We start from the raw sequence: 286,356 nt of genomic DNA, 5'->3' as shown, positions 1-286,356 counted from the left end.
AGGTACAGACCTACACACCACTCATCAAGCCGTGCTGTGGCGGCATGCCACATACAAAATAGAGGAAGATTGGCACAGATGTTAGCTCAGGGACAATCTTCCTCACAAAAAATAATAATAATAATAATGTACAGGACAGATTCCATTGATCGAGAAGTGGCTTAAAAATTCTGAGTCACCAGGGAAATATTTCTTTTCCTCCTCATGGGTTTACTGCACTACTTCTGGGAATTAAAATTTTTCCTTGGGAGATGGTATGATGACCATGATTATGTATTTGTGTGTTTCATTCAGGAGTTAGCATGGACAGTCCAGAGGGTAAAAGATCTGTTCGACTCCCACTACTGGAGAGATATCAAGGGAACAAGATTTTAAGTTACCCATGGCTACTCTAAACCACTTCTTGAAACTTGGAGCACCAAAGTCTGTTCTCACTCCCATGCCCAAATGTTCTCTGGGACTTGGAGAGCCACCACCAACTCCTGTTCTCCAGGCCCCTTCCCTGGGGGGTTATCCTAATCTAGCCTGAATAATTTATGCTTAAGGACTTAAACTGCTAAGAGAGAAGCGTGGATCCTGGGTAGGCCTAATCCTTATGTGTAGGGACCAGGATTTCTTGAAAAGTAGCAGGGGTGGGAAACAACTGTATGACAGGGTTTAGCAGGAGACACTTCCATAGGAAAAGCATGGCCCTGATGACGGGGAAGCGAGGGATTAGAGCAGGAACAAGGAGTCCCTGTGGAGAGTTTAAATTCTTGAGTACTTACACCTAGGACTTCAGAACAGCAACATTCAGGGTACACTTTTGGGTTTTTTTCTCCTGTGCAGTAATTCGAAGCATTCAGGAAAGGCTGGTGTTGTGGTCCAATGGACAATAAGGGACAAGGTAGAGATGAAAATCTGGGTGCCCCCCACTCACACTCCCTGGGCCTGTATAGAAAGAGCAGCACCCCATTCAAGAGTCCAGGAGTTGTAGATGGTGACTGGTAGGAAAAAGGACAGAGCTGATAGGGGCAGGGAGGGACAGCTGATGGGGGACAACTCAGGAGGACTTAAAAATAAGATCCCCACCTATAAACACATACTCATATATTTTATTACATGTATAACTTTGAGTATATAGTTGAAAAAACAGGTTGGTGAATGAATTACATATTTCGTTGAAGATCAAGAAAAAGTAATTCTCTCTAACACATGAAATTGGACATTATTCATAGATACAGACATTGTGAGGGCTCCACAAAGGCTATAAAATTTTTGTTGTATAATATTGCCCTTTTTACAAATCTATGGAGACAGAAAATAAATTGGTGGCTGCCTTGGGCTAGAGATGGAACAGGATTAACTGCAATTGGTTGGAGATATCTTCTGGGGGTGAAAGAACAGCTCTAAAATTAGGTTGTAGCGATGGGTGCACAACTTTGTAAATTTATTCAGCTTAATTTATTTAACTGAATTCAAACAGGGAATTTTGTGGTATGTAAATTATACTTCAATAAAGCTGTTTTTAACAAAACTCCAAATTGCCCTTTTTAGTCAAAAGAATGCTTATTTAAAACCCTCATATTAAAAAAATAATAAATAAAACCCTCATATTATCTGAGAAACTCTCATGTGAACACGCATCCTAAGTGCTGCCTGGCCTTCAATCAGAGAAGAAATTAAGAAAAAAATAACCCCAGAGCATTCCATTTGAAGTGCCAAATTGAGGACTGAACCAAGAATATCATAATACACATCAACTTTTAAATAAATAAATACATAAAATCATACCCACTTTTGCAATTGGTTGTGAAATATCTACTAATACAGAAAATTGTCTTCAACTATATATATATGTACAATATGTCATTAAAGCTTCTCTAGAATAAACTGTTATTATCGTTATGATTTTCTCATGCCTTAGAAAACAGCTAAAGCTGATGATATCTTTGAAGTTGTCTCAAAATTTTTCAAAGCAAGTGATCTCAGTTGGTTCTTGTTTATATTGCCTGACCTGACAGCCCCGGCTAAAGCTGACTAACCATGAGCAGAATCTGGAATTGGGTCTGAGAGAGCAGGCCAGTCTGTGGGTGGCTGGAATGTTAGCAGGTGTGTTGGGGAGCTGTAGGGCAGCAATCCGCCATGTGGATGGGGAAGTGAAGAAAGATAATCCAAGAGAGAAGATGAAATCTGACTCACAGAGCCCACTGAGGGGCGATCTGGAAAGGGCATGCTTCCTGACCTCTCCGTGACCCTTCAGCTCCAGCCTCAGGCCATCTCTAAGGCCCAGCTGCATTTCTGCCCAGGGGTTCCTGAAGACTCCAGGTTTTCTGTTTTCTATTACTTGCAACCAAAAAGCCTTAACTAAAACAGAAATGTAATCACACGCATAGGAACACGACTGGGAGGATAGTCACCAAAATGGCAACACTGTCTCTATCTGAGTAGCGGGATTGCTGGTGATGTTATTTTCTTCTTGTGCTTGTATAAATTTTCTATAATTAAAAATTACTATTTTTGTAATAAGGTTATATTTTTTATTGTAGAAAAATACACATAACATAAAATTTACTGTTTTAATCATTTGACAATGAACAATTCATGGCATTTAGTACATTCATAAGGTTGTGCAACCATCACCACTATCTAGTTCCAGAACATTTTTACCATTCCAAAAGGAAACCCTGTACTCATGAAGCAGTTACTCCCCGATAGCCCCTCTCTCCCTAGGCCCTGGGAACCACGAATCTGCTTTCTGTCTCTATGCATTTGCCCATTCTAGAAGATTTCATTATTATTTTAAGTCTAACATGCATAAAACAATAGCTAACCCCCTGAAAGTTGTGGCTCCCTTGCTAACCTGCACCCAAATGTCTCTGACATTCAAAAGAACCTCTGTGGAAATGTCTGATCTCTTAAAATAAATTTATATTAGGCATTAAATTTCAAAATCCTCTTATTATAAGATATATGGTGAATGAATGTTACAAATAAGTTAATTTAACCACTGATATTTTCAAATGTGTACATGCCAAAGTAAGAAAAATTATTTCCTAAAAAGAACATTCCCTCTTTTGGAATGATCTTGGTCTGTCCTGCCAATGCTGTGTGGCTTTCACGGAGTGGAAGCTTGATGCTTAATAGGCCTTATGCTATTGCCTTTTCTCTGTATCTGGTCTTAAAAACTATATGACAAAATTTTTACTATTATTTAAAGGTTCTAGGAATTTTCTTCGGATTTAGTAGATTAATTGAAAGGAACATATAGGGCAATATATAAGCTTCAAGGGAAAAAATAGAACGATTTCACAAAGTTCACAATAATAAGAGGCAAAAGAGAAAATCATTTGCTTGAAGAATTCTTTAAAATAAAAATTAAACCAAAGAAGTTCATAAAGAGACATGTCAACGATCAAGACTTATTATATGACACTAACTCTTCTACTTGGAAAGAGAATTTATAGATGTGAGTAGATACCACCAGTAGTTTAACTTTGAGATACAGCCTTCATGCTAGAAAATTCTAAAAACTCTGATCAGCTACATAAAGATGCAGCAATTACTGATTTTAAAAAAGTTTCAGTAGCTACGCACTTCAATTTATAACAACAAATCAGAAAATGCTTATTTATTTAAAGCAATCCGGCTATACTCAAGAAACATTTAAAAATGAAACTAGCGTCTACCTCATGGATATAAGAGGAGTAAATGAGAGACAGTGTGTGAAATGTGGTACTAAATGATTAGCCTTTTTGTGTGTGTGTGTGTGTGTGTGTGAGGAAGATCAGCTCTGTGCTAACACCTGCCAATCCTCCTCTTTTTTTTTGCTGAGGAAGACTGGCCGTGGACTAACATCCGTGCCCATCTTCCTCCACTTTATATGGGACGCTGCCACAGCATGGCTTGCCAAGCGGTGCGTTGGTGCGTGCCCGGGATCTGAACCAGCGAGCCCCGGGCCGCTGCAGCGGAGCACACACACTTAACCGCTTGCACCACCAGGCAGGCCCCAATGGTTAGCTTTTAAAAGTGAAACTGACCTTCTCTGCAAGTCATTTCCCCACATTCTACATAGCACTGTATATACTACTCTTCAGTGAATACATGTGAGTTAATTATACAAAGCATGCCAGAAAATTATGAAGTAATATACAATGTATTATATAATCGAAATTCTTTATCATGTTAATACATTCTGCAATTAGGAATGATTCTGTTGTGTAAAAAAAATTGCTGATCGTCTGTCTAAAACGCATTTCCTTTCATTTATTTTTTTAAAAATTGTTTATTGTGAGCCGGCCCGTGGCTTAGCGGTTAAGTGCGTGCGCTCTGCTGCTGGCAGCCCGGGTTCGGATCCGGGCGCGCACTGACGCGCCGCTTCTCCGGCCATGCTGAGGCCGTGTCCCACATACAGCAACTAGGAGGATGTGCAACCATGACATACAACTATCTACTGGGGCTTTGGGGGAAAAAATAAATAAATAAATAAAATTTAAAAAAAAATTGTTTATTGTGGTAAAATAACATGACATTTAGCATTTTAATCATTTTTAAGTATACAATTCAGGGGCATTAAGTACATTCACAATGTTGTGCAACCATAAACACTATCCATTTCCAAAACTTTTTCATCATCCCAGACAGAAACTCTGAACTCATTCGTCCCTCCCCCAGCCCCTGGTAACCTCAATTCTACTTTCTGTCTCTGTGAATTTGCCTGTTCTAGTACCTCATATAAGTGCAATCAACCTTTCATTTGCTTTTCACCTGAGAAAAGAAAAATAACCAATGTCTTCACTTTGGACTCCTCGTTCCCCAATACCCCATGAATTCCCAAATCCTGTAGATCCCATCTCCAGTATGTCTTCTGAATTCATTCCCTCCTTACCATGTCTGCTGCCAAGGCCCTAGTTCATATCCTGGTTGTTTCTTCTCACACGATTATAAAACCTTCCTCCCAGTCTCCCTTCCTCGGGTCTCTCTCTACTTCAACCCTTTCTCACTTCTGGCAAGTGAGCTTCCAAGTTATCTTTCCCATCCCAGCTGAGGATGAAGCTATGAGCTAAGGATATGTCTATCTTTGTGTCCCTAGCATTTGGCATTGTGCCCAACCAATGTTTATTAAATTCAATGAAACAAAGTTGAGTAAAGTAATTGCCCTTGAGGAGATGATAGTCTAGTGGGGAAGACTAGCACATTTATAAATAACTTAAATCCAATGTGATTATCCAAAATTAAAGTGTGGTGCAAAGTGCACTGGAACAGATAAGGGATTGATGAATTCTATTTATAAAGATGGACATTCAGAAAGCCTCAAAGAAGAAGGGATATTTTATCTGGTACTAAAAGGATATATAGAACACACTTGTATATTTAGGGTTATTCCCACCCCTGTCTCCAGTAGATTGCAAACTCTTTGATGACTTTAGTTATCTTTGTGTCAATTACAAGTGTAATTAATTATAATCGTAATTAATAAAGTTTTGGGGTATTTGTTTACTTTCTGTCTTCCTCCTAGATAGTAAACCCTGTAAGGGTGAGGAACATCTTATATACTATTGTCATCCCAGTGCCTGGCACACAGTAAGTGCTTAATTAATATTTATTGAATAAATAAATGAATTTTGCTGACCTCGCACAAGTGTCTTTTCTAATCTCCTCTTCAGTTGGAGCCCTTTCTGATGCTTGAGAGGTAAATTGCCTTAAATCCTCCGATTCCACAGGTTGTAGAGTTCACGATCTTTTCCGAGTTCCTGAGACTGAGGCTGGACTGCGACTCCTTCTCTTGACTGTCTCTGTCTCCCACATTCTTCCCCCACCCCCACTGGGGCACTGCGGGGCACCACACTGGCCAGGGCATAACTCCCACTTCTGCCCTTTTTTGAGTTACCACAACTCAAAAATCACTCACACAGTTGAGTAGTGGATACCAGGGCTGGGGAAGAGGGGAATGAGGAGTTACTGCTTAGTGGGTGCAGAGTTTCAGTTTGAGATGATGGAAAAGTTCTGCAGATAGATAGTGGTGATGGCTGCACAATGTGAAAGTATTTAATGCCACTTGAACTATATATTTAAAAATAATTAAAAGGAGGGGCTGGCCCGGTGGCATAGCGGTTAAGTTTGTGTGCTCCACTTTGGCAGCCCAGGGTTCACAGGCCCAAATCCTGGGTGCAGACTGATGCACCACTCGTCAAGCCATGCTGTGGCGGCATCCCACATACAAAATAGAGGAAGATTGGCACAGATGTTAGCTCAGGGACAATCCTCCTCAGCAAAAAAAAAGAAAAAAAAAAGATTAAAAGGGAAACTTTTGTGTTATGTATTTTTTACCACAATTAAAAAAAATCACTCACAAGCCAGCCCTGATGGTCTAGCCATTAAAATTTGGCGAGCTCTGCTTCAGCGGCCCAGGTTCAGTTCTGGGTGCAGAACTACACCACACGTCTGTCAGTTGCCATGCTGTGGCGGCGGCTCACATAGAAGAACTAGAAGGACTTAAAACTAGAATATATAACTATGTACTGGGACTTTGGGTAGAAAAAAAAAAGAGGAAGATTGGCAACAGATGTTAGCTCAGAGCGACTCTTTCCCAGCAAAAACAAAATCACTCACACAAAGAATCTATGATTTTAGAAGACAGTTGAAAATTTATGGGGCTTTGAGGAATTCTCATTCCATAGTTCTCTTGCCAATTCCCCTCTTCCTGTTGCTATCCCACCCATCTCTGTCCCCTGATTCTTCCTCTCAGATTGCCCTGGGAGTTCCCAGGTCTTCTCCTTCTCTCATGAAGAGCAGCTGTTCCTCTTCTGCAGCCACAGTGTCTGTTGACATCCAGGCTGTCATGTCTCACCTTATACCCCAAACACTTACAAAATTTGTCTCAATAACAGTTTTCTCCCTGGAAGGGATTCTAGAGCCAGCTGATACAGTAACAATATTTTCTTCACTTGGTTACACTGAAGCATTACTTTGAATTTAGAAACTCTTTAGCTGAAGAAAAAAGGTCCCCAAGATTTGCTACCAACGGTTCTTGCCCTTTCTTCAGCAATTCCCAAGCTTCCCATCCCAGAAGATGTCCTGCCTGGAAGTTTGGGGGATCTTTGAGCAGCTGTCTTTGTGCCACATGGCTGACCTGGAGCAACAGGGTGGAAGGTGATCTAACATACCCAATGGCAAAAAAAAAAAAAAAAAAAAGAAAAGAAAAAGAAAGAAGGAAGGAAGGAGGGAAAAAAGTTGTGGTTTAGAAAGGATAACGTGAATTGGTTATAAATGACATACCCAGATAATTTCTTCTAAAAACTAACTCCAGTGAAGCATCATAAATTCTGCAATTATCACCCTCTCAATACTGGGCCTTTTGCTTCCTGTAAGCAAGGATATTACCAGTAATAGATCCCAGAAGCAATATCATCAGAATAATGTACTATGAAATGTTGCCTGCAACTTCATGTAATATTAATTTTTTTAGTGGAAATTTAAACTAATGTAGCATTGTCATGATAGTCTTGATGAAAATTACTTTGACAAGGAATTGCTCTATTAGAATTGTAGAAAACTCAAATGCCATTCTTGAAAAGAAGTGTCTGATTTTAACCAATCTGTTAATAAAGTAAAAATTGTTTTAACTACAGCCATACATATAGGATTAATCTGCATATCCAAACTGACCCCTTGAGTGGAAATAAATCAAATGGATATAGAGTTAGATCTAAATACAAATATATATGTATACAGCATATGTTATCAGTGTCCTGCCCATTTCCCCTAATGCTTACCATTTTAGCACACACTACTTTCTGGACTTCATCTGCTAGAACCTACAGCTCTTTGCCTGAGAACTTACTCTTATCCCTGGACCCTGCTTTGTACCTCTGTGGACAGTAGGTCTGAAGTGCTGGGGAATTAACACCACGGCCCCCTCCCAGCACGTCTCCAAGAGTGAAGACAACTGGTATATATTCAGCTCCTCTCAGGTGGGATAACTCAGGTGTATGATCTACACTGGCTCTCAGAATTTTCCCAGTGAGATTCAGATCCAGTTGCCTGCAGTAGTAATTTGCGTGCTTGAAAAGGCAGACTTTACTGACCACCTTGCCTTCCTTGTCTCACTTCCCCACGCTGGGACCAACGACTTCCTCTCCTCCTAAATAAACTTACTGTGCTAAGATACTTATCTCAGGATCTGGTTCTGGGAAACCAAACTAAGACAATAAGTTGTGATGTCATTTGTTTAGATGTGTATGTATGCATAGAAAACAATGTGCAACGCTGTATATTTGGGAGATGGAATTAGGAAATTAATCTTCTATTTGCTTATTTCTATTTTCTAATTTCCCTATAATCATCATATTATTTATATCATTTAAATTTTTTTTTTTTTACAATTTTATTTATTTATTTTTCTCCCAAAGCCCCAGTAGATAGTTGTATGTCATAGTTGCACATTCTTCTAGTTGCTGTATGTGGGACGCGGCCTCAGCTTGGCCGGAGAAGCAGTGCATCTGTGCGCGCCCGGGATCCGAATCCAGGCCGCCTGCATCGGAGTGCACGCACTCAACGGCTAAGCCACAGGGCCGGCCCTCATTTAAATTTTTTATTGAGGTAAAATTCACATAACAAAAAATTCATCACTTTAACTGTTTGAAAGTGTACAATTCAGTGATTTTTAGTATATTCACAATGTTGTGCAACCATCACCACTATCTATATCTAGGACATATCCATCATCCCAAATTAAACCCCATACATCCCAATTCTTTCCTCCCTCATTGCATGGGAATCACTAATCTGCTTTCTGTCTCTGTGGATTTACCTATTCTGGGCATTTCATATAAACGGAATCATACTACATGTGGCCTATCGTGTCTGGCTCCTTTCACTTAGCATAATGTTTTAAAGGTTCATCCATTCATCAGTTGACGGACATTTGTTTTGGGTTGTTTCCACTTTTTGGCTATTATGAATAATGCTGCTATGAACATTCATGTCCAAGTTTTTGTGTGGACATGTGTTTTCATTTCTCTTTGGTATACACCTATGAGTGGAATTGCTGGGCTATGTGGTAACTCTATACTTAACTTTTTGAGAAACTACCAAATAGTTACCCACAGTGGCAATACTATTTTACATTCCCACTAACAATGCATGAGGGCTCCAATTTCTCCACTTCCTCACCAACACATATGTCATCTTCTTTTAAAAATTATAGCCATTCTAATGGGTATGATGCAGTATCTCATTGCTGCTTTGATTTGTTCTTCCCTAATGACTAATGATATTGAGCAGCTTTTCGTGTCCTTATTTCTCCTTTGTATATCTTCTTGAGAGAACTATCTATTGAAATTCTTTGCCTAGTTTTAATTGGGTTGTTTGTCTTTTTATTGTTGAGTTGTAAGAGTTCTCTCTATATTCTGAATACTAGATCCTACGGCTATTTGATTTGCAAATATTTTCTCCCATTCTGTGCATTGTCTTTCACTTTCTTTATAGTGTCCTTTGATGCAAAAAGTTTTTAATTTTGATGAATTCCAATTTACTTGTTCTTTTGATGTTGTATTTAAGAAACTATTGCCTAACCATTGCTTTTTATATCGTTTTAAAAAGTATTTTACACACCTAGTTCCCAGATCTTGGTTTCTAACATGAATCTTCAATGATAGGAACCGAGGTTCCTTGGAGAAATGGCTAAAGCTAAGACTGATGCAGGAAATACTCAAGATGAGCCTGAAGCACCTGTAGTACCGGAAAGTAAGAAAATGCGAAAAAACAAAACAAAAAACCCATACATTGATGTGGGTCTGTCAAAGGGGCACACGAGCCAATGGAAAGAGCTCTCAATGGTCAAAGCTGGAATGATTTGAGCAACAAATAAATAAAGTAGTATAGGATTATAACCCATAGTTCAAAATAAATATCCATGAGTCTATACTATTCAAATAAATGATTTAATAAATTCATAAGTGGGAAAGAAGGGACAAATCTCCTATGCAGAAGGATTCCAAATAAGTTACAGAGACACTCTACCCTAATGGATGGGGACTATAATTCCCCACTCCTTAAGTGTGGGTTGGCATATAGTATATACCCTAATATGATTTGATTAAAATGGCATCTTTACCTCTGTGATCATCTTTCCACAAATCTGTATCCCTAACCTAACCCTGGGGAAAATATCAGACAAATTCCAATAAAGGGGCATTCTCTGGAAACTGGAATTTCCAGAATGTCTCAAAAATGTCATAGTCATTAAAAAACAAGGAAAGTCTGAGCGACTGTCACAGCCAAGGAGAGTCAAGGAAACATGACAACTAAGTATAATGTAGTATCCGTGGTGGAATCCTAAGAAAAGGCTATTAGGTAAAAACTAAGAAAATCTGAATAAACTACAGACTTTTTTTAATAATAGTGTATCAATATTAGTTCATTAATTGTAACAAATGTGCTATATTAATGTAAGATGTTAATAATAGGGGAAATTGTATGCAGGGAGTATTTGGGAACTCTCTGTACTATCTGCTCAGTTTTTCTGTAAATTTAAAACTATTCTAAAAATTAAAAACTATTAATTAAAAAATACTACTTACAATAGCATCATAAATATGAAATGCTTAGGGTTACATTTGTGGAAACAGACCTATATACTGAAGACTACCAGACACAGTTTATTAATGTCTTAAAAATTTGAAATTTTAAAAAGAATTTTTATAAACAACAAATGGAGAAACACACAGAACACAGAAACAGTGTTTTATGTTTATTTTAGGCAGTTTTCAGGTAAGCAAATTATATCTAAGACATAAGAATGGTTTTTCAAGCATCCAAATGAAATGGTGGGAGATAGAGAGAATACTGATCTGTATAAAATTAAATTGTGTTTGTGGATTGTTAATTTAATAAAGGTGATTTTTAAAGCTTCTCTTAAAAGCTGTTAAAATAGAAATAGAACAAGTTGTGATTATATTATTTTCCCAAGATACTGAGGTTGATACTTATTTAAGACCTAACCAAAAAAGTAATGCCAAGGGAGTGTTTGTCAAAAACATTTACTAGCAAATCTTCTAATGTTATGGCTGCCAGAGGTGACAAATAACAATTAAGTGTAAGGTAACAGTTTGGGCAAACAATAGACTATCCAAAAAGCTTAAAAGGAAAGGCTGAAAAATGAGATGTCCACAGGGACTTTGAAAAGCTCTGATATTCCTTGAAATCTAAAAGGTCAGGTGAATGTGTAAATCTGTGGACATGGTCAGGAGAGACCTCACAAGGCCCTAAACTCTCACCTCTCACCTCTACCCTTGAAGATCTTTACAAGCAGGAAGTGAAGGCTAAGGCAGAGTGATAAACTGCATTGCTGAGAGTTGAAGGTATACACCAATATGCACAAAAAGTCCCATTGGTAAAGACTGTAGATTTGTTGATTCCAGGCACTTAAGAAAATCTTTGTCCAATCATTAGCTGACCGCTATGTTAACTGAGCAGAGATTTCAGCAGCCACATGCAACAAAGTACTCAGATTTATAGAATTCATTCAGAAAAGTCACTAAACACACAAACAAATAACAACAACTAAAACAAGTAGAAGCAACAAAAACTCTGGAGAAGTCTGGTTTCCAGAGTTGTCACATTATATTACTGAAAATGTCCAGTTTTCAACAAAAATCAGAAAAAATGCAAATAAACAAGAAAATATGGCCCATTCACAGAGAGAAAAATACCCAATCAATAGAATCTGTCCGGGCTGGCCCGGTGGCTTAGCGGTTAAGTGCGCACGCTCTGCTGCTGGCAGCCCGGGTTCGGATCCCAGGCGCGCACCAACGCACCGCTTCTCCGGCCATGCTGAGGCCGCGTCCCACATACAGCAACTAGAAGGATGTGCAGCTATGATATACAACTATCTACCGGGGCTTTGGGGGGAAAAATAAATAAATAAAATCTTTAAAAAAAAAAAATAGAATCTGTCCCTGAGGATGCCCAGATATTGGACTTACTAGAAAAAGACTTTAAATCATCTATTTAAGTTATGTTCAAGAGCTAAAGGAGGCCATCTCTCAAGAACTAAAGGAAAGTATGAGAACGATGTCTCCCCAAGTAGGGAATAAAAAGAGATAGAAATTATAAGAAGGAATCAAATAGAAATTCTGGAGCTGAAAACTATAATAACAAATAAAAAATTCACTAGAATGGTTCAACATTATACATGAGCTGGCAGAAGAAAGAATCAGTGAACTTAAAGATAACACAACTGAGATTATCCAGTCTAAGAAACCAAGAAAAAAAGAATGAAGAAAATTAACAAAGCCTAAGACACCTGTGGGATACCATCAAGCATACCAACATATGCATAGTAAGAATCCCAGAAAGGGAGGAAGATAAAACCGGACAGAGGGAATCTTTGAAGAAGTAATGCCATTTGCTGAAAAACATTAATCTACACATGCAAGAAGCTAAATGAACTCCAATGAAGATCCCCGACTAGACACAGCATAATCAAACTGTCGAAGGCCAAAGACAAAGAAAGAATCTTGAAAGTAGCAAGACAGAAGCAAGTCATCATGTACAAGTGATCCTCAAAAACATTAATGGCTGATTTCTCATCAGAAACTATGGAAACCAAAAAGCAGTGAAATGACATATTCAAAAAATTGTCCACAAAAAATTCTCTGTCTGACAAAATGATCCTTTAGAACTTAAGGAGAAATTGACATTTCCAAATAAACAAAAATTGAGAGAGTGTCTCACTAGCAGACCTACTGTACAAGAAATGCTAAAAAAAGTAAAATGTATTTTCTTGTATGCTTTTCTTCCTGTCTGATTTAAAAGACAACTTTACAAAGAAACAATTGTAAATCTAGGTTGATGGACACACAGTGTACAAAGATGTCATTTTTAACAACAATAACATAAAGACAGAGGGTATAGTTGTACAGGATCATATGTTTTGTATAATATTGAAATTAAGGAAGTATTAATTAAAATTAGATTGTTAGAAATTAGGATGTTAATGGTAATCCCCAGGGCAACCAATAAGAAAATTACTCAAAAATATATAGTAAAAGAAGTGACAAGGGAATCAAATTGGTATACTAGAAACTATTAACACAAAAGAAAGCAGTAATGGAGGATTTGAGAAACAAAGAGTATATAAGACACATAGAAAACAGATATCAAAATGGCAGATGAAAATCATATCGGTAATTATAATAATTTAAATGAATTAAACTCTCCAATTAAAAGGGATTGGCAGAATTAATTTTAAAACGTGATTCACCTATATGCTGTCTACAATCGACTCATTTCAGATTCCTCAACACAGTACTAGCAAACCAAATATAGCAACATATGAAAAGGATTATACACCAATAGCAAGTGGGATTTAATCCAGGAATGCAAAGAAAGAAAAGAAAATCACATGATCAGATTTCTGATAGACACAGAAAAGGCATTTGACAAAATCCAACACTCATTCATGTTAAAAAAAAATTGACAAACTAGGAATAGAAGAGAATTTTGTTTTTTGTGTGTGTGTGAGGAGATCAGCCCAGTGCTAACATCTGCCAATCCTCCTCTTTTTTTTTGCTGAGGAAGACTGACCCTGGGCTAACATCTGTGCCCATCTTCCTCCACTTTATATGAGATGCCGCCACAGCATGGCTTGCCAAGCAGTGCGCCGGTGCGTGCCCAGGATCCCAACCGGCAAACCCCCGGCGGCTGCAGCAGAGCGCGCGCACTTGACCGCTTGCGCCACCGGGCTGACCCCTAGAAGAGAACTTTCTTAACCTGATAAAGGGCATCTATGAAAAACCCACAGCTGACATCATACTTAATAGTGAACTACTGAAAGTGTTTCCCTAAGACCAGGAATAAGACATGAATATTCACTCTACCCATTTCTATCTAACATCCTAGCCAGAGCAATTAGGCAAGAAAAAGAAGATTTGACAGAGAGAAGTAAAACTATCTCTATTTCAGATGACGTGATCTTATGTATAGAAAACTCTAAATAATCCACAAAAACAGCTGTTAGAGCTAATAAAAAAGTTCAGCAATGTTGCAGGATAAAACTTCAACATACAAAAATCAGTTGTTTTTCTGTACACTAGGAATGAGCAATCAGAATATGAAATTAAGAAAATAATTTCATTTGTAATATCATCAAAAGGAATAAAACAATTAAGAATAAATGTAATCAAAGAAGTCCAAGACCCGTACGTTTAAAACTTCTTTTGGAACAGCTTTATTGTTCACATACCATAAAATTCAGCCATCTAAAGTATACAATTTAGTGATTTTTACTATAATTGCAGAGTTAGGCAACCATTACCACATTCCATTGTAGAACATTTAATCACCTCAAAAAATAAACCCCATACCGTTTGCTTATCAACCTCAAATCCTCTATCGTATCCCCACTCCCCAGTGCTAAGAAACCACTAATCTACCTTCTGCATCTATGGATTTGTCTATATTGAATATTTCACATAAATGGAATCATAAAAAATGTGATATTTGTGACTGATTTCTTTCATTTAGTGTAATGTTTTCAAGGTTTGTTCATGTATAGCTTGTATCAGTACTTCATCCTTTTTTAGGGATGACTAATAACCCATTTAATGTATATATCACATTTTATTTTCTGTTATCAGTTGATTGACATTTAAGTTGTTTCTACTTTCTAGCTATTATGAATAATGCTTCTATGAACATTCATGTCTAAGTTTTTGTGTGGACATGTTTTCATTTCTCTTGTGTGTACCTAGGGGTGAAGTTGCTGAGTCCAATGGTAACTTTATGGTTAAATTTTTGAGAAACTGCTAGACTGTTTTCCAAAGAGGCAGCACCATTTTACATTCTCACCAGCAATGTTTGAGGGTTCCCTGTTCTCCACATCCTCTCCAACACTTGTTATTTCTTACTGGTTAATTACAGCCATTCTGACGGGTGTGAGGTGATATCTCATTATAGTTTTGATTTGCATTTCCCCAATAATTAGTGATGTTGAACATCTTTTCATGTGCCCATTGGCCATCTGTATATCTTCTTTGGAAAAGTGTCCGTTCATATCCTCAGCTCATTTTTTGATCAGGTTGTTTGTTTTTATGTTGCTGAGTTGTATGAGTTCTTTACATATTTTGGAAATTAACCCTTGTCAGATATATGATTTGCAAATATACTCTCCCAGGTGGTGGGTTGTCTTTTCGTTTTTGTTGATGGTTTCCTTTGCTGTGCAGAAGCTTGGTAGCCTGATCTAGTCCCATTGGTTTATTTTTTTCTATTTTTTTTCTTCCCTGAGGAGACATGGTACTCAAAAAGATACTGCTAAGACTGACGTCAAAGAGGGTTGTGCCTATATTTGCTTCTAGGAGTTTTATGGTTTCAGGTCTTACATTCAAGTCTTTAATCCATTTTGAGTTAAGTTTTGTGTACGGTGTAAGATAATGGTCTACTTTCATTCTTTTGTATATGGCTGTCCAGTTTTCCCAACAATGTTTATTGAAGAGACTTTCTTTCTCCATTGTATATTCTTGGCTCCTTTGTCAAAGATTAGCTGTCCCTAGATGTGTGATTTTATTTCTGGGCTTTCAAGTCTGTTCCACTGACCTGTGTGTCTGTCTTTCTCCCAGTACCATGCTGTTTTGATTACTATAGCTTTGTAATGTATTTTGAAGTCAGTGCAATGTGATACCTCCAGCTTTGTTCTTTTTAATCAGGATTCCTCTGTCTATTCGGGGTCTCTTGTTCCATATAAATTTTAGGATTCTTGGCTTTATTTCTGTGAAGAATGTCATTGGGATTCCGATTGGGATTGCATTGAATCTGTAGATTGCTTTAGGTAATATGGACATTTTAACTATGTTTATTCTTCCAATCCATGAGCATGGCATATCTTTCCATTTCTTTACGTCTTCTTCAATTTCTTTCAATAGGGTCTTATAGTTTTCAGTGTATAGGTCTTTCATCTCCTTGGTTTAATTTAATCCCAGGTATTTTATTCTGTTTGTTGCTATTGTAATAGGGATTGTATTCTTGATTTGTCTTTCTGCTAGTTCATTGTTAGTGTATAGAAATACAACTGATTTTTTCTTATTTCTTGGATTTTTTTTATTGATGTCATAATAATTTATAACATGGTGAAATTTTAGATGTACATTATTGTTTGTCAGTCACCATATAAATGTGTCCTTTTACCCCTTGGGCCCACCCTTCAACCCTCTTCCCCCTGGTAACCACCAAACTGTTCTCTCTGTCCATGTGTTAGTTTACCTTCCACATATGAGTGAAATCATGCAGTGTTTGTGTTTCTCCGTCTGGCTTATTTCACTTAACGTAATACCCTCCAGGTCCATCCATGTTGTTGCAAATGGGACGATTTTGTCTTTTTTATGGCTGAGTAGTATTCCATTGTATATATATGCCACATCTTCTTTATCCAGTCATCAGTCGAGGGACACTTGAGTTGCTTCCATTTCTTGGCTATAGTGAATAATCCTGCAATGAACATGGGGGTGAATAAACCTCTTTAGATTGTTGATTTCAGGTTCTTTGGATAAATACCCAGTAGTGGGCTAGCTGGATCATAAGGTATTGCTGTTTTTAATTTTTTGATGAATCTCCCTACTGGTTTCCATAGAGGGAATGCACCAGTTTGCATTCCCACCAGCAGTGAATTAGGGTTCTTGTCTCCCCAACATTTGTTATTTTTTGTCTTGGTGATTATAGCCATTCTAATGGGTGTGAGGTGATATCTTAGTGTAGTTTTGATTTGCATTTCCCTGATGATTAGTGATGCTGAATGTCTTTTCATGGTGCCTATTGGCCATCTGCATATCTTCCTTGGAAAAATGTCTGTTCATATCTTCTGCCTATTTTTTGATCTAGTTGTTTGTTTTTTTGTTGTTCAGTTGTGTGAGTTCTTTATATATTGTGGAGATTAACCCCTCGTTGGATATACAAATTGGCAAATATTTTCTCCCAGCTGGTGGGTTGTCTTTTCATTTTGATCCTGGTTTCATTTGCTTTGCAGTAGCTCTTTAGTCTGAAGAAGTCCCACTTGTTTATTTTTTCTTTTGTTTTCCTTGTCCAAGTAGACGTGGAATTTGAAAAGATCCCTCTATGACCGATGTCAAAGAGTGTACTGTCAGGGCTGGCCCTGTGGCTTAGCGGTTAAGAGTGCGTGCTCCGCTACTGGCAGCCTGGGTTCGGATCCCGGGCGTGCACTGACACACGGCTTCTCCAGCCATGTTGAGGTGGCGTCCCACATACATCAACTAGAAAGATGTGCAACTATGACATACAACTATCTACTGGGGCTTTGGGGGACAAAAAAAAAGGAGGAGAATTGGCAATAGATGTTAGCTCAGCCGGTCTTCCTCATTAAAAAGAGGAGGATTAGCATGGATGTTAGCTCAGGGCTGATCTTCCTCACAAAAAAAAAAAAAAAGAGCGTACTGTCTATGGTTTCTTGAAGGATTCTTATAGTTTCAGGTGTTACCTTCAAAACTTTGATCCATTTTGAGTTCATTTTTGTGTATGGTGGAAGAAAAGAGTCTACTTTCATTCTTTCGCAGATGGCTGTCCAGTTTTCCCAGCCCCATTTATTGAAGAGACTTTCCTTTCTCCATTGCATGTTCTTGGCTCCTTTGTGGAAGATTAACTGTCCATAGATGTGTGGTTTTATTTCTGGCCTTTCAATTCTGTTCCATTGATCTGTGTGTCTGTTTTTGACCCAGTACCATGCTGTTTTTGTTTTTTTTTTTGCTGAGGAAGACCGGCCTTGAGCTAAAATCCAATCCTCCTCCTTTATCTTCCCCTTTTTCTCCCAATGCCCCAGTAGATAGTTGTATGTCATAGTTGCACATCCTGCTAGTTGCTGTATGTGGGGCGTCGCCTCAGCATGGCTCGACAAGTGGTGCGTCGGTGTGCACCCGGGATCCGAACCCTGGGCTGCCAGTAGCAGAGCTTGTGCACTTGAACACTGAGCCATGGGGCCGACCCCCCCATGCTGTTTTAATTATTACAGCTTTGTAGTATATTTTGAAGTCAGGAATTGTGATGCCTCCAGGTTTTTTCTTTTTTCTGAGGATTGCTTTAGCTATTCACAGTCTTTTCTTGCCCCATATGAACTTTAGTAGTCTTTGTTCTATTTCCCCGAAGAATGTCATTGGGATTCTGATTGAGATTGCATTGAATCTGTAGATTGTTTTAAGTACCATGGACATTTTAACTATGTTTATTCTTCCAATCCATCTGTGTGGGATATCTTTCCATTTCTTTATGTCACCATCGATTTCTTTAAATAATGTCATAATTTTCATTGTATAGGTCTTTCACCTCCTTGGTTAAATTTATTCCTAGGTATTTTATTCTTTTTGTTGTGATTGTAAATGGGATTTTCTTCTTGAGGTCTCTTTCTGCTAGTTCATTATTAAGAGTATAGAAAGGCAACTGATTTTTGTAAGTTGATTTTGTACTCTGCAACTTCGCTGTAGTGTTGATTATTTCTAATAATTTTCCAGTGGATTCTTTAGGGTTTTCTATGTATAAAATCATGTCGTCTGCAAACAGTAGGAGTTTCACTTCTTTGTTTCCTATTTGGGTTGCTTACATTCCTTTGTCTTGCCTAATTGCTCTTGCCAAAACCTCCAATAATATGTAGAAGAAGAGTGGCGACAGTGGGCACCCTTGTCTTGTTCCTGTTCTCAGAGGAATGGCTTTCAGTTTTCCCCGTGGAGCATGATGTTGGCTGTGGGTTTGTCATATATGGCCTTTATTATGTTGAGGTACTTTCCTTCTATACCCATTTTGTTGAGAGCTTTTATCATAAATGGATGCTGGATCTTGTTAAATGCTTTCTCTGCATCTGTTGAGAGGATCATGTGGTTTTTATTCCTCGTTCTGTTAATGTGGTGTATCACATTGATTGGTTTGCGGATGTTGAAGCATCCCTCTGTCCCTGGTATAAATCCCACTTGATTGTGGTGTGTGACTTTTTAATGTATTGCTGTATTCGGTTTGCCAATATTTTGTTGAGGATTTTTGCATCTATGTTCATCAGTGATATTGGCCTATGATTTTCCTATTCTGTATTGTCCTTGTCTGGCTTTGGTATCAGGGTAATGTTGGCCTCATAGAATGTGTTAGGAAGTGTTCCATCTTTGTCCATTTTTTGGAATAGTTTGAGAAGGATAGGTATTAAATCTTCTTTGAATGTTTGGTAAAATTCTCCAGAGAAGCCATCTGGTCCTGGGCTTACATTTTTTGGGAGGTTTTTGATTACTGTTTCAATCTCTTTACTTGTGATTGGTCTACTCAGATTCTCTATTTCTTCTTGATTCAATTTTGAGAGGTTGTATGAGTCTAAGAATTTATCCATTTCTTCTGGGTTATCCAATTCGTTTGGCATATAGTTTCTCCTAGTATTCTCTTATAATCCTTTGTATTCTTGTGGTATCCAATTAATTTCTCCTCTTTCATTTCTAATTTTATTTATTTGAGCCTTCTGTCTTTTTTTCTTAGTGAGTCTGGTTAAGGGACTGTCAGTTTTGTTTATCTTCTCAGAGAACCAGCTCTTTGTTTCATTGATCGTTTCTACTGTTTTTTGGTTTCAATTTCATTTACTTCTGCTCCAATTTGTATTATTGCCCTCCTTCTGCTGAATTTGGGCTTTGTTTGTTCTTCTTTTTCTAATTCTGTTAGGTGTAATTTAAGGTTGCTTATTAGGGATTTTTCTTGTTTGTTAAGGTGGGCCTGTATTGTTATGAGTTTCCCTCTCAGGACCACTTTTGCTGTATCCCATATGAGTTGGTATGGTGTGTTTTCATTTTCATTTGTCTCCGGATAATTTTTGATTTATCCTTTCATTTCTCCAATGATCCATTGGTTGTTCAGTAGCATGCTGTTTAGTCTCTACATCTGTGTCACTTTGTCAGTTGATTTCTACTTTCATACCATTATGGTTGGAAAAGATGCTTGTTATGATTTCAATCTTTAAATTTATAGAGGCTTGCCTTGTTTCCCAACATATGGTCTATCCTTAAGAATGTTCCATGAGCGCTTGTGATGAATGTGTAATCCGCTGTGCTTGGATGGAGTGCTCCATATATATCTATTAAGACTATCTTGTCTAGTTTTTCATTTAAGTCCACTATTTCCTTATTGACTTTCTGTCTGGGTGATCTATCCATGGATGTAAGTGGGGTGTTAAGGTCCCCTACTATTCTTGTGTTGTCGTTAATATCCCCTTTTAGGTTTGTTGACAGTTACTTTATGTACTTTGGTGCTCCTGTGTTGGGTGCATAATATACTTATAAGTGATATGTCTTCTTGGTGGAGTGTCCCTTTTATCATTATATACTGCCCCTCTTTGTCTCTCATTACTTGTTTTATCTTGAAGTCAACTTTGTCTGATATAAGTATGGCAACACCTGCTTTCTTTTGCTTGCCGTTAGCTTGGAGTATTGTCTTCCATCCCTTCACTTTGAGCCTATGTTTGACTTTGGAACTGAGATGTGTTTCCTGGAGGCAGCATATTGTTGGATCTTGTTTTTTAACCCATCCTGCCACTTGTGTCTTTTGAATGGAGAATTCAATCCATTTACATTTAGAGTGATTATTGGTATATGAGGGCTTAATGTTGCTATTTTATCGCTCATTTTCTGGTTCTTTTGCATTTCCTTTGTTTCTCGTCCTGTGTGTTTCAGAGTACCAATTCAGTTTGGTAGTTCTGTATGATGGTTTTCTTAGTTTTCTCTTTATTTATCGTATGTGTCTCTGTTCTGATTATTTGTTTAGTGGCTGCCGTGAAGTTTGTACAAAAAATCTCCTAGAGGAGATCATCCATTTTCTGATGGCCTCTTATTTCCTTAAACTAAGTCTATTCCATCCCTTTCCTCTTCTCCTTCTAAGTTATTGTCACAACTTATTCCATCTTGTGTTGTGAGTTTGTGTTTAAAGTGATGAGGTTATGTTTATTTTGTGGATTTTCCTTCCCTTAATCTTTGATGTTATAATTCAGTGTTTGCCAAGCTATTCTGATAGAGAGCTGCAATTTTTCTGATTTTGTCTACCTATTTTTCTCCTTGCTCAAAGCTTTATATCCCATTTCTCTCTCTCTCTCTCTCTTTTTTTTTTCAGGCATGAGGGCCTTCCTGAGCATTTCTTGTAGCAGGGGTCTTGTGGCAATGAACTCCCTTAGCTTTTGTTCATCTGGCATAGTTATTATTTCTCCATCATATCTGAAGGATATTTTCGCTGGATAGGGTATTCTTTGCTGAAAGTTTTTGTCTTTCAGAATTTTTTCTTTTTTTGTGAGGGAGATGAGCCCTGAGGTAACGTCTGTTGCCAATCCGCCTCTTTTTGTTGAGGAAGACTGGGCCTGGGCTAACATCCGTGCCCGTCTTCCTCTGCTTTATATGGGATGTGACCACAGCATGGCTTAACAAGCGGTGAGTAGGTCTGCGCCTGGTATCCGAAACTGCAAACTCCGGGGCGTGAAAGTGGAGTGCGCAAACTTAAGCACTACGCCACCAGGCCCACCCCCAGAATTTTGAATATATCATTCCACTTTATCCTAGCCTGTAGAGTTTCTACTGAGAAATCATTGAGAGCCTGATATGAATTCTTTTGTATGTTATTTATTTTTTTGTCTTGCTGCCCTTAATATTATTTTTTGTGTGTGTGAGGAAGATCAGCCCTGAGCTAACATCCGTGCTAATCCTCCTCTTTTTGCTGAGGAAGACCAGCTCTGAGCTAACATCTATTGCCAATCCTCCTCCTTTTTCTTCCCCATAGCCCCAGTAGATAGTTGTATGTCATAGTTGCACATTCTTCTAGTTGCCGTATGTGGGACGTGGCCTCAGCATGGCCAGAGAAACAGTGCGTTGGTGCGTGCCCAGGATCGGAACCTGGGCCGCCAGTAGCGGAGCACGCACACTTAACTGCTAAGCCACGGGGCCGGCCCGCTGCCCTTAATATTCTTTATTTATCATTGAGTTTTGCCTGCTTTACTACTATATGCCTTGGAGAGGGTCTTTTCATGTTGATATAGTTAGGCGGTCTATTGATTTCATTCACTTGTATTTCCAGCTCCTTCCCCAGGTTTGGGAGGTTCTCAGCTATTATTTCTTTGAACAAGCTCTCTGCTCCTTTCCCCCCTCTTCTCCCTCTGAAATACCTACAATCCTTATGTTGCATTTCCTAATTGAGTCAGATATTTCTCAGATAATTTCTTCATTTCTTTTTAGTCTTAGTTATCTCTCCTCCTCCATCTGGAGCATTTCTGCATTCCTATCCTCAATATTGCTAATTCTTTCCTCAATATTTTCAGCTCTGTTCTTTAAAGAGTCCAGATTTTTCTTTGTCTCCTCCATTGTGTTTTTCATCTCCAACATTTCTGATTGGTTTTTCTTTATGGTTTCATTCTCTTCTGTGAAGAAGTTCCTGATTTCATTGAATTGTCTATCTGTATTTTCTTGTAGCTCATTTTTCTTTTTTATGATCATATTTTGAATTCTCTGTTGTTTAGGTTTGAAATTGCTGTGCCTTCAGGATTGATTTCTGGGTGCTTGTCATTTTCCTTCTGGTCTGGAGATTTAATATATTTTTGCATACTGCTTGAAGGTGTGGGCTTATTTTTCCTCATTCTGAAAATATCTGGTTGCAGCTTCCACCTGCAGCAAGTGGGTGGGGGGCAAGAGCTGTGTATTCTGAGCCTGCCATGAACCCTGGGCGCTCTGGCCAACCAGCTATGCTGGTGCTCTGGGCAGCGGGAGGGGTCTTTCTTTCACATACCCAATCCCCAGGGCTTCTTGTTCTTCCATCGCTATCTGCTCTCCTGGGGTGGTAGGTTGAGGAAGACACCCCCGCAACAGTTCTGTGCACTCTGCATGGGAATTTTACACAGGCTGTGAGAGAACTTGGAGAGTGACCGTTTTACTGTGGCGGGCTGTCCCTCCTCCCTCTCTCTGAGAGCTGTGTGGTCCTGGTCCCAGTATCGCTGTTGTTGGGGAAGGAGGGGATTTCTCCCTACTTCCTTCCACTTCCTCTGGGGGTACCAGCAGCTTCACCTTCAGATGTAAGGCTACATAGGTCTCTCACACGTTTTTTGTGTTGTATGAGTGTCCTCTGTTGGTATATGAATGTCCTTTTTGTTGTATCTGTGGGGGAGAGGCTAAGGGAGAAAGCCCCCTCCGCCATGGTGCTGATGTCCAGTCGTCAACTTCTGAGCAGCTGGTATAACCACGGGACCCTGCTAGAGCTTTGAGAAAAATCTACATCTAGGCTCACAAGGAGGCTTTCCGTTTATTTGGGGTGGGGGGGCAGGGAGGGGGGCAGAAAGCACATTAAAAATTTGCTCATCTTGGGCCGGCCCCATGGCTTGGAGGTTAAGTGTGTGCACTCCACTGCTGGCGGCCCGGGTTCAGAACCCCGGGTGCGCACCAACGCACTGCTTCTCCAACCATGCTGAGGCTGCGTCCCACATACAGCCACTAGAATGATGTGCAACTATGACATACAACTATCTACTGGGGCTTTGGGGGAAAAAAAAAAGGAGGAGGATTGGCAATAGATGTTAGCTCAGAGCCGGTCTTCCTCAGCAAAAAGAGGAACATTAGCACGGACGTTAGTTCAGGGCTGATCTTCCTCACACACAAAGAAAATAAAAATAAAAAAAATAAAAATAAATAATTAGCTGACTCAAATTATATCTTGACATGTTAATTTATATCAAGGGGGACTGATTCAGCCATAGACCTCACAAAGTAGATACTTATTTGTTAGAGGCCACCTGTCTGCTGTGTGTGTGTTGTGTGTGTGTATCCTTTTGGGTCTTGTTCTTTTGTCCATATTGCTTTTTAAAAAATTATATAAGTTATACGTGAATATTTCTACTAGAAAAGAAATGTAATATAGAAATGTGCTGAGAAAAAGAAGAAAGTCTCCTTTCAATCCTACACCAACCATATTGATTTCTTTAAAACACGCTGTAGATGAAATATCAACAACAGTAAAATAAGCATTGAGACAAGAAATTTTTTAAAACCATGAGTCTACTTTGCAGACTCCTATGCAAATAAATTTGAAAACCTAGAGCAAATTGGTTATTTCCTAGGGAAATTCAGATTAGCAAAATTAAATGCATTTGAGTTAGAAAGATTAAAGAGACCAATTTCCATAGAAGAAACAGAGAAAATTATTAAGTGACTACCCCAAGAAAAAGCACAATGCCCAGATGGTTTCACAGGGGAATTCTACCAACCAACAATCTAGAGCTTTAAAAAACAAGGAAAACTATGTAATTTCTTTTATGAAGCAAATAACATGGATATCTAAACCAGACACAGTACAAAGAGAGAAAACTATTGGCCAATATCATTCATGAATATTGAAACAAAAATTCTAAACAAAATTTTAGCAAAAAGAATTCAATATCACATTAAAAAAATAATATACACCATGACCAAGTGGGATTTTTTCCAGAAATGCAAATTTGGTTTAATATTTGGAAATCAATTAATATCATACACCATACTAATAAATCTAAGAAAAAAAGATCATATCATTATCTCAATAGAAGCTGAGAAAGACTTTGAATAAATTAACACCTATTCATCATAAAAACACTCAGGAAGATAGGAATTAAAGAATACTTTCTTAACATGATGGAATATACATATACATATACATACACCTTAATTCTAAAGGTAGTTTCTTACTTAATGGGCAAACACTACAGGCAATTCTTCTAGGACTGGAAACAAGACAAGGCTGTATGCTATCTGTTACTATTCAGTATTGTACTAGAGGTATTAGCCAATACAATTAGATAAGAGAGATCAATTAGAAGCATCAGAAGGGGTAAAGAAGAAGTAAAAATATCTATATTTGCAGATGATATGATAGTATACCTGGAAATCTCTAGAAAGATCAATGGTAAAATTAATTTAAACAATAAAGGAATTCAGTGAAGTAGCAGGATGTAATATTAACATACAAAAATAAATAGTCTTTATATACACAAACAATAAACAGTTAGAAGACATAACATTAGAGACAACCTCATTTACTACAGCAACAAACAAGATTAAGTACTTAGCATTAAATTTTTAAAAATGTGTAAGAGCTATATGAGGAAATGTTAAAACACTACTGAAAGATATGATAATAGACTTCAACAAATGGAAAGACATCCCCTGTTCTTGGATAGGATGACTGAATATTATAAAAATATAAGTTCTTCCTAAATTAGTTTGTAAATTTAATGCAATCCCAACAAAAATACCAACGAGCCATTTTATAGAGTCAGACAAGTCGATACCAAACTTCATATAGGAAAACATACAGGAATAGCCAAGAAAACACTGAAAAAGAGAAACTATGTGGGGACTAGCTTTACTAGGTATGAATACATATAAGTCACTCTAATCAAAACAATGTGGTACTGGTGAATGAATAGGCAAATGGACCAGTGGACTAGAACAGAAAGTTAGAATTAGACCCCAATACATATGGAAACAGTATATGACAAAGGTGGCATCACAAATCACTAAGGTAAAGATGAAATTTCTAAGAAATTGTGTGACAGAAATTACATGAATCAAGTCAAAAGACAATTGACAACCTGGGAGAAAATATTCAGAACATATACCATAGACAAAAGGCCAATATTTTAAAATATAAAGAACTCTTAAAAATAAAGGGACATTGTATCCAGTAGGATGACCATAATGAAAAAGATAGATAATAGCAAGTGTTGATGAGGATATGGAGAAATTGGAACACTCATACACTGCTAGTGAGAATGTAAAATGGTGTGGTTGCTTTGGGAAACAGTCTGGCAGTTCCTCAAAAAGTCAAGCATACAGTTGCCATATGATCCAGCAATTCCACTCCTAGGTATTATCCAAGAGAAATAAAAACATACATCCACATAAAAACTCGTACATGAACGTTCATAGCACCATTCTTCATATTAGCCCAAAGTGGAAACAACCCAAATGTGCATGAACTGATGAATGGAGAAACAAAACATGGTATCTATCCATGCAGTAGAATATTATTTGGCCATTAAAAAGATTGAAATACTGATTTACACTGCAACGTGGATAAACCTTTAAAACATGCAAAGTGAAAGAAGCTTGTCACAAATCTAAGTTGAGGGATATTCAACAACATAACTGACCAATTCTCTTCAAAATTGTCAGGATTGTGAAAGACAAGGAAACACTGAAGAACTGTTACTGACTGGAGGGAAGTAAGGATGAATGATAACCTAATGTTCTGTGAGATCCTAGACAGGATCTTGGAAGAAAAAAAAGACATTAGTGGAAAAATTGGTGAACTTTGAGTAAGAACTGTACTAATGTTAATTTCCTGGTTTTGATAATTGGCTGTGGTTAGCATTAGGAGAAGTTGAATGAGAGAGCTATGGAAACTCTCTGTACTATTTTTGCAACTTTTCTGTAAGTCCAAAATCAGTTCTGAATAAAAAGTAAAAAAAAAAAAAATCAATAATAACTATACTGACATCGTTCTCCAAAGTTAGTCTCTGACATCCAGAAGTGAGGAGGAATAGAATTTAAAAGTTCTATTTTTAGTGCATTTGTCCTTACTTACCTTAATTAATTGACAGTAATTAAGATGAAATGCCACAGCAGAAAGTTTCCATAGATACAACTACCTTTGGTAGAAGCTTACAACTGGGGCACCCAACATGCCCACAGTTACTAAGTGTGATAAAAAGGGAAGCCATCCCAAGAGTCAGTTCAAGGACCTCTTAAAAGATTTAAGGGCTTATTGAAAGTATTATTAATCAGCTGCCCTAATTAAACTGCTTCATTTAAATCTATTTTGGATTTTATTCTAACAAGCCAAATTAGTATTATTTAGAGTGTATAGCCATGTGCCATTTTAAACTTGATTCCAAATCCAGCTGATAATTAACCGCTGTGTGTCTAAAATAATGAAGCTTATGTCTTTTGTGGAGCATAACAGAATCAATATTAGTACCTCATAGTCACTCGGTCACTTCCAGACAGTGGAGAAGAGTAAAACTGCCCAGTCTCCAGATGCTCGCTGACCATGGGGGTGTTGAGGAGTGCTTAGAAGACGGGTTCAACCCCCCAAATCACCACCTGTGTTACCAAAAGCAATTCCAGAAGTAAGTAATAATAGTAAACTCCATTTGTATGAATAATTGAAACTGCTTCAATCTTGTGTCAGTTTTGTAAAAGTGTTTGTTATTTTGTATCAATGTATAACATAGACTCCAAGTAAAAACATCATGCTTGCTATGAAAGATAGTATCAGGGCGAGTCCCTTGGCACTGCCTTCCAGCCAGGATGGCCATTCCTAACCCCTCTCATGTGAGAATTCTGGGTCTCTCTTGTCCCTATATTACCATGTATACGGCAATCACAAGCTGAAGAGGTTTATCAATTTATCCCTAGTGTTATTAGGCTGCTAACAATGATTTGCATCTGGTGACTTAAGTTACACAGTCCACCAAGGAGAATTTTACTGTACTCCCATGAGGATAAGAGTATCTTTTCTATGTGGTTTACAGGGGTCCCAAATTTACAAGTCCATTGTATTTGTATGAAACTGTAGTCCTCTTGTTACAAAATGTCTTTTGCGGGTTTGAGTCACATATCATGGCCTGTATAGGTGCGAAGTTGCAAGCACGCACTGGAGAACATTTCCATCAGCATCTTTTTAACATGTGGTATGGGAGTTGACAGCCTGGGTACCACAGCAGGGCACTTACACACCCAGTGTGATTACATTAATGGCCTGACTCCACCTTTCCCTGTATCCACACCCTCAGTCATGTAACTTTGCAGTTCCCTCTCATAGAGCAGTAAGGTGTAATTCCCCATCCTTGGGTTCAGCCAATGGGATATTGGCAGATGTGAAGCAAGCTGCCATGAATGCATCATTAGGCCTACTAACTCTTGTGCTTCTAGCATCCCCAGGTAGACATACCTGGGCTAGCCTTCTAGTCCCAGGAGGATGAGAAACTGAACTGTCCCAGCCAAGTTGCATGAGAAATGTTTATTGTTGAATGCCCCTGAAGTTTTGTGGTTATTTGTTATGCAGCTATAGATAACTGATACACATACCAATTAGTTACAAAGATGTAGGAAGACCTTGTAGTAGACATTAGTCAAGGACATGACTTGCCCCTCATGTCACTCACTGGTAACAGGGGGAGAGAAAAATTGAATGATGTGGAGAATCAGTCTAGGAGGTCTAAGTTATTGTAACTGACATTCCAGAAAATGAGAATAGCAGTATCCAGAGTAAATTTAAAATTTTATGGCACTGAAGCAAGGCAGGAGTCTGCAGATTAAAAATGCCCATAAGTGCAGAGCAAGATAAATCAAAAAAGACACACACCTGGATGTATCATGGTGAAATTTCAGAATACCAAGGATAAAAAGAAAATCCTGAAAGCTTCTTGGGAGTGGGTGAGTGGGGAGGGATGAGAGTCAGATTGCATTGTTCCTCTCATCAGTAAAATCAAATGCTGGAAAATACTAGAGCAATATTTTCAAAACTTGATTTTTTTTTTTTTTTAGTATAGACAGTCTAGTATCTAGTCCCAGCCAAATTAGCAGCCCAATGGTATGACAAAATAAAGGCTTCCTTCCACAGATGCTCACTGAAAAAAAATTCCGGAGGATATAGTTCAGCCAGGTGCTTCCTTGATCTTTGCAGACCTAAGTAGGAGTACAAATGAAGATTTCCAAATTGTGACATCCCCCCCTCTTTATTCCTACCACTGGCTCCATCTTCTTCTGCAAGGGAAATCACATCATGCATGTAGAACTCTAGTCTGCAGGTCCAAGTTCCATCCTACCCACCTTGAGCAGCCTTCCCCTGCCCAGCCCTCAGGTCCAGCTAGAAGTATGGTCTGCCTACAGGAGGTAAGGCCTAGGGCAGAGGCCTGCACAGTCCCTGAAAGCAGTCTTGGGCCACACAGGCAGGGAATTCTGAAATCCCAGGCACTCAGAGCATGATCTTGAAGGTGTGGGCATGGGTTCTGAATAGGCCCCATGGACTCTACCCAGTGGAAAGGGGCTTGGCTGGACGATGCTCAGAGCAGGGCCCTATAACGCTTGCAGCCCATGGCAAAGGCCCAGTTGTCCAGGTCTAGGGGTGATATTAAGTCCAACAAAATGAAAACTGAATCCCAAAGAAAGACATAGGACATAATAAACAAACAGGGAACAGACAAATATATCATGGAATAGAATAGATCCATACTTAATGGGATTTAGCATATAATAATTAAAACAACATTGAGAACAACTAACACTGATTGAGAGCTCACTACATACCATATTCTCACTGACCCCTTCTTACTTATGGGGAAACTGAGAGAAGTTAAGTACAACATCCAACTTCACAAAACAGTGCCATGGCATGCTCTTCATTGCTGTACTGTTCTGTGATCAAGATAAACGCATTTCAATTCAGAGGAGAAGGGACAAACTTTTCAGGAAACAGTGTTGGAAAAATTGGCTCGAAGATTAGTTCAGGTAACATTAGCTGCTGTAACTTCAGTGGTTTAACAACATAAAAGATTATTTCTCTCTCACTTAAAGTCCAAAATGGGTGTTCCTGATTGGCAGTGGCCCTCCTCTGAACAGTGATTCAGGGATCAAGACTTCTTCCATTCTAGGATATTTCCACTTTCAAACAGTTCTCAAGGGTATGTGCTTGACTGCATCAGCTAGAGGGGAAAAGGCATGGAGAATGAGAGTGGGTGGTCTTTATGGGCCAGGCCTAAATGGGGTCCATAATTTCTACCAACATTTCCTCCCTAGAGCTTAGTCATATAGTCACACCTAACTGCAAAGGAGGCTAAGAAAGGCAGATTGCTGTATGTCCGGGGAGGAGAAATGGTTTGCTGAGCATCCAGCAGTCTCTGCCACAGCTATCCATTTAGATTAAAAAAATAAGCTAGATTTGTACTTCATATCATATCCACAACAACAAATTCAAATGGTTAATAAGCCGACACCAAAATCAACTATGAAAGTATTAGAACAAAATATTTTTTACAATCTTAGGGTTGGAAAGGCCTTAAATAAATCACAGAACCCAGAAGCTATAAAGGAAAAGATTGGCAGATTTAATTATATAAAAACTAAAAACATCTGAACAACAAAGGTACTGTAAACAATGTAAAGAAAGTAACAGATCAGAAGAAAATATTTATAACATGTATAACTGATAATAGATATATGCAGTCTATGTAAATACTTACACAAATCATCAAGAAAAAGACAACTCAGGGGCTGGCCCCTTGGCCTAGTGGTTGGGTTCCACACGCTCTGCTTTGGCTGCCCGGGTTTGGTTCCCGGGCGTGGACCTACACCACTTGTTGGCGGCAATGATGTGGCAGTGACCCACATACAAAATAAAGGAAGACTGGCACAGATGTTAGCTCAGGGCAAATCTTTCTCAGCAAAAAAAAAAAAAAAAAAAAAAGGAAAAGAAAAAGACAACTCAGTGGAAAAATACACCAAAGATATGAACAAGAAATTTTCTGAAGAAAAACATCAAATTGCTAGCAAACATATGAAAGCATGCTCAAATGCAACATAATCAAGAAAATGCAAATTTAAATAATAAATAATTTTTCCCCATCAATTTAGCAACAACAAAAAATATTTATTTTGTTTAGTATTAAAGTGAATGTGAGGAAATAGTACTTTTTTATACTACTTGTAGGAATGTAAATTGTCACAGCATTTTGGAAAGGTAATTTGGCTATATCAGTTAAAAATTTCTATAACTTTCAACTCAGCAACATTTTTGCCTATGTGCGTAAGGTGGCATAACTAAGAATGTTCATTGCATTATTGTTTAAAATGTTAGAAAAAATGTAAACAATCTAAATGTCCATCAGTAAAGAATAATATGGAATAATATTGTCATATAAGCTATGTTATTAATATATACCATGAAATACTATGCCATGAATATAAAGGATGAGCTGAAGCTCAATGTACAACATATCCTCCAGGACATGTTTTTCTAAGTGTAAAAGTAAGTAAGTCACATAGCAAAAGTAACAGTTTAATCTCTATGTTTTTAAGAAAAGCTACAAAATATACCATGCATTTTTATATGCACATGTTTACGAATGCATTTTAAAAGGTCTGGAAAGATACTACTACCATGAAAACAAAGGTTATGTCTGGGAAGGGGCCCATGCCTGTCTGAATTTAACTGAATTTAAAAAGAGCCACTGGATTTTGCTATTGGGACATCATTGATGACTTTTGAAGATCAAGTCTCACGAGAGTTGTGAGACCAGAAACAAAATGGAAGAAGTCAATGAATGGAAGGAGATGAGAAGAGGAACTGAGCATAGAAAGAACTAAGACACAAAGTCCCAGAGAAAATGGACTAGAAATGTACAATGAACACAAGGTGCAGAAAGGAAGGGCTTGGTGGTGCAAATGAGCTCGGTAGACCAGCTGGTGAAGTCTGAAGATAAAGGGACTCCTGAAGGAGATTGTGGCCACAGCTCAGGATGAGTTTGTGGAGTGTTTTGGGCTCAGTGGTTGGCTGTGCATTGGATGTTATTGATTGGGTTGGGGAAGCAAGGAGTCCTGGGTTGACTTCATCTTGTTGTTAAATAAAATTAGTGAACACGAGAAAGGAGAAGTTTACATAGAAAAATATCAAGAGTCTATGAATTTGGAAGTTATAAAAATTGTTACGAATCTCTATTGACGATATTTTATTTTGGAAGTTAGCCCATTGATTTCTGTAGCTCACCTGAAATAATTCTTTTTGGTGAAGTATTGTGAAATAATAAGAAATATATATGTTGGTCTCAGCCCCTAGTTCCTGACACAGGGCCCCTAAAACTTTTGTAAACAGGGGTGCCAGGAGAATCTTTTGTTCTAATATTTGGTCTTTGACCCCAGTACCTGACACAGAGCTCCTAAATCCCTTGGAATTTCCTAGGTAATAGCAGTGTTTTTTGTTTTAATGAGGTGACTCCTGGATGGCTCCTGGATGGAGGCTGGTCATGAGAAAGACTGGGCCATGATTAGAAGCGTGGAATTTTCAAACCTACTCTGAATTCTCTAGAGAAGAGAGAGGGGCTGGAAATGGAGTTGATAATTGATCATGCCTACATGAGGAAGCCTCCATAAAAATGGCAATAGTATAGGGTTTGGGTAGCTATCAGGTTGGTGAACGCATGGAGGTGCTGGGAGAGTGGTGGGCCAGAGAGGGCATGAAAGCTCCATGCCCCTTCCCACATACCTTGCCCTGTGCATCTCTTCCATCTGATGTTCATCTGTATCCTTTATCACATCTTTTAATAATAAACTGGTAAACAGTTAGTAAACTCTTTTCCTGAGTTCTGTGAGCCTCTCTAACAAATTAATAGAACCCAGTGAGGGGGTTTTGGGAACCTCCAATTTATATCTGATCCATCAGAAGCACAGATGAGAACCTGGACTTATGATTGGCATTTGAAGGGCAGGAGCAGTCTTGAGGAACTGAGCCCTTACGTGTGAGATCTGATGCTGTCTCCAGGTAGTTAGGGTCAGAATTGAATTAAATTGTAGGACAGCCAGCTGGTGTGGGGAAAACCCCCACACATCTGGTGTCAGAAGTGTTGTGAATATGCTGGTAGTGTGAGAGTAAAGGGGAAACACGGAAGTGAGTTTTTCCTACTCAGGTGTGAACAAATAAATAAACGAATGACCAACACACAGACACACACCTTTATAAGCTGGTTTTCTAGCTAGCTTCCCTCCCAAGGGTAGCTAGCCTAATACATCCAACTTCCTGTTTTCACTCCTGCAGTATACTGAGCTTTCCTCAGCCAAGCTGCCCCTGCAAGTCTCACCAACAAGTGTATCCACTCAGTCTAGCAGTGATGCCAGCCCTGTAAACCTGACCTATCTATGTTCTCTCCTTAATGCACAACAGGCTCTTGCTGAACTAATATATGATTTATTTGCAGAAAGCTGCAAGGGACTTTAGTACAATAATTAGTCTCTTTGTAGTAAGTCTTTGTTTCTATCTGCCAACTAAAATGTGCATGATACACTCTTTTCTTACTTCCTTCTTGGCAAAAACGTTTTACTGGATCTGAGATCACCGTAAGGTTTATTTCAGCATTAGACATTTATTATTTAATGTATTCCAAGGAAGAGACCTAATCTTACCGATTAAGAAATATGGTATACCAAGAAGATATAGAAGTCGCTGACAAGCACAAGAAAAGATGCTCAACATCATTAGCCATCAAGGAAATGCAAATTAAAACCCCAATGAGATATGACATCACATCTACTAGTATCGTTAAAATTATAAAAAGAAAAAAGTGTTGGTGAGGATATGAAGTTGGAGTGCTCATATACTGCTGGTGGAAGTGCAAAATGGTACAGCCTCTGTAGAAAACAGTTTGGCGGTTCCTCAAAAATTTAACCATAGAGTTACCATAGGACCCAGCAATTCCACTCCAAGGCACATACCCAAGAGAATTGAAAACATATATTCACACAAAAACTTGTATATGGATGTTCATAGCATTATTCCTAATAGCCAAAAAGTAGAAACGACCCAAATTTCCAGCAACTGACAAATGATAAACAAAAATCTCCTAAATAATAAGACCTTGTGTGTTATTAAACATTTGCAAAGAGATCTAGTACTCTTATCTCTCCGAAATCCTCCCTGTCCTTTTACAAAAAACAGAGTGGAGATGAGCAGGAGGCATAGTTACTCAGTATATACACACACAAAGAATGTCTTTGGTAGTAAATTGGTCTTAGTAGAGCATCAGAAATTAAGCTTTCCAACTCTAAATTTGGAGACTAAACTGCATGACCTCAGCTTCCACCTTAAGAAACTAGAAAAAGAAGAACAAGTGAAACCCAAAGTAAGCAGAAGAATGGAAGTAATGAAGATTGAAGCGTAAATCTGTGAAACAAAAAAATTAGAAAGTCAATAGAGAATATCAATGAAATTTCTAGATAAAAATAAAAGAAAATTTTTGTGACCATAGATTAGGTAAAGAAGTTTTAGATATAGCACCAAAAGCACAATTCATAAAAGAACAAATTGATAAATTGGCCGTAATCAAAATTAAGAACTTTTCCCAAATACACTGTTAAGAGATGGGAAGAAAATATTTATAAACCACACATCTGATAAAGGACTTTTATCCAGTGCATATAAAGAAATCTCAAGACTAAGTAATAAGAAAACAAACACCACCATAAAAATTGGGCAAAAGATGTGAAGACACTTCACCAAAAATTATCTATGGAGGCAGATAAGAACAAGAAAAATGCTCAACATCATTAATCATTAGGGAAATGCAGATTAAAACCATAATGAGATACCACTATACATGCACTAAAATGGCTGATGAAAATGAAAAGGTCTGACTATACCAGGTTGACAAGAGTGTGGAGAAACTAGAACTCTAATAAATTGATAGTGGGAATGTAAAATTCTATAACCACATTGGAAAACTGCTTGGCAGTTCCTTAAAAAAATCTAAATATACATCTACCATATGGCCCAGCCATTCAACTCCTAGATATTTACCCAAGAAAAATGAAAGCCAGGTTGCAGAAGGCAATATACAAAATTAATTGTATTTCTACACACTTGCAATGGACAATTGTAAAATGAAATTAAGAAAACAATTCCCTTTACAATAGCATCAAAAAGAATAAAATACTCGAGAATAAATTTAAGAAAACAAGTGCAAAATTTATACTCTGAAAACTATAAAACGTTGTTAAAAGAAATTAAAGAAGATCTAAATAAGTGGAAAGATATTTCACGGTTGTAGATAGGCAGACTTAATATTGTTACTGATAGCAATACTCTCCAAATTGATCTACAGATTCAATGCGATGCCTATCAGAATTCTAGCTGGCTACTTTGTAGAAATTGACAAGCTGGTCCTAAAATTCATATGGAAACTAAAGGGATGCAGAATAGTAAAATAATCTTGAAAAGAAGAATAAAGTTGGAGGATTCACACTTCCTGATTTCAAAACTTACAAGCATCAGTAATAAAGACAGTGTGGTACTGGCGTAAGGATAGACATATAGGTCAATGGAACAGAAATGATTTTTGACAAAGATGCAAAGATTATTCATTCAATAGGAAAAGGAAAAGAAGAGAACTGCTTGTTCTCTTCTTTTCAACAAAGTTGAACCACTACTTCACATTGTATACAAAATTAATGGAAAATAGACCAAAGACCAAAGACATTTAGGTCTTAAAACTGTAAAACTCTTTTAAAGAAAACACAGGGCCCTTACTTTACACCATATACAAAATTAACACAAAATGGATCAAGAACCTAAATGTTAGAGCTAAACCTATAAAACTCTTAGAAGAAAACGTAAAAGAAAAGTTTCATGACATTGGATTTGGCAATGATTTCTTGGATATGACACCAAAAGCACAAGCAATAAAAGTAAAAATAAATAAATTGGACTATATCAAAATTAAAAACTTCTGTGCATCAAGGGACATAATCAACAGAGTGAAAAGGCAACCTATGAAGTGGGAGAAAACATTTGCAAATCATATATCTGGTAGGGGTTAATATTCAAAATATATGAAGAACAACTCATGAACAACAACAACAAAATGAACAACTTGACTTAAAAATAGGCAAAGGGCTTGAATAGACATTTCACCAGAGGAGATATAGCAATGGCCAACAAGCACATGGAAAGATGCTCAACATCACTAATCATTAGGGAAATGAAAATCAAAACCACCATGAGATACCACTTCATATCCAATAGAATGGCTATGGAAAACAAGTTTTGGTGAGGATGGGGAGAAATTGGAACGCTTGGGCACTGTTGGTGGGAATGTAAAATAGTGCTGCCACTGTGGAAAACAGTATGGTAATTTCTTTAAAAATTATAAATAGAATTACTGTGTGATTCAGCAATTCCACTCTGGGCATATACCCAAGAGAACTGAAAACAGGGACTTGAAGAGATATTTGTATATCCATGCTCATAGCAACATTATTCACAATAGCCAAATGTGGAAGCAAACTAAATGTCCACTGGTGGATGAATGGATAAACAAAATGTGATGTGTATATAAATATATACACACACACACACACAAAATGGAATATTATTCAACCTTAAAAAGGCAGAAAAGCAACTGGCCCAGTGGCGTAGCGGTTAAGTTAGTGTGCTCTGCTTCAGCGGCCCAGGGTTCTCAGGTTTGGATCCTGGGCGCAGACTGACACACTGCTTGTCAAGCCAGGCTGTGGTGACATCCCATATAAATTAGAAGAAGATGGGCACAGATTTTAGCCCAGGGTCAATCTTCCTCAGCAAAAAGAGGAGGATTGGCAACGGTTGTTAGTTCAGGGCTAATCTTCCTCACACACACACAAAAAAGGCAGGAAATTCTAACACATGCTACAACACAGCTGAACCTTGAGAACATCATGTTATATGAAGTAAGCCAGTCACAAAAAGACAAATACTGTATGATTCCACTTATGTGAAGTACCTAGAGTAGTCAAATTCATAGAGTCCAAAGATAGAATGGTGGTTGCCAGAGGCTGGAAGGATGGGAGAATCAGAAGTTGTTTAATGCTTATACAGTTTCAGTTTTGCAAGATGAAAATAGTTCTAGAGATTGGTTGCATGACAATGTGAATGTACTTAGTACTACTGAACTGTACACATAAAAATGGTTAAGATAAGGGTAAATCTTCCTGACTTTCAATTTGGCAATGGATTCTTAGGTGTGACATCAAAAGCATGAGCAACAAAAGAAAGAAATAGAAAAATTGAACTTCCACTAAAATTAAAAAATTTCTGCTTCAACAGACACTATCAAAAAAGTTAAAGACAGATGATACTGACGTCAGCATCATGGCAGAGTGAGTTGCTCCCCTTGTCTTTCCCCTCTAAGTTACAACAAATTGGACATCCATTGACCAACAGAGGATTCCCTACACAGCACAACAGGACACATAAGAGATCCAGGCATCTATACAGTTGAAGGTGGGTGGACTGGATCCCCGGGAGGTAGTGGAACTAGGGGAGCAACCCCCTCCTCCCTCCCCAGGCAACAGTGATCCAGGGCACGGATCCTCACAGTGGCCCACATGCCTGTGAGAAAACAGGTGTGGCTTGCTCCCTGCTTGTCTCCCAACAAACTCAGCCTGCTTGCCCATGAGTGGTCTCAGCATGGCTGGAGAGGGCAGATTGGATTGCTCCCTGCCCATCTCCTAGCAGATCCAGTGTGCAAGCCCCCACTCCCTCCCCCAGCAGTGGTGAGATCCTTCCAGCAGTGGGGATAGTATACAAAATTCTAATTTTCCCGACTGGGGCAGGGTGCTCTGACTTGACTTTTCAAAACACACCAGCTAGCACCAGAGACCAAAGGCTACATAGCGAGCAACAACAGAAACCTCTTCCTGCTTAGCTCCTGCTCCCCCTAGCAGGGATAGGTGGAACCTGTGACCACAGGCTTCAGGAGCCAGAGCAGAACTGGTGACCCAACCCTCAGTGGCAGCACCCCTGACACCAGCTCCACCAGCAGCAAGGGCTACGCATAATTCCCCAGGCCCATAGGTACCTGGCAGCAACAGTAACACCTATGAACCCAGCACCCCTGGCAGTGGTGCAACCAGCACCCCCAGACAACCCAGGAGCAGCAGCACAGGTGGTGCATGGGGCAAGAGCATCCAAGCCCATGGAGAGCCCATGGAGAGTCAGTGGAGGAACAGAAGACCCAGGTAACCCCAGAAGCAGTAGAAGTGCTTGCAGCCTGGTGACACTGGTGACAACACTGGAGACTAAAGTGAGATCATAAGCAGTAAGGCATCAGCAATCATAGAGGTACAAGCAGCACAAGGAGGGCACTGATGATGCCCCTGGCAGAGGCTGTGGAGGGTGGAAAGCACAGTCTATTAAATGCAACCAGAAGCAGCACAGAACCAAAGTAACCAAAGCTGTATGCAAATAAGAAAGGTGGTTACTACCACAAATGTGCTGGAAAAGGATCAATTCATCAAACGCTATGAAGAACTACAATAACATGGCAGAACACAAGGAAAATGACAGCTCTGCAGAAACCACACTTCAAGTCACAGAAGTTTGCAATCCAACTGACAGAGAATTCAAAACAGCTATCATAAAGAAACTCAATGAGTTACCAGAAAACTCAGAAAAACAGTGCAATGAGCTCAGGAATAAAATTAATGAATAAAAGGAGTACTTCACCAAAGAGATTGAAACTCTAAAAAAAAAATCAGAAATTCTGGAGATGAAGAACACAATTAATGAGATGAAAAATTATGCAGAAAGCATTAAAAATAGAGCAGACCATGTAGAGAAGAGAATTAGTGAGCTCAAAGATAGAAATCTAGAAGCGATTCAGGTGGAGGAGAGAGAACTAAGGTTTTTTAAAAATGAAGAAATTCTTCAAGAAATACCTGATTCAATTAGGAAATGTAACATAAAGGTAATAGGTATTCCAGAAGGAGAAGAGAGGGAGAAAGGAGCAGAGAGCTTATTCAAAGAAATAATAGCTGAGAACTTCCCAAACCTGGAGAAGGAACTAGACACACAACTACATGAAGCTAATAGAATTCCTAATTACCTCAATGCAAAAACACCCTCTCCAAGGCATATAATATTAAAACTGTCAACAGTCAATGACAAAGAAAACATATTAAGGGCAATAAGATAGAAGAAAATGACCTACAAAGGAACACGCATCAGACTTTCAGCAGATTTCTCAGCAGAAGCTCTACAGGCTATGAAAGAGTGGAATGATATATGCAAAATACTAAAAGACAAAAATTATCAGTCAAGAATACTCTATCAAGTGAAATTATCCTTCAGATATGATGGAGAAATAAAAGCTTTCTCAGACAAACAAAAGCTGAGAGAGTTCATCACCACTAGGCCTGCCTTACAAGAAACGTTGAAAGGAGCCCGCCTATCTGAAACTAAAAAGCAAAGGTTAAAAAACCGTAAGCAAGGAGATAAATAGACAGACAGAATCAGAAAATTGCAGCTCTGTATTAGAATAGGTTAGTAAACACTTAATTATAAAGTAAAAGATAAAGGGAAAGAAGGCATGAAAACTAACTATGAACACTTCAGGGCTGGCCCTGTGGCTTAGTGGTTGAGTGTGTGCGCTCCACTGCTGGCAGCCTGGGTTCAATCCTGGGCGTGCACCGATGCACCACTTCTCTGGCCATGCTGAGGCCACATCCCACATACAGCAACTAGAAGGATGTGCAGCTGTGACATGCAGCTATCTACTGGGGCTTTGGGGGAAAAAAATAAAATTATAAAAAAAAAAAAGAAAACTAACTATGATCACTTCAATTGGGGCCGGCCCAGTGGCGCAAGTGGTTGAGGGTGCACGCTCCACTATGGTGGCCTAGGGTTCACCGGTTCAGATCCCGGGCACGCACTGACGCACTGCTTGTCAAGCCATGCTGTGGCGGCATCCCATATAAAGTGGAGGAAGATAGGCACGGATGTTAGCCCAGGGCCAGTCTTCCTCAGCAAAAAAAAAAAAGAGGAGGATTGACAGATGTTAGATCAGGGCTGATCTTCCTCACACACACAAAAAAAGTGAAAAAAAAAACCCACTTCAATTTAGTCACAAACTCACAGCACAAAAAAAAATTTGTGACAACAAAAACACAGAGGGGGAAGAGTAAAGGGATGGAACCTTCATAGGCTAATGGGGATAGCAGGCTATGAGAAAATGGACTATCTCCTCTATGAGATCATTTATGCAAACCTCATGGTAACCACAAAATAAAAAATCAGAGCAGAGTCATAAAGCATAAGTAAAGAGAAAATAGAGAAAAACGTCACAGAAAACCACCAAACTGAAATGGCAGACAGAAATATAAAGAAAAAGAAACAATGGAAATAGAGAATAACCAGAAGACAAAAGATAAAATGGTAGTATTAAGCCTTCATATATCAATGATTACTCTAAATGTAAATGAATTGAATTCACCAGTCAAAAGACACAGAGTGGGGGCCGGCCCGGTGGCGCAAGCGGTTAAGTGCGCGCGCTCCGCTGCGGCGGCCCGGGGTTCGCTGGTTCGGATCCCGGGCGCGCACCGAAGTACTGCTTGGTAAGCCATGCTGTGGCGGCGTCCCATATAAAGTGGAGGAAGATAGGCACCGATGTTAGCCCAGGGCCGTCTTCCTCAGCAAAAAAAAGAGGAGGATTGGCGGATGTTAGCTCAGGGCTGATCTCCTCACAAAAAAAAAAAAAAAAAAAAAAAAAAAAGACACAGAGTGGCCGGGTGGATTAAAAAACAAGACCCAACAATATGCTTACTCCAGGAAACACATCTCAGCTCTAAAGACAAATATAGGCTCAGAGTGAAGGGTTAGAAGCTGATACTCCAAGCAAATGGCAAGCAAAATAAAGTGAGTATAGCTGTACTTATATCAGACAAGACAGATTTCAAGATGAAAAAGATAAGGAGACAAAGATGTGCATTATATAATGATAAAAGGGACATTCCAACAAGAAAACATAACACTTATTAATATATATACACCTAATACAGGAGTACCAAAGTATATAAAGCAAGTATTAACAGACCTAAAGAGAGAAATTATCAGCAACATAATAATAGTAGGGGACTTTAACACCCTACTTACGTCAATGAATAGATCATCCCGAAAGAAAGTCAATGAGGAAACACAGGCCTTAAATGAAACATTAGACCAGATGGACTTAATAGATATATACAGAACACCCCATCCAAAAACAGCAGAATACACATTCTTCTCACGTGCACATGTAACGTTCTCAAAGATAGACTGTATGTTGGGAAATAAGGCAAGCCTCAATAAATTTAAGAAGACTGAAATCATTTCAAACATCTTTTCCAACCACAATGCTATGAAACTAGAAATGAACTACAAAAAATATGCTGGAAAATTCACAAATATGTGGGGACTGAACAACCATTGGATCAAGGAAGAAATCAAAATAGAAATCAAAAAATACCTGCAGACAAATGAAAATGAAAACACAACATACCAACTCTTTTTTTTTTTTTTTGTGAGGAAGACCAGCCCTGAGCTAACATCTGATGCCAATCCTCCTCTTTTCTGCTGAGGAAGACTGGCCCTGGGCTAACATCCGTGCCCATCTACCTCTACTTTATATGAGATGCTGCCACAGCATGGCCTAACAAGCAGCGCATTGGTGCGCGCCCAGGATCTGAACCAGCACACCCCGGGCTGCCACAGCAGAGCGCACACACTTAACCACTTGCACCACTGGGCTGGCCCCCACAACATACCAACTCTTAAGGGATGCAGCAATAGCAGTACTAAGAGGAAAATTTATAGGACTACAGGCCTACCTGAAAAAACAAGAAAAATCTAAAATAAGCAATCTTACACTACAGCTAAATGAACTAGAAAAAGAAGAACAAACAAAACCCAAAGTCAGTAGAAGGAAGGAAATAATAAAAATCAGAGCAGGAAAAAATGAAATTGAAACAAACAAAAAAAAGTAGAAAGGATCAATGAAAGTAAGAGCTGGTTCTTTGAGAAGACAAAAAAGTTGACAAATCCTTAGCCAGACTCACTAAGAACAAAAGAGAGAAGACTCAAATAAATAAAATTAGAAATGAAAGAGGAGAAATTACAATAGACACCACAGAAATACAAAGGATTATAAGAGAATACTATGAGAAGCTATACACCAACAAATTGGACAATCTAGAAGAAATGGATAAATTCTTAGACTCATACAACCTCCCCAAACTGAATCAAGAAGAAAAAGAAAATCTGAATAGACCAATCACAGGTAAAGAGATTGAAACAGTAATCCAAAACCTCCAAAAAAGCAAAAGTCCAGGACAAGATGGCTTCTCTGGCGAATTCTACCAAACATCCAAAGAAGATTTTTTTTTTAATATTTTAATTTTTATTTTTATTCTATATATTTTTTTGCATGGAAAGTTTCACCCTGAGCTAACACCTGTTGTGAATCTTCCTCTTTTTTTTCCTCCCCAAAGCCCCAGTATATGATTGTATATCACAGTTGTAAGTCATTCTATTTCTTCTATGTGAGCCGCCACCACAGCATAGCAACTGATAGCCAGGTGGTGTGGTTCTGCAACCAGGAAGTGAACCCAGGCTGCTGAAGCAGTGAGCACTGAACATTAACCACTAGGCCATCAGGGCTGGCTCTCAAAGAAGATTTAATACCTACTCTTCTCACACTATTCTGAAATACTGAAGAGAACAGAACACTTCCCAACTCATTCTATGATGCCAACATCACCCTCATACCAAAACCAGACAAGGACAACACAAAAAAGGAAAGTTACTGGCCAATATCACTGATGAACATAGATGCAAAAATCCTCAACAAAATATTAGCAAATCAAATATAAAAATACATTAAAAGGATCGTACACAAAGAACAAGTGGGATTTATTCCAGGGATCCAGGTATGGTTCAACAACTGCAAATCAATCAATGTGATACACTACATTAACAAAAGAAAGAATAAAAATCACATGATAATATCAGTAGATATAGAGATAGCATTTGACAAGATCCCACATCCATTTATGATAAAAACTCTCAATAAAATGGGTATAGATGGAAAGTACCTCAAAATAATACAGGCCACACATGACAAACCCACAGCCAACATCACACTCAATGGTGAAAAATTGAAAGATTTTTCCTCTGAGAAGAGGAACAAGACAAGGATGCCCACTCTTGCCACTATATTAAACATAGTACTGAAAGTTTTAGCAAGAAAAAGAAATAAAAGGGATCCAAATAGGAAAGGAAGAAGTAAAACCATCACTATTTGGGGATGCTGTGATTCTATATACAGAAAATCCTAAGCAATCCACCAGAAAACAATTACAAGTAATAAAAAACTACAGCAAAGTGTCAGGGTACAAAATCAAGTTACAAAAATGAGTTGTATTTCGTGAGTGACCTCAGCATCATGGCGGACTGAGCTTTCCCCCAAAGACTGTCCCCTGCAAGATACAAGAAAAAGGGCATTCATATAAAAACAGAGGACATTCACACACACAAAAGACATCTGAGAGACCCATGCAGCCTTACATTTGAAAGTGGAGGTGATGGTATGCTCACTTCCTCCAGAGGAAGTAAAGAGAACTCCTCCCTTCCCCACTGACAGCGAGACTGGGAACGGGACTGCATGGCTCTCTGAGAGGGTGGGGACAGGTGGACCTCTGCAGGAAAACTAGTGTTCTCCAAGTTCTCTCACAGTCTATGGGAAATTCACATAGGGAGGTGACTGAACTGTGGCAGGGGTGTCTTCATCAGGTTAGCACCCCAGGAGAGCAGATAACGAGAGAAGAATGTGAAGCCCCAAGGATTGGGTAGGTGAAAGAAAGACCCATCCCACTGCCCGGAACACCAGCACAGCTGGTAGGCCAGAGAACTGGGGGATCACGGCAGCCTCAGAATACACAGCTCTTGACCACCACACAGCGGCAGCAGTGGTGGCTGCAACCAGATATTTTCAGAATGAGGAAAAATAAGCCCACACCATCAAGCAGTATGCAAAAATATATTGAATCTCCAGACCAGAAGGAAAATGACAAGCACCCAGAAATCAATCCTGAAGGCACAGAAATTTGTAACCTAAACGACAGAGAATTCAAAGTAGCTAGCATAAAAAGGCTCAATGAACTACAAGAAACACAGATAGACAATTCAATGAAATCAGGAACTTCTTCACAAAAGAGATTGAAACCATAAAGAAAAACCAATCAGAAATGTTGGAGATGAAAAACACAATGAAGGAGATAAATACAAATCTGGAGTCTTTAAAGAGCAGAGCTGACAATATGGAGGAAAGAATTAGCATTATTGAGGATAAGAATGCAGAAATGCTCCAGGTAAAGGAGGATAGAGAACTGACTAAAAAGAAATGAAGAAATTCTCCAAGAAATATCTGACTCAATTAGGAAATGAAACATAAGGATTATAGGTATTCTAGAGGGAGAAGAGAGGGAAAAAGGAGCAGACAGCTTGTTCAAAGAAATAATAGCTGAGAACCTCCCAAACCTGGGGAAGGAGCTGGAAATACAAGTGAATGAAATCAACAGATGTTCTAAATATATCAACATGAAAAGACCCTCTCCAATGCATATAGTAGTAAAGCTGGCAAAGGTCAATGATACAGAAAAATTATTAAGGGCAGCAAGACAAAAAAAAAATGTACATCAGAATTCTTTACAGCCCGTCCACCAGTTTCTCGGCAGAAACTTAAGAGGCTAGGAGAGAGTGGAAAGATATATTCAAAATTCTGAAAGACACAACATTCAGCAAAGAATACCCTATCCAGCGAAAATATCCTTCAGATATGATGGAGAAATAATAACTATGCCAGATGAACAAAAGCTAAGGGAGTTCATTGCCACAAGACCCCTGCTACAAGAAATGCTCAGGAAGGCCCTCATGCCTGAAAAAAAAAAGAGAGAGAGAGAGAGAGAGAGAAATGGGATATAAAGCTTTGAGCAAGGAGAAAAATAGGTAGACAAAATCAGAAAAATTGCAGCTCTCTATCAGAATAGCTTGGCAAACACTGAATTATAACATCAAAGATTAAGGGAAGGAAAATCCACAAAATAAACATAACCTCATCACTTTAAACACAAACTCACAACACAAGATGGAATAAGTTGTGACAATAACTTAGAAGGAGAAGAGGAAAGGGATGGAATAGACTTAGTTTAAGGAAATAAGAGGCCATCAGAAAATGGATGATCTCCTCTAGGAGATTTTTTGTACAAACTTCACGGCAGCCACTAAACAAATAATCAGAACAGAGACACATACGATAAATAAAGAGAAAACTAAGAAAACCATCATACAGAACTACCAAACTGAATTGGTACTCTGAAACACACAGGACGAGAAACAAAGGAAATGCAAAAGAACCAGAAAATGAGCGATAAAATAGCAACATTAAGCCCTCATATACCAATAATCACTCTAAATGTAAATGGATTGAATTCTCCATTCAAAAGACACAAGTGGCAGGATGGGTTAAAAAACAAGATCCAACAATATGCTGCCTCCAGGAAACACATCTCAGTTCCAAAGTCAAACATAGGCTCAAAGTGAAGGGATGGAAGACAATACTCCAAGCTAACGGCAAGCAAAAGAAAGCAGGTGTTGCCATACTTATATCAGACAAAGTTGACTTCAAGATAAAACAAGTAATGAGAGACAAAGAGGGGCAGTATATAATGATAAAAGGGACACTCCACCAAGAAGACATATCACTTATAAGTATATTATGCACCCAACACAGGAGCACCAAAGTACATAAAGTAACTGTCAACAAACCTAAAAGGGGATATTAACGACAACACAAGAATAGTAGGGGACCTTAACACCCCACTTACATCCATGGATAGATCACCCAGACAGAAAGTCAATAAGGAAATAGTGGACTTAAATGAAAAACTAGACAAGATAGTCTTAATAGATATATATGGAGCACTCCATCCAAGCACAGCGGATTACACATTCATCACAAGCGCTCATGGAACATTCTTAAGGATAGACCATATGTTGGGAAACAAGGCAAGCCTCTATAAATTTAAAGATTGAAATCATAACAAGCATCTTTTCCAACCATAATGGTATGAAAGTAGAAATCAACTGACAAAGTGACACAGATGTAGAGACTAAACAGCATGCTACTGAACAACCAATGGATCATTGGAGAAATGAAAGGATAAATCAAAAATTATCCGGAGACAAATGAAAATGAAAACACACCATACCAACTCATATGGGATACAGCAAAAGTGGTCCTGAGAGGGAAACTCATAACAATACAGGCCCACCTTAACAAACAAGAAAAATCCCTAATAAGCAACCTTAAATTACACCTAACAGAATTAGAAAAAGAAGAACAAACAAAGCCCAAATTCAGCAGAAGGAGGGCAATAATACAAATTGGAGCAGAAGTAAATGAAATTGAAACCAAAAAACAGTAGAAACGATCAATGAAACAAAGAGCTGGTTCTCTGAGAAGATAAACAAAACTGACAGTCCCTTAACCAGACTCACTAAGAAAAAAAGACAGAAGGCTCAAATAAATAAAATTAGAAATGAAAGAGGAGAAATTAATTGGATACCACAAGAATACAAAGGATTATAAGAGAATACTAGGAGAAACTATATGCCAAACGAATTGGATAACCCAGAAGAAATGGATAAATTCTTAGACTCATACAACCTCTCAAAATTGAATCAAGAAGAAATAGAGAATCTGAGTAGACCAATCACAAGTAAAGAGATTGAAACAGTAATCAAAAACCTCCCAAAAAATGTAAGCCCAGGACCAGATGGCTTCTCTGGAGAATTTTACCAAACATTCAAAGAAGATTTAATACCTATCCTTCTCAAACTATTCCAAAAAATGGACAAAGATGGAACACTTCCTAACACATTCTATGAGGCCAACATTACCCTGATACCAAAGCCAGACAAGGACAATACAGAATAGGAAAATCATAGGCCAATATCACTGATGAACATAGATGCAAAAATCCTCAACAAAATATTGGCAAACCGAATACAGCAATACATTAAAAAGTCACACACCACAATCAAGTGGGATTTATACCAGGGACAGAGGGATGCTTCAACATCCGCAAACCAATCAATGTGATACACCACATTAACAGAACGAGGAATAAAAACCACATGATCCTCTCAACAGATGCAGAGAAAGCATTTAACAAGATCCAGCATCCATTTATGATAAAAGCTCTCAACAAAATGGGTATAGAAGGAAAGTACCTCAACATAATAAAGGCCATATATGACAAACCCACAGCCAACATCATGCTCCACGGGGAAAACTGAAAGCCATTCCTCTGAGAACAGGAACAAGACAAGGGTGCCCACTGTCGCCACTCTTCTTCTACATATTATTGGAGGTTTTGGCAAGAGCAATTAGGCAAGACAAAGGAATGTAAGCAACCCAAATAGGAAACAAAGAAGTGAAACTCCTACTGTTTGCAGACGACATGATTTTATACATAGAAAACCCTAAAGAATCCACTGGAAAATTATTAGAAATAATCAACACTACAGCGAAGTTGCAGAGTACAAAATCAACTTACAAAAATCAGTTGTGTTTCTATACTCTAATCACGAACTAACAAGAGTGATGTCAGCATCATGGCAGAGTGATCTTCCCTCATTGAACTCTCCCCCTCTAATACACATCAAAAAGGACATTTATATTCCAACAGAACCTATTCACACAACACAGGGCACATCTGAGGTACCCAGGCAGCCATATGCCCAAGGACTGAGGTGCTGGAATCCCCAGAGTAAGTTGAAGGAGGTAAGAGGAGCTCCCTTCCTTCCCCAAGGACTGTGACCCAGAGACTGAGACCACTCGGCTCTCAAAGGGAGGAGGAGTGGCTTGCTGCATGAAAACCAGCACTCTCCAAGACCCCTCACAGCCCATGGGGATCCCCATATGGAGGGAGCGGAACTGTTGCAAGGGTACTTTTGACAAGCTAGCCCATCAGGAGAGCAGAGAACAACAGCAAGGCAAGAAACCTCTGAGATCAGGGAGGCAAAAGTAAGCACCCCTCCCCCACCCAGCCCACCCGAGTGGCGCTTCAAGCACAGTGGTGCTTTAGCTCAGCCCCGTCTCCAGAGGCAGTGGCCCCCAGGTGCCCAGGCCCCACCAGCGGGGGCCGCGTGATCACGACCCACCTCCACAGGCAGCGGCCTCCCAGGTGCCTGGGCCTAACCAGCAGTGGGGTGAGCCTGCGCCCCCACACCAGAAGCAGCAGCAGCTCAGGCCCCACTGCACCACAGCCCCAGCTGCTCTGACTGGACCAAGCCATGGCCCCAGCTGCCCCAGCTCGACCATGCCACGGCCCCAGCTCCTTTGGCTCAACTGTGCCCTGGCCCCAGCTGCATCAGCTCAACCATGCCCTGCCCCCGTCTCCTTTGGCTTGAGCCCCCCCCGGCTCCAGCTGCTTTGACTTGGCCTGCGCTCAGCCTCCAGCTGACTTGGCGCCAGCAAGTTCGGCCCACTGCACTCCAGCTCCAGCTTCTTTGGCCCAGCTGTGCTCCAGCTCCTCCTTCTTTGGCCCAGCAGCACTTCAGCTGCAGTTGCTTCAACCCACTCGCACCCAAGCTCCAGCTGCTTCAGCCTAGCTGCGCTGCAGTCCCAGCTCTTCCCATGCTCCAGCTCCAGATGTTCCAATGCTTCACCACCAGCAGCCTCCACTCAGCCATGCCTCAGATCAGCCAGGGGCTGACAAGAGTGCCCTCAGATTGAGGTGGGTTAGAATACACAGCTCTTGACCCCCGCCCAGTGGCAGCAAGAGCAGAATGCGACCATATATTTTCACTATGTGGAAAAGTAAGCCAACACTGACAGGCATTACGCAAAAATATATTAAATCTCCAGACCAAAAGGAAAATGACAAACACCCAGAAGTTAACCTGGAAAGCAGAGAAGCATATAACTTTAATGACAGAGAATTCAAAACAGACATCATAAAAAAGCTTAATGAAATACAAGAAAACACAGACAGACAAGTCAATGAAATCAGGAATTTCTTCACAAAAGAGATTGAAACTATAAAATCAGAAATCTTAGAGATGAAAAACACAACAGAGGAGATAAAGACAAATCTGGAAGCCTTAAGCATCGGAGCTGACAACATGGAGGAAAGAATTAGCAATGTTGAGGACAGCGATGCAGAAATGTTCCAGATGGAGGAGGAAAGAGAACTAAGACTAAAAAGAAATGAAGAAACTCTCTGAGAAATATCCAACTCAATTAGGAAATCCAACAGGAGGATTACAGGTATTCCATAGGGAGAAGAGAGGGAAAAAGGAGCAGAGAACTTGTTTAAAGAAATAATAGCTAAGAACTTCCAAAACCTGGGGAAGGAGCTGGAAATACCAGTGAATGAAATAAATAGATCTCTTAAATGTATCAACAAGAAAAGACCCTCTCCAAGGCATATAGTAGTAAAGCTGGCAAAAGTCAACAACAAAGAAAAAATATTAAGGGCAGCCAGACAAAAAAAAAAAATAACATACAAAGGATTTCCTATCAGGCTCTTGGGTGAATTCTTGACAGAAACTTTACAGGCTAGGAGAGAGTGGAACGATATATTCAAAAGTCTGAAGGACAAAAACTTTCATCCAAGTGTACTCTATCCAGTGAAAATATCCTAAAGACATGATGGAGAAATAATAACTATCCCAGATAAACAAAAGCTAAGGGAGTTCATTGCCACAAGACCCCCACTACAAGAAGTGTTCAAGAAGGCCCTCATCCTTGAGGAAAAAAAGAGAAAAGGGATGCAAACTTTTGAATAGGGAGGAGAATAGGTCAACAAAACCAGAAAAATTGCAGTCATCTATCAAAATAGATTAGCAAACACTTAATTGTAAAACCAAAGATCAACGGAAGGTAAACACCAAGAATAAATAATAACCTCATCATGTTAAACACAAACTCACAACACAAGAAAGAATAAGATGTGACAACAATAACTTGGAAGGGGAAGAGGAAAGTGATCGAATCAACTTAGCCTAAGGGAAGAAGAGACCATCAAAAAATGGACTATCACATCCATGAGATTTGTATAACAAATCTCATGGTAACCATTAACCAAATAATGAGAACAGGATCACACATGATAAAGAAAGAGAAAACTAAGAGAACCCCCATACAGAACTACCAAATGAATTGGTACTCCAATACACATGGGACTAGAAACAAAAGAAGTGCAAAAGAACCATAAAAAGAGTGATAAAATAACAACAACAATACCCCATATATCAATAGTTACCCTAAATGTAAATGGACTGAACTCTCCAACCAAAAGACACAGAGTGTCAGGATGGATAGAAAAACAAGACCCAACAATATACTGCCTCCAGGAAACACATCTCAGCTCTAAAGACTAACACAGGCTCAAAGTGAAAGGATGGAAGACAATACTCCAATCTAATGGCAAACAAAAGAAAGCAAGTGTAACCATACTTATATCAGACAAAGCTGACTTCAAGATAAAACAGGTAATGAGAGACAAAGAGGGGCAATATATAATGATAAAAGTGACACTCCACCAAGAAGACATATCACATTTAAATATATATGCACCCAATACAGGAGCACCAAGGTACATAAAGCAACTATTAACAAACCTAAAAGGAGATATTAACAACAACACAATAATAGTAGGGGATCTTAACACCCCACTCTCATCAATGGACAGATCATCCAGACAGAAAATCAATAAGGAAATAATGGACTTAAATGAAAAAATTGATGAGATGGACTTAATGGATATATGTAGAGCACTCCATCCAAACACAGCGGATTACACATTCTTCTCAAGTGTGCATGGAACATTCTCAAGAATAGACCATATGTTGGGAAACAAGGCATTTCTATATAAATTTAAGAAGATTGAAACCATAACAAGCATCTTTTCCAACCATAATGCCATGAAGCTAGAAATCAACTACAAGAAAAAAACCAGGAAAGTGAGAAAGCTGTTGAGACTCAACAACATGCTACTAAACAACCAATGGATCATTGATGAAATTAAAGGAGAAATCAAATCATATCTGGAGATGAAAGAAAATGAAAACACACCGTACCAACTCATATTGGATGCAGCAAAAGTGGTTCTGAGAGGGAAACTCAAAGCAATACAGGCACACCTTAACAAACAAGAAAAATTGCTAATAAGCAACCTCAAACTATACCTAACAGAATTAGAAAAAGAAGAACAAACAAAGTCTAAAGTCAGGAGAAGGAGGGAAATAATAAAAATCAGAGCAGAAATAAATGAAATTGAAATTAAAAAACAGTAGAAAGGATCAATGAAACAAAGAGCTGGTTCTTTGAGAAGATAAACAAAATTGACAAACCCTTAGCCAGACTCACCAAGAGAAAAAGAGAGAAGGCTCAAATAAATAAAATTAGAAATTAAAAAGGAGAAATTACAACAGATAGCACAGAAATACAAAGGATTATAAGAGAATACTATGAAAAACTATAGGTCAACAAATTGGACAATCTAGAAGAAATGGATAAGTTCTTAGACTCATACAATCTCCCAAAACTGAATCAAGAAGAAAGAGAGAATCCGAATAGACCAATCACAAGTAAAGAGATTGAAACAGTAATCAAAAACCTCCCAAAAAATAAAAGTCCAGGACCAGATGGCCTCTCTGCAGAATTTTACCAAACATTCAAAGAAGACTTAATACCTATCTTTGCCAAACTATTCCAAAAAACAGAGGAAGATGGAACACTTCCCAACACATTCTATGAGGCCAACATCACCCTGATACCAAAGCCAGACAAAGACAATACTAAGAAGGAAAACTACAGACCAATATCCCTGATGAACATAGATGCAAAAATCCTCAACAAAATATTGGCAAACCGAATACAGCAATACATTAAAAAGATCACACACTATGATCAAGTGGGATTTATACCAGAGCACAGATAGTTTATCATCTGCAAATCAATCTATGTGATACACCACATTAACAAAATGATGAATAAAAACCATATGATCATCTCAATAGATGCAGAAAAGGCTTTTGACAAGATCCAACATCCACTTATGATAAAAACTCCCAACAAAATGGGTATAGAAGGAAAGTACATTAACATAATAAAGGCCATATATGACAAACCCACAGCCAACATCATACTCAATGGGGAAAAACTGAAAGCCATCCCTCTGAAAACAGGAACAAGACAAGGGTGCCCACTCTCACCACTCTTATTCAACACAGTACTGGAGGTTCTGGCCAGAGCAATTAGGCAAGAAAAACGAATAAATAAATCCAAATAGGCAACCAAGAAGTGCAACTCTCACTGTTTGCAGATGACATGATCTTATATATAGAAAACCCTAAAGAATCCATTGGAAAACTATTAGAAATAATCAACAACTTGCAGGGTACAAAATCAACTCACAGAAATCAGTTGCATTTCTATATACCAACAACAAACTAACAGAAAGAGAACTCAAGAAGACAATCCCATTTACAATTGCAACAAAAAGAATAAACTATCTAGGAAAAAAATCTAATCAAGGAAGTGAAAGACCTATACAATGAAAACTATAAGACACTATTGAGTTAAATCAATGATGACATAAAGAAATGGAAAAAATATTCCATGCACTTGGATTGGAAGAATAAACATAGTTAAAACGTCCACACTTCCTAAAGCAATCTACAGATTCAATGCAATCCAAATCAGAATCCCAAGGACATTTTTCACAGAAATAGAACAAAGAATAGAACAAAGATAGCTAAAGCAATCCTGAGAAAGAAGAACAAAGCTGGAGGCATCACAATCCCTGGCTTCAAAACATACTACAAAGCGATAGTAATTAAAACAGCTTGGTACTGAAACAAAAACAGACACACGGATCAATGGAATAGAATTGAAAGTCCGGAAATAAAACCACACATCTATGGGCAGCTAATCTTTGACAAAGGAGCTAAGGACATACAGTGGAGAAAGGAAAGTCTCTTCAATAAATGGTGCTGGGAAAACTGGACAGCCACTTGCAAAAGAATGAAAGTAGACGATCTTCTTTTGCCATACACAAAAATTAACTCAAAATGGATCAAAGACCTGAAGGTGAGACCTGAAAGTATAAAACTCCTGGAGGAAAATATAGGTAGTACACTACTTGTCATCAGCCATAAAGGGATCTTTTTGAATTCCATGTCTATTCAGACAAGGGAAACAAAAGAGCTTCTGCAAGGCAAAGGATACCAGAATCAAAATGAAACGACAACCCACCAGCTGGGAGAAAATATTTGCAAATCATGTATCTGACAAAGGGTTAATTTCCGTAATATATAAAGAACTGACACAACTGAACAACAAAAAACAAACAAACAACCTGATCAAAAAATGGACAGAGGATATGAACAGACATTTTTCCAAGGAAGATATATAGATGGCCAATAGGCACATGAAAAGACGTTCAACATCACTAATCATCAGGCAAATGCAAATCAAAACTACACTAAGATATCACCTTACACTCATTAGAATGGCTATAATCACTAAGAAAAAAAATAAATGTTGGAGAGATAAGAACTCTAATTCACTGCTGGTGGGAATGCAAACTGGTGCAGCCTCTATGGAAAACAGTACGGAGATTCATCAAAAAATTAAAAATAGAAATACCATACGAACCAGCTATCCCACTACTGGGTATTTATCCAAAGAACCTGAAATCAACAATCCAAAGAGGCTTATGCACCCCTATGTTCACTGCAAAATTATTCACTATACCCAAGCAGTGGAAGCAGTCCAAGTGTCCCTCAACTGATGTTTGGATAAAGAAGATGTGGCATATATATACAATGGAATACTACTCAGCCATAAAAATGACAAAATCGTCCCATCTGTGACAACATTGATGGAACTGGAGGGTATTATGCTAAGCGAAATAAGCCAGACAAAGACAAACACCGCATGATTTCCCTCATACGTGGAATAACTAACTATGGACAGAGGGAAGAATTTGGTGGTTACCAGGGGGAAGGGTGTTGGGGGGTGTACACAAAGAGTGAAGAGATGTATTTATATGGTGACTGACAAAGGATAACGAACAACTAAAATATGTTATAAAATATTATGACATCAATTTAAAAAAAAGTTAATATGTAGAAATAAATATATACACACAAAAAACCAGAGATCAAAAAAAGTTGATGACAGATTATTACTTTGACATAATTATGACACCTTACATTTTCATGATGTTTTTTCATGCATTCAAAGCACTACATATTTTCTTCTTTGACCCTCACAATATCTCTGTTAGGTAGACTTGGCAGGCCATCTGCATTTTACAGCTCAGGAAAAAATCTCAAGGAGATTAAGTGTCTTTGCTAAGGCCATCTAACCCTGACGTGGGGCAGGGTTAGGACTGGCATCAGTCCACTCCTCTTCCCTTTCTGTCACACTGCTCCTCACAGCCTGACTTCCCCTAGGCTGTGCTTTAACGGTGTGTGCCATCACAATGTTTGCTAAACGATAATGTCAATAGCAGAGACGTTATATAGGCAAAACAATTTAGAGATTGTGCTTTTAAATGTTCACTCAGCCTTAAGAGGGTAATTATACAATCACTTAGGAAACCCAGTCACTTTAAAATACTTACTAGAATGGCAGAAATGATCTTTGATGCTAAGCGAAAGAATCAAGTACACTGTATTGCTTAGCATTTCTATTTAGCTGAAAGTAAGAGTTTTTCCACCCCCACTCATTCAACAGATACTCATTGAGGGTCACATACGTGTCAATGGCTGTTCTTAGCACTGAGGGCACAGAGAAAACAAAGTCTCTGTTCTCAGGTTGCTCACACTCCAGTGGAAGGAGGCAGACGACAAACAAATGAATACACACATGGAACATGCTATGGAGAGAGAAATTCGGAAATTGGGCTTTAATGGGCTGGTCAGGGGAGGTATCTCTGATAAGGAGATTCTGAGCAGGGACTTAAAAGAATTCAGGGCAAGAGCCATATTGAGGAAACAGCCCCAAACAGAGGGAACAGGTGGAAAGGCCCTGGGACAGGACAAAGAATTCTCCCTGACATTCTTAAAACTGTGAAAGAGAAAGATAATTCTCTGATCCACAGAGGGCCACCAGAGCTCAACATTTTCCCTGATATTGAGAACTAGTGTGAACAGTGTCTTGTATTTACCTGATTGCTTTTATTTAAAATAACATTTCTAATGGTAAAACCTACTATGCCTCTGCTGCCTAAACATGTCAAATATTTTTAAAAAGAAAATACTGATCATTTTATTTATACATCTATTTTTATACTCATGTCTTCGCCACATAGATACTGTCTTTATTTTTAATAAATTGAATTTTTACATAAAGAGCTTACTTAAGCTACACGTCATGAGGCTCTTGAAAAATCTAGTTGACCAGGGAAAACAACCAGAAGAAATGTCTTTTCAGCCAGACATTTGTTAAGCTGAACTTCCCTTTGTCTTACAGAAACCACACTTCTTGCTCAGGATGTTTTTATCTGCTTTCCTTTTATACATTTCTCTATGCTAGGGAAATATCCAGGATATTTGGTATCTTCGTGTTACCGCCCTCACAGACTAATGATCACCAAGCCCAAAACTCAATGGCTTAAAACAACAACCATGTTATTATCTTATGATTCTATGGGTTGACTGAACCAAACAGGGCAGTTCTTCTGCTGGTCTTTCTTGGTGTGTCTCAGGCAGTTGCAGTCACGTGGTAGGTAGGGTTAACACCATCTGGAAGTTTGCCAGTGATACAGGAATGGCTGAGTCTTTCTCCTTCCTCATCTAGTTGTAGGGCTTCTCCTCTTCATGTGGAGAAGCCTTTCTACATGGCTGCTTGGGCTTCCTCACAGCATGGCAGCTAAGTTCCAAGAAGAAGGAAATGGAAGCTGCCATTCCTCCTAAAGGCTAAGCCCAGAATTGGCACAGCATCATTTCCACTTCATTCGATTAGTTAATAGAGTCACAGCCAGTCCAGATTCTATGAGGGAGGGGACTACACAAGTACATGAGTACTGGGAAGTGAAGTTCATTGACAGCCATCGTTGGAGAACAGTTGTAACACCTTCTCATCCTGCATTATCAGTATGTGTGTTTACTTTTGTTAGATAACCAAATAAAAAGGCTATAAAACATGCTGGAACAAGGTATGAGGCAATCACAGAAGAAGGAATGACCAACACTTTCTGGTGGGAGAAAGAACACTTGGAAGGAAAGGAGACTTCAAAGCTAAATCTTGAATGAATGGTCTCAGGTAGGGCAGGTTAGGCAGGTGAGGTAGGACAGGTGAGGTAGGGCAGGTTAGGCAGAGGAAATAGGATGTGTGAGGTCGCTGAGGCATGAAGAAGCCAGGGGTATTTGGGGAACACACAACCTCAAGGAGCATATGAAAGGGTGGAGGAGGTGGCAGAAAAAACTGGAGAGGAAAGCTCGGGTTTGATCAAGAAAGTGTACATTCTACCTGCAAATGAGTTAGCCAAACTCAAGATTAAGGGCACAGTCCTCCAGACTGCCAAGTCTGCCCAAGACTCGCCAACTGCAATGATTTTGCTGAAGTCAAAGTCAGAGGAAACAGTCCCCAGAAGACTGCCCTTGCTTCAGACACCAGCCACAAGTTTGGGGGTCCCTAGGGCCACTCTCACTTCAGACTAGCTGGCTACAAATTCAAGAGTTCTCACAACCACCCTCAGGATTGATAATTCACTAGAATGACTCACAGAACTCAAGAAAGTGCTATGCTTACTATTACAGTTTTATTATGGTGAAAGGATACAAATTAGAACCAGCCAAAGGAAGAGATGCATAGAGCAGAATCTGAGAGGGGTCCAAATGTGAAGCTTCCGTGTCCTCAGGAATGTGGTCCCTCCTGGCATCAATGTGTGGCAATACACAATGTGTGGCTGCTAACCCAGGAAGCTCACCTGTGCCTTTGGTGTCCAGAGCTTTATTGGGGCTTGATCACACACTACTAGTGTGGCTGACCTTTAGTGTCCAGCTCCTCTGGAGGTGGGAACTGACATGACATGTCCCAAAGCCCCTCATTGTCCATCACATTATTAGATTGTCTGATGGACAAAGTCCCAGTCAAACAAAGACACTCCTATCAGGCAGGACATTCCAGGGAGCACCTCCCAGCAGCCGAGGGCCAAGGCCAGACCCCTCTTTGGTAAAGTTAATTCCTCAGCACACACTACCCCACCTGTATTTTGGAATACACATTAGAAGTACAGGCTCTAGAGTTTTCCAGGGTTTCCCAGCCCTGTGTGGTGGCCATGATGCTGTTTATAAATGTCCTGGATCTCCTCTCCTTCTGGTCATGTGGTGGGATTGTGCTCCCTTACCCCCTTTGGAGATAGGTATGGCCTATGACTTGCCTTAGTTGAAGAAATGCAAGTGAAAGTGATGAGCAGGCAGAAGCTTTAGAAGTCACTGTAAGATTCACCAGGTAGCCTTTCCCCCACCTCAGGGATGGTGAAGACACATGTTGAAATGGAAGCTCCATGTGCCTGGGCCCCTGAGTAACTTTGAAGAACAATTGCCCTACCCAAAACCCTTGTTGGATTTGCAGTGTGAGAAGTCAATCTTTGTGCTAAACTGCTGAGATTTGGGGATTATTTGTTACCACAATGTCTTAGTCTATCCTGATATTTTACCATGGGTGATCTTGGGCAAGTTATGAATAAGTTGAAGCTTCCCTCTGTCTTAGTTTCTTCATCCATAAAATGGGAATAATAGGAGGATGATGTTAAGATGGTGGCATAGGTGGACTCTGAACTCACATCCTCCCATGGACACAACAAATTTACAGCTACTCTTGGAACAATTACCCCTGAGAGAGAACCAAAAACTGGATAAAAAGAAGCCCTGCAACAAGGGACAGTGCTGGCTGAGGTGGAAGAGGCAGAAATTCCTTTCTGGAGAGAAAAAAGCCACCTTCACAAGCTGTGGTGCTTCACAGCTGGCCAGGAGCAATCCTAAGGTCTGAAGCCTTCCCTAGAGGAGTGGGAGATCTGAGCAGGGGAGCATCACCACTATCAGCAGCTTTTGGACTCAGCACAACTGAGACAAGTGTCATGATATCTGGCTTTGCTGGCTACTGACAACAACGGGGAATAGCTCCAGAAAAGCTATTGGACATAAAAGAAAAAAAGTGTGCTCTTAAAGGGCCCATTTCACCCATTTCAGAAAGCAACCTAAAATCAGCAGAAAGAAAGGTGCACAGTCCTTTGGTGAAAAGAGACTCACTTGATAGGCTCTGGGTACATCTCAGTGAGAAGTGAGACCTCTCCAGGGACTGAGACATTGGCGTCAGCTATTATTGTGACCTAGTACAGGTGTACTGACACAGATGCTAGAAGATGCCATTGGAGTTCTTCCTTGTGGCCTGCTAGCCCAGGGTCTGCCCCATCCTCTAGAGCACTGACTTAATCCAGCTCAGCCAGGGCCTGCACTAGGAACTGGCCCCATCCAACAGCAAGCCCTCCAGCAACTTGTGTGCCTGTATAGGTGGGGTGCCTGGAACATCTGCAGCCCAGTGAGTGGGTCCACCTCTGTGGGGCAAGGCATGTGGAAGGAGTGGATGGAGTGTGTAGGTTGTTGGTGGAGTGTGTGGGACCTCTGTAGTGGGGTGACTGGGTCTACTTCAGGGGGTTGGGGCACATGCACAGGGCAGGATTGTGTTGCTGGTATGTCGCCTTGTGGGTGGTGGGGCTTGTCAGCTGCAGACGACTTGTGCTTCTCAAACAGCCACATAGGGGATTGGCCCCAACTTCCAAAGCCTGAAACAATTGGGTGCTCCCATGCCTGGAGCTGGCCCCACTCAGCTGCAATCCTCAGAGAGCTGAAACAGCCTACAGCAATTGTAAGCTCTTGGGCCTAGCAACCAGCCATGCTGGGAGTCTACTCACTTAACAGAAAAACTGCAACAGGAATGTGCTATTAGACCTTGCAGCCAACTGTGCTGGGGCTCCCTGTGCCCGATAAAGTTACTGAAGGGTCCATAGCAGCCACAGGCAGCTAAGTATTACAACCAGCCAACCAGGGGACAGGATAGCCTCCCTGGAAACCTGCAGCAAGAGCAACCCTGCTATAACAGAAGGACACATGTAGCCCACACAGGGGTCACTCCTGGCACATTTGGAACTGGTGACGAGAGGGAAACAATCTGCAGGGCCTCATAAATCATCTCTTACATAAGGCCACCTCTCCAAGATCAGGAGACGTGGCTGATCCACCTAAAACATAGAGATAAGCACAGAGAAAAAGGCAAAACGAGGAGACAAAGGAATATGTTCCAAGTAAGGGAATAAGATAAAACCCCAGAAAAAGAACTAAATGAAACAGAAATAAACAATCTACCTGAAAAAGAGTTCAAACAAAAAGTCATAAGGATGCTCACAGATCTTGGGAGAAAAATGGATGAACTCAGTGAGAACTTCAACAAGAATTGGAAAATAGAAAAAAGAACCAATCAGAAATGAAGAACAAAATACCGGAAACAAAAAATTCACTAGAGGGACTCAAAACCAGAGCAGATGATACAGAGGAACAGATCAGCAAGCTGGATGAAAGACTAGAGGAAATCACCCAAGCTGAACAGATAAAAGAAAAAATAATTAAAAGGAATGAGGATAGTCTAAGGGACATCTGGGACAACATCAAGTGCACTAACATCCATATTATAGGTGTCCCAGAAGGAGAAGAGAGAAACAAAGGGGTGGAGAATCTACTTGAAGAAATAATAGCTGAAAACTTTCCCAACCTAAGGAAGGAAACAGATATCCAGGTACAGGAAACACAGAGAGCACCAAACAAGATAAACCCAAAGAGGCCCACACCAAGACACATTATAATTAAAGTGTCACGAATTAAAGATAAGAGAATCCTAAAAGCCACAAGAGAAAGACAACAAGTTACATACATACAAAGGAAACCCCATAAGGCTATCAGCTGTCTTCTCAGCAGAAACCTTACAGGCTAGAAGGGACTGGGATGATATATTTAAAGTGCTAAAAGGAAAAAACCTACAGCCAAGAATACTCTACCCAGCAAGGTTATCATTCAGAATGGAAGGAGAGATAAAGAGTTTCCCAGATAAGCAAAAACTAAAGGAGTTTATCACCAAGAAATCAGCCTTATAAGAAATGCTACAGGGACTTATTTAAGTGGGAAAGAGAAGACCACAAATAGAAATAAAATTATCAAAAAAAAAGAGCAATAAAATCACTGGTAAAGGTAAATATACAGTAAATGTAGCAGATCAACCACCTATGAAGATAATATGAAGGTCAAAAGACAAAAGTACTAAAATTATCTATTTCCATGATAATAGGGTAACAGACACACACACACACACAAAAGAGTTGAGATATGATATCAAAAACATAAAATGTGGGAAGGGAGGAGTAAAAGAGTAGAGCTTTTAGCAAGAGGTCAAACTAAAGAGACTGTCAACTTAATATAGATTGCTATATATGTAAGTTATTATATATGACCCTCATGGCAATCACAAATCAGAAAGCTATAATAAATAGACAAAAAATTAAGAGAAAGGAACCCAAACATAATAATAAAGAAAGCCATCAAACCACAAGGGACGAGAGCAAGAGAAGAAGAAAGGAACAGAGAAGAACTACTAAAACACCCAGAAAAAAAGTAACAAAATAGCAATAAGTACATACCTATCAATAGCTACTTTAAATGTCAATGGACTAAATGCTCCAATCAAAAGGTATAGGGTGGCCAATTGGATAAAAAACAAGACCCATATATGTGCTGCATACAAGAAGCACACTTCAGACCTAAAGACTCTCACAAACTGAAAGTGAAGGGATGGGAAAAGATACTTCATGCAAATGGCAATGAAAAGAAAGCTGGGCTAACAATACTTATATCAGACAAAATAGACTTTAAAACAAAAACTGTAATAAGACACAAAGAAGGGCACTACATAATGATCAAGGGAACAATCCAACAAGGGGATATAACACTTGTATATCTATGCACCCACGATAGCAGCACCTAAATATATAAAGCAATTATTAACAGACAAAGAAGGAGAAATAGACAGTAACACAATAATAGTAGAGGACTTTAATACTCCAGTTACACAAATGGACAGATCACCCAAACAGAAGATCAATAAGGAAACATTGGCCTTAAATAACACAATAGAACAAAGGGACTTAGTAGATACATAGAGAACATTCCATCCAAAAACTGCAGAATACACATTCTTTTCAAATGCACATGGAACATGCTCCAGGATTGATCACATATTAGGCCACAAAACAAGTCTCAATAAATTTAAGAAGATGGAAATAATACCAAGCATCGTTTCTGACCACAACGGTATGAACTAGAAATCAACTACAGGAAGAAAATCAGAAAAACCACAAATAGGTGGAGATTAAACAAAATGCTATTGAACAACGATTGGATCAATGAAAAAATCAAAGGAGAAATCAAAAAATACCTGGATACAAGTGAAAATGAAAATAAAACACCAAAATTTATGAGATACAGCAAAATTGGCTCTAAGGGGGAAGTTTATAGCAATACAGGCCTACCTCAACAAACAAGAAAAATCTCAAATAAACAATCTAACAGTGCACCTAAAGGAAGTGGAAAAAGAAGAAACAAAGCCCAAAATCAGTAGAAGGAAGGAAATAATAAAAATCAGAGCACAAATGAATTAAATAGAGACTAAAAAAACAATAGAAAAAATCGATGAAACTAAGAGCTGGTTCTTTGAAAAGATAAACAAAATAGACAAACCCTTAGCTAGACTCACCAAGAAAAAAAGAGAGAAGGCTCAAAAAAATAAAATCAGAAATGAAAGAGGAGAAATTACAACGGACATCTCAGAAATTCAAAAGATTATAAGAGAATACTACAAAAAGCTATATGCCAGCAAATTGGATAATCTAGAAGAAATGGACAAATTCTTAGAATCGTACAACCTTCCAAAACTGAATCAAGAAGAAATAGAGAATTTGAATAGACCAATCACCAGTAAGGAGATCAAAACAGTAATCAAAAATCTCCCCAAAAATAAAAGTCCAGGACCAGATGGCTTCCCTGGTAAATTCTACCAAACATTCAAAGAAGACTTAATACCTATCTTTCTCAAACTCTTCCAAAAAATTGAAGAAGAGGGGAAGCTTCCAAACTCATTCTAGGAAGCCAACATTGCCCTGATACCAAAGCCAGACAAGGACATCACAAAAAAAAGAAAATCATAGGCCAATATCACTGATGAACATCGATGCAAAAATCCTCAACAAAATACTAGCAAATCAAATACAACAATACATTAAAAAGATCATACACCATGATCAAGTGGGATTTATTCCAGGGATGCAGGGATGGTTCAATATCTGCAAATCAATCAACATGATACACCACATCAACAAAATGAAGAATAAAAGTCACAGGATCATCTCAATAGATGCAGAGAAAGCATTTGACAAGATACAGCATCCATTTATGATAAAAACTCTGTATAAAATGGGTATAGAAGGAAAGTACCTCAACATAATAAAGGCCATATATGACAAACCCATAGCTAATATCATTCTCGGTGGAGAAAAACTGAAAGCTATCCCTCTAAGAACAGGAACCAGACAAGGATGCCCACTTTCACCACTCTTATTTAACATAGTGTTGGAAGTCCCAGCCAGAAGAATCAGGCAAGAAAAAGAAATAAAAGGGACCCAAATCAGAAAGGAAGAAGTGAAACTGTCACTATTTGCAGATGACATCATTTTATATATAGAAAACCCTAAAGAATCACCAAAAAACTTTTAGAAATAATAAATGAATACGGTAAAGTTGCAGGATACAAAATCAGCATACAAAAATCAGTTGCGTTTGTACACACTAACAACGAAGTAGCAGAAAGAGAAATTAAGAATACAATCCCATTTACAATTGCAACAAAAAGAATAAAATACCCAGGAATAAACTTAACCAAAGAAGTGAAAGATCTGTACACTGAAAACTATAAAACATTGTTGAAAGAAATTGAAGAAGATATAAAGAAATGGAAAGATATTCCATGCTCTTGGATTGGAAGAATTAACATAGTTAAAATGTCCATACTTCCTAAAGCAATCTACAGATTCAATGCAATCCCTATCAAAGTTCCAATAACATTTTTCACAGAAATAGAACAAAGAATCCTAAAATTTATATGGAACAAAAAAGACCCCAAATAGCTAAAGGAATCCTGAGAAAAAAGAACAAAGCTGGAGGTATCACACTCCCTGATTTCAAAATATACTACAAAGCTATAGTAACCAAAACAGCACAGTTCTGGCACAAAAACAGACACACAGATCAATGGAACAGAATCGAGAGCCCAGAAATAAACCCACACATGTATGGACAGGTAAGTTTGACAAAGGAGCCAAGAACATACAATGGAGAAAGGAAAGTCTCTTCAATAAATGGTGCTGGGAAAACTGGATAGCCACATGCAAACGAGTGGAAGTAGACCATTATCTTACCTCATACACAAAAATTAACTCAAAATGGATTAAAGACTTGAATGTAAGACCTGAAACCATGAAACTTCTAGAAGAAAACATAGGCAATACACTTTTTGATATTGGTCTTAGCAGCATATTTTCAAGTACCATGTCTGACCAGGCAAGGGAAACCAAAGAAAAAATAAACAAATGGGACTACATCAAACTGAAAATCTTCTGCACAGCAAAGGAAACCATCAATGAAATGAAAAGACAACCTAACAATTGGGAGAAGATATTTGCAAACCATATGTCTGATAAGGGATTAATATCCAAAATATATAAAGAACTCATACATCTCAACAACAAAAAAACTAACTCAATTAAAAAATAGGCACAAGATCTGAACAGACATTTATCCAAAGAAGATATACAGACGGCCAATAGGCATATGAAAAGATGTTCAACATCACTAATTATTGGGAAAATCAAATCAAAACTACAATGAGATATCACCTCACTCCTGTCAGAATGGCCATAATTAACAAGACAGGCAACAACAAGTGTTGGGGAGGATGTGGAGAGAAGGGAACCCTCATACACTGCTGGTGGGAGTGCAAACTGGTGCAGCCATTATGGAAAACAGTATGGAGATCCCTCAAAAACTTAAGAATGGAACTACCACACAATCCAGCTATTAAACTGCTGGGTATTTACCTGAAGAACGTGAAAACACCAATGCATAAAGATACATGCACCCCTGTGTTCATTGCAGCGTTATTCACAATAGCCAAGACTTGGGAGCAACCTAGGTGCCCATCAAGGGACAAATGGATGAAGAAGATGTGGTATATATACACAATGGAATACTCCTCAGCCATAAGAAAGGATGAAATCTGGCCATTTGTGACAACATGGACAGACCTTGAGGGTATAATGCTAAGAGAAATAAGTCAAAGGGAGAAAGTCAAATACTGTATGATCTCACTCATAAGTAGAAGATAAAACAACAACAAACAATCACATAGAGACAGAGATTGGATTGGTGGTTACCAGAGGGGAAGGGAGCGGGAGGAGGGCAAAAGGGGTGATTAGGCACATGTGTGTGGTGATAGATTAGAATTAGTCTTTGGGTGGTGAACTTGATGTAATCTATACAGCAATCAAAACATAAGGATGTACACCTGAAATTTATATAATGTTATAAACCAATGCTACCACAATTTAAAAAAAGAGAAAATTTCCAAAAAATAAAAAATTTCAAAAAACCCTAAAAACTAAAAATAAAATAAAATGGGAATAATAGTACCTACCTCTTGGGGTTATGATGAGAATAAATAAGTTGCACACTGTCTTACTTTGCTAGGGCTACCATAACAAGTAACACAGATTGAGTGGCTTAAACAACAGAAATTTATTTTCTCAAGGTCTGGAGGCTGGAAGTCCAAGATCAAGGTGTGGGCAAGGCTTGTTTCTTCTGGGGCTTCTCTCCTTGGCTTATAGATGGCTGTCTTCTCTCTCTGTCTCCACAGGGTCTTTTCTCTGTGCGTGTCTAAGTCCTAATCTCCTCTTTTTTTGTAAGGATAACAGTCATATTGGATTAGAGGTAACCCTAATGGCCTCATTTTTAAAGATCGTATCTCCAAATATAGTTATATTCTGGGGTACTCGGGGTTAGGACTTCAACTTATGAATTGGGGGTGGTGCACAATTCAGCCCCTAACATACATGAAAAGCATATATAGTAGAACGGTACATGGCACATGGTAAATATTCAATAAATTTAGCTATTATTCTTTTTTTTTTAATTTTATTTATTTATTTATTTTCCCCCCCAAAGCCCCAGGAGATAGTTGTATGTCATAGTTGCACATCCTTCTAGTTGCTGTATGTGGGACGCGGCCTCAGCATGGCCGGAGAAGCGGTGCTTTGGTGCACTCCCGGGATCCGAACCCGGGCTGCCAGCAGCAGGGTGCGCGCACTTAACCGCTAAGCCACCGGGCCGGCCCTGTTATTCTTATTATGATCATTATCTTTTATATACACTGATAAGAAAATATATTCAAGGCATAGTGTTACCTGTAGACAGTTGCTGAATAATATGTTTGATATTATCCCTATTTATTTAGTTAATTAACAAGTAAACAAGCAGATAATATTGTGCACTTAGGGAAAACAATCTAAAAAAATATGCTAATCCAAAAAGGCTATGTACTGTGTGATTCCAACTATGTGACATTCTGGAAAAGGCAAAACTATGGAGACAGTAAACAGATCAGTGGTTGCTAGGGACTGGGGGAGGGAGGGATGAATAGGTGGAGCACAGAGGATTTTTAGGACAGTGAAACTATTCTGTATGACAGTATAATGGTCTATACATGTCATTATACATTTGTCAAAATACATAAAATGTGCAACACCAAGAGTAAACCCTAATGTAAACTATGGAATTTGGGTGATAACGATGTGTCCATGTAGGTTCACTGATTTGCATACTACATTTGTAGTGTGACAAACACACCACTCTGGTGGGGGATCTTGACAGTGGGGGAGGCTGTACTTGGGGGCGGGGGCAGGAAGTATATAGGAAATCTCTGTAGCTTCTGCTCAATTTTGCTGTGAATCTAAAATTGCCATAGAAAACTGTCTATTAAAAATTTTTAAAATATGTAAAAAATCCAAACTGTGAATAATGTATTTTTAGGGGAGGGTGAGAGGTTGAGGGATAAATTATGAGGATTTTTCTGTCACATATTTTGGTGATGTTTGAATTTTTTTATTTTTCATGTCTGTAAATTTATCATCAGAAAAAAATATATAAGAAAACAAAAATAAAGGATAGCCAACTCCTTTGGGATGAATAATCAAATACAATGGTGACAGAATTCACACTCTGCACTTCTGTCTCATGCCAGGCTGATGCACAGCTGATTCTCAATAAAAGTTAGCAGAATCTTCACTGCTTGACTATAGTCTCAGCTGGCATAATGTCTCTAAGAGATGCTCTCCGAAGGAGGGTCCATCCCCTCAGAAGCCACTGCTGTCCCTTTTCTGGTAACTCTGGCTGGGACTAAGAACTCTGAAGGCGAGAAAGGGTCCTTTGAGGAGCAAAGACCTCTGAGGGTATGTGGAGAGGTGTTCAGATATCCCCAGGAAGGCTCCCTGGAGTGGCCGGCCGCCAGGCCCAGACTGGCAGGGCAGGGACTTCTGTGGGGGCCTGGAGAACCATGGGACACAGTGAGGCTTTCTGAGCCAATGCAGAAGATATCAAGCCTACTGGGGCTTTTCCCTTTTGGCTAATTATGTTTTTTATGAAACGTGAAAGCAGCTTGGACTTGGCCTTGGGGTCTGGCCTCAAATGCCAGCTTGACCACTGGTTACCTCCGGGACCTTACACAAACCCTCCAGGCTTCTTCACTATAATTTCCTCGTGGATAAAAGGGCGATAACAACACCTATCTTTTAGGATCCTTCTAAAGATTCCCCGACATAATGTGGGTGCTCAGCTGATTAATGGATTGAGGTATGTCTGCCAGAAGTGAACATCAACAGGGTGAATCTGAGGGATTTCTAGGTAGGAAATGGGGGGGTGAAGAGCAGGGACAGCCTTCCATGCAGGAGACTGGGCCCTGAGGGCTTTCAGTTCTGCTTATAAATATCTATCAATATGGAGTCTGATATAACAAATTTAAAAATATCCCCAAGGAGAATACGCTAATCTCCTAAAGGGGAAAATGGACCCTCAGTCTAGTGAAGAAGGAGCTGAAGGGGCTGGGGTGGCCCTGCAGGTGGCAGGCCGGGAGTCTGTGACACTGGGAGAGGCCGCAACAGCTCACAGCTTGGGCTCTGATGGCCATCCAGAGATGGGAGATGAAGCCTGAGTGGATGAGACTTCTTCCTTTTTCTTCCTTTTATTGATGTCTTAATAGTTTATAACATTGTGAAATTTTAGTTGTACGTTATTGTTTGTCAGTCACCATATAAATGCCTCCCTTCACCCCTTGTGCCTCACCCCCTCAACCCCCTTGCCCCTGGTAACCACCAAACAGTTCTCTCTGTCCATGTTTTGGTTTATATTCCATATATGAGTGAGAACATGCGGTGTTTCTCTTTCTCTCTCTGGCTCATTTCACTTAACATAATACCCTTCAGGTCCATTCACGTTGCAATAACAATTTATTCTTTTTTCTGGTGAGGAAGATTGTTGCTGAGCTAATATCTGCGTCAATCTTCCTCTATTTTTTGTATCTGGGACACTGCCACAGCATGGTTTGATGAGCAGTGTGGTGTGTAGGTCCGTGCCCAGGATCGGGATCTGAACCTGTGAACCCCAGGTCACCGAAGCAGAGTGCGCGAACTTAACCACTACGCCACCGGGCTGGCGCCCGGATGAAGACTTCTTAAACAGAAGGTCTCTCTGGTAGTCACAGTGATTATTAGAAAAGTAGCCGTGGCCACTCTGGCAGAAGCCCTGTCCACCTCCGAATGAGCCAGGCGGTGGCTGATTTCCACAGCATTTCCCCAAGCCAACCAGAGCTTTGATCATCGAATCCAAGAATGGGAAGTAAATCTCATGTCCATCTCAATTTAAAACTCTCTTCTACTCATCACTCAAGTGTAAGAATATGTTTGTCTAGAGTCACATATACTAGCACTGTTGAAAATGGTGAAACATGGGAAACACCAAAATATCCATTAGTAGAAAACTGGTTAAGTACACTACAATGTGCATTATTGATTTCTTGTCTCACATCTCCACATTCACCTTTCATTGCCTGCTCTGCAAAAATGGATTAGGGCCCTTCAAATCATTTTCTTGTACTAGCAGAAGATATTAAGCTCTGGCACTAGTGGGTGCTGGAAGGACCCTGGAAGAGAAAGAGGTTTTCTCTTCCCAGTTCTGGGGTGGCTTGTTGCCAGAGCATGCTTTTTTCTCCACTGCCTCGCTCCAAGTGGTTTTCTCTCTACTGTCTGCTAAGCTTCTGCTTTTTCCAGCTGTCAACATGGGCAGTGGCAGGATAGCCAGGAGCCCCACGGTGCATGGGCCTGTGTCTTAGCCCAGGTTGCTGTTCCTGGCACCTTATTTTCTGTCCCTTGTGTACACACACCAGGGCCCCATGGGACTAGCCATCTAGTGGGCCAGCCGCTTGAACTTTGTCCAGAGTCTCCCCAGCTCAAGCCACACACAGAAGTGCGCTGAGTTCCTGCAGAGTGAGATTTCTCCGGCTTCTGGTTCCAGCAGTGTCAACAGTGGTACCTGACTCCCTTTGTGCACCCCCTGCCACATCAAGCTTGGCTCGCCTGAGCCCTGCAGTGCTGCTCCTGCTTTCTGGGTGATTGTGGACCATCCCTGGCCTGACAACCTAGCAAACTCTTCCACCATCCAGGGGGCTGTGACCACATCTTCCCCAATGAAGTCTGAACTCCCTTCCAACTTTGCTCTTCCTTGGGTACCCTGCCTCAGCCCTACGGTACCCTTTAGAATTCTTTTTCTATCTTCATAGTTAATCTCTTATCATAGCTTAATAATTCTCTATATTGACCTTCCCCTGTTTAAATTACTGTGTTTCTGTCTTCTGATTGGACCCAGACCTCATACAATGGAATATTTTGTGGCCATTAAAATGATGACATAGATGTATTTATTGACACAGAACTATGTCTTTGACATTGTTGAGTGAAAAAAGTAGACATGTAAAATTATGTGTGTGTACACACACATGAAGAAGACTAGAAGGACGCTTTGAATGTGTTGTCAGTGGTTATTTCTGAGTGGTGGGATTTCAAATGAGTTTTACTTCCTTTGTGCTTTTCATAGTTTTGATTTCTTTCAATGAGTATGTATAATTTCATCCAAAGCAATAAAGTTAATTCCTCCCAACCCTCAAAAAACTCCGGTGACATGCCCTGGGTTTAAAAGGCAAAGTCCAATTCCTTACCATGGCACAAGAAGTAATCCAAGGTCTGGCCCCTACCTGCTGGTGTAGCCCCATATTATGCCATACTACACAGAAATTCTAGTTAATCTGAAGCTCTGATTTCATATCTATGAGTCTTTGTACATGTAATTCTCCCTGGAATGACTCAATCATTCATGAAAGCCTTCTTTTCTGGAGCCTGTCCCAATTCCTTCCCCTTAGCCTTGTGTTAAGGTGTTAAGTTCATCAAAGGACATGTGGCTAGAAGACTTTTCAGTGAAAAAGGTGGTCTGAGCCCCTGGTGGTGCAGGATTTCTGTCCTTCCTTGGCGGTCAGGCTGTCTTTTTCATTGTGTGCTTCGGTCCCAGGCTGAGCAACTCAAACATACCAGCTGCTGGAAAAGACTAAACTACGTCAGTGACAAACGACAACCAGGCTTCCATCAGATGATACTGACAGATCACATTACTGGCTTTGTGTTTTCACTTTAGCTCAGTGCTTCTCAAATTTCACTGTGCACAGACATCTCCCAGGGATGCTGTGTGAAGCGCAGGTTCTAATTCAGTAGCACTGGGTGAGCTTGAGACTCTGCTTTTCCAACAAGCTCCCAGGTGAGTGCAGCTGCTGTCCACAGACCATCCTTCAAAAGTGTTAGTTTATTTTTTAATACATTTCTGAAATATAATTTAAGCAGACGAGCAGCCCTATTCCAACATCTTAGTCAATGCAACCTCAGAATGGAAACAATACAGCTTTCACCCCACAAAATTATATTGGGGGGGTCTAAGTATATCATTTCCTCCCACTAGGGCCTCAACAAGCACTCCCTCACATAATTTCTATTAGTGGTGTAATTATCGACCCCCACTCAGCTTGCCTTTAGGTCTATTCTGAAAACTGTGCCTTACATCTACAATAATGTTTGCCCCCTGCTTGTGTAGCTCTTTAAGGAGTGAGACCATGTCCTGCTCACACCCCAGCTGTTAGCTCAATGCTTAGCAGGAAAGCATAATGGTTAGGAGTGCAGACTCAAGCCAGACTGCCTGCATTCACGATCCCAGCTCTACCACTTACTGAGGCCCTCATCTCATTGTAAGATGGGCACAGTTGAAGCATCTATCTCTTCAGGTTGTTATAGGGATGAAATGAACAGATAGAAAATGCTTAGAATGATGGCTAGCACCAAGTAAGCACTGTATAAAATTCAGCTATGATTATTAGTGAATGTGTGGAATAATTAATCTTTCAGAAAAAAGAAACAGTATTATAGCCCTTTGATCATATGACATGTATTAATTAATTTTCACACATTAATTAATTTGTTGAATTTTTATTTTTAACACATACAAAACCGTTTGTCAGGAGCACATGTATACAAACAAGAAACTCATTCATTCGCACAAGTATTTACTGAATGAAAGGCACCTTTCCAGGCACTGAAGATGAGGCCAGAAAGAAGGGAAGGAAGAAATACAGAAATGAATTAGATACGATATCTAATTAGGGAGGAGAAAAAAGGAGAAAGAATTATAATGCAGGGCACAATGGTACAGTGCTACAAGAGGTATACCAATAACGGGTTCATGCTAAGCATCACGTGTGAGGAATTCTGTTTGTTACCTGCCCAGCCATCTATTCCTATCTGCTGGTATTGGAAACGTTATTTCCCTCGGGGAACCATCCCCTCCACTCAGTCCCGGTGTTCAGGGGGCTGACTCCAATCAGATTCCAGCTTGGTCTGGTGATCTGGGCCTGGCTGATCAGAGAATCAAATGCCCTTTGCTACAGCAGCTGGTTCAAAGACGTACACATGACCCAAGACATGCCAATGATTCAACTTCAGGATTCCTGTGCCAGCATATTTCTTTTCCTGCTGGGCTTACAACTGAAAGGCTTTAAACATGGCACTACTGGGACCATGTGAGGAAAGAAACTGGTGAAAGGGAAGCCAATACAGAAGAAAATAAAGCAGAGAGAGGGGGCAGGGAAGAGAGAGCGATCAGGTCTGAGATGGTTTATCCCTGATTCAGCTATGCCTGATTCACTCTTGGACTGTTTTTCTTGAGCTAGCATAGTCTTTTGTTTTACTTATGGGTTTTCTGTTGCTCACAACTGAAGGATCCAGAATAAACATGGAACTAAAAAGTTCTAAATTCCAAATTATTTTATTTGACCTTGATTAAAGTTACAACCAACACCAAAATTTTAATAGTAGGAACTTGAGAGAATAAAAAACTCTTCTATTGGCACAGAGCTCTGAGGATACAGAGTATTGTGCTACCCAGTAACATCCTGCCATAAGATAGAAAGCTGGAAAGAACCAAGAATACAAATATTAGTAGGAAGGCTGCAGGTCCTTTTTGGATTTAAATGTTCTGTATCTGGTCACTATGAATGGATTTTGGCTTGCCAGAAGTTCTCCTGTAGCATCCTGATTGCTAATGGTTTATGGTTCTACAACCCCTAACTATGAGACCATATACTTGCTTAATTCATTTGCCGTGGGAAACTGAATTTGAATTCACTTATCAACCTTGTAACAACTAAACCAGGAACTATAATTTCACTGATCTTATCACAATTGGCTCAACTGGCAAAAAAGAGGATATTCTTTTAAGAAAAATGCAAGTAGAAACAATTGTAAAATAATGCACTTTTTTTTTTACCTTTCCCAACTTACTTCTTTGGTTTATTTTCCCATCAACCATATGAGGAACACAGGGCCGATTATAATCATCCTAATTTTATAGAGAAAAGATAAGCGAAGAGGTAGCAGTAATCCAGTGGCAAAACAGAGCACGTGGAACGCAGCTCTCTAGTGATTCACAAAAGTTCACACCCTTTACAGCCAGACGGGCCCCTCTCCACTGGCCCTCACCCAGGTGCTACTCCCTGCATGTAATTAAAAGTAATCAAGCTGCATGCTTTTAAATTCTTGACCGATCTTTCTGTGAATTTCAAGTCAATCTGGAAGATTTTAGTGTATTTTATTTTATTATTCCTAATGGAATTCAGATATTTAGTAAGTCAAGGTAATTTACCTTTTGTATGTAGTTAAATTTCACTGCATTTCCACTGGCGCCAATAAATAACTGCTACAGAAGGGCATCCACACCTCACTGCTTTTTTTTTGGCATGCTTTATTTTCTAAGCTGTATGGACATGCGTGTGTGGGGTTTTTGTCTGTTTGGTATTATAATTACTAAAGATAGTTTTTATGTCTTGAATTATTAGAAAGATCAGTCTATTACACTGACCACATTAAGCGCAATGTCGCAAATAACTCATGCTAATGTGGTGGAGTGTATTTTAGGAATGCATTTAGGGATGCAATCTCCCAGCAGAAAAATGGTCATGGAAAAATGTGAGGCTGCTTCATAAGTTACCATCAGTAAATTCTACAGTAAACAATAGCCCCATAAAAAACACACAGCCAGCTAATATCAGTTAGAAGCTACTCATCTCTATTTCTTTTTTTTTTTTTTTGTGAGGAAGATCAGCCCTGAGCTAACATCCATGCTAATCCTCCTCTTTTTGTTGAGGAAGACCGGCCCTGAGCTAACATCTACTGCCAATCCTCCTCCTTTTTTTCCCCCCAAAGCCCCAGTAGGTAATTGTATGTCATAGTTGCACATCCTTCTAGTTGCTGTATGTGGGACGTGGCCTCAGCATGGCCGGAGAAGCGGTGCGTCAGTGTGAGCCTGGGATCCGGGCCTGGGCCGCCAGTAGCGGAGTGCACGCACTTAACCGCTAAGCCACGGGGCCGGCCCTACTCATCTCTATTTCAACAGTTCTAAAGGTGTTCTTAATCTTGAAGCAACTAGAGTTGGTTGCTTTACAACTGTTTTAGGCAGTTATGATTTGGATATCAGGAGGGAGTGCCTGCAGCGCATGCCTTAAGAACTTGCTGTGGCTGGCTATGTTGGAAAGGAAACTGGAGGAAAATGGGGGAGCAGGCTATCTCCAGATGTCCAGGAGGAACATGACAGGCCCTTCTCTCAAGTGGTAATGGTCTTTGTGTTGTGGCTTAGTGACGGCAGCTTAAAGATGCCAGAGACAACTCTGGCTTGAAGCAGGGCTTCTCAAGGTATGGTATCTGGTGCATGGGGTGATTCTGGTGTGTGAAGAATCTCTGGAAATTTCATTCACCTCATAATTATGAGACCTTGTTATGACTCTACCTAGTCTTAAGCCTGATTCAAAATGATGGTGTTGATACTAATAATGTTGATAATGACTTTTACTGAGGATTTACTCTGTGCCAGGCTTGGTGCTGAACAGTTCATATGCAATATCTGACCCAGTCCTTACAACAGCCCTCTGAAGTACATACCATTATTTTCTCCATTTTACAGATGAGAAAACTGACAGACAGAAATAAGGAACATGTCCAAGGTCATAAAGTTAATTACTCGCAGAGCCAGGATTCAAATCATGGTCTAATTCCAAAATATATGCTTTTTAAAAAAATTATGGTAAAATACACATTTACTATTTTAACCATTTTAAAGTGTACAATTCAGTGGTATTTAGTATATTCACATTTTGTGCAACCATCACCACTATCTAGTTCCAGAAAATTTTCATTACCCCAAAAGGCAACTTTATGCCCATTAAGCAGTCACTCATCATTCCCTTCACCCAGAACCCTTGGCAACCACTATTCTGCTTTCTGTCTCTATGGATTTGCCTATTCTGGATATTTCAAATGAATGGAATCATATGAATGCCTTCTTTCTCTTAGCATAATGTTTTTAAGGTTGCAGCATGTATCATTTCATTCCTTTTTGTAGCCAAATATTAATCCATTGTACCAATTTGCTATCCATTCATCAGTTGATGTACATTTGGGTTGTTTCCACCTTTTGGTTATAGTGAGTAGTGCTGCTATGAACATTCAAGTACAAGTTTTTGTTTGAACACCTGCTCTCAATTCTTTTGGGTATAAAATATAGGCTTTTTATCATAAACCTCTGCTGACTCCAAGAAGGAGATGACCAAATATCTTAAAGTGTTCAGTAATTCAACAAATACTTAGTGAGAACTTACTGTACAGCTACCTAGAACGCTAAGCACTGGGAACATAAATTGCAATGAATAAGACAGGCCTCCTCCCTGTCCTCCTTGGGAATGACAGAAAATTGAACAAGTGAGTAAAACACAGACCTGGCAGCAGTTAGGATTAAGGGTTCCTTTTCCATTTGCTATTAAAAGAAAGTAAAAGCTGGTAATGACAGACCTGAGCAAGACGCTCTAACAGGATGCTTTTAGAAGCAAGAAGCAAGCACAACTAAGAGTAGCTTAGACAATGGTGGCATCTATTGTCTTACGTAACAATAAGTCTGAGGTAGGGAAGTTCCTGAGTGGGATGTCAGCAGCTCAGCAACATCGGGGAACGAGGAACGAGGCTTCTCCATCCTTCCGCTCCGCCATCCTCATAGTCACAATCAGGGACAGCAGCTCTAGGCGTCATGGCCTCCATACATAACAAAGACCAAAGACGAGAAGTGGGAAGATGGCAGATCCCTTCCCAATCCCTTTTTAGGTATAAGAAAAATGTTCCTAGAAATCCCCCAGAATACTTCCCATCAGGTCTGTTCTGCCAGATTTGCACCACAAGCCTATTCCTACACTCATCATTGGCAACGGAATGGAATTACAATGCATGATTTAAGATTAATCAAGTTTGAGGCTGGAAGTGGGCCCAGGTTCCCTTGGGGCATACAGCCACCTGATGCCCTAACAAAATACAGGTTCCGGGAAAATGTAAGAGGGAAAGAAAGGGCTGCAGGATAGGCAGCCAAGGTCTAGGCAAGATATCCCGGAGGAAGTCCAGTTCAGTGTTCTCTGAGCTCCAGGCGTCAATTGAATATCTCAAAAGAAAAAAAACAAAACAAAACAAAACCCAAACCTCAACATGTCCAAGACTGAACTCATGATTCTCATCAAAATGGTCTCTTTTAGTGCTGTTTCTTTGTGAATAGCACCACCATCCCAGCTGCACGAGTCAGAAAAACAGGAGTCATCACACCTTTCTTCTTCCTCATCACCCATATCTAGTGCATCACCAAGTCCTGTTGATATAACCTCTAAAATAGCTCTTGAAGCTACCACTCTCTTCACCTCCACTGCACCAGCCTAGTCCAAGGCACCATCATCAGCTCTTCCCTGGAGCTCTGCAAGTCTTCGGTCCGGTCTCGCTGCGCTCCCTTTGACCTCCCTCCAACCTAGTCCTTCACATAGCAGCTATGTGGCCTTTTCAAACACATGCTCATGCCTAAAAGTTGTTTCCCACTGCTCCTAGAACAATGACCAATCAAGGCCCTCTCCCAACTCTTTGCAATACAGTTCACTGGTTTTCTTTGAGCTTGAATGGGTTGCGCTCCATCCCACCTGAAACTTCTGCACTTGCCCTTGCTCCTGCGCTCGCCTTCCTTCAGATCTCAGCCTAACCGTCACTTCCTAGGGAAAACCTTTCCAAGCTTGCTAATTAGGTCGGGTCCCTTTGCTACAGGCTGGAAGAGAGGTCTATGCCTTTCCTTCAGGGCACTTTTCTGTCTACAGACTTAAGATCCATAAAAACACGGAGCTATTATCTTCTACAACGTAACGCCTGGCACATAGTAAATGTTCAATACACAGTTGTTGAATAGCTAAACGAATATATGTACTTAAAAGCGGAGTGGCCGATAACGAATGCGGAGCCAGTCCTAAAGAGAACACAAATAATGGCCGTGACCCATGCACCTCGGAGCTGCCTGGACCACAAGACTCGTTGCTCCTCCCAGTAGCTCCGCCCCGTGGGCCCCGCCCCTCCCTGCTGAGACGGGGGAGGGGCATAGGGGTCGCGCGACGTGACAGCAGCCGGCCGCTGATTGGGCTTCCAGTTGTGCCGGCTAGGAAAGGGGGCGTGTCCGCGCGCGCTGATTGGCTATCTGGCGGCGGCTGGGCGGGCGGTGGCGGCGGCGCGGGGGCGGGCCCTGGGAGGGACCTGACCAGGCAGGGCAGGGAGGGCGGCCGCAGCGGGCGGGATGGGTCGTCGCCGCCGGCTTCGCTGAGACTCGCTCGCGTGGGCTGCTCCGGCGGGCCCGCAGTGGTCGCGGCGGCATGAAAGGCGCTCTAGGGAGCCCCGTGGCTGCGGCCGCCGCAGGCGCTGCGATGCAGGAGAGTTTCGGCTGCGTCGTGGCCAACCGCTTCCACCAGCTGCTAGACGACGAGTCGGACCCGTTCGACATCCTACGCGAGGCCGAGCGCCGGCGCCAGCAGCAGCTGCAGCGCAAGAGGCGCGACGAGGCGGCGGCGGCGGCGGCCGGGGCCGGCAACCGCGGCGGCAGGAGCCCGGCCGGGGCCTCGGGCCACAGAGCCGGCGCGGGCGGCGGCCGCAGGGAGTCCCAGAAGGAGCGCAAGAGCCTCCCGGCCCCCGGCGCGCAGCAGCCCGACAGCACCGGGGCCGGCCCGCAGCCGCCCGGTACGCCCCCGGGGGTGCACGGTGGGCAGGAGAGGACGGAGAACGGGGTCACAGAGGTCACCCTCAGCCGCCCACGACCCCACTGGGAGACTGGGATCGCTGGAACCTGCTGCAGAGAGCGGAGGGGGCTCGGGGAGCAGTTGGTTGAGTTGAGGGTCCTTGTGGCTGAGAAAAGAGACGGGGATGGGGGGGTGGCACGCCCATTCTGGCCTCTCACGGTCCCTTCTGGGGGTTGGGGGAGTGCAGGCTTGGGCTGGGGGTCTCAGAGCCCCGAAACTGAGCCTTTCCAAGTTGGGCAAAGTTGAGGGATATTGCTGGGGTGCCGTGTGGGGGCTAAAAGTGAGGTCGCTATCCCAGGGCTCTCAAATCTAGAGCCAGCAGGGACTTTCTCCTCCTGCAGCCCAAGCTCTGCAAGATTCGGGTTGGGAGGTAGGAGAACCGTGGTGGGGGGGAGCGCCTCCGGCCCCTGGGTGCGGCGAGAGCAGGGGTTTGCGGCCCGGGGCCGAGGGTCGAGCCTCTGTGATGGAGGGAAGGCCTGGTGACCGCGGGGGGCCTGTGACGTCAGGGCCGTGAGCGGAATGCGGCGGGTGGACGCGGGTGCTGGCGCCTTCCGAGCCGTGCCTGCACCCGGCCCCTTACGGCTTCCAGCAGTCAGCCGGCATCGTGTTGCATCACTGCACGTAGTGTTGATGGGATGTGTGAGTTGTCGGTGACTCAGGCTGCTTTAAGAAAAACGTTTTAACCTTTCCGACAGGCATATTCTAAGTTCCCCCTCCCTGCTTAGCCAGAAGCTCCAGTGCGAAGCTTGGTGTACTACTGTCTATCTGGGGAGGGAGGGTGTGCGAGTCGTTTCTCACCTGAACTGCAACAGTGGCATAGTCAGCAAGACTCCACCCGTGTTTCCCTTTTTCCTAAAATTAGGCAGTGGTCCTAAGGTTTGACTATATAGTTCGACTGCTTCAGCCAATGTTCGGCGGTGTAGTCAGCTCGTCTTTACTGGCTTGCTCTTTGCTTGATAGAAACTGTGCATCCCAGCCGTGAGAGAACAACTCCTGAGTTAAGTGTTGGGCTTTGACTCCTACACCTAGGTAACGTTGACTTTTATCTGTGGAAAGGTCAGTGCAGCAATATTGCTTGAGAATCAGCAAGTCAAGTCACTGTAATAAAGATGTTGAAAATTATTTAAAATGCTTTTGGATATCTGAAGACCTCTTGGTAGGCCAGTAAGTTTATGAGCCTATTTAAACAGTGATAGAAACTTGAGATATAATGTACATTTTTTGTATTCCATTTTTTCTCATAAATCTATTTAGATAAATATCACAATAATGAAAGAATTGAAGAAAGCTAAGCTTTTTCTCTCCCTTTATTTTTTTAACAAATGCAAGTAAATATTTTATCCTTTAGAATAGTGTGAAACTGCATTTGGTGCTAATATATCACTTTTTAACCTTTTGAAAATTTAAAATGTCATGCATTTTTGTTATAAGATTTTAAATAATTGAGAAACGTATGAAAGTGAAAATCCCGTATTTTTCCTACTGTTAACACCTTGCATTTATATACATAAATGCACAAAGCTATTTTTTCCTAAAATGATACAAACTGAGTTGCAACCTGCTTCTTTCACTTAGCGTTGTAGTCTAGTTTAAAACTTTTTTTCAGTCAATTGTTTGTGATCCAGGTGGTCTGGCTTTTGAGATCTGTATTAAAGATCTTTAGTTAATTTTGTAGTTAAAATGGAAATCTTGTCATTCTGGTTCTTTTTCAAGTGTGTTCTTTCAGAAGCAAACAGCTCATAATTTCCATTTATGTAGTTATTGTACTAAATTTATCTGTAATGGGTGTTAGAGAGCTACTCTCTCGAGGTTTGTTGCCCTAATTGTATTGGACTGTGCTTTTCTAACACTCAAAATTTTTAATTTAGTTAGAATATTATAAGTGAATGCTTAGTGCAGATAAGAATCAAAGGCAAAACATGTTTCACATATAATAGAAACATTTATTAATCTCAAAAGGATGTGGAAATCATAAGATTTTCCCGTGGAAATGGAGATTTTTTTAATGTCCTTAACTATTTGACAGTGTACGTAGACCCTCGGGTGAGCTTTGCTCCATAAATTCCTCCTGAAGTCCTCAGGGACTCTTCAGCTTTGCTGTCTCTAGCCTTTCAGGACTGTTGTCCTTGGTCAAAGCTCAACTTTATTTTGTAGGAACTGTCACTGTGTATTTTACTGTATTCTGTCTCTTCATATGGGTTTGGGTTTAGGTCAGTGATCAGACTGCTTGTGCCAGCCTTTATTGGAAAGGGCCGGTGAAATTCAGTTTTTGCCCTCTCCTCTTGGAGCTGCTGATCCAGCACAGAAAAACTAGGTTCGGCTGCAGTCTTGATCTCTTAGTGCTCAATTGTGGGAAAAAACCGGACCCCTGTTATCTTTGTCTTTTTGGTTTTAGGAGAATGAAGTGTTTGCAGGGTATTGATAATTATTCTAATAAGTAGCCAATCATATTTAATGGTTTTCAAGTTATACACAGAAACTTTGGAAGAAGCTTTAATATAAATTATACAGTAAATGTCATTTTAAGGTTTGAATGGTGAATTCCAAATTTAATTGATACAATTTAAAAATAACCTTGAGGAAGCAGAAAGAAGGTGGGATAAGCCCCTAAGTAATTCTGTCGTTGAGTGGAGATATTAAGATTTTTTTTTTAAATTACAGGTTATAAATAGGAAATTTGAAACTGTATTAAGATAACTTCTTTTTTTTTGTTTTGTTTTTTTTTTGTGAGGAAGATCAGCCCCGAGCTAACACCTGCCAATCCTTCTCTTTTTGCTGAGGAAGACTGGCCCTGGGCTAACATCCGTGTCCATCTTCCTCCACTTTATATGGGACGCCGCCACAGCATGGCTCGACAAGCAGTGCATCGGTGCGCGCCCCGGATCCGAACTGGCGAACCCCGGGCCGCCACAGCAGAGTGCGCGCACCCAACCGCCTGTGCCACCGGGCCAGCCCCTAAAATAACTTTTTACATTGAGGGAAAAGTATTGAAAAGGATTTAACTGTTGACATATTTGCTGATGGCTGTTTGTCGTGGTCTGTTGCAGTTTTCAGACGTTAGATAACTTCGTAATAGCATTTTCTTTTCTTTTTTTTGTTAAACCTTTTTTTTTTTTTTTTTTAGCAAGATTGGCCCTGAGCTAACATCTGTTGCCTATCTTCCTCTTTTTCTTTTTTCTCCGCAAAGCCCCAGGACATAGTTGTATATCCTAGTTGTAGGTCCTTCTAGTTCTTCTATGTGGGACGCCGCCTCAGCATGGCTTGATGAGCGGTGCGTAGGTCCCTGCCCAGGGTCTGAACCAGCGGACCCCAGGCTGCCGAAGTGGAACGTGCGAACTTAACTGCTTCGCCACCGGGCTGGCCCCAGCTTTTTCTACCTTACATTTTGGATGCCTCTTCCACATTTGGTCTCTGTCAGTGATGCATGTGCCTTGGGTCTGGCATTGTGTACTCCTGGGCAACTGGGCACGAGTGTCAGTCTCTGTTTGTTTCTGCAATAAAATTATAATGCTCTATTTATGGTAACATCTTTCCAATATCCTACATATGTCAAAAGCTCAGATTGTTACATCAGTACAGGATGCAAATGGGATTTAAACATTTCTAGGTTTAATGTGACATTAATTTAAGATTAAACTTAGATCTGTTGTGCAATTTTGCACATTTGAAAAAAATACTTTATGTTAACTAACAAGTAATAAATTGCACAATTTTATGTTGGTGTCGCAGACATTATTTTTGCTTTAAAATGAGATCAGTAATGTATTGGAACTATGTTAATATTTCCATGTGCCCAGTTTATAAAGTTTAGATAGGAAATATTAAGTGGAAAAATGGAAAAATATGTATAAACATATATTCCTTAAGAGTCATGTGTATCTAAGAAGGAAAATCTGGCAGTTAAAAAGATACGCATTAATTTGAATACATTTAATATTTTTATAGCCATACAACCCATGGGAAGGGTAATTTATACCAAGAAAAATCGAAGCCATTATAATAAAAATTGTACATAATGTTTGAGATGGAGACCTTTTAAGGTATACAAGGCAAACATAAGCATACATTTTTGGAAGATGATTTAAGAAGTAACAAAGTTCCTCACAACATATTTTTTTTGTTTTTTTTAATGTTTTGTTTATTGCAGTAACATTGGTTTATAACATTGTATAAATTTCAGGTGTACATCATTATACTTCTGTTTCTGCGTAGATTACATCATGTTCACCACCCAAATACTGATTACAACCCATCACCACACACGTGCCAAATTATCCCTTCCGCCCCGCTCCTTGCCCTCTTCCCCTCTGGTAACCACCAATCCAATCTCCCAACATATTTATCAAGTGTTAGATGCCTTCAAACATAGATTCTGCTTAAACTTGTTAAAGCGTCAAAACTAAAGAGGAGTAAAGTGAGAGGAGACAAGGCAAGATTGGGGTGGCCATGGCCCCGGCCCCCCTGAGTGCTGGCCTCCGTGGACGAGAGATGCCCCTTCAAGTGCTCCCTGGCCCTTGTATGAGTTGGCAAAAAGCAGTTTGGCCTCATATTTAAGAAGTATGATCATGAATGTATAAATCCCATCAAATAGCAGGGAAGTCTGTTTTAAAATGAAAAAGATACGGCGATATAAACGGTTTAAAAACGAAAACCTTAGTAGTTGATGATAAACCACAGTTGGAGTTCCAAAAGTACAATGTGAAATACAGGGTGTTGACCTTTTAATTTTCTGGATGGAGCTAGGCTACCATGTTTTGAGAAAGCTGCTATTGTGAAATGTAGTTGATTTAGCAAATATCTTTATCCTTCGCTGTCACAGAGTCATTGTGAGATACCTGTAATTATAGGTTAGTTGGAATAGTTTTATTATAATTTCTAAGACATAAGGGGAAGCATGTGATTAAATAGTAACTTAAAAGTTTTATTGAAAAGTAGTTGACTCCCGGCAGTAGTAGTATCAACAACTTTTTTCCTTCTCTGAACTTGTCCAACCCAAATTTTCCTATGACATTGATTTCTAGAAAAGTGAAATTTAAAAGTTCCTATACGTAATGTGCTGTCAACAGACCCTGTGTTCCAGCTCTCCCTTTTGATGTTTGATGGCAGGCCAGAAGCGAACTCCTAGAAGAGGGGAGCAGCAAGGATGGAATGACAGCCGGGGGTCAGAGGTGACGCTTGACAGAGCAGAGCGGAGATCCTACAGAGAGTATCGACCCTGTGAGACGGAGAGGCAGGAGGACTTTACAGCGGAGAAGTTTACAGATGAAAAGTATGTACTGCAGACCTCCGCCAGGAGGGCTGGGGAGCAGAAGGGGTTTTCGGAGAACCGCTAGCCTTTGCCACCTTTTTGTGGTGCTGGTCTTGGGAGTACTTTGCCAATTTAAGTAGCAAATCGTATTACTTCAGGAGACACATGAAGGATCTTCTGTTTATCTCAGATGACTTTAAGTCACGGTTCAGGAAATGACTGTACGATGGAAAATGAATTGTTTGCTGGTAACTATGAAAAGCACTCTCGTAAAAACATACAGGAGTGTGTTAAACGGGTTAAATGTCTTTTGAAGTTTAGGCTAGGGATATTTTTATGTTTTTTATTTAGTTAATGCTAAATTAGACTACTAATGAATTTAAACAAATTCCTAGCCCCATGGTCAGGTCAATAGGCTATCATGATGAAATTTGAAGAAAAACTAATAGAATGTGTAACACCAATTTCTGGCTCCCATACCTTCTCTAGAAAGTGCTCTGACCTGAAAGATGGTCTCGGGCTGATGCAGTCTGAATGATCAGCATGCAGGCTATCTGTGCCCACCTGTACACAGGTGGCAGTTCTTTATGTCTTACGCTTGGCACTAACAAGAAGGATGCTTGCTGCCTAAAGTTTTCATTTACTTTTTAAGCATACAAAGCACTGAGTTTAGTTTAAATAGAAGCACCCTATGAAACACATTTAAAGGAAAATAAAGTTAAAAGGCTAAGGAAGACTAGAATAGTGTACAGTTTAATGTCAAGGGAGCCATTATTCCCAAAGTCTTTTAACTTCTTGACTACTAAGTCTACTTAAGATCCTGGCTATAAGGTTTAACCAAAGAACATGGCTTTGTAAAACAGTACTCTAGAGTCTGTTAAAACAAACCAAAAAAAAAAGGTCCAGCAGAGACTAGCTCAGTTGGAGAAGGCTGAGCAGGTGGTGACTTCTGCAGATCTGTTCCCTAGAAGTTACACATTCAAAACATCGAGATAGTGTATCTGCCACCATGTGGGAGGGAGAGGGTTAGAGAAAGGCGTAATTCTGCTTTTTTTGGTGATTACTTCAAATTTGCTGTGTAATGGCCACAGTCTGCTTGCTTACAAGAAGTCTTCTGAATCAGAGCTGCTTAGTTTTGGAGGTATTTGTGAATTTTTCTTTTCCTCACTTCAGGGATTTATTCTGTGGAAATAAGGAAATTATAGTTCAAAAACACAAACCTGAATTGCCACCTTTTTTTTTTTTAGTAGCAACACAATGAGTCTTTAGAAAGTGTAAGGTAGGTCTTTATATGTTAACATGAAAAGATGCCTATTAAGTGAAATCACAAATGTGTGTAAGGGTAGGAGAAGGGTGGGATATGGGATTATGGAGGGATTTTTTTTTTTTAAATAATTTCAGCTTTACAGAAAGTTGTAAGAATTATACAAAGAATTTCCATCTGCCCTCACCCAGATTCCCCAAATGTTAACATTTTATCACGTTTGCTTTATGAGACTCTCCCTCCCTCCTTCCTTCCCTCTCTTCTCTCCCCCTACACACACACACACACACACACACACACACACACACACACACACACACTCCCTCTCTCTCTCAAATTTTACCAGTTGTCTAATAACGTCCTTTTAGCATAACATCCTTTTAGCAAAAGAAAAAAATGTCTGGTTCAGGATCCAGTCCAAGAATGTACATTGCGTTTAGTCTTCTTTAGTTTGGAACAGCTCCTTAGTCTTCCTTTACCTTTAGGAGTTTGATGTTTCTGAAGAATATGGGCCGGTTGTTTTTATAGAACTGCCAGATTTTGAGTCTGTTGGTGTTTCCTTGTGGAACGAGATTATGCGTTTTTGTAGGGATAAGACAGGAGTGATGTCTTGTGTCCTTCTCAGTGTATCACATTAGGAATACGTAGGGAATTTTTACTTTTAAGGAAATTTGAATTTTTTTTTGATAAGTCATGTGCTACCAGAAAAGATATTTTCCTTAGCTTCTTAAAAAGTACTCTTCTGTTAGTAAAGGTCAATAAGATATTTAATAAAAATAACGTATCATCACTTGAGACAATTTGGAAAATGCATAAAATTATAAAGAAAATGAAAATAGCCTATCTTACCATCTGAGATAATTACTCTTAACATTTGGACTATTTTCTTCCCTTCTTTTTTGTACATAGATATATGTTAAGATGGTAATGCATGTGCCCTGAGTTCTTTATATTCTTTCTTTTCCGCTTGACTGGCAGAGTCTTTTCCATGTCATTAACAATGGTGGGTAAGCATTTTTAATGGTTCTATTGTGATCTATTGTTTGGATTATTATAATGTAGTCATTCCCTTCGTGTTTTATGTTTGCTCGGCTTCTGGTTTTTTGCTTTGTAAATAATGCCCAGTGAGCAGCTTTTTATATATGTAGGGTCTTTCCTAGATGGAGTTCTAGAAGTGAGAATCGCAGTTAGGGTCATAAAGCAGTGGTTCTCAGCTGAGTGTCGTGTATCCAAATCTGGGACCCAGCTTGTGCTTCAGCGCAAGGTTGGATGGGTACATGTACTGTGAAAACAAACTCAACTTGGGTGGAGGGGGCTGTTGATCCATAGTGACAAATCACTCTCCTAGGAACCTGTCAGTTTACTCTATCACTAATACTCAATACGAGCGTTTCTCCTAGCACTTTCTCCAGACCTGAATATAGTACATTAAATGTTATCACTTGGCCTTTCTATGATACCTATACATGTTTATTGGACAGAATTATAGAATCTTGGTAATCTTAACAGAGTATCTAATTCAGTCCTCTCAATTTATGGATGAGGAAACAGGCCCAGAGTTTCAGCGATGTGTGGTACTCTGGTCACAGCCAGCTGACCTGGATTTTTCTTCCATGGAGGCAGAACACATGTTTTCACATCGAGGCAGTGTCATCAGTGGTGCTGGGAGTAACTGTCAGTGTAGCTCAGGTCCAGAGTCCAGCCATGTCAGTTGTGTATAGTCTGGGAGTGCAACTACTGTTTTTAATGCAGTAGGAATTTTTCTTTAGGCTCCAAGTGATGGACTTAAGTGAACTCAGAACATAGGCTATTAGGAAATTAGTCTGCCTCTGTCTGGATACATGTTGGCTCTTTCTGTGGTTTACTGCTGCTCATTTAAAGTCAGTCCCAGTTCTGAAAGAATCACTTACTCAGATGTTTAAAATTTTTCTCTCCTCATAAGAAAGCATTTTTTTAAATTTTGGTAAGCTATACATAACATAAGATTTACCATTTAACCACTTTTAAGTGTACAGTTCAGTGGTATTAAGTACATTCATATTATTGTGCAACCATCACCACCATCCATCTCCAGAACTTTCTCATCTTCCTCAACTGAAACTTTGTACCCATTAAACACTGACTCCCTGTTCCCCCCTCTGTGAGCTTCATTCCCTTTACCTGTAAAACGGGTCCTCATGTCTACTTAATAGGATTGTTGTAAGAGAGTGGTTTACAGGTGTGTAAAGCAGGATGCTTGGTCAGATGTTATTTTCCTTCCATTGCTTGTGAGTACATCACAAATAAAGCATCCTAAGTGGAGACAAGATTTCTTAACACTCACCAACCTGTAAAAAGAGGATGTATTTTATAAGAAGGGGATTATAAAGAAGCAATTGAAAATATATTTTAATTGGGGGTGAGAGTGGGGGTAAACCTGTGGAGTAAAGAAAAAATGGTTTAAGGGATTAAAATATACCAGAACACACAGGGCTATTTTTAGGGTCAGTTTCAATCACTGTTATATTTTAAATGAATTTGTTATTTTGTTGGTAGCTGATCTAGATTTCATGTAAATTTAGACCAGATTTTGACTGTTGGCATTATTTTCCGTGTATGTTTTTGTGCTTCATTTCCTCTCAATTTCTAGGTAGACTTTGTTTCTTTTATGGTCCTGTCCAACTTCCTGGCTAAGAACTACTGTTACTTTTCTTTTGTCATTGTTTGAGAACTCTTATCTAGATATTTATTGTAATGTGGAATAGATTTTACAACAATCTCTGTTTAAGAATCTGGTTTTAGTCAGAGGGGTTGGGAGACAGAAAAGCTGACTTGGGGAATTTATTTAGGATGGTGTTTCTTGTCAGAGACTGTCGTGAAGTTAATGATCTGTGCTTCTGTATTTCTTTATCTTTTTGAGTAAGGAAAATTGTGAGTTTTGTATCTTTTTACCCACGATCATACAGTAGCCTTTTAATGTAACATTTTCAGCCATAAAAGTAGACTGGAACATACCTCTAGTTCTGGTGTTTGAGCCACTAGATTTCAATAAGTAATTTGTTGTCGTTTTAAATGTTTTTAAAAGCCTTGACAAATTTAAAAATATAATTTATCTTACTAAACTAATGCTAAAACGATGAAAAAGATGTGGTCTTTCCTGCAGGAGCTTCAAGTCTAGTGGAGGAGAGGCAAGTCCTCATAAAAAGTGATGGCAACAAGAGACTTGGCAGAGAACAGGTGTGAGGAGAAGTGGGCAGGCGGTCAGGCCCTGGATCTGGCCCAAGTGGCAGGGGAAGAAGGGAGGAGTGGAGAGGGGCCTGGTTCTTGGCTTGGGTACTCTCGTGAGTCAGGAACCGTAGGAGGAGCAAGGGGTCAGTGTTGATCATATATCTGCAAAGCTGGGGGATACACTGAGGGGGATGTCCAGGAAGTAACTGGCTTTGTGGCCTGGAATCAGAGAGACCCCCAAATGAGAGACACAGGGTCACATGAATGCGGGTCATGTAGCACTAGCATAGAGGCAAGGACGATGTATGCCGGGGCTGGGGAGTCGGTAATGCTGATGCGCTTAAGGACAAACAAGTATCCTAAAGAACGAGGGGGCAGCTGGGTGCCGAGCGCCAAGACGTGTCATATGCGAGAGGTGAGGTGCTGAACTTCCCCTTCCTGTGACTCTGGAGGTGACTGCCTCTGAGAAGTGGAATGGGATGGCTGAAGAGCAAGGAGGGTACCTTTTGAATTACCTTGTGAATTTTGTACTGTGTTGGGGTATTCTGATTCCAAAAATAATTTTTTAAGGACAGGCAGGGAAAGAGAAGCCAGAAAGGTCAGAGGAAAATGAGTGGTCAGCAGTGTCAAATGATGAATAGAGGTCAAATGAGATAAAGACAAAGGTTGCTACTGGATATAACAGCAAAAAGGTGGGTCTTCAGCTGTCCTTGGAAGTGTATGTGGAGCAGTGGGGGTAGAAGTCAGGTTGTTGTAGGTTAGTGTTTTCAGCCTCAAATGTCACTGACTGGTTGTGTGTTTGGGAAGGGCATGATTTGAAGTTTAACTATTTTTCTCATTATACGAGAGATTCCAAATTTAACTTCAATATTTAGTATTAGAACTGGAATGAACCTTGGAGTTTGTTTATCTAACTTCCTCATTTTATAACAGAGGGAACCAGATCCAGAGAGAGAAAGGGGTGCCCCTGCAGATTAACCTAAGGCCTGTGCCGGCCTGCCTCTCCTGGCTGCCTCCCCCCTGAGCAGCTGTTAAGATCTTGGTCGGGCTCCCTGCCTCCTCTGTGGCTCGGCTTCCTCGCCTGTGGACGTAGTTGTGTAGTGTAGATTTGTTTGTGAGAATTAAATTACTGTATGTGAAGGGCTCAGAATAATGCCAGGGATGGTATGTATTCAGTAAAAGTTAACTACTAATTTGTTATTCAAGCCACCACTCTTTCTAATATACTGTAGCCATAATGTCCTTCTAGAATGTTTTTTCTCAAAAAAGCCTTAGCCCTTTAATCCAATTCACCACTTTTTATTATACCCATCTCTTCCCAGACCAATTGACAGGTTTGATCGAGACAGACCACTGAGAGGGCGTGGAGGTCCAAGAGGGGGCATGCGAAGCAGAGGCAGAGGTGGTCCTGGGAACAGAGCTTTTGACGGTTTTGACCAGAGAGGGAGACGAGAATTTGAAAGATATGGTGGGAATGATAAAATGTAAGTTTCTTTGTAAATGCTAATTACACTGTAAGATCTTGGTAATACGTGGTATGAATCTGTTATGTGTTAATATTTAATTGACTTTATATCAGTAAGCTCTTATTCCTGAGGGAGCTGATCCTGGGACAGCTTTTATGATCAACTTTTCTGATTTGGAGATTGACTGGAAACCAGCTTCCAGTGTAAGGAATATTCTTTCTTTCTCTAGAGCAATCAGAACTGAAGACAACATTGGTGGGTGTGGAGTTCGCACCTGGGGATCAGGTAGAGATACCAGGTACGGTGGGAATGTCTGCCTCCTGTGAACGTACAATTCAGTAGAAGTCTCTGGTTCTTTGTTTGCCTTTCTTGAAAATTACGTCCTGTGTGCTGTGTTTGCTATGTCTTCGTACTTGTGTGTCCTAATGTAGTGATTGATTTTAGGTTTTTGTTTAGTGAGATAACTTTTTTAAATGGGTTGATATGTTGCAATTAGATTTGAAAACTGCTTTTAAAATTCTTTTATTTTATCTTATTTTAGCCAAACAAATTCGTGTATTTGCTGGTGCCCCAAGCACATGGACTATACATATGCATATGCCTCAGAATGCTTTTTAAATTCCTGGATATTCTATACTTTATTTTCTGTGACCTTCCAAAGTTCTAGTATACATTGCATCAATGACAGGTTTCCCCTGAGGTTCAAATGTGACATTTCTCTGCGGCTTCATGGTATCCAGATCTGTGCCGGTTTTGCTGATTAGAGGAGTTGCTTGGTTCTGCTGTTTCTGCCATTTCATGGCTGCAGGGGTGATGCCTTTCTGGCGTCTGCAAAGGAGTAGGCAGGCTGTACTTCTGGGTGGTGCAGGAGAGGAATGGGGCATGTCTTTCTAGAAGTTTGAAGGCTTGAGGGGATCCAGACTTCTACGTTCCTTCTTTTGAAGAATATAAGCTTTTTACATAGACTATTTTTCTTAAATTGTTGTCCTTAAAGACAAATGTACAAGACAATACCAAATGTAGTATTAGATTTACTACCATTGCACATCTGTGTTGTCCTTGGAAGGAAGAGAAACTTGTTGAATGTTTCTCAGTCTGGGGTTCCATAGATTTTGATTACAGATCTTTTAATTGTGTTTTATTTTACTTTGATAATATATATAAAAGTAATACCTTCTGAATCATCTGATTTACCACATTATCTAATACTACCGCTCCATTTTAGTTTGCATTTGAACTTAAAATCATTTTGGCTCCAAGTGATTACGTATCCTAGAAGGTCAGCATTGGCCTTATGAAGAGGTGACCATGTGTGGTCCTGGTGGACTGGCATGTCCCAGTGTTAAAGTGACACATGCCCCATGTCATTTTGGATTGGTTTGTGAGTTATGAAGTCAAAGCTCTTAGGTGGTAATAATATGTAATTGAAAGATTTTCATAGAATAAGGCTTGAATATTTTATTTAATAAATGGAGGTTTTGATTTTGATCATGAGGATAATGTAGGACAGTGGAGTTATGTGCTACTTTTGATTAGTGAGGAAAGGGCAGAGTTGAGCCTAATGTGGCAAGTGCTGTGTCTGTGGCTGGCGAGGCCAGGTGCTGCCCAGTGCACTGTGGGTGTGAGGCTTTGCTGTGGTTAGTATTCCTGTTTGAAGACATTGGTGCTATAACTCGATCAATGGGCAAGATGCTTTCAAAATGATGCGACTGAGCCATTTTCAGTGTTACTGGTTTTCTTCATCTGCAGTAATTAAAAAAGTATAATATCAGATATTATTTTCTTGTTACCAGTTGGAATAGAATGCAGTTTTCAATAATGCTGCCTTCCAACTTTCGTTGTGAAGAGCAAGACAGTTTTATCAAACAACATTTGATTAAAATATGTTCACTGTCATAGAGATTTGGTTAAGTGTGTAGTCTGATTGAATTTGAACTAGAAACAAAGCCTTGAGGTGTTGAACATCATTTTGTGGAATGTACTTGCATAAACAGGCGTTTTCTGCATAAGCATAACTGAAGTCAAAATACAGACATGGGCCCTGGAGCTTTTTCTTTCTTCTAATAAATCCAACATTGGTGATTTACTTTCAACAAAATAACAAAATCTGCCAAAATAAATTGTTGTTAATTTTGAAACTTGTTTGTTTTGTAGTTTTGGTCATATGGTTCAGTAAGAGCTGTAAGCACAGCATTAGTTTTCTGTTTATTCATAAAATAGGTCAATACATAAGGGAGATCTGTGATTCTTCTTTTCTTTAAAATTGATTGGTCAAGTTTAAGAAATGCTGGTTTTTACAAGGTCTCTTTGTTTTGTTTTCTGCTTTTTTTCCTTCCCCATATCTTTGTAGCCCTTTCATGATTTTTAATTGTTGAAAGCTATGAACTGTCAGTAAACTTTTGTTTTTTATCCGCCTGCTTTATTACGTGGTCAGGGCAATAAAGAGAGAATGGGACTCAGCACTGCCACTGTTGCTAGACTTTGGGGCTCAGGATGCCAAAACCTCCGTGCGCACCAGGGTTGGGCTGCTGCGCGGAGGCAGCCTTGGTGAAGGTCCGCGGGCAAAGCAGCAGCCCTGTCCTTCCAGACTCAGAGTGCATTTGATTTAGGACCTTTTTTATTTTTATTTATTTATTTATCTTTTTTGTGAGGAAGATCAGCCCTGAGCTAACATCCATGCTAATCCTCCTCTTTTTGCTGAGGAAGACCGGCTCTGAGCTAACATCTATTGCCATTCCTCCTCCTTTTTTTCCCCAAAGCCCCAGTAGATAGTTGTATGTCGTAGTTGCACATCCTTCTAGTTGCTGTATGTGGGACGCGGCCTCAGCATGGCCGGAGAAGCGGTGCGTCGGTGTGCGCCCGGGATCCGAACCTGGGCCACCAGTAGCGGAACACGCGCACTTAACCGCTAAGCCACGGGGCCGGCCCCAGGACCTTTTTTAAAAGTAAAAATTAATTATTCAAATTTTGTGTTGAAAAACAGGTTTTTTTTTTTTAAGTTGATTACAGTAGCTTTGAGTTGAAAATAAAGAAAATTTAAATGTAAAAAGTCTATTCTGTTATTATAATTCAATTTATGTTTACTTTTTTAAAAAAACAGCTTATTTTATGAAGCTTTTCCTGAACTGAGGATGAAAAAGTCCTGGGTTCTCTATGTAAAGAATAAAATATTTCTAATGGATATAGTTAAATTGACTAATTTTAGCTTTTTCCTCAAAATGAAATTTCTTTGCCAGGACTTTTTTTTTAAGTAATATTCAGATAGGATTAATGTTAACATAAAAAGGTAAAATTAAGATGATGTATACTAAAATTCAAATTATTTTTCATTGTGCTATAATTTCTAATCAGTAGGTTGTGTATTTAGATGTGGTAGTGTATAAACTGATGTTTCAGAGCCTTATTCTTCTGGTGTAGTTATCACCAGCTTGTTTGCAGTCCAACACACTCATTTTTGTGGTGTTTCCACTTTCTTACCATTTTCTGAAAGTTTGATATGGCATATTCTTATCTATTGTAAGTCATTCAACACTTGTAGGTTGAGAATCTTTATGGCTCCTATTAATCCTTGGAATTTTCTAGGATAATAAGAGTTGCGAATAATTGTTCTGGTCCTTTACAATCTGTTTTTAATTTTAGGTCATATGTGGAAACTTCTATTTCTCAAAATACTTTTCATATTTTTGGAAATAATGTGTACCGATTAGCAATTACGAGCAGTTTTTTTCTTTTTCATTTTGATATGGGTTACCTTTATGTGTATGTAATTCTTTGAAGGATGTTTACTTAAGAAAAAGGACATTGAAATGTGTTTTTTTCTGTCTTGAATATATAAGGGCACTGATGTGAACATATCTGTGTGACTGCTTTTCAGTGACGTGGAGCCAGCTGTGCCCATGGAAGAGGTCACCGTGGTGGAGTCCCTGGGCCCCCTGGAGGAGGAAGCTCCAGCCAAGTGGGTGTTTCCTTCATTTTCCCTATTGGGTTGTTGGTCTTTTTCTTTACAATTTCTAAGAGCTCTTCACAGAGCAGGAAGCTCAGCCTTTTGTCATATCACAGACGGTTGATCTTCTTAATGTATTAGCAAATAATTGAACTAATTAATAATTAGTTCAAATAATCTAATGAATGATTATTAACGATAATTAATAGATTAAATTCAGGTATTCTGCCCTGTGCCCACAACCTCTTTCCTGTCAGCAGCCTGCATGTGACTAGTCTCTCTTTCGTCAGGACCCCCATCTCTTGTCCGTTTACTCTCTCCCAGGCCCTCCTCCCTCTTTTCTTCATAGAACTAAGGCCTCTGGTCCATCTCTAGCACCCTTGCCAAGTCTTTCCACTCCCTTGCCCCTTGCGTCTTCTGTTGTACTTTGCTAGCAAAACCCGCCTTCTGGATGACCACTAGCTGTCTGCCTTCTCTCTGCCTGCACCACACGCTGAGCACTGCAAGTCAACAGTGGGGCTGACGGAAACCCCTGTAGATTCTCCCTCACTAGCATTCCGAAGCAAGCCCTCAACACTGCTCAGCAATCCTGTTTCTCGGGCTTGTTCTTTCTCAACCCCCTACAATGACTGATTCAATCCTTCTTGTCTTCTCAGAGCCCTGACACTGCCCTGCACTTTCCCCTTCCCCATCCTCCCCATACCCACACCTCCTCTTTCATTTTCTGGATACAGCTTTACCTCCTATGTCACAGAGAAATTAGGAGCCATCAGATGGGAACTTCATTATCTTCCCGTCCCCCAACGTACAAACCTGCCTACACCTGCGCACCTCCTAGCCTCCTTCCCTCATGGTACAGCAGAGGCGCCCTCTCTCCTACCTATCCAGGCTTTGGATCGTGTTTCCTGCGATGTCACAGAAGTCTCACACGGTCAGTTCCTTCCTTTTCAGGTATGCTCACCTCCTTCCTCCCAGCTCTGCTCTTCCAATCAACGTTTCAAACCTGCTCAATCTCTCCAATTTAAATCTTGTCCTCTTGCCTCACGTTCTCAATTAGCTACCTTTTTCAGGGTTGTGCATACTCTCTCTTCACTTCCTCCCCTCTCGCTTAACCCTCACTTCACTCCAGGTCTGGCTCTGTCCTCATTGCCCTTCTGAGACAATTATCACGTGTCTCCAGACCTAATGGACGTTTCAGTCTGCATCTTGCTTGACCTCTCAGAGCATGACTTTACCTATTTCTTCTTACGCACACCCTCCTGTTGGTTTCTGTGAACCTGCACTCTTCTGGATTTCCTTCTGCCTCTCAGGTTCTCTGCAGGCTCATCTTTGTCTTTCTGGTCTTTTAAACTGTTGAGTTCTTCAGGGCTCTGCCATAGGCCCCCTTCTCTTTCTCTGGCGTCTCCTTATAGGATCTTAGGCATCTCTGCAGCTTGAATTGTCATTTATCTGCTGACTCCAGAATATGCACCTCTGGCTCCAACCTTCAACATGGGCTCCGGGCCTATGTATCCATCTGCCTTCATGCCCAAATGCTCTTCATGCTCAGCATCTCCAGGACTGAGGTTCACAGATCTCTGGGCCTCATTGGGTTTCCATCCTGTGGAACAGCATCGCCGTCATCCAGTTGCACAAACCAGGAACCTAGGAGTCATCCCTGAGACTTCCCTCTTCTTGACGCCCTGCCTCCCCAAAATCCAATCTGTCACTCTGTCCTGGTGATTTGTACCTTGTGATATCCACCATCTCCACTCACCACCATAGGCTCAGCTCCTGTCATCTGATCTATCGCCAGAGCTCCTACTGGGGCTACCTGCCTTCTCACCTTCTACCAACCCATTTCCACACCAAAGTGGCTTTCATACTGGTGTTCTGATTGTCATGCCCCCACCCCTCACATAAGACCCCCAGTGGCTTTCTGTCCTTTTTCTGTCCCTTGTCCTGACCTACACGGTCCTGTGTAGTCTGGCCCCTGCAGATCCCTCAAGTTCAACCACTCCTATGCCTTCTCTGGGTTCACCATGTGGCCCTTCTCTCATGTCCCAAACACCTTCTCTACCTCTACCCCAGGCCTGCCATCGAGCTTTGGTAAGTGCTGTTTCCTTTTTTTTCTGTACCTCTCTTCCAAATCTCCTTCACCTGTTTAACTCTTACTTATCCTTCAGCTGCCAAGAGGCAGGGTATCTAGTGGGTAAGAGCACGGACTCCTAGCCAGTGTGCTGGGTTCAAATCCCAGCTCTGCCACTTAACTAATTTGGGCAAGTTATTTAATCTCTCTGTGCCTCAGTTTTCTTCATGTGTAAAATGGGAATAATAAGTGTAATGTTGAGAAAGTGAGTTAACTAGATACCTTCAGGGAAAGTTATATCCTTTTTGAGCCAATAAACCATTTATACAAATTCAGGTAATATAAGGCAGAATATTAGAGAGTAAACTATAGCATAATTCTAATCTATAGAATTGATTGAGGTACTCTAGCATTCATAATATTAGACAAAATAATTCTTTCAATTAATCGGTTACTATGAGAGACAAAATAATACTTAATGACTGGGTGACAGTCTCAGTGTCTGCAGTGTCCTGGCAGAGCCAGCCAGCAGATCTCCCTATCTCTTCTCTGCTGACCGTAGTGGACAGTGAGCATCTAGTTAGAATGGCAGGAGCTGCACCACAGAGCAGCCACCTGTGTTATCTAGTGGACGACCGTGCTGAGAAATTCTTGTTTCTGCACTGCCTTGTCAATCTTTAAAGTTATTACTAAAATTTCTATTAATACAATTAAAATGTTTTGGTAATTTCAAAATTAGGCTTGTACGTGAGAAATGCATTCGAGGATGGTGACACTCTCTGATCTCGGCTTTGTCTGAATATTGATCTAGCACTCAAGCTTTCCGCATTCAGCCAAAATGTACATTCAGTGCACCTCTCAGTGTAGAACTTCTCGATAGGTGAATTTAATGTACACTTACTTATGTCCAAACATACAACCCAAAGTGTATGTTTCCTCACATTGGACACATTTTGTTGATAATTATATGTGCTATTTCCTTCCTTCCTCCTTTTGTTACAGAAGCATTACATGTCCCTTGTCACATGGTATTCTAATGTCCAAGGATACCTGTCTCAACTTCCTGTATTGTGCTTTAAGAATAAACCTAACATTTACTGAGCATTTGTTGTGTGCCAGGAACTACTCTAAATGCTTCCATGTTGTAACTCATTCAACCCTTTGCTGCCCGTGAAGGAGAAGGTACTGTTATTATTCTCATACTGAGACATAGAGGTTAAATAATTTGCTAATAAGTAAGCAGAGCCAGAAGTTGAACCAGGTGTTGTTGCACAGACATTCATGCTCTTTAGTGAATGGTAGAAGTGATTAAAAGTGCTGTTTAGACTGACTTGCTATTAAGAACTGAAAAGGGGGGCCGGCCCCGTGGCTTAACGGTTAAGTGCGCGCACTCCGCTACTGGTGGCCTGGGTTCCGATCCCAGGCGCGCACCGACGCACCGCTTGTCCTGCCATGCTGAGGCCGCGTCCCACATACAGCAACTAGAAGGATGTGCAACTATAACATACAACTATCTACTGGGGCTTTGGGGAGAAGAAGGAGGAGGACTGGCAATAGATGTTAGCTCAGGGCTGATCTTCCTCACAAAAAAAAAGAACTGAAAAGAGGAGAAGACGTTGGTTTTATAAGCAGAGGAAGAGCTGCCAGATCACTGAGGATTTCCCTATTCAGTAATACGGGGCGACATCTCCCTTCCTTCCTTAAAAGTAAAGCACTCTTTATGAAAGAAGAATGTTGAGGAAGCATTATTAGAAAATATCTGCAATAAATTATTCTTTAATTGTAATTTGTTTCCAAGTATGTTTACTTAGACAATGAAGATTGTTATGTATTGAATTTTCTTAAAGCAGAGCAACACCTCTTTAAAATTTTTATAGCAAATTTCTGAGGAGCCCAATGTTTATCGTAAAATTCACTTCCCTTTCAGTACTTTTGAAGGAAATAGGAGATATTATTTACCTGTTAGGTTGAATCCGCTTACCCCAGTTAAGTATTCAGTTAGTAAAGTTTTATTTCCAGCATCCACTTCTCTTGATTCACTGCACACTTTCAGATACTCAGGTGACAAGATATTGCCTAAATGGGAACTCTGACCTTTGAATTGATTTATATGTTTCCTCTGCCCATATCTTGACTTTCTTCCATCCGACCATATTTCTCTGCCCTCTTATTCCCTAAATAGCACAGAGGGTAAGTGTGGGCTTTGGAGATAGAAGGACTGGGTGTGAAACGTGGCTCTTTCATTTATTGTTAGCTGTATGACCTCTCTCTGCCTCGATTTTCTTACCTGTAAAATGGAGCTGTTAATTGTATCTAGCTTGTGGGATTAATTATCAAGAGCGAATTAATATAATGCACTTTGAGTAGCATCTGGCTTCTAGTAAGTGTACAGTAAATGTTAGCATAATTATCCCATTTATTTCTAAGTAAAGGTAACTGTTATTAAAACAGTTCTGTTTCTTCTGTAATTTTACCCATTTAGAAACAAGTGTATAACTATCAAATTTGCATATAACATTATGCGTATTACAAGTCGTAGATTTGACCACCTGATATCCATAAGCAGCTTTGATGGAAAATTGTGTCCCAAGATTTTTGATAATACACCAAGAACTGTGAAAGTTTTTGAATTACTCAAAAAGAGTGTGTTAAATTTACAGTGATAGCAGTTACGATGCTTTTATTACTCAGAAATATACCTGCATTAGTCCTTCCTGGAACTGAGGGATTACTCACACATCTCTTCCTGTTGAGTATCCAGTCTTTGCTAAAACTGTCAGTAAAAACTGCATTTCTTGCCAATTCAAATGGGAAATGGAATCTGCCTCACAGAACTGTCATAGAATGTGTTTTTTGTAATCATTTTTGGTCAGTAGGGAATAAGATTAAGGAGCCTGGCCTGGGTGATGTTATACTGCTCCTAACATGGCTTGTTGAAATGGCAGATGATAAAGGAGAACGCACGGGGCACCTGTGCGTGCACCCTTCTGCGAGGCGCGCTGCGTGAGCGGGGCGAGTCCTTGTCGCAGGTGCTCTCACCAAGCTCCAGTTTGCTGGACCTGGGGCATCCACATGTCACTTCAGGGCTGTGCTTCTCATATGCCTTGTACTTTTTGGTTCTCATTCTTTATGTTTAGATATGGTGTTCTTTAAAACAAACAGACAGACAAATAAGTACTTCTTTTGTGGCCTTAACACAAAATCTGTTTTTATTGAACTTTTTGAGATTTATTAACTTCTATTAGGTTATCTTAGTTATGAAAGAATCCTCAAATTCATAGCATCCAGTTCTGCTGATGTCCTAATTCTGTCACAAGTAGGCTAAAGAACCTTTATGTTTCTTAATATTTCTTTATTTTTAGCTCTGTATTAAAAGATTATAGTACAGATAAATGTGTTTAAAATAAGAACAGTAGAATGAATCTTCAAGTAAGTTATTCAGCTTAAACTGTTATCAAATCATGGCCATTCTTTTTTTTTTTTTTTTTTTGTGAGGAAGATCACCCCTGAGCTAACGTCTGGTGCCAATCCTCCTTGTTTTGCTGAGGAAGACTGTTCCTGGGCTAACATCCGTGCCCATCTTCCTCTACTTTATGTGGGACGCCACCACAGAATGGCTTGACAAGTGGTGCGTCAGTTCGCGCCAGGGATCCGAACCTGCAAACCCCAGGGCGCCAAAGCAGATCATGCGCACTTAACTGCTATGCCACCAGGCTGGCCCCGGCCATTCTTGTTTCATGTATTTCTCTACCCCCTTCCTCTTCCCCCAGGATACCATATAGCATCCATAAATGTTTCAGAATGTTGTATCTAAAAGACCACTCTTTTTAAAAAAATAACGAATACCATTATCTCATCTAAATTTCCGTTAATATCATTAAATATCTAGGCAGTTTATCAGTTCCCTGATTGTCTCAAAATCTTTTTTAAAAACGACTTGTTTGAATTAATATTGAAATATACTTCTCAATTGGTGTGTCTCTTTTTAAAACAGCTTTATTGAGATACAGTCCACATCCAATAAATGGCATATATCTAGTATGTACAATTTTACAAGCTTGGACATACATTTACACTTGTGAAAGCATTACCACAATCAAAATCACAAGTCTATCAACCCAAAAAGTTTCCCTTTGTCCCTTTATAATCCCACCCTCTTGCCCCTTCCCCCCAGGCAACCAGTGATCAACTTTTTGTCACTAAAGATTAGTTTGCAGTTGCTGTAATTTTATATAAATGGAATCATATGGCATGTATTTTTCGTCTGTGCTCTTTCACTGAGCATACGTATTTTGAGACTCATCCATGATGGTGCATGTGTTATTAGTGCATTCCTTTTATTGTTGAGCAGCATTCTGCTGTATGGATAGACCACAGTGTGTTTATCCACATCCCTGGTAATAGTATTTGTGTTGTTTCAAGCTTTTGCTATTACAAATAAAGCTGCTATGAACATTTTTGTGTACAAGTCTTTCTGTGGATATACACTTTTATTTCTCCTCATAAACACCCAGAAGTGAAACAGTTGGACTACATGGTAGGCATATATTTAACTTTTTAAGAAACTGACAAACTCTTTTCCAGAGTGGTGGTTCCAGTTTTTATACTTTTTTTAGCCATTATAATAGGTGTATATCTCATTGTGGTTTTAATTTGTATTTCTCAAATGACTAATGATGCTGAGCATCTTTTCATGGGTTATTTGCCATCTGTATATCTTGTTTTAATAAAGAGTCTATTGGAATCATTTTATAATTGGGTTGTTTTCTTATTACTGAGTTTTGAGAGTTCTTTGTAAAATATTCTGGATTCACCTCCTTTATTAGATACATGATTTGCAAATATTTTCTCCCAGTCTGTGGCCTGTCTTTTCATTCTTTTCACCCTGACTTTTAAAGAGCAGAAGTTTTTAATTTTGATGAAGTCTAGTTTATCAGTTTTTTCTTGTATTGATCATGCCTTTAGTGTCAAATCTAAGAAATCTTTGCCTAACGTAGTATCACAAAGGTTTTCTACTATAAGTTTTATAATTTGGGGTTTTATATTTAGGTCTTTGATCCATTTTTTAAAAAATTAATGTATAAATGTACATTAATTTTGTATGTATGATCCATTTTGAGTTGATTATTGTATATGGCATGAGGTATGGATAGAAGTTCCTTTTTTTTGGCACAGGCATATTATTTATTAATTATTCCAGCACACTGAACACCATTGTTGAAAATCCATTGCCATGTGTGTGTGGGCCTCTTCCTGTACTCTGTATTTTGTTCCCTTGGTCTGTGTATATTACACTAATACCACACTATCTTGATTATCCTTAAGTCACTTTTAATCTACGTTTTATTTTTTCTTTCCCTTGTAATTTATTTGTTGAAGAGTTTCCCAGAGTCAGAATTTTATTGACTACATCCCTGTGGGCAATAGTCTTCTATTTAACATTTAGCTCTCTGCGATGAAAAAGCCTGGATCTGTTGCACTTGCTGGTTTCTGTGGTATATATTTTGAATCATGGCTGATTTAATACCAACATGACATCACTGAATGCAGAGTTGGGAAGAGATGTGCCCTATTATATAGTATTTCCACTATACACATACAATAGGTATAAGTAACCCCAAGAGCATAGATAAAGGTAAAATGTAGTGAAATAATTAGGGAACAATGAATTGTATTTATTACCTTTGTTTTAATATAGTGAATTATAAGTTTGTATAATTTAATTTTTTTTTTTTTTTTTTTTTTGTGAGGAGATCAGCCCTGAGCTAACATCCGCCAATCCTCCTCTTTTTTTTTGCTGAGGAAGACGGCCCTGGGCTAACATCGGTGCCCATCTTCCTCCACTTTATATACGACGCCGCCACAGCATGGCTTACCAAGCAGTGCGTCGGTGCGCGCCCGGGATCCAAACCAGCGAACCCCGGGCCGCCGCAGCGGAGCGTGCGCACTTAACCGCTTGCGCCACCGGGCCGGCCCTGTATAATTTAATTTTTGACAATGACTGTGTTTAATAGCCAGCTCACAAAATTCCTGAAAATTGAACAATTGGCTGTTATGACTTCGTGAGAGACATTTCCAGCACAGCACTGCTTGTAGAGTGGTAGAACACGTTTCTCTGTCTCCTGTATTTTCTGTATTTCCTGAAAGTTAATAGTGAGAAGCAGAGGTTTGATCAAATTCAGGTTCAGCGTTTTGGCAAGATTGTTTGAAAGGTTATGGAAGGCTGCTGATCATCATTGCCTTTATCCATTAATTCATTAGGGCTGCGAATTGATTATTGTCTGATTCTGTCATTCATTCTTCATTTATTAGCTGGGATGATCTGTAAAGAAAAACTTACCTAGAATTAGTTGATTACACTGAGGTATAAGTTCGTTTAGGAAATGCAGGATAAATAAAGGTACTTCTTACTTTTATTTACCTATTTTAAGAAAAATGAGTTGTTTCCCTAGCATCCTTTAAAGATGCCAGTGACTTTTTTTGGATCATTATGAATTTACAGATTTAAACATCTTTGATGTGTTTTAATCCACTGAGTTTTTATTCTTATGGGTGCTTAAAGTGACCCATTTTTTAGCTACAGGGAGCCTCTTCAAGCTGATTCTTGATCCTGTGCACACACGCTCAGTGGTCTCTGCTAGCTTCCTTGCTTTCTAGTAAGACAAGCTGTTCCAGACCCATCATTTCTACTTCCTATCCCATGCTTCATACCTCATACTGAGCCATTTTTCCAAGAAGCCCATCTCCTTTAATAGAATATGGTATTTAGAGACCAGAGTCTGGGCACTAGGGGTGCTCACTGCTACCGTCTTTTTGATTGTTTCTAGGACATTTAAGTGGACAGAGCTGGGAAATAGACATACACACATATATTTTTAAGTTCATTCAATATGTCCTTTTGAAATTTAGGACTATAAGATTGTTAGCTAAACTTCCTTACATTTGTTTCTCCTTTTCTTCCATGCTGAAAATCCCAGTTGTCAGTAACATCATACTATTACTTATTTGCTACAGATACAACAGTCACAAATAACATAACCAACACTACTTTCAATAATATGGTTACTAAAAAGTTATATATAGAGATGACTAATCAAATTCATATGTTAAAGGCACTTTAGTTTCTCCTGATGGTTATATCACCAGCTTGATAAACATTTAGGTTCATTTGATTAATTTTGCTTTCAAATTTTAGAGATTGAATTTTAATTTAAATCTGTTTTATACCTATGTAAAATATTCACATTTCCAAAGTTCGATCTGATAAAACATGATATTTTCCAACTAGCTTCTATCCCTGTTCTTTCCCTGGTTTATATTACAATGAAAAAAAAACCTATATGTATTAATGTTTGCGTGTCTCCCTATGCCTTAGGTGAATGGTAACGTATGTTCTTTTTTTTATTTTTTAATTAAAAAAAAATTTTTTTTTTAATTATTTTTTATTCCCCCAAAGCCCCAGTAGATAGTTGTATGTCATAGTTGCACATCCTTCTAGTTGCTGTATGTGGGACACGGCCTCAGCATGGCTGGAGAAGTGGTGCGTTGGTGTGTGCCCGGGATCCGAACCCGGGCCGCCAGCAGCGGAGCGCGCACACTTAACCACTAGGCCACGGGGCCGGCTCGGTAACATACATTCCACCTTGCTTTTGTATCAGTATATCCAGGAGGTGCTCCATAGCAATATATATATTCCTCATTCCTTTGTAAGCTGCTTAATATTGGTGTTTAATATCCATAATTTTTTACCCAATTCCTTTCTAGATGAGTTTGGGTTGTTTCTAGTATTTACTATTACAAAGTCTTAATGTCTTTTCATATTTTTGCCAGTATGTGTTTGAGATACTTATTTTTCCAACATTTTATTATAAAAATTTTCAAACACAGCAAAGTTTAAAGAATTTTACAGTAAACACCTATACCCATCACCTAAACCGATATAAAATTTATTGTGAAATGTACAAAAACAAATGTACAGTTATTGTTTTGAAAAGTGCATGTACTTGTGGAACCCACACTCCTGGGTTATAGAGATATAGAATGTTACCGTCACCCGAGGAAGTTCGCTCATGCTCCTCCATAGGCAGCCACGGCTTTGATGTTTTTTCTAGTGTCACATTCGTATTTTAAAATCACTTTACAAATGTCTCTACTTTGGATGCTCTATGATTAGTTTTCTCTCCTGTTTTTTCTTGTGTTTTTATATCAGTAACCTGTAATCTAGAACCTTAGATTACATTAGCCTTCATTGAGAGCATTATAGATTAGATTCCCTCAGTACTCCACATTGAATATGTTTTTCTTCTTTTAAACAACCTTATTGAGATATAATTTCCATATTACACAATCCGGCTGTTTAAACTGTACAGTTCAGTGGTTTTTGGTATTTTACATTATTAAATTCTTTTTTGTGTATAAAGGCTTCTTCTTCTTTTTTTTTTTTTTTTTTTTTTTGCTGAGGAAGATTCACCCGGAGTGAACATCCATGCCAGTCTTCCTCTATTTTGTATGTGGGTCACGGCCACAGCATGGCTGCCAATGAGTGGTGTAGGTCTGTGCCCGGGAACTGAACCTGGGCCACTGAAGGAGAGTGCGCCGAATTTAACCACCTAGTCCATGAGGCTGGCCCTACATTATTAATTTTTTAAAATTGTAGTAAAATATATAACATAAAAATTGCCATTTTTACCATTTTAAAAAAGTGTACAGTTTAGTGGCATGAGTTGCATTCACGTTGTGTGCAACCATCACCACTATCTGTCTCTATCTTCACCATCACAAACAGAAACTCTGTACTCGTGAAACAATAACTCCCCATTACCCCTTCCCACAGCCTCTGGTAACCCTATTCTACTTTGTCTCTATGAATTTGGCTACTCTACATACCTCATGTAGGTGAAATGCAATATTTGTGCTTCTGTGTCTGGCTTTTTTCACTTAGCATGATGTTTTCAGGTTCATCCATGTCATAGGCTGTATCAGTACTCCATCTTTCTCTTTTGTGTATTATCTTTTTGTTGGTGGTAAAACCTATATATTACAATTTTAATCATTTTAATGTATACAATTAAGTGACATTTAGTACATTCACAGTGTTATGCAACCATCACCATTATCTAGTTCCAGAACATTTTCATCACGCCATACCCATTAAGCAGTCACTCCCTATCCCCCCTCCGCACAGTCCCTGGCTACCACTAATGGGCTTTCTGTCTCTATGAATTTGCCTTTTCTGGATGTTTCATATAAACAGAATCATACATAAGCTTTTTGTGCCTGGTTTATTTCACTTAGAATAGTGTTTTCAAGGTTTATTCATGTTGTAACATGTATCAGTATTTTATTTCTTATAGCCAATAATATTCCATAGTACAGATATACCATATTTTGTTTACTCATTCATCAGCTGATGGACATTTAAGCTGTTTCTACTTTTTGGCTGTTAGGAATAATGCTTATACCATTCTTCTGTATGTTTTCACATGGATATATGTTTTTGTTTCTCTTGGATATATTACCTAGGAGTAACACTGCTAGGTCAGGTGGTGACTCTATGTTTAAATTTTTGACCAGACTGTTTTCCAAGTTGGCCACACCATTTCATATTCCCACTAGCAATGTGTGAGGTTCTAATTTCTCCAAATCCTCACTGCACTTGTTAAATTTATTTTTTATTCTAACCATCCTAGTGAGTGTGGAGTGGTATAAGTCATTGTGGTTTTGATTTGTATTTCCCTGATGCTATATTATGATGCTAATGATGTTGAGGATCTTATTGGCGATTTATAGATCTTTTTTGGAAAAATGTCTAATCAGAGCCTTGCCTGTTTTTTAGTTGGGTCATTTCTTTTTATTTAGGTGTAAGTGTTCTTTATGTATTCTAAATGTAAGTCCCTTATCAGATATATGATTTGCAAATATTTTCTACCATTCTGTGGGTTGTCTTTTCACTTTCTTATTGGTGTCCTTTGCAGCACAAAAGTTTAAAGTTTTGGTGATGTCCAGTTTATCTACTTTTTCTTTTGTTGCTTATGCTTTTGGTGTCATATATAAGAAACAGGTGCCTAATCTGATATCATGAAGGTTTATGTCTGTTTTTTCTTTTAAGAGTTTTATACTGCTAGCGCTTATATTTATGGTGTGAGGTAGGGGTCCAACTTCATTCTTTTGCAAGTGGATATCTAGTTTTCCCAGCACCATTTGTTTAACAGACTATTGATTCTCCTTTGAATTGTCTTTGGCACTCTGGTTGAAAAAAATCAGTTGATCATAAATATGAGGATTTATTTCTGGAGTCTGAAATCTGTTCCATTGATCTATATGTCTATCTTCTGTTTTCTTTTAAAAACTCATGAATTTAAAGAGGATATTTTAAAAAACATGCATTTGTGACCCATTGTTTTATAACCTCTGTTCATGGTTTCCTATATTTGTTTTGTCTCAATAGCTTCTCCCATTTTCTTCTAGAATTATCTCATTTTGTGTGTAATGCCATCCGGGAAGGGAGTGCCTGGTGGTGAAGCATAATGTTAATATCATTGGGATGGTGATGTTCCCATTTTTCAAAGACTGCTTTAAACACAGGAAGTATCTTCAGTTGGCAATGTTGGCATAAAATGATGAATATAAAATAAGGAAGCTTATGGTTCAAAGATTTTCTTACCTTATTTAGATTTGACATGGAGTGCATGAAAGTATGTTAAACTAATGGTTATGACTTTTTCTTTGAGAGAGTAGACATTTCAGACCCATCAAAAATTATTCTTTATGACTATACTTCTTTATAGAGTTCCTGAGTTGGAGGTAGAAGAAGAAACTCAAGTTCAAGAGATGACCCTAGATGAGTGGAAAAATCTTCAAGAACAAACCAGACCAAAGCCTGAGTTTAACATCCGGAAACCTGAGTCCACTGTCCCTTCCAAAGCAGTGGTGATACACAAGTCGAGATACAGAGATGATGTAAGCATCACGTTTCTGCCTAGAGGGAATCTTCACTGCTGCCTTATTGGAAACAAAATGGGCCTGTCCACTTCTATTTTGAAAATGGAATGTCGTAGTTGGCATTCTAGTTTCTACCTAAGAGTAATTAGAGATGATGTGTGCCTAATTTTACTGTATCTTTATTGTTCATTAAGAAAAAGAATTGAGTCCTGATCTGTTGACACTTAGTACACAGCAGTTAGAGAGTGACGGTGCGTTTTCTGCTCGCACTGGTACTGTGCTGAGACTGTGAAAACACTGTATGTTAATTGCATTTCATTTTTGTTTCAAAAGAGAGATTCACGAGCCAGTCCTGATGTTCTAGTGGTTCAAGTTCGGTGCTCTCACTGCTTTGGCAGCCCAGGTTCCTTTCCTGATCGTGGAACAACACCACCCGTCTGTCAGTTGCCATGCTGTGATGGTGGCTCACATAGAAGAACTAAAAGAACTTACAACTAGTATATGCAACCGTGCACTGGGGCTTTAGGGAGAAAAAAAGTTATATAAAAAGAGAAGTTCAGAATGTTTTGTGAATGATGACCTTTCAAAGTATAACTACTCTGCATTTTGTGATTAGATTACCTTCAGCTCTAATTCTTTTTTGTTTATTTCTTTAATTTCCTTTATTTTTTTGTTTTATTTTACTTTTTAAAATTTAATTATTTTATTGAGGTCATATTGGCTTATAACATTGTGTAATTTCAGGTGTACATTATTATATAATATCAGTTTCCGTATAGACTGCATCGTCCTTGCCACCAATAGTCTAGTTTTTATCCCTCACCAAATATATGTGCCCCTTAATGCCTTTTGGCCTCCCCTCGGCTTCCCCTCTGGTAACCACTAACCTGTTCTCTTTATCCCTGTGTTTATCTTCCACATATGAGTGAAATCATATGGTATTTGTCTTTGTCTGTCTGACTTATTTTGCTTAGCATAATACCCTCAAAGTCCATCTATGTTGTTGCAAATGGCATGATTTTGTCTTATTATGGCTGAGTAGTACTCCATTATATATACATATACCACATCCTCTTTATCTGTTCATCTGTTGATGGGCACTTGGGTTACTTCCACATCTTGGCTATTGTGAATAATGCTGCAGTGAACATAGGGGTGCATAAATCTCTTTGAATTGTGGATTTCATGTTCTTTGGGTAAATACCCAGTAGTGGGATAGCTGGATCATATGGTATTTCTTTTTTTTTTCTTTAATTTTTTGTTTATTGCAGTAACATTGGTTTATAACATTGTAAAAATTTCAGATGTACATCATCATACTACTATTTCTGCATAGATTACATCATGTTCACCACCCAAATACTAATTACAACCCATCACCACACACATGTGCTGAATTATCCCTTTTGCCCTCCTCCCTCCCCCATTCCCCTCTGGTAACCACCAATCCAATCTCTGTCTCTATGTGTTTGTGGGTTGTTGTTATTATCTACTACTTAATGAGAGAAATCATACGGTATTTGACCTTCTCCCTCTGACTTATTTCACTTTGCATAATACCTTCAGCGTCCATCCATGTTGTCACAGATGGCTGGATTTCATTGTTTCTTATGGCTGAGTCGTATTCCATTGTGTATATATACCAGATCTTCTTTATCCATTCATCCCTTGATGGGCACTTAGATTGCTTCCAAGTCTTGGCTATTGTGAATAACGCTGCAATGAACACAGGGGTGCATGTATCTTTACGCATTGGTGTTTTCAAGTTCTTTGGATAAATATCCAGCAGTGGAATAGCTGGATCGTATGGTAGTTCTATCCTTAATTTTTTCAGGAATCTCCATACTGTTTTCCATAGTGGCTGCACCAGTTTGCACTCCCACCAGCAGTGTATGAGAGTTCCCTTCTCTCCACATCCTGTCGAACACATGTTGTTTCCTGTCTTGTTAATTATAGCCATTCTGCTGGGCGTGAGGTGATATCTCATTGTAGTTTTGATTTGCATTTCCCTGATAGTTAATGATTTTGAGCATCTTTTCATGTGTCTGTTGGCCATCTGTGTATCTCCTTTGGAGAAATGTCTGTTCAGGTCTTTTGCGCATTTTTTAATTGGGTTGTTAGTTTTTTTTGTTGTTGAGATGCATGAGTTCTTTATATATTTTGGAGATTAAGCCCTTATCAGATGTATGGTTTGCAAATATCTTTTCCCAATTGTTAGGTTGTTTTTTCGTTTTGTTGATGGTTTCCTTTGCTGTGCAGCTTTTTAGTTTGATGTAGTCCCATTTGTTTATTTTTTCTATTGTTTCTCTTGCCCAGTCAGACATGGTGCTTGAAAATATGTTGCTAAGACCGATGTCGAAGAGTGTACTGCCTATGTTTTATTCTAGAAGTTTCATAGTTTCAGGTCTTAGATTCAAGTCTTTAATCCATTTTGAGTTAATTTTTGTGGATGGTGTAAGGTAAGGGTCTACTTTCATTTTTTTACTTGTGGCTATCCAGTTTTCCCAACACCATTTGTTGAAGAGACTTTCTTTTTTCCATTGTATGTTCTTGGCTCCTTTGTCGAAGATTAGCTGTCCATAGATGTGTGGGTTTATTTCTGGGCTTTTGATTCTATTCCATTGATCTGTGTGTCTGTTTTTGTGCCAGTACCATGCTGTTTTGGTTACTATAGCTTTGTAGTATATTTTGAAATCAGGGAGTGTGATACCTCCAGCTTTGTTCTTTTTTTCTCAGGATTCCTTTAGCTATTTGGAGTCTTTTGTTGTTCCATATGAATTTTAGGATTCTTTGTTCTATTTCTGTGAAAAATGTTGTTGGAACTTTGATAGGGATTGCATTGAATCTATAGATTGCTTTAGGAAGTATGGACATCTTAAGTATGTTAATTATTCCATTCCAAAAGCACGGAATATCTTTCCATTTCTTTGTGTCTTCTTCAGTTTCTTTCAGCAATCTTTTATAGTTTTCAGTGTACAGATCTTTCAGCTCTTTGGTTAAGTTTATTCCTAGGTATTTTATTCTTATGCAATTGTAAATGGGATTGTATTCTTAATTTCTCTTTCTGCTACTTTGTTGTTAGTGTATAGAAACGCAACTGATTTTTGTATGTTGATTTTGTATCCTGCAACTCTACCGTATTCGTTTATTACTTCTAAAAGTTTTTTGGTGGATTCTTTAGGGTTTTCTATATATAAAATCATGTCATCTGCAAATAGTGACAGTTTCACTTCATCCTTTCCAGTTTGGATCCCTTTTATTTCTTTTTCTTGCCTGATTGCTCTGGCTAGGACTTCCAGTACTATGTTAAATAGGAGTGGTGAGAGTGGGCATCCCTGTCTCCTTCCTGTTCTTAGAGGGATAGCTTTCAGTTTTTCACCGTTGAGGATGATATTAGCTGTGGGTTTGTCATATGTGGCCTTTATTATGTTGAGGTACTTTCCTTCTATACCCATTTTATTCAGAGTTTTTATCATAAATAGATGCTGTATCTTGTCAAATGCTTTCTCTGCATCTATTGAGATGATCCTGTGACTTTTATTCTTCATTTTATTAATGTGGTGTATTAACGTTGATTGATTTGCGAATGTTGAACCATCCCTGCATCCATGGAGTAAATCCCACTTGATCATGGTGTATAATCTTTTCAATGTATTGTTGTATGTGATTCACTAGTATTTTGTGGAGGATTTTTGCATTGATGTTCATCAGTGATATTGGCCTGTAATTTTCTTTTTTCGTGTTGTCCTTGTCTGGTTTTGGTATCAGAGTAATGTTGGCTTCGTAGAATGAGTTAGGGAGCTTCCCCCACTCCTCAATTTTTTAGAAGAGTTTGAGAAGGATAGGTATTAAGTCTTTGAATGTTTGGTAGAATTCACAAGGGAAGCATCTGGTCCTGGACCTTTATTTTTGGGGAGGTTTTTGATTACTGTTTCGATCTTCTTACGGGTGATTGGTCTATTCAAATTCTCTATTTCTTCTTGATCCAGTTTTGGAAGGTTGTGTGATTCTAAGAATTTATCCATTTTTTCCAGATTGTCGAATTTGTTGGCATATAGCTTTTCATAGTATTCTCTTATAATCTTTTGTATTTCTGAGGTGTCTGTTGTAATTTCTCCTCTTTCATTTCTGATTTTACTTATTTGAGCCTTCTCTGTTTTTTTTTTTTTTGGTGAGTCTAGCTAAAGGTTTGTCTATTTTGTTTATGTTTTCAAAGAACCAGCTCTTGCTTTTATTAATTTTTTCTATTATTTTTTAGTCTCTATTTCATTTATTTCTGCTCTGATTTTTAATATTTCCCTTCTTCTACTGATTTTGGGCTTTGTTTGTTCTTCTTTTTTCAGTTCCTTTAGGTGCATTGTTAGATTGTTTATTTCAGATTTTTCTTGTTTGTTGAGATAGGCCTGTATTGCTATAAACTTGCCTCTTAGAACCACTTTTGCTGTATCCCATAAATTCTGGCATATCGTATTTTCATTTTCATTTGTCTCCAGGTATTTTTTGATTTCTCCTTTGATTTCTTCGTTGACCCAATCGTTGTTCAGTAGCATTTTGTTTAATCTCCACGTTATTTGTGGCTTTTCTGATCTTCTTCCTATAGTTTATTTCTAGTTTCATATTATTGTGGTCAGAAAAGATGCTTGGTATTATTTCAGTCTTCTTAAATTTATGGAGACTTGTTTTGTGGCGTAATATGTGATGAATGTTGGAGAATGTTCCATGTGCATTTGAAAAGAACGTGTATTCTTCGGTTTTTGGATGGAATGCTGTGTATATATCTACTAGGTCCATCTGTTCTAGTGTGTCATTTAAGGCCAATATTTCCTTATTGATCTTCTGTTTGGATGATCTATCCGTTGGTGTAAGTCGAGTGTTCAAGTCCCCTACTATTATTGTGTTACCGTCTATTTCTCTTTTTATGTCTGTTAATAATTGCTTTATTTAGGTGCACCTACATTGGGTGCGTAGATGTTTACAAGTGTTGTATCCTCTTGTTGGATTGTTTCCTTGACCATTATGTAGTGCCCTTCTTTGTGTCTTGTTACAGTTTTTGTTTTAAAGTCTATTTTGTCTGATATGAGTATTGCTAGCCCAGCTTTCTTTTCATTGCCATTTGTGTGGAGTACGTTTTTCCATCCCTTCACTTTCAGTTTGTGAGTGTCTTTAGGTCTGAAGTGTGTCTCTTGTATGCAGCATATATATGGGTCTTGTTTTTTTATCCGATCAGCCATCCTATGCCTTTTAATTGGAGCATTTAGTTCATTGACGTTTAAAGTAGCTATTGATAAGTATGTACTTACTGCCATTTCTTAACTTTTTTTTTTTCTCAGTGTTTTAGTAGTCCTTCTCTGTTCCTTTCTTCTTCTATACAGAATTGATGGTCTCTTTAGGTTGACCTCTGTCTGAAAGCTCTACTCTTTAACTCCCTTCCTCCCTCATTTTATGTTTTTGATATCATATGTAACCTCTTTTTTGTGCATTTGTATCCATTACCCTCTTATCATGGAAATAGATAATTTTTCCTATTTGTGGTCTTCTCTTTTCCCCTTAAATCAGTCCCTTTAACATTTCTTGTAGCACTGGTTTCTTGGTGACGAACTCCTTTAATTTTTGCTTGTCTGGGAAACTTTTTCTCTCTCCTTCCATTTTGAATGATAACCTTGCCGGGGAGAGTATTCTTGGCTGTAAGTTTTTTCCTTTTAGCACTTTAAATATATCGTGCCACTCTCTTCTAGCCTGTAAGGTTTCTGCTGAGAAGTCAGCTGATAGCCTTATGGGGTTTCCTTTGTATGTAACTTGTCTTTCTCTTGCGGCTTTTAGGATTCTCTCTTTATCTTTAATTCTGGACATTTTGATTATGATGTGTCTTGGTGTGGGCCTCTTTGGGTTTATCTTGTTTGGTGCTCTCTGTGCTTCCTGTACCTGGATGTCTGTTTCCTTCCTTAGGTTAGGGAAGTTTTCATCTATGATTTCATCAAATAGATTCTCTGCCCCTTTGTCTCGCTCTTCTCCTTCTGGGAGACCTATAATATGGATGTTAGTGTACTTTTTTTTTTTTTTTAATTTTTTGTTCATTGCAGTAACATTGGTTTATAACATTGTAAAAATTTCAGGTGTACATCATTGTACTTCTATTTCTGCATAGATTACATCATGTTCACTACCAAAGTACTAATTACAAGCCATCACCACACGCATGTACCAAATTATCCCTTTCACCCTCCTCCCTCCCCCCTTCCCCTCTGGTAACCACCAATTCAATCTCGGTCCCTATGTGTTTGTTTATTGTTGTTATTATCTACTACTTAATGAAGGAAATCATACGGTATTTGACCTTCTCCCTCTGACTTATTTCACTTTGCATTATACCCTCAATGTCCATCCATGTTGTCACAAATGCCTGGATTTCATCATTTCTTATGGCTGAGTAGTATTCCATTGTGTATATATACCACATCTTCTTTATCCATTCGTCCCTTGATGGGCACTTAGGTTGCTTTCAAGTCTTGGCTATTGTGAATAACACTGCAATGAACACAGGGGTGCATGTACCTTTACAAATTGGTGTTTTCAAGTTTTTTGGATAAATACCCAACAGTGGAATAGCTGGATCATATAGTAGTTCTATCCTTGATTTTTTGAGGAATCTCCAATATGGATGTTAGTGCACTTGATGTTGTCCCAGATGTCCCTTAGACTATCCTCACTCTTTTTAATTCTTTTTTCTTTTACCTGTTCAGCTTGAGTAATCTCTTCTGGTCTTTTGTCCAGCTCGCAGATCCGTTCTTCTGTATCCTCCACTCTGCTTTTGAGTCCCTCTAGTGAATTTTTCATTGCCAGTATTGTATTATTCATTTCTGATTGGTTCTTTTTTATATCTTCCATTTCTTTGTTGACATTCTCACTGAGTTCATCTATTCTTCTCCCCAGATCAGTGAACATCCTTAACACTCTTAGTTTGAACTCTCTGTTGGGTAGGTTGCTCATTTCTGTTTCACTTAGTTCCTTTTCTGGGGTTTTGTCCTGTTCCCTCACTTGGAATGTATTCCTTTGTCTCCTCATTTTGTCTGTTTCCCTGTGCTTGTGTGTACGTATTAGGTAGGTCAGCTACATCTTCGGCTCTTGGATAGGTGACCTTATATAAGTGATGCCTTAGGAGGCCTGCAGTGTGCGTCCCTCAGTTCTCAATATTCCAGGGATGACCCCTATGTGGGCTACCTGTGTCCTTCTGTTATGACATGTTTGCTCTCTCTGTAGGTGCCCAGGGAGGCTGAGTTATGCTCCTGGCCAGCTGTTGTAATGCTCAGCTGCTTGTAGTTGTTGTGGGCCCTTCAGTCTCTTTATCAGGTGTGGGGAGCCCCAGCACAGTTGACTACAAGTTCTAATACCACATTTGTGTTGCAGTATTTCTTTTAAGTATGTAGGCCCCCAGCGTGGCAGGTTGTTAGGCTCAGGGGCTTACAAATGCTATAAGTCTCCAGCCTTTAGGTCTCTTGTCAGCTCTCTGAGAATTGCAACTGGGTGGCGCTGGCCTCAGGCATGGGAGCACCCAATTGTTTCAGGCTTTTGAAGGTGGGGCACACCCTCATGTGGGTCTTTGAGAGGCACAAGTCTTCTGCATCTGACAAGCCCTGCTGCCCACAGCTCCACACACACAGTCAACACAGTCCTGCCCTGTGTGCGTGCCCTGACCTCCTGAAGTGGACCCAGTCACCAGTCTGCAGAGAATCCAGTCACCAATCTATGCAGGCTCAGAAGTTGCCTGAGGGCTTGTTGTTGGCTGGGGCCAGTCCCTAGGGTGGGCTGCCTGCCCTGGCTGAGCTGGATTAAATCAGTGCTCTAGTGGGTTGGGCAGACCCTGGGCCAGCAGGCCCCAGGGAGAACTCCAATGGTGTCTGTGTCAGCACGCCCACACCAGGCCACAACATGGCCGCTGCCAATGTCCCACTCCCTGGAGAAGTCTCACCTCTCACTGCAATGCACTTAGAGCCTATCAGGTGAGTCTCTTTTTACCAAAGCACTGTGCACCTTTCTTTCTGGAGATTTTAGGTTGCTTTCTGAAGTGGGTGAGTTTGCGTGTGGGCCCTTTAAGAGCCGGTTTTAATTTCTTTGTGAACCAGCTTTTCTGGGGGTACTCCCCAATGTTTTAGTAGCAGGCAAAGTCAGATATTATGCCACTCGTCTCGATTGTGCTGTGTCCACAAAATGTCTACAGTGGGGGCGCTCTCTGGCTCAGGGCCCCGCTCCTCCAGGGAGGGCTGCCTACCTTTCGGCTGCTCCTGGGCAGCTGTGGAGTGCTGCAGCTTGTGAAGGCAGCGTTTTTTCTCTCCAGAAGGGAGTTTCTGCCTCTTCCACCTCAATTAGGATTGTCCTTTGTTGCAGGAGTTCCTCTTCTCCAGTTTTCAGTTCTCTCTCAGGGGTAATTTTTCCACAAGTAGTTGTAAATTGGCTGTGTCCACGGAAGGACGTGAGTTCAGAGTCTGCTTACACCGCCATCTTGACTTCTCTCCCTCTCAGCTTTTTTCTTATTGTTGATTTCTAGTTTCATAGTATTGTGGTCGAAAAAGATGCTTGATATCATTTCAATCTTCTTCAATTTATTGAGGCTTGCCTTGTTTCCCAACGTATGGTCTATCTTTGAGAATGTTCCACGTGCACTTGAAAAGAATGTATTCTGTTGTTTTTGGATGGAATGTTCTATATATATCTATTAAGTCCATCTGGTCTAGTGTTCCATTTAAGGCCACTGTTACCTTGTTGACTTTCTGTCTGGATAATCTATCCATTAATGTAAGTGAGGTGTTGAGGTCCCCTACTGTTATTTTGTTGCTGTCAATTTATCCCTTTAGGTCTGTTAATAGTTGCTTTACATACTTTGGTGCTCCTGTGTTAGGTGCATGTATATATTCATAAGTGTTTTGTCTTCTTGGTGGAGTGTCTCTTTTATCATTATATACTGTCCCCCCATTATCTTTTTTATCTTAAAGTTTGTTTTATCTGATATAAGTATGGCTACACCTGCTTTCTTTTGCTTGCCATTAGCTTGGAGTATCATCTTCCATCCCTTCATTTTGAGCCTGTGTTTGTCTTTAGAGCTGAGATGTGTTTCCTGGAGTCAGCATATTATTGGGTCTTGTTTTTAAATCCATCCAGCCACTCTGTGTCTTTTGATTGGTGAATTCAATACATTTTAATTTAGAGTGATCATTGATAAATGAGGGCTTTAATACTGTCATTTTATCTCTTGTTTTCTGGAGCTCTAATTCTTAATAGGATCATTTAATCACAGGAGTTGATCATTTGGGCTGGTCAGGGTTCTGACCTCTGAAGCCTTTCCTGTGTTAGTGCAGCAGCTCTGCTCCCTCTGGATAATCACCCGAACTGAGGAGAGGAGCCCTAAAGAGCCTGGCCACATGCCACGCCCTGCCACAGTAACCCACGCTCCTAGCTGGATCGCTCACAGCATCCTGCTCTCTGTGAGGACCTTATTTTTCATGATTTATGTTGAGTTCTTTATTGGAGGACTCAGCTTTGAAAATATCTACCAGCTATATTGATAAGGTTGGTCGGTGACCCATTTAATCACATTCTATTTGTTACTGAACTTAAGGGTACAGAGAAGCATTGTAATTGAAAATTTAGAATTTGCATCATTTAATCACAGCTATTGATCTTGATACCAGTCTCTGTCATGATGGTGATGAGCAAACTCTTCCTTTCTGCTGAATATTATTCATTGATTTTCGGTTTGGAACTGATGAATTGTGTACTATGTAGATTTGTTTGTGTTCCTATTTACATTTTGGTTCATTGTATTCTTTGAATGAATACTTTCACTAGAGGGCCATTTATGATACAGGATCCCCTCCCACCTCCTGTTTTGGTTGGTCCAAGCTCTTAGAGGCCTTACTAGTAAGTTTTGAGCTATTCCACTAGAAATGGCTTTTGTGCACATGGGAGGCCAGAGCCTTCTTCTCTTGGAAATCTCTGTGAGGCATTTTTACAAGTCCATCAGCTAGCTGCATTGGTTCTTTTCCTATCCACTTTCTTTGTTCTTTTTTGTTCTGGGGCATTGTAAATAAAGCTTTGCCTAAAACAAATGTGCTGTCAGGATGTGAAATGTGCAGCTGACACGTTGGGTAAAAATAATAGCTGCTTTTCCTTAATCCACACCAAATTCATCCTCCCTGGCTCCAGAGACAGGCCTCCTGGAATATTTGAAGCAACTGGGTTAGCTGAGTCATCGAGCTTGGTCTCAGTAAAGCGCACATCTTTGGTCCTTGTTAATCTTATGGCATTGAAGATTTTAGCCAGGAATTGTTCTTAAAGCAACATAAGCCAAACTTTGGGGTCACTAGTGTACTTTGTTCTGGGCGCTCTCAGAGACAAAACCCACCAGAGTAATGCCTCTCGTTTGGGTGGAGCTTTGCGGTTTGCCAGGTTCAGACGTAACAGTCGCCTGTGAGAGGAGCTGGGCCTGGACGCGCCCTGGCCTCGGAGCACTCCACTGCACGTTGCCCCTGCTTCCTGGGACACTGCCGCTGCCTCCCTGCTTGGGCAGTGGTTTATTATTTGCCTTTTACTGCTTTTTTTGTGCTTATCTTTTTACCAGAGTGCCAGTGTTCTTGAATTGTTCTTTTCTTCACCTTTTTAGCTTTAAGAGCCCATCTACCTAAGGCCTCTGCTTTATTTTCATGTGAATCTTTGAAGGGGACACAAATGTTAAACATGAAACCTGTAATAAACATATGGCCCAGAGGGGTTGATGTGCTTGGGGAGATTTGGTTCCAGTTCCTGGACAGGTTGCAGGAATGTTTAACATTATAGCACTTTGGAGAGTCTCATCCAAGATCATTGGCATATTTTTTCTAGGTTTATATTTTATTTAAAAGTGAGAGGTTTTGTTTTCTTTTGTTTTATCCATTATTATGAATTGAAGCCAAATCAAATTTGGAGATTCATTTATTATAGTTTTCTTTTAATCAGAGACAGAACTTATTTGACCTCTTACAATAAAATGTACCTTCTCAAAGAATTTTAGCTAAAGCAGTTCTTAAAAAGCAGCTTGAGCTCTTCTGCAGCATGCTAGCAGCCCTCAGATCAGCATACTCTGTTGTTTTACCATTACCATGTATTTGGAGTCAGAACTGTTTATTGTAAGTCATGTGGGTTTTTGGTTGTTTTTTTTGGTGAAGATTAGTCCTGAGCTAACATCCGTTGCTAATCCTCCTCTTTTTGCTGAGGAAGATTGGCCCTGGGGCTAACATCCATGCGCATCTTCCTCTACTGTATATGTGGGATGCCTGCCACAGGATGGCTTGATAAGTGGTGCGTAGGTCTGCACCTGGGATCCGAACCGGCGAACCCTGGGCCACCGAAGCGGAGTGTGTGAACTTAACCACTACGCCACAGGGCCAGCCCCTGCAGTTTTTTAACATATGGTATTTGTATAGTCAGCACCCATATTGAAAGGAGTTTCTTTGTCAAGTTCTATTCTAGGAAGGTGATATTTCCTTATTTATCAAAGTAGCATTTGTGAACAAATTTAAAAAAAGCAGAAATTAAAACTTTTTAATCTCAGCAAAATACACTTAGATATAAAATGTAGATTGCTGTTAATCATGTCAAATCTTACATCTTAAACTGCTAAACTGATAGAAATTGGGTCTCACTTGAAGTAATAGTAAGGACTGTGAGTATGAGAATGTGTATTTGAGAAATGAGCAGAACCCACCTGTGCTGGAACCAGAGCAGCAGTGTCGTCTCCTCTGCCTAGCCCCACAGCCCGGGGTGGTGACACGTCAGGGAGGGCTGCTTTCCAGTGTGACGCCATCTGGGCTCCCTTGCAGCATAGCGCTAGGACACTGAGCTGAATGAGTGTCCATGGAGATGCTGTGTGTGTGTTTGATGCTGTAACTGTTGTTTCAGATGGTAAAGGATGACTATGAGGATGATGCCCACATTTTCCGGAAAGCAGCCAATGACATCACATCCCAGCTGGAGATTAATTTTGGTAACCTCCCTCGTCCCGGGCGTGGAGCCAGAGGTGGCCCACGGGGAGGCCGAGGAAGGATCAGAAGGGCCGAGAACTATGGTCCCAGAGCAGAAGTGGTGGTAAGTGTTTGTGTTCGAAATCCTGGATGGTTTTCTGAGGGACATGAGAGGATGAGGATGCCCCGGGCCTACACAGTCTAATTTTGGAGGGTCATCAGGTTTTGCTGTCGATTCCTCCTCTGTCTAGTGTGGATCTGAAGTTGGGGCGTTTGGAACGGCTATGTCAGCATTATGGTTATCAATTGGATACAGACCATTCTGTAGCCCTGTCCTTCAGGGTCTCCAGGGAGGTCCACTGTCTGCTGGGAATGCACACTCAGAACTGGAGAAATACTCACTCATTTGCATCAGACAAGATCCCCAGGCTTGGGTCCATCAGAGCAGCTGATGGTTGCATACTAACTATGATCGGACCGTCTGCCCGGTGCCCTTACGATGTCTTCAGGGTAGACAGAATCCTTCCTAAGGCTTCTAGGCCTCCTTGTGACCTCTCCAGGCTCACCTTCTTCCCCTGAGCCATTCCTCCCCACCCCTCAGCCAACACTGCTCTTCCTCTGCTTCTTCAGATTGGCCTCCTCCTCAGCCCACAGGGCCTTTGCATCTGCTGGTCCTTCTGCAACCCCTTTACCTGCTTACCTAGAATAGATCCTCTAGCCTTACTTCCTCAGAGAAGGCTTCTTTGGTCACATTTCCTTCCAGACCAGGTCAGAGTCCTTGAGCAAAGAATTTTCTTTCTTTTCTTTGAAGCATTAAATCATTTGTAATTGTGTTCTCACTGGTGTGATTATTGATCAGTGTCTGCTGTCTCTACAGTGGACAACAGAAGCCATGTCTGCTTTTGCTCATTCTTGGTTTCCCCAGTGCCTAGCACAGTGTAAGGCTATAGTAGGCGTTTCATAACTGGTTTATGAACAAATAGATGAATACCTATTTAGTGGGAGTTGGGCACAAAGCCCTGTGGCCAGCATGGGCCGCTATGCAGGCCTCCTGACGATGGAGCAGGAGCAGCCCCTTGTCTGTGGCTGGTCTTGGGAATGTTCCTTTTGCTGCCTGATTCCCTAACTCCACGAGCAGCCCCTGGGAGGAGTGCTTGTAGTTTATTGTACTTGAGCAAGAGCAAAAACACAATCATATGTTTTCTGAGTACATTTGAGGCCAGGTTGGAAAAAGGATCTATTCTGGGAATAGAAAATAGCCATTCACTCCTTTCCAGTAGCCAGCTCCCACCGCCGCATCACTGAGCCTGGCGTGCCGCGATCTGGCGCCAACCTGCCTCTCCTCCTGAGGCTCCTCCCTGCCGCCCACATGTGCTCCCCCAGCTCAGAACCTCCCTGCCCTCGGGCCCCTGCCCTTCAAGGTCATATTGCAGTGTTTCGGGATCCCTGTTCCCTCTGCTCATTCACTGAGGCTCATCTCCGAAGAACCTCCTCTCCCAGAGATACCCGATCGTGACATGTACTTTGCTACCAAATTGCACTGGACACCCTGCCATGGGCCCTACTCCCAGCCCATCTGTTCCTGAGGTTCCCACACTGGAAATTCCTGTGTGGTTCTCCCCCCTCACCCTGGGAGCTCCCAATGGCAGGGACTGTCTTTAATCATCCTTATATCTCCATAAGGCAACATCTGTCATGTTTATTGGGTGAAGGAAGTGCCAGATACAAAAAGGGTCACTCAGTAAGGGTTTGTGGGAGGGAGACAGGTGCTACCAGCTGTTTTGCAGAGGGGACGCGAGTGAGTCTGAGAAGGGAGAGGCGTCCTTCCAGGACCATACCCCTGTGGGCTTCGTGCAGCACTTGGCTGCAGCTCAGAGGCAGCACCTCACATATGGTGACCACACACTCCTTTTTCCACTGGGGACCTGCCTCTCCCTCAGTGACTGGGCCGCCCCCACCCTTGGCTCGTCCCCTGGGAGAGAACTGGCATTCACATGGGGCTCTGCCCGAGGGGGAATGGGTGGAATGACAGTTGGTTCAAAACCTTTCTTCTCTTCTCTAGACACAAGACGTTGCTCCAAACCCAGATGACCCTGAAGACTTTCCTGCTTTGGCTTGAGAGAGCCCTATCTACCTGGCAACTTAAAACAGCACTGACGTACCAGTGAAGAGACTTTTCTTGCTGTGGGGAGAAAGGCAGACTCTAAGAACAATAGATATTGCTTGTCCCCGTGTGGTGTGAAGTGTTGCTCTTTTTTGGCCTGGGGGGTGTGGGACAGGGATTTCTCCAGGTATTTGTGGGCAGCAGTTCCCGTCAGAGGGTTAGTCTGGCACTTTCCCAAGAAGGTGGAGAATGGTGATTATTTTTTTATTTAAGGAATTCCAAATGAAGTTCAGAAATAATGTTTAAATTGTGTACATAGAGATTGTATTAAATCCTCCACAAAAGCAGGGAGAGTAAAATAAGTTGTAAAATAGAATCTGTTGAGACTACTTAGTAAGTGGTAGAGATAGGAAGGCCGTGTCCTTTAGTATTAGAGGCGATACATGTAACCTGGACCATTAATTTAAAGCAGTCACAGCCTAGTTTTCAGAGACCAAGAAATTAAAATACAATTGTATTTACTGTTTACTTGTAAACATGTTATACTCTCCTGGAATTTTTTGAGTTCTGGTTTTCGTTTAATCAATAATTTTAAACAGCTGTTGTGCAGCCACTGGTTACCAATGTGTGACAGAGAATTAGAGAAAGTATCGACTTTTTAATGGTGATTTAAACTGCCTCGTGGTTTCTGTGTGTATGCACACACATGCTTAGGATAAATGTGCATATTTAGTGTTTGGGTGGTTTTAGGATGAGTATTAAGTATATGATTTTAAAAATCATGTTATTTAACCCACCAATCAAATGAAAAGAGGTCCAGGCAAAAGAGTGTTGCGACTTAACCTCACATCTTTTTCTCCCTTGAAGCTAGTGTCAGAATCCAACAGCCGTGTACAAAGGCCCTCTGTCCTTGTCCTGGGCAAGGCTTGTAAATAACGGGTATTTATTGAACGCCAATCTGCAGTTTTTCTCCCTCTGTCCTTGCACCAGTTCTGGTTCCCATTTCTTGCCTTTGGTGACCGTGTAGGGTTAGGGGCTACCTCAGAGGTTCAGTAACTCCCCAGGTCCCCCCAACCAGCAGAACTGAGACCTGCAGAGCCCACGCTGTCTCTCCCAAGCTGCCTGCGGGGACGGTGCCCGGGGAGGGCAGGGGCCGAGGCAGCTGTAACAGCTGCTGGAAGCTGGGGTGATGCTCTCCCCACTTTACCCAAGAAACTCCGGGCAACACTGGCCTGTTGTCACATGGTTAATATGCTTGTGTTGGAACTGGAACCTTGGTCCCAGAATCTGCCTTTTCCTGCTTTGCTATACTGTCTAAGATGGCTCTGAACTCGAACCTAAGTGTAAATAAAGGTTTGTATTCCCTCCTAAGTTTGCGTATAGAAAGCTGAATCCTTTTGGTTACACCCAGGTCAAGAGAGAAGAATGTGGGAAAGGCCACAGTGAAAGAATTGTATTTAGTTGGATGATCAGAGCTGAACCCCCAGCCACAAGTTAAGGACGTTCACTGTGGGTGATAGCCTACTTTTGGGCTCTTCTTATTAATATCCAAGTACAACGGTATAGTAACTGATTGTTTTATTCCCTTTCCCTGGAAGAGACACAATGATCAAGTACCCTGGTCTGAGTAAAGTCTTGTGAATGTCAGGTTCAGCCATAATAATCAGCTGGTGCAGCACGAGGCTGTGTCACTGCTGAGCAGGCTCGAAGCTGTCCTGTGAAGTCATTTTGCCTTGCCTTAGCTTTGAAGATTGAACAGAGATCCCCTTCAAGGAAATTCCCCTTAGTGTTGTGAATGATACCTGAAAAGCCCGCAGCGCTGGATTTGATGTTTCTGCAGACGCTGCGTCCTGCTGCAACACTGACGATTCGTGCCTGTGGTTGAAAACAGTTGTGGGACGTGGGCTACAGCTTCTGAGCCTGTGGAGGGCTGCGTTTGCTTGCCAGGGCCGCCTCCTGCCTCTTCATGGGGCGGGTGGATGTGGGGCTTTTGTGGTGTGGTTGTCCCCAGTCCAGAGAAGACAGAGCAGAAGCAGAGGGCAGGAAACCCTAACATGCTGCAGGGAAGACAGAGGAGGCAGGGGGATTCTGTCTCTGGACCTGTGCACAAGGCAAGGTCTTCCAGATCCAAGTTCCTCTGCCAGCCAAAGCCCTTTGTAGACACGCTGCCATGAGGCAGGACCTGTTTCTGGCTAGTAATTTAACATGAAGCAGATTAACCCCACAAAAGAAAACCAGTCAGACCCCCAAGGCCACCTTGGAAAGCAAAGGACAAGCATGTGTGGAATGATTCCAAGGACAGGGGTGCCAGCCCAGGCCCGATTCGGATCCCTTCTGATACAGGAGCTCACCCCCAGGTCTCTGGCTACTGTGGGGCAGTGGAAGACAGAGCTGGGGGTATGTCCCAGGGCCTGCTGAGCCCTCCTGCAGCTAGGAGAGCCTCACAAATCGGGAGGTGTGACCCCTGACAGCCAGAACCCCTGAAGGGAGGAGGGTGGTACCCCGCCTCAACTGGCTGAAAACCTAAATTGCAGCTCTGTCTCACAAGGTCTGGGAGGAGGCGGACCCGCACCAGAAGCTGCTGCTCCTGGGAATGCCTTGGAACACGTCCGGCCAGCCTACTTTGAAAAGTACGTCTTTAGCCTAATGTTGCTAGTAAGCATTTGACGTTTTCATCCCATGCAAGGCAGGCCCCTCAGAGCCAGAGAAGCCACAAGAGACCCCCGCCTCTTTTCTAGTGCTGGTCATCAGCTGAGGTCTGTCTGTCCTGTGTGCTAGCTCCTCCATGCCTTCCCAGTGTGCAGGTGTGTCAGAAGGCAAGGCATTGTAGTTTCAAACCATGTGGTGCTGGCAAGTCCCGTGGAGCGCCTGGACCCAGTCTCAGAAGCTGGGAAAGGTCAGCCTCGAAATAAAAGCAGGAACTGCTGTCGTCTTCTAAGCTCAGGAAAGAGCCGTGCTGCCAACAGCAGGCGGGCCCACCGCCCTCTCACAGCAGGGCCCAGCTGGAGGGGCAGAGGCGCACTCGGAGAGATCGGTCCGTTTTCTTTCACGGTGGCTGCTGTCTCCCCTCAGCCTCTACGAGGACCCCGCTCTGTGTGAACAGCCCCCTCCCCTCGTCCTCTGCTCCTCCCCCACATCAGCACCACTGGCTGCCATGCGCCCCAAGTGTGTGAGGCTTCGCCCAGCTCTGTCCCACAGGGGCCTGTATGTGTGTAGTAAAGAGAACGAAGAGAACGAAGCAGGTATCTAAAAAAAAACTTAGTTGTGAAATACAATAGGAATAAAAGTGTACAACTTCCTTGTAACCACTACCTAAGAGTCTGATTTCCTCAGTGGCCTGTCCACATGACCACGCCAGTCACGGCCTCCCCTCTCTCTGAAAGTGCTGCTATCCCAGCTCAGGGACCACTGCCCACAGGGGCACCCCCAAACACTACGGCCTGGCCCTGTATCTGGATGCTTTTTGTCTGAAGGATCCCCTCTGCCCTTGGTGCAGAACCTGGGTACCTGGAGAAAACAAGCATTTCTTGAGTGGCTGCTGTGTGCTGTCTTGTGATTGTCTCATCATGTTGCAGGCAGGGAACAGGGAAGGACAGCCATCTTCCTTGGTCTCTAGCTAGTATCTTGGCAGGGGTGGGATGAGGACATACAGGCAGAAACAAGGTTCAGCCCCAAGCCCAGTATTCTTGGTACACACTTCAGAAATTGCCAGTTCAATGGCTAGTCTGGTGGGCAAAGCTGCTAGGAGAGGGACAGGGAAAGGCCAAAGGACACATGTTCTTCCTCAGGGACCAAAGGAGCCACACAAGGTATGTGCTGTGTGCTGCTGTGCTCGGCCACTCCAGGGCGAGGCTGCGGGCCACTGCAGCACAACATGGTGACTGCTACAGTAGTAGGTTAAGTAAGCCGACGCCTTCTCCTGAGAGCATGTTGGGAGTAGAAGTGTCTTTAGAATGCTTTCTTAGGTCTCCTGCATAGGCGGAGATGGCAAGACTTGAGAGGCCACAGAATTAGGTTCAAGGTCGCCAGCAAGGCACTGATGGAAACAGAAATAGAAGCTTGGCTCTCCTGGGGCCTCGTGGAGCCTAAGGGCCTAACGGCTCCTGAGGCGTCTGCTCAGGCCAGGCTGCCTCTGCCCATCTCCCATCGCTCCGGGAAAGCCTTTTCTTTGGCCACTAAGTTTCTCGTGACTCAACGCAATAGGATTTTCCCTGACCAAACCACAAAGGCTCTCGAACCCATCACAGCTCTACCACGGGCAAAGCAGGCCCTCCCTGTGGTGTGGAGAGAGCAGGTCAACCCAGTGGAGCAGAGAACCAGCTGCCTTCTAAGCATTGTTTTTTTCCAAAAATGGGCCTGATTTTAGAAGGGTGACTTGGGAGCACAAAGTCATTTGCAAGTTGGGGAATGCCTGTCATGTGAGAGAGGAGTGGCATCAACTTACACATAAGTCCCTCAGGGGCTCTGCGAGTTCTCAGATGTCTCAGACACTGAGGTAGGGAGAACAGCCACCCCGCCAGAGGCACCTAGAACACCTCCGCCAGAAGTGTGCACTGCCCCACCCCAGGGGACCTCATACACATTGAGGAACAGTCTGCACAACTGTGTTGGTGGCCATGGCCTGCACTTACTGGCCACTCAGATACTGGCAGCATTAGAGTAGCCGGAAGGAAACCCTTTAAAGTATCTGAGTAAGTCCTAAATTCTTGGCAATGCAAAGTGATCAGAACTCGCATGTTCTGGCAGTGAGGGAGGTGTAACCCCTGCCCCGACTCCATCCCGATCCAGGGACCTGTGACCAGGGTGGAAAGACATTGAAGGCCTGGAGGCCTTGAGGGAGCCTTGAGATGACTGGTGAATAGGCTCCTTTACAACACACCTGCAGGGGCGCCCTTCCCACTGCATCTGTATGAACAGCGCCCCTGGAGTTGGATGGTGCACCGCCAGCCAGGCCAGGGAAAGCCTGTCTAGGAACTCTTCTAAGGTTTTGCATGAACTCTTTTTTAGGAGATGGAGGGACTTCAGCCTCCATCAAATAGTCCACAGGGGCCCCTAACGTAAGAAAATTCAAGAAACGCTATCTACTGGGGCTTGGGATTGAACCACTGCCAGAAAGGGTGTCAATCTGGTCCCTTCCCCAACCCAGTTATCCCCTCAGGTCAGCTACAGGAAAGCCCAGCTTGGCCGGGAATGAAATCTCAACACTCAGAGGAAGAATGACGAAAAACTCTTTTGCTGAGAGGCCGAAGCATGAGCCTGAGGTGACAGGCTGAGATTGCACCTTGAGAGGATTTCCATTGGTGAGCGCCGTGCCATCCATGAGAGACTTTTTCTGGAAGTCTAGTCCCTGCGGATCCCGAGCCAGATTAAAAGACGGTCTAGAAAGGTTACAGCCTGAGACAGCCAACCATCACTGGAAAAGGGAGGAGACAGCCAGAGTTGTATTTATAAACACCAGAAACTGTCTTAGGGAGCTAGCTACTGGGGATAGCAAGGACTAGTTTAGCATGACAGCTGGAGAGAAGGCCCCAAGGTCCATGCTCTAAACACCTTGGTTAACTGCAAGGCAGATTTGGGGTTGGCCAGAGCAGAATCACTGTGAACAAGAGTGATCCAGGGTGGCCACCAGCCACCCCCTCACCCTGTCCTCTCCTGCCCAGCAATGCTGTGTGAACGCTCTGCTACTGCTTAAGGACATGCCCATCGCTGGCCTGCCTATGGTGCTCTGGTGGTGGTTCTGCCAGAGCAGAACAAGGCAGGAGAACAATATTCACTTCAGCAGGGTCCCAAGAGCAGCTGTCACTGTCTCCACGACATTGCTCAGTGAAGCTGTACTTGAAGCTAATCAGCGGTTCACAACTGGGGGCAGCACCGCCTCCAACGGTGGTTGAAAGTGTGTGGGGGTGTCTGGATTATCCAATGGCTAGGAACATGACTGGCATTTAGTTGGTGGGGGATGCCAGACTGGCTGCATTTTCCAGAGTCCTACACAAGGAAGAACTGTCCCACCTGACAAGTCATCTTGTTTTAAGTAGAGAAGCAAACCGTGATGAGAAGCCATTGTCTTTCTCCAATAAAACAAAGCACAAACCATACTACCTCTTCCACTGTCTTTTCCTACCCAAAGCCCCCCCACCCATTTATGAATATATCTGGCCATTATAAGAATCCAAGGGGCCAAGGCCAGTGCCCTGGTGGTAGCCAGCCCACATAGGGTCCGGCCCTGCCGGGCAGGAGGCCTCCTTACCTGGGCATTTCAGTGTGGACAGAGCACCTGTCATCCAGAAGCATGTCAAAGCCACGCAGACTTGCTAGCAAAGAGACGAGACACAGTTAGAGACAAGGCAAGGTGTTCAGACCTGCTACAGGAGCAGCGTGGAAGCGTCTTCATTCCCACATGGCTGGGCCAGCATGCCCAGTGACAGAGCTGGGATGCCTAGGGAGGAACATGGAAGCGTTTGCCCAAAGGGTCCGTTTGCTCCCCCAATAAGCTGAGAAAAATGGTGAGACTATAACATAGGGACATACTGTGCCAACCACTTAGAAGACAAAGTGCTGCAAATCTTAATAATGGGGCAGCTAAAAGAGGACTATATATAGCAGGGAGTGACAGTGACCCATGACCATGGAACCGGGGCCAGTGTCCTGCTATTAGTTAACCAGGTCCGCAGTGTCACGACAGCTGCTGATGGGGGAGGCGGGGTACAGGGGACTGCACAGTCACAGTCCTTTTGGAGAGCATGAAGACAATATTTTAATTTTTCTATTAAACAATATGTATGGCTCTTAGTATGTGCCAGGTGCTTGTTCTAAGTAATTAACAAACATTAACTCAATCCTCATATAACCATATTAGATACTGCAATTCTGGCCCAAATCACACAGCTAATAAGCGGCAGAGCAAAGGTTTGCACGCAGTCTGGGTCCACAATCCATGCTCTTAACAATTATACTAAGCTGCTTTTTGATGCACTATACATCAAAAGCTTTAAAATTTTGCATATCCTTGACCTAGAAATGCCTTTTGTAAGAATTTATCCCCAAATGAGCAGCACCCAGGAAGAATTTACATTTGAGAATGTTTATGCAGCGTTATAATCATAAAAGGCTGGAAACTACCTCTGTGGGCAGCAAAAGGGAGAGAGTGATGAAGAAAGGCACGCCACAGAGAAGGTAGAAACCACCTTTGTGGAGGACTGCTGCCACCACGCTGCCTTCCAGTGCCTTCCAACTGCACTCAGACCCACGGGAGGAGGAGGAGGAGCAAGCAGTCACTGGGGGTGTGAGGACCCACACTGGCACTGGGACCCTCAAGTTCTTAAGCTGAAGCCCTAAACCCCCATGTACCTCAGAAAGTGACTGTCTTTGGAGACAAGGCCTTTAAGGAGGTAATTAAGTCAAAATGAGGCCGTTAGGATGGGCCCTAATCCAGTCTGGCTGGTGTCATAAGAAATGGAGATGAGGACAGACAGAGGCACACCAGTAACTGGAGCACAGAGGAAAGCCCAAGGAGACAAGCCCCAGGAGAAACCAGCCCTGCCACACCTTGATCTTAGACTTCCAGCCTCCAGACCATGAGACAATAAGCGTCTGTGGTTTAAGTCGTGGTGTTCTGCTAGAGCAGTCCTGGCAACCTCACACAGAGGGTTATGTCCGCTTTCTATTTTCACCACTGCCTACCATGATTCAGAATGGTCAGGAAGTGAACACAATAAACCAAAAGGCAGCTTTGTTAATACTTTTAATTATGTGATTATAATTATACAATTTCCACTATTCAATATTTTGTATAAAACCAGTTACAATACACAAGATTTTCAAATGCAACAATACGTATCAAACTACATAGATATGCAAAGTTTACAGGCCATTAGGAAGCTTTATCTTAAAAATACCTTCAGGAAAATAAACAATCATTCAACCAGTTCTCTCAGCTTTATAAAATATGATTAGAAATATACATTTTAATTAAAAAAAATCAAGACAATGATTGATCAAATACTGATTAATCAGTTACATTTTAAAACTTTTAATAATCTGTACATGAGTGCAGGTTAGATAAAAGTCTGCAAATTATTAATATAAAACCGTAGTACTATAATCAGGTGAATCTCCTGACAGTGAATTCTACTGGGCAATTAAAGAGGTAATTTCCTACAGTCTAGGTGAACTGTCCGGTCTTCTACACACATCTGCAGTACTGCCCTTAGCAATGTGGAGAACCCTCAGATTCAGGGGGAAGGGAAGACAGCGGCCAGCCTCACCAGGACAGCTTCTGTGGGAGACAACTAGTAAACGATTAAGATACGTTTTTAAGGTTGTTTTTGATGAGCACTGCTTTCCAAAGTGCAATGATTACTTTTAAAAATGTATGAAGAGAAGCAGTGAAGCTACTTTTAAAACAAACATCAAAGGAGCGCACTGCCTCATCTGTCACAGGTGGTGATGCAAGCGGAGGGCAGGCTCCAGGAGCTCTAGGCACACGCTGCCCGGAAGGCTGGGGTCCACACAGCACACCGACCCAGGTCTCTGGTCCAAGGGCAAACACACTTGCCTCATGAGGACACTGAGGAACTCCTCCAAAACTAGGCTGGGGCCAAGAAAAGAGGTAGAAATCACCCTTGCGAGTGGGGGAGGGGGGCAGGGAAGGGGGCGGTGATCGGCTCAGGGGATCAAGTTTAGAGCAGGAAAATTCTGGAGACCAGAAGAGCAGCGCACCACTGGCTCGGAAGCAGCTACATTTGACAAGTAAGGCGACCAGCAAAGTGAGGCACTGCTCAGGGCCATCCCTCTTCACTGAGGGTGAGGAGAGATTTCTAGGTTTCCTCAGCATGACAAAATAGAAGTCTGTCTACATTTCTAGCTACCCAGTTTTGCAAACACTCTTCCTTTAAACTGTCCCTGACTCTTGATGATTTGAGACCCCAAAAAGCTTCAAGGGCACCTACAAATATTCATTTCTAATTTTAATTCCAGTGGAAACTGTCTTGGTGTACTTTCAAAGCTATTTAAGGCTCTTAAGTTAAAGAGAATCTCTCCATCTGACATGCCCTGTGTTTCATATTCCATAGCAACAAGGTCTTCTGTAACAAGGACTCGAAATTAGAATCTCAGAAGACTCTGGGTGTGTTGAAGTTTCAGCTGGAGGGAGAAAAAAGAGTCCACTCTTATTCACAGCAGGAAGAGCTTTCCATCTTCAGACCCATAGACTTCCTGGATTCTAGCTGTCTCCAGTAAGTTTAATACTGTGCTATGCAACCCACCTGAAGCACAATCCCACGTCCTTTCTGTGCTCCAAGGAACGCTTCTTTATCAAATCACCGGTTTCCTATGACTAATTTCAGTGAGCCTGTTAAATGAAAGGATTTTTAGAAAGAGCCACAGTGATGGCAATTCTAGCTGGAAACATGAGCAGCCAACACGAAAAGGCAATTTGTAAAATAAAAAGTACTGTGGTTAACACTGAAGTCCAAATATTTCACTCTTGGCCAAGACACCAATTGGCTTATTTGCTGTGAAGAACAGAACATTTACTTGCTCTGACGTAATAAAAGGCTAAACCAAGAACGGTTCAGATAGAAGATTGATTTTCACAACTCCCTGTATTATTTATGCAGGAGATGGCCTTTAAAAGTGTAACAACGAGAAGAAGAGTTGCCCTGAGAATTCAATGTCTTATGTCTGGGCACAGTTTGAATCTTTAGTATTGTCTCCCAGCACAGGAGAGCAAACGGAATGTTTCTCCTCCCACCCAAAGCTTCTTGAAGAGGGGTCTTCCCCCAGGCAGGTGGGTCTTTGTGTCTATTCACTTACAGGGGTAGAAACCACAGTTTTTCTGAGATCTAGTCCCCAGGGCTGAAAAGCTAGCCTGACTGGTGGGAAGAGCTGCTTGTTTGGCCAAAACTGTGGCATCTTCCATCTCCCCTGAAAGCGATTCAACCTGACAATTTGCTTCAAGAAAGTAAATGCCAAAAGGGAGCCATGGCCTTCCAATTACTTCTCCCATTAACAGCCGTTAATCTGTTTATTCCAACCACTTCTTATTCCTCATAGTTTTGTTAAAAAGGCAGCTTTTTAAAATGGAATTGCCTATTGGCCTGACTCCTTCATCTTGTAATGTGAAGGCATTTGCCTTCTATTGCCTTTCCATCTTCTACCCCCAATTCTCCAAACCGGGACAGGCAAACAGTGGTTAACAATAACTAAAACCATTCACTTCTTATTAGGGAGTAACCAAGTTGATTGCAAAATATTCTTTTATTTTGGGCCCCATTTTTTTTTCAAACAAGTTCTGTTTTTATGATTGCTTTATATCAGACTCTGCTGTGTTTCTACAGGGTTGAGGGGAGAAGGCACTCTGCAAGGAGTTATTAGTTGTAGTCTCTAACCAAAGGCAACAGTGAGTTTCTTATTCACAAACAACAGAAATCCAGATGCAAATAACTGTTACTAAAATCAAAGGGTGTATGAAGGGCCTTAGGCTGATCACAGAACAAAAAAAAATCTACAATGCTATAGAGAAAGACCCTAATAGAGTGGTAACTTTTTTTTTTTTAAAAGCCACCATTATTTGGGATTGCTGTTTCCAAGGGGAAACACCAACAGTGTGGGGGATATTTATGCATGGAAGGAAATATGATTTTAATTTGTATGACTGGGCAACCAAACAGTGGGCAGCCTTGGCATTCTTCAGTCCCTAAACGACATAAAAATGACTTACAACAATCTTCCAACTCTGAAGCCAGTTTTTCCTCCTGAGTCTTCTAAAGCTATCATTAATATTCTCTTGCAAGTTCTAGGTTACAAAAGTACCACTTTATATCTCAACATGCAGCAGTCTTCAAATGTGGTTTTCAGATTCTTGTTAATAAAGCACTCTTTGGTGGAAGACAAGCAGCTTGGGTACTTAACAAAGTTAAATTACAAGAGTATTACAAATATTAAAGTGAAGATGATTAAACCAAATAGTATCAAATTACAGAAAGTACCATTTCAGTAATGCCTGTTTTATCTTGATAAATTTTGACACAGGGTAAACAGAAAATAAATACGTAAAAAACCTCCATCAGATCCTCAATTCTTCTGAAGGCCAGCAGCTAAAATGATTGCCATCACAGGGACACACATGCACCACACAGACTGGTCAGCTCTCCTGATAACAGAGGGCTTGGATATTTACACCTGAGACTCAATTTACAACAGCTTTTTTGTCGTAAACTTGAGACGTTTCTACCAAAGGAGAGTTGGGCTGTCTTCAAGTCATGCACTTGTACCCAAACTCATGCAGTTATTTCAACTCCAGTGGCTATTTTCTTCCTTGAATACACTTCTTAGGTGGAAAGCAGCTAAGGCTCTTGCAATTTTGTTTTGTTTCCAAATAAATTGTGCTAAGTCCTGTTGTGGTTTTCTGTTCCTAGAGTCTTCCTTCAGTTCTGGTCACAGGTTTTTACTTAACGCAAGACTGTTTTAGTCCTTGAAATGGAGGGACTATAGGGGGAAAAAAAAAGGATTTTACCATGAAGGTTTTCAAGTGTCCCATATGTAGTTATCAAAGACAAGGAAGGCAACATAAGAAAAATATTGACATGCTAAAAAGTACACACTTTGTACAATTTTTTAATGACATACTTTGGAAAAGACAGTACAATATCAACCATAAAGTAAAGACAAACAGGAGAGAAAGGCAGAGCAGAAAAAAGTTCAGTTCTGCAAAAAATAAGAAAACAATAAAAGACAATAAAAAAAGAAGGGAGGGCAAAGGCAGCCGAGCAATGAGAGTACCATAATGCCATTAAGGGCATTTGCTGCAAAGCATTCCTTTTCCTTCTTTCCCTCTGAGGAACCAGGCTGTGGGGAAAGCGGAAAGAACGAAAAGATAAAGAGTGTTACTTGATTATTTCCAAAGCCAGAATTCAGTCACAGAAAAAGCTCTGGCACCTCAAGCAGTTTCCAGTTGAGCAGAGCGCAGGGGCGCACGCCCGGCGCCCACCTCCTCTGCATGCCCTGCAGGCTGCACGGGGTCGCCCACGCCAGCTCCTAACCTCATGTGGGGACGCAGCCAGGACACGCCTAGCCGGCTGCCCAAAGGGAAATAATTGACCTTGACTGACTCTCACCCTTCCTCCCTTCCCCAGTTTATGATGTTACACTTTCAACTAAATGGCAACTTTCTGAGAAAAATTAAGCAGAAGAGAGAGTCAGGAAACCCAACCCCAGTCCAGAGGTGGCCTCCCCTGGACAGCGCTGATGCTCTAGCGGAGCAGCTCGTCTGATCGGTCAGACAGTTTCCAGAGAGCACTGAGTATCAAGATCCAGGTCAGCTGGTAGAGCCAAGAGGGAAAATATCTGGAATTTCAAAAGGAAATTAGTATTTTGAAAGATCAGAGGTAACCAGCATTTTAACAAAAGACTATTTAGACACAACATTCTGGGACTTCTACACTGATGTACTTTTTGAGATAAAATTAAAGCCCAGAGGTGATGGAATAGACACTGAGATCTGAGACTCTAAGGGACAAGAAGCAGTGACGATGCAAAAGTCATTTGGTATGATGACGGCAGAAGTCACAAACGAGAAGACTTAAGAAGCTAAAGTCCTAAATATAGCTACTCCCAACAGAAGGGCTCATGAATGAGAGCCTCATGGTTTCAGAGACCAAGGAAAGACTCTGAGCATTTATCTTTTCCCAAAATATGAATAATTAGGTACAAAATACCCCAAAGCCATGAACATTAGGTTGGTTTGGCAGGTGAAGCAGAAAATGATGGTTCCCAATAACGCAACTCGAAATTTAAAAAAGCCCTTGTACATGACATTTTTCTTAGAAATGGATGAAGTTATAATTAAAACAAAAGAAAAAAGACAGAAAGGAAAGACTGCCACAAAGAAACAGCCTAAGCTTACAGAAACATGCACTGGATGGGTGAGCTGTGCAAAGACATGGACTGAACTGAATGGTCTCAGATGAGGTGGCTGCAGGTTCTCCATTGGAGGCAAGATGATGAAATTTTCAAGACTCATTCTAAGAGAGCTCTTCAAAGAGTTCATGCAAGAACACTGAAAAACAGGCCCATTCCATTTAGCCAATTCTTCACTGGATTTATTAATTCTCAAAAGAGGAACATTAAAATGAGTTTATAGCTCTAACAGGAAGTGGGAGGTGTAAAAGCCCATTAATTCACTTCTTTGGAGTTGAGAAAGGGGATGGGGAAGGTGCCACACAGTCCCCCTCAGCACCGAGGGCCAGCGCACCCCCTCTAGCAGACACTGCAGTGTTCCCATCCCGAGCTGCTGCTGCCACGCAGCGCAGTTTATCACGTGGACTGAAGTTTAGATGGGGCTGATGTTCAGTGGATACATGGGGAACAATCACCTGCCATGAGATAAACATGGTGGCATTCCTTCCCAACAACAACCCTATTTTTTCAGTTTCCAAATAATTGCTCTTTTAACATGTTTGTGGAAAAGTTTTCCAAAGTTGTAGAACCTTGCAGTAAACTGTCAAAAATCAAGAGCCAAATCAGTGGAAAGTGAGTTTAGGTGAGGTTTTCATCCTGGAAGCCTCTAAGAATCGAACAGAACATGGAAATGAAAGGTCCAGTTCCTACAGACGACCGAGATGATGAGGATGATGTGTGAACAAAATCAACCTGCAAGAGAGAAGGCCTTAGAGATGGCCGTGATTGCAGAATGGCAACCCTGGCAACTTCAAAGGATTTATGAAAGTATACTTTTTTTATTTATTGCTGTTCAAAGAAAAGATTTCTATTCAATATCTTAAAATTACTCAACAATCTTAGCTCATGTTATTTTGTCCCGATTTAGATTATGCCCAATTGTGTTAATTCTCTCATTACCCTCCAACCCAAAACAAATCCTATTCAGTAGAATAAAAGCTCGGCTGCTCCACTCCCATTATGTCCTACAAGGAAGAGGGGGACCTGTACGTAACGTATTTGCCTCTCGTTTGTGAGCTGCAGGTGGCTCTCAGTTAAGGCGATGTGAACACAGGCCAAAGCCCTGAAAGAGGCACAGCAGACCCTGTGGGGAGGGGCTGGTTGAACGCATTGTGAAACCCAGTGAACTCTCACTGTCTGACTTCTCTGCCCCTCCAAATCTCTACGAGTCCACTTCAGAATTTAAGTCCACTTCTTTAAAAAGAAGTCTTTTTGGTTTTCAGCACTATCCCAAATGCCTGGAAACTGCTTTGGGCCATTTCAACATTCAGTCAAGTGTACTCAGTCTGAACCCTCCGTTAGCCCCTCAAAGCATCCGGTGCAGGGACCTTGGGCAGACGCTCACTGCAGTCAGGAAGCCCCTCTGCAGAGAAGCACATGCTTAGATCACTAGACAAGACCTAGATGGAGAAAATGCCAGACAGCCACGCCGCAGAGGGACAGGCTGTGACCGGGCACACGAAGTCCCGGCTCCCGGACTCTAAGCCTCTAAAACCTGAAGAGCACAATCCAGAAAAGCAGAATGAAATGTGCAAAACACACTTGACAGGGCCGGCCTGGGGGCACAGCGGTTAAGTTTGCTTCCGTGGCCCGAGGTTTGCAGGTTCGGATCCTGGGCGCAGACCTATACTCACCGCTCATCAAGCCATGCTGAAGTGGCGTCCCACATAGAAGAGCTACAACTCTACAACTATGATACACAACTATGTACTGAGGCTTTAGGGAGAAAAAGGAAAAAGAGAAAGATTGGCAGCAGATATTAGCGCAGGGCCAATCTTCCTCAAAAAAAAAAAAAAAAAAACCACACTTGCCTGTAATGGAGGCCTGAGCAATTATACCTAAAAAAAATACATTCACTTAAAACATGTCTATCACCAACAGCAGGTTCTGTATTTGAATTTTTAATTCACCTAAAAGTGTCAAAGTTAAAAGACCCCCATTCCCCTCATTCATTGTTGAAAAGTTGGAAGAAAATGATAAAAAAAGAAAAGAAAAATCCCCAACTGTCCTACCAACCAGAAGAACTGTTAATATTATGGCATATTTTTCCTTCATCTTATTTCTATATATAGAAATGTATACATCTATACGTTTCTACATATACAAAGTATATTTTACATTTACAAAATTAGAGTAATATTTCATAATTTTTATGTGTAGCTCTTTTCACTTATTGCTCCATAAGCATTTATCCAGGTTGTTAAATTTTCCTTAAAAACACAACTCTTGATTCATTTGGCATAATTCAACAACCTTTAGCCCATTTCCCATTTCTCACTGTTATAAATAACATTGTGATATTATAAATGTACCTAAATCTTTGACTTTTGTCAGTATTTCTCTAATATTCTTCTCAAGTGGAATTAGAGAGTAAAAAGAGTAGGAATATTTGCTACTTTCTAATGAAAAACTTTAAATCCTAAAATCATGAGTCAATGCCCAATTCTCAAATACTTGTAGTGGGGCACTACCATATCCCCACATAAGTAAAAGTATGTAGTAAAACTGTACAAAGGAATCAGCCAAGAGGGGAAAACGGCAGAACGGAACAATTCCTTAAAAGAGCAAAGCACACAGAGCTCTCTGGGCTGTGGGCAAGGCCCGTAGGACGCAGGCTGCTGTGGGACTGCAGACACTCACTCAGTTCGAGGAGGGCGCCGCAGACCAAAGCCTCAAAGAGATGAGGGCAGGAGGTCAAACAGAAGCAAGGAGAGTTGTGAAGGACATTTTAAAGTCTGGTTCAGAGGCTCTTCAGACCTCTATTACAAGAGACATGCTGTGCCACTAGTGCAGGACCTCGTGCTCAGGACCACCCGGGCTGCCAGCTCCAGGCGAAGATACACAAATACGAATAGGGTGCCCACTCTCTACTCCTGAGATGACAGTGAGTGGGTTATCCGCTCTTCCCTCAAAAGGGATCTGTTTTTGGAATACATTAAAAATGAAATGTCTGCCTTCATTTCATTATACACATCCAAAGACAACAGTGAGTGATGGATGTGGTCACAGAACACGTCCATTCTCTTGTCAAATCCTGTATTAATGAAGGAAGTAAAAGGCGCTGGCTCAAAGTGCAAGAACTAGCCCTCGTGGGTGTGGACTGTGGCCAAGAAGACAGGCACTAGGTGAAGAAGGACCCCAAATTCACTCGAGTTCTCATGTTTCCACCATCACACTTATTTGAGCTAATTCTCCAACAATTAAGCTGTATATGATATGCAGATGGAAAGATTTCCTCCAAGTCCTGACAGAGAGCTTTGGAAATCCTTAAGAACTTATAAGTACAATATTCTCAACTTTCCCATATCATGACCCAGAGACCACATTTCTGTTGCTGAGAATCACCGCTGAAAAACAAAAGCAAACAAAAGCCTACATTAAAACGGTCCAGATGTTCTAGATGATGACCAAGTCAAACGTATGTGATTAATGTTTGATCACCGGGACTCTGCTTTCTCCTGTCTTCAGTTCTATCTCCAGAGAGAAACTGGAAAACTAATGCTTGCAACTTTTCAGAAGAGTAGGATTCTTTTCTCACCTTTTAAAACTGCTTTTTCTTGAAGCAGATCTGGTGGTTCTTTTAGTAATGCCTGCACTGCCAGAAATGTTAGGTTCAGATGTTTTACAGCTCTGAACACTGGACTGAAGAATTACTCTGAAAACAGTTGGAAAAAAATAAGATTATATTCACGGAAACAATTTGCAAATACTTGACAGAGGAAGGCATTTTTGCACTTCAGTGCAAACTATTTTATTGAGAATTGATAGGATTTTCCATAAACACATTTGCCAAAAAAATCTGAAACATTTTTATATCAAGGTCTTTTGAAATGAAGCATCTCATTTCCCTGTGAAGGTTACACAAAGATAACCAGAGTACTTTGCTTTTGGAAAATAAATGACCTGGAATTTTAAGCAGTTCTCACACCAAAGAAATCAATCAGTAAAACAAATCTTTGTGCCCCAAAGTAAAAGTAGATTCTCTGAATTCTAGTCACGAAAACAAATCATTTAAAATCCCCAAATTCTAAAGAATATGAATATACATATATCTACACAATATTCACTCTTCAGAGCTGAAAGCAGGGGCAATAAACCCCACATCAACACTAATTTTATATAACACTTCAAATTTAAAAAACACGTTCAAGCAAAATTTTGAGTTTTGTCTGGACGATAACTACTCAGTAAATCACCAAATACCATTAACATGAAGTACTACTAACAAGAAAGTGAAACTGTTTAAATTTTGTGAAACTTGATTTAAGTAAACTCTAAAAATCTGAAGGAACTGACCGGTATGGGAGTAAACTGCCCAGGAGGCAAATTCATGACTCAGAAAGAACACCCTGAGATAAAGCCCCACAAAATACTCTGCTCACAAGTAGAGGGTGTTTTTAATTCCTCATTGTATTGTCATAGGGAAAACAGCAGAAACATCAAAAGATTTTGTATGCAATTCTTTTCTTCGAGATAATGACTGAAACACTGAACCGCATACACACATTCACATATACTTATACGCAACTTTTTATTTATCTGTAAGAGAAAATACTGACTTACAAAAGCTTTCTCCTCTCATATACACACATAAAGGTGAGACAGCCGGTAACAACTTATGTGAATCCAGCTCATAAGAGTAAGAAGAAACCATGACAACTAACTAGCAGTCCTATCTACTATGCCTGCATTACCACTATGTTAGTTAATAACCAAAGCCAGGTCCTTAACATGTAGTCAAGATTAGTAAATTCTTATCATCTTAGTATTACCCAAACCACAGCATATTCAACACTGAGTAAAATGCTAACTTCTCCTCACTAAGGAAACCGTGGGTTGTCCTGTACCAGAGCAGAAGGCTGGAGCCCAGTGGGTCAAGCAGCTTGCGGAAGAGAGGGGGAGGGCTCGGGATGGGCCCCTATCCCCGCTGTTTGGCTTTCTCCACGCAGCATTTCTGAAAGCCTCAGGAAACAGGCCTGCAGTCTCACTGGAGGGAAACTGATCCCGGGTAAATGAGCCAGTGCTTGATTCAAGATTTCTCATCAAGTTTTAACATCCTAAATGTTGGATGTTCTAACAAAATAGAACGAGTACATGCAGACACAGCTGTATGATCAAGGAAGGCACCGACTGCCCTGGCGTATGAACGCTACCCCTGAAAACAGAGGCTCATTTTAAAATTCTCTGATGATATACAGTGACGGGGAGATATTTAGTAGTCTCTGTTAAGGATCTGAATCTATAATTTTTCATAAAGAAAAACAAAAGAACAACAACAACAACAAACCACAGATGCCTCACTGATATTTCTGAGGCCCAGGCCCAGCGCGTGGTGCAGCCACTGTTGTCACACAGCCTCTCACTGGCTCGGTGAGGCTCCTGGTCTTTTCCTCCATTCTTACAAAGGGAGAAAACGAGATTCCTGTTGGCTTTTTTTGAAATACTACACATATTTTTCAAATAATTTGAGGTCACTATGGCCAAAAGTAACTAACACACCGTAAAGTCATTAATATGAGAAAAAAAATAAGAGCCAACGTATTGCCTGCTCAGGAAATTTAAGTCCTGATTTCTTAAATTAACTAGTACTGAAATGTTTAACTATTCAAAACAAGATATCTGCTAAATCAAATTTTAGGCTAATAGAAAACGTCTTTTAAAAAGTATTTATTTCTCTATAAAATTAGTGTAAATAATTCAAGTGAAGTAATATAATAATATTAATAGCTAATAATTTATGTGGGATTTTAAAAAGAGCATGATAGAAATTTGGAATGCATTAATCACAGCAGTAAAGATTCAGGTCACCAGTTATTTGCATTAAAAACAGAGCAGTTATTACATCTGTAGGTTATATATCAATAAAGTGGGAAAAAACCCAGCAACTACATGTAGATATTTCCAGTGACATCCTACACATCACACCATAAGGTGGGAAATGTGGGTAAACATGGGTGAAGTATTCACTCTGCCACAGGCTATGTGGGAACCCACCACCTCCCACCTTGCAAACCAGGCCCATCACCAGGGTTTGCACAGCAACATTCAGAGCATGTGTTTTCTCCTTTCCATCTTTCTCTGCGAGAATCCTAGTCCCCCTTTCTATCTCCTGCCCATACTGGAGTTCACTTTCTTCTCTGCAGTATCTTTTGAGCCCCAGTATTCTCAGATTGATGTCTGCAACTTGAAGCATTAAGCAAAGAAAAAATTGAAAAACCAGGTCTCTCACCCCTCAAGCCATAAAATGCTTTCAACATAAACGCTCAATTCCAAGTAAAGAATCCATCAATGCAACTACGTAGTATTTATACTGGCTGTCCACCACTGACACAAAAGAGCTTTCGAAATGATGGGCCCAAGGCCTCGCAGCCTCCAGAGGTGCCTTTCCCACCGTCTAAGAGTCTGATACGCAATCTCAAGTGTTGAGCCAGTCGAGTTCTCAAGGCATCCAGGTAACAACCTACCAGGTGAGGCCACAATGCCAGCCAATAGAGGTGAATGTCAACAACGGTGCCCGTAAGTAGTCACCTCAAAAGATAACTACAAGCATCTTTATACCTGTTTACATCACTGTTACTGTTTAAAGCTTTTGTTTCCATAAATTCCAAATTAATCACGTAGGTTAAATTGAATACTCTGCTTTGGGTCTAGAAATGTAGTGGCAAGTGTCAGTAATAACAACAAACAAGGTTCCATCTTACATAGAATATTAAAAAGAAAAGAGCCTGATAGAGACTACTTTTAAACTTACCCTGGGAAAAACAGTACAATCACGAAGTGCCCAAGTGTTATTAGCAAGGACTCTACTCCTTAAGAACCCCACTTATTCAGCACACCTTTGACACTCAAAATAGCTGGAGAAAAATAAATCTATGCAGTGTGTGATTCTCCTGAGTCAGAATACGTGGAAATCTAAGTTCACTAAGAGAAGTAAAGAAAAAAACACCTAAAAGGATAATCTATATCAGAAATATAGCATATCTGCCTATGTGATAAGCTTGTATTAGTAAGATATTCAAGAAAATATCATAAATAGGAACATGTTAAGCAGCTTTTCCCTAATTTTGAAAAGAATGGAGTCTGCTAGATTTTTAAATCTTATCTAGCCATCTGAAGACACAGTGAAATCACAAAGTACTGGAGTTGGCTGCAGTGGAATTTTACTTTGGAGCAGATCCTAGAATGAACTTGTATTCCTTTATAACTTGCAAGTCCAAGTTGGAACAAGAGAAGAAATTCTTGACATATGAGCTAAAGAAAAAGTTTCAGAGAAAAGAACGCAGCCTAGATAGAAGAGGGTGGTGGAAACTGCAGTCTCAGAGCACACACCCTCCATGCTGTGCTGTGGTTGTAACTAAACAATGTTCCCCGGGTGAGCTTCTCGCCACATTCTTCTGCAGAAGTCTTTGCACTGCTAAGGTATTCATTTAAGGATGAAAGATATCAAGAATACAAATTCCACCTCTAGTACCTAACGAAGGCATTTTGGTGACTTTTGGGAAAGGAGGAGAGTGGGAGGGAGTAAGGAGCACGGTGACTGTCATGCAGAAACACAAACATAAACGAGGGGCTCCAGGCTTCTCTGCTTTCCTACTTTCATTTAACATCAAGTTCTGAAGACTATACATAACTGTATTCCCTAAAGGGGAGGAAATGAAATGAGGCAGAGGAGCAGATTCTAACACAAGACTAATGAGGGAAGCAGCCGCCTACGAGAGCACTGTGGACAGTGGCAGGAGCAGAGGCGAAGCAGCAGGGCGACGCTCATCAGACCTCACTCCTACAAAATCCAATCTTCAACAACAGCAGAAAATCAGTGGGAAAATTCTTTTTGCTAGACCAGAAAGAATATACTAAAGATATTTACTCTAGAAAACAGATGAAAGTTGTGTCAACAACTGATTGAAAGAAAACCACCCCAATTATCCCAAACTAAATATTTCCAATAGGGAAATGAAACTATTTCAGTGTCTTTATAAATTGCTATTTCAAAAAATCTGTTAAGAGTAAGCACAACTTAAAAACGAAGTTGTGTTATTTTTAATACCCCTTGTATGAAAGGAACAGTCAAGACCTCCCTCCCCACCACCATCCCATTAATTGAAGATTCAGAAAAAGAACCTTTGAGAAAGGCAAACTAACAAAGCTAGGAGAGCTGATAGTGAGAAAAATACGCATCATGAGAAACACACTAGACACCAGAGGTGAGCACTAGTAGGGAAATGGAATGGGACACTTACACAGCAGCTATTTGTCAAATGGTTCTGATGGTTACTGTGTTCTTAAACCATCGAGACCGAATAGCAGGATGGGGAGAATGTAGTCACAAACAATCCACCAGAGCACAACACTACACAGTGCGGAGGTCAGCACCACTAGGGAGCATCTGGAAAGGGTGAAGGGGAAAGAACAGGTGTTCAAATTGGCAAGACAAAATAAATAAAGTAATAAATAAAGTCACGTGTGAATTTCAGACATCCTATGATGCAAAGGTGGGGGAAACAAGGATGGAGTTTTGCAATTTTATGTTGGGAAAAAAATGCTGGCTTCAGTTTTAAACTGATTTGATATTTGGTAACAAAACATTAGACCCAATCTCTAGTTGGATAACCGCCCCATATTAATTTAATTGTATGATATAGAAATCAGAGTCAAAGTTATATGATCAAAATTCTTCAAAAAGCACGTGATATGCAGACACAGAAAACTAAACCAAACCGAGAAAAAGGAGGCAAAACCAACCAATCAAAAAAAGCCCTGTCCTGAAAATTACAACCATCTCATGAGAGGCACGATCATAAATGAACACAGCACAGCAGAACTGATCTCATGTCAGTGGAGTTGCACACGGCATCAACAGGAGTTTAGAAAAACTGCATATTCTGAAAACAAAGATTGCTGAAGCACACCCAACCTCAGGCAACACAAATTATGGGAACTTTCCCAAATGTATTAATAGTATATATTTTTCCTCAGTCATTCTCCTCACTCATCTTCCTCCTGTAACCAAACTTGGCTTTCAGCTTGGTGTTTCTTAATCCTCTGGTCCAGCTTCTAGCAGTGAGGAAGGACACTCCCTCACAGCTGGAAGGGTGGTAAACTCCTTCCAACCACCACACTCCCAGATGGTCACCCAGACACACCTGTGACCAATTACAAAAGGCTCTATTGAGCATTTGCTTTGTGCAAAGTATTGGGCTGATCAAGTGAGAAATGACTGATTTGGCTTACCATGCCTTGTCATCATAATCGAGCACTATGTGCCAGGCACCCTATCTGGTGATAAGGGATTTCACTAAAGGGTGGACATGAAATCAAATTTAACCTCACCTCACAGTCTACACCTGCACCATCTCATTTACTCCTCCCACAAAAAAACAAACCTACTAATATATGTTAAGATTACAGGGACTAACTATTTAAAGAGAACGGAATAAATGGCCTAGGAACACAGAACCCGCTACCCATCCCAATTTTCATTTGCAGTTACTGATTTAACAGTTATCTTAAAGGCAGAACGGTCTGAATATACAAGTGTCTGCATTATGGATTTTTATTTGTTCCTCTAATAAAGCTCACGGGATAACAATTATTTTCCAATGAGGGAACACATACGCATCTCCACCGTACTGTTAACGGGGATTTAAGGGATTTTCAAGGATAATTATATTTATATTTTTACCTAATTCCTATGTAGGATGCACTACCACTCTTCAAGTATCATTTCATTTAGCCCTAACAAACCCAGTGGAAATGATCAGTATGTAGAAAGAGAAGCAGCATGGATAAAGTTACAAAATCTACCAAATCTATGTGAGCACAGATAATAATATACTTGCTATCACATCTTGAAGGTCACTTCAAGGTCATGGTGCTACATGATGTACTGTCTTCATGGTAGTCAGGATCAGACAGGCTCTCTGAGAAAATACTATTTTACAGTTTCTAACCACTTTAATTCTCTCCAAATATTGACTGTAAAATAGAAACCAATAATTGGAATGATATTTTACGTACTATGACTTCCGTTAAGAATCACCAGTATGTATATATTTTTCACTAACTTTCCTTCTTACAAGTATTTTCATTCGGCTAAGTACCACAGTCAAACAGAATACCCTGCCTGCAGTGACAGATAAGCCAAAACTGCAAGGCAGAGATTCAATTTAGATTTCTCAACCCAAGCTGCTGTTGGTTCACTCTCTCTCTCGGGGACTTGTATTTCTAAAATAATAAGGACTTGAGAGGAAAAGGAAATCTCCAATTGACTCCTCTTCTAGGGCCCAAAGAGCTACAAATAAGAGCAAAGAAGAGATGGTTATAACAGCAAAAAGGGTTTGAAAAAGCAGAGGTGGGGGGAAGCAAAATGTTGTAAAGGAGGAAGAGGGAATCTGCTGTGAATAATCTAAAAGCTCCAGGGTCTTCATACATAATTAAGAGCTTAGGGGGTGGGCCCCAGTGGCATAGCGGTGGTTAAGTTTGAGTGCTCCGCTGTGGTGGCCTGGGGTTCGCAGGTTCGGATGCCAGGTGTGGACCCAACACACCGCTCATCAAGCCATGCTGTGGCGGTGTCCCACATAAAGTAGAGGAGGATGGGCACAGATGTTAGCCCAGGGCCAATATTCCTCAGGAAAAAGAGGACAATTGGCAACAGATGTTAGCTCAGGGCTAATCTTCCTCACACACACAAAAAAAAGAGCTTAGAAGGACTTCAGCATTTTTCTTTTTCTTTTAAAAGTGTGGCCAAAAGTTTGTTAATTGCGTGTATGGGAGGGGGACAGTTTTGGTGTCATTCTACTGTTTTTAGGATTACAATTACAATTAAAGAGGATCTTGAACAAGCTCTTCTTTATTTTTTCAGCTTTTACCATTTTACTTGGTTTTAACTTACGCCAAGAATGCTTCAGAGCAAAGGGCCCGGGTCCTTGATTCCTTCTAGGGGTAGGGTAGGGTGTCACTAGACAACTAACGCGACCACAGAGGCTGGTCCTTTCTCCACAGTCTCTGCTACTTACTGTTGTTAAACCACCACTGACCACATTCAACTTCCACTCCAGGGGACCTCACACACCAAGGTGAACGTAACAGCATCTAGCGTCCTCTTCAGGTTTCCAACAATATTTAGAATTTTAGTCTTCATTAGATGTTCTTTCATATTACCACAAACCTATCAGCTATGAAACAGACTTTTATAGTCTCAATTTTTCTAGAAAAGAGCATCAACTGATTTGAACTCTCTAGAAAACATATTTACAAGGTAGCAGACTCAGAGGAACTAAAGGAAATTTCCTATAAGCCTTATTTAACAAGAACTTTTGACTAAGCAGAATTCCCATCCCCTGACTCCAAACTTGACTTTTGAACAGAAGGCAACAAGCTATTGAGAAATAAACCGATATGCTGCAGATTCTTCAAAACAAAACAAAAAACCTAGGCACAACTAAAAGCAACCCACAGAACCACCCATTTTCTAGGGCTTGCAATTCAAATGTGGTCCCTGGACCAGCAGCATCTGCAACCCTGGAAGCTTGCCAGAAACGCAGACCCGCAGACGTACTCCAGGTCCACTGAGCACAACCCGCATCGTGGCCAGCTCCTCAGGAGACTCAACTGCACACTGAGGTGGGAGAGGCACTGCTCTAGGGCTCCACCTGTTCCCTCCATCATGTCTAAAATCGGCTTCAGAGTGATTATCCAGAGGAACTATAATATTTCTAAATAAAAAGAACCATTAAGGCTTTAGATGAAAACCTTCAATGAAATTAAAAACAAAATGGCATTTGGAGTCAAATAAATTATATAAAATGCACCATTCTTAAAACATCTGATTGATGTACCACTAAGCTGCAAAGAGAAAGTTTAATTAACGCCTACAACCCATATTGATGCTTTCATTTACATGGCACTTTGTATTGGAAAACTCCATTCCTTTCCTCGGGTCTTTTAAGAATCTCCTACGGCAGTGGCCCATGAAGACACAAGCCTCATGTGTAATTCTACTTCAGAACTTAAGATTATGAGGAGATACCAGCGAAGAACTACTTTTAATTAAAAAAAAGGCCTGTTCTTCTCAGCCATGAATATTTATTATGTTATTAGTTTCTTACTTATTACACAATGTCCACTGAATAGAATGACCATCTCCATCAACCTCACCCCTAAAAAAAGCTGGAAACTTGGTGTCCCACAAAAAAAGATAGGTTACTTGGAGGAAGGAATCCAATGGCATAGATGGGAGCATTTACTAAAGAATACCCTAGGAAAAAAGTACAATAGCCAAGTTTTTTGATTATACGTATTTTCCAACAATCCCGGTTGTTCCATAAGATTGAATCCAAACTAACACGTATCATGACCAAGCAGAAGTGGACATACACTCACACAATAACGATTAAACTTCCCATCCCCAGGCTAAACCTTCTTCTGTAACTTGAAAATAATTAAACAAAAAACTAATACAAAAATATAGTTTAATCTAGTTCGTTGTTGCCCTGAAATAATACAATGCCATTAAGCCAACATATCACCACTGACAAAATTCTACCATATCAAAACAAATTATCTATAAACATGGTAGTGAATTTAAAGAAATTTACAATTTTAATAACTATGGACCAATCTGTTATTCTGCGGTTTACATCTGCTGTCACTGTCTCGAGGATGTCACATGGTGATTATCCACGGACAAAAAGCAATCCTAATGTTGCTTTCTTATCTACACAGGCCAGCGAGGTTACAAGAGAAGACGGAGATGAACGAAGGATAGCCAAGAGCTTCGCAGGCAACGAAGCTAGATTTTAAATAACGTAGACAATCATTTCAAAGCTGTATAATGGGCATGCAACTATGGAGAAGAATACACAGGAAAAAATGCTCATGAAGCACCTAATACATGTATTAAACAACATCAACCACACAAAGGAAACCAGACTCACGTGAGGGGAATAGCATTTGTTTTTGATTGTCTTCTGCTTTTCAAGGCCCGAAGTCTATCACCTTGTGTCACTCCGTTGATTTCGTCATCATCACTGTACTGTATAAGTAAGAAAACACTGAGCTAGTTATTTAAGTTGCACTTATTAATGCACTAAAGCATAGCAGCTACATTCATCCATATACACATGTAGACACACAATACACTTCACCTTTCTGCTTAACTCTAAAATATTTTGCTGCTTTCAAAATAAAGCTACAGGTCACATTTCAAGATAAACCAAAAGGTGACTTTCACAGACACAGAACCCGATAGCACTTGTGTTATGAAACATATCCACAGTGAAGAGGCATAATGGGTTTTCAATAACCAAAACATTCTTTTGTAAATTTCACAATCTACTTACCACCACTTATCTAGTACTACTCTCCCCTAAAGAACTCTCGGTTCTTTCAAGTTCTCCATCTGAGAATGACTGGCTCCCTAAACCAGCTGTCACAAAATGGGAAAAAGTGGGGGAGGAGGAGAGTAACTAGGTCCATCTAATGAGCTTACTTCACATGTCTTTTTTCCACCAGGGCCTAGTAAGTAAAAAAAACTTTAGTTTTATGGACACATAACCTTGTTCTAACTATTTTGAGTAAAAAGTTCCTAGAGAGGGCTAGAATTATAAAAAAAAATGTGACAATAATCCCTCAAAATGTGCTTTATTATTTTTATCTATAATTTTCTCCATGCCATAAAAGGCTCTCAGCAGCATTTAAAGCAATGACAACAGCGTGATGGGGACGGTTCGATTACCAGTTCAGGGTCTTGCTTGTCTTGATTCTCCACCCCACTGATGGAAATGTCATCAACAGCCACAAGGAGTTTTGAGACAGCTGCCCTGTGTTTTCCACTCTCCTGACCCCTTAACTTTTGACGAAAATAGTCACCTTCCAACCAGAGGCTTGTCTGTTTCCTAGAGCATTTAAATGACAAGATCAAAATACAGCTTTCCAGAAAAATCCATATAAACAACTTTCTCTAATTAAACTATCCATTGTTAGTGGAGACTAAGAAAAATTCTACTTCCCATCATTTTCCAGACCCATGTGTTCCCTGAGGAATTACAAAAGCTCTCTGTTAACGTACATCACCAGAAATTGTTGCTGAGGCCCAATCACTGAGCCAGGTCTACAGATTCTGACCCAAGCAATGGTCTCAGCTGCTGTCATCCTATAATGCTTCATGATGTAGCAGGCTATCAGGGTGCCCGTCCGTCCAAGGCCAGCTAGGAAAAGAAACAAAGCAATGAGATCGGTCTCATGTACTCAAAAATTTTGTTGGGGAGGTAAAATTTTCTTAAAAGGCTTCCCATGATTCTGCTTCCCTCGACAGTGCTTCTCAAGTTTGGACGCACACTGCAAATACCTGAAGAGTTTTGAAAAATACTGGCTGGGTCTTACCTCCAGAATTCTGATTTAATTGGTATGCGATGCAGCCTGGACAGAGATTTCTAAAATTCCCCAGCTGATTCTATGTATAGCCAAGATTGAAAATCACTTTCTAAGCCATGCTTCTCAGTAAGTGCAGTGTACTCTACTCGGGGTTTTCTGTTAATGGTGCCAAAAACACAGGCTTAAAATCTTGTACTTTCTCCCTCATCCAACAGTTTTTTCTACTCTGTTTTTATACCTATTTTCACATGGATTTATTTTCTCACTCGATTCCTACTGTCCTCCTTTACTCTCATCTAGACTACTAGCATTACCTCCTGTGATGGTTAATTTTGTGTATCAACATGGCAGGTCTATTTGGATGAGACTGGTGGACTTTGAGCATGCAGATTGCTCTACATAATGTGGGTCGGCCTCATCCAATCAGTTGAAGTCTGAACAGAACGAAAAGACTGGCCTCCTCAAACTAGAAGGAATTCTCCAGCAGACTGCCTTTGAACTTTGACTGCACCATGGGCTCTCCTGGGTCTCCAGCCTGCCAGCCCACTGCAGATTTTGTACTTGCCAGCCTCCATATTTGTGCGAGCCAATTCCTTATAATAAGTCTTTTCTATATATATGCATATCCTGGTTCTGGTTGTTTCTCTGGAAAACTCTCACTGATACAGATTTTAGTACCATAAAGTGGCATGCTACTGTAACAATATGTAAAAATGTGGGAGTGGCTTTGGAATTGGAATTGTAAAGGCTGGAAACTGAAAGAAAGGCAATCTTTGTTGTTAGAAAGTGGCAAAAAGCCAGGCCGAACTGTGTTTCAGCGCTTTTTGGAAAGTAGAACTGGTGACTGATGACCCTCCATATTTAGCAAAGGAGATCTGTAAGCGAAGTGCTGAAGACGCAGGCTGGTTTCTCCTTACTTATTACAGTAAAGTGCGAGAGGAGAGAGATGAATTCAAGAAAGGATTGTTAAACAAAATGGAACCGGAAACTAAACATGTTGCATATTGGCCTATTTATATTACAAAAAGTGAGAAAGCATGTTCTGGAGAAAACACCAAGGGTATGGTCAATCAACTCCACAAAGAGATTAGCCCTGAATTTAATTCGCCCTCTCAGCAGAAGCCAGCAATAGTGACAGGATTATACCAGCAGACACACTGACAATTTGGACTAAAAGGGACAGACACAGGATGACATAAAGGCAGGCTTTCAGATTTCTGGGATTCTATAGGACTGAACATCAGAGGCATCTGGCTGCAAACATGCCTCATCTTCAAGAGAAGGGAAGCATGACGCCGAGGGTGATGTGGAGGTCAGCAGGGCTGCCACTGCCATCACAGGCCCAGGGGACAAGGCTATCTACTCCTAGGTTTCGTGGGGTAGGCCACTTCCATGGTATCAGTGGACCTCAGGGGCAGGGCTACTACCCAGGACCAAGGGGGTGAGGTTGCTACCCCAGGGGGCCTATATAGAACAAAGAATGGAGCCAAAGAGCATTATTCTCGAGGCTTAAAATCTAATGGCACTTGCCTTGCTAGGTTCTGGACTTGCTTGAGACCTGTCACCCTTTCTTCTTGCTGATTTATCCCATTTGGAATGGGAATCTCTATCCTATGCCTGTCCCACTATTGTATTTTAGAAGCAAATAACTTGTCTGCTTCACAGAGTTAACAGCTGGGGAGGAATTTTGCCTCAGGATAAACTGTACCTGGAGTGTCACTGTACCTGATTTAGCTGATATTTAGATGAGACTTTGGACTTGGAATTGATGCCAGAATGGGTTAAGTGTTTTGGGGCTGTTGGGATGGGGTGAATGTATTTTACAAGTGAGGACGTGAATACTGGGTGGCCAGAGAGGAGAATATTATGGACTGAATTGTGTCCCCCCTAAAATCCATATGTTGAAGTCTTAACTCCCAATGTAACTGTCTCTGGGAAAAGGTTCTTAATGGAGGTAATTAAGGTTAAATAAGGTCACGGGAGGAGGGGGCATCTAATCCAAGAGGACTGGTACCATTCCTTATAAGCAGAGAAAGAAACACCAGGAGTGAGTGCGTAAAGCGAGGAAGAGAGGCCTCACCACAAACCAACCCGATGGGCACCCTGCTCTTGGATTTCTAGCCTCCAAAACTGTGAGAAAATAAATTTCTGTTATTTAAGTCACACAGTCTGTGGTATTCTGTTATGGTACCCTGAGCAAATTAATATATCTCCTAATGAATCTCACTTTTCACTTGATAATCCAATCTTCACAGTCAACAGTTTTCTTCCCCAAACAAAGATCTAATCAGATAAAATTCTCTTCAGGTTTTTAACTGGTCATCAGTCAACTTCAGGGTTTCTCAACCTCAGCACTACTGACATCTGGGGCTGGATAATTCTTTGTTGTGGGGACTGTCCATGCATTTTAGGATATTTAGGAGCATCTCTGGCCTCCACTCACTATGCCAGTAGTAACCCTCCCCCCAAGTTGTGAAAACCAAAATAAGTCTTCAGACATTGACAAATGTCCCCTGGGGGGCAAAACCCCTCTGAATGAGCACCTTAGCTGAGAATAACCTCAATTGCTTATTATAATAAAAAAAAGATGAAATAACCAATGTTGGATTTTGTTTTAATTATTTTTTTAATTATGGTAAAATATACATAAAATTTACCATTTTAACCATTTTTCTGCATGCATCATTTTCCTGATTCCATTTACTTCTCTATGTTTCATTTTAGCATCATTGAGCATTTTTAAGACAGCTGTCTTAAATTTTTTGTCAGGTAATTCAAAGACCCATGTTTCTTTAAGGTTGGTTTCTGGAGGTTGTTTTAACCACTTTTAAGTGTACAGTTCAGTGGCATCAGCAAACACACTGCTGTGCAACCATTACTACCATGCCCATGTGAACTTGTGTGTTCTGTTGTTGGTGGGCAGAGTGTTCTGTAAGTCTGCTAGATCTCATTGGTTTATTGTGTTCTTCAATTTCTCTATTTCCTTTCTTATCTTCTGTCTGGTTGTTCTATGCATTACTAAAAATGGGATATTAAAATTTCAACTATTATTGTACAACTGTTTATTTTTCCCTTCAATTCTGTCTATTTTTCTTTCACATATTTAGAAGGTCTGTTATTAAGCATGTAAAATGTTTATAATTGTTCTATCTTCTTGCTGTATTGAAACTTTTTAATATATAATGTCCTTTTTCGTTTCCTGTAATCTTTTTTGATTTAAAGTCTATTTTCTCTGATATTAGTCTAATCACCTCTGTTCACTTTTGGTTACTATTTACATGAAATATCTTTCCTCATCCTCTCACTTTCAACCTATTTGCATCTTTGGATGTGAACCGAGTCTCTTTTAGATAGCATACAGTTGGACTATCATTTTTTTAAGCCATTCTTCCCATCTCTGTCTTTTGATTGGAGAGTTTACAACCGAAGTTACAATAATATTAGCCTTTATAACTGTCCATGTATTTACTTTCCCAGAGATCTTTATTTCTTCAGATGGCTTCGAGTGACTGTCTAGTGTCCTTCCAGTCAACCTTTAGCATTTCTTGCACGGCAGGCCTACTGGCAGCAAACTCCCTCAGCTTTTAATTATCTGAGAATGTCTTAATTTCTCCCTCTTTTTTTTTTCTGAGGAAGATTCACCCTGAGCTAACATCTGTTGCCCTTCTTCCTCTTTTTTTGCTTGAGGAAGATTCACCCTGAGCTAACATCTGTGCCAATCTTCCTCTACTCTGTATGTGGGATGCAACCACAGCATGGCTTGACAAGTGTTGTGTAGGTCCGCGCCCGGGATCCGAACCCACGAACCCCGGGCTGCCGAAGCGGAGCGCCCTGAACTTAACCACAATGCCATCAGGCTGGCCCCGGCACAGTGGTTAACCACAATGCCATCAGGCTGGCCCCGGCACAGTGGTTAACCACAAAGCCATCAGGCTGGCCCCGGCACAGTGGTTAAGTTCAGGGCGCTCCGCTTCGGCAGCCCGGGGTTCGTGGGTTCGGATCCCGGGCGCGGACCTACACAACACTTGTCAAGCCATGCTGTGGTTGCATCCCACATACAGAGTAGAGGAAGATTGGCACAGATGTTAGCTCAGGGTGAATCTTCCTCACCACACATACACACACACACAAAAAAACCCACTACACCATGGGGCTGGCCCTGCTCCCTCATTTTTGTGGGACAGTTTTGCCAGATATAGAATTTGTGGTTGACAGTTTTTTTCCTTCAGCACTTTGAATATATCAACCCACTGCCTTCTGGCCTCCAAGGTTTCTGAAGAGAAATCTGCTGCTAATCTTACTGGGACCCCTTGTATGTGATAAGTTGATTCTCTCTGGTTGCTTTCAAGATTCTCTTTGTCTCTGACTGTAGACTGATTATAAAGTATCTTTGTGTGGGTCTCTGAGTTTATCCTGTTAGAAGTTAGCCGAGCTTCTTTGATATTTACATTCACATCTTTCATCAAATTTGGGAAGTTTTCAGCCATTATTTCTTCAATGGCTCCGTTGTCTCTGCTCCTTTCTCTCCCTTCTCCCTTTGGGACTTCCACATTCCATACATTGGTCCACTTTATGGTGTCCCAGAGGTCCCTTAGGCTCAGTTCACTTTTCAATCTTTTTTCTTTCTGTTCCTCAGACTTGATCATTTTAATTGTCCTAGCTTCAAGTTCACTGATGCCTTCTTCTGCCTGTTCATGTCTGCTTCTGAATCTCACCAGTAAATTTTTCGAGTTATTGTACATTTCAGTTCCAGAATTTCTTTTTGGTTCCTTTTTATGTTTTCCACCTCTTAACGATATTTCCATTTTGTTTATACATTGTTCTCTTGACTTTGCCCACATTTTCTTTTATCTCTTTGAGTATCTTTAAGACAGCTGTTTTAATGTCTTTGTCTAGTAAGTCCATTTGGTCTTGCTCAGGGACAGTTTCTATGGATTGCTTTTTTTCCTCTGAATGAGCTATACTTTCCTGTCTCTTTGTATGTCTTGTGATTTCTTGGTGAAAACCAGATATTTGAATCTTACAATGTGGTAACTCTGGAGATTATATTTTGGCTGTTCCCCAGGTTTTCTGTTTTTCTCTTTTTCAGTGTTGAATTTTTCCTAACAAAAATATTCCTTTGTCTTTTTTTTTTTTTAATTTTTTGTTTATTGCATCCTTTGTCCTCTTAATCAACTATCTAACAAGAGGAGAAAAGTTAAATAAATCCCTAGTACATTCACACAATGTATTATTACACATTCATTCAATAACTATTAAGTGCCAGGCGCTGTTCTACCTGCTGAAAACAGGAACTTGTTAGAATATAAACTCCACAAAGACAAGCTCTTGGAGTCTGCTCTGCTCATTGACATATCCTAGAACCTTCCAAACAGTAGGCACTGAATAGATATTTGATGAATAAATGAATGCATTTCAACGTGATAAGGCTTTGTAGAGTTAACTATGAATACAATTTAATTTACTAGACTTCATATGAAATTAGGGTTTTTAAAAGCATTCTATAAAGAATAAAGGTACCTATAAAGGTGCAGCTTTTTAATGTCAATCATACCTCAATGAAGTGGTTTTAAGAAAAAAGCAACTTACAGAAGAAAAACAAGGCACTCTTTTAAAAACAAAGGCAGCTTCATGTGCTCTGGCATATAATCTAAATGAGTATAGTACGTTTCTACACATATATACATACATGTCAATCATTCTTTAGCTAACCCTAGAAACATACCTTTACAATGTACTGCAATGGCACCCTCAGCATTTTCACAAATATCCAGAAATTCTTTGACAATGGCATCAGTAGGGGTGCTGCCATCCGCAAAGAAAAGATCATAGTGATCGAAACCAGCATTCGTAAAGCGTTTGGCGTCATACATCCTTTTATTCAGACGAACAATGGTAGTAACGTTGTGATTCTTAAAATATGGAATATAAGCCTCAGGAGAATGTTGGTGGTAACCTACATAAAGAAATTCACCAGATGTTGTGAAATGCAGAAAGAAAACAATGGATAACAATTTCACCTGTAATTCACCTGGAAACAGTATGAATACCAATTTGATTATAACTGTAAAAAATAAATTAAAAAAGTTAAAATCCAGGCAGAATGATGTACTAAAATGACCAAGTATAGACAGTCAAGCTTAGTTTAACTCTTTGGCCTCTTTCAAAAGAAAATACAGAATGGATACTTTTAATAACAAAACTATACTGGTCCCATATTTTTGCATACCACTTTCAAGTCTGGTTCTTGAATGAGGTCCACAGAAGGCAAGAAATCGGTCTGGTATTATCCAATTTAAATCTCCATTTTCTGCTTTCTGCAAAGGGAAGACCAGCACAATTCATTTCGAAACTTAATCTCCTCTCCAGACCCCTTCTGAATACTGGTGTCTGAAGGACTTCAAATACACTTGCTTTGGCACAAAAACTGTTTATAAATGACCATGAGACAGAAAACTAAAATTTAGCCAGCTATTGAGTATTCCCAGGGAATAGCTAGTTAACTTCTCCTAGTCCTAATCACTTTCTTTTAACAGAGCTTCTTTGCTAGGGTAGTTAGTCTTTGGAAACTAGAGCTGACTGCTGCTATCCGAAATATACCTAAGTACTTTGGTATTTTATCTGAGTAAATTCTCATATAGTTGCTGCTAATTAATAAGAAAGCAAACTTTTCCATTATAAGGAATCTGGAAACTTTCCTGTCTTTCCGCATGGCTAACTGGCTTCCAATATGAGCAATCTTGACTCCTCGAAAAAACGAGAAAAAACTATTTATTTAGGTTCCTGGCTTCTCAATATTTATTTTTTATTTGCAGAGAGACACTTTTCCATCATTTTGCACTTAATGAGAGGGTCAATGAAAAAGTTCACAAAACCCACCAGGGAATTCGAAATTATAAGTATACTGAGATCACAGGAAAAAACACGACTATAAACTGAAATTTAAAACACTTTACTTCCTGCTATTAAGTCCTTCGGATTGAGTTACCATAACAACTACCAGAAGATAAATATAGTTCAAATTTAACAATAGAAATGGATAGACAAAGACTTAATCAGGAAGTAGGATATACTTGATAGTGGACAAAGAGAGAATTAGTGATAAAAACAAGATTAATTAGCTTTGCAATTGGGGTTTGTATATGTGCACCTAAGAACAAGTAAGAAATAAACTGAGAATTGCCTGAACATGTATCTACAGGCCACGTTGGTAACACATAACCAATTTACTTGACTTAATTATCAGCGAGGGGAACTGGTGAAATAATGTTCCATGCTAAAGATCTAAGCAGGAATCAGGACAAGTGTTGCCAGATGTTCCAATTTTGAAGTGAAGCCAGAAATCTGGAGTTTTTAATGAGAAACTCATGATTAGATTTCAATGAATCGCAGGCATTATAGTTGATAAGATGCATCCTGAAGTCAGAAAAGTTAAAACAGGAAAAAATGGGCATAATAGAATCAATGAAAGATACTAATCCAAAAATTTCTAAATACACTGCAGAGACCAAACAAAACCAGTCTGTGAGCTACTCATGGTCTGTAGCTACCTAAACAGTTCCCTGCGTCTCAGTGCAGTTTCACTGAAAGTAAACCCATTTGTGGGTGACCCTGCTACTCCCCCCAGTGCCACAATTTCTGCATTAGTGAGAGGGAAGCTACTTAGCACCTAATCACTCCTTAGTCACACAAAAAGGCATCACTGTTCTACACTGAAGGAACACCAACTGTAGTTTCTAGTCGTTTTGCTTACCTAAAAAGGGAAAGTAGATTTTAATTTAAATGTTTCATTTTATAAGGATAAGCACAAAAAAAATGTTGTTAATAATTAAGTTATATTCAGTAGTTTAACGTGGTGACTAAATATATATTGTATTTTAGAAACGTATTGCTATTACAGAGAAGGAAAGATAGGGTTGGCCCTACTGAATCACACAACATGCTTTTACATCTTTGACACGTTACACTAATGATTGATTGTAACTGCTAACCCAATTAATCAATGAAATGGTTCAGTTATATCTACGAGTTTAAAATAAGTTACTTGAAGAAATTGATTGTGAAAGAACAGTTATCTGAGGATTCAAGATACTGCCACATAAAGTGCTGTCTGTGGAATCACTACTCCATTCTTCTTGAGAATGTCTGCTCAAGATAACTTAATAGGATAAAAAGATTAGATTCCACAAGTATTCTTGGCCGAAAAAGACCTTTAGCATAGCATCTTACTCATTATCTTAACTGTTTGGAAGGTGGAATGGTAGAAGCAAATTACTTACTCTTTAAAAAATATATATACCAGATTAAAAACTGTAGAGGACACCTGCGGTTTTGCCTGCCTGGACTCTCCTCCTTTTTTTTTATCTGTATGGTTTGATAGGGCTGATCCCAGCACTCCAGCTCCTGGGATGGCCAGAGTATTCTAAACCCACCCACCCCTAACACAGCCTGGTTCAGGGCCACATGACCTAAGCCAGGCCAACGAGAGGAATTCGTGGGTCTTCTGCTGGGGCTACAAAATCAAAGCTGCTGGTGGCCATCTTCATTACTACTGAGGAGGGAGGGCCTGGGAACAAAGCTAGTTTCAGCCCAATTTCTGCTAAGTGTTTGAGCACCTGAATCTGGTTACATGTGAAGTCACACCTGCTCCTGGATTTTTTATTTATGTAAGTCAATAAATTTTCCCTTTCTTATTTAAGCCATTTGTGTTTACTTCTTGTAATCTGCAACCAGAAGTGTCCTGACTTCATACAAACAAAAGGTTATAATAAAAACAGACATTTTCTAGAGGTAACTAAATGTATAATGACTATTCATCTCATCAGATCCTATGCTAAGGGTTTTACAAACATTATCTCATTAGCCACTATGTGAAAGTCATCAATACTAAAAAAATTTAAACTTCATGTTAAAGAAAAATGCCCAGGAGCACACTTTGGGAGGATGCACTGAATGCAGAAATCACCACTAAGAACTGGGACTGCAGAAATGGGGGTAAGAGGATAAAGACTTCACTTTTTTTTACTCTCTATATATCTAAATTGTTCAATTTTTTAAAAAGCAAGAGTATTACTTCTGCAAGTAAAACATGAATAAAAGTTAAAAGCAATATCCTTGAAAACTTACTTCATAATGTTCATATTCATCAAGGTTAAATGAGTTGAAATTAAGGAAGCCATAATGCATTGCCTAAAATCCAAAGGAAAGCTTTTAAGAACAAAGATGCAAATAAGGAAACAATTTCCAATCCAACTTCCTAATAATAAATATCAGAAGGCAGGCCAGAAAAGCATTATTATACTTAGATTACGTTCCATTGAATAGTTTTTAAAGGAGATGGGCTATGTCTTTTAAACGCTTTCTTTATCTGGAAAATTAGTTATCACAATACTTCTCTTAATACAATTTGATTTTTTCTTCTCCTTCATCAATCATCCTATCCATGCAGAGCTAAATAATCAAGCCTTTAAAGTAATCCTACTAACTTACTAGGTCAATACTACTCAGGCTTCAAACATAAGGCACAACCAAGGGGTCCCTAAATCAATAACGAAGAGGAAAGAAGCCATAGGTTAGTTTATCCCAAACAAATCCCACACGCTTCATAAACACCTTCACTTTCAAATTCTTCTGAACAGTCTTGAATTAAGAGATTAACGTTCCCTATACTAAAGATAGCCCAGAGAGCAACACTAAAATTGAAAATTTTGAGGAAAAAAAATTCTTCTTTCAATAAGAAAAAAATACATAAAATTTCTGTTCTATTCTGTAGCCTCACCCTGAGTCGCAGTGGGCAGAGCACGCTAAGTGAAAGAGTATCTATTCTCTGAGAAAAGGGCAAGCTGGAGGCAGCTAAGAAGTGTTCCCCCTGCTCACTGGTCACTGAGCCAGAGTGTATGTAAGCAAGAATTCTTGATCAACAAGGTATTTTTAGTTCAAAACGGGTGACTCTGTAAATCCAGTTTTCAAAATTTAAACTCTGAAATACGAATGAAAAATAAGAAGGCTACAGTACCAAACAAAAAGCCCTCACTTTATAAAATACAGTTAAGTTCTAATTCCAAGACCAAGTCTACGATGAATTTTATTTCTTTGAATTCAAAATACTCAATATATGTCTTGATATTTGGACTAGAGATGTTCCTAACAGAATGATACAACAAAACGTAGTTTACAGGCAATTTCTATTCTCCTTTGAATTTCACAAGATCCCATTACAAGTCTCACTAAAATTAAAACAATTATTTATAAATGTTTCATATATATAATAATATTCAAAGTCAGTCACAAATAAAAAATGTTTAAATTGAAAATCAGAAGCTATCGACTCAAATAAAATTAAATATAGCATGGAAAAAGCCATCTTTGACCTACAGTTTCAGCTAATTAGACTGTGGATATAGTATCTGATAAAAAACTAAGCCAAGAAATAACTAGCGAAACTGCTATAGAATGTTATAGTACATCCTTTCCAAGGCCCTCAAAGTTTTTCTTCTTTTTTAAAGGTGGTGGGGGCTGGCCCTGTGGCTTAGCGGTTAAGTGCACGCGCTCCGCTACTGGCGGCCCGGGGTTCGGATCTCGGGCGCGCGCCGATGCACCGCTTGTCAGGCCACGCTGAGGCCGCGTCCCACATACAACAACTAGAAGGATGTGCACCTATGACATACAGCTATCTACTGGGGCTTTGGGGAGAAAAAGGGGAAAAAAAAAAAAAAAAGGAGGAAGATTGGCAATAGATGTTAGCTCAGGGCTAGTCTTCCTCAGCAGAAAAAAAAAAAAAGGAGGATTGGCATGGATGTTAGCTCAGGGCTGATCTTCCTCACACACACACACAAAAATAAATAAAATAAATAAAGGTGGTGGGAGTAGAGAGAAAGGAGCCCCAGGATCAGGATAAGTATGCTGCCTACACTGGCCGTTCCCTGGGGTCCATCTGGAAGGGGCTGTAATTGCAACTGGAAGGGGTCATTTACACGGCTGTCTGCCTCCCGATGGCCTCCTCTGCCCATCACCCACCTAAACTGAGGCCTGCTGGGCTGCCCGAGCCTGTGGCCATCACCTCAAGTGGCTCCACACAACACAGAGACACTGGACTCAACCGCAAAACATTAAGTTCCATACATCGTTGCCTGATACACGAAAAAAGGGTATACTAATTAATCTCCGAATTTGTATACTAATTAGTCCTCTCATTTTAATCCATAAAACTTCTGTCAAAATTCTCAGAAAGCTGCTATGTTTTATTATACAAGAAAGTAAACCTGGGTTCCTTTTGCCTCTGAAAATACAAGTCACATAAAACTTGAGATGTTGTTGAAAGCTTATCTGACCCATGGGCTACTCATTTACAGTTCTAGTTTCTTGTGCTACCTTGACATTCAAGACATAAACGTGAAGGACTGAGTGTTATAGCAGGGTCTGCTGCACCACCTAACGCCAGGGGACCCTGTTCAGCTAGGACGTGACATGAAGGGCGTCTCCTGGAGTCAAAGACTGCAAGCAGCCCTGGTTATAAAACACAGGAGGGATTTTAAAATAGCTTTGACAAAGCAGTAGTGACCTATTTAGCTTTACATAAAACCTAGTAACAAACTAATGGGCTATCCAAATTCTTACGCTGCACTAGAAATTGAATGCTTGAAGATACAAAAACGAAGTGTTGGACAGTTACTGTTATAGAAATGTCCTCTGTAAATAGGATTAAGGGGAATCAGACCCATAAAATACATAAATCAAAGAGAACTTGGAAACCAGTAATCTATTTACTTTTTGTTTTTCTTTGAAATCACAACACACTCAAAACCAATTCTGGATTTAGAACCTAATTACGTAACTGTCTCTTACTGTCCCCTGTTGTTCAAGTGACTTTTCCCCCAACCCCTACAGCGAAGCACTCCGATTCAGAATAAACTGTTTTCTGGTTTGGTGTCATTCTAATGTTAAAGAGGAAATGGGACACCTCTGACATCATACACATCTTGGAAGATCTTTGGGGAAAAGGCCTCATCTTCCTTGGACTGTACTTTAGTTCCCCAACATAACACTGGGCGCACCCCACGAGTCACTTACCTTCTTTACTGCATAAAAACAGTCGAGAAGCGTAATGTAGAAACTGCAACTCCCATAGGCAGCATCTCTGAAATTCCAAAAGTAGTGAAATACACAGCTCGGTTAATTTAATTTTCTGCAGTAGACTTACCTCAAGACAAAACTGACTAGAATTTAAAATCAAACATGGACTCAGGACCAGACTCAAAAAAAAAAATTCTTGCATTTTGGTTTTTAAAAAAGGATAAGTCAGCATTATAAATGTCACTGCAGTTTCTACCTGCTCCAGCAGATCCTGTTTTATAGACAGGGATCAATAATGACCACTTCCTAAATTTCAAATGATCTCTCTAGATCATTTTTGCCTTTGATTGCTGAGCTTCAAAAGTTCCTTCTTGAGTTCAACTAATCAATAATATGTACCCCTCCCCCACAAAGGGCAAGGCGTTTGAATTTCTTCTTCAAACTGGAAAATACTATATCAAACTGTTAACAGGGAAGACTGTTTTTTGATTCTGTATATACGTGTGTGTGTGTGTGTGTATAAGTGTGTGTGTGTGTGTGTGTGTGTGTATAAGTATGTAGTATTATCTCCATGCAAGTAGGAAAAAAATATTGGGAAATCAAGGTAATATCTGAAATACTAGGTGCAAGCTAAAAGGCATTTTGCTCCTTTCATTATGCTTGCACAATTTTTAACAATTTAATGGGATAATTTCCTCCTGATTCTTGAAGGACAATAGTGCCAATAAAAACCACAGGAACCAAGGAGTCAACTGCCTTCAGTGGAGTCACTCTACTCTTGAGGAAGTGCTTCAACCAGTTTACAGACAACTCTGCCCAACACTGCATCAACATCTATCAGTAATCTTACCACAAATCTCTTAGTATAGTTAAGATTTTGTCCAGAAATATAAGGCACTCCTCCACTCCCACCCACTTCTCCTTTTTGGCTACCTTGAGCCAAAGTGAAAAACTTTTGGAATTAGGCAAGATAAAAATTAATTTAACTGTGATCATTCTAGGCACGCCAAACACATGTGCCTATCTGCATGGCACTTAGCTGGTCCTCAGTGGACCAGGTCGCTCCTGGAGCCATTGTTAATTGCCTGCCTTGGCTGGGTTTTCACACTAATATTACTTACCTGAAAAATTAAACTGCACATTTAAAAATTTTAATTCTTGCACGAAGCTTAAGATTTTAGATTATTATAGCACCATTAAACTAACAACGAGGAAAAGGGCATCCTTTTTAGCTAAAGCTGTTTTAGACGTTACTGTCTGAATTGGTTAGAATTACTGAGGTATGTTTTATGTTGGCCTTCATGAGGACTGGACATAAGGTCTTTTTTTTTTTTTTTTTCCTATAATCCCCATTTTAATTTATTTATTGCAGTAACATTGGTTTGTAACATTGTATAAATTTCAGGCATACATCCTTATACTTCTATTTCTGCACTGATTACATCATGTTCACCACCCAAATAGTAATTACAATCCATCACCACACACATGTGCCTAATCATCCCTTTTGCCCTCCTCCTTCCCCTCCTCCCCTCTGGTAACCACCAATCCAATCTCTGTCTCTATACGTTTGTTTGTTGTTGTTTTTATCTTCCACTTATGAGTGAGATCATACGGTATTTGACCTTCTCCCTCTGACTTATTTCGCTTAGCATAATACCCTCAATGGACATAAGGTCTTAAAACAAGCCAGTTTTGTTCTGTAAGCTTCTGAATTTAAAACTTGCTCTTCCAAAAGCTAGAAAAGGTCTCTCTCTATCCAACCTAGAAAATGATTTTACTAAGAGCTTACTGGCAATATTCAGGAAGAAGAAAACCAAAATGACCTGTAGCAGTAGTTCTCAGAGTGTGGTCCCTGGGCAAGCAGTATTAGTATCACCTGAACTCATTAGAAATGTCAGTTCTCAGGCTCCACCCCAGACCTACTGAGTCAGAAGTTCTAGGGGTGGTGCCAGGTAATCTTTTTTCTAATAGGTCCTCCAAGTGATCGTGATAAATGTTAAACTCAAGTTTAAGAACCACTGACCTATAGAATCAACTTAAATACTTGTTTTTCATGGAATGAGGAATGTTTTTAGATAGAGAAGCTAAGGTAGGAAAATTAAGTAGTTTAGGCTAAACCAAAATCAAAATTACCAGTGGAAATAGTGTGAACTCTCAAACTGCATCCCAATGTTTTTAACCATGTCTCCTCAGCTGGCTACTTTTATCATCTTCTTAACCTACTGATAATTCTTTTCCAATCAAGTTCAAGGCATGTTGATGCCATCTTTGGGACAAATTGATGCATTTATTCAATGCACATTTTTTGAGAATCTACTGTGGGTGAAGCCCTGCTCTAGAAAATGATGATTCAACAAGATTTGATCTGGGCGCAGCTAAAGTTCTGCCTCATACACTGCACTATCGAATAGAAGGAGAATCGTTCTTTATTCACTCAACGTTTATTTCATTAACACCTCCAACTTTAAACACACCCAACACCTACTTCTCCCCACCCAAGCAACCAGGTTTCTTTAAAACGGCAGAAGAGCACCTACAAATCTGGATGTAAGCCTTTGTGTGCGTGTGTTGAGGCGGGGAAACCTTGTCACTAAGATCATTTAACAAACTTGGAAAAGCAGATGAGAATCAATGAAGGAGTGTTGTTTAGAAAGTGCAAAACAAGGTCAAATACTAGTTCAAAAAATAACAGCTTTCACAGCAGCTTGTATTTTTAATAGTCAAAAACAGCAAATAACCCAAGTACCCATCAAAACGACAACAGGCAAATAAAATGTGGTATATTCACAAAATGGAATGCTACATAAGCAATAAAAATAGGATGAACTACTGATACCTGCCCCCACATGGATAAATCTTACAGACAGTACGTATTTAAAAAGCTGGATCCCAGCTCTCCAAAAATCATGCTGTATGATTCCGTGTACATGAAGTTCAGAGGTAAGAGAAACTAATTGGCGGTGGTGGAAGTCATAGCAGTGGTTACTAACTGAAAACGGGCTGAAGGGAATCTTCAGGGGTGTTGGCAATGTTCTCTATCTTGAACTGGATGGTAGTTAACATATACACATGTTAAAGTTTCCTGTGCTATATAACACATAAGATTAGTGGGTTTTTTAATTATATGTAAGTTATACATCAATTGAAAAAAGAAAAAAATTTTTGAATGTTCAACAAATGTTAGCTAAGAACCAGGCACTATTTTCTATGCAGGATGTTACTTAATTCTCACAATCCCATTAGGGAGAGACTATTATTGTTCCCACTTACAGACTAGGAGACCAAGACTCACATTTATAAAGAACCATGGAGATACTAGTGGCAGAGCTGAGAGTCAAACTCCCATCTGCCTGACATCAACAGCCAAGCTATTAACAGCTATGCAATACTATCTTTCAAGAAAAGAGAGAGCAGAGAGGAAAAATCAACTAAGAAGCAAAGGAGTATTATAGGTTATACCAAAGAATAGAAGTATATGTTCCTCATAACAATGATCCTAAGGTATCAAGAAAATGTTGAACTATATTTTATACGATTTTTTCATTTAGACAGGCAGAGAAATATCTAACATAGTTCATTAATAAATCATATACATATGTATATATACATATTTAAACTTAGTGGTTGAAGAATTATATCTAATTTGAATTAAATCTAATTAAATATTGCTATGGGGCATAAAAGAGGTTATTAACTGCAAATGAATGCTACTCTTGCACAATCCCTTGTTAACAATACTTTGTTAGCAGTTGTATTTATTCTATGCACTTGAAGTAGCAAAGATAAAACACTACAATGTAATTTCTTTCAAAACATTACCAGGCTTTATTAATTCTGATTGCCCTACTTTCTAATTAGTAAGTTCTACAGAAAATGTAAATGTGGTATACATTTCTATAGTAAAATGTGGTGAAGCACCAGATTTTTAAATCTGTCATAGGCTGATACTTTTATAAAATACAATAATATTGTACCATTACATACCCAAAGTAATGCAATAATCTTATATTTGTAAATAAAGATGAATTACTAGAAAATGGAAGGAAAAAAACATAAAACACAAGCTCAAATTCTTCTATTATTTGATTCCACAGACATAAAAATACTCTTATAAATTACTATAAAAGTTTCTAAAATCTTACTCTCCATTCCTGGACTTAGAGCAGCTCGAGTTCACAGGCCACACGTGGAGAAACAGTGCTTTAGGTAAACCAAGTAGCTGGCAACTACAACTGAAGAGATTCAAATTTCAAAAACCTGAACTGCTTCTAGCCAAGTCCTGCTTTTTAAAGAATTACTGACTTTTGCTCCTGGGACCAGAGTAACTAACTTCACTTCTCAGTGCCAAATTAACACAAAACTTCTTTTACATCAACAGTGTTCCATGCATCCTTACTTGGATTATGTGAAATGAGTGAGCTTATTCCTATTTTAGGATCTTGTGTTATAAACTTTAAGAACGGCACTATTATAAAGGATTACCAATATAAAGAAGAGTTCTGTGGAACAAAATTATCACTGCATATTAATATGCCTGTAACTCAGGGACCACAAAACAAGCATTTCTTCTAAAGTATACGGTTGCTATTATATTACAGGTTGAGAAAGAAAATGGAGAACACTACAGTTTAGAAAATAACCTTCATCCCTTCCTACCCACCTTAAATAAACAGAATACTTAAGATGATCCACGAGCTTAGAAGAAAGAGGGTGATACTGGGTTCAAAGCAACTGGGTTCAAAGCAATTGTTCTAATTTGCTAACTCCCTAAACATACAGTCTTTATGACTGAACACTGCAGACTATCCTAACAAATCTCTATTTCACGGAGTAAGTCCATGGATGGTCTGACGCAGTTTTTTAAGAAAGAGATTCTGCCTAAGATTAGGGAGACCCATCCCGAGCTTGTCCACAATGAAGTCAGATTCACAACTTTCAAAATCAGGCATTCAAGGTATATGCAAAAATCCTAAAACTATTACCTAATTTGTGAGTGGAAGAATAATGCAATATGTGAAATCACCAATATAGTATGCAATGAGTAAAATTATTTCACACATTTATTACACATTAAGCACTATACAAGTATGTATATAGCTAAGTCGAGCATTTTGATAAACAAGTAGAGAAACTTTTAGAACTTAATATGATTTAAAGAAAAAAACCCCACAAGTTTTTTCAAAATATCTTCAACACAATCACCTGGTAAAATGAGGATGAGATGTTATCCATTTAGGAAAGACATTACTTATCTACCACCTCTACAACACAGCCGTTTGGTTTTTCAAGGAGTGGTGCTACATTAGCAACCTCATCGACTCTCTCTCTGCTGGCAGTGTCCCTAGGAAAAAGGGGTTCATTTTTGCCCCAGAAAGCAACTCCTGATTATTGGGAAAACTTATTTCTTAACTCCTCAGGGGTAGTTTTGAGTCCCAGAACTCCAGGATTCTCATCTGATGACACAGCACTGGTTCTCAGGCAGGAGCAATTGCCTACCACCACCACCACCACCACCATCGGGGACATCTGGTAATGTCTGGAGACATTTTTGGTTTTCACAATTAATTTTGTGGGGCTGGAGGTGTTATTGGCATCTAGTGGGCAGAGCCAGGGATGCTGCTAAGCATCCTACAGTACACAGCACTCTACAACAAGATGTCAATAATGTCACTGTTGAGTAACCTAGATCTATGATCTTACTTGAACCCACCCTAAGATGACTATTTACCAGGTCTTCTTTTTTCAGAAACAACTACATCAAGATATTTCCAGCAAGGGCCTGATTAAATGAATCTACCATATCATTCTTATATTTACCTGAAAGGAATATAAGATGTATCTCCAAACATTAATATTCTATATGCTTCTTCTGGAGTTCTCCCCAAATATATAACCTACATTTGAAAAGAGAAGAAAAAGGCAATTTACTCCTAAATGAAGATATAGTGCTGTCATTGCTAAGTTTTATACAATTTCTAGCCAATCAACTGAGCCTGGTTCTCCAGCGTTCCCAAGGATGCTACGAGTCACCAGTATCCTATCACTGAATTCCTTTTTGTTTATCAGCCGTAGCTGGTTTCTGCTGCTTGCAATAAAAGTGCTGATTAACAACTTTTCACAACAACAGTTTTGTGGTAAGAAGTATAGCATTTTAAAGACAGATTGTCTAAACCAGGTTGTTAGACGGAGCACATGCTTTAACCTCATCTCCTTCCTGAAAATCCACTGAAATGACAGTAAAGAAGGGTGTGGGGGATGGGGTTGGGGGATGCATTGGGATGAGGTGGAGAGGGACATAAAAGCAGAACAAAGATTTTGATTAACTCTATCCGTTTAGATTTAACTACTTATAATACTGTACAGGTTTCCCATAAAACTGCATTTATTTCCTATCCTCATTTGCTTCTTTTATCTTCAGAACTATGTTGTGCTTCAATTTTCATCTGGCAGAATACTTCAAATAGATTCTTCAGCATTTCAGGTCCACAGCTGGTATTCCTTGCATTTCCAAAAGTCTGTTTTCTGCCCTGACATCTATTGTCTATTATAGGATTTTTCACCTGCAGTCCTTTCCTCTCAACGGTTTAGAGATGTTGTTCCACTGTCATCTCATTTCTACTGTTGCAGAAGAGTTCTGCTAGTCTCCTTCTCACAAGTAACTTGTTTGCTCTAGAAACCTGGAGTGTGAGAATTTCACTGGCATCCCTCTAAATAAGTAATCTTAATCCCCAGGGACTTTCTGACCTCATTCTATCTGAAGACACAAGTCTTCTTCCAACTCAGAACCTTTCTGCAGGGCAGGGCATTTTCAACTCATACATGCAGGGATCGGAGGGAGGCTAAAAGCATCAGATTTGGCAAATATATTATTACCCAAATTAGATTCAATTCTAAAGCTTACTTTAGGATAATACACTTTAAATTTTGACTAGTAAAAAGAAATCACTAAAAAAGAGTTAGTTACAAACTTTTTGTCTCCATTACTTAATATTATATATATGAGTTGTTTCCCCAACCAAATTGTGAGCATTCTGAAGTGAGGTAACTCCTGGTTCACACATTATATATGGGCTCTGATTCAATGTTAATTCACTGACTCTAAGTCTTACACCAGCCCTGGTGGTCTAGTGGTTAAGATTTAGCATTCCTACCGCCACAATCCAAGTGCGTTTCTCAGTCAGAGAATCACACCACCCGTCTGTCAGTTCTGATACTGTGGTGGCTGCATGTTGCTGTGATGCTGAAAGCTCTGCCACCAGTATTTCAAATACCAGCAGGGTCACCAATGGTGGACAGGCTTCAGTGGAGCTTACAGATTAAGACAGACTGGAAAGAAGGCTCTAGCCACCCACTTCTGAAAAAACTGGCCATGAAAACTCTATGAATAGCAGCGGAGCATTGTCCGATACAGGGAAGGTGAGAGGATGGCGCAAAGACCGAACAGGGTTCCACTCTGCTGTACACGGGGTTGCTAGTAGTCAGATTCAATTCGACAGCACTAACAACAAAAATCCACTTATAATAGTTAGGAAAATTTTAAATAATTGATTAAAAATTGGTATAAATATTAAAATATCGTTGAATTAAGAGAAATTATAAAAATGAAAGATCCAGCAAGGATCTCTGAAACTTAGAGAAGGGCATATCCTAAAACTAGTCATAACAGATGACTCAGCTTCCAGAGGGCATTTTACCAATTTTCTGTTTCAAGACTCATAAATGGAAAGTTATGAAAATTTTCCCCAATGTCTAGCCTGTTTCTCAATATGATTTCACCCCATTTACTCTAAAAAGAATACGAAACTGTAATTAACTACATAGAATCTTCTAACATTTATTTATCTACACCAGCATATGAACCCACAAAAGGTAAAATAAAGAGCAATCAATTCCAAGATTAAAGGAATGCTTTGTTACCTAGGATCAAATTTTCAAGTACAATATTACTGACTCACAGAAGACTGTAATTTGTCATGAATTAACCAAAAAAGATCATCCATAGTCTCACTCAACATATATTTGTCTGTACATTACTTACTCTACACTCACATCCATTAAGCATTAACCTATCAATTGACTTTCTATTTTATTACTATTTATTTGGAAAAACAGCATAATAATTCTTTTATGAGAAATTTGAAAATTTTTAAAATCCAGCCCTTTTTTCCCCAAACTTCTTCATTCTCTTCCAGTCTCCAACATGCTTTCTCTTCTAAGACTTACTAGATAACATCAGTCAAGTCTTTTCTTTTCTCCATTCTATTTTAGCTCCTCCTTCCCCCAAAAATATCCCTAAAACCAAAAAAAAACCCAAAATCAAATCAAAAAACCCCTTGAGGCCAATGACAATGAAAACAGAGTTTGAGTCATTTGCGTATATTTTGTATGTATGTATGTGTATATGTACATAATTTAAATTAATTAATTAAATGAAACCCAGAGACCGCTTTCAGATTCTCCCTAAATTTTTCCTAAGACTTTCTCTTAAATTACATAAATTTTCCTTAAGCACCAGATTAAAGATTATTCCTCCTACTCAAGATCACAGTTCTCTGATTTCTTTTTTTTTTCATAATTTTATTTATTTTTTCCCCCAAAGCCCCAGCAGATAGTTGTATGTCATAGCTGCACATCCTTCTAATTGCTGTACGTGGGACACGGCCTCAGCATGGCCAGAGAAGCGGTGCGTCAGTGCGCGCCCGGGATCCGAACCTGGGCCGCCAGCAGCTGAGCACACGCACTTAACCGCTAAGCCACGGGGCTGGTCCTCTGATTTCTTTAATTACTAAAATTGCAATAGTATTATTGCCTTCTAACTTGCAAGACAAAAATAGTCTCTAACACATGAAATAATTGCGGGTTAGCCTTGGAACAGGAGTTCAATTCAAAGAACACAAGAAGAATGTAACATTTTTTCCTATGGAGGAACAAAACCTAAATTCCTAGTGATGAAATTTTAAAAAATGTAATTTTTAAATCCAGTTGGGGAATGCTTGTACATAAATAGATACTATTAGGTACAATGAGATAAGTTGAAGGAAATTTACAGATTCAGAATAAGTCTATTTACATAATGCTATGGTCTGAATGTTTATGTCCTACCCAAAACTCATGTTGAAATACTAAACCACAAATGGTGATCGCCTTAGTAGATGGGGTCTCTGGGAGGTGATTAGCCATAAGGGTGGAGCCCTCATGAATGGTATTAGTGTCATATAAAAGAGGCTCGAGAGAGATCCCTGGCCCCTTCCACCCTGTGAGAGCCCTTACCAGACTGTGCCGCCACCCTGATCTAGGACTCCCAGCCTCCAGAACTGTGAGAAATAAATTTCCCTTGTGTATAAGCCTCCCAGTCTCTGGTATTTTGTTATAGCAGCCCAAAAGCACTAAGACACATAACTATCAAAGAGATATTTGCTAACAATCTATAATTTTCAATTTTACATCCACTCATCTTCCCCAGTCAAAAGGCCTTCCCAAATGAAATTATTCTAAATTTGTTACTTAAGAAGAATCCTGTAAATGGCTCCTAACTAACACAAATTCTAAATTAGTAAACTCTAAATCAATGCAATTTTATAATCCATCACTATATTCCTGACAATTTGGAAGCTAGGTGCTTCTCAAATTCTTTCGTGAGAAGCTATGTATATGGAATGGCCACTCTAATTCCACACTGCTGTCCAAAACACGGAAACAACAAAGGATGAACAAGAGAGAAATTAAACAGCTGTGGTAGCCTGCTTCCAAGACAGCCCCAATAATGCTCATCTCCTGGTATTTCCACCCTCATGTGGTCCCCTCCCATGATGAATAGGGCACCCCTGTGTAACAACAGGATATTGCAGTAATGGCAGTGTGTGACTTCTGAGGCTAGCTCATAAAAGATGTGTGGCTTCCGCCTTGCTTTCTCTTGACTCCTCGCTCTAGGTAAATCAAGCTGTCATTTTGTGAGGGCACTCGGGTGGCCCATGTGTCAAGGAACTGAGGCCTCTTGCCAACTACCAGAACTAATTCGCCAGGCATATGAATGGGCCATCTTAGCGGCAGTCCCTTCAGGCCCAGTAAAAGCCTTCAGATGACTGCAGCCCAGACGGATCCAGAAGCAGACCACCCAGTTGGCCACTCCCGATACCTTCCCCAAAGAAACTGTTTGAGAGAACGTCAATTGTTGTTTTAAGTCACTAAGCGTTGGGGTAATTTGTAAGGCAGCAATAGACAATACAGTAGCACAATAAACAGTGAGTAAGGAAATGATCACTTCAGAAGTTTGTCAAAAGTGAATAAATAAAAAACCACGTGACAAGTGCAGAGATGTAAAGGAAGGAAGCCCCATGGCTTAGGAAATATTAGTAAAGAGAGCTTATCATCATCTGTCTCTAGGGTAAGTAATCTCTCTGAAGGAGCAAACAGCAAATCTCACAGGAAGAATGAAATACTGAGGTTGAAAATACTTGAGAAGTCAGTAGTGCTTTTCAATGTCACAGTATAAGGTTCTTTGCTGAACAATACAGTAGCCATTTCTAGGACTTCTACTACCCCCTTTTTTTCAATTACCATCTGCCTGCCCCAGCCCCTACGAAAACTTTGACCTTGGATTGCCGATCTATGTTTCAAAACCTAGGAGGGGCTCAATTAGTAATGGATGAATTAGTGGACTGAAACAAAAAGATAACAACTTGATCATTTACGGCTTTAATCCTGACAATCCACGTCTCAAATAATAAAACCCACTTATTTAGACACATGCTTCTTATTTCTATTCTTATACAGAACACTGTGAAGCTTAATCTGTGTACTCAGGGAGCCTTTGGTACAGTTTAAAAAACCAAAATATTACACAAATCATCATATCTGAGAGTTAAGAATAACAGTATTTCAATTCCACAACAAATGTGGCAGCCTGATAAACAAGTAAACTATTTTCAAATATTCTTCATGCAGAAATGTCACAACGTTTCCAGTATTTAACTATTTTCACATCAGCCAGATGACACAGTCTTTCTTACGCCAAGAAGTTGATAGATCTTTTTTAAAAAAATCACTCCCTCCAGACCAACACTGAATGTTCATGAATCAATACAAGCTGGAAATAGGCTTAAAAATATAACTGCTGAATAAAAAAAGTGAGCAGGAAAAAGACTATATTTAATAAACAATTTTATATGATAAAGTAAGTAAATAAGATAAAATCACTTTCATAGCTCCAGCACAAGTAGTAGTAGAAAAAAATATCCTAAATCACTTTTTAAAATATCAGACGGCCTTGTATTTCAGTGGTTTTAACTTTTCAAATTACTTTCATTTACATATACAGTAGAGGTTGGTATAAGGATTCCCAATTTGGATAAAGGGTAAGTGGACGTCCAGAGCAGCGAACTCCTATTCACCACGGCAGACAGCGGACAGAGGTGAGCGAACTGGCCCTGCGTACACGTGCACACGGATACATGCTATGTGAGGGGAGAAACATTTTTTTAAGACAAAGCAAAAATCTTTGATTTTTTTTAATGAAATCTCCTAATTTTTAAACACTGGCAAAAACAACCAACCAACCAACCATTTATAAATACTTTGTGAGTTACATAAAGCTGGCCGGCTACAACTTTCCAATCTGTGGTGTTCACTGCTCATCCAAAATCACACTGCTTATTATTGATGGAAGAGGGCCTACTGCTCAGGCCTCATTTATAGATAAGAAACCATGCTATCTAAAACAAATACTGAAACAAGGATGGGATCCCAAATTCCAGAGAGCTTAACAGATCTGCAAAGATCATAAATGGTTAGAGGGCCATTTCTCTTTACTTTTTCCCAAAGTTAATACCAACCAGCAAGTACCACAGGCAGCTGAAATATCAGTCAGATCACTGGGGTGAAAAGGGAGGTAAAGTCGGGACAATGAGAGGACTGTAGCCAGCTGCCTCCACTTCAGGGTCTTTTCCCAGGGCAGGGGCCAATGTCCCACTGGCAGCCTGTACCGTCCCCTTTCTGCAGCACCAGTGCACCTCCTGCCACCTGGTGCCTGGTTGCTATTTCCAGCTGCCTGGTTGCTGTTTGCCCTGCCCTTCACAGAAGCCCAAGAATGGTGTCTGCCCAGGGATGAGTGTTGACAAAGCCTCTGGCCGTCCCACTTGGTTTTGTCCTCTGGTCTCTGTTGCCCATCTAGACTGCTGTTTGCTGAACTGGAATCTTACCACTGCTTCCAGATCCTCTCCCCTCTGCTCCCCTTGTCTTAAATTCTCATCTGATCTCTTCACCCTGCAGCCAGCTTAACCCAGCATTCTCTGGGTCCAAATAATTAAAGCATTTAAAAAAGTGTACCACAGGTTCAAAAGATCAGCATTAAATAACAGATTAAGTCCCTGAGCTCTTATCATAACTGTTGAAGCAATCTCAAATTCAACTCAATTTAGGAATTCTACTCAGAGACCACTGAATTAATATATCCCTAGAATTTAATTAGTATTATAATTTTCAATATAAATGTTCACAAGGTAAGCCATTCTAAAGGCTAGAAAAATTGCTTAAAAATAAAAAATAACAGTGATAAATTTTGAACAGATCCACACTTAACCGTACCAAAGTAATCTATTAAACGTTAGAGGAATGCAAATTTGAAAGCTATGTACCAACAGTTTGCCTGCATCATTTATTTTACACTCAGAATGCTTTAACCACAGAAAATGTTAGAAACAACGGTTAATTTCCCAGGCTAGCCTTTAAAGGTACATTTAACCTCTGGATGAGCTGAGTACTGTATATCTGCAAGAAAATACAAATGCTAGGGCAGTAAGGTATAACCAAAGTCGAAAACCAGTAAGATAGAATGGTAGCTTTCTTGTTTTTTAATATAAAAAGCAGATTTAAGGTATAATAATGGAAGAAAGAACCAGGAAAAAGAGAGAGAAAGACATTTAGTGAATGCTTAATTTGTATCACATACTCAACCTAAATGGAAATTAAAAGCCAGCTCAGTCTGAACCTAAACCTAAACTTCATCCACTACACAATGGCCTCTTCCAAATAACTGTTCTGCAACTAGAAATTAACGCTTGCACCTACTAGTGTAATAACACACCACCTCCATTATAAAGTTTACACATAAAAAATTAAAAAGTAAGAAAAAGATAAAGTGACAATTACTTCTAAATGGATTATTATATATTGTAATTGTGCTAAAAAACCCTGATCACTAAAATATTAATAAATTTAACAATGTGATTAATATGCTTCATTTTTAAAAAATCTTGATTTAAAAGCCTAGTTGTCAGTTCAGCTATTTCAATTCTTGATTTTAATGGGTGTAGTAACTAAAAAAGATATTTTACCAGGATATGTAAATGCAGCTGCAGGAATGATTACATTCATTTTTTAATCCCATCTAGCAATGATGCACATTTGGTTAGTAAATTTCCAACTTCCCAAATGTTAATCAGATGTTGTTAAAAACTAATGAGAAAGTGCTGCAAATTTTAAAAATGTTTAGCAAATGAATTTAAAACCTACCAAACTTTGTTTACATGATTTTAAAGCAGGTTATAAAATTTTGTTTTGTAGCTATTAATATATCACTTTACTTTGAAAACTGGTAATTAAAGGGAAATGACTATTCATTCTGTCTTTTCGGTAGGACATTTGGTTTCAGGGTAACCAAAGAGCCCCAAGTGGATGAGGGAAGCTCAACTCCCATAAAAGAAAGCCAGCTAATAAATGAAGGATGAATGAAATAATTAGAAAACTGATATACTGAAACCTTAATAAAACGGTTGATTCAGGCAAGTACTATCAACCGCTATTTAAAACACTAGATGAATGGTTGATGGGGAAGTGGACATACAAGTAGTTCCAAAACAACACCACATAGAATACTGCAAGTCATAAGGAGAAAACCATACAGTGAAGGGATTCAATGGTGAGCACCTAAACCAGTGGTCATTTTTAGCATCATTAACGGTAATTTAGGTATTACATGTATTCTGATGTGATTCAACATGTACTACTAACGCACAAGCCTTTACATATAACTTTCAGTTCATAAGAAATACAGAGAATGGAGAAGCAAGTTAAAAGATACCATAAAGAAGAAACCAGAGAAACGCAAAAAGTGAAACATTCTAATAGATAATAGGTCTGGTCTCTTCAATAAAACAGCGTTAGCAAAAGGGGACCGTATGTGGGAGAGATTAAGGGCACAACAACCACATGCAATATATGGTCCTGGATTAGACACTGGTTTGGACATTTTGGATCAACTGGGGAAATATGAATACAATCTGGGTGCAAAGATGATAAAGCCCGTACCAAAATGGAAGAACCGATCACCGAGTGAAAAACGCAGGTGATAAACTGTCCTGGTGAACCTAAAACATATAGTGTATGTCTGCGCGTAGATACACACACATACATGTGCACAGGTCCTGCTTCTATAAATAGAAGAGAACGTTTTTGAAAAAAGGAAAATTTTCTAAATTTCTCAAGGGTGTAAATATGGATTTTGTAAGTGACATTTTTTACAACAAAATGACAAAACAAAGTTTCTAACTTTTACTTTTGAAACATTCCCTTAATCATAAATTTGTTTTGAAAAACAAATTTGTTCAAAACAAAACTTACTTTTCCACTTAAAATGTCACCTTTACTTGAAATGACAGGTTAAGTACCACCACTGCAAAATCTGGCTAGGTAACAGCCACTGACTTACCACAGAACAGGGTAGCAAACTTATTTCGTAAAATGATGTGGTTCACTTAAGTTTTCCACACAAGAAAAACTCGCAGTTATCTTTTATGTTCTTCAACTCTTGCACAGTGAGTGGTACCCATATTTGTTAGCAAAGATTCTACCATTTCAGATAGTTGGTAACCCATTTCCTAGACCACATATAGAACAATACTTGGCTATACACTGAAGACAAATCACTAGTCAAGTCACGCATGGTGCCTGACCAGATGACAAAAGGACAGAATGGGCGTGGGCATGCGAATCCCACTGTAGGTATGTGAGTATTTTAAGTATTTGTAAAGCCTAACATCTTCTTTAAGATAAAAAACATAAATAGAAGTTCTAACACCTTACTCTCACGCTCCCCCCACACCTCATGCTAGCTCCTTTTATGTACACAAGGATGAATGGAGCATGATTCCTTTCAGGGGCCCAGAGTTTAGAAAGACAAAGATAAAGTCAGTCCATTTGGAATCCTTCCTAAGAATTCTTCCTCCAGATTTTTTGTTTTTATTTTAACATTATCACACTACCCTCCAAGTCAATCACTATAAAAAGCCTATCTTACCAAAATTCCTCAGCAACTCCAGAAAAGGTTATCAAGGCTGCACATCAGTTTTTAGACAATTTTCACTCATCTCTACAAATCTTTAATCAGAGAATTCAAAACACTTCAATCAAATCAAACCTGCACTAACTTACCTTGATGTATAATCTTTTGAGGTATCCATATTCTATCTTGACATTCCTTTGCTACTATTAATAAATTGCCTTTTCTTAGAAGTTTTTCTCCTTTTCCTCACCTCGCATCATTACAGCTCCACGCTCCTACTTGAGGCAACCAGTCATGGCTGCAAAGACTTCTGCTACAGCCAAGAGCTATAACCCTCCGGCCAAGCTGGCTTCTAACGGAGCAGAGCAACAAACTCAAGCGAAGGTCCAACACTGCTCACCTGCCGCTTTCCTGACAATCAAATCAGTGCCGACCTGGGAGCGTCAAGTCCTGGAAGGAGTTCTAAATCTAAAATATACTAACTGCAGAAAAATAAACTTTTGCATGCCAAAATACAACCATAAACAAAGTCAAAAGGCCAACACCAACCCGAGAACGACTATGCCAACACATTTTCAATAAACTGCCAAGGGGTTATGGCTTTTTCACTAGCAGTAAAACACAACAGCAACAAGATTTTAAAAGAGGGATTTCTTATATATAAAGTTATCAAGTGTTTTGTTTTTAAGACAACTCTTGGTTCCCACCATACCCACAGCCACCCTCTAAGGGTTTCTTCACACGGAAGTCACGGTATCTAGCTCCTCAAGACCCCACCATCTTGGGGACATCTCATCTGACCAGAGACAAGCAACTGACCCAAAAGCAGCCTAGGCAGAGCTGTGTGTGTTCCGCTCAGGAGCATACTCTCTGAGATGGAAGTGCTTCAGCCATCCAGATGTTCTCCTGAGCAGTGTAAAGACTTTTACTGTCCCACCAAGGGCCATTTTCTCAGGGTTCCCTGGAGTACTTTATGAGCCCCAAGAATTGTGGCTGCATCCTTTTTTCTGTAAAGCTGTCGTGATTTCACTCTAATCCACGGGGTTCCTCTCCACACTGACTAGCCAAGTAATGAGACCAAATGCCCAGTTAAAACAGCCACCTCTCCATATTCTCCTTTTCTCGAGCCCTCAGATAGGCTCTTTTCTTTTCCTAAGGACTTTTGCCGCTAAGCACAATAAACAACAGGAAAGATGGAAAAAAACAAAAAACAAAAACACCATATCTGGGTCAGCTTAAGAAATGAAATTTTAATAGATATAATCTATAACCTGGGTTTCATACACTCAGAGATGATATTAAACTTAAAGTCATCTCAGAAACATTTCTCTCAACTACTCTTGTGAGCACAAATACGAAAACAAAACCAAAAAAGGCCTCAATCGTTGTCAATGATTAAACAGAGAAAAGGAAATTATTAAATCTTGAGGTGCAATTTCAACTAGTACCACCAACTTTTGGTCTAATCATTGTAAATTCCAGATTATCAAACTATATACCAGAAAATAATTTTAAAAGAGAGGAAAGCATGACAGAAACAAGCAGCAAGCTGGGGAAGAAAGAACTTATCTAAAGAATTCCAAAAAGAATCCTTTATCTAGGAGAATAACTACTACACCTATGGTGGGCAGGAGAGGAAGAAACATCCATTCCTTCTTCCCCTCCACTGATTAGAGCAGCTAGCTTCCACACCACCAAAAAGACGAAGGACGTTCCTCTGGAGAGCTCTTAGCTTACTCAGGAAAAACTATGCTAAGGTACTCCTGCAGATGAATGCACTAGGCGCTGGATAAAATTTGACTCTAAAAAACAAAGTTCTTCCATGATATTTACAAATAAATGAAATTCATAACTCTGTGTAAATCCTGGCTATTCCAAAGCATACTTTCCACGACCCAAATTGACACTCCATGTCATATGTGATCCACATAGCATGTTTCCATTTTCCTACAATATGGGCAGGCCATGTCCTCCTGCTAGATGTTCTCATGAGAAGGGAGGTGACTTTGGAATCACACCTTAGTTAGGAAATGTATTCAAATCATAAAGCACTCTTACCTCATGTGATGCCCTTTGATGTTTTTCTTAAAAAAAAAAAAAAATCAATTACTGGTCCTGACTGCACTTTCACAACTTTATTAAATGGATCAGGAATTAATAAAAACACAGCTTTGAGGGCATTATTTTCTAACCCTAAGTGCCATAATGCATAAAAAGGTTTTCACAGCAGTTGGTTAACTTAGGTTCAGAACAGCAAAACTGAGTAGAAGGTACAGAGATCTCCCATATACCCCTCCTCCTCCCACATATGCACAGCCTGCCCCAGTTGGTCAATTCTTTAAAAGCAAAACATGCTTTTTTGGGAAAGAAATCAAGACATTATCTTAGAAAAAGAAATTACAAAATTCCAACTGCAAATTTAAAGTATCACTGTTGTATGCACTTTCACCAACACATTAGGAAAAAGTAGTTAAATACTTACCATATAACATCCAACAAGGAAAGCAGCATTTGCTTGTTTTCTCTGATCAGAGCCAGTAAAATGAATAATTTTTTTCCTTATCATTGTAATGGACTGCATGAAGATAAACAGCTGTTAGTATTTTCTTTTTAATTTCAAGTTTTCTAAAACTTTATTTTGTGATGAAGATAAATTCCAAATCTCACAATGTATAAACATTCATATTAGCAAGCTCTTTAAACTCTGATACCAAAAATTACCAAGTACCTTCCCCAAAAAAGACATACCCTTGGATTAGAATGAATGTACAATGAAAGAGGGAGGAGATATGAAAAGATACATGCTTAAAGTAGAGACTGCCTCTGAAAGAAGACACAAGAAGCTGGAAAGGGAGGGGGGGTCCTTTTCCTTCCTTTTCCTACTGCTTGACTTGTTTAAAAAATCTATTCCCAAAACCTTTAAATTAAAATAAAAGAGTATATAAAAATGTGCAAAAATAATTCGTTCTGTTAGAAATCAGGATAGTGAAGGGGGTGGGGGTGGGGTGAGGGTGGTGCAGAGATAACTGAGAGCAGAAGTGGGCTGGTGTGGGGCTACTTATGTTCTGTTCTTGATCTGATGATCAAGATGATTACCCACTATATTCAGTTTGTGAAAATTCATTGAGCTGTACACTCAAGATCTGTGCATATTTCTGTACGGACATTATACTTCAATAAAAAGTTAAAAATAAAAGGGTATGGAATTTAAAAACCAAAAGAACACATGATTAGTTAGCACTTCCTCACCTGTACTTCATTCATGTAAGTAGAAATGGATCTGGGTAAGGGTTAAGGGACAAGCTATATTCAGTTCAATAAGCACATGTGCCTTGGCTTCTGTGAGTCAATGCTGAATGTGTACATATTTTCCTTTAGTTGTTTACATGGAGCAAGAGATCCGAGCAAGAGATCCAAGTTGATTTAAAAAAGAAAAAAAGCAAAACAAAACCCAACCAGCCATAGAGCAAGACAAGCACAAGACACTCAATTCAAACTCCCAACACACTGTCAGCATTACTAACTGAATAGCAGTCATGTTTCAACCAGCTTAGATGCTCAACACTCTGCAAGTTGTTCTAGAAAATGATAAAAAGTAAAAAAAAAAAAAAAAAAATTAAAAAGGAACAATACATTCTTCGTTGACCCAAAGGATAAAAATCCATAGACGGCTGAGTACGGGGAAAAAAAAATTCTTTCAAAATTAAAGCAAAGGAACACAAGTGGGGGGAAAGGAAAATATTTTTAGCTTTTTTAGCTTCCTGGCCCTGTGTAACAAAAGATCTGCCACTGGCAACTGGAAAAGGGGGTGGGGGTGGGGAATAAATATATAGGGCCATAAACGCTTATATTCCTATTCAAGAGAGAAATAAAAGCCAGAAAGAAGAGTCTCCATCTCTATGTAATTCTGTAATGAATATACACATAATGCAAAAACAAAAAGCAATGCTACAACTTCCATTTTACAGATTAGTAACTCATCTGACAGGTGCTTCTAACATTTATGATGTGGAATTTAGGCTTGATGCTCAAAGAAAAAAAATATGCCTTACCGCTAAGTTTTTAATACAACTTAATTTTTAATTGAAAATAAATTGTATTTCTTCTGTGTAGCAGTCTGGTAATTAATCAATTGAATAAAGTTGTTTTTAAAAAGTACCTGCCCTCAAATCCAGTATTTTCTACCTGAGAATTTACAGTGACTAATTTGGAATTTCTAGCAGTACATAAACACTTCTTATTGTGTATGACAAATAATTCAAAGTTTTTTAAATAAATGAATGGGGTCTAAGTACAAACTAATAGAAATACACTTTTGTTACTCAGTGACACGGCCTTACAGGTACGCTGCCTGCCCTTGCTTCCTCTGCTCCTTCACAGCATGTGTAAAGCGGTAAGGTGAAGAATCACAGGCAGTACACTGTCATGGTAGGGTGAGGACAGAATGAGAGCAAGTAAGAGGAACCAGTTTTCCTTTATTAGTTGGCTAGCATTCCGTATCAAAGTGAAGGCAGAAAGAACAAGGACCAAAGAGAAGTTTCTCTTGTTAGCTTTCAGTTCTTAATATTAGCTCAGACAGTAAGAGGTTCACTTTATTAACCAAATTCTACTTTGGCTTTTCAAGCATTTGAGCATTACCAATCCAAACCAGAACCAAATGACCCAAACTTAAACCATTCAATCAAAACTCTAGAAAACAAACATGTATACTATGACTTTATAAAACAAAAACCACGCATATGTCCCAACCACCACTGCAGTGAAAAACAGGATATTTCCTTTTTAAACACAGATATGTTTTCCTTAATTTTCCCTCCCCAAGATCAGGCTAACAATGATTACTTAAGTCAAATTTTAAGTGAAAAAGACTTTACCTTTAATTTCTTATTTATCTTGCAACAATATCTGTAAACCATTGCCAGATTGAGGGGTCCAAAATCTGCGTAGAAGCTTTAAAAATGAAAAACAAAAACATATATGTATATTCTAGATGCTCTGAATAAAAATGCTTTTTTGGAGCTACAAGATCAAATTAACACAAGAAAGCATTCACAAATTGTCGTCAGTCATATAACTTAAAGGTATTGCCTTACTAGTGGAAGAAGTATCTTGGTAAACAATGTCTATTAAAAATAGGACAAGTGCTACAGCACCTAAATCTAATGTCAAATAACATGTGAAAATACCTCTGAATCAAAAAGCTGTTTTTCCACACATATTTTTCCACTGGCAAAAACACAACATTTTACTTATTTTAGTACACTAGTTTATATCTCATTGTATTGTAAACTATTAGAATTTTAAATGTAAATTGTTAAAATTTAGAAAGGTTCTTTCATTTTGATTTTTCCCCTAAGGATCTATTTTATTACTAAGTGCTAAAAAAACAAAATCCTGTAATTATCAATCAACAGATGTGTATTTTTCCGAGGCTATCCTGTTTATAAACATACCTTTAGATTCTTAAAAAAAAGTTACCAGTAATCATTTAAAAAGCAATACTTACTTCTCATATTCAAGTTCATTATCTATGCTGAAATAATGTACATTTGATGAACTCTTTGGTCTGCTGTAGAGAATGGCAAAACAAAGGCGATCTGAAATGGAAAAATTGCAATGTTCTTTCCTTCAGGTTATTAAAAAACACTTCATATATCATGATGCAACTCGTTTCAGATGAAGTCAGCTTTTTATTTTTTCCATGCATCTTACAGATGGTAAGGCTTGCCACTGGGTAATTTCAAAATGTTTTGGCTATTTTGGCGGGTAACAGACAAAGCAATTTTTTGTAAAGGAGAAACTGCCTGTAACAAAGTTTCAATAGCGATGCAACTTTTCACATAAAGATACGGCTTGATTTCTGGAGGAAACTCTCATCACAAAACTTTAGTTTCCTTAGACTAAGAAATTTCAGCAAATGGCAGCATGCATTTGATGGCTAACCATCAACCTAGATGACTTTCATTGTGTTTCGCTATGTTTTCAAGACATCCTAGAAGTCTTTTCAATAACTTTTTTTTTTTTAAAGAAGAGAAAGAACTCTGTTGAAATTGCTTCAAAATTAACGTATAAGGCAATACAACGCAAAGAACAAAACAAACCATATGTTTATGCAACTGTTCTTAGGGATCACTATTTTTTTTTGATTCGGAATCATTACCTTTGTTGTCATTTTTACACTTAGACAAATTACAAGGAAAGCAATGAGAGGTTTCTGCCTGACGAGTGTGAGATGAACCTGTGTTGCATAAATGCAGTTGGGCTGCCCTGAGGTTTAGCAAGAGTGGAAAAGAGCAGTAATACTCAGAGGCTCCACCCTTCCTCCCCCGCCCCACCCAAAAAAGCTGCCTAAAATCCTCGGCGAAGCAGTCATCTGCAATACCTAGTGGTAGTAGTGCTAGCAGGACACTGACACTGAACGTGCGGCAAAATCAAATGCAGCCTTTAACATATTAAGAAAGAAAGGACGCCAGCCGGCATCCTTTCCCCAAACGGTAATTTAAACAATTTTTGTCTGCAATTCGACTTACGCAATTGCTGTATTTATTTCCTTGTCAACTCTTCAACTAAAACATCTCGCAACCACAAACACTCAAAGCGGATGACCAGGCTCACTCCCTTCCAGTCACAGACGACCCTCGATCCCCGTGCACAGGGAGGGGTTTCGCTCCCCGAGGCGGAGAGGCTCTACTCCTGCGCCAGCCAGGGGTGCAGGGACCCTCGTGTCCCTGCAGATACGCCCACAGTGACTCCGCCGGGACCAGGAGTCCCAGGAGGCCACCCACACCCGGGAGACAGCGGCGGCCGGCCCCAGCTTAAAGGACCTCCCGGCCAGCAGTCGGGCCTCCTCGCCGGGGCCCCGCTCTAAAAGCGCTGTCCGGGCCAGGCCGCGCCTGCACTCACCTCGGATCACCTCGGCCACCAGAGGGGTGCCCGCGCCCTCCCGGCTCATGACCGCACGGCATCTGGAGGGCGGGCGGAGCCAGGGGACAACCAGCGCCGACCACACCCCCGAAGTTGACAACGCCAAGTTTAAAGGGCCGAGCCCACGCGCGACAGCGACGCCCTCGGCCGCCCACCCCACCCCGGAAGTTCACAACTTCTCAAATGGCCCCAAACGGGCGGCGGCGAGGGAGTGCAGCACGGAAACCACCCGGCCGCTCGGGGAGCGGGGGTCTGCGCGCGGCGCCGAAATCCTGCGGACGCGCGGCCCGCTCAGAGAGCCCCGGCCTCGGACAGAACGCGGCCCGCGGCGCCGCAGGGACTTCTCGGCCGACGGGGCGCCGCCCTCGGCCGCCAGGGGGCGCTGCGCCGGGCGGGGAGGCGGGACCGGCGGGCGGGCGGGGAGGCGCCGCCCGCGGCCGGCAGAGCGTCCAGCCTGAGACCGCGCCGGCGGGGCTGCGTCGGCTGGGGCCAGCCCGCCGAGTGCCGGGGAGCTGGGAGAGGGCGGCTCATTTAAAATGGACGCCTTCAAAACTGTTCCCGATTTAAGGTAAGCCTAAAACTGAGGCCGTTCATTCCTTTAAAGGCCTTCGATTTCTCCTCAGAAAACTGTTAGGATGGTGGAAAAACAAAAATCCTGCCACAATACTAAGCAACCGTTTAAAGTATTTCCTAAACCTATGTTCCTATGTTAGACTCAAGTGAAAAAAATTTAAGATACAGTATGGTCCCAATTTTGTTATATATAATGGTGCTGGGATTGTAGGCGATTTTCATTCCCTTCTGTATTTTTCCAAGTTTCCTACAGCAAAGTGTTACTTTAATAATCTGTGGGGAAAAAAAATTACGACTCTCTCATAGACCGGAGAACCAATACAGTAACAACTCTCCCCAAGAACTACACTTTATTTATAATCTCAATACAATATACACATTCTATATCACGATATACAGTTTTGCTTCAGATGTAAACCTGCATACTTCCTAACTTTATTCTAAAATTCCAGACGGATAAAATAAACCATGAATTCTTTTTTATAGCCTCCAAAGAGGAAGGCCTTTCTAAATGAAACAAAATCTAAAAGCCAAGAATCGACCGCTCAATTGATACACATCTTTTAAAGGGTCTTCATGGCAACAGACACATAAAGTCGAGAGATAAACTGGAGAAGTATTTTAAATTCATCTCAAGAAGATGCCCAACTTCAATTTTATGTTATTGCAAAATAACAAACATGCAAATTTAAACTATAAGGTACAATCTTTCCTTCAGATTGGCAAAAATCAAAGGAGTTTGATGAGGCGCTGTGTTGGTGACGTTGTGGGGACACTCACGTTCCCTGTGGGTGGGAATATAAACTGGGACAACCTCCATGAAGGGCAACAAAGAGCAATTTGGCAGAAATTTTCAAGACTGAAATTGAAAACTGGCAAGATTGCCAGGATAGGCTGCCAAGTCCTATTATTTGAATGTGTCCGTTTAAAGCATATATATACATGTATATGACTGTATAGGAAATCTTGCATAGCAAATCTCTGGAAGGATACACAAGTAACTGGTAGTAGTAGATGCCTTTTTAGGGGAAAACTGGGTGTCTGGAAGTAGGGAAGGGTAAGAGAGATTTATGCCTTTTTATAACTTTTGAATTTTGTACCATATTTTACCTATTCAAAATTATGAAATTTTTCAAAAGTGAACTTGCAGGCTAATAACGTTTTTCCAAAGCTGACTCTTCAAGATATGAAGCGTACAGTCAGCACAGTATAAGGCAACCTGGAAAATGTCCTTTGCAAACATTTAAACAAGGTAAGTGGTTAATAACCTATGTTGGTTTCTACCATCTCTTGAAATCTAATTTCTTTTTTTTTTGTGAGGAAGATCAGCCCTGAGCTAACATCCATGCCAATCCTCCTCTTTTTGCTGAGGAAGACTGGCCCTGAGCTAACATCTATTGCCAATCCTCCTCCTTTTTTTCCCCTTTTTCTCCCCAAAGCCCCAGTAGATAGTTGTATGTCATAGCTGCACATCCTTCTAGTTGTTGTATGTGGGACACGGTCTCAGCATGGCCAGACAAGCTGTGTGTCAGTGCGCACCTGGGATCGGAACCCGGGCGGCCAGCAGCGGAGCACGGGCACTTAACTGCTAAGCCACAGGGCCCGCCTCGAAATCTAGTTTCTTTTATTTATTTATTTATTTTTTTGTGAGGAAGATCAGCCCTGAGCTAACATCCAGTGCTAATCCTCCTCTTTTTGCTGAGGAGGACCGGCTCTGAGCTAACATCTATTGCCAGTCCTCCTCCTTTTTTTTTTTCCCCAAAGCCCCAGTAGATAGTTGTATGTCATAGCTGCACATCCTTCTAGTTGCTGTATGTGGGACGCGGCCTCAGCATGGTCAGCGAAGCAGTGTGTCGGTGCGCAGTAGATAGTTGTATGTCATAGCTGCACATCCTTCTAGTTGCTGTATGTGGGACGCGGCCTCAGCATGGTCGGCGAAGCAGTGTGTCGGTGCGCACCCGGGATCCGAACCCCGGGCCGCCAGTAGCGGAGCACGCACACTTAACCGCTAAGCCACGGGGCCAGCCCTCTAATTTCTTTTAACAAACCCAAATAAAACTGGAAGTAGCTAGACAGAAGTGGGGAGAGGTTTTCACTCCAAGTCCAAACTTGAAATTCAATTTCCTAGGGAATATTTTATATATTATGGGGGGAAGGGGTAGATCACTGATTTTTGATGTCCAATTATCTCTGCACAATATATTCTCAACATTCTGTTGTTACAAAGCATTGCTATAAACTATTACAGAAGCTAGAGTGCTGGGGTGAGAGCTATTTATTAGAAACCTGGAGCTAGAAATGGGGCTCTTTACAACATTTTGCTTAAAGGTTCATAAGTAAACATATAATCCTATTGTAAACCCACGTATCCTCCCTTTAATGTGTTTGTTGTCAAAAACAGAAAACTGAAGTATTGAGATAATAAACCTTCTTGCCTATATATGCCTGTCACATAATGTCACCACTCCTGCTTCTTTGACTAATATGATACAGTAGAAGGAAATGAAATCTCATGATTTTAAATGTTGAAAAAACATTCAAAATCCATCCTTATGCCAAATTTGTCTGCAGTCAAACTTGACTTTTGGGCCTCAAAATTGCTACTTCTTCCTTTAATAAATATTTGTTAAATGAATGAAAAACATTTTCCTGCATAACAACTGTAGATATTTGGGGGATAATTAATCACAAAACAGAGAGGGGTATGTTCTAAACCAATTGAGAAATATATGTAGGAGTCAAGTGGCAATGATAACACAGTATCTACTTTTTAATAGAAAAGATTAAAAGAACTCTACTTGGATCTGAAGTCACAGTGGGCTTTCTACTATTTCCCTTTCCCCCTAGAACTGCACTGACTTCACAGGTCCTGGCAGAGCAAGTGGAGAAACGCCAGGATCCCCTGCAGGATGGGGAAGCCTACCCTTGGTGAGCTCACCACAAGAGAAGCAGAAAGGAAAATGCACATCCCTAGGGAGCAAGAGAGAACAGGCAAAAAAACAGGCTCCACTCAAACACTGACTGTCCCTCAGAGAGAGGGCTAACAGACACCAGGCTCTCATCTGTATTAGTCACTCATTTTTTAAGGGAAGGAGTGACGAAGGGAAGCAGAGGAAGAAATGTTCATGAAAGTACTGATTTAAAAAAAGCAGCATTGGGCCGGCCCCATGGCTTGGCGGTTGGGTGCACGCGCTCCGCTGCTGGCAGCCCGGGTTCAGATCCTGGGCGCGTACCGACTCACTGCTTCTCCGGCCATGCTGAGGCCGCGTCCCGCATACAGCAACTGGAAGGACGTGCAGCTATGACATACAACTATCTACTGGGGCTTTGGGGGAAAAAATAAATAAATAAATAAATAAAATTATTTTAAAAAGCAGCATTACCCCCCTAAAACAACAGTGACAGCTAACAATTATTCCGAGTTTAGTGCCAGGTACCGTATAAATCTCATTACAACCTACGAAGTAGATACTACTACTACTACCAATATTTTCCAGGAAAGGAAACCTAACCTTAAAGAGGCAAAAGTGACTAAGCGGAGCAGAGTCGCAAAGCTTCTTGCAAAGTAGCAGAATTAGGATTTGAACACAGGCTATTTGATTGAAGCCTGAGGTCTTTAAATCCCTGCCTTAGAGACTTGCCTTAATATAAAGCAAGAGTAATTAAAACAATATGATTTTAGCACAGCAACATACAAATATGGACCCAGCATATATGAAAATTCAGTGTATGAAAAAACTGATATTTCAAATCAGGAACAAAGAAGGCCTTAATCAATAAGGGACAAATGTCTACATGTATGAAAAGAAAATGAGGTTCCAATCTCACATACTATATAAAACAAACAGTAGATAAAATAATTTTTTAAAGGCTGTCAGATACCTATAAAAATTACAGTGAATAATTTTACAATTTAACATGGAGTATTTTTAAGCATGACATAAAACTCAAGCCATAAAGGGAAAAACAAACTTAGGGGAAAATATATAATAAAGAGTTAATCATCACAACAGATAAAAAATATCCACACAGTAATATAACAACCAATTAAAGATAAAATCTATAAAGGCTATGAACAGTAGAAAGGATTAATAAAACAAAGAGTTGGTTCTTCGAGAAGATAAACAAAATCGACAAACCCTTAGCCAAGCTTACTAAGAAAAAAAGAGAAAAGAATCAAGTAAATAAAATTAGAAATGCAAGAGGAGAAATTACAATGGATACCACGGAAATACAGAGGATTATAAGAGAATACTATGAGAAATTATATGCCAACAAATTGGACAATCTAGAAGAAATGGATAAATTCTTAGACTCATACAACCTCCCAAAACTGAACCAAGAAATGGAGAATCTGAATAGACCAATCACAAGTCAAGAGATTGAAATAGTAATGAAAAACCTCCCAAAAAATAAAAGTCCAGGACCAGAAGGCTTCTCTGGTGAATTTTACCAAACATTCAAAGAAGATTTAATACCCACACTTCTCAAACTATTCCAAAAAATAGAGGAAGATGGAACACTTCCTAAATCATTCTACGAGGCCAGCATCACCCTGATACCAAAGCCAGACAAAGACAATACAAAGAAAGAAAATTACAGGCCAATATCGCTGATGAACATAGATGCAAAAATCCTCAACAAAATATTGGCAAACCGAATACAGCAATACATTAAAAAGATCATACACCGGGAGTGACGTCAGCATCATGGCGGAGTGAGCTTTCCCGTGAATTCTTCCCCCACAAAATACAACAAAAGTAACAGCCACAGACAAACAACGGAATCCCAGACAGTCAAAAGCTGGAGCGGAGGGATCCACACTGCCGCACATCTGAGAGCGGAACGTGCTGGGCCCCCGGAGGAAGTGGGGAGAGGTAAGGAGAACTCCGCTCCCTCCCCATCAGATCAGCGATCCGGTCCGCGCGGCTCCCAGAGAGGGGGGAGGGGCGGCCCTCGGCGGGAAACTGCAGCTCTTCGGGCGCTCTCAACCAGCGGGAAACTCCTGCACAGAGGGCTCAGAGGAGCCACAGGGCTACCATCAACATCTGAGCAACCCAGAGAGCGGATAAAGAGGGGCAAACGAGAAGCCTCCCACGTCAGGGACCCAGAGGGCAAAAGAGAGAGCTCCCCCCTCCCCACAACCCGGAGTCTGCAGCTCGACCAGATCTAGCGGTCCGAGGCAGACCTGAATAAATTGGACTGGACCCGTGGATCGCAGTGGGGAAAAGAAACAAAACAAAACAAAACAAAACTGCGGATCGCAGCAGAAAAACTGGGGCAGAGCGCAGGGGGCTTAGACTACACAGCCCTTCACCACCACACAGTGGCGGCAGGTGGAAAGTGCAACCAGAGACTTCCAGGATGAGGAAAACCAAAACCAACACAGGAACCACAATGCAAAAATATATGAAATCACCAGACCAGAAACGAAATGAGAAGCAACCAGAAATCAACCCCGAAGACACAGAAATCCATAAACTAAATGACAGAGATTTCAAAATAGCTATCATAAAAACACTCAACGAAATACGAGACAACACAGACAAACAATTCAATGAGATTAGGAGTTTCTTCACAAAAGAGATTGAAATCATAAAGAAAAACCTATCAGGGCTGATGGAGATGAAGAACACAATGGAGGAGATAAAGGAGAATCTGGAATCTTTAAAGAACAGAGCTGACAATATGGAGGAAAGAATTAGTACTTTAGAGGATAGGAATACAGATATACTCCAGATGGAAGAAGAGAGAGAACTAAGACTAAAAAGAAATGAAGAAAGACTCCGAGAAATATCGGACTCTATTAGAAAATGTAACATAAGAATTATAGGTATTCCTGAGGGAGAGGAGAGGGAAAGAGGAACAGAGAGCCTATTCAAGGAAATAATAGCTGAAAATTTCCCAAATCTGGGGAAGGAGCAGGAAATACCAGTAAGCGAAGCCAACAGGACTCCTATATATATTAACAGACAAAGGCCTTCACCACGACACCTAGTGGTAAGGCTAGCCAGGGTCAACGACAAAGAAACAATATTAAGGGCAGCTAGACAAAAACAAAAAATAACGTACAAAGGAACTCCCATCAGGCTCTCAGCGGATTTCTCAACAGAAACTTTTCAGGCTAGAAGAGACTGGAATGATATATTCAAAATACTAAAAGACAAAAACTTTCAGCCAAGAATACTCTATCCAGCAAAAATATCCTTCAAATATGATGGAGAAATAGTAACTCTCCCAGATAAACAAAAGCTAAGGGAGTTCATGGCCACGAGACCGCCACTACAAGAAATACTCAAGAAGGCCCTCAGGCCCGAAAACAAGAAGAGAAAGGGAACACAAAGCTTGGAGTAAGGAGAAAAGTAGGCAGACAAAATCAGAGAAATAGTAGATCTTTACCGGAATAGGTTAGCAACCACTTAAATACTAAACTCAAAGATCAAAGGAAGAAATTCACCAAAAATAAATTTAACCTCATCACTGTAAACACACAGCCACAACACAAGATAGAATAAGGTATAACAAGAGCAACTTAGAAGGGGAAGAGGAAAGTGACTGAATTGACTTAGTATAAGGAAATAGGAGGCTATCAGATAATGGACTATCTCATACAGAAGATTTTTTGCCCAAACCTCAAGGTAACCACTAAACAAATAATCAAATTAAAACCACATATGATAAACAAAGAGAAAACTAGAAGAATCATAAGACAGAACAACCAAACTGAATTGGCAGTCCAAAACAAATGGGACAAGAAACAAAGGAAATGCAAAAGAACCAGAAAATAAGTGACAAAACAGCAACATTCAACCCTCATATTTCAATAATTACCCTAAATGTAAATGGATTGAACTCTCCAATCAAAAGATACAGAGTGGCAGGATGGATTAAAAAGCAAGACCCAACAATATGCTGCCTTCAGGAAACACATCTTAGCACTAAAGACAAGCACAGGCTCAGAGTGAAAGGATGGAAGACAATACTCCAAGCTAATGGCAAACAAAAGAAAGCAGGTGTTGCCATACTCATATCAGACAAAGTAGACTTCAAGATAAAACAGGTTAAGAAAGACAAAGAAGGGAAATATATAATGATAAAAGGGACACTCCATCAAGAAGACATATCACTTATAAATATATATGCACCCAACATAGGAGCACCAATGTACATAAAACAACTATTAACAAACCTAAAAGGAGAAATCAACAACAACACAATAATAGTAGGGGATCTTAACACCCCACTTACAGCAATGGATAGATCATCCAGACAAAAAGTTAATAAAGAAATATTAGACTTAAATGAAAAACTGGACGAGATGGACCTAGTAGACATATACAGAGCACTCCACCCAAAAACAGCTGACTACACATTCTTCTCAAGCGCGCATGGAACATTCTCTAGGATAGACCATATGTTGGGAAACAAAGCAAGCCTCAATAAATTTAAGAGGATTGAAATCATAACAAGCATCTTTTCAGACCATAAGGCTATGAAACTGGAAATGAACCAGGAAAAAAAAGCTGGGAAAGTGACAAAAATGTGGAGATTAAACAACATGCTACTGAACAACCAATGGATCATTGATGAAATTAAAGGAGAAATCAAAAACTATCTGGAAACAAACGAAAATGATAACATGCCATATCAAACCATATGGGATGCAGCAAAAGCGGTCCTGAGAGGGAAACTCATAGCGATACAAGCCCACCTTAACAAACAAGAAAAAGCCCTAATAGGCAACCTTAAATTACACCTAACAGAACTAGAAAAAGAAGAACAAACAAAGCCCAAAGCCAGCAGAAGGAGAGAAATAATAAAAATCAGAGCAGAAATAAATGATATTGAGACCAAAAAAACAGTAGAAAGGATTAATGAAACAAAGAGTTGGTTCTTCGAGAAGATAAACAAAATAGACAAACCCTTAGCCAGGCTAACTAAGAAAAAAACAGAAAAGGCTCAAGTAAATAAAATTAGAAATGAAAGAGGAGAAATTACAACGGATACCATGGAAATACAGAGGATTATAAGAGAATACTATGAGAAATTATATGCCAACAAATCGGACAATCTAGAAGAAATGGATAAATTCTTGGACTTATACAACCTCCCAAAATTGAACCAAGAAGAAGTGGAGAATCTGAATAGACCAATCACAAGTAAAGAGATTGAAATAGTAATCAAAAACCTCCCAAAAAATAAAAGTCCAGGACCAGATGGCTTCTCCAGTGAATTTTACCAAACATTCAAAGAAGATTTAATACCCATCCTCCTCAAACTATTCCAAAAAATAGAGGAAGATGGAACACTTCCTGAATCATTCTACGAGGCCAACATCACCCTGATACCGAAACCAGACAAAGACAATACAAAGAAAGAAAATTACAGGCCAATATCGCTGATGAACATTGATGCAAAAATCCTCAACAAAATATTGGCAAACCGAATACAACAATATATTAAAAAGATCATACACCATGATCAAGTGGGATTTATACCAGAGACGCAGGGATGGTTCAACATCCGCAAATCAATCAACGTGATACATCACATCAACAAAACAAAGAATAAAAACCACATGATCATCTCAATAGACGCAGAGAAGGCATTTGACAAGATACAACATCCATTTATGATAAAAACTCTCAATAAATTGGGAATAGAAGGAAAGTACCTCAACATAATAAAGGCCATATATGACAAACCCACAGCTAACATCATACTCAACGGGGAAAGACTGAAAGCCATTCCTCTGAGAACAGGAACGAGGCAGGGCTGCCCACTCTCACCACTCCTGTTCAACATAGTACTGGAGGTTTTGGCCAGAGCAATTAGGCAAGAAAAAGGAATAAAAGGAATCCAAATAGGTAACGAAGAAGTGAAACTCTCACTATTTGCAGATGACATGATTGTATATATAGAAAACCCTAAAGAATCTGTTGGAAAACTGTTAGAAACAATCAACAACTACAGCAAAGTTGCAGGGTACAAAATCAATCTACAAAAATCAGTTGCATTTCTATATGCTAATAATGAACTAACAGAAAGAGAGCTCAAAAAGATAATACCATTTACAATTGCATCAAAAAGAATAAAATACCTAGGAATAAATCTTACCAAGGAGGTGAAGGACCTATACAATGAGAACTACAAGACATTATTGAGGGAAATCAACGATGACATAAAGAAATGGAAAGATATCCCATGCACGTGGATTGGAAGAATAAACATAGTTAAAATGTCTATATTACCTAAAGCAATCTACAGATTCAATGCAATCCCAATCAGAATCCCAATGACATTCTTCACAGAAATAGAAAAAAGAATACTAAAATTTATATGGGGCAACAAAAGACCCCGAATAGCTAAAGAAATCCTAAAGAAAAAGAACAAAGCAGGAGGCATCACAATTCCTGACTTCAAAACATACTACAAAGCAATAGTAATCAAAACAGCATGGTACTGGTACAAAAACAGACACACAGATCAATGGAACAGAATTGAAAGCCCAGGAATAAAACCACACATATACGGACAGCTAATTTTCGACAAAGGTGCTAAGGACATGCAATGGAGAAAGGAAAGTCTCTTCAATAAATGGTGTTGGGAAAACTGGACATCCACATGCAAAAGAATGAAAGTGGACCATGTGCTATCGCCATACACAAAAATTAACTCAAAATGGATCAAAGACCTGAAGGTGAGACCTGAAACTATAAAACTCATAGAAGAAAATATAGGCAACACACTATTTGACATTGGGTTTAAAGGAATCTTTTCGGATGACATGCCTACCCAGACTAGGGAAACTAAAGAAAAAATAAACAAGTGGGACTTTATCAGACTAAAGAGCTTTTATAAGACAAATGAAATCAGAATCAAGATGAACAAACAACCAACCAGCTGGGAGAGAATATTTGCAAAACATACATCTGACAAGGGGTTGATCTCCATAATATATAAAGAACTCACACAATTGAACAACAAAAAAACAAACAACCCGATCAAAAAATGGGCAGAGGAAATGAACAGACACTTCTCCAAGGAAGATATACAGATGGCCAATAGGCACATGAAAAGATGCTCAACATCACTAATCATCAGGGAAATGCAAATCAAAACGACACTAAGATACCACCTCACGCCCGTTAGAATGGCTATAATCACCAAGACAAAAAACAACAAATGTTGGAGAGGATGTGGAGAAACAGGAACCCTCATACACAGCTGGTGGGAATGCAAATTGGTGCAGCCTCTATGGAAAACGGTATGGAGATTCCTCAAAGAATTAAAAATAGAGATGCCCTATGATCCAGCCATCCCACTACTGGGAATCTATCCAACGCACCTGAAATCAACAATCCAAAGAGGCTTATGCACCCCTATGTTCATTGCAGCATTATTCACCATAGCCAAGAAGTGGAAGCAACCTAAGTGTCCCTCGACTGACGATTGGATTAAGAAAATGTGGTATATATATACAATGGAATACTACTCAGCCATAAAAAAAGACAAAATCGTCCCATTTGCAACAACATGGATGGGCCTGGAGCGTATTATGTTAAGTGAAATAAGCCAGAAAGAGAAAGACAAACACTGTATGATCTCACTCATATGTGGAATATAAACAAACACATGGACAGAGAAAACTGGACTGTGGTTACCCGGGAAGTGGGGGTGGGGGGTGGGGGGTGGGCACAAGGGGTGAAGGGAGTCATATATGGGGTGAAGGACAAACAAAAATGTACAACCCAAAATCTCACAATGTTAGAAACCATTAAAATATCAATAAAAATGTAAAAAAAAAAAAAAAAAAAAAAAAAAAAAAAAGAAAAGGCATCAGTATGAAAAATAAAATAAAATAAAATAATAAATAAAGACTTTTTGGTTCGAACTGCAAAAAAAAAAAAAAAAAAAAAAAAAAAAAAAAAAAAAAAAAAAAAAAGATCATACACCATGATCAAGTGGGATTTATACCAGGGACACAGGGATGGTTCAACATCCGCAAATTAATCAATGTGATACACCACATCAACAAAACAAAGAATAAATACCACATGGTCATCTCAATAGACGCAGAGAAGGCATTTGACAAGATACAACATCCATTTATGATAAAAACTCTCAACAAAATGGGAATAGAAGGAAAGTACCTCAACATAATAAAGGCTATTTATGACAAACCCACAGCCAACTTCATACTCAACAGGGAAAGACTGAAAGCCATTCCTCTGAGAACAGGAACGAGGCAGGGCTGCCCACTCTCACCACTCCTATTCAACATAGTACTGGAGGTTTTGGCCAGAGCAACTTGGCAAGAAAAAAGAATAAAAGGAATCCAAATAGGTAACGAAGAAGTGAAACTCTCACTATTTGCAGATGACATGATTTTATATATAGAAAACCCTAAAGAATCCGTTGGAAAACTATTAGAAATAATCAACAACTATAGCAAAGTCACAGGGTACAAAATCAATCTACAAAAATCAGTTGCATTTCTGTATGCTAATAACGAACTAACAGAAAGAGAGCTCAAAAAGATAATAACATTTACAATTGCATCAAAAAGAATAAAATATCTAGGAATACATCTTACCAAGGAGGTGAAAAACCTATACAATGAAAACTACAAGACATTATTGAAAGAAATCGATGATGACATAAAGAAATGGAAAGACATCCCATGCACATGGATTGGAAGAATAAACAGTTAAAATGTCTATTATTACGTAAAGCAATCTACAGATTCAATGCAATCCCAATCAGAATCCCAATGACGTTCTTCACAGAAATAGAAAAAAGAATACTAAAATTAATATGGGGCAACAAAAGACCCCGAATAGCTAAAGCAATCCTAAGAAAAAAGAACAAAGCAGGAGGCATCACAATCCCTGACTTCAAAACATACTACAAAGCAATAGTAATCAAAACAGCATGGTACTTGTACAAAAACAGACACACAGATCAATGCAACAGAACTGAAAGCCTAGAAATAAAACCACACATATACGGACAGCTAATTTTTGACAAAGGAGCTAAGAACATACAATGGAGAAAGGAAAGTCTCTTCAATAAATGGTGTTGGGAAAACTGGACAGCCACATGCAAAAGAATGAAAGTGGACCATCTGTTATCGCCATTCACAAAAATTAACTCAAAATGGATCAAAGACCTGAAGGTGAGACCTGAAACTATAAAACTCATAGACGAAAATATAGGCAACACACTATTTGACATTGGTCATAAAGGAATCTTTTCGGATGCCATGCCTACCCAGACTAGAGAAACTAAAAAAAAAATAAACAAGTGGGACTTTATTAGATTAAAGAGCTTCTACAAGACTAACGAAACCAGAATCAAGATGAACAGATAACCCACCAGCTGGGAGAGAATATTTGCAAAACATACATCTGACAAGGGGTTAATCTCCATAATATATAAAGAACTCACACAACTGAACAACAAAAAAACAAACAACCCGATCAAAAAACGGGCAGAGGAAATGAACAGACACTTCTCCAAAGAAGATATACAGATGGCCAACAGGCACATGAAAAGATGTTCAACATCACTAATCATCAGGGAAATGCAAATCAAAACAACACTAAGATATCACCTCACGCCTGTTAGAATGGCTATAATGACCCAGACAAAAAACAACAAATGTTGGAGAGGATGTGGAAAACAGGAACCCTCATACACATCTGGTGGGAATGCAAACTGGTGCAGCCTCTATAGAAAACGGTATGGAGATTCCTCAAAGTATTAAAAATAGAGATGCCCTATGATCCAGCCATCCCACTACTGGGAATCTATCCAACGAACCTGAAATCAACAATCCAAAGAGGCTTATGCACTCCTGTGTTCATTGCAGCATCATTCACTATAGCCAAGAAGTGGAAGCAACCTAAGTGTCCCTCGACTGATGACTGGATCAAGAAAATGTGGTATATATATATACAATGGAATATCACTCAGCCATAAAAAAAGACAAAATCGTCCCATTTGCAGCAACATGGATGGGCCTGGAGGGTATTATGTTAAGTGAAGTAAGCCAGAAAGAGAAAGACAAACAGTGTACGATCTCACTCATATGTGGAATATAAACCAACCCATGGACACAGAAAACTGTATTGTGGTTACCAGGGGCAATGGGGGTGGGGGGTGGGCACAAGGGGTGCAGGGAGACATATATATGGTGATGGACAAACAAAAATGTACAACCCAAAATTTCACAATGTTAAAAACTATTAAAACGTCAATAAAATAAATAATAAATAAATAAATAAATAAAATAAACCTTTGCTTGTTACATTCCTCTAAGATTTTGGAGTTGTCATTACAACATAACCTAGACTATCCTAACTGATGCATATCTTTAGATGTTTAAGAAAAGTCTTAAAATAAGACACAAAATGCAAAAGCTATAAAGAGAAGGATTTTTTTTTTTTTAATTTTTTCCCCCAAAGCCCCAGCAGATAGTTGTATGTCATAGTTGCACATCCTTCTAGTTGCTGTATGTGGGACGCGGCCTCAGCATGGCCAGAGAAGCGGTGCCTCAGTGAGCACCCGGGATCCGAACCCCAGGCCGCCAGCAGCGGAGCGCGCACACTTAACCGCTAAGCCACGGGGCCGGCCCGAGGAGGATTTGATAAGCTTACAAAAGATACTATAAAAATATTTTTAGACAGGGGGTGGGAGGAGAGTGGAATACAGGAGCCAACCTGAAAAAACTCCCAAAAGCCAAAGCTTGAATAATTTGAGCAATAAAATAAGTACATAATATTGGATTATAACCCAAAGTATAAAATAAATATGCATGAAGCCATGCTGATATAAATAAGTGATTGAATAAATAAATGGAGAAGAGACAAATCTTCCTTACAGAAGAATTCCAAATAATAATATGTAGATACTTCCCTCCAAGAAGTAGAGCTTAACCTCTCCCCACTTTGAATGTGGGGTGGACTTAGTGACTTGCTTCCAAAGAATACAGTATGGCAAGGGGAAAATAGTAACTTTACAGAGGAAGAAACCTGGCCAACACTCCTTTAACCAAGTGATCATAATTAACCAGTGATGTCACGTGGATTTCATGTACCACATGATAAAATGTGATGAGAAGGGCACTTTTCCTCTGTGGTATTTTATTCCAAAAATCCAGTCTAGTCATTAGAAAATATCAGACAAACAAAATTTGATGGACATTCTACAAAATGCCTGACCAGTACTTCTCAAAACTGTCAATGTCATGAAAAACAAGGAGAAGACTGAGAAACTGTCACAGACCTTAGGTGACTAAGGAGATGACAACTAAATGCAACGTGGTATCCTAGACTGAAGGCTGGAATAGAAAAAGGCCATTAATGGAAAAACTGGGGAAATCTGAATGAAGTCTGGAGTATACCTAACAGTAATAAACCAGTGTCGGGTTCCTAATGTGCCACGGTAATGCAAGATGATGTTATAGACTGAATTGTGTCCCCCCCCAAATTCAGACGTTGAAGCCTTAACCCTTAATGTTACTGTATTTGGCAAGAGGGCCTTTAAGGAGGTAATTAAGGTTAAATGAGTTCATAAAGATGGGGCCCTAATCCGACAGACTGGTGTCCTAATTAAGAAGAGGAAGAGACACCAGAGACCTCACTCCCTTCTCCAGAGGACACAGCCAGCCAGGAAGAGAGGCTTCACCAGAAACCAACCCTACTGGCACCCTGATCTTGGACTTTCAACCTCCAGAATTGTGAGAAAATAAATTCCTGTTGTTTAAGCCACCCAGTCTGTATATTTTATTATGATAGCCGGAGCAAACTAATACAAATGATAACATTCGAGGAAACTGAAACTGGGTGAAGATTATGCAGGAACTCTCTGTACTATCTTTGTAATGTTTCTGTAAATCTAAAAGCTAGCAACTGACTGGGAGAAAATACTTATATAACAAAGAATATATATATATATATATATACACACACACACACACACACACATACATATATATATATTCTTGTATCTTAAAATTGCAAACAGTCCAATAGAAAATTGAGTCAAGCATAAAAATGGCAAGACAGAAAAATAAATAAAAATGATAAAAAATGTGAAATGTTTAACCTAATTAGTAATCAGAAAAACAAAAATTATAAAACAATGAAATTTTATTTCACACCATTGAATTGGAAAAAATTTAAATACTGATATCAGTGAAGGAAAGGTTGTGGGGGGAAAATTGCTACTTTCATACAAGGAAGATGGGACTGTAAAATGGTAGAGGGTTCTGGAGAGCAGTCTGGCAGTTATCTGTTATGCATGTGTCCCTTGACCCAGCCAGGCCTCCTTCTTCACAGCTACCTCAGAGAACTACTAGCACTGGAGCACTAAGAAGCATTTGCAAGGATGTTTACTGTAGCACTGTCTGCAGTAAAACTAAATGGAAATAACAATTGTTATCAATAGGGGAATAATTACATAAATTATGGCAGTCATACTGGGACTTAAAACTAAAGAGGTAGATCAATATGAAATCTTTCCACAGTAATACAAAGATAAATTATTTTTTAAAAAACTAGTTGCACAAGAGATATATGTAAAAATGATAAAACTAAACTAAGCATACTTCTACAGGTAAATTTATCTGTATGAAACTTAACAGAAAAGCCTCCACCAAACAGCTTCTGGAGATGGAACTGGGATTGGGGAATGGGGAAGGAAATTTTTACTTTATCAATATTACTTAGGTTTTTAAGAACATCTTAAGTGTTAGTTTATAATTGAACATATATTCCTCTGGTAAGTAAGGGAGGTATGGGGGAGGAAGACTTTCACCTTTCGAGATTATCTCCCCCTCAACCTGGGTGTCCTACTTCCCTTTTAATACGTGTTGTGAAACAACAGCTAATTCCAGCCAGGACAAGATCTACTGTCCCAGTGCAGACATAAGTTTAAATGAAGCATTAGTAGCTAGCACTCTTAAAAGGAAAGACGAGTTAACAACCCCAGCCAGCTGCCTTTCACCATCCTTCCTTATCTTAGTGTATCCGTCATCGCTGGACTGGAGATTCAAAGCTGTTTGACTCTAAATGCACTTTGTGGGGAGTAACTGAGTGGTAGGAACGATAAGAGCTGTATCATTGCTGCTCTTTTAAAACAAGGGACCCTGAAACTTAAATCTCTGGAAAAAATTATCTCCAGCCCTCTGTCTCACATGTTCTCTGGCTATGTGACAAAAAACAAAATCAGAGTTTTAGATCCTGGTTTCCTTTGTCACTGAATGTTGTATAATTCTCCATTAATTACTCCTATCCGAGACTTTGAACGTATTTACTGACTCAATTTATCAGGAGGTAGAGTGAACTATCCAGATAAATTCTTTGCTTACTTGTTTTATACAATGGGACTGGGGTATTGTTAACAAACTTTCAAATTGCGTGGACAAGGTTGAAATATATATAGTTTGGTTTGAGCTACACTGTAGTAGCAATCAGTTGACCTGGGAGCAGTTGATGTAATCAGAAACTCATGCTCAGAGATGGATGGCTGTTATTAAAGCAGGAGAGTCACAGTCCAGAGGCGATATGGTAGCTTTTCTGTTATCCATACATCTGGAGAATTTATAATTAAAATACTAAATGCCAAAAATGTTTTTTATTGGTAAAATTAGTAGCTTGTTAATCAGAATAATGGTTGTTAGAAATGGGCTCTCATTGGTGAGATTGTCTAAAATATTTTACAGACAGATTGCACAAACACAAGAATCTAATGAGACTCTTATTTAGGGACAGTGTTTGAGAGTTAAGTCTAGATGCCTATACTGGTCCCTGTCCAGCTACTGATTGTGAGCATTTCTGGTTGACTGGTACCAACTATAAGGTTAACAGAATACTGTACCTGGAATATTGTTGTGTCTGCTTCAAGTAAACCTTTCATAAAAGGAGTGCTCAAAATACCTAAAAATGCAGGATCTAAGCTTATAGGATAGAGTGTATCATGTTTGGTGCCTGCTTGCTAAGAATATTTAATAAATGACTGTTGTGTGGGAGAATTTTTTATCTGATCAGCTTTCACTATAACTTGGTAGCAAGGTTGGGAGGGAGTCACTAAACCCCATCTGCCTGGAGCTTTCCTACAGTTACTGTTATCTATCAAAAAGTCCTAAGAGCTGTGAATGATCAAATTGGCTCAGGTCAGTTTCCATCAGTATGATACAAAGATGAGATCTGGCATCACTACATGTCCTAAAACATTTGGATCATAGACATGGAAGTCAGATACTTGTACCAGAAAGAGAAGTCACACAGAAGTAAAGCAATCAATTTCAGCAGACAGATATTTTTCTAGGATCCTAAGCCAAGAACTTTAATAAATATTAGATGTCTAATAGATAGATATGAGAAATTCTAACTTATCTACCTAAATAAGCATTCCAAAGGTAGGCAGAGGAGGGATAAGTAAGTGGTATGTCTCATTTCAAATTTCTTGGCAGTGAATGAAAAAAAAGACCTACTTTAATGAGAATTTTTAATATAATTTCCTTATCGGAAGCAAATTCTTAATCACAATACTCATTCTTTATCTCCAATGGTATTTCAAGGCCCTCCTAACAATATTTACGACATATCACAAATCTAGGCCACTACTCATATCCAATAACTAATTTTTTTCTCTAAAGAAACCTTTCAGGGAGATTTTAAAAAATCATCATGCCAAGCCAGCCCTGAAGGCCTAGTGGTTAAAGTTCTGCATGCTCCGCTTCGGCAGCCTGGGTTTGGTTCCAGGGAGCAGAACTGCACCACTTGTCTGTCAGTAGCCATGCTCTGGTGGCAGCACACACAGAAGAGCCAGAAGAACTTACAACTATACACAACTATGTACTGGAGCTTTAGGGGAGAAAGATGTTAGCTTAGGGCTAATCTTCTACCAAAAAAAACACATCATCATGCCAATTTGGCTGCGGTTTTTAAGAAAACGGTGTAGAGTAGACAGAATTAAGGGTACATATTAAATATTTTTAAATGGGAACCAGGGCCAAAGATTTGAAGATACTTTATGAAAGAAGTTATAAGAACAGCCTATAAGCTCATGAAAAAGGCATTCAAATAAGGGAAATGCAAATTAAAGCCACAATGAAATACCACTTCACACCCACTAGAATGGCTAAAATTAGAAATGACAACACCAATTGTTGGAGAAGATGTAGAGCAAGTAGAATTCTCGAACACTGCTAATGAGAATGTAAAATGGTATTAAGATATTGGAAAGGTTTAGCAGTTTATTACAAACTTACATACACTTTCCCTGTGACCCAGCCATCCTAATCCTAAGTACATACCCAAGAGAAAGTAAAACCTGTACATGAATATTTGTAGCTCTATAATAGTCAAAAATTGGAAACAACATCAACAGGAGAATGGATAAACATATTGTAATAGATTCATACGATGGAACAGCACTCAGCAAAAACAAAACAATGAAGTATTGATACACAAACAACATGGGAGCATCTCTAAAACACTTGCTGAACAAAAGCAGACAGACACAAAAGAGTTCACGCTGTAGGACTCCAGATACATAAAGTTTAAGAACAGGTAAAACGAATCTATACTCATAGAACTCAGAACAGTGGTTGCTTGGGGTAAGAGAGAGTTGACTGGAAAGGGGCCCAGAGGAAACAGTGGTTCACAGGGGTATACACTTGTTAAATTCAAACTGTACACATAAATCTGTGGATTTTGCTGTATACAAGTTACACATTACTTTTAAAAAGTGGGAGTGGGAGGGTGAGGTAACCAAAAAGAATCTTGACTGGTACAGATACATGAAAAGATAACAGAATTAATAAACTATTTTGTATAGATTATAATTAAACAGTATCTTAACCTAATTAAGTGTACAGTATGGAACATGAACAGTAAATTACATTGCTACTTAAAAAAAAGACCTACCAAAAAAGATAGTGTAGCTAGTAGAAAGATTCTTTAAAAGATTCTTGAAATATTAAATATTTTTATCCTTCCTCAGTCTGTAAGACTACTAAAAAAGAAAAAGAAGCAGTTTCTCAAGTCCTAAAATCTTCAGAGAAAAATTCACAGAAATAGGGCCTTTTAATAGAAAGATTATCTCCCATTCCTTATAGTCTATCAACCATATTATTTAAAAAGTACTCTGGATTGAGAATAAGAGAAAACAGTGGCACTGTTAATACCATGTCATATGGCTCCATCTAAGACTTGCTTCAAATAACATAAACAAGCAGAATAATCTGGAGCTCTTCTTACAGCTCTTCTCTTTTGCTTAGAACTAATGATCCATATTGAGTGACATCAGCATCATGGTGGAGTGAGCTGTCCCCCTCAGACCCTCCCCCCCAAGATAGAACAAAAAGGACATTCATAACCGACAGAGGACATTCACACAACACAATAGACGTCTGAGAGATCCACGCAGCCATATGTCTGAAGGTTGGGGAGGTGGACCCCCCGGGGGGCAGTGATAATAGGGTGTGGGACCTCAGGTGGCAGCTGACGTGTGACTCTGAGGAGAAAGAGGAAAAGGCAGCCCTCTGTGGGAATAATTTCGCTCTCCAAGTTGCCTCCCAGCCTGGGGGAACGCACCACACCAAGGCAGCTAAGCAATCGCAGAAGCATCCCCACCAAGCTGAGAAGCCCAGGTGGGGAGCCAGTGAGTGCAGAGCAGGAGCACACAAGGGAAAGAAGGTGCCCCTACCCCCCACCCCACCTGGCACACCAGCTCGGCCAGTTGGCCAAGGCAGGAGATCCCCGCCAGAGAGCCTGTGCCTACGTGGGTAAAGTAGTGGCGGCCAGAAGCAGAGGGTGAAATGGCACAGCTTCCAACGGACGGGCACAACTGCCAGGGGTTGCGGTAGGCTCAGAAAACAGCTCCTGTCTACCCCGCAACCCCAGTGGTGGCAGGCGGAATCTGCGACCAGATACTACCACTATGTGACAGCCAAAAGTCCACCCCATCAAACAGTATGAAGACATATATTAACACTCCAGACCAGAAGGTAAATGACAAGTACCCAGAAACCAATCCTGAAGTCACAGAAATTTACAATCTAAATGACAGAGAATTCAAAATAGTTATCATAAAGAAACTCAACGAGTTACAAGAAAACTCAGACAGTTCAATGAACTCAGGAATAAAATTACTGAACAGAGGGAATTCTTCACAAAAGAGATTGAAACTATAAAAAAAAATCTGAAATTTTGGAGATGAAGAACACAATGAGATTTAAAAAACTGGAATTCTTAAAAAACAGAGTTGAAATTATGGAGGACAGAATTAGTAATTCAGAGGACAGAAATATAGAAATGCTTCAGATGGAGAAGGAGAGAGAAGTAAGACTAAAAAGAAATGAAGAAATTCTCCAAGAAATATCTGACTCAATTAGGAAATGCAACAAAAGTTTTATAGATATTCCAGAGGGAGAAGAGCGAAAAAGGAGAAGAGAGCTTGTTCAAAGAAATAATAGCTGAGAACTTCCCAAACCTGGGGAAGGAGCAGGAATTACATGTAAAAGAAGCTAACAGAACTCCCAATTACATCAATGCAAAAAGACCTTCTTCAAAGCTTACATTCATAAAACTGGCAAAAGTCAATGACAAAGAAAAAATATTAAGGGCAGCAAGGCAGAAGAAAATAACCTACAAACGAACTCCTATCAGTCTTTCAGCAGATTTCTCAGCAGAAACCTGACAGGCCAGGAGAGAATACATTCAAAATACTGAAAGACAAAAACTTTCAGCCAAGAATACTCTATCCAGTGAAATTATCCTTCAGATACAATGGAGAAATAAAAACCTTCCCAGAGGGGCCGGCCCCGTGGCTTGGCGGTTAAGTGCGCACGCTCCGCTACTGGCAGCCCGGGTTTGGATTGCGGGCGCACACTGACACACTGCTTTTCCGGCCATGCTGAGGCCGCGTCCCACATACAGTAACTAGAAGGATGCGCAACTATGACGTACAACTATCTACTGGGGCTTTGGGGAAAAAAAAGGAGGAGGATTGGCAATAGATGTTAGCTCAGAGCCGGTCTTCCTCAGCAAAAAGAGGAGGATTAGCACGGATGTTAGCTCAGGGCTGATCTTCCTCATACACTCAAAAAAAAAACCTTCCCAGATAAACAAAAGCTGAGGGAGTTCATTGCCAGAAGATCCCCCCTATAAGAAATGATCAGGAAGGCCCTCATACTTGAAAAAAAAGAAAGGGTTTATAAAGCCTTGAAGAAGGAGTTATAGACACACAAAATCAGAAACTTGAAGCTCTCTATCAGAACAGGTTAGCAAACAATTATAATACTAAACATAAAGGGAAGGAAAGCATCAAAAATAACTATAATCATATAATCACAAACTAACAACACAAAACGGAATAAGTTGTGACAACAATAACTTAGACAGGGACGAGGAAAGGGATGTAACCCTCCTTAGACTAAGGAGATAAGAGGATATCAGAAAATGGACTACCTCATCTACAAGATCTTTTATATAAACCTCACAGTAACCACTAAACAAAAAATCAGAACAGAGACACAAATGATAAAGATAAAATTGAGAAAACCACCATAAAGAATCACCTAACTGAATTGGCAGTCAGAAATACACAGGACGAGAAACAAGGGAAATAAAGAACAACCGTAAAACACACATAAAATGACAGTATTAAGCCCTCATATATCAATAATCACTCTAAATGTAAATGGACTGAATAGCTGGATGGATTCAAAAACAAGACCCAACAATATGCTGCATCCAGGAAACATATCTTAGCTCCAAAGACAAAACATAGGCTCAGAGTGAAGGGATGGAAGATGATACTCCAAGCTAATGGCAAACAAAAGAAAGCAGGTGTTACCATACTTATCTCAGGCAAAGTAGACTTCAAGATAAAAAAGGCAATGAGAGTCAAAGAGGGGCAGTACATAATGATAAAAAGGACACTCCCCTAGAGGACATAACACTTATAAATATATATGCACCTAAAACAGGAGCAAAAAGTACATAAAACAACTATTAACAGACCTAAAAGGAGAAATTAACAGCAACACAATAATAGTAGGGAACCTCAAAACCCCATTTACATCAAAGGATAGATCATCCAGACAGAAAGTCAATGAGGAAATAGTGGAGTTAAACAAAAAACTAGACCAGACAGACTTAATAGATATATATAGAACACCATCCAAAAACAGCAGAATAAACATTCTTCTCAAGTACAGATGGGACATTCTCAAAGATAGACCATATGTTGGGAAACAAGGCAAGCCTCAATAAATTTAAGAAGATTGAAATCATATCAAGCATCTTTTCCAACTGCAATGCTATGAAACTAGAAATCAAGTACAAGAAAAAAGCTAGGAAAGTGACAAAGATGTGGAGACTAAACAACATGCTACAGAACAACCACTGGATCAATGAAGAAATTAAAGGAGAAATCGAAAAATATCTGGAGACAAATGAAAATGAAAATATACCATACCAACTCACATGGGATGTAGCAAAAATGGTCCTAAAAGGGAAATTCATAGCAATACAGGCCCACCTTAACAAACAAGAAAAATCTCAAATAAGTAATCTTAAACTACACCTAACAGAACTAGAAAAAGAAGAACAAAGCCCAAAGTCAGCAGAATGAGGGAAATAATAAAAATAGAGCATAAATAAATGAAATTGAAACCAAAAAAACAGTAGAAAGGATCAATGAAACAAAGAGCTGGTTCTTTGAGAAGATAAACAAAACTGATAAACCCCTAACCAGACTCACTAAGAAAAAAAGACAGAAGGCTCAAATAAATAAAATTAAAAATGAAAGAGGAGAAATTACAATGGATACTACAGAAATAGAAAAGATTATAAGAGAATACTATGAAAAACTACATGCCAACAAATAGGACAATCTAAAAGAAATGGATAAATTCTTAGACTGATACAACCTCCCAAAACTGAATCAAGAAGAAATAAGAGAATCTGAATAGACCAATCACAAGGTAAGAGATTGAAACAGTAATCAAAAACCTCCCAAAAAATAAAAGTCCAGGACCAGATAGCTTCTCTGCAGAATTTTACCATTCAAAGAAGATTTAATACCTATCCTTCTCAAACTATTGCAAAATAGTGAAGAAGACGGAACACTTCCTAACTCATTCTACAAGGCCAACATCACCCTGACACCAAAACCAGACAAGGACAACACGAAGGAAAATTACAGGCCAATATTGCTGATGAACATAGATACAAAAATCTTCAACAAAATATCGTCAAACTGAATACAGCAATACATTAAAATGATCATACACCATGATCAAGTGGGATTTATACCAGGGAGACAGGGATGGTTCAACATCCACATATCAATCAATGTGATACACCACATTAACAAAATGAAGAATAAAAACCACATGATCCTCTCAATAGATGCAGAGAAAGTATCTGACAAGATCCAACATCGATTTATGATAAAAACCCTCAATAAAATGGGTATAGAAGGAAAGTACCTCAACATGATAAGGGCCATATATGACAAACTAACAGCCAACATTATACTCAATGGGGAAAAACTGAAAGCCACAACTCTGAGAACGGGAACAAGACAAGGGTGCCCATTCTCGCCACTCTTCTTCAACATAGTAGTAGAGGTTTTGGCCAGAGCAATTAGGCAAGAAAAAGGAATAAAAGGTATCCAAATTGGAAAGGAAGAAATGAAACTCTCACTGTTTGCAGATGTCATGATTCTATATATAAAACACCCTAAAGAATCTGTCAGAAAACTATTAGAAATAATCAACAGCTACAGCAAAGTTGCAGCGTACAGAATCAACTTACAAAAATTATTTGCATTTCTATACTCTAATAACAAACTAACAGAAAAAGAACTCAAGAAGACAATCCCATTTACAATCGCAAGAAAAAGAATAAAATATCTAGGAATAAATTTAACCAAGGAGGTGAAAGACCTATACAAGGACAACTATAAGGCATTATTGAGAGAAATCAATGATGACATAATGAAATGGGAAGATATCCCATGCACATGGATTGGAAGAATAAACATAGTTAAAATGTCCATATTACCTAAAGCAATCTAGGTTCAAAGATTCAATGCAATCCCAATCAGAATCCCAATGATATCTGTCACAGAAATAGAACAAAGAATCCTAAAATCCATACGGGGCCACAAAAGACCCCGAATAGGGAAAGCAATCCTGAGAAAAAAGAATAAAGCTGGAGGCATCAAAATCCGAGACTTCAAAATATACTACAAAGCTATAATACTCAAAACAGCATGGTACTGGCACAAAAACAGACACACAGATCAAAGGAAAAGAATTGAAAGCCCAGAATAAAACTACACATCTATAGACAGCTAATCTTTTACAAAGGAGCCAAGAACATACAATGGAGAAAGTCTCTTCAATAAATGGCGTTTGGAAAACTGGACAGCCACATGCAAAAGAATAGAAGTAGACCATTATCTCACGCCATAAAGAAAAATTAACTCACAATGAATTAAAGACTTGGAGGTAAGACGTGAAACCACAAAACTCCTAGAAGAAAATATAGGCAGTACACTCTTTGACATCGGTCTTAGAAGCATCCTTTCGAATACCATGTCTACTCAGGCAAGGGAAACAAAAGAAAAAATAAACAAATGGGCCTACATCAGACTAAAGAGCTTCTGCACAGCAAAGGAAACCAGGAACAAAACGAAAAGACAACTCAACAACTGGGAGAAAATATTTGCAAATCACATACCCAACAAGGGGTTAATTTCCAAAATATATAAAGAACTCATATAACTCAACAACAAAAAAACAAACAACCCTATCAAAAACTGGGCAGAGGATATGAACAAACATTTTTCCTAAGAAGATATACAGATGGCCATGAAAAGATGTTCAACATCACTAATCACCAGGGAAATGCAAATCAAAACTACAATGAGATATCACCTTATACCTGCTAGAATGACTATAATTATCAAGACAAAAAATAACAAATGTTGGAGAGGATGTGGAGAAAAGGGAACCCTCATACACTGCTGGTAGGAATTCAAACTGGTGCAGCCAGTGTGGAAAACAGTATGGAGATTCCTCAAAAAATTAAAAATAGAAATACTATACAACCCAGCTATTTATCCAAAGAACTTGAAATCAACAATTCAAAGAGACTTAGACATCCCTATGTTCACTGCAGCATTATTCACAATGGCCAAGATGTGGAAGCAACCCAAGTTCCCATCAACTGATGAATGGATAAAGAAGATGTGGTATATATATATACACAATGGAATACTCCTCAGACATAAAGAAGACAAAATCGTCCCATCTGCGACAACATGGATGGACCTTGAGGGTATTATGTTAAGCGAAATAAGCCAGACAGAGAAAGACAAACACCACGTGATTTCACTCATATGTGAAAGATAAACAAACACATAGACAAAGAGAACAGATTAGAGGTTACCAGAAGGGAAGGGGGTAGAGGGTGGGCATAAGGGGTAAAGGGCCACATATATATGGTTATGACAAATAATAATGTACAACTGAAATTTCACAATGTTATAAACTATTATGACCTCAATGAAAAAAAAAAAACCTAATGATCCTGCTCTCTCACACTCCTTACAACATTGCTGCCCAACAGAACTTGTCGTGATGATGGAAATGTTCAATATCTGCTAACACATGGTCAGTGGTTACTGCAATGCCCGCACAGACTTAGAGGAAATAAGTCCATCAGTTTCTCATCTATTCCTTCTGAGAAGTGGATACTAAGAGCCAAAGGCCTCCACCCTCAGCAAAGCAAGAGCAAGGGGAGCTAAGCCTTGCCTTCTGCTTTTAGGGCCTTTGGTTCCACGAGTCCTGATCCTAACACCAGCCCTCACGGCACAACTCTGATTTTCTCAGCTGTCTGAAGGGAATGAGAGCATCTGTGGTCAGAAACACACCACACAGCACAGTACCTGGGACATGAGGCACTCAGTAAATGCCTGTTGAATAAACAAATGTAATAAATGGAGGAAGGGCAGACAAGTCTAGAGGACAAGGAAATCTTATTTATTGAGTACATCCTAGTCGAGGCACTGTACATACATTATCTCACTTATTTTTCACCACAGTCTTACGATATAGGTATTACCATCCTCATTTTACAGATGGGAGGAGCAGTACCAAGGAAAAATAAGTAACTTTTGGGGGTCACTTGGCTTATGACAATGGGGTAAAACAAAGCTTTGAACAAATATAAACAATGTATCCCTAAATCAATTCATATTTAGGAGTATACATACCAGTAATTGCCCTACAGCATCAAAAAAAAAAAAATCTCCCTATTTCTCATTATTATATCACAATTATATGGAAAAGTAATTAAGTAGCTCCAGAAAGTGACTTCCAAAACTGCTTATTTTATATGATATGGCTTTCAAGATTTAATTTTTTTTTTTTCCAAAAGGAAAAACGGGCAAAAAACACTAAAATCTGCATCATATAAAGAGATGCTTTACAAGAGCTTTTCCAGGCTCAATTCCCTTCAATGCTTTGCTTCCTTGGGGGAGCTGTGACACCACAGAGGAAACACTCTCGGAGTCCAGAAGGAGAGCTGGAAGCAGCACAACTTTGTGGAAACCTAAGGAAGAGAGTGAGATGTTCCTTGAAAGCCTCTATTAACCCCACCATATAGCGGGGTTAATAGCATCAATCAGCAAAGAAGCACACTACCTTTACTTACAGGTCATTGTGGAACACAAGACATGCTCACAACAGTAACATTAGCAGCTCCAGATGAAGCAGTAATGCCAAGGATTTTAAGAGAAATTTGTTTATACCTTCATTTTGAGGAGGAAAAAGCTCTTGCTAAATTTAACATAATTTTGAGTTAGTGTTCTCTGTGTTCTTAAATTTAAAGTTTTTGTTTTTTTAAACAAGGGAAACTTTAGAAGTCATTAAAATTCCTAGAATTTTAATTTTGCTGAATTAATTATTTTATAACAAAGTGATATTTAGCTTTTAACTATGGAGCAGCTTTATATTTTACAGTATTGTTTAGCTAGTTATAATTGAAAACCACTGCCTGAAAGCAGGAGTGAAATCTTCCTGTTGAAAAAATCATAAAGTACTAAAAATTCTGATAAAATCTACACCTGAAAGTGTATTTTATTGTTTTTTGTTTAAATTGAATACACACGTACAAGCATTCTGTTTAATTCTGTTGCTTAATCACACGTTCTGAATTTTCCTAGATAATTCTAATGTCAAATATTCTGTTCAGTTCCTAGAAGTAACCCTTATATTCATCAGATGCACTTACTTGCTTAAGACACAAGTAAAACATTCTCTGAAATCTGGATTCTTGGTCTCCAGTAACCTAATATATTGCAGGAAGGAATACCTACACAAATAACAATGTTAAGATTAGTCTGCAAATAGAAATAGATGTGAAAATGAGTTTTTTAAAACCATAAGTTTTTTGGGGCCAGCCCGGTGGCACAAGTGGTTAAGTGTGCACACTCCGCTGCGGGGGCCCAGGGTTCGCCGGTTGGGATCCCAGGCGCGCACTGACGCACCGCGTGGCAAGCCATGCTGTGGCGGCGTCCCATATAAAGTGGAGGAAGATGGGCACAGATGTTAGCCCAGGGCCAGTATTCCTCAGCAAAAAGAGGAGGATTGGCAGATGTTAGGTCAGGGCCGATCTTCCTCACCAAAAAATAAAATAAAATAAAACCATAAGTTTTTTTTTGTGAACAAAAACAGGAAAACATACCATCTTAACCATGTTTAAGTGTACAGTACAGTAGTGTTAACCATACGCACATTGTTGTACAAAAGATCTCCAGAACCTTTTCATCTTAAAAAACTGAAACTCTTGTACCCATTGAACAGCAACTCCCTTTTTCCTCCTCCCTTAGAATGGCAACCACCATTTACTTTCTGTTTCTAAGAGTTTGACTACTTTAGATACCTCTTAAGTAGAATCATACAGTATTTGTCTTTTTGTGACTGGCTTCTTTCATTTAGCTTAAAGTCCTCAAGGTTCATCCATGTTGCAGCATATGACAGGATTGCCTTTTTTCTTTAAGGCTGAATAATATTCCACTTGATGCATATAACACATTTTCTTTACCCATTCATCTGTTAATGTACATTTAGGATGCTTCCACCTCTTGGCTATTGTGAAAAATGCTGTAGTGAACATAGGTGTGCAACTATCTCTTTGAGATCTTCTTTTCAATTCTTTTGGATATATACCTCGAAGTGGGATTGCTGGATCATATAGTAGCTCTATTTTTAACTTTTTAAGAAACCTCTATATTGGTTTCCATAGCACCTGCACCTTTTTACATTCCCATTAACAGTGTACAGCAGTTCCAATTTCTCCACATCCTTGCCAACACTTGTTATTTTGGCTTTTTTTCTTTTTCTTTTTCTTTCTTTGGATAGTGGCCATCCTAACAGACATGAAGTGATATCTTATTGTGGTTTTGATTTGCATTTCCCTAATAATTAGGGAGGTTGAGCATTTTTGCATATGCATGTGTGAGATAATAGAAAAAATATATATTGGTCTCTGCCCCCAGTTCCTAGCACAGAGCTCCTAAAACCCTTGTGATTTCCTAAGTGATAATAACACTAGGAGTATCTTTTGTTCTAATGTTTAGTCTTTGACCCCAGTTCCTGATATAGGACACTAAATCCCTTGGAATTCCCTGGGTGACAGGAGTGTCTTTTTGTTCTGAGGCAACTCTGGTGGGCTCCTGGATGGCTTCTGGATGAGGGCTGGTTACCAGAAAGACCAAGCCTTACTAGAAATTTGGAATTTTCAGCCCTGCTCCGAATTCTCTAAAGAGGAGAGAGGGGCTGGAAATGGAGCTGATAATTGATCATGCCTACACAAGGAAGCCTCCATAAAAATCCCAATAGTATGGGGTTCAGGGAGCTTCTGGGTTGGTGAATGCTTGGAGGTGCTGGGAGAGTGGCAGGCCCACAGAGGGCATGAAAGCTCCATGCCCCTTTGCACATACCTTGCCCTATGCATCTCTTTCATCTGGATGTTCATCTGTATTCTTTATCCCATCCTTTTATAACAAACTGGTTAACAGTTAGTAAACTGTTTTCCTAAGTTCTGTGAGTTGCTCTAGCATATTAATCTAACCTGAGGAGTCGTGGGAACCTCTTATTTATAGTGGACAGGTCAGAAGCACAAGTAACAACCTGGATTTGTGACTGGCATCTAAAGCATGTGTGTGGAGAGAGGAGAGGTTGTCTTGTGGGACTGAGCCCTTAACGTGTAAGATCTGATGCTGTCTCCAGGTAGTTAGTGTCAGAATTGAGTTAAATTGTAGGACACCCAGCCGGTGTCACAGAATTGCTTGGTGTGGGGAACCCCACACACACACATTTGGCAACCAGAAATGTTCTGTGTGAGTGTAAAGGAGACACACAGGAGGGAAGACTGGGAGGTCTTTTTCCAATACACCTTGTTGGCCATTTGTGTGTCTTCTTTGGAGAAATGTCTATCCAAGTCCTTTGCCCATTTTTAAATTGGATTGTTTACTTTTTTTGTTGTTGAATTAAAGGAGTTCTTCTTATATTCTGGATATTTAACCCTTTATATTAACTCATTTATCAGATACATAGTTTGCAAATATTTTTCTCATTCCACAGGTTACCTTTTCACTCTATTCATCGTGTCCTTTGACGCACAGAAGTTCTTAAGTTTGATATAGTCCCATCTGTCTATTTTTGCTTGTGTTGCCTATGCTTTGGAGCCATATCCAAGAAATCATTGCCAAATCCAATGTCATAAAGCTTTTCCCCTATGTTTTGTTCTAGAAGTTTTATAGTTTCTGGTCTTACATTTAGGTCTTTAATCCATTTTGAGCTACTTTTTGTATATGATGTAAGAGTCCAACTTCATTCTTCTGCATGTGGATATCCAGTTTTTTCAACACCATTAGGTGAAGAGACTATCCTTTTCCCATTGTGTAGCCTTGGTACCTCTGTCAAAGATCATTTGGCCATATACATGAGGGTTTATTTCTGGGCTCTCTATTCTGTTCCATAGGTCAATGTCTGTCTTTATGCTAGTACCATACTGTTTTCATTACTGTAGCTTTGTAATATATTTTGAAATCAGAAGTGTGAAGCTTCTAGCTTTTTCTTTCTCAAGATCGTTCTTGCTATTCAAGATTCCATATGAATTTTATGATTTTTTTTTCTATTTCTGCAAAATATGCCATTGGAATTTTGACGTGGATTGTATTGAATCTGTAAGTTGCCTTGGGTAGTATGGGCATTTTAACAATACCAAGTTTTCCAATCCATAAGCATGGAATGTCTTTCAATTTATTTGTGCCTTCTTTACTAATTTCTTACAGCAATGTAAAACCCTAAGTTTTTAAAAGGCCATTTTGCTTCTCAAACAAATTCCTATTCACTTATCAAACAAAGAAATCTATTCCCTGAATATGATCACTATTAGCTATACTAACTTAACTCTACATAGTTCAGAAACAGGTAGCTAAATACGGTTATTAACAGAGTCTTATTTACAAGGGCTATAATAAGATAAAATACCAAGAAGATCAGAATTATCAATCCCTAAATTTTAATAATTAAAAATAAAGCTATGAGGGGCCGGCCCGGTGGCACAAGGGGTTCGGTGCACGCGCTCCACTGTGGTGGCCTGGGGTTCGCGGGTTCGGATCCGCGGCGTGCACCGACGCACTGCTTGTGGAGCCGTGCTGTGGCGGCGTCCCATATAAAGTAGAGGAAGATGGGCATGGATGTTAGCTCAGGGCCAAGCTTCCTCAGAAAAAAGAGGAGGATTGGCATCAGATCTAGCTCAGGGCTGATCTTCCTCACAAAAAAACAATAAAATGAAATAAAGCTATGAGATAATCATCTACAATGTAAATGTAGCATTAATGAGGTTACAGTAACTCCTCAGTCTTCATTCTAACATCTAAACAATGAACAGCCACTTCTACCTTCCAAACGCTGTGGTAGGCACTGTGGAGTCAAAGTTAAATAAAATTAAAATGTTTTTCATAAAAAGTTTAGTTAACTGTTCAGAGAATTGCTAATATGTGAAATAAAATAGAAGGGGAAAACATCTCATTTCTAATAGTAACGACAAAAATTAAATACCTAAGAAAAAGTTTAACAAGTAAAGTGTAAGATATTGTAGGGTAAAAAATTTTAACACATTAATGAGTTACCCAAAAGAAGACTTCAGCAAACAAAAAAAACATAACATTTTTGTGGACAGAAGAGTCATCATCCTAAAGATTTTTTTTTCTCCAAGTTAATACATGTAAGTAACTAACTGGATTTTCTGTTGTTTATGGAATAGGCAAGTTGATCTTAAAGTTCATATGGAAAAATATGCAAGAATAAACAAACAAGAACAGTTGGAGAAAAGTTCTTTTTAAAAAGACCTCTAGGAGGCGGAGTCAAGATGGCGGCGTAGGCAGACTCTGAACTCACCTCCTCCCGTGGACACAGCCACAGCCAATTTACAACTACTCGTGGAAAAATTACCCCTGAGACTGAACTGAAAACTGGATAAGAGGAACTCCTGCAACAACAGACAATCCTAACTGGGGTAGAAGAGGCAGAGACCCCCTTCCGGAGAGGAAAAACGCCGCCTTCACAAGCTGCCAGCTTCACGGCCGCCGGGAGCAGCTCACAGGTAGGCACCCTCCCTGGAGGCGCGGGGTCCTGAGCCGGGGAGCGCCCCCGCTGTGGGCATTTTGTGGACCCAGCAAAATCGAGACCAGCGGCATAATATCTGACTTTGCCTGCTACTAAAGCAGTGGGGAGGACCCCCAGAAAACCCGGTTCACAAAGAAACTAAAACTGGCTCTTAAAGGGCCTGCGCACAAACTCACCCGTTCCAGAAAGCATCCTAAAATCACCAGAAAGAAAGGTGCACAGTGCTTTGGTGACAAGAGACTCACCTAATAGGCCCTGAGTGCATCTCGGTGAGGGGTGAGACCTCTCCAGGGACTGGGACATGGGCGGCGGCCATTGTTGTGGCCTGGTGTTAGCGTGTTGACACAGATGCCATTGGAGTTCTCCCTGAGGCCTGCTAGCCCAGGGTCTGCTCCACCCACTAGAGCACCGATTTAATCCATCTCAGCCAGGGCAGACAGCCCACCCTAAAGACTGGCCCCACCCAACAACAAGCCCTCAGGCAACGTGTGGGCCTGCATAGATTGGTGACTGGATTCTCTGCAGCCTGGCAACTGAGCCGACTTGAGCGGGCAGGGTGTGCACAAGGAGCGGGTGGAGAGTGTGGGGCGGTGGCGGAGTGTGTGGGGCTCCCGCCGTGGTGAGACTGGGTCCGCTTGGGGAGGTCGGGGCGCTCACACAGGGCAGGACTGTGTTGGCAGTGGTGTGGACCTGTGGGCAACAGGGCTTGTCAGCTGCAGAAGACTTGTGCTTCTCAAAGACCCACATAGGAGGTTTGCCCCACCTTCCAAAGCCTGAAACAATTGGGTGCTCCTGTGCCTGAGGCCAGCCTCACCCAGCTGCAATCCTCAGAGAGCTGACAAGAGACCTAATAGGCTAGAGGCTTACAGCAATTGTAAGGCCCTGAGCCTAACAACCTGCCACGCTGGGGGCCTACTCAGTCAAAAGAAATACTGCAACACAAATGTGGTATTAGAACTTACAGCCAACCGTGCTGGGGCTCCCCACACCTGATAAAGAGACTGAAGGGCCCACAACAACTACAAGCAGCTGAGCATAACAACAGCTGGCCAGGAGCACAACTCAGCCTCCCTGGGCGCCTATAGGGAGAGCTAACAGGCCACAATAGAAGGACACACGTAGCCCACATAGGGGTCACCCCGGAACATTGAGAACTGAGGGAAGCACGCTGGAAGCCTCCTAAGGCATCACTTACATAAGGTCACCTATCCAAGAGCAGGAGACGTAGCTGACCTACCTAATACGTAGAAACAAACAGGGAAAGAGGCAAAATGAGGAGGCAAAAGAATACATTCCAAGTAAGGGAACAGGACAAAACCCCAGAAAAGGAACTAAGTGAAACAGAAATGAGCAACCTACCTGACAGAGAGTTCAAACTAAGAATGTTAAGGATGCTCACTGATCTGGGGAGAAGAATAGATGAACTCAGTGAGAATGTCAACAAAGAAATGGAAGATATAAAAAAGAACCAATCAGAAATGAAGAATACAATACTGGAAATGAAAAATTCATTAGAGGGACTCTAAAGCAGAGTAGAGGATACAGAAGAACGGATCTGTGAGCTAGAAGAAAGACTAGAAGAAATTACCCAAGGTGAACAGGTAAAAGAGAAAGGAATTAAAAAGAGTGAGGACAGTCTAAGGGAGCTCTGGGACAACATCAAGCGCACTAACATCTGTGTTATAGGTGTCCCGGAAGGAGAAGAGCGAGACAAGGGGGCAGAGAATCTATTTCAAGAAATAATAGATGAAAACTTCCCTAACCTAAGGAAGGAAACAGACATCCAGGTACAGGAAGCACAGAGAGCCCCAAACAAGATAAACCCCAAGAGGCCCACACCAAGACACATCATAATCAAAATGTCCAGAATTAAAGATAAAGAGAGAATCCTAAAAGCCACAAGAGAATGTCAAGTTACATATAAAGGAAACCCCATAAGGCTATCAGCTGACTTCTCAGCAGAAACCTTACACGCTAGAAGAGAATGGCACGATATATTTAAAGTGCTAAAAGGAAAAAACTTACAGCCAAGAATACTCTACCCAGCAAGGTTATCATTCAAAATGGAAGGAGAGATCAAAATTTTCCCAGATAAGCAAAAAATAAAGGAGTTTGTCACCAAGAAACCAGTGCTACAAGAAATGTTAAAGGGACTGATTTAAGGGGAAAAGAGAAGACCATAACTAGGAAAAATTATTTATTTCCATGATTAGAACGTAATGGATACAAATGTACAAAAAAGAGGTTAGATATGATATCAAAAACATAAAAGGAGGGAGGAGGGGAGTTAAAGAGTACAGCTTTCAGACAGAGGTCAAACTAAAGTGACCATCAATTCTGTATAGAAGAAGTAAGGAACAGAGAAGGACTACTAAAACACTGAGAAAAAAAAAAAAAGTTAAAAAATGGCAGTAAGTACATACTTATCAATAGCTACTTTAAACGTCAATGGACTAAATGCTCCAATTAAAAGGCATAGGGTGGCTGACTGGATAAAAAAACAAGACCCATATATATGCTGCATACAAGAGACACATTTCAGATCTAAAGACACTCACAAACTGAAAGTGAAGGGATGGAAAAAGATACTCCACGCAAATGGCAATGAAAAGAAAGCTGGAGTAGCAGTACTCATATCAGACAAAATAGACTTTAAAACAAAAACTGTAAAGAGAGACAAAGAAGGGCATTACATAATGATCAAGGAAACAATCCAACAAGAGGATATAACACTTGTAAATATCTATGCACCCAATGTAGGTGCACCTAAATATATAAAGCAATTATTAACAGACATAAAAAGAGAAATAGACAGTAACACAATAATAGTAGGGGACTTTAACACTCCACTTACACCAACAGATAGATCATCCAAACAGAAGATCAATAAGGAAACATTGGCCTTAAATGACACACTAGAACAGATGGACCTAGTAGATATATACAGAGCATTCCATCCAAAAACCGAAGAATACACGTTCTTTTCAAATGCACATGGGACATTCTCCAGGATTGATCACATATTAGGCCACAAAAGAAGTCTCCATAAATTTAAGAAGATTGAAATAATACCAAGCATCTTTTCTGACCACAACGGTATGAAACTAGAAATCAACTATAGGAAGAAAATCAGAAAAGCCACAAATACATGGAGATTAAACAAAATGCTACTGAACAACAACTGGGTTAACGAAGAAATCAAAGAAGAAATCAAAAAATACCCGGAGACAAATGAAAATGAAAATACGACATGCCAGAATTTATGGGATACAGCAAAAGCGGTTCTAAGAGGGAAGTTTATAGCGATACAGGCCTATCTCAACAAACAAGAAAAATCTCAAATAAACAATCTAACAATGCACCTAAAGGAACTGGAAAAAGAAGAACAAACAAAGCCCAAAATCAGTAGAAGAAGGGAAATAATAAAAATCAGAGCAGAAATAAATGAAATAGAGACTAAAAAAACAATAGAAAAAATTAATAAAACCAAGAGCTGGTTCTTTGAAAAGATCAACAAAATAGACAAACCTTTAGCTAGACTCAGCAAGAAAAAAAGAGAGAAGGCACAAATAAGTAAAATCAGAAATGAAAGAGGAGAGGTTACAACAGACACCTCAGAAATACAAAAGATTATAAGAGAATACTATGAAAAGCTATATGCCAACCAATTTGACAATCTGGAAGAAATGGATAAATTCTTAGAATCATACAACCTTCCAAAACTGGATCAAGAAGAAGTAGAGAATTTGAATAAACCAATCACCAGTAAGGAGATCGAAACAGTAATCAAAAACCTCCCCCAAAATAAAAGTCCCGGACCAGACGGCTTCCCTGGTGAATTCTACCAAACGTTCAAAGAAGACTTAATACCTATCCTTCTCAAACTCTTCCAAAAAATTGAGGAGGGTGGGAAGCTCCCTAACTCATTCTACGAAGCTGACATTACCCTGATACCAAAACCAGACAAGGACAACAGAAAAAAAAAGAAAATTACAGGCCAATATCACTGATGAACATCGATGTGAAAATCCTCAACAAAATACTAGCAAATCGCATACAACAATACGTTAAAAAGATTATACACCATGATCAAGTGGGATTTATTCCAGGTATGCAGGGATGGTTTAACATTCGCAAATCAATCAACGTAATACACCACATTAATAAAATGAAGAACAAAAATCACATGATCATCTCAATAGATGCAGAGAAAGCATTTGACAAGATACAGCATCCATTTATGATAAAAACTCTGAATAAAATGGGTATAGAAGGAAAGTACCTCAACATAATAAAGACCATATATGAGAAACCCACAGCTAATATCATCCTCAATGGTGAAAAACTGAAAGCTATCCCTCTAAGAACAGGAACCAGACAAGGATGCCCACTGTCACCACTCCTATTTAACATAGTATTGGAAGTCCTAGCCAGAGCAATCAGGCAAGAGAAAGAAATAAAAGGGATCCAAATTGGAAAGGAAGAAGTGAAACTGTCACTATTTGCAGATGACATGATTTTATATATAGAAAACCCTAAAGAATCCACCAGAAAACTTTTAGAAGTAATAAACGAATATGTTCAAGTTGCAGGATACAAAATCAACATACAAAAATCAGTTGCATTTCTGTACACTAACAACGAAGTAGCAGAAAGAGAAATTAAGAATACCATCCCATTTACAATTGCAACAAAAAGAATAAAATACCTAGGAATAAACTTAACCAAAGAGGTGAAAGATCTGTACACCGAAAACTATAAAACATTTCTGAAAGAAATTGAAGAAGACACAAAGAAATGGAAAGATATTCTGTGCTCTTGGATTGGAAGACTTAACATAGTTAAGATGTCCATACTTCCTAAAGCCATCTATAGATTCAATACAATCCCTATCAAAGTTCCAACAACATTTTTCACAGAAATAGAACAAAGAATCCTAAAATTTATATGGAACAACAAAAGACCCCGAATAGCTAAAGGAATCCTGAGAAAAAAGAACAAAGCTGGAGGTATCACACTCCCTGATTTCAAAATATACTACAAAGCTATAGTAACCAAAACAGCATGGTACTGGCACAAAAACAGACACACAGATCAATGGAATAGAATCGAAAGCCCAGAAATAAACCCACACATCTATGGACAGCTGATCTTTGACAAAGGAGCCAAGAACATACAATGGGGAAAAGAAAGTCTCTTCAACAAATGGTGTTGGGAAAACTGGATAGCCACATGCAAAAAAATGAAAGTAGACCCTTACCTTACACCATGCACAAAAATTAACTCCAAATGGATTAAACACTTGAATGTAAGACCTGAAACTATGAAACTTCTAGAAGAAAACATAGGCAGTACGCTCTTCCACATCGGTCTTAGCAACATCTTTTCAAACACCACATCTGACCGGGCAAGAGAAACAATAGAAAAAATAAACAAATGGGACTACATCCAACTAAAAGGCTTCTGCACAGCAAAGGAAACCATCAACAAAACGAAAAGACCACCTAACAATTGGGAGAAGATATTTGCAAACCATACATCTGATAAAGGCTTAATCTCCAAAATATATAAAGAACTCATGCATCTCAACAACAAAAAAACTACCAACCCAATTAAAAAATGGGCAAAAGACCTGAACAGACATTTCTCCAAATAAGATATACAGATGGCCAACAGACACATGAAAAGATGTTCAAAATCACTATCAGGGAAATGCAAATTAAAACTACAATGAGATATCACCTCACGCCCGTCAGAATGGCTATAATTAACAAGACAGGAAACAATATGTGTTGGAGAGGATGTGGAGAAAAAGGAACTCTCATACACTGCTGGTGGGAGTGAAAACTGGTGCAGCCACTATGGAAAACAGTATGGAGATTCCTCAAAAAATCAAGGATAGAACTACCATATGATCCAGCTATTCCACTGTTGGGTAATCCAAAGAACTTGAAAACACCAATTTGCAAAGGTACATGCACCCCTGTGTTCATTGCAACATTATTCACAATAGCCAAGACTTGGAAGCAACCTAAGTGCCCATCAAGGGACGAATGGATAAAGAAGATGTGGTATATATACACAATGGAATACTACTCAGCCATAAGAAATGATGAAATCCAGGCATTTGTGACAACATGGATGGACATTGAGGGTATAATGCAAAGTGAAATAAGTCAGAGGGAGAAGGTCAAATACCGTATGATTTCCTTCATTAAGTAGTAGATAATAACAACAATAAACAAACACATAGGGACAGAGATTGGATTGGTGGTTACCAGAGGGGAAGGGGGGAGGGAGGAGGGTGAAAGGGATAATTTGGTACATGTGTGTGGTGATGGGTTGTAATTAGTATTTTGGTGGTGAACATGATGTAGTCCATGCAGAAATAGAAGTACAATGATGTACACCTGAAATTTTTACAATGTTATAAACCAATAAAAAATAAATTAATTAATTAAATAAATAAATAAAAAGACCTCTAAAAAGGAGCTAACACTACCAGATATTAAAATATACGGGTAGAAGATCTGAACAGACATTTTTCCAAAGAACACATACAGATAGCCAACAGGGACATGAAAAGATTTTTCAACATCACTAATTATTAGGGAAATGCAAATCAAAACCACAATGAGATATCATATCATACCTGCCAGAATGACTGTTATTAAAGACAAGAAATAACAAGTGTTGGAGAGGATGTGGAGAAAAGGGAACCCTCGTACACTGCTGGTGGGAGTGCAAACTGGTACAGCCACTATAGACAACAGTATGGAGATTTCTCAAAAAAATTAAAAATAGAACTACCACATGATCCAGCTATTCCACTGCTGGGTATTTACCTAAAGAACATGAAAACACTAATTGGAAAACATATATGCAACCCTATGTTCACTGCAGCATTAGTCACAATAGCCAAGACTTGGAAACAACTTAAGTGACCATCAACGGATAAATGGATAAAGAAGATGTGGTATATATATATATATATACACACACATATACACACACACAATGGAATACTACTCAGCCATTAAAAAAAGAGGAAATCTTTCCATTTGTGATAACATGGATGGACCTTGAGGGTATTATGCTAAGCGAAATAAGTCAGATGGAGAAAACAAAATACCATATGATTTCACTCACAGGTGGAAGATAAAACGACAATAACAAACAAACAAACACATAGATACAGAGAATAGATTGGTGGTTACCAGAGAGGAAGGGGAGAGGGGGAGGGCAAAAGGGTAAAGTGGGACATTTGTACAGTGACAGATGGCAACTAGACTTTTGGTGGTGAACACAATATACTCTATACCTCAGTCAAAATATAATGATGTACACCTGAAATTTATATAATGTAATAACCAATGTTACCTCAAGAAATAGATAAATAAATTTATTATATTATATTAAAAGGCCTTCATTTCTAATAAAGAGTTCCTGGTACCTGACAGACATATATACAATAGAACATAAGTTCCGAAATAGACCCAGACACATACAGAAATATAATACATGATAAAGATGATAAATCAAACAAGATGTTGAATAAATAAATGGTATTTGGTAGCCATCTGAAAAAATAAAAGTGGCTCCATGACCTCAGAGCAGAATAAATTTCACATGGAGAAAATATTTAAACATAAGAAAATGAAAACATAAAATACAGTCATACATTGCATAATGATGTTTTGGTCAACAATGCACCGTGTATACGACAATGGTCCCATAAGATTATAATGGAGCTGAGAAATTCCTATCGCCTAGTGACGTCATAGCCGTCATAGTCATAGTGCAATGCATTACTCATGTGTTTGTGGTGATGCTGGTGTAAACAAACCTACTGCACTGCCAGTCGCATAAAAGTTTAACACAATTATGTACAGTAAATAATACTTGATAATGACAGTAAATGACTATGTTATTCGTTTATGCATTTACTACACTATACTATTTGTCATTATTTTAGAGTGTACTCTTTCTACTTATTAAAAAAAAGTTTACTGTAAAACAGTATGCCATGTTAAATCAGCAGCAGCCTCACAAGTCTCGTATTTGCTGAGTCTCTCAATTGCATCATTTTCTCTTGTGCTTGATTTAATCTCACATTTTGTTCATCATGACCACTAAGTGTACAAAATCCACTGCTAATGTTGCCACGTCAAGTGACTAACCTGGAAACAAAATTAAAAGTAATTAAGGACTACGAAGATAGAAAATCAGTGATGGTTACTGCTGGCCAGTCAGGCACGTCCCATTCCAAAATAGCTACAATCCTGAACAACAAGAACAAAGTGATGGAAGCTGTTAAAGGATCTGCTTCATTGAAGGCAATGAGATTAACAAAAATTCAAGAAGGGCCTATATCAGACGTGGAGAAACTTCTAATAACCTGGATTAAAGATCATACACAGAAGCGTATCCCTCTCAGCACCATGACAATCATGGCCAAAGCAAAAAGTTTGTTTGTGATGTTGAAAGAAAAGGCTGGACCCGACTACGATGCTAAATTTACTGCTAGCTGAGTGGTTTAAACAATTCAAGAATTGTTATTCATTACATAATGTGGAAGTGAGTGATGAGTCTGCAAGTGCTCATGTGAAGGCAGCTTAAGAATTTTTGGAAACTCCAGATGAGCTGATTGTGGAAGGTAATTACTTGCCAGAGCAAATATTCAATATGGATGAAACCTCCCTATTCTGAAAATGGATGCCTGAAAGGACTTTCATCCATAAGGAGACCAAATCAATGCCAGGTTTCAAGGCTTTTAAGGACAGAATAACAGTCTTGCTTGGGGGCAATGTTGCAGGCTACAAATTGAAACCCTTTGTGATGTGGCACAGTGAGAACCTCAGGGCCTTCAAGCATGTCAGTAAGCACACACTGCCAGTGTACTACAGGAGCAATAAGAAGTTATGTGTGACACAGCTCCTCTTCCAAGATGCCCTCCTAAATTGCTATGCCAGCGAAATGGAGAAGTACTGTTTGGAGAATAACATATCTTTCAAGATTTTGCTTATTGTTGATAATGCTCCCAGACCTCCTCCTTTTATTGGTGATCTTCATCCCAATATCAAAGGGTGTTTCTCCCTCCAAACACCACCTCTTTGATCCAACCAATGGACCAAGGAATTATAGCAGCTTTTAAGGCCTACTACCTGAGGAGGACCTTTGCCCAGGATATGGCTGCAACTGAGGAAGACACTGAGAAGACATGGATGCAATTCTGGAAGGATTACAACATCTATGACTGCATCAAGAACCTTGCTTGGGCTTGGGGTGATGTCACCAAGGAGTATATGAATGACATCTGGAAAGAGACACTCAAAAGGTTCGTCCATGGGCTCAGCCCCGTGGCAGAATGGTTAAAGTTTCACATGCTCCACTTCGGCGGCCTGCATTTGCAAGTTCGGATCCTGGGTGCAGAGCTACTCCACTCACCAGCCATGCTGTGGCAGTGTCCTACATACAAAAAAATAGAGGAAAATTGGCACAAGTGTTAGCTCAGGGCTCCTCTTCCTCAGAGCAAAAAAAGAGGAGGTTTGGGAACGGATGTTAGCTCAGGAGGAATCTTTCTCAGCAAAAAAAATTAAAAAAAAAAAAGGTTCGTCCATGACTTCAGAGGATTCTCCAAGGATGATGAGGTTGCAAAATCACCAAGGCTGTGGTTGAGATGGCAAAACACTTCAACCTGGGTGTGGATGAGGATGACAGTGAGGAGCTCCCAGAGGTGGTTCCTGAGGAACTGACTAATGAGGAGCTGTTGGAACTGGAACAGGAACGCATAGCTGAAGAAGAGGCAAGAGAAAAAGGAAACTGCAGAAGAAGAAGAAAAAAGAAGAACCCCCAAGAAAATTCACAGTGAAGGGTTTAGCAGAAGCTTGTGCAGACCTCGATGAGCCCCTTACAAAGTTTGAAGACATGGACTCCAACACCGAAAGGTTTTAGAGAGGAATGTTCATGGTGCATTATCTGCTCACAAGCAAATCTATAAAGAAAAACAGAAACAAACCAAACAAACCACCACGGACATATTTCTGAAAAGAGTGACACCTCCTCAAGAAGAGCCTCAGGCAGGTCCTTCAGCAGGTATCCCAGAAGAAGGCATTCTTCATAGGAGACGACAGCTCCATGTGGGTTATTGTCCCTGAAGACCTTCCAGTGGGACAGGATATGGAGGTGGAAGACAGTGATATTCATGATCCCGATACTGTGTAGGCCTAGGCTAATGTGTGTGTTTGTGTCTTACCTTTTAACAAAAACGTTTAAAAAGTAAAAAAATAAAAAATTTTAAAAATAGAAAAAATCTGGGCCCAGCCCCATGGCTTAGCGGTTAAGTGCGCGCACTCTGCTACTGGAAGCCCAGGTTCGGATCCCGGGCGCGCACTGACGCACCACTTCTCCGGCCATGCTGAGGCGGCGTCCCACATACAGCAACTAGAAGGATGTGCAACTATGACATACAACTATCTGCTGGGGCTTTGGGGAAACAAAGGAGAAGGATTGGCAACAGATGTTACCTCAGAGCCAGTCTTCCTCAGCAAAAAGAGGAAGATTGGTATGGATGTTAGCTCAGGGGTGATCTTCCTCACAAAAAAAAAATAGAAAAAATCTTACAGAATAAGGATATAAAGAAAAAATATTTTTGTACAGCTGTACAATGTTTGTGTTTTAAGCTAAGTGTTATTACAAAAGAGACAAAAGTTTAAAAAAGTCAAAAGTTTAAAAAAAATTCAAAGGTTATAAACTAAAAAAGTTACAGTAAGCTAAGGTTAATTTACGAATGGAGAAAGAAAAATATTTTTTTATACATTTAGTGTGGTCTAAGTGTTCAGTGTTTATAAAGTCTACAGTAGTGTACAGTGATGTCCTAGGCCTTCACATTCACTCACACTCACTCACTGACTCACCCAGAGCCACTTCTGGTCCGGAAAGCTCCATTCATGGTAAGTGCCCTATACAAGTGTACCACTTTTTATCTTTTATACTATATTTTTACTGTATCTTTTCTATGTTTAGATACACAAATACTTACCATTGTGTTACAAATGCCTACAGAATTTAGTACAGTAACATCCTGTATAGGTTTGCAGCCTAGGAGCAACAGGCTATATACCATATAGCCTAGGTGTGTGTAGGCTGTACCATGTAGGTTTGTTTAAGTATAGTCTATGATGTTCACACAATGACGAAATTGCCTAGCGATGCGTTTCTCAGACCATATCTCTGTCATTAAGTGACGCATGCTGTATAAGAAAACACAGGATTTCCACTGCTAGCCAAGATAAAGTAACAGTGACCAGAGATTTACCATTTCTCCCGAAAAAAAAATTTTTTTTAACAGACAAAATACATTAAATAATGATTTTCAAGACTGGTTATCAGGCAATGGAGGACAGTGATCCCTGGGACACAAGAAACAAAAAAGTTGAGCCCTAAGATTGCCGCAGCTTAGTGCCACTGCAAAGAGGGTAAACTGAGGCAGATCATAGCAGACTCCCTGAGTTGAGGAGATAGAGCTGAGTCCAGGGAAACAAAGCCAATAAGAGTTCACAGAACAGAATACCAAAAAGAAGAAGGCTGCACAGAGAGTACCCCAGAGATTTGCAAAGGGACTTAAGTACTTAACAGAGTATAGAACATGCATGTGAGGAAACTACTGGAGGCCCAAGGAAAGAACCATCCAAAAAGATTAGAGCAAATAGTGTTTGGCACTCACACAAGGCTGAGGAGAGCACTTGCTTTCACAGGCCGTTATGTAAAAACTCCTAAGCACAGGGCGTTGGATAAGAGTACTCAGGAAGGTCTTGCCTCAATAATGAATAATTACCCCTCAACTGAACACTGATCCAGGCCAACCTAACAAATCATAAAAGCAAGACCTGAAAGTATGAAACTATTTCCAAGCAACTTAACTGCATCCCTGAACAAAGGTCAAGAAGATATACAAAAATATCCAGCACCCACTAAGGTAAAATGCAGCATCCAACCCAAGATCGCCAGGCATGCAAGGAAGCAAGACCCAGAATGGAGAGAGTAATCAGACACTCAAACAGACCCAGACCCAGAAGTGATGCACAAGTCAGAATTAGCAGAGAAAGACGTTAAAAGTTATTATAACTATATTCATATGTTCTGTAAGTTAAGTAGATGAAAATATATGTCCACATAAAAACAGCAGCATTATTCACAATAGACTAAAAGTGGAAACAACCCAAATGTCCATCAACTGATGAACAGATAAACAAAATGTGATACAGTCATACAATGGAGTATTATTCAGCCATAAGAAGGAATAAAGTACTGGTACATGCTACAACATGGATGAACCTCACAAACATTATGCTAAGTGAAAGAAACCAGTCACAAAAGATGACTAATAGTATAATCTCATTGAAATGAAATGTCCAAAATAGGAAATCTATAGTCACAGAAAGTAGATTAGTGGTTACCTAGGGCTGGGATGGATGGGAGGGTGAGAGGAATGGGGAGTAACTGCTATTAGGTTCAAGGTTTATTTTTGGGATAATGAAAATGCTTAAAATTAGATTATGGTGATAGCTGCACAACTGTGTAAATATACTATTCACCCCTCAAAAATACTATTTTTAAAATATTTAAAATTTACATATTTAATATTTAATTTAATATTTCAATACTATATAAAATATACTATTACAAAAAATAAACCAATGAAATGTACACTTTAAATTGGTGGATTGTATGGTAGGTGAATTATATCTTAATAGGGCTATTATTTTAAAAATAGAGTAAAAAAAGTAGAGACAGAAGACATTAAAAAAAGGCCAAAATCGAGCTTTTTATGAAGAGGAAAACTACAACCTATGAAATGAAAAATATGAAATTAATGGCAGATAAAATAAGAGAAGGAAAGATTAGTTAACTTGAAGCCATAGCAGTGAACCTATCACAAACGAAACAGAGCAAGAGAAAAAAAAAAATCCAAAAGAATGAAAAGAGCATCAGTGAGCTGCGGGACAGCTGAAAATGGCCTAATACACAGCTCACTGTACACTAAGAAAGGAGAGCAAGCAGAACAAATATTTAAAGAAATAATGGCTGACAACTTTCTAAATTGACAAACTCTGTAAACCTACAGATCCAAGAAGTTCAATGAATCCTACGCACAAGAAACATGAAGAAAGCTACACCACAATCAAATAGCTTAAAAGCAGTGATAAAGAGAAAAATCTCAAAAGTAGCCGGAGGACAAAGTACATATTACATACAGAGAAACAAAGATAAGGATATCAGATTTTTTGTGGGAACCAATGCAAGTGATAAGACAGTAGAGCAACATATTTAAAGTACTGAAAGAAAAAAGAAAAATGCCAACCTTGAATTCTATACTAAGCAAAAATTGTTCAAAAACAGCATAATGAAGACATTTTTAGACATTCAAAAGATGAAAGAGTTCATCACTAGCAGACCTGCACTATAGGAACTGTTAAAAAAAAAAAAAAATCCTTCAGACAGAAGGAAAGTGATGCCAGTTGGAAATCTGGATCCACACAAAGGAATGAAGGGCACTAGAAATGGTAACTATATGAGTAAATATTTAAGATTTTTAAAATTTAAATCTCTTTAAAATATGATTGTTTTAACAAAAGTAAATAATGTATTGTGAGGTTTATAATATAATATCTGTACAAGTAAAATGCATGAGAACAATAGCATAAAGGCCAGGAGAGGAGAAATGGAAGAAAATGCATGAGAATTCCCTAATAACTTTGTTGAGTCTAACACTTAAAACCCAGAAGCCGTAAGAGAAAAGATTAGCAGGTTCACCTAGAAACTCTGCATGGCAAACACACATCACCACCACAACTAAAGCTAATGACAAATAGAAAACATATTTGTAAATCATCACACATAATAATTTCCCTAATATTGAAAGAGCCTAATGCATATAAATTGGAATCAGCCAATGTAGCCCAACAAAAAAATGGGCAAAGGGTATTTATACCCAGTTTTCAGAAACTCAATCTGTGCTCATAAAAGAAATACAAGTGAAAATTACATTGAGACTATAATTTTCTACCTGTCAGACTGGCAAAAATCCAAACGTTTGATAACCCACTCTGTTGGTGAAGTTATAAACAAGTCCTCTCATACACTGCTGGTGGGACTGTAAATGGATATAATTTTTATCAAAATTACAAATATATATACCTCTAACTCGGCAATTCACTTTTGAAAAGTCATCCCCTATACACATCTGTACATATATAACAGGCTATTCAATATAGCATTATTTTTTATAGCTAAAGACTGAAAACAATCCAAATGAGTATCAATATGGGCTTGATTACAGATCTTATGTGCATTATAAAATGAAATCCTATGCAGCTATAAAAAAGAATGATGAAATAAAATTGAAAGATCTCCAAGATATACCATATTCCATCAATTCTGAGATGTATATATTTTCACATTTGAACATCTCTGAAATTATGCCCTTATCTTAAAATCTGTGACTTACAGTTATAATTGGCATATTTCCTATGAATTACTTAATACATTCTATTGTATTTTAGAATCAATGAAATATATTAGTCGAGAACAGCAAGGTACAGAAGAAGCATGTGCAGAACATACTATCTTTTAGTTCAAAAAGAATCTATTAAATGCAATGTAGTATCCTGAATTCTATACTCGATCGTATTTTTTTTCTAAAAGATATTTATCAAAAACGTGGGGAAGTCCAAATAAAGTCTAGAGTTTAGTTAATAGCTCACATCAATGTTGGCTTTTTAGTTTTGACAAATGTACTATGGTGATGTAAGATAACATTAGGGGAAACAGGTGAGGCATACATGGGAGCTCTTATATTATCTTTGCAACTTTTCTATGAATCTTAAATTATTCCAAAATAAAAGTTTGCTAAAATAATAATTTTTAAAAGAACTATATTTTATGCAAATTCATTTTAAAAAACTCAAGACAAATGTAAGAAACTAAAACCTCCGTGGGAGAGCAGAGTGGGGAGAACTAGACAGATACGGGCAGGGAGAGGCCAGCGAGAGACTGCTCACTATACTCTTGTCTCAGAACCACGTGAATGTATTTACCTATCTAAAGTATCAATTAAAAAATTATAAAAAGGTACTTTATGAGAGGACAGAGGGGATAAAGAAGGGTCATTCTAAATGGAGCTTATATTTACAATCTAGAGACCATGACAAGAATCCAAGGCTTGGCTGAGGAAGGTCTACAACCTCTAAATTCTCTACCCAATTTTATGCAAATGAAGTTATGTACATCTTCCTCAGTAGAGGAGTCACAAGGAATAATTATAAATGTGTACAATGGAATAATATGCATTCACTAAAAGATATATATTTAGACATATTTATGACAATAAGTGATTCCACTGTAATATATGAAGTGGAAAAAATTATAATAGTATTTACAGCGTTTATCTTGCTGTAAAAACATCTCTCTCTATAGAGATATCTGTGTATATAAATATGCACTGAACAATCTAAAAGGCTATATGTGGTAGTCATTAATGCTGTTCACCAAATATTTCTGGCTTCCTGCCTAACAGGCACATTCCTGCCTCTCTGTGGTTGGGTGGGTGGGACCATGTGATTATTTGTAGCCAATGAGCTATGAGTGGAAATGAGCATTTAATTGCTGATTCAAGACCCTCCATAGCACTTTTTCCTCTGGCACAGGGACCAGTAATATTAGAGACGACTGCTGCTCATCAGCCTAGGTCTCCAAGCAATTACAATAAGCAGAACCCCCTGCTGACCCACAGTGGATGTTGAAACAGAAACAAGCATGAAATCTTTAAGCTGCTGAGATGCGGGTGGGCGGGCCACGTCATTACAATACAACCAAGTCTAAACTAACTACTATGATAGAGAAAACATCCTTGCTACTAGAATCATTGATCATTTTTTTCTTTTCTTTCTGTGATGTCCTTTTTCAAAAATAGGGAGCACCTATATTTTAGAAACTTTTTTGGGGGGTGGAGGAGAGACACAGGTCTTAGCATGGGCCTTGGCATGCAGCAGACACTGACAACCCAGAGGCCATTATCAGCACTTCTTAATCTACAGGAGCTTGAAAGCATCATCCATTAGGATCCTCCAGCTTCCTTTGTTCCAATTCTGTACTCACTGAGCAACCGAAGAGCAGGGAAAAAAGCAAGGTACAAAACAGGGGGAATAATGTGTTGTAATTTGCATAAGAGGATACAAACATACACACATGTCTAAACACACATATACATATATTTGTAAATACACAGAAAATCTCTGGTAAGACAGAAGAGGTTAGTTATGTTGATTGATTCTGAGGAGGCAAAAAAGGTACCTAGGTGACAGGGGAAAGGGAGAATCTTACTCTGTGCTGTTTACTCTTTTGTATCTTTGAAATTTGAACCATGTGCATGTATTATCTATTCAAAAAATAAATAAAATGAAAAACTTTAAAAAAAAAACAACTCTAAGTGAAGGGGTATACTGATTGGTTAGTGGGCCATATTTCAAAAACACAGAAAGCCTAATAAAGGGGCTTGCATGGACCAATGATGACTGCGTCACCAACCCAGAATCATGAACGCACCTCAACAACATGGAACATGATTAAACGGTGAGAAACAGCATCAGCACTATTTTTTTAAATAAGTTCTAAAAGCTGCTCACTGATATTCAAGAAAATGAAGAAAAATTATTTCTAATGCTTCCTAAGTCAACGCTTTTATTATTGAATCTTCATCCCAATGTAAAAGTTTCAGCATTGCTAAATTCCACCTCTTACAAGATTAGCATTATGACTTATATTTTTTTCCCCTCCACTAAGAACAATGGACTGGATTATTGTTTCCAAAGAAAACTGAAAAGGGACTTTGCAAGACTTAATAGTATGGGGGAAGCATCCAAAAAAGTAGGAAAATAGCACTGACACCATATATGGTAAACTGTGATTTCTCTGCTTTTTATCTGTGTAACTCTTTGTACATGCATATGATACACAGATTATAAACGCTTGAGCAATTAAATCAGTAGATTTCTTTATCTTGAAACATTCCCAAGAGTACCTAGCACTTGTTATCTGGCCTTATTAGAAATAAATGACATAAGGTGGTTGACTTCACACGCATGAGCTGGGGATAAGGAGTTCCTGGAAATGGAACTTGCATGGAATCCGCAAAGTCTCCATGGAGATCCAGTCCTGGGCTTCTACGCTGGCAGTGGCTCAGCAATTCCAGTCACTTCACATTCAGTGAAGTCAGGATTATCTCTGGCCATAATTCTTCTAGATGCCAATCACAATTATCAGTCAAACCTCCAAGCTACAGTGATGTTTATAAAGCCTTTCATAAAAATCAAAGAACTTCCACCCATCCTTAATTGCACACTGATCTTTACCTAGTTTCCTTAAACAATTCCTTGCAAGGATCTCATTAAGCTTGCATTTTAAACATCCAGCTTAGCATGCTCCCATTGGTTCTAACAAACCCTCACATGTATACTTTTTCTCAACATTTGCTATCAAAAATGCCCCACGAGGACAAAACATAATCATAACAACACACTCAACTCGGGATATGATTGAGCGATAACTAGCTAAGAACTTACAATAATAGCACTAAGATCACACAGAAAAAATACATCAATACCGTAACTGATTCAGGAGGCACTGTAAGAGCTCCACCCCCTCCCCCTTTCAACACACTTTCCAATTGCATCAACATTTCTCCCCCAGCCCCCCAACATTTCTTTCAGGGCTTTCTCTGGCCTACAGAGCCCATTTGGGCCACCCTCATAGCAGTTCAAAATTATCACTCACCCCTCCGAGTTACTGGTGTATAAATATCCCAGCCTCCTGGAGCCTCACGTGTTCTATAGTGGCTCTATAGTTCCCCTGTGAGATCAAACTCCAGTTACTACATAGTAACTTGCTTGATAATGAGCCATCTACGGCCTGCCTTTCCAGACCCTCTCACTTCGCCATTCCCCTTGGAGAGCTTCCTGGAACATCTCCCAAAGAAAGTACTTGCATTAGAATCCTTGACTCAGTCTGTTTGGGGGAACCCAAAACAAGCAGTTTTATATATGCCTATTTATTCCTAGCAAAATATTTTGTGGACAATATAATTACAACAAAGCAGCACTGCATAGGGTTATGTTAAATGGGGTATGTAACAGGTACACAAAAAACTGGCATTATTAAAAAATTGCTTTTGTGGCATAAAACAACAAAACTTAGTAATCCTATTCATAAATCTCTATATTAGAATCACATTTGTTTTCTGAAATCATTTTAAAATAGAGTCATTAATCCAAAACTTTGATTAAAAAAAACGTCCAAGTTTCTTGCTTAGCCTTCAGAATATCCCACATTTTAATTATGGAAATTCCCAAAAGTGTCACATTAAGAAAAAATTCCCTTAGCACTGTGCCTGGAAATGGTTGTCTTCTGAGTCCTTGCAAATTTAACCTCTAAAAATTTATTTAATCAAAATAATCTGAATAGGTCCTAACAGATAAAGGACACTTTAAGGTTTATCTTCTTTATCCTGCCCTCTTGAGTAAGAGAGATTTCATTAAATAAAGTATTTTTCCATTTTGGAACAAAGTTGTTATTTAGTTCAAGTTAACTGCCATGTCTCAATGCTTGTTACTGGTGGAATGTAAGAGCACTGTGGGGCAGTTCTGAGGGTATGAAGAGGATATTCCCCCCGTGCTGGGGTAGAGTCTAGCCCCCGTCCCAGCAATCACCCCCCAACTGCCACCACAGTCGGGGTAATGCTGCTGTCAAGAGGAAGGAGAAAGCGGGGACTCATGTCTTAACTGTGATCAACAACAGTTCCTACTGGTTCTGGACGGGAAAATAAGAGAATCTTTTCAAGTGTAGCTCAAGCCTCCTTTCCAAGAATCCCATTCATTCAGAGGCCTCCGTCTTTGCGTGTCCATGAATTCACAGAAAAGCTCCTCTATGTGACACAGATAGAGACAGATATATATATATAGATCTGTATCACCCAGTTCTGTGTGCTAGCCTCACTTCCCAGCGATCAGAGGTCAAGTCTGAAATCTCTACTGCAGCTCTTGCAGCAGCCATCGCAAGGAAGAGACCATAAAATGCACTCAAACATATGCTGAGTCAGTTTGTGCTTCAAGCCCTTTCAGTCACAATAGTTTAAAATTAGAACATATTAATAGTAGAATTAAAATCCCAACCTCAGTTGTGTTGACTAGCTAAATTCTAAGCTTTTTTGACAGTTTATTGTCAAAAAGGAAAGAAATGCATGTTAAGATGCTTCAATTTCAGGTATCAGATGCTTCCACCAAGCTATCTAATGACAGTATTACAATGAAAAATTCCAAGAACACATTGAGAACAGCTCCCAAAAATGTAAAAAGACAATGTTAATTCTGTTATACATTCATGTCAAAGCGATTCTTCCTCAGCACCTATAAAAGAATGTGAAAATCAGAATGCTTTTCAGTTCAAGTCACACACACCAAACCTAGTTTTTAAAATATTTACGATGAGGGGCCGGCCCGATGGCCAAGTGGTTAAGTTCAGGCGTTCTGCTTCGGGGGGGCCGGGGTTCGCCGGTTCGGATCCTGGGCGTGGACATACTCACCGCTCATCAAGCCATGCTGAGGCGGGGTCCCATATAGAAGAGCTACAACTCTACAACTATGACACACAACTATGTACTGGGGCTATGGGGAGAGAAAAGAAAAAAGAGGAAGATTGGCAACAGATGTTAGCACAGGGCCAATCTCCCTCAAAAAAAAAAAAAAAATTTAAGATGAGTATTATTCATCTTTAGTGGCTTCAATTTAAGAAGCAATACTCAGCTTAAAAAGTGCTCTGTAATTACTTCTTACCAATAAAGAAGGTATTCTTAAAAATAAACAAGGTATCTTATTTTAAATCACACCTTCTGAGATACTTTGAGATTCAAATTACAGATATAGAATTGATTGGAATGTAGACCTTTCACTTCGGCTCTTAGACAGGATTTTCAGTATATTATTAACTATATGCATTCACACACACACACACACATATATATATACATATATATATGATTAGTTATATAACAAAAAGAAGCTTTTCCCCTTGTTTCTTTTGAAGGTTAAAACACACACACACACACACACGAAAGACACCATAAGACAGATCATTTTCACCGTATATTGGAAAAAATAATTCACTTTGTTTAGGAATTGAGTGACATTTCCATCAGAAAATTCTCTCAGACTGATAGTTTAAATGAAGAAGAGAGCAAACTACATAATGACTGATTCCTTCATTACCTGTCTTCATTGAGTTGATGACTTAAGAGTCTATTCCTTCTCATTCTTTCAGGGATAAGGAGCACATTGTTAGAAGTCTTCACATCCCCTTCTGCTTTCCTCAATAATACTTGGCCCAATCCCTTGCTCAGAGTAGCTGCTCAATAAATATTTGTTGACTGGATACACTAATTAATTCCATAGCACAATTCAACAAATACAAATAAGTATAAATTAGCGAAATGCAGAGAATGATTCAGCTGAGATGGTCCTAAAATAGAGGGCCTTGCAAAATTCTGAATCTGTAATATTACAGCATTATGGATTGGGTATAAAGAGATCAATGTCATAAACTGCAGTGCCAAGAAAGTAATTTTACTTTCAAATTAGAACTTGAAGGAACAACAAATATCACTGACATCAGGAACAAGATGTTTTTCTTCTGTGAAAAGTACACTGCCGACCAAATTTTAATGGTATAAAAGTGAACTACCTGAGAAATGAAGTCAATATGTGATATTACATAATTAGAATGAATTTACTCAGCTTTTCAGACTCAAAGACAATGGGACCAAATCTTTGGACTGGTGAATAAAGCAGTCTAAGAGAACTGCTCCTAGAATACAAATGATACTAAGAATTAAAGGAGCTGAATAAAACACCAAGAGAATAAAGTCAGAAATCTTTTTAACAATTGGCAAGATATATACATACATAGCTATTCAGATTTGTTCTTTTGATAACTGGCCTTATTTGAGGAACTTTAAAATCAAAGGAAATCAGATTACTTTTTAAATTCTTTAAAAAAATAGAATATAAAAGAGCTACCCTGTTCCCAAAGTTCAAGCTGGCATTTCATGAGATTTCCTTCTTGCCAAACACAGTAAATAAGATATAAGCCTGTCCATTAAGCAAAGAAATGCCTAGAAATAACTAAGTAATCTAGGGGGGAGAAATCAAGAATAGCTTTTATAGTTATAACAATTCATTTTATTGTTGTATCATATGTTATTCATTTATTGTATCCTTTCAGCAAGAGCCTACAAAAGTGAGATTCAATTAAAACAGCCCAAGTTTCGTAGTACCAAAAATATCCACCATCCAAAACAGATTCATAATTAACCCAATAAAATATCACAGAAACTACTTTCAGCATTACCTATACACAGAAACCAACAAAACTTTTCACATAAAGACAAATTTCAACTTAAGTCATAAACATACGAAAGATACTCTACAGTTACAGAAAACGGAATCTGCTACCTACGACTAAATTTAAGACAAGCAAACAGGAAGGGACGGAACCAAGAATCACAACTAACAGATTAAATCTACAGTTTTAAAATCATCAGAAAGAACTGCAAAGTAGAGTCAATGATCTGAATACCTTTGTTGGAGCAGTATCCATGAAAAGCTATAGAAAAAAGAGAGAGAGAGAGAAGGGCGTAAAACTTTCACATAAACTAGAGAATCCAGGTGAGACGTACACATTCCAGTTAAATAGCTTTGTATTCAGAAAGTTAAAATCAACTTTATTTTGGAAAATGTTTTCTAAGGTAATCGCTGCCTAATATGGTAGTCAGCACCTCTAGAAATTAAGTGACGAACCTCAAAAGCTAAAAATCAAATAACGTAAAGAAACAATGTTTGAAGATTGCGGAGCCCCTGCCAAACCAGTTTCTCCGTCTCTGATGCAATCTCTCCACTTCTTTCCCACACCAACCCCTGCACCCACTTACCTCACTCATAAGGTGCCTGTACTAAGTGAGGAAGGACTTTGAAATAAGTCTTCCCATACTTTTCATTTCAACTTACAGATAATTATACAAGTAATTTTTATGTGAAGGACCTTAATTAAAGGACTTACGAAGATTAAAACTATTCTGTGGCTAGGATGGGAAGGAAAACAAAATACTGGCTACTAAAAGTATTTGTTTTCCAGTGGAACAAAAAAAATAGATTTAAAGGTATAATTTTTCATTTATGTTCAACTCCCACTCCCTTCCAAATAAACTGGGTCTCTGTGCTACACATTAAGTATGAAAAAGCCCTTTGAAAGGCAATTTTTTTACCCAGGAAAAAAAAAAAAAGCCCTGTCTGCCAATGATATGCACCACCAGTATCATATCTTTTGGATCTGTGAGAGATTCTTTTAAAGTGAATGCACTAGGGCACAGTCATGCTTTAAATTAACCACTCTGAAAAATTTATATTCTATCATTAAAGAATGTAATATACATGTTTTATTTTCTATAACCTTCTACCTCTGGCTCTCCCATGAGGCCTTTGCATCTTTACAAAAGACCACCCCCCCCAAGCCTTGCTGCGATTTAACATTTAGCAACAAACTCTTCAGTATAATAAAAATACATAACAATAGCCTCAAAAATGAAGGAACAGCTTTGGTTTACTCTTTCTCTTATAAGGTATCTTTAAAGAGAAACCGTAACGTTTTCCCCACGGCAGAAAAGATTATCAACACGACGCGAACCTCCTCCACTCGAACCTCCTCCGCTGCTCTGACAAATACTGAGCCAGCCTCATCAGGAGCGTTTCTGCCCTAAAAATCCCTCTCAGAAGCAGAGAGGAACACACTGCATTTTCACTGTGCTGATTCACTGAACCTTTCGTGCAAGTGCACATATGAGGGAGAGGTTTGCTTCTGAGCTGGAAACCCTTCTAACCATGACTGCTCAGTCTGCCCTCTGTAATCCGCCTAGCCCACTGCGGGCACACTTGTAATTCTAGGGACCCTTTACAGAACCCTGGTTGTCAACGAGGCATCAGGCCAGGCACTTCACAGGCATCCTCTTCATTTCATCCTCCTAACAACTCTGTGGACTTTTTATTTTTATTTTTTTATTAATTTTTTTAATTTATTTATTTTTCCCCCAAAGCCCCAGTAGATAGTTGTATGTCATAGCTGCACATCCTTCTAGTTGCTGTATGTGGGACCGGCCTCAGCGTCGCGGGAGAAGCAGTGCGGAGGTGCGCGCTGGGGATGCGAACTTGGGCCACCAGCAGCAGAGCGCGAGCACTTAACCCCTAAGCCAGGGGGCCGTCCCTGGACTTTTTATTTTTAAACGTTTGAGAGAATAGAGGCTCCAAAAGGTTATTAATGATCTGGCTGTGTTCAATCCCAGTGTGGGTAGACACGAGCTTTGCCTCTGTCCTCGTGTCTAACCACTAGAATTAGCTCTTCAAAAACTCCACAGTGTTTTTTCCCCAAAGATTTCCACCACGGTTCCTCTATATGCTAATTCTTCCTCAGACCCTCCAAATTTTATTTTCTTAATTATCACAGAAAACATAAACCCATGAGAACAGGGACTATCTCCAACAGTGATTTATTAGAAGCACTTGAGAGAAAAAAGGCCTGGCAGAGTAGGTATTCATCACACATTTCATTATACCTTTCTTGAATGAATGAAATATCTGGAAAATTTGGACTGTGATGATGGCCAATTTGGAAAATAGCATGAGCGCTGGAGACCTGAATTGGGTACTTAGTTTGCTCATTTTTCCAAATTCACTAGGTAATTATTCATCTCTCTGAATTCAACTTTACACACACTACTTATCAAGCATCTACTATGATATCGTCTACTAGCCTAAGTAGCACAGGACTAACTAGTAGACGTTCAATAAATCATTTATATACAACTCTGTGAAGCAGCTTTAGCTGTGAGAAAGAATAAAAGTCAGGTGGTCATGGCTTTGCCAAAAAGAAACTGCATCAATTTGGCCAAAATTACTTATCTCTGGTCTTGGCTTCTTCAGAGAGAAAACTGGACGGATGTGGTATTTCTGTATGATCTCTTGAAATTCTTTTAAAAAAAATGAAACCCCTGTCCTGTCAATTCAGAGATACGCAGAGATGATCTCAGAAATTTCCAAGAAATGTCACTGGTAGGCACCAATGCCTTCCTTCTATCCTAAAAATCCACAATGTGGTTTCATGCCAGGTCTCCCTAAGCCCAACGGGAATTGGGGAAAGTCATTCCCATTGAAAGGCACAGAGAAGTTAGTTTGCACTGATGGGAACTCCTGGCATTAGTTCCATCTCTGTAACCCAGTTATTCCACTGCCCCCTCATCTGTATGCCCACCAACCACTCTTAGGTCCACTGAAGCAGTAACATTTAAACTGTGTTAAGGTTTTGTCTGTCTGTGAGGCCGGAATGCCTAAGAAATTAGACTTAAAGCAGATAACTAACATGACACCATCAGAAGTAAACATGTTGAAGAATTAAGCAGGCACATAAATCAAGAAAATAAATTCACATTATGCAAAAACTTAAGAGTAAGTATAGAAATAAGTCATAAGCAAGAAGAAAAATAAACACTACTTTGATAAATGTCAGTCTACTACTACTAGAAAAATGAATTTATTTCCTCCTTGAATTGGTGCCCCAGGTAACAGCATTCCTTTTCTATCAAAAAAATATACTTCTATCACTGCAAACAATGAATATACATGACTATTTTACATAGTAAGCATTCAATAAATACTTCTTGAATTAATGAATAAATTTTCCCTGTCTAATGATGTCTATTGTGAATTTTTTAAACCCTAAAAAGACGGGGGCGGGGGGAGGCAGTGCTGTACCTGTTTAATTTTATTTGATGAGTATCCAATACACCATTAATCAGTGCTTTTAAATGACAATCCTGACCTCGACTAAAGCTTCTCCAATAAACTATTTACTGTTACAATATAAGCACTCTTTAAAAGATAGAATATCATAGCAGACACTGAAGAAAAATTTTTTTTTATTTTAAACAAACCATCAAGAATCTTTTTTAGCCAGTAGTTATTACCAATTTTCTTGACTAGTCAGAAATTTAAAAAATAAAAAAAGTAAAATAAAGTTGTGTACCAACTATTAAATCCTAAGCACAGCAATTTCGTAGTAGTGTTATAGTCTTTAAAATTTTTTCCTATATTAAGATACGCGAAAGGAGAATGTGCACTATCATTTATAGAGGGCCCTATTTAAGGGACAAGAATAATGAGATCAAAAAGATCAGACTTCTGGTTGCAAACAGGTTCATAGGAAAATCAAAAACCTGACTACATCCAACATTTTTTCCTTTGGTATTTATCTAGTTCCAAATCCAACTAAAAACCCTTCTCACTTCCCTTCTTCCCCCAGCTTCCTTGACTGGGTAACAACTCATTCTGATCATATCTTTACTCAGTATCTCTTTAGCATTAATGTATACAGTTTACACTCTATTTATGACCTTTCTTTCACATGGTACACTGGAACTGCACCAGGAATAGAGCTCAGGTAAAAATCCATGTCACTGCACATGGCAAGAACTAAGTGAATAGTCAATGAGAGGTTGATAGGGTCGGGTGGGAATAAAACCCCCAGCAGTCTGCTCCTAGCAAGAGTAAATGTCCAGTGTAGGGGGCCGGCTGGCTAGACACTAAACAATAGTGACCACGTAACAAAGGACTACAGGAACAAAAATAGGCATTAAGCATCCTATATTAAATGTACACACATGAAATATCCTGGGATCTAAGTGAATTCAACTTACAGATAAAACAGATTGCAATGAAAATGTCAAGGAACTAAAGTTACTTACTAAAGTAAAAAAATTTTTAACATATTTAAGGGTAGAGTGGCCAGAAGTGATAATGTGCATTAATTTTTACAAACCAACCCCACTGGGAAAGAATCTTCACTATCCTAAGTGTTGGCGACAATGTAGAATGATTGGTACATGCTGGTGGGAATGCTGGTGGTGTAGCCACTTTGGAAAAAAGTCTGGCAGTTCCTCAAAAGGTTAGACATGGAGTTACCATGCAACCCAGTGATTCTACTCCTGGGTATATACACAAAGGAACTGAAAACACGTGTTCAGGCAAAAACTTGTACGTGAATGCTCATAACAGCATTATTCATAATCACCAAAAAAAGTCCACTGATGAATGGATAAACCTATGTATACTCTGGCCTGGCCTCTTCACTTCTACTTTACAGATACAGTCACATATGTAGGCAGACATGTACACTGATGTGACTGCAGTCATTTGCAGTAGGGGCTGGAAAACCCCCAAATAACCATTTATTTATTACCATTAAATAGATCACAGTTCAGCCATACAATGAAATACCATGCAGCCATTAAAAAGAGGACTGCTCTTGCTGGCATGGCACAATTTGTAGAAACTTGAACATGCAGAGAAAACTGAAGGGAAAGAAAATATTACCGGGAAGGGAGACTATATCTATATATCTCCTTTGGCAACGTTTGACTTTAAAAATGTGCATGCATTGCTTTTCAACTTAAGAAGACAATGAGGGAAAAACAAGTTGGAAAGGATGGGACCAGGTGCCGTTTGCTGAGGATAAGGCCTCAAGCCTTCCCTACAAGCCCAATAAAAGGTAATCCGCACCCTGCATCCAAACTTACTTTAATTTATCTTGTATATCACACGGAAACAGACTGATTCAGTACCATTCTTCCAGAAAGCCGAGTCTGTCACTAAGGGATACAGCTGGAGAAATCCAGGGAAAGCTGACTCCCTTACTCCCCTGGAGTGATCTTACACTGAGCATGGACCCTTCCATTATCTGGGCTTGTAATATAAATAACAGCATTTTGATTTTATATAATGCACTAACTCTTTCCTCAACATTCTGCTTGGTGATATTTTCTGAAGTTAATTCATTGGTCACTGCCTCACTGAAAGCCAGCCACGTTGCATTTTTTTTCTCCATAAAGGAGAAGGAAGAATTACTCCAATGACTTTGCTTTCAAAAACCTCCTTTTTGATTGGAGACAACCTAAATGTTCATCAATAGGGAGCTGTCTAAACAAGTTATAAAACATACATACATTTAAATCCACGTACACTTTTGTATGGTTTTATACTTTAAAACTATATCTACTTTGGCCTAAACAGTAGTAATTAAAATCAAATAAGGCAGTTTGGTATGTAGTAATACAGAACAATCGTTCTGCTAAGAAATACTGTAAAGAAAAAACAACACACAAAACAACATTTTGCGTGTACCATGCTTGGGTATGGTATATATACGTGTGTGCACGCAGAGTCTATTTCTGGAAGGATTCACAAGAAACTAGGAACATAAATTGCCTCTGGGGAAGGGCAGCCGGCGGCTGAAACCAACTTTTCACTATATACTCCTGTGTGCCTTTAGAATTAAGAGTTCTGTGCCATGTAAGTGCGTTACTTGCCTTAAAATTAAACAAACTTCCTTTGAGGAGGTATAAATAACAAAAGGCATTAAGGAATGTGTGTCCTCCACCCAGCCCTCCTCAGCGAGGCCACCTCCCCGGGAGGGCACAAGCTGATGGGACCTGGTCTCAGCCTCAGCAAGCCGGCTTCACCTCCTACAGCGCCACGAGCGTACCGCTGACCCAGGCAAGTGGCAGCCTGGGACAGGTACTTAAGGCAACCCCTTCCTCCTCCTACTTCGTTCCCAAGGGCAATCCATCAACGCTAAGAAACCTTCCGCTCTACTCTCAGCTTTGTTTAAAATGGACCTTAGTTTGCAACTATCCATCAACCTAGAAAATAATTTCTAGGAAATTTCTGTTTGTCTCATCACTTTCTAAACTAATGTTCTGACCACTCCAGCTCACCCGGTTTAATAAAGGCTAAGAGCGGGAAAGAGATTATAAAAAAACCCCAGCCCCCCCCTCCCCCCACGCCAAGGTTTACACATTCGGCGCCACAAAAACAGACTGCAAATTCCCTCAAAACTGTATACAGCTATGCTGTTTACAAAGCGTTTCCACAAACATCATCACATTTAATGCCTTCACACGGTTCAGTGTCAATCTGGCAAACCCAACAGCTGCCAAGTTGGATTTATTAATCTTCAAGAATCGGAGAATCAGCACTAACAATAAAACAGCTATCAAAGGGCTTCTTTTCTTCCTGCTCTGGCTGGCTGCGATTTCTCACAAGTGACAACTCTGGGCATTCAGCATGCTGACCGGTTCAAAAGCCATCAACGTGACACATTCCTTCTGGCAGCCCCGGAGGGGACCTACCCCTAGGAGGTCTGGGGCGTGCTCACGCGCGTGCCTAGGGGAGCGGCCAGTGCAGTGAGGACCCGGCACGGATCTGGCTTCCGTGCGGGCGGGAGCGCTGCGCCGGCGGGACTCCATTTCCTACGGAGCAGGGAGGTCTGGCAAACGCCAAACGAGCGGGCAGCTCCCGCGCCGGCGTGTTCGCGCGCTCGGGGAATCCTCCCGGGCGATCCCGAGGTTCAGACTCCCGTGAGGGCCAACCGAACTGGCAGCCCTGGGAGGCGGTATCAACCCGAACTCAGAGAAAGCCCGAGGCGCCGACCTGACGCCAGCAATTTAGAAAGGTGACCCTCGGCCCATCTCGCTGGGGTAGGAGAGTGCAAACCGGATAAAGTTACAGCTCGCAACAAACGCAGATGGAAACTTGGGGTAGAGGGGCGCTCCCGGGGCGCCCGGCTCCCGAGGGGGGTGTGGCCGGCCGGGGCTTTTATGGGGGTGGGGTGGAGGCAGTCGGTCGGGCCCGGAAGCGCCTCCACTGCGCGCTGGGTGGGCTAGGACCCCCGCGCAGGGTGCCGCGTGTCCCGGGCGCCCCTCCGCGCGCGCGCTCGCCGGCTCACCGGTGATGTCCAGGTACACGTCGTCCTGCTGGTCCAGCCGGTGCAGCTCCTGCGATGTGGAGCTGCGGCTCTTCTTCACTCCCGGCGAGGACGCCGAGCAGCGCCGCGAGCAGGGGGGCGCAGCGGCCCAGCTCGGCCGCCGCTCGCTCTTCCGCTTCATGGAGGTGGCCGCGGCCCGTCAGGGGGCCACGACCATGGCCCCGCGCGCCCGCGCAGGCGCCCGCCAGCCCGGCGCGGGCGCTCGGGGTGGCGGGCGCGGAGAGGCGCCGCGGGGACGGCGGACGCCGGCCGAGCCCGGCGGGAGGAGGCCGCGCCGGAGCCGGAGGAGGGGCCGGCCCCACCGCGCCTGCCCCGCTCCCTCCTGCGGCCGCCGCGGGACCCGCGCCGCAGCCCTGGCTACAGCGCCTCCTGCCGCCGCGGGCGCCCCCAGCCCGCCCCCAGGGGCCGGCAGCCCGCTGGCGCGGCCGAGGCCAGGCTGCCGCCACCGGCGGTCGGGGCTTCTCGGGGTCAGCGCGCGCGCCCACCGCGGCCGCGGCCGCTGCTGCCGAGGCGCCCGAGCACAGCGGGCCGCGGCTCCCGGGGACCCCGGGAGGGCTGCTCCGTGGAGCTTCATTCACAAAAAAGGGCCCACAACCCCCCTCAGGGTCCGCAGACCGAGGCCTTTCATTGGTTAGTGATGCGTGACGTCACGGAGACAGCGCCTTTCTACAGGCAGGTACTCGGTGACGCCATAAAGAGAAGTCTGAGTGGTTCCGCCAATCAAAGATAAAAGTGCTCGCGACCCTCCGCCAGCCCCCAACTTTTCTGTTTTTTCTGTTCCCTGAGTGCATGGATCCCAGTTCCCAACTTCCTTTAGTGAGTTACCAAAGCTTTACACAGCCCCAGTCTGGTAACTTAACTCCAATCCTTTGGCATGTATATTTTTTAAAGTATTTCTTGGTTTTTCTTGTAATCGCGCCAAGTGAAAGGGCCTCTCTCTTGCCATGGCTGCTGGCTTAGAGGAGAGTATGGACGATTAAATTGTCCGCCGCTCTGAAGACTAAGGCACAGTTGATTTCAGAACTTAGAACTATTTAAATCAGCTCCGTTCTTTTTGTCAACCTGTGCCCAGCTTTCAAGAAGACCACGCAAGGTCTTCTTAAGGAATCGATAAACCTACCGTGGAAACGCTGTATATACCACAATGGTTTGCCCTCGTAGTCCCTCGTCACAGAATCCAGTACCCGCATTAACTCAGTAATTTAATACACCAGTTGCTGTGTTTTTCTTACCTAAGGTGTCGACAGGTCCAATTATTGAAGTATTGAAGCAAGTGCGAATTTAATCCTTGAACTTTTATCTTGCAAACTCTAGAGTCATACCACTTTTCTACTGAATTAAGATCTTGCTTGATCTTTCTGGAACTTAACTAAAACTAATTTTTGAGGGCCTTTAAACAAATGTCCACGGTATCATCTAAAAGGGTGAAAAGATTGGAGGGCAGTCTTTAGATTTCATAGCCCAAAATTCTACGTCTTGTAAACTATTCCTAATTTTTCACCAGCATTTCAACGTTTTATCCTGCAGTTCCGCAATTACTGCCAGCCTCTAGAAGAGAAAGATGAATTTGAGTCAGTTCCCCTGGAAGCCTCTCAGAAATGCAAATTTTGATGGAGTACTTCCCGGAGGAGCTATTTGACTTTCATTGTTGAAGGCCTTTACCTTAAGCCCTGCTAATTAAGGAGGAAAGAGGGCTGGGGAAAGAGAGTTCTGCCTGACAGTGTCAGTGGAACAGTCTGGAACTAGGGATCAGCCACGTAGATCAGAAGCTTAGTAATCATGTTCATTCTTCCCTTGTTTCCCATAAGAAAATCAGTGAAGGCCTTAAATTAAAAATGGACTACGTGTTTGTCGGTAGGGGCAGCAAAGAAGCAAGAGATGTGGGAGGCTGTGAAGTGCTGTGAAGTGCTGTGCAAATAAGTCGTGGTAAGCCGAAACCGGGATGGGGTGGGAGGGGGCCAGGTCCTCTGTTTTGACCAGGAGGAGGTGTACAAAACAATGATTTGATATTTGTATATACTGCAAAATGATCACCACAATAAGTCTAGTTAACATCCAAGTAGGCCTTGTTTTGCATAGATATTACATGGGAATTGTCCGCTTGGCTCCCCAGAATTAAAGAAATTCAAGTATCCCATGACATTCTATTTATTTGAGAGTGACTTACATAAATGTCAAACTAAGACTAAAGTGCCAAGAACTTCACTTATATCAGTTCGTTTTCTTTCACCTTCAAATATAACGTTTGGGCTGGAAATTCTGACAAAATGAATATGATTTCAATAAAAGAAAAATGTCATAAATACAGAGAAGTATACTGTTTAAGCATTTCACATTTTACAAACATATAATTTTACAGTTTTGTTAGTGTAACATCATTAGGGAGAAGGTATATGATTATGCTTTGTAATTAAGGGGAAATAACTTCCATTCTTGGGAATAGGGAGCCCATGTGCTAAGTATACACATTGAAGTTTTAAACCCTATTTATATTTTGTTTTTAGATCATGTTTAGATAGTGGCATAAAGAGCCATTTCTTTCTGATACTTGTTTTATCTGTGGATCTCTTGAACAATTTGACTCTTGCTGCTGTTCAATAAGGTGACCTCTGGGCTCTGAGAATTTGGCCACACAAAACGTAGTTTAGTTTGCTCAGTTGGTTGGTTAGTTTGTTGTTCAGTGTTTGATCATGGATCATAGAATTGTAGAGCTTAAAAGCACCATAGACAATATTTGGTCCAAGGCTGTTCTTTCACAGTAAGGACATGGGGACACATAAGTGGCAGTGGCAGAGAACCTAAACACTTTCCCCAGGCCTCGGAGTTGTCTTTCCCTGAGCTGTCTGAGCTTAGAGAACAGATGCCTCTGATTGTTCATGCCTAGCATGATGGGCAGCACAGAGAAAAGCAAAAAAAGGAAGAGAGGGGCTCTCTAGAATATTTCTTTCTCCTAGGTGAATTCACCCTGAAAGGAAAACAATTAAGGAACATTTTCTTATGCGTATATTTCAGATAAGTCATATTCTGAAAATCTGAAATCTTACCCTAAAATTAGTAGAAATTGGTCAATAGATACGTGATATTCAAGTTTCAAATAAGTTTCAGAATCAGTGAATTACAGCTTTAATTATGTGAAGATAAAAAATTTGATTAACATCAAAATTTCCATAAAAACTAGAAGGTTTAGGTGGCAGGCATAGAGGAAGATAGACACACTAAAATCTTCACTAGCATATTTAAGAAGAGTTGGTTTTATTTCATTGGATATTCTGGTAGTCTCAGCATTAATCTGAAATCCCCACATATTCCTGACCCTGACACTGAAAAATCTCTTAGAATGGTAAAAAGGAAGAAAATGAATATTTATTGAGCTACCATCACATGCTGGACACAGTGCTAGGGGCTTCACACTGTTAAATAACAAAAATTCAACTAAGTAAATTTTAAAGATTTAATTGGCTTTATTAAATGATTCATGAATCGGGCAGCATCCCATCTAGCAAGTAGATAGGAGCTCCAAAGGGCTACAGAAAGGGAAAGGTTTTTAAAGGCAAGATAAATAAGTCATAAACAAAAAAGATTATTTCAGGCTTAGGTAACCTACCTGTGGGGGATGGAAGGGGTCTATGTGACAGGTTACCTCATCCTCCTTTGAGGGATGGAAAGGCTTACCTCTTTGGTGCTGACCAGAAAATTCCACACTGACTGATTAATACTGCATTCCCAGGGAAGGTTGTAACTGCAGTTAGGTTAGGTATTAAGTCTTGGTTTGCTGTCGAGGGGCAAATGACTCCATTTGGGGCCTGTTATTTCTTTTTTTTAACAATTCCTCCTTTTGGTCAAACCCTCAGCCTGAGAGATGTGATCAAAAATTAAGGCATTAGTGCCACTCAGCTACCACTCGGTAGTTCTGGCAGCTTCACTGATCCTCTGTTTGGTATTCACAGGTCATGATGTTTTTTGCTGAATCCCTGTGATATTCACAGGCCACAACTTCAGGTTCACAATCTTCAAGTTGGTCATTCTCTGTTCCTTTCCTGACGTTCCAGTCTTAGATCATTTGCCTGGTGGTTAGTGGCTGCGAACAAGCATTTAAAGCTTTTGAGAGGATACAACACTCCAGGGGGATTATTATGATTATAATAAGCAGGATAATTCCTGGTGTGCACTTCGGAGTCATGGTCCCCAAGACCCAAACCAATTGAAAGCAAATAAGTCAAAGAAAAACCCTGTTGAAGGAGTCACCCTTTTAAGCCAATGGCTTGCCCAGTGATCTTATGTAAGTGAGTTTCAACTTCCCCAGAAGTGTTGATCCAGGTACAGCAGGTGGTCTTGGCCACAACACAGACACCTCCTTGCTCAGCTAAAAGATAATCAAGGGCTATCTTATTATCAAGAAATCCAGGGATGTTGACCAGTGAAGTGTCTCAGTCTGTTTGTGAATAGTTGGGGGCTCAGTTAGATAACCTACGAGTCATTGACCGGTTATGCGCCAGCTATTGAGGCATTTATAGGCCCAAGGAGAATGATAACTATCACAGACAGAGATAAATCCTGTAAAGGCACAAACCATTCCAATTAAGGAGGTACCGTTAATGGATAGATAAGAGTTTTTGAAGACAAATCCAGCAGTCTGAAAGGCAAAGATTACCCCTGTTAGCAATGGCCTGGGAGATAGGGGTGATGGCATTATTTTTCTAGGCCAGTGCCAGAGTAAAGGAGAGAAAGGGAAGAAAAAAAAGGGTTTCATGTTTAAAGTATGAAGTCTTGATTCAGCATCTTGGGAGAAAGCAGTCTACCTCAATGTCAGCTACTTCTCTTCCTAGTCAATTTGATTTGGAGGTTTCCAGCGTTTGTACAGGACCACATGTCAGGTGGAACATTCTTCAGCTGTGAGATGTATATCTAAGGCTTAAGTCCCTAAAGTTTGGCTGTCATCTGGGTATTGGGGAGGACCCGGTATAGTCTCTTCCAAGGAGATTCAAGGGCAGTCTTTCTTCTTACTGATTCCAAATCAGAAGGGTGGGAAAAAATTGGAAATGTTAGTTTGGAAAGTTGTAGCCAGATATTTGAGGAAACTAGGAGAATTCAGGATCTAGTCCAATTTACAGGTATGTAACAAATCCTCAAGGCAACAGGACTAGAATCTAATATCTACAAATGTGCAAACATAATTTTTTCTCTCTACAATTACCCCCATTTTTTTCCCAAGGAAGATCACAGTAAAACTAATTTGTTTGCATTAGACTTGGCCTGATTATTTACATAAAGTGCAGCAAGAATGGTGATTGACCATATATGCTCTTTTTTGAGACTCTTTGCTGGAACTTTTTATAAGGAATCACAGATTGAACTTCTTAAAAAAACTCTTAAGGCCAGGAAGCCAAGCCAAAGTTCAAGCAGTTCCTTAAAGCTGTCTGGTCATATCTGAGTCTATGTACATTTCTCTCAAGTATGATATTCCAGTCAAAGCCGTGGTAATATAGCCAATGTTTCTAATTGCATAACAAATTTTGTTGAACTTATATAAATAACTAACACAATATTGCCATGAAAAGAATACTCAAGAGTTTTTGAATTTTGGAGGGATCAGGTAGGGAGAAAAAGTAAATGTTCATCTTTGTTTACAAAGGTATATTTTACCAAATTGCTCTAAGTCATAGATAGCTTAAGAGAAAAAGTTTCCTTAAATCTGGAAAAGCAAAACATTAGAGAATAAGTGATGTTTCAAACAAGAAGTCATAAAAAATATAATCATCCTTCTCAGTTCATTCAGTCCTATGTTATTAATTCTTGTGCTTGAATCCAGTTTTTCCACTAGTTCCAGAAATTTTTACCCAGTTCAGTTTTATGATCTTAAAAGTTTTCAGAAACCTGTCCTTGTCAAGGTGCTTTCTATGAATCTCCTTGAAGATGAAACTCTTTTGTAGGAACACTTTTGCAAAAGCATCTGAATAAAATAATAACTGTAAATGACAAAAGACTTAAAAATGGCCATGGTTAAGGATCTGATGAAAGTTCATTATAATGCAATTGACAAGGAAATTTGGTTATATCTGTGACATACAACACTTCAAGATAATAACTAGAATTATGACTGATAATATTATACCAGGACATATCAGAATTTTAGGAATTTCAAACAATTTCTTAGAACACTTATACCTATACAAACGCAACATAAAGAAGGCTTAGTATTACTTCTTATTTGACAATGCTTCCCATGTAATTTAACATATCAAATTAGTCTAATTAGTTTAACATCTCTCTTTTTATAAGGAAAGAGAACAAATCCTTTGAGATGGTCGAAGGGCTCTCTGGAAAATCCCAGGGTCAGTTCAATGTCAAAAAGACTTCACTTAGAATTTGATTTTGGGAAAGTTTGTCAAAAATATCAAAAGGCTTTAAAGCAGTTGGTCAAATAGGATCATAGGTCACTGTGAAACAATACTTAATTATCCATTTAACCATGGTGACAATTAAAGACTTCGAAGGCAAATACAGAAAGTTAAATAGTTGTAAGTAAAACTTAGCTTTTTTAATAGAGAAGATTCTGTTTTCTTAAGTAGTCAAAGACTTGATAAAAAACAACATGGAACATAGGTGATTATTTTGATAGACACAAATTCTTTGTTAAGCAAATTACTTGAAAGGTAAAAAAAAAAAAAAAAAAACCCTTTTATAATCTCTTATCAAAAGAAGACCAATAGTCCTAGAAAACTTTGTCCATTTAACAGAGAGAAAACCAAATTTTAATTTTTGTACCAGCTTACTTTTCATATTAAAACTCATTTACTTAATTAAATGCATTCCAGTCTTAGCCAGTCCTGACCACACATAAAATTTCTTTCCAAAGATTCCTTTTCCATAAATCTTTTACTGAAAATGCATATCCTAATTTTCTTGTATATGGAGATGTTTCCCTTATTATTTCTAGTTGCTTTAATCATATATATTAGAATTTTTTTAACCCCTAGAAACTTTTAATTTCCAGTGAAAAGTAAAAAGTACGCAATTATGAACTGTCTTTTACAGTAGCATTCTGTAGATTGGCAAACTTATACTTTTTATAATTTCTAAAAACCTGTGCTTTCTCATAGAAAAATTTTCAACATGGCACCAAACATGTTTACTAATAGACCCAAATATCAACTAATAGACCCAAATATCTTTAGTTTCTCTGAAGAGAAAGCCAAAAGTAGATAAACTTATGTTCAGTAATTAATGTTTCAGTATTTTATCTTATTTGGGAATGATCTAGATAGTCAATGACTATCCATCATTTAATTCAACTTAGCAAAACTTTAAGGTTTCAGCTTCAAAAACTATTTAAAACGTTCACCTAGAAACTTTTATCTCATTGACATCCATTTAATTTACTTGTTTTCAACAATTAGGTTTAGATTACTTATGCAAATCTCATTATACCAAGTTACTTTTCTTGCTGACAAATTTTGTAACAGAGATAACATGAACTTATTTGATTAATAAACCCTGGTAGAATAAAAGTTGTATGTTTGCATTATATTCAATGTAGATAACTTTAAAGATATGCCTGTTTTAATTAAACCAACAACCTTAAGCCAGTTTTTATTTACTAAAGATTAATCCTAGATCCCATGAGCTTGAAAAGCATTTGGGTTAATTTCTATTATATTTCTTCAGTTCATAAGCACTTGTTTATTTTAAACCAATTAAATAGAGTTCTTTTATAAATTAATTTTGGCAATATGATCCAGAGTCAGAAAATATGACACATCTATAACATACCTACATAGATATACATGAACATACAGACAGATGCAAACAGAGACCTCATAGTTTTGTTATAAAATTTTAGCCATGAAACAGGTATGATAATGTACAACTCACTAGTTATAAAAGAAGTTGGATCTAAGTTGGTGTTTTTGGTAGATGGAATAAGTTAAGGTTCCCTGCTCGGAAGGCTAAAGCTTTTTCTACTAATTTTTGTGGAGAAGACACATGATTTGTATTTGTCCTTAACAAGTAATCTTAGGGAAGCTGTGGAGCAGTTTGTGTTTTTAAATAGAACCTCTTCGTTTTTTTTACCCTTCAGTTCTCTAGAGCTGTATTTCTAGTTTTGCAAAGATTTGTAAGATAAGGACAGTTGCTCTCAATTCCTCAAAGAATTGGGTTGCCACCTAAATTATATCATAGGTTGATCTACCCGTCCAACCATATCATTCCTAATTTGCTTCTTTCCCTCTGGGTACATAGTTTTATTTAGCTTAGGTGAGAAGGCCTAAAAATAAATTCCTATCAGGCTCTGAATATCAGCTTCCAATTTGGTCAATTTTTTACTACAGAGCTACTAAAAATTTCTTTTAAATATTTTGTCAGTTTTCAGCCAGGCCAAACAATAAATATTTTTGGCAATATTGAAAACCTCAAAGAGCATACAAAAGATGTTATCTTCAGACGATCTAGCATCACTCACAAAGATAGCCAAAAAGAAAGAACCAACAACGTACACATCCTGGGCAGGCAGAAAGCCAAGCCAAATTCTCAGGATGCAAAATGAGACAAGCAAGAAGGCAATAGCTATCCCTGGGAGAGAAAGCATTAATAACAAATAAGTCTGGATTTGGAACGGAAGGGACAACGTGAATTTTTATTTTCCTCTCTTAACACTACTGACAGAGAGAGATCTGGGAGAGCGGATTCTGGTAAGAATTCTCACCCTTAGCCAGCTTCTGCTAATTTTTTTTCCCAGGATTCCATCTCTAGGTTCTGATTGGGGTTTAAAGTAGAGAGTATAGCTCTGATATTTACCAGATTTTGGCAAGCTTTTTTATTAATTTTAATTTTAGTTTCCCATTAGCTGTTTAAGAGAGTAACATAGCAGTTTACCAGAAAAATCCCTCAGAGTCTGGTCAACCCTAGAAGGGGCCCATATAGAGGCCCTCCTTCGAATGTAGATATGGGAGTGTCTGTAGGGCCTTTAATTTGGCAGGCTTTTGTTTATGGTTGCGTAAAAGCAATTTAGAGGATAACTAGAATGAGTACTCAAATAAAGGAGGATCGAGGGAAGCAGTAGGAATCAAGTCAGTCTAACCAGCTTTTAAGTACCTCTTGTGTTTTTAATTTTTCATTAGCCTTTTATAACAAATCTTTCAATGAGGCTATTTTGGAATTTTGAAGCCTTTTGGAAGCTTCTGCATACCAATTAAAATAGGTATCCCATTCTGTTTTTTTAATTTGGGAACTCTTACTTTTAAGTGTACTTCTTAAATGATCTTATCTAATTGAAATGTTCCTTCTAACCGCCATTGTAATCTGCCTGAGGGCTGGCAGCAGTTGGGTAGGACCCTTGGCCACGAATGGAGTTTAACACACGTTTCTGTCCAGCCATATCTAGCCGCAAATGGGCTGCAACTCACATTTCTGTCTGGCCTTATTGTGGGGCCTCCAACCTGATGGTTACCAAACCAAGCTCTCAGAACACAAAACTTTTAGGTTGTCTTTAGTAAGATTTTGCTGTTTTTATAGTTATTTATAGCTTCCGGACCATAGTTCTTAGACACAAAATAAGCAGATGTGCCAGAAGGTGGTACACTTAACTCTTTGGATTTTAGGATCCCATTTTTTGCTTAAAATATTATTCACTCAGGGCCTCATACTGGACCCAGTCAAGTTCAAATCAGATCCAGTCCAGTCCTGGACCCAGTCAGGCCAGTAACCACCACCAATTCCCAGCATTGAACTAGGGACCTGGGAAAGGATCGAACCAGCAGACCTCAACAAACAGGGACTGATTCCAAACAAATGGGGAATTGCAGCTGCCACCGCTGGTTGGGGATCTGGGGACAACCAAGGTCTGGGTTTCCAAACAAAGGGGGAACTGACTGGAAAGCCAGTTAGATTGGGAGCTCAACTCAAAGCAAGTGGAGCTCAGAACTGAGAGGAACTTACCCACGGCCCTCAGCAATGATGAGAAAGGCAGAAAACTCATGAAGGGTCATGCAGGGGTTCTTGGGTACCATGCCTGTGTTTCTCGTTGTCCCCAAATGCCATTAGAAGCTTGCTTTGGATCCCGTTGCTCCCACTAAATCTGCTAAATAACAAAAATTCAACCAACTAAATTTTAGAGATCTAATTGGCTTTATTGAATGAATCATGAATCGGGCAGCATCCCATCTAGCAAGTAGAGAGGAGCTCCAAAGGGCTACAGAAAGGGACAGATTTTTAAAGGCAAGATGAGGGAGTCATAAGCAAAAAAGATTATTTCAGGCTTAGTTAACCTACCTATGGTGAACTGAAGCGGTTTATGTGGCAGATTACCTCATGAATGGAAAGGATTACCTCATTGGTGCTGACCAGAAAATTCCACACTGACCAGTTACTGCTATATTCCTGGGGAAGGCTGTAACTGCAGTTAGGTTAGGTGTTATTAAGTCTTGGTTTGCTTAGCACAATGACTCCATTTTGGGCCTGTTGTTTCTTTTTAGCAACACAAATGCCCTGGTAGATGTTATTGTTCTCATTTTATAGGTGAGAAATCCCTCATTTGACAGGTCAAGGCATTATCCCAGGTCCTGCGGTGAGGGTTTGGAAACCCATAGCTCTTTCTTGGGGCAGCACCATTCTTCACAGGTTGAGAACAGAGTTGGAAGGAATCTCTTCTTGCAGGTGGGTTTCTGAAATTGAATAACCTCTATAGTTGTGTAAATGTCATAAGTTTTGATTAATTTTTTCAGATCTAAGACCAGATGCTAACAGTATAGATTTTTAAAACAATATTCCTGATGTTAATTTGTTTTTTTGGTTCTATATACTTTCTCCCACAGAAGAAAAAAAACAATAAATGGAATGCTGTAGTGGAGGTGGGGGAGAGAACGGTGAGAATTCTGGTTATTTTGAGTCTTGTGATCACAGTATGACTGAGGATGCTTTCACCGCAAAGCCAAAGAGGCCTGTGCTTAGGGGACTGAGTGCGCAGTACCAGGGGACTGAGTGAGCAGTACCAAACTCCTTATCTCACGTTACCTTTTGAAAAATGCTGCATGCGTTTGACACACTGTCAGATATTAAGTATATCAATAGAGCAGAATTTAGTATTCTGGGAGAAATGGAAAATGATACATGAAGATCAGCACATTCATGCTCTCCTTGGCTAAATGCTTCTACCAAGACTCCATGAAGGTACAGGCTCATGTACATCCTTATTAGTAGCTTCTTAAATCTAGGTCTTATTTTGTGATAGTGGCTTTTTACCTCAAAGGTTCTTGAGTAAGGAATTTTTCCTTCTCTTCAGTTTTATCCCAAAAATTTAAATAAAAAGCAGAAATATACATATGTTTATGTATATAATAAATATAATTAAATATTTAGAAATATTATATATTTATATAAAAGTTCTCCTTCACCCTCACACTCCAATCCTACCCTCATAGATAACCACCCTTAACAGTCTGTATTTAGATAAAAAGACAGACTTTAAAAAATAAATTGGTTCATACTGTGCGTATTGTTCTGTGAACTGTTTTTTCACTTAATACTGCATCTTGAAAATTTTCCTTGTCAGTCCTCATGGCCAACTTCATTCTCTCTACTGGCTGCATAGGTTTTGCTTGCATGTTTTCCATAATTTATTTTCCTCTGGATGGACACTTAGGTTGTGTCGGAGGGAGTGGGTACTATTACAAACACTGCTGCAATGAATACCCTAACTTTTGTATATCCATAGGAGATGGAATTGCTGGATCAAAGAGTATTCACTTCTTAAATGTTGATAGATAGCAACAATATTTTAGGGTACTTTTTTCCTTATACCCTTGAAATCACTGGATATAATCAATATTTTTAAGTTTGAGGGTAAAAAATGATGTCTCACTGTTATTTTCATTGCATTTCCCTGATCACTACTGAAGCTGAGCAGATTATAAAGTGCTTTTCAGCATACTTTCTCAGAATTTCTTATTCATGTCCTTTGCTCATTGCTCTATTTGTTTTCATTTTCTTTTAGATTGGGGGGAACTGTTTATATATTATGGATATCTGCCCTCGACCTTTGCTAATATTACCTATCTATTCTTTGTCATATTACTCTATTTATATTGCTACAAATTTATGTGTTTTAATGTCAAATCAATTTTACCAATCTTTTTTTAAGGCTTCTAGGTGTTGTATCTTATTTTTCCCATCCCCAAATTTTAAAAGTATTCTTTATTTTCTTCTGTTTCTTTTAGCGATGTTATTACATGTAGTTCTTTTATCTATCCGGAATTTATTTGGAGGATATAGGATAAAGTAGGGATCTATTTTTTTCCCCAACACTTTTTATTATATAGTCCATCTTTTCCCCATTAATTTGAAATGCTACCCTCTTACATGTATAGCTCTCATCTGTGCTGTGGCCTGATGCTAGTCTCTATTCTTTTTTATTTATCTTTTTTGTCTATTTCTATGTCTATGGACACTATTCAGATTACAATAGCTTTATAGTATGGATTGGTGTCCAATGGGATAAGTTCCTCCTTACTGTTTTTCTTTTCCAAACATATTTTTATAGTATAACTATTACCACCTTAAACCAGACATCAAACTTTGCCTCCCTAAAGAGTGAGCCAAAAAGACATTATGTGCCTCTTGATGAACACAGCATCACCAATAAAATAGTAGAGCCAGAATGTTTACCCTGAATCTAATCAAGTCTTGGTATTCTTACATATTTTTAAATTCTAACTATGATTTTGCCTGGGGTAGGATTCAACTTCTAGATTAACTTGAGGAAAATCGATATATTTACAATATTGAATTTCTTTAAATATAGAATTTGTTTAAATGAAAAGGTGTCTCTTTCAGTCTATTTAAGTCCTCTCTTATGTCCTTCAGTAAGTAAGCCATCATAGGTTTTCTATGAGGCATTTCATGATTTTGCTGCAATTGTGAATGGGCCTTTTTTTTTTTCTCCAATACAGTTTCTAATTGGTCATTGCTGGTGGACAGGAAAGCTATTGACTTTGTGGGCTTTTTTTTTGTATCCTACTATTGTTACTAGAGGGTACAGCCTTTATCCATACTAAGGAATGCAAACTTTTTTTCATTAAACATAGATTTCTCAGCTTCTTCTGTTCACAAGGGAGATAGTATTTTATTTTATTTTATTTTATTTATTTATTTTTTGTGAGGAAGATCAGCACTGAGCTAACATCTGATGCCAATCCTCCTCTTTTTGGTGAGGAAGATTGGCCCTGAGCTAATGTCCGTGCCCATCCTCCTCTACTTTATATGGGACACCGCCACAGCATGGCTCTACAAATAGTGCGTTGGTGCACGCCCGGGATCCGAACCAGCGAACCCCCGGGCTGCCGCAGTGGAGTGCGTGCACTTAACCGCTTGCGCCACCAGGCCAGCCCCCGGGAGATAGTATTTTAAATTATTGTCCAGACTAATTTCATTTCCTCATCCTAGTTTCTCACAAGGCCCAGAGACCTACTGATACAAAAGAAATTACATCTATTACAGTCTGACCTAAAAACAGAATCCACTACATCTGGGACACTTTTATTTACATTAAGGCCTAACAGTGCTTTGCAATTAAACTCTTTATTTTTGTCTAGATTTTTGGACAGTGCAGTCACTCATCACCTCGTTTTTGTAAGTGTGAAGGAGGCCTAATGAGGATTCATTAATCTTATGTTCAGAGTAAGCCGTGAGCATGTGGTAAGATTGCAATTTCAGCTATAGACATTTCCTGCTGTATTTACTTCCTGTGGGCTTTTTAACAATCGAGGTGTACTTAACATACAATAAAAGCTAAGCTCTTAGGTGTTAGTTCAGTGAGTTTTAAAATTATATACACCTGTGTAACCACCACCTAAAACAAGATATAGAATCAATGGGCCTTTCAGAAATACCATCCATGCTAACGTGAGCGTGGTTCCCTGTGTCAGGCCCTTACCAGACCATCCGCCTTGCCACCCCAATTCATCCCCGCCTTTCCCTTGCCCCTGCTTGCTGCTCTCCATCTCCTCTCTGCCACTCCTTTGGCACCATGGACCTCAGCTTCTGAAACTTCCCTCCTGCTGTCTCACTGTGACTGAGTTGGATGGGCTCTGCTGGCTCTAGTCCCCATCCTCTTCTTCAGACAGGACTTGGCTCTTCTCCCTTGAGCTCCGCAAAATCTGCTGAGACCCAAGTTGTCCCTGCCTTTTGCCCCAGCTGCCAGGCCAACACCACCAGGCCTCCTCCCACTGGGGCTTGGTGGTGGTAAGACAGATCGTGGCACAGGTAGTAATCAGTAGAGATAATCAGGTAATCTGAAGTAGCTAATAGCCTCCTTCACCTTCACAACACGCATTTTTCTTTCCAATTGTTGCAGAACAAGAAAGACATTCTTCTCTGACTCTGCCCTTATCTACACAGTTAGAAGTAAATTAAAGGCGTCAATTTCAAGTCACTTCTGTAGTTGTAGAAGGGTAAAAGCAATTTATTCTTTTATCTCCTGTTGTGGCTGGGAAGAAAATTCCCTGTAAAGATTTTTCTGCCTTTGGAAGAGAACTAGCTACCAATTCCAATATATTGGTTGATTTTTCTGTCTTTTTGTTACAAATTTGCCATCTATGAGGAAATCCTAGCCCATTCTTGGTTCTCCACTCTCACCCATGATTTTTCTTAGGAGTAGGGAGGGCAGGAAAAGAGTAAAATGCACAAATCTATAGTTTTAAATTCTTATATGGTGGGAGGTGTGCATCATTCATAATTTTTTTTCCTCTTCAATGATACTGGAGTACAAATGGACAGCTTAAGTTAGATTCTCCATTAATTTCCTCTTTCCATTTTTAAATGCAGATTCAAGTGAGCAGTGAATTATTTTATCCAAAGTTAGGAGCTGTACAAGACAAGAACAGAAGGCTGAAATAACCCATAATATAGGCAATTAGCTTCTAGAAATTGTCTATAAAAGTGAATTGTCGTTTAACAATATTTATCAAAAGAAAAGCAATTACAGTATGTTTTCACATTTAATGTATTCTTTAAGTTTGTTCACTATTAAATATATAAAAAACTTATGCTTATGACTTAAATCTAGCTGCCAAAATAACGTTAAAATGTATTTAGAAAATCCATGTGGGAGTAATGTCAGCATCACGGCAGAGTGAGCTGTTCCCTTAGTCTCTCCCCCACAAGTTACAACCAAGTGGACATTCATTAACCAACAGAGGATTCCCTACAAAGCACAATAGGACATCTGAGAGATCCACACAGCCATACATTTGAAGGTAGGGGTACTGGATCCACGGGAAGCAGCGGAAAGAGGCGAGCATATCCCCTCTCGCTCCCCAGCAGAAGTGATCTAGGTTGAGGGTCCTCATGCCGCAGCCAGAGGCACGGGACTGTAAGAGGAGGTGGGGGAGCACAGAGGCCTGCACACAAACACTTTAGCTTTTGGAGTGGCAACCTGGCCCACTGGAACACTCCACACCAAGTGATACGGCTCAGCCACCGCATGGGGGCCTCTAGCAAGTGCAGCATCCCAGGCGAGCTGCCTGTGAGTGCACAGCAGGCCTGTGCATGCATGAAAGAAAGCACCCCTCCCCTCCCCTGCCTAGTGCACCAGCTCAGCTGGTCCCCAGCCAAGGCAGCAGATCTGCACCATAGCACCTGTGTATGTGTGACATGCCAAGCAGCTGTGGCCAGCCGACAAATGCAGATGAGCCCTATTGGCACAACTTGCAGCAGACACAGTGAGTTCAGAAAATACAGCTCCTGCCCCCCTCCCTGGTAGTGGCAGGTGGAATCTATGACCTGATACTACCACTATGCACCAGTAAAGGATCACTTCATCAAACTCCATGAAGAACTACATTAACACTCCAGAACAGAGGGAAAGTGATAAGTTTCCAGAAATCAATCCTGAAGTCACAGAAATTTACAATTTAAGTGACAGACAATTCAAAATAGTTGTCATAAAGAAACTCAATGAGTTACAAGAAAACTCAGAAAATTCAATGAACGCAGGAATACAATTAATGAGCAGAAGGAATTCTTCACAAAAGAGATTGAATCTCTAAAGAAAAACCAAATAGGAAGTCTGGAGGTGAAGAACAGAGTGAATGAGATAAAAAACAATGTAGAAACCTTAAAAAACAGAGCTGACGTTATAGGACAGTCTTAGTAATTTAGAGGACAGAAATACAGAAATGCTTCAGGTGGAGGAGGAGAGATAACTAAGACTTAAAAAAAAATGAATAAATTCTTCAAGAAATATCTGACTCAACTAGGAAATGCAACAAAAGGATTATAGGTATTCCAGAGGGAGAAGAGAGGGAGAAAGGAACAGAGAGCTTGTTCAAAGAAATAATAGCTGAGAACTTCCCAAACCTGGAGAAGGAGCTGGACTTACAAGTATATGAAGCCAGTAGAACTCCTAATTACATCAGTGCAGAAAGACCTTCTCCAAGGCATATGTTAGTAAAATTAGCAAAAGTCAATGACAAAGAAAAAATATCAAGGGCAGCAAGGAAGAAGAGAATGATCTATAAAGGAACACCTATCAGGCTTTCAGCGGCTGTCTCAGCAGAAACCTTACAAGCTAGGAGAGAGTAGGGAATGATATATTCATAATACTGAAAGACAAAAACTTTCAGCCAACAATACTCTACCCAGTGAAACTATCCTTCAGATACAATGGAGAAATAAAACCTTTCCCAGATAAACAAAAGCTGAGGGAGTTCATCACCACTAGAACTCACTTACAAAAATGATCAAAGATGCCCTCATACCTGAAACAAAAAGGCAAAGGTTTACAAAGCCTTGAGCAAGGAGATAAATAGACAAAGTCAGAAAATTGCAGATCTCTATCAGAACAGGTTAGCAAACACTTAATTATAACATAAAAGATAAAGAGAAGGAAAGCATCAAAAATAACTCGACACTTCATTTTAATCACAAACTCACAACACAGAATAATTTGTGACAACAGTAACTTAGATAGGGAAGAGGAAAGGGATGGAACCTGCTTAGGCTACTGGAGATAAGAGGCTATCAGAAAATGGACTATCTCATCTACAAGATCTTTTATACAAAACTCATGGTAACCACTAAACAAAAAATTAGAGCAGAGACACAAATCATAAAGAGAAAACTGAGAAAACCATCACAGAAAACCACCAAACTGAAATGGAAGTCAGAAATACAAGGGAAGAGAAACAAGGGAAATATACAACAACTGGAAAACAAGAGATAAAATGGAAATATTAAGCCCTCATATATCAATAACCATTCTAAATGTGAATGGATTGAATTATCCAATCAAAAGACATAGAGCAGCTGGCTGGATTAAAAAACAAGACCCAACAATATGCTGCCTCCAGGAAACACATCTCAGCTCTAAAGACAAATATAGGTTCATAGTGAAGGGATGGAAGACAATACTCCAAGCAAATGGCAAGCAAAAGCAACAGGTGTTGCCATATTTATATAAAACAAAGTAGCCTTCAAGTAAAAAAGGCAATGAGAGACAAAGTATACAATGATAAAAGGGACATTCCACCAAGAGGACATAACACTTATGAATATATATGCACCTAACACAGGACCACCAAAGTATACAAAGCAACTGTTAACAAATTTAAAGGGAAAAATTAACAGCAACACAATAATAGTAGAGGACCTCAACACCCGACTTACATCGATGTATAGATCATCCAGACAGAAAGTCAATGAGGAAATAGTGGACTTAAATGAAAAATTAGAGCAGATGGACTTAATATATACATATATATATATAGAAAGAGAGAACATTCCATCCAAAACAGCAGAATAAACATTCTTCTCAAGTGCACATGGAACATTCTGAAAGGTAGACCACATGTTGGGAAACAAGGCAAGCCTCAATAAATTTAAGAAGATTGAAATCATATCAAACATCATTTGTGACGACAGTGCTATGAAACTAGAAATCAACTACAAGATAAAAGCTGGGAAAGTCACTCCAAAATATGTGGAGACTAAACAACATACTATTGAACAACCATTGGATAAATGAAGAAATCAAAGGAGAAATCAAAAACTATCTGGAGACAAATGAAAATGAAAGTACATCATACCAACTCCCATGGGAAGCAGCAAAAGTGGTCCTAAGAGGGAAATTCATAGCAATACAGGCCTACCTTAACAAACAAGAAAAATCTCAAATACGTACTCTTAAACTACAACTAACAGAACTAGAAAAAGAAGAATAAACAAAGCCCAAAGTCAACAGAAGGAGGGAAATAATACAAATTAGAGCAGGGAAAAAAAAAAACCAAAAACAGTAGAAAGGATCAATGAAACTAAGAGCTGGTTCTTTGAGGAGATAAACAAAACTGACAAACCCTTAGCCAGACTCACTAAGAAAAAAAGAAAGAGGGCTCAAATGAATAACATTAGAGATGAAAGAGGAGAAATTACAATGGATACCACAGAAATACAAAGGATTATAAGAGAATACTATGAAAAATGCTATGCCAACAACCTGGATAACTTAGAAGGAATGAATAAAGTCTTAGACTCATGCAACCTCCTAAAACTGTACCAAGAAGAAATAGAGAAACTGAATAGGCCAATCACAACAGATTTAAATAGTAATCAAAAACCTCCCAAAAAATAAAAGTCCAGGACCGGATGGCTTCTCTGGAGAATTCTACCAAACATTCAAAGAAGATTTAATACCTATCCTTCTCAAACTATTCCAAAAAATTGAAGAAGATGGGACACTTCCTAACTCATTCTACAAGGCCAACATCACCCTGATACCAAAACCAGATAAGCACAACACAAAAAGAAAAATTACAGGCCAATATTGCTGATGAACACAGACGTGAAAATCCTCAACAAAATATTGGCAAACCAAATGCAGCAAATACTTTCAAAGGATCAAACACCATGGTCAAGTGGGATGTATACCAGGGACGCAAGGATGGTTCACCATCTGCAAATCAATCAATGTGATGCACCACATTAAGAAAATAAAAACCACATAATCATCTCAATGGATGCAGAGAAAGCATTTGACAAGATCCAACATCGATTTATGATAAAAACTCTCAATAAAATGGGTATAGAAGGAAAGTACCTCAACATAATAAAGGCCATATATGACAAACCTGCAGCCAACATCATACTCAACAGGGAAAAAGTGAAAGCCATCCCTCTGAGAACAGGAACAAGACAAGGGTGCCCACATTCACCATTCTTATTCAACATAGTACTAGAGATTTTGGCCAGAGCAATTAGGCAATGAAAAAGAAATAAAAGGCATCCAAACTGGAAGGGAAGAAGTGAAACTCTCATTGTTTGCGATGATATGATACTATATATAGAAAACCCTAAAGAGTCCACCAGAAAACTATTAGACATAATCAACAACTATAGCAGAGCTGCAGGGTACAAAATCAACTTACCAAAATAAGTTGCATTTCTATACTCTAATAATGAACTAAAAGAAAAATAACTCAAGAATACAATCCCATTTACAATTGCAACAAGAAGAATAAAATATGTGAGGATAAACTTAACCATGGAGGTGAAAGACCTATACACTGAAAAGTATAAGACATTATTGAACAAAATTGAAGATGACATAAAGAAATGGAAAGATATTCCATGCACATGGATTGGAAGAATAAACACAGTTAAAATGTCCATATTACCTAAAGCAATCTACAGATTCAATGCAATCCCAATCAGAATCCAAATGACATCCTTCACAGAAATAGAACACAGAATCCTGAAATTTATATGGAACATCAAAGACCCTGAATAGCTAAAGCAATCCTGAGAAAAAAGAAAACAGCTGGAGGCCTCACAATCCCTGACTTCAAAATATACTACAAAGCTATAGGAATCAAAACAGCATGGTACTGGCACAAAAACAGACAAACAGATCAATGGAAGAGAATTAAAAGCCCAGAAATAAAACCACACATCTATAGACGGCTAATCTTTGACAAAGGAGCCAAGAACATACAATGGAGAAAGGAAAATCTCTCAATAAATGGTGTTGGGGGCCAGCACTGGTGGCCTAGTGGTTAAGTTCAGTGTGCTCAGCTTCAGTGGCATGGGTTTGGTTCCTAGGCACAGACCTACACCGCTGCACGATGGGCATGCTGTGGTGGCAGCACACATACAAAGTAGAGCAAGATTTGCCACAAATGTTAGCTCAGGGCGAATCTTCCTCAAGTAAAAAGAGGTGGATTGGCGATGGATGTTAGCTCAGGGAAAATCTTCCTCAGCAAAATAAATAAATGGTGTTGGGCAAACTGGACAGCCACATGCAAAAGAATGAAAGTGGACCATTATCTTACACCATATACAAAAATTAACTCAAAATGAATTAAAGACTTGAATGTAAGACCTGAAACCGTAAAACTCCTAGACGAAAACATAGGCAGTACACTCTTTGACATCGGTCTTAGCAGCATCTTTTCAAATACCGTATTTATTCATGCAAGGGAAACAAAAGAAAAAATAAACAAATGGGACTTCATCAGACTAAAGAGCTTCTTCAAGTCAAAGGAAACCAGGAACAAAGCGAAAAGGCAACCCACCAACTGGGAGAAATTATTTACAAATCATATATCTGACAAGGGGTTAATTTCCAAAATATATGAAGAACTCATACAACTCAAATGGGTTGTAAACAATCAAAAAATGGGCAGAGGATACGATCAGACATTTTTCCAAAGAAGATATGCAGATGGCCCACAGGCACATGAAAAGATGTTCAAAATCACTAATCATCAGGGAAATGCAAATCAAAACTACAATGAGATATCACCTTACACCTGCTAGAATGGCTATAATTATCAAGACAAAAAATAACAAATGTTGGAGAGGATGTGGAGAAAAGGCAACCCTCATATACTGCTGGTGGGAATGCAAACTAGTGCAGCCGTTATGGAAAACTATGGAGATTTCTCAAAAAATTAAAAATAGAAATACCATAGGATCTAGCTATCCCACTACCAAGTATTTATCCAAAGAACTTGAAATCAACAATTCAAAGAGGCTTATACACCCCTTATGTTCATTGCAGCATTAGTCACAATAGCCAAGACATGAAAGCAACCCAAGTGCCCATCAACAGATGAATGGATAAAGATGTGGTACATATATACAATGGAATACTACTCAGCCATAAAAAACACAAAATCGTCCCATTTGCAACAACCTGGATGGACTTTGAGCATATGATGTTAAGTGAAATAAGCCAGATAGAGAAAGACAAAACACTGCATGATTTCATTCACATGTGGAAGATAAACAAACAAATGGGTAAAGAGAATAGATTAGTGGTTACCAGATGGGAAGTGGGTTGGGGAGAGGGGGAAAGGGGTAAAGGGGCACATATATATGGTGACGGATAAAAATTAGACTATTGGTGAGAGTGACGTCAGCATCATGGCGGAGTGAGCTTTCCCGTGAATTCTTCCCCCACAAGATACAATAAAAGCAACAGCCACAGACCAACAACGGAATCCTAGACAGTGAAAAGCTAGAGCAGAGGGATCCACACTGCCGCACATCTGAGAGCGGAACATGCTGCGCCCCCAGAGGAAGTGGGGAGAGGTAAGGAGAACTCCGCTCCCTCCCCATCAGATCAGCGATCCGGTCCGCGCGGCTCCCAGAGAGGGGGGAGGGGCGGCCCTCGGCGGGAAACTGTAGCTCTTCGGGCTCTCTCAGCCAGTGGGAAACTCCCGCACAGAGGGCTCAGAGGAGCCACAGGGCTACCATCAACATCTGAGCACCCCAGAGAGCGGATAAAGAGGGGCAAACGAGAAGCCTCCCACGTCAGGGACCCAGAGGGCAAAAGAGAGAGCTCCCCCCTCCCCGCAACCCGGAGTCTGCAGCTCGACCAGATCTAGCGATCCGAGGCAAACCTGATCAAACTGGACTGGACCCGTGGATCGCAGTGGGGAAAAAAAACAAAACAAAACAAAACAAAACTGCGGATCGCAGCAGAAAAACTGGGGCAGAGCGCAGGGGGCTTAGACTACACAGCCCTTTACCACCAGACAGTGGCGGCAGGTGGAAATTGCAACCAGAGACTTCCAGGATGAGGAAAATCAAAACCAACACAGGAACCACAATGCAAAAATATATGAAATCACCAGACCAGAAACAAAATGACAAGCACCCAGAAATCAACCCCGAAGACACAGAAATCCATAAACTAAATGACAGAGATTTCAAAATAGCTATCATAAAAACACTCAACGAAATACGAGACAACACAGACAAACAATTAAATGAGATTAGGAGTTTCTTCACAAAAGAGATTGAAATCATAAAGAAAAACCTATCAGTGCTGATGGAGATGAAGAACACAATGGAGGAGATAAAGGAGAATCTGGAATCTTTAAAGAACAGAGCTGACAATATGGAGGAAAGAATTAGTACTTTAGAGGATAGGAATACAGATATACTCCAGATGGAAGAAGAGAGAGAACTAAGACTAAAAAGAAATGAAGAAAGACTCCGAGAAATATCGGACTCTATTAGAAAATGTAACATAAGAATTATAGGTATTCCTGAGGGAGAGGAGAGGGAAAGAGGAACAGAGAGCCTATTCAAGGAAATAATAGCTGAAAATTTCCCAAATCTGGGGAAGGAGCAGGAAATACCAGTAAGCGAAGCCAACAGGACGCCTATATATATTAACAGACAATGGCCTTCACCACGACACCTAGTGGTAAGGCTAGCCAGGGTCAACGACAAAGAAACAATATTAAGGGCAGCTAGACAAAAACAAAAAATAACGTACAAAGGAACTCCCATCAGGCTCTCAGCGGATTTCTCAACAGAAACTTTTCAGGCTAGAAGAGACTGGAATGATATATTCAAAATACTAAAAGACAAAAACTTTCAGCCAAGAATACTCTATCCAGCAAAAATATCCTTCAAATATGATGGAGAAATAGTAACTCTCCCAGATAAACAAAAGCTAAGGGAGTTCATGGCCATGAGACCCCCACTACAAGAAATACTCAAGAAGGCCCTCAGGCCTGAAAACAAGAAGAGAAAGGGAACACAAAGCTTGGAGTAAGGAGAAAAGTAGGTAGACAAAATCAGAGAAATAGTAGATCTTTACCGGAATAGGTTAGCAACCACTTAAATACTAAACTCAAAGATCAAAGGAAGAAATTCACCAAAAATAAATTTAACCTCATCACTGTAAACACACAGCCACAACACAAGATAGAATAAGGTATAACAAGAGCAACTTAGAAGGGGAAGAGGAAAGTGACTGAATTGACTTAGTATAAGGAAATAGGAGGCTATCAGATAATGGACTATCTCATACAGAAGATTTTTTGCCCAAACCTCAAGGTAACCACTAAACAAATAATCAAATTAAAACCACATATGATAAACAAAGAGAAAACTAGAAGAATCATAAGACAGAACAACCAAACTGAATTGGCAGTCCAAAACAAATGGGACAAGAAACAAAGGAAATGCAAAAGAACCAGAAAATAAGTGACAAAACAGCAAAATTCAGCCCTCATATTTCAATAATTACCCTAAATGTAAATGGATTGAACTCTCCAATCAAAAGATACAGAGTGGCAGGATGGATTAAAAAGCAAGACCCAACAATATGCTGCCTTCAGGAAACACATCTTAGCACTAAAGACAAGCACAGGCTCAGAGTGAAAGGATGGAAGACAATACTCCAAGCTAATGGCAAACAAAAGAAAGCAGGTGTTGCCATACTCATATCAGACAAAGTAGACTTCAAGATAAAACAGGTTAAGAAAGACAAAGAAGGGAAATATATAATGATAAAAGGGACACTCCATCAAGAAGACATATCACTTATAAATATATATGCACCCAACATAGGAGCACCAATGTACATAAAACAACTATTAACAAACCTAAAAGGAGAAATCAACAACAACACAATAATAGTAGGGGATCTTAAAACCCCACTTACAGCAATGGATAGATCATCCAGACAAAAAGTTAATAAAGAAATATTAGACTTAAATGAAAAACTGGACGAGATGGACCTAGTAGACATATACAGAGCACTCCACCCAAAAACAGCTGACTACACATTCTTCTCAAGCGCGCATGGAACATTCTCTAGGATAGACCATATGTTGGGAAACAAAGCAAGCCTCAATAAATTTAAGAAGATTGAAATCATAACAAGCATCTTTTCAGACCATAAGGCTATGAAACTGGAAATGAACCAGGAAAAAAAAACTGGGAAAGTGACAAAAATGTGGAGATTAAACAACATGCTACTGAACAACCAATGGATCATTGATGAAATTAAAGGAGAAATCAAAAACTATCTGGAAACAAACGAAAATGATAACATGCCATATCAAACCATATGGGATGCAGCAAAAGCGGTCCTGAGAGGGAAACTCATAGCGATACAAGCCCACCTTAACAAACAAGAAAAAGCCCTAATAGGCAACCTTAAATTACACCTAACAGAACTAGAAAAAGAAGAACAAACAAAGCCCAAAGCCAGCAGAAGGAGAGAAATAATAAAAATCAGAGCAGAAATAAATGATATTGAGACCAAAAAAACAGTAGAAAGGATTAATGAAACAAAGAGTTGGTTCTTCGAGAAGATAAACAAAATAGACAAACCCTTAGCCAGGCTAACTAAGAAAAAAAGAGAAAAGGCTCAAGTAAATAAAATTAGAAATGAAAGAGGAGAAATTACAACGGATACCATGGAAATACAGAGGATTATAAGAGAATACTATGAGAAATTATATGCCAACAAATTGGACAATCTAGAAGAAATGGATAAATTCTTAGACTTATACAACCTCCCAAAATTGAACCAAGAAGAAATGGAGAATCTGAATAGACCAATCACAAGTAAAGAGATTGAAATAGTAATCAAAAACCTCCCAAAAAATAAAAGTCCAGGACCAGATGGCTTCTCCAGTGAATTTTACCAAACATTCAAAGAAGATTTAATACCCATCCTCCTCAAACTATTCCAAAAAATAGAGGAAAATGGAACACTTCCTGAATCATTCTATGAGGCCAACATCACCCTGATACCAAAACCAGACAAAGACAATACAAAGAAAGAAAATTACAGGCCAATATCGCTGATGAACATTGATGCAAAAATCCTCAACAAAATATTGGCAAACCGAATACAACAATATATTAAAAAGATCATACACCATGATCAAGTGGGATTTACACCAGAGACGCAGGGATGGTTCAACATCCGCAAATCAATCAACGTGATACATCACATCAAGAAAACAAAGAATAAAAACCACATGATCGTCTCAATAGACGCAGAGAAGGCATTTGACAAGATACAACATCCATTTATGATAAAAACTCTCAATAAAATGGGAATAGAAGGAAAGTACCTCAACATAATAAAGGCCATATATGACAAACCCACAGCCAACATCATACTCAACGGGGAAAGACTGAAAGCCATTCCTCTGAGAACAGGAACGAGGCAGGGCTGCCCACTCTCACCACTCCTGTTCAACATAGTACTGGAGGTTTTGGCCAGAGCAATTAGGCAAGAAAAAGGAATAAAAGGAATCCAAATAGGTAACGAAGAAGTGAAACTCTCACTATTTGCAGATGACATGATTGTATATATAGAAAACCCTAAAGAATCTGTTGGAAAACTGTTAGAAACAATCAACAACTACAGCAAAGTTGCGGGGTACAAAATCAATCTACAAAAATCAGTTGCATTTCTATATGCTAATAATGAACTAACAGAAAGAGAGCTCAAAAAGATAATACCATTTACAATTGCATCAAAAAGAATAAAATACCTAGGAATAAATCTTACCAAGGAGGTGAAGGACCTATACAATGAGAACTACAAGACATTATTGAGGGAAATCCACGATGACATAAAGAAATGGAAAGATATCCCATGCACGTGGATTGGAAGAATAAACATAGTTAAAATGTCTATATTACCTAAAGCAATCTACAGATTCAATGCAATCCCAATCAGAATCCCAATGACATTCTTCACAGAAATAGAAAAAAGAATACTAAAATTTATATGGGGCAACAAAAGACCCCGAATAGCTAAAGAAATCCTAAAGAAAAAGAACAAAGCAGGAGGCATCACAATTCCTGACTTCAAAACATACTACAAAGCAATAGTAATCAAACAGCATGGTACTGGTACAAAAACAGACACACAGATCAATGGAACAGAATTGAAAGCCCAGAAATAAAACCACACATATACGGACAGCTAATTTTCGACAAAGGTGCTAAGGACATGCAATGGAGAAAGGAAAGTCTCTTCAATAAATGGTGTTGGGAAAACTGGACAGCCACATGCAAAAGAATGAAAGTGGACCATGTGCTATCGCCATTCACAAAAATTAACTCAAAATGGATCAAAGACCTGAAGGTGAGACCTGAAACTATAAAACTCATAGAAGAAAATATAGGCAACACACTATTTGACATTGGTTTTAAAGGAATCTTTTCGGATGACATGCCTACCCAGACTAGGGAAACTAAAGAAAAAATAAACAAGTGGGACTTTAACAGACTAAAGAGCTTTTATAAGACAAATGAAACCAGAATCAAGATGAACAAACAACCAACCAGCTGGGAGAGAATATTTGCAAAACATACATCTGACAAGGGGTTGATCTCCATAATATATAAAGAACTCACACAATTGAACAACAAAAAAAACAAACAACCTGATCAAAAAATGGGCAGAGGAAATGAACAGACACTTCTCCAAGGAAGATATACAGATGGCCAATAGGCACATGAAAAAAGATGCTCAACATCACTAATCATCAGGGAAATGCAAATCAAAACAACACTAAGATACCACCTCACGCCCGTTAGAATGGCTATAATCACCAAGACAAAAAACAATAAATGTTGGAGAGGATGTGGAGAAACAGGAACCCTCATACACATCTGGTGGGAATGCAAATTGGTGCAGCCTCTATGGAAAACGGTATGGAGATTCCTCAAAGAATTAAAAATAGAGATGCCCTATGATCCAGCCATCCCATTACTGGGAATCTATCCAACGCACCTGAAATCAACAATCCAAAGAGGCTTATGCACCCCTATGTTCATTGCAGCATTATTCACCATAGCCAAGAAGTGGAAGCAACCTAAGTGTCCCTTGACTGACGATTGGATTAAGAAAATGTGGTATATATATACAATGGAATACTACTCAGCCATAAAAAAAGACAAAATCGTCCCATTTGCAACAACATGGATGGGCCTGGAGCGTATTATGTTAAGTGAAATAAGCCAGAAAGAGAAAGACAAACACTGTATGATCTCACTCATATGTGGAATATAAACCAACACATGGACAGAGAAAACTGGACTGTGGTTACCCGGGAAGTGGGGGTGGGGGGTGGGCACAAGGGGTGAAGGGAGTCATATATGGGGTGATGGACAAACAAAAATGTACAACCCAAAATTTCACAATGTTAGAAACCATTAAAACATCAATAAAAAAAAAAAAAAAGCTAAAAAAAAAAAAAAAAAGGTAATGTAAAGATCACTGGGGAATTGACCATTGCTAGAAAGAGGCACAGAATGATGTGATATCTGTTAAACAATTTCACTCCAACCTATAATAACCGCAGGGTATGCATAAGTACTAAAGTGATGTTCTCAGTCTTAGCTATATCTTCCAAAATGTCAAGATGTTTTCTCCTTCACAGAATTAGAATCAAACCATTTTTTTTTTTTTGTGAGGAAGATCAGCCCTGAGCTAACATCCATGCTAATCCTCCTCTTTTTGCTGAGGAAGACCGGCTCTGAGCTAACATCTATTGCCAATCATCCTCCTTTTTTTCCCCAAAGCCCCAGTAGATAGTTGTATGTCATAGCTGCACATCCTTCTGGTTGCTGCATGTGGGACGTGGCCTCAGCATGGCCGGAGAGGCGGTGCCTTGGTGCACGCCCGGGATTCGAACCGGGGCCACCAGTAGCGGAGTGCGCGCACTTAACTGCTAAGCCACGGGGCCGACCCGGAATCAAACCATTTTTTTAAGAACTACAGCACATCATGTTCCAAGCAAAAGACACCATCTATCCATAAATGGGCATAGTAATTCTTTCCTTTTTTTTGTCTTCTCTCTCTTTATTTATGCTTTCGTGTGACGCATATAGAGGCCGGTTGCACATGTGAATCTTGCCCTCTATTTACTTAAGTGTGAGTGTGAATCTTATCCATATTTGTATTTTGAGTGCCCAGTGCGTCTCACACATAGTATGTATTAAATAAATACTTCCTGTGTCTAATTTAAAAAAAAAAAAAAAAATTAGACTATTGGTGGTGAGCATAATGCAGTATATACTGAAACTGATAAATAATAATGTACACCTGAAATTACACAATGTTATACACCATTACGACCTCAATAAAATACTTGGAAAAAAAAAGAAAAAGAAAATCCAAGTGAAAAGTTTGGACATCAGACTTGTCCTTTGGCCAGCGTGTCTGTTTCCTGGACCATGCTCCACCCTTCACCCTAGTAAACTTTCAAAACGGCAAATCTAATTGTATCATTTTATCAATTCAAGTGCTCTAACAGCTCCCTGCCCCATTTAGGGAAAGTCTTCTTGAATTTATCTCCTGGACTATCCTATATATTTCTATGAGAGTAATCTTTATTATTTTCTTTTAGTTTGAAAATTTTCAAACCTATAGAAAAGTCAATTTAGGGGAAAAAGTTTAATATCTGAACCATCTGAGAGTATGTTATAGACATCATGACCTGTATCTCCTAAGAACAGGGACCTTTTCTTACATAACCATGATGTCATTGTCAAATTCAGAAAACTTAACATTCCTACAATATAATTATCAAATATTTAGTCCATCTTCAAAATTCACCAATTGTCCTAATAATGTACTTAGTAGCAGTTTTGTTTCCTGACTCAGGAAGCAATCCTTTTCCTAAGGATTAGCCTCAGGATGTGCATTTTTGCAGGAGTTCTCTGCTGTGATGTGCTCCTTTGATGTATCAGAGTAGAAGGCCCAGAATGACAGTTTGCCCCATTCTGTGTAGTACATGAACTTTGATTGCTGAGTTCATTAAGGTGTCGCCTGCCTGGTTTTTCCACCGTAAAGGTATAATTTTTCCCTTTGTGATTAACAAATAATTTGTAGGGCGATAACCTTATGAGCACAAACTTCCATCCAACGATTTGGTATACATTGATGATTCTTTTTTTTTTTTTAAAGATTTTATTTATTTATTTTTTTCCCCCCAAAGCCCCAGGAGATAGTTGTATCTCATAGTTGCACATCCTTCTAGTAGCTGTATGTGGGGCACAGCCGGAGAAGCGGTGCGTCGGTGCGCGCGTGGGATCAGAACCCGGGCCTCCAGCAGCGGAGCGCGCGCACTTAACCGCTAAGCCACGGGGCCGGCCCCACATTGATGATTCTAAATCAGTTGTTACTAAATGATGCAGTCTGGTGATTTTCTAATTGTTCTTTACATTTATTAATTGGCATTCTATAGAAAGAAGAGCTTTCTTTTCTTGTTACATTTGTACGTACACATGTATTTATGCATGTAGGTGGATGGAAGGATGGATGGATTATGGATTATTCACGTCTTGCTTTCTACAATGGGTTATAATCCTTTCCTGTCATTATGTACTTCGATGCTCAAATTGTCCCAGATTTGACTAGTGGGTGGCACTTCATAGTAGCTTCTCTGCCTTTTGACATGTCCCCATCAATTTTTTAGTGCTTTCTTACTTCCTGGCACAAGATATTCCGGGTTTAACTTGTCCTTTCCCTGTCCTGGGCCTGGAATCAGCCTTTCTTCCAGGAAGCCCTGTCCCCTTCATTGGGTAATGGTATTTAGAAAGCACACAAGGCCTCCGTGACCTGGCTCTTGCCTCTTTCCCACATCTCCTCCTTCGGTTCCTTCATGGCCTCCTGTGCTCAGCCACGCGCCCTCCTCGAGTCCCCGGAGCACCTGCTCCTCCACACTCTGCCCTTGTCCGTGCTGTGGCCTCTCCCTGGATGCCCTTACCTCTACTCTTCTGTGTGGCCAGTCCTTAATCTATTTCATAACTATTCAAGTATGAACCAATATGTAGTCTTTTCTGACCACATCAGAAACCCACCCTGAGCTGCACTCCTTGAAGCACATCCTCTGTAACTTCTCTCACATGTAGAAAAATGGCATCTCATTGTTTTAATTTACATTTGCCTGATTACTAGTGTGACTGAGCATACAGTAGTACCCCCTTATCCGCGGTTTCGCTTTCCTCAGTTTCACTTACCTGTGGTCAACTGCTGTCCAAAAATATTAAATGGAAAATTCCAGAAATAAAGAATTCATAAGTTTTAAATTGCTCATTGTTCTGAGTAGCGTGATGAAATCTCATGCCGTCCTGCTCCCTCTACCCGTGGACGTGAATCATCTCTTTGTCCAGTGGATCCACGCTGTATACTCTACCCACCTGTTAGTCACTTAGTACCCGACTCAGTTATCAGATAGACTGTCTCTGTATCGCAGTGCTTGTGTTCAAGTAACCTTTATTTTACTTAACAATGGCCCCCAAAGTACAAGAGTAGTGATGCTGGCAATTCTGATATGCCAAAAAGAAGCCGTAAAGTGCTTCCTTTAAGTGAAAAGCTGAAAGTTCTCGACTTTATAAGGAAAGAAAAAAAATTGTATGCTAAAGTTGCTAAGATCTATGGTAACTTTTATTACAGTATATTGTTATAATTGTTCTATTTTATTATTATTGTTGTTCATCTCTTAACTGTGCCTCATTTATAAATTAAACTTTATCATAGATATGTGTGTATAGGATAAAACATAGTATATATAGGGGTCGGTACTATCCATGGTTTCAGGCATCCACTGGGGGTCTTGGAATGTAAACCCTGTGGATAAGGGGCGGGGGGCGACTGTATTCGCTTTGTGTGTGGAAAGTAGAAAATAATACTGTCAAGATAACATGAGAACTGGGATTATAAAGCAATGAAGTTGATATTCTTTGTTGCACTGCATTTTAGTTGAATCTTCTATAACCAATTACATAGTATCAAATAATCTAGAGAAGGTTATAGTGCAATGACAATTTGGATTATTATTACTTATAAAAATAACTGTCTTTATTTATTAAATAGATAATACATCCACATGGTTCAAAACTCAAAAAGTACAGAGCAATAGATAGTAAAGAGTCTCCATCCCATTAGTGTCCCCAAATTACCCAGTTACCTTCCTACAGGTAAAGAATGTTTTCAATTTTTTATGTATCTAGATATAGTCTGTGCATATGCAAGCATAAATATGTTATTATATACCCTGTGTGTGTGGTTCACTTTTATATTTGAAACAATATGACCTAAGAATACTTACTAACAGAATGACTTTTATAATTTTTAATGGAGGTATGTGTGATTACACTACAGCTCATAGATTCTAAGTCACATTTGAATAATTTCTCAGCATTAGGAAATGGATACATTTTCTTTCCTAAAAAAGTGACAGAAAGATGCTTAAATTGTTGGTCTGTGGTCACAGGTCTCTCTACCAGAATGTCTCTGGGTATTATATGCTATTTACCTAATTACACAACATACACGGATCATTGTTTCCAATATATTTTTTTATTGAGATATAATTGACATATAAAATTATATTAGTTTCAGATGTATAACCTAATGATTCAATATTGTACATATTGCAAAATGATCACCACAATAAGTCAAGTTAACATCAGTCACCATACATAGTTACAAAAATTTTTTTCTTGTGATGAGAACTTTGAAGATCCACTCTCCTAGCTACTTTCAAATATACAATAATGTTAACTATAGTCACTATGCTGTACAATACACCCCATGACATTCATTTTATAACTGCAAATTTGTACATTTTGACCCCTTCACCCATTTTGCCCACTGCCTACCCCCCAGCTCTGGCAACCAACAATCTGTTCTCTGTATCCATGAGCTATTTTTGTTGTTGTTATTGTTGTTTGTTTGTTTTGTTTTTAGATTCCACATATAAATGAGATCATATGGTATTTATCTTTTTCTGTCTGACTTATTTCACTTAGCATAGTACCCTCAAGGTCCATCCATATTGTCACAAATGGCAAGGTTTCATTCTTTTTTATGGCTGAATAATATTCCGTTGTATATATCTACCGCATCTTCTTTATCCATTCATCCATCAGTGGACACTTAGGTTGCTTCCATGTCTTGGCTATTATAAACTATGATGCAATGAACATAGGGGTGCAGATATGTTTTTGAGTTAGTTTTTTCATTTCCTTAGGATAAATATCCAGAAGTGGAATTGCTGGATAGTATGGTAGTTTTATTTTTGATTTTTTGAGGAACCTCCATACTGTTTCCATAGTGGCTGCACCAATTTACATTCACACCAACAGTGCATTGCATTCCCTTTTCTCCACATCCTTGCCAAGACATGTTATCTCTTGTCTTTTTTTCTGTATATGTGCTAAGTGCTTAATTTATTCTTATTAAATTTTTAATTTTTAAAAAATTTTATTGTGGTCACATTGGTTTATAACATTGTATAAATTTCAGGTGTACATCACTATACTTCTATTTTTGCATGGAATACATCATGTTCACCACCCAAATACTAATTACAATCCATCACCAAGAAAAATAGAACACTTCACAAATTTCATGTCATCCTTGTGCAGGGGCCTTGCTAATCTTCTCTGTGTCATTCCAATTTTCGTATATGTGCTGCCAAAGCAAGCACTCTCTTGTCTTTTGGATAACAGCCATTTTAGCAGGTATGAGGTGATATCTCATTGTGGTTTTGGTTTGCATTTCCCTGATGATTAGTGATGTTGAGCATCTTTTCATCTACCAGTTGGCCATTTGTATATCTTCTTTGGAAAATGTCTCCAATACATTTTTTAAAGCATTTGCTTTTACTGTTTTCCTCTTGTATGGCAAACAGAATTAATTCACAGGAAGCCTTCATGCTTGCCAGTATAGACACGAGCAACAAAGTATCAAAATCTGAGCTTTCAGTCTAGAGCAATGGAGAGGAAAGTGCACTGGTTTAAGCAGAAAGAAGGGTGAATGTTGTGCTTATGAGAGATGTATGCATGTTGCTTGGAAATATGAAGCTATTCCTTATTGACATCAAGTCAGTAAATACATTCACCTGTGGCATTGTAAGTGCTTAGGAGTCAAAGTCTAGGAATGTCAGCGATTCCCAGCTGCTCTCAGAGTGAAATGAAATAACAGGCTGAATGATTTCTAAAGAAACCTTAAAAATATTCTGAATGCTTACCTATTTTTAAAAATCGCATTGTAAGAAGATTGGCATAATATTTAAAATAATTTTCTAGAAACAAGTTTTACTTACATAAGAGCTTTGATCAAATACCTCATCATGATGAATAAGGCTAATTACACTTGTGGTCCTTGTGAGCTGTTTTTAAAAATTCATGTGCAAACCTTCTTTGAGCACTCCGGTCTCCAGAGATCCTCTCCAAGATCTTCTTCAAACCACTGTGAGGTTTACGGCACCCTGCAGAGGGCTGTTTATCATTTACTACCCTATTTTGTTAGTTACCCTGATATTCTTCCTGCCATCCTCAAATATATTCTGATTGATTCAAGGTAGAAATTCTGCTTTATCTCTCCTTTAAATCTCCCACGGTACCTAACACATTATAGGCATTTGAAAACAGCATTTCCTTGGTTATTAGATCATGTCCCCTGTAAGGCATATGCAGCACAGATCCCAAACAATAAAGATACCCCTGAGTCATCACTCTAGGAGAGAATTGAAACTGCATGATCTAAAGGTATAGAAATTGCTTTTCCACTTCTCATATGTATAAATGTAAAACTGCTGACTGTCCTCTCTTTCAACATTTAGGCTGTAAAGACAATTATTGTGTAATGAAGTAATGCACAAGCCAATTAATACATCTACAAAACAGGCTATGGTATACATATACCATATATGTGTGTGTGTAAATATATATATACACACAGATATATTTAATTTTCTAAAGTGCTATACACCATTTAAGAATGCAAAAGGTGGGGCCGGCCTGGTGGCATAGTGGTTGTTTGCATGCTCCGCTTTGGCAGCCTGGGGTTCGAAGGTTCAGATCCTGGGTGTGAACCTCTGCACTGCTCATCAAGCCATGCTGTGGCAGCATCCCACATACAAAATAGAGGCAGATGGGCATGGATGTTAGCTCAGGGCCAGTCTTCCTCAGCAAAAAGTGAAAGATTGGCAACAGATGTTAGCTCAGGGCTAATCTTTCTCAAAAAAATAAAAGAATGCAAAAGGTATAAAGAATGACACAACAGATACCCATGTACCCACGACCCCACTTAAGAAATGAAATATTGCCAACTCAGCCAAAGCCATCTGTCTATGCCACTCTAATCACCTCCACCTTCATCCCCAGAAGGTATTCCTTATCCTTTATTTGCTGTTTATCATTGCTTTGCATTTCTTCAAAACTGTAACACATATGTAGGTATCCTTAAGCAACATATTTGCTTTTTAAAAACCTTATGCCACAATTTGTTCATCCATTCTCCTGGTGATGGACATTAAAGATGTCTCCAGTTTAAAGCTATTACAAACAACGTTGCTATAGATGTTCTTGTGCATTTCATCTGGTTTATATAAGGCTGACTAGAGCTGTATGCGTTTTCAGTTTTACTAGGTATTGCCACATTGTTCTCCAAATTATTTTTCCAATTCATTCTTTCTACATCAAACTAAAAAGCTTCTTCACAGCAATGGAAACCCTCCACAAAATGAAAAGGCAGCCTACAGAATGGGAGAAAATAATTACAAATCATATATCTGATAAGGGGTTAATAATCAAAATATGTGAAGTTGTATGAAAACATACAACTCAATAGCAAAAAACAAACAATATGACTTAAAAATGGGCAGAGGATCTGAATAGACATTTTTCCAAAAGAAGACATATAAATGGCCAACAAGTACATGAAAAGATGCTCAACATCACTAATCATCAGGGAAATACAAATCAAAACCACAATGAGATATCACCTCACACCTGTTAGAATGGCTATTATCAAAAAGGTGAGAAATAACAAATGTTAGCGAGGAGGTGGAGGAAAGGGAACCCTGGTGCACTGTTGGTGGGAACAGAAATTGGTTCAGCCACTATGGAAAACAATATGGAGGTTCCTCAAAAAATTAAAAATAAAACTACCATACGATCCAGCAATTCTGCTTCTGAATGTTTATCCTAAGGAAATGAAAACACTACCTCAAAAAGATATCTGCACCCCTGTGTTCACTGCAGCATTATTCACAATAGTCAAGACATGGAAGCAACCTGAGTGTCCATTGATGGATGAATGAATAAAGAAGTTGTGGTAGATATATACAACGGAATATTATTCAGCCATAAAAGAATGAAATCTTGCCATTTGTGACAACATGGAATGACCTTGAGAGCATTATTTTAAGTGAAATAAGTCAGGCAGAGAAAGACAAATACCATATGACCTCACTTGTATGTGGAAGTTAAAAAAGAAAAAAAACCCTGAACTCTTGGATACAGAGAACAGATTGTTGGTTGCCAGAGGTAGGGGATGGGCAGTGGGCAAAATGGGTGAAGGTGGTCAAAATATACAAACTTCTAGTTATAAAATAGATAAGTCACAGGGATGTAATGTACCACATGGTGACTATAGTTGATAATACCATATTGTATATTTGAAAGTTGCTAAGAGAGTAAATATTAAAAGTTCTCATCACATAAAAAAGACATGTAACTACGTGCGGTGATGGATGTTAACTAGACATATTGTGGTGATGATTTTGCCATATATACATATATCGAATTATTATGTTGTACACTTGAAACTAATAGGATGTTATATGTCAATTATATCTCAATTAAAAAAAGTTTATGCACTCACTGTCAGTGTCTGAGAGTACTCATGACTCTATAGTCTCAACAACACTTGTTATTGTCATACTTCTTATTTTTTGCCAAATTCCTGAATATAAAGTAGTATCTCATTGTGGTTTTAATTTTCAAGTCCTTAATTACTAGTGAGGTTGGACATATTTTTGTGTGTTTATTAGCCACTTATGAGGGGTTTTTTCCCTATGAATTGGTGGTTGTGAAGTAAAAAATTTAATCTTTCCCCAAAAGAGGTGCAGCCTGTGCCCTCAGCTTCTTACAGAAAATCTCTAAGCCCTTGGAATGTTGTACCTGATAGGAGTGTCTTTATTTGCCTGGGGGCCTGGAGTCATACCAGATAGACTAATGATGTGATTAACAAGGTAATTGATGGTAGGAGCTTTGAGTCATGTAGTATCAACTTAACCTCCAGGGGGCTGGAGAATGAGGTCAGCCATGTGGGCAGTCGACCATGGAGCCCCAATAAAGACGTGGACACCAAGGCTTGGATGAGCTTCCCTGGTTGGCAACACTCCAGGCATATATATGGTCACTCATTGATGCTGGGAAAGTAAGGCTGTCCTGAGTCCGAGGGGATAGGGCAACTGGAAGCTCCAAATTTGGTACTTTCCTGGACTGGGCCGGATGTGCTTTTTCCCTAGGCTCATTTTAATCTTTTAAAGATCTTAAAGGCCTGTTGATTTCAGTTCTTTCCCTGTGATAAACTGTGAGTATGATGGCTTTCAGTGAGTTCTGTGAGTCCTTTTAGAGAATTGTCAAACCTGAGTGTGGTTTGGGGAACCCCCTGAGCTGGCAGTTGGTGCCAGAAGTGGGGAGTCTTGTGCACTACACCCTCTAACTTTGCAGTGGTTAATCTTTTTTGCCCATTTATCCTATTAGGTTGTTTATCTTGTTTAAAAATTGATTTGCAGAAGTTCTGATATATTCTTGGTATTAATCTTTTTTGTTGTTATATGCATTGCACATAACTTTTCCCAACTTATTTTCTCCTTTTTGCTGTCCATTGATGAATAGATTTGGATTTGATTAAATGTCTCAATCTTTTCTTTTATTATTTTTATGAATATGATTTTAAAATCTTATTTAAGAATTTCTTTCCTACTCCAATTTCATAAAGACATTCTCTTATAGGGAATAAAAGTATAAATGTTCTGTTTTTCATATTTAAGTCTTTAATTCTTCTGGAGTTTATTTACGTGTTTAGTGTGAGTGAGGAATCTCTATAAAAGAGAATTTAATTTGGCTGCAAATAATAGTGATTTGAAAACAGTGACTCAGAAATATCGCATTAATGTATTTATCTTTTCCTCTGGCTAATCAAATCTTCCAGCACCATTTATTTAAATACTCTATCCATTCTCCAGTTATCTGCAGCATGGACTTGGTCGTATATCGAGCGTCTATATATGTTTATGTCTGTTTCTGGGCTTTCTATTCCATTCCATTAGTCTACAAATATGTATGTCCTGCCGATTCCACACCATCTTAATTGCTATGGCTTTATTCTGCATTTTGATACCTCATAGATATCAAGCCACTTTGCCTCTTGTTCTTCATGAATGTCTTAGCTTTTCTTGACCTGTTGGTCCTCTATATAAATTTTAGAACTTCCATGTCAAGTTTCATGAAAAACTCTCTAAGGATTCTGTTCAGAATCTGTAGATCAATTTGAGAACAACTAACATTTTTAGGATAATGAGAATTTTCCTCCATGAATATGTTATATCTTGCATTTTTTCAAGTCTTTTAAAAATTTCTTTAACAAAGTTATATAATTCTCTTATAAAGGTTTAACATATGTTTGATTTATTCTTGGGTCCCTTGTAAGTTTTATTGCTCTTATAAATGATTTTTAAATTAGATGTCCTATTTATTAAGGCTGTGTAGAAATGTAATTAAATTTTTAATGTTACTATTATATCCAGCAGCCTATTTTATTAATTCTAAGAATTTATCTCTAGATTCTTTTTGGTTTTCTGTATAGACAATCATGGCATGTGTGATAAATGATAGTTTCAGTTCTTTTTTTCTAATTCTTATATGTTTTATTTGTTTTGTTGTGGTTTTATGCTAACTAGAACTCTGGTATAATGTCAAATACTAGCAGTAATAATGGGCATTGCATTCTCATCATTTTTCTTTTTTTACAGAAATAGTTGTGACTTTTTTTTCATTAAGTATGATATTTGAGATGATCATGTGATTTTTATTCTTCATTTTGTTACTGTGGTGTATCACATTGATTGATTTGAAGATGTTGAACCATTCCTGCATCCCTGGAATAAATCCCACTTGATCGTGGTATATGATCCTTTTAATGTATTGTTGTATTCGATTTGCTAGTATTTTGTTGAGGATTTTTGCATCTATGTTCATCAGCGATATTGGCCTGTAATTCTCCTTTTTCTGTTGTCCTTGTCTGGTTTTGGCATCAGGGTAATGTTGGCTTCATAAAATGAGTTAGGAAACGTACGTCTTCTTCAATTTTTCAGAATTATTTGAGAAAGATAGGAATTAAACCTTCTTGAATGTTTGGTAGAATTCACCAGAGAAGCCATTTGGTCCTGGACTTTTGTTTTTTGGGAGGTTTTTAACTACTGTTTTAATCTCTTTACTTGTAATTGGTCTATTCAGATTCTCTATTTCGTCTTGATTCAGTTTTGGGAGGTTGTATGAGTCTAAGAATTTATCCATTTCTTCTAGGTTATCCAATTTGTTGGCATATAGCTTTTCATGGTATTCTCTTATAATCCTTTGTATTTCTGTGGTGTTTCTCACACCACAGAATTTCTCCTCTTTCATTTCTGATTTTATTTATTTGAGTCTTTTCTCTTTTGTTCTTAGTCTGGCTAAGGTTTGTCAATTTTGTTTATCTTCTCAAAGAACCAGCTTTTAGTTTCATTGATTCTCTCTATTGTTTTTTTAGTCTCTATTTTGCTTATTTCTGCTCTGATTTTTATTATTTCCTTCCTTCTACTGACTTTGGGCTTTGTTTGTTCTGCTTTTTCTAGTTCTTTTAGGTACAGTGTAAGCTTATTTGAGATTATTCTTGTTTACTGAGGTAGGCTTGTATTGCGGTGAATGGCTCACTGCTTTTGCTGCACCCCATAGGTTTCGGTATGTTGTGTTTTCATTTTCATTTGTCTGCAGGTATTTTTTTATTTCTCTTTTGATTCTTCCTTGATCCAATGGTTATTCAGTAGCATGTTGTTTAGTCTCCACGTATTTGTGACTTTCCTAGCTTTTTTCTTATAGTTGATTTCTAGTTTCATAGTATTGTGGTCAGAAAAGATGCTTGATATGATTTCAATCTTAAATTTATTGAGGCTTGCTTTGTTTCCCAAGATATGGTCTATCTTTGAGAATGTTCCCTGTGCACTTGAGAAGAATGTGTACTCTGCTGTTTTTGGATGGAATTTTCTATATATATCCATTAAGTCCATCTGGTTTAGTGTTTCATTTAAGGCCACTGTTTCCTTGTTGACATTTTTTTTTTTCAATCCAGATTCCCAGACCCTAGACCAGAAGGACTCGCTCATGCCTGCCTTGGTGCCTTGAAGCTTGTAATTTTTTTTTTTTGGTGAGGAAGACAGGCCCTAAGCTAACATCCATTGCCAATCCTCCTCTTTTTGCTGAGGAAGATGAGACCCGAGCTAACATCTGTGCCCATCTTCCACTATTTTGCATATGGAATGCCATCACAGCTTGGCTTGGTGAGCGGCGTGTAGATCTGCGCCCAGGATCCGAACCTGCCGAACCCTGAGCTACTGAAGTGGAGTGCGCAAACTTAACTACTACACCACTGGGCTGGGCCCCCCGTTGACTTTAAGTATGATATTTGTTGCAGGTTTGTGGCACATAGCTTTTATCAGATTAAGGAAATTCCTTTTATTCCTAGATTGCTTAATTTTTTTTTGGAACTATAAACAGGTACTAAATTTTGTCATATGCTTTTCATGCTTCTTTCAAATGACTACATACATTTTCTTCTCCCTTAAACCTGTTAATGTGATGAATTATATTAATTTTTACTGTAAAACCAAATTTGCATTTCTGGACTAAACACTACGTTTTTGTGATAAATATTTTATACATTGTTTGATTTCATTTGCCAGTATTCAATTTAGGAATTTTGCATTTGTTTCCATGAAAGAGTCCACCTATAATTTTCCTTTCTTATGTTATTTTAGTCTGATTGAAGTAACAAGGTAAAATTAGCCTCATTTTCTATTCTCAGAAACTTTAAGATTGTAAGTATCTTTTCCTTGAAAATTTGGTAGAATTCACTTGTGAAACCCTCTTGATCTGCTGTTTTCTTTGTGGAAAGAAACTGCTGATTCAATTTTCAAATGGTTGTAAGGCTATATAGGTATTCTATTTCTTAAGACTTTTGAAAAGTTACTTTTTAAATAAAAGTCATTTTCTTAAAATTTTCAAATTTATTGGCATAAAATTCAGAATATATTTTTATGTTTTGATCTCTATGTCTGGAGTTATGTCCCCTTTTTATTTCTAATATTTGTACTTTCTTTTTTTCCTTAATTTTGCCACACACTTGTCTACTTTATTATCAAATTTTGGTCCTTTGAATCTCCTATTATTTTTTTGTCTTCTATTTAATCAATTGCCACTTTTTTCTCCCACCTCCTTTCATTTTTTTATATGGGTTTAGTTTGCTGGTTTTTTTAACTTCTTAAAGTTGAACACTTAGTCCATTAATTTTCAGCCCATTTTTCTTTTTCCATATGAGAGTTTTTAATATATTTTTATTTATTTATTTTTTCCCCCAAAGCCCCAGTAGATAGTTGTATGCCATAGCTGCACATCCTTCCAGTTGCTGTACGTGGGACACGGCCTCAGCATGGCCGTAGAAGTGGCGCGTTGGTGGGCACCTGGGATCCGAACCCAGGCCACCAGCAGCGGAGCGCGTGCACTTAACCACTAAGCCACGGGGCCAGCCCTCCATATGAGAGTTTAAGGGTATAAATTTACATTAAGATGTTATTTTTAAAGAATTCCACAAGTATTGTCATTATCATTCACTTCTAAGTTTTAACATCCATCACAATTTCTACTTTGTCCCATGAGTTTTTAGTGTTTTTTTAATTTAAAAATGTCTATGGATGGCCGGCCCTGTGGCTTAGCGGTTAAGTGCGTGCACTCTGCTGCTGGCGGCTCGGGTTCGTATCCTGGGCGCGCACCAATGCACTGCTTCTCCGGCCATGCTGAGGCCACGTCCCACATACAGCAACTAGAAGGATGTGCAGCTATGACATACAACTATCTACTGGGGCTTTGGGGGAAAAAATAAAAAAATAAAAAATGTCTATGGAGGGTTTTGTGGGGGTTTTTATTATTGATTTCTAATGTAGTTGCATTGTAGTAACAGAACACGGTCTGTATGAACTTGAGTCTTTGAAATTTATTGAGATTGTCTTTAAGAGATAATATATGGTTAACATTTCATGTGTTCTTGAGAAGAATGGGTATTTTTAAATTCTTGTCTTACCCTTGTTCATTAAATCAAGCTTATTCTTTGTGTCGTTCAAATGTTCTTTATCCTTAATGACTGTTTTGTTTGCTTCATCCATCAATGAAGATGATCCGTAAGGTGACCATATGATTTATGATCCAAACCAGAACATTTGAGAGTGAAAAAAGGCACAAAAATAATTAAGATTATGTAATTTCTTGAACTATTTATTGACTGACAATTGTTTCAATGGTGAGGGACCTATAAAATCATTCTATTCAAAAACTATTTAGAAAACAAGATTCTTTCTAAGAATTTTTAAACTTCTTACATTATTTGAATTTTAAAAAGGTATACAAGAATAATTATGCTTAGCATGTATTTATACATGTACTTTAGTCCATTTCTAAGCTGAGTCTGTCTCTAATGCCATGTCATAGGTATTTTTCTGAAAACTTTTTTTTTCAATATGGTTTTATTATTTCTAGTTTTTAAATAAAATTCCCTGCAGCCTTCTCTAAAGTTGCATTTTATAGTTAAAAGACTTAGAGTTGTAGACCTCTTCATTTGATTCTTCTCTGTAGTCCAGATTTCACATTGAGAATATTCTGTCTCTACAAGTACCTGGTAAGCTCAGGACAAATTTTTCTAAATGGAGGATATTTTCAAGTTCAATTTTTTCATATTAAAAACAGATATTTCAGCCTTAACATTTTCAGATACTGTCTTTTGCCTTTACTCAGAGTACCTTTCTTCAACACGATTTTTACGTGATGAAACTCATCAAATAAATTCACCATTTATAATTCCTTCGAATGTTGCACCAAATTTTGATGCTAGAAAATCATAGGCCATTTTATTCCTTTTATCTTTTTTTTCACTTCATTCCTTTCTGATGCAGAATTCACATTTACCCAATTAAAAATAGGAACTCCACCATAAGTTAAGAAACTGTAAAGCAAAGTTATAGAATTTCAAAATTAAATCTTTTATCCTATTTGAGCTTTCAATTATATATTTTATCTGGTTTCCTTCTTTTTTAAGAGGCAAATTTCAGTGTCTTCCTACTTGTAAGGTTTGTTTTCGATCATGTGATTTGCTAAAAGCGTCAAAATTTAGTTTTTTGGCACACCATTCATTGAATAAATTCCTTAAAGATTTCCAACTTACTAAATGAAAGAAATCAAAACATACAGGACCCATTTACAAAACAAAGTTCACTCTCAGTGAGGACAACACAGGTTGGTTTACAGAGCAGTTCTTCAATGCTTCAAACATTTCCAATGTCTGCTTGATGATGGGCAACAAAAAAAAGTGCAGACTGCCATGTTTGCTTTTAAAAAAATTATTATTCAACATCAGTTTCTCACAGATATTTTGTTTGGTTACTCTGTGCGTACGTTTTTTAAAATCGGCAATTTTTGTCAAAACTACAATATCACATCCTTTAGAATGGCTATTTAAAAAAAAAAAAAAAAAGGCCAGGGGCTAGCCCCGTGGTCTAGTGGTTAATTTTGGCGTGCTCTGCTTCAGCGGCCCAGGTTCAGTTCCTGGGTACAGACCTACACCACTTGTCGGCCATGCTGTGTTGGTGACCCACAAAGCAGAGGAAGATTGGCACAGATGGTAGCTAAGGGCAAATCTTCCTCAGCAAAAAAATAAAAAATAAAAACAATAATAAATAAAAAGAGAAGCTTCTAATAAATAAAAAATAGAAAACAAGTGTTGGTGAGGATGTAGAGTAAGTGGAACCCTTGTGCACTGCTGGTGGGAATGTAACATGGTGCAGGTGCAGTGGAATACAGCACGGTGGGTCCTCAAAACATTAAACATAGAATGCAAATATGATCCAGCAATTCTTCTTCTGGGTATATACACAAAATTGAAAGCAGGGACTCAGGCAGGTATTTGTACACCAATGTCAACAGCAACATTATTCACAATAGCCAAAAGACAGAATAATCCAAATGTCCACTGACGGATGAATGGATATATAAAATGTGGTATATACATACGATGCAATATATATATATATTTTTGTGAGGAAGATCAGCCCTGAGCTAACATCCATGCTAATCCTCTTTTTGCTGAGGAAGACCAGCTCTGAGCTAACATCTACTGCCAATCCTCTCCCGTTTTTTTTGTTCCCCCAAAGCCCCAGTAGATAGTTGTATGTCACAGCTGCACATCCTTCTAGTTGCTGTATGTGGGACGCGGCCTCAGCATGGCTGGAGAAGCGGTGCATCAGTGGGTGCTTGGGATCCAAACCCGGGGCGCCAGTAGCGGGGTGCGTGCACTTAACTGCTAAGCCATGGGCCGGCCCATACAATGCGATATTATTCAACCTTAAAAAGGAATGAAATTCTGATACATGCTACAACATGGATGAAACTTGAGGACATTTTGCTAAGTGAAACAAGGCAGACATAAAACAATAAATACTGTATGACTCCACTTAATATGAGGTACCTAGAATAGTCAGGTTTATAGAGACAGAAAGTAGAACGGTGGTTACTAGGTGCTGGGGGCAATGAGTGAATGAGAAGTTATTGTTTGATGAATACAGAGTTTCAATATGAGATGACAAAGTTCTGAAGAGGGATAGTAGTGATGCTTGCATTAACAATATGAATATACTAATGCCACTGAACTGCACACTTAAAAATGGTTAAAATGGTAAACTTTATGTTATGTATATTTTACCACAATAGATAATGGTTAAAATGGTAAATTTAATATCATGTATATTTTACCACAATAAAAATGGTTAAATTGTAAGTTTTATGTTAGGTATATTTTACAACAATAATAAAAAAATAAAATCAGTAAATTTTAACTATAATCTCTATTTTGATTGACTCTCAGTTTGGACACAATTATGAATTATGTGTGCACCACAAATTCCAAGTATGCTTCTGCTCCATAGGTTTCTTTTTTTTTTTTTTAAAGATTTTATTTATTTATTTTTTCCCTCCAAAGCCCCAGTAGATTGTTGTATGTCATAGCTGCACATCCTTCTAGTTGCTGCACGTGGGACGCGGCCTCAGCATGGCCGGAGAAGCGGTGCGTCTGTGCACGCCCAGGATCCGAACCCAGGCCGCCAGCAGCAGAGCGCGTGCACTTAACCGCTAAGCCACGGGGCCGGCCCTCCATAGGTTTCTTAATATGAATATTTTTATCAAAATATATATTCGTCTAAATTTATACTCACATTGTCACCACATAAAAACAAATCAATTTTTCTTCAATGTTGAATTTTTAAACTG

At 39.5% G+C, this 286,356-nt stretch overlaps 2 protein-coding genes and 1 non-coding gene across 17 annotated transcripts; 1 reads left to right on the top strand and 2 right to left on the bottom strand.

The window, feature by feature from the left end:
* The first annotated feature begins 76,057 nt into the window (after positions 1–76,057).
* On the top strand, positions 76,058–118,922 carry HABP4 (hyaluronan binding protein 4). 4 transcript variants are annotated; one of them, XM_058565440.1, is made up of 9 exons: positions 76,060–76,502; positions 81,668–81,830; positions 87,603–87,764; positions 87,976–88,044; positions 91,621–91,701; positions 92,578–92,640; positions 104,545–104,716; positions 116,627–116,812; positions 118,751–118,922. In XM_058565440.1, the coding sequence occupies exons 1-9, from the start codon at positions 76,142–76,144 to the stop codon at positions 118,805–118,807; spliced, it is 1,314 nt and encodes a 437-aa protein (XP_058421423.1). In that variant the 5' UTR covers positions 76,060–76,141; the 3' UTR covers positions 118,808–118,922. The 4 variants fall into 4 exon arrangements, with proteins under 4 accessions (XP_058421426.1, XP_058421425.1, XP_058421423.1 ...); XM_058565442.1 differs by lacking the exon at positions 87,976–88,044 and having other exon boundaries at positions 76,059–76,502; XM_058565441.1 differs by lacking the exon at positions 92,578–92,640 and having other exon boundaries at positions 76,061–76,502.
* Positions 118,923–124,117: 5,195 nt separating this feature from the next.
* Positions 124,118–243,161, bottom strand: CDC14B (cell division cycle 14B). 12 transcript variants are annotated; one of them, XM_058565437.1, is made up of 15 exons: positions 242,904–243,161; positions 178,981–179,071; positions 178,349–178,424; positions 175,957–176,049; positions 164,015–164,091; positions 158,192–158,258; positions 155,249–155,311; positions 152,352–152,439; positions 151,848–152,078; positions 145,818–145,956; positions 145,485–145,644; positions 144,685–144,782; positions 135,288–135,404; positions 130,574–130,639; positions 126,516–130,279 (listed from the first exon to the last, which is right to left on the bottom strand). In XM_058565437.1, exons 3-15 carry the CDS (start codon positions 178,388–178,390, stop codon positions 130,243–130,245), a joined length of 1,278 nt encoding a protein of 425 aa, XP_058421420.1. In that variant the 5' UTR covers positions 178,391–178,424; positions 178,981–179,071; positions 242,904–243,161; the 3' UTR covers positions 126,516–130,242. The 12 variants fall into 12 exon arrangements, with proteins under 12 accessions (XP_058421422.1, XP_058421420.1, XP_058421410.1 ...); XM_058565427.1 differs by lacking the exon at positions 242,904–243,161 and adding an exon at positions 241,633–241,854; XM_058565438.1 differs by lacking the exon at positions 242,904–243,161 and adding an exon at positions 208,295–208,354.
* Positions 243,162–274,321: 31,160 nt separating this feature from the next.
* LOC131420291 (U6 spliceosomal RNA) lies at positions 274,322–274,427 on the bottom strand. The gene has a single exon (XR_009223520.1). It is a non-coding gene; the product is annotated as a U6 spliceosomal RNA (small nuclear RNA).
* Positions 274,428–286,356: the final 11,929 nt, after the last annotated feature.

Source organism: Diceros bicornis, chromosome 22 (assembly GCF_020826845.1).
Source record: "Diceros bicornis minor isolate mBicDic1 chromosome 22, mDicBic1.mat.cur, whole genome shotgun sequence".
Classification (NCBI taxonomy): Eukaryota; Metazoa; Chordata; class Mammalia; order Perissodactyla; family Rhinocerotidae; genus Diceros; species Diceros bicornis.
The sequence above is the reverse complement of the archived record's forward strand: the minus strand, read 5'-3'. Positions and strand labels throughout refer to the sequence as shown.

Excerpts from the sequence above, each read along its gene's own strand:
- HABP4 (XM_058565440.1), top strand. The coding sequence starts at position 76,142 with ATGAAAGGCGCTCTAGGGAGCCCCGTGGCTGCGGCCGCCGCAGGCGCT. Across the intron at positions 87,765-87,975 it reads TATGGTGGGAATGATAAAAT|AGCAATCAGAACTGAAGACA; the intron begins GTAAGTTTCTTT and ends TTCTTTCTCTAG. Across the intron at positions 116,813-118,750 it reads GTCCCAGAGCAGAAGTGGTG|ACACAAGACGTTGCTCCAAA; the intron begins GTAAGTGTTTGT and ends TCTCTTCTCTAG.
- CDC14B (XM_058565427.1), bottom strand. The coding sequence starts at position 241,792 with ATGAAGCGGAAGAGCGAGCGGCGGCCGAGCTGGGCCGCTGCGCCCCCC. Across the intron at positions 135,405-144,684 it reads ACAAATGCTATTCCCCTCAC|AGTAATTCTTCAGTCCAGTG; the intron begins GTGAGTCTGGTT and ends AACTGTTTTCAG. Across the intron at positions 130,640-135,287 it reads AGAAAAAGCAGTTTTAAAAG|CCTGGTTCCTCAGAGGGAAA; the intron begins GTGAGAAAAGAA and ends CTTTCCCCACAG.